The sequence below is a fragment of the Trachypithecus francoisi genome, unplaced genomic scaffold, assembly GCF_009764315.1.
Source record: "Trachypithecus francoisi isolate TF-2019V2 unplaced genomic scaffold, Tfra_2.0 Lachesis_group14, whole genome shotgun sequence".
NCBI classification, from domain to species: Eukaryota; Metazoa; Chordata; class Mammalia; order Primates; family Cercopithecidae; genus Trachypithecus; species Trachypithecus francoisi.
Window position 1 is genome coordinate 24468009 of NW_022681459.1, and position 288358 is coordinate 24756366.

Here is a 288358-nt window from a genome sequence, read left to right on the forward strand (position 1 = left end):
AGTAGTGAAAGTGGGCATCCTTGTTGTAACTGACTTTTTTTTTTGAGACTGAGTCTTGCTCTGTCGCCCAGGCTGGAGTGCAGTGGCCCGATCTCGGCTCACTGCAAGCTCTACCTCCCAGGTTCATGCCATTCTCCTGCCTCAGCCTCCCGAGTAGCTGGGACTGCAGGCGCCCGCCACCACGCCTGGCTAATTTTTTGTATTTTTAGTAGAAACGAGGTTTCACTGTGTTTGCCAGGATGGTTTCGATCTCCTGACCTTGTGATCCGCCCGCCTCGGTCTCCCAAAGTGCTGGGATTGCAGGCGTGAGCCACCGCGCCCAGCTGGCTAAAAGTTCTTTAAAAACCTAAGGGGTCTTGGGAAGGCTCATCCGTAGGGTAGACAGCTCTAACTGACAACTGCGCCAACATGGATGTGAATATAAAAATTTTGCAACATAAAAGCAACATGTAAGTATGCTCTAACCTAAAAAAAAGAAAAAAAATTCTTACTACATCTTAAAGAGTCATGTTAAAGCTTTTTCAAACAGAAAAATACATAGCTAAGAAACCAGTAATTATTCGAACAGTTAACTACAAGTTAATTAACTTAGTGGGAAAAAAATGGGTTCAACTGTTGCTCATGTTTACTTCAAAGAAATGCCATTCAAAAGAACTTTGTGCATTCATCTTATAACTGAAAGTTCTGATGCCTGGGGGCTGTAACGCACATGCTACAGGAAGTCATCAGCTCCAAGCATTGGTGGGATGTGACAGACACTGTACAGGCTATCTGACTCAACGTCCAATCCCAGTCTCTTCCCCTTATTTACTCTGATTATTGTAGAGTGAAACTGAATATTTCACTTTCCCAGCCTCGATTGCATTTACGGATGGGCATGACACACAGTTCTGGCCAGTGAATGGAAGTAGCAGGCTTCTGGGGGCCTGATTTCTGGAAAAAGTCAAAGAATCTTAAACTCTCATCTTCTCCCTTCCAATCCTCTCTGCAGTTAACGTTAGATATTTTACTGCCACATATGTAAGTAACTCCACAGTATGTTGTTATTATTATCATTTTTGTTAGTCCATGCATTCTAGCAGAAATGATATTGCTCCCCTGTCACAAGGGGTCGGGGGGATTCGATTAAAATACCTTAAAAAGCTGCTTGGGGTTGGGCGCGGTGGCTCAAGCCTGTAATCCCAGCACTTTGGGAGGCTGAGACGGGGGGATCACGAGGTCAGGAGATCGAGACCATCCTGGCTAACATGGTGAAACCCCGTCTCTACTAAAAATTACAAAAAACTAGCCCGGCAAGGTGGTGGGCACCTGTAGTCCCAGCTACTCTGGAGGCTGAGGCAGGAGAATGGCATAAACCCGGGAGGCGGAGCTTGCAGTGAGCTGAGATCCGGCCACTGCACTCCAGCCTGGGCGACAGAGCGAGACTCCGTCTCAAAAAAAAAAAAAAAAAAAAAAAAAAGGCTGCTTGGGAGGATGTTAATACAAAAGTGACAATCACTGCTCCAGAGAGTTAATTATCTCTTAAAGAAAAGTTAAATATACAAGAAAACTACATTTAATTCATACCCACATATTTACCATTTCCCAGTGCTTATTTACTTACTTCACATTTTATTTTATTGTTCTGAGACAGAGTGTCACTCTGTTGCCCCAACTAGAGTGCAGTGGCATGATCATGGCTCACTGCAGCCTCGAACTCTCAGGCTCAGGCTATCCTCCCACCTCAGCCTCTCGAGTATCTGGGACTACTGGTATATGCCAGCAGGCACTGCCAGCTAATTTTTTGTTTGTAGTTTTTGTAGAGACAAGTTCTCACTGTGTTGTCTAGTCTGGTCTTGAACTCCTGGGCTCAAGCCATCCTCCTGTCTTGGTCTCACAAAGAGATGGGATTACAGGCATGAGCCACTAACCCTGGCTTTATTTTATTTTTTTACATAGAGATGGGGTCTCACTATGTTGTCCAAGCTGGTTTTAAACTCCTGGCCTCAAGCAATCCTCCTGCCTCACCCACCCAAAAGTGCTGAGATTACAGGCGTGAGCCATCACACCCAGCTTTATTTTATTTATTATTATTATTATTATTATTATTATTTTGAGACAGAGTCTTGCTCTGTTGCCAGACTGGAGAGCAGTGGCACAATCTCGGCTCACTGCAAGCTCCGCCTCCCGGGTTCAGGAGATTCCCCTGCCTCAGCCTCCCGAGTAGCTGGGATTGCAGGCGCCCGCCACTAATTTTTGTATTTTTAAGTAGAGACAGGTTTCACCATGTTGGCCAAGCTGGTCTTGAACTCCTGACCTCAAGTGATCTACCTGCTTCAGTCTCCCAAAGTGCTGGGATTACAGGAGTGAGCTGCCACTGCGTCCAGCCTTTTTTTTGAGATGGGGTCTCACTCTGTTGCTCAGGCTGGAGTACAGTGGCACTATCTCAGCTCATTGCAGCCTTGATCTCCCAGCTTAAGTGATCCTCCCACCTCAGTCTGCTGAGGACTACAGAGATGCACCACAGGCCTGGGTAATTTTTAAATATTTTTTGTAAATTCCAGGTCTCGCTATGTTGCCCAGGCTGGTCTCCAATGCCTGGGCTCAAGTGATCCTCCCACCTCGGCCTCCCAAAGTGCTGGGATTACAGGCATGAGTCACCTCGCGTGGCTTATATTTTGTTTATCCACTTATTTGTTTCTACCTTTTGGCTCTTGTGAACAATGCTACAATGGACATAGGTATGTAAATATCCCTTCAAGACCTTGCTTGCAAATCTCTGGGGTATATATCCGGAAGTTGAGTTACTGGGTCTCATAGTAATTCTGTTTAATTTTTCCAGGGACTGCCATACTGTTTTCAATAGTGGCTTCACCATTTTACTTTCCTATCAACTGTGCATAAGCATTCTAATTACTTCACATTCTGCCAACCCTTGTTATTTTTGTGGAGTTTTTGGTTTTATTGTTATTTTTTATAGTAGACATCTTAAGGGGTGTGAAATTTTTCCTTTAACAGAGTTGAGGCTGAGTGTGGTGGCTCACGCCTGTAACTCCAGCACTTTGGGAGGCTGAGGTGTGTGGATGGCTTAAGACCAGGAGTTCAAGAGCAGCCTGGACAACATGGTGAAACCACGTCTCTACCAAAAATATAAAGGTTAACCGGGCGTGGTGGCACATGCCTGTAGTCCCAGCTACTCAGGTGACAGGTGGGAGGGTCACCTGAGCTTGGGAGGTCGAGTCTGCAGTGAGACATGATTGTGCCACTGCACTACAGTCTGGGTGACAGAGTGAGACTCTGTCATAAATAAATAGTGAGTTGAACCCATTTACATTTAATATAGTTACTGATTTCTGATATTTTATGTTTGGTGTTACATTGTTCTCTTTATTATTTCTTTTGCTTTCTTATTTCCTAGTTTTTTTTTTGATAGACTGAATTTTCTTTTTTTTTTTAACACTCCCTTCTGATTGTTTGAAAAGTTATACTTATTATTTCTTATTTTTTTCTTTTTATTTTTTTAGAGATGGGATCTTGCTATGTTGCCCAGGTTGGCCTTGAACTCCTGGCCTCAAGGGATCCTACTCCCTCAGCCTCCAGAATAGCTGAGACTACAGGTGCACACCACGGAGCCAGGCTTTTTTCCTATTTAACTATTGTCAGGTGAAAGCTCACGTTCCTTGAACACCTGCTATGTTCCAGTCCCTACATAGATCTTTTTATATTGATGATCTCATTTAATCCTTATAACAACACTATGGGGTTGCTCCTATTTTAAAAAATAAACTTTATATTTAGAATAATTAATTTTAAATTAGAATTAATTTAGAAATATTTAGAATAAATATTTTTATTTTAGAGTAATGTTTTTAGGACTTAGATTCTAAGAAAAATGAAAGTGCTGTCGGCAGTACAGAGAGTTTCTGTTTACTCCACACCCAGTTTCCTTTAGTATTCATAGCTTCCATGGATATGGTGCATTTGCCAAAATTAATGAACCAATAGTGACACGTTTTATTAGCTAAAATCCATAGTTTATGCACATTTCCCAGGTTTTTGTTAAAATTTTACCATCTGTGTCAACATACCACACGACATCAGCCTCTTGTCTCCTTAGGTTCTTGTTGGCTATGACAATAGTTTCTTTGTTTTGATGACCTTGGCAGTTTACAGGAGATGGCCTTTAATTTAATAAGACTTTTTAAACATCTTTCTCCATAAGCATTTAGAATGAATCAGTATCCATAATTTTTCCCTCTGGAATAAGATAAGATCTTAAACATCTCATGCTTTGTAGGAATAATCTAAAATTTCAGTTCCAATTGAGCAATAAAATTCTTTGTACATTTCTCTTTCTCTTTAAAATAGTTTATTAAATGTCTTAATCTTAAGATCTCAGTATAAATTGTATCAGTTTATTTGTATTTCTTACCACTTTTGCATGTTTTGAATTTAATTATCTTTCTTGAATTACTTTTTTCCATCCCCCTCTCCCGCTGGAGAAAATATTTTCAGAAAGGATGGATGGGTGATAAACTTTCTGAGCCCTCCATGGTCACCCTTTTCTCATCTGCAACATGGAGATCAAAATACCTATGCCACAGAATTGTTGAAGATTTACACGTTCATACTTTTAAGCTTTTAGCAGAGTTCACTATATAAGCAATCAATAAATGTTAGCTCTTGTTACTATTACAATGAGCACATATTATTTTGTAATTATAAAGAAACTATGCAGACACACGCAAGGAAGGAGGAATAGTGGTAAAGAAGGTGATAATACGGAAAGTGATCTGACAGAATGGAAGAACAGGTGACATAACCACTATTTTCAGCTTGGTAAATGTGGAAAAGGCCTGAGCATTTTTGCCAACCAGCTTAACCTGGGCTATGCTGTCATCCATGGTCCAGACAGCCACGTGGGTGTTAGAAGCCACACGGCCCATCTGTCTCCTTTGAGGTCACTGGAGTTTATCAGCTGTTGTGTACCCTTAGCATGAGTCAGGAGGGTTCTGGAAAAATGTCTTTTAGTTGCAAGGACTGGCAATTCAGTTCAAAGATTAATAAACACAAAATAACACTTGAGAAGCATATGTCATGTCAAATGCAGAACGTGTGCTCCAGAGGGAGGAACAGAACAGGAGTGCTCTCTAAACACACCAGAATTTCTTCAATTGATTCTTTGTTACTCACGAGCAAGGGAGAGAGAACAAATGGTTATGCCTGACACCAGATTTCAGGACTGGAATTTTGTAGTGTGACTCATGTAGCTATATTTAATATTTGCAGAGTCATCCAGTAACCCCTGTCAGAGCCCAGGGAAGCCTTCGCCCTGGGGCAACTCCCTTCTCCACCATCCATGCACTGCTTAGGGACCCTTGTAGGACGGGCTTGGTATGACATATCATTCCTCGCACTCTTGAATGGCAGTCGTGTCTCTGTAAACACCAGTGCGGGCCAGACACAGCTGGGCCTTTCATGTCAATTTAGGAATGTGTTGCCCTCATAAAGATAAGGCATTTAGTGTGCTTGACCTTGTTAAAGGTCTGTGACCAGCTCAGAATTTTTAATACCCAGGGAGTAGGGGAGAGGTGCAGTAAGGGATGGACTCTCGTTGTTTCCTGTGCTCAGGGTAGAATCCTGGAATCTGAGTTGCCAAAAAAAAAAAAAAAAAGGAAAAGAAAAATCGGCCGAGCGCGGTGGCTCAAGCCTGTAATCCCAGCACTTTGGGAGGCCGAGACGGGCGGATCACGAGGTCAGGAGATCGAGACCATCCTGCCTAACACGGTGAAACCCCGTCTCTACTAAAAAAATACAAAAAAACTAGCTGGGCGAGGTGGTGGGCGCCTGTAGTCCCAGCTACTAGGGAGGCTGAGGCAGGAGAATGGCGTAAACTCAGGAGGCGGAGCTTGCAGTGAGCTGAGATCGGCCACAGCACTCCAGTCCGGGCGACAGAGCGAGACTCTGCCTCAAAAAAAAAAAAAAAAAAAGAAAAATCGGATCATTAAGGTAGGATATTATGTTTAAATCTTATAATGTACTTGTAAACGTTGATGGCCTAATACGTAAGTAACAAAAGACATGGCTTCATCGGTTTCTACTTTAAAAGCTTTCACAGGAAAGAGATAAAGAATAATGTGGCTAACAAATGACATGCTGATAAAGTATTAAAAAGAACAGAACATTTCTGATGGCTTCACACTCTGGAAGGATGGGAAATAAGCAAATGCAAAATGAAACAGCTGGGTAGACTCAAAGGAAATAAAAAAGGGGTTTCCCCCACCCCTGTACATTCCCTCAAGTAGGAGCTAAAAAGGAAAATAAAATTGCACCAAACCATGAGAGGGGAACATTTAAGTATCCTAATATTGTAAATAGACATTCAGGCTGAGTTTTCCTTCCAAAAGCTAGGACAGGAAATAAATCCTTAAGCATAAACTAAGAGACTAATAAGGAAATAATATTTTCAGGGGTTTAAACAAATAGTTTTTATTTAATGCAAAAACAACATAATCAAGACACTTTATCACATGTCATATATGACAGCAAATATGCTTACCAGGCTTTCTCCAAGAGCAAATGAGATAAAAGTACTTTGAAACCATAAAATGTTATGCAAATGTGCAGTGATATTAGTGTTATTTGGGAAAATAAAAGCACTGGGTTTCTCCCTTTTCCTGTTTCCCATTCTTTTTAATTTACCTTAAAATACAAGTTTATTTCTGCTCGCTGTACCTGAGGAGTTGCCTGGTAGAAAATGCAACACACACGAAATCTGGCTTTTTCTTCGTGTCTTATTGTTCATTTGTGACAATATTTGTTTTTCCTGGTTGTTGTTTAAAAATTGTTATGGAAAATTTCAAACAGACATCAAGTTAGAGAGAATTTGATTATGAACTTCATGTCCTCATCCCTCAGAGTCTACATGTATTATTAACATTTTGGCCAATCTTATTCCATGTATAATCCCACCTACTTCCCAACTCAGATTATTTTGAAGTCAATGCCAGACATCCTGTCATTTCCGTTAGAATTCCTAAAAGATAAAAACTATTCAAAAAAGAACACGGGACAGAGGCAGGCAGATCACCTGAGGACAGGAGTTGGAGACCAGTCTGGTCCAACATGGTGAAACCCCGTCTCTAGTAAAAATACAAAAATTAGCCGGGCGTGGTGGCGGGCACCTATAATCCCAGCTACTTGGGAGGCTGAGGCAGGAGAATCGCTTGAACCTGGGAGGTGGAGGTTGCAGTGAGCTGAGATCGCTCCATTGTACTCCAGCCTGGGCAACAAGAGTGAAACTCTGTCCCAGGAAAAAAAAAAAAAAAAAAGAACACAGGCTGGACGTGGCGGCTCACACCCGTAATCTCAGGCCTTTGGGAGGCCCTGGAGGAAGGATCGCCTGAGTCCAGGAGTTTGAGACCAGCCTGGGCAACACAGAAATACCCAGTCTCTACAAAAGATACAAAAATTAGCCTGGCGTTGTAGCTGCACCTGTAGTCCCAGCTACTGGAGAGACTGAGGCTGGAGGATGGCTTGAGCCTAGGAGATTGGGGCTGCAGTGAGCCATGATCGCAACACTGCTCTCCAGCCTGAGTGACAAAGGGAGACCTTGTCAAAAAAAAAAAAAAAAAAGAAAAGAAAAAAAGAAAGGATCTTACTATAACAATAATTCTTGAATATCACCAAAATCCAGTCAGTGCTCCATTTCCCTGATTGTCCTATAATTTTTTAAACAAGTTGTTTGAATCAGGATCCAAAAAGTTCCCATTCATTGTGATTGAGGTGTCTCAAGATTTTTTAAGCCTGGAAGTACTGGCACAATCTCCTTCTCTCTCTCTCCCTCCTCCTCCTACTCTTTCTCTCCCACCCCCACCACCCCCAAACCAGCAGATCTGACCAGGCAGCAGTGATCATCTGATTGACGCACATTGCATCCTCTGCCTGAAAAGATGCTGTACTTCATTGAGTTCCTTCCTTTTCTGTTCTCTCCAAACGGTCATGGCTCTGAGGATTTGGCAAAGGTTTTAGAATCTAGGAATGGATGAGAAAACTGTTTTAAAGGGCCCCTCCACACTACTGAGGTCATTTACTTTTTCTTACCCTTTACTAAAACCTGTCTCGATCACTGATATAATAGATGAGAAAGATACTCTAGTGGAAAATGTCATGTAAATGTAAAGGACTGCTGATGGTTATGTTTTCATTCAAGAATGTTTTACGGGGGGAGATTTTGCAAGGAGAAGTACAAGTAAAACTGAATCATGAGCAATTTATGTTATTACCTTCGGGGCAACCATAAATTAAGCCGGATAATTGTTCCCGGGCTCTGAAAACTCTGGGACAAGAAGCCATGGCTATAAGCCAAGAAAAAAAAAAGTTGTGTTTTTAAAAATACCCATTTAAAAGAGGAAAAGCAATTAGGGAGCAGATCCTATAAGTAAAGGAAGATGGGGAAATGGCATTCAGTAGGTATCCAATTAGTTATTTGATATGACAGTGGCACAAATGATGCAAAAATATTCTCTTTCTTCCCTCAAAGTTACAGAAACTGGCTCACAGTTTTTTGAGCAGTAAAGAACTTTAGGTCCGGGTGCAGTGGCTCACCCCTGTAATCCCAACACTTTGGGAGGCTCAGATGGGAGGATCACTTGAGCCCAGGAGCTCAACCTAGGCAACACAGTGAGGCCCCATCTCTACAAAACATTTTGAAATTAGCTGGTGTGGTGGTGCACGCCTGTAGTCCTAGTGTATTAGTCTGTTCTCACACTGCTGTAAAGGACTGTCCGAGACTAGGTAATTTATAAAGGAAACAGGTTTAATTGACTCATGGTTCCATATGGCTGGGGAGGCCTCAGGAAACTTACAATCATGGTGGAAGCGGAAGCAAACGTGCTTCTCCACATGATGACAGGAAGGAGAAGCGCAGAGCGAAAGGGGAAAAAACCCTTATGAAACCATCAGATCTTGTAAGAACTCACTCACTACCATGAGAACAGCAGCATGGGGATAACCGCCCCCATGATTCAATTACCTCTCACCAGGTCCCTCCTGTGGCACGTGGGGATTATGGGAACTACAATTCAAGATGAGATATAGGTGGGGACACAGCCAAACCATATCACCCAGCTACTCAGGAGGTTGAGGTAGGGGGATAGCATCAGCTGGGGAGGTTGAGGCTGCGGTGGGCCATGATCGCACGACTGTACTCCAGCCTAAGCAACAGAGTGAGACCCTGTCTCAAATAAATAAATAAACAAATAAGATACAAAAGTCAGGCCAGGCACGGTGGCTCACGCCTGTAATCCCAGAACTTTGGGAGATCGAGGCAGGCAGATCACAAGGTCAGGAGATCAAGACCATCCTGGCTAACATGGTGAAACCCCATCTCTACTAAAAATACAAAAAAGTAGCTGGGCATGGTAGCAGGTGCCTGTAGTCCCAGCTACTCAGGAGGCTGAGGCAGGAAATGGCGTGAACCCGGGAGGCAGAGCTTGTAGTGAGCCAAGATCGCGCCACTGCACTCCAGCCCGGGGACAGAGCGAGACTCCGTCTCAAAAAAAAAAAAAAAAAAAGAGAGAGAAAAGAAAAAACAAATTCAAAAAAAGAATTTCAGAGAGAACTCAATCTACCATTCTCCCATCCCCATCTTTTTCTTTCTTTCTCTCCCCTCCTTCCCTCCCTCCTTCCCTCCTTCCTTCCTTCCTTTCTTTCTTTCTTTCTTTCTCTTTCTTTCTTCTTTCTTCTTTCTTTCCTTTCCTTCCTTTCCTTTCCTTTCCTTTCCTTCCTTTCCTTTCCTTTCTTTCCTTTCCTTTCCTTTCCTTCCTTTCCTTTCCTTTCCTTTCCTTTCCTTTCCTTTCCTTTCCTTTCCTTTCCTTTCCTTTCCTTTCCTTTCCTTCCTTCCTTCCTTCTTCTTCCTTCCTTCCTTCCTTCCTTCTTTTCTTTCTTTCTCTTTCTTTCTTCTTTCTCTCTCTCCCTTTCCTTTCCTTTCCTTTCCTTTCCTTTCCTTCCTTTCCTTTCCTTTCCTTTCCTTTCCTTTCCTTTCTTTCTTTCTTTTCTTTCCTTTCTTTTCTTTCTTTCTTTCTTCCTTCTTTCTTTCTTCTTTCTTCTTTCTTTTCTTCCTTCCTTCCTTCCTTCCTTCTTCCTTCCTTCCTTCTTTCTTTCTTTCTCTTTTTTGACATTGTCTCTCACTCTGTTGCCTAGGCTGGAGTGCAGTGACCCGATCTCAGCTCATTGCAACCTCTCCCTCCCGGGTTCAAGTGATTCTTCTGCCGCAGCCTCCAAAGTAGCTGGGATTACAGGCGCACGCCACCATGCCCAGATACTTTTTGTATTTTTAGTAGAGATGGGGTTTCCCCATTATGGCTGCGCTGGTCTCGAACTCCTGGCCTCAGGTGATCCACTCTCCTCAGCCTCCCAAAGTGCTGGGATTACAGGTGTGAGCCACCACGCCTATCCCCCCATCTTTTTCACAGATGAGAAAATGGAGACCTAGAGGGGCTATGAGGTATGCCCAAAGTTGAAGAGCCATTTAACTCTGTTGTGGGGTTGTAAGGTATAGGTCTCCTGATACCGAATCCAAGGCTCTTTCTCTCGCTTTCCTCTTTTTTTCTATCAGGCTTTGAGAGAATTTACAAAGTGTTTGCCATAATTTTATGGAAATAATGCTAGCAATAAAGGTAATTTGCTATCAGCAATAGTCTTGAATCTGGAGTTTCAATTTAATTTATTAAACATGTGTTGGGTACCTACCACGAGGTTATAAGAATACTTTGAAGTTTCTTTTGCTTTTAACATTAGACTTTTTCTCAGGTTTTTTGTTTGTTTGTTTGAGACAGAGTCTCGCTCTGTCACAGAGGCTGAACTGCAGTGATGCGATCTCCGCTCCCCGCAACCTCCGCCTCCCAGATTCAAGTGATTCTCCTGCCTCAGCCTCCTAAGTAGCTGGGATTACAGGCGCCCGCCACCACGCCCAGGTAATTTTTGTATTTTTAGTAGAGACGGGGTTTCACCATGTTGGCCAAGCTTGTCTTGAACTCTTGACCTCAAGTGATCCACCCGCCTCAGCCTCCCGAAGTGCTGGCATGAGCCACTGCGCCTGGCCACTCAGGTTATTTTAATGCCACACAGTTTACTGTCACATATATTGGTATAGGAGGTAGAGATTCCTTTCATCAAACTTACTACTAGTGTTGCCACCATTTGCTTTTCTCCTCACCATCCTCCAACCCATCTCTTCGTCTCCCATTCACAGCCAAGGATTGACTTGTTTTGTACAGAAGGTGGCCATGCCTGCTGGTAGGAAGGTCGAGAGGGACATTCACCAGTGGTGCATGTGGCCGTCTGCCTTTAAACTTAAACTTTCGTTTCTGCTTGCTTCAAAATTATAGTTTGAAAGGTAGCTTTCATTAGCAGCTAGATCTGGCTGCCTCTTTTCACAGGTAAGACCACAGGAACCCAGAAAGGCAGAGGACTTGCTCAAAGTAACTCAAGGTATCAATGGCAGATCCAGGCACAGAGCCCCAGTCTCTGCAGTGCTCTATCATTGGATCTTATACACAAGAGAATCAGATCTACTCAGCTGCTTAGGGATTTGTGCAGAAACAACTTCCATTTGTGGTTGCGATAACGGACGCAAGAATTTTCAGTAACAGGATTTCTTGGGGAGAAGTGGGAAAAAAATCCCCACTGGGAACAAATTTAAAATGAAAAGCTGTGAAAATGTATGCGTCTCTGAGAAAAGATGTTTAAGCTGCTTCCTGGAGTGACTTGGGTTAGAGGATGAGTTTGTAAGTGCGTGGTGACCCAGTTAATGTAGGAAGTGTCAAACTCCAGCCACAAGCGACCTGAGAGAGGAGTCCTCTTTTTAATGCATGTAAACAAATGCTATCTTCATTTTTCCATTTAATTTTTTTTTTTTTTGAGACAGGGTCTCGCTCTCTTGCCCAGTCTGGAAGGCAGTAGCATGATTGTGGCTCACTGCAGCCTCTACCTGCTGGGCTCAAGCAGTCCTCTCACCTCAGCTTTTGAGTAGCTGAGACTAAAGGTGCACAACACTATGCCCAGCTAATTTTTGTATTGTTTTGTAGAGACAGAGTCTCACTATATTGCCCAAGTTGGTCTTGAACTCCTGGGCTCCAGCATTCTGCTCACCTTGGCCTCCCAAAGTGCCAGATTACAGGCAGGAGCCATCACACCTGGCCTACTTTTATTTAGTAAAGTAACATATGGCTGGGTACAGTGGCTCATGCCTATCATCCCCACACTTTGGGAAGCCAAGACAGGAGGATTGCTTGAGCCCAGGAGCTCAAGCTCAGCCCTGGCAACATAGCGATACCCCATCTCCATAAAAAATAAAAATTAAAAAATTAGCCAAGTATGGTGGCATGCACCTGTAGTCCCAGCTACTTGGGAGGCTGAGGCAGGAGGATTGCTTGAGCCCAGAAGGCAGAGAATGCAGTGAGTAGAGATTGCGCCACTGCACTCTAGCCTGGGTGACAGAGTGAGACCTCAAAAAAAAATAATAATAAAAGAAAAGAAAGTAACATATGCACATAGGAACAGTTCCAATAGGAACCAGAATCTAATCATGAGGAAACATCTTAGCATGTGAGCCATTCTGCGACAACTAGACTGCTGTCTTCAAAACACTCAGTGTCACGAAAAGCAAAAAGGCCTGATGGGACAGGGACTATTCTATATTTTAAAAGTCCAAAAAGACAAAACAACCAAATGCAAAGTGTGAAACTTAATTAGATCCTGGATGAAAAAAAGATATATAAAAGATATTTTGGGGACTACTGAGGAAAGTCGATTGTGGATTGTATATCAAATGATCATGGAAGATTATTGTGAATTTCTTTAGATGTGAAGATGTTATTCTGGGCATGGAGGAAAATGTCCTTGTTCTCAAGAGACAGCAGCTGGAATATTTCCGAATGAAGCATTATGATGTTTTCAACTCCCTTCAAATGGCCCAGAAAAAAAGGAGGAGAGGTAAATAAAGCTTATGTGGAATCCAGGGTAAAGTATATTGGTATTTCTTGTACTATTTAACTGTTACATAGATGTAAACATTTTCAAGCTAATAGGAAAAAAAGTCTAATGCAAAAAGGGTCTTTACAAAAAATATGGTCTCCTCCACCCCTATCCATTTGTGTTCCCTGGGATAGCTGCTTTTATTTTTTATTTTTATTTTATTTTATTTTTGAGACAGAGTCTCACTCTGTTGCCCAGGCTGGAGTGCAGTGGTACAATCTCAGCTCACTGCAATCTCTGCCTCCCGGGTTCAAGCAATTCTCCTGTCTCAGCCTCCTGAGTAGCTGGGATTACAAGCACACACTACCACACTTTGCTAATTTTTGTATTTTTTAAGAGATGGGGTTTTGCCATGTTGGCCAGGCTGGTCTTGAACTCCTGACCTCAGGCAATCCACCTGCCTCGCCTCCCAAAGTGCTGGGATTGTAGGCATGAGCCACTGTGCCTGGCCTACATTTAATGTATCTAGTTGCTTGTTCTAGTATTTAACTCTAAATTTAAAAATAAAATAAATACAGATACTGCTCTTTCTTGAGCTTATAACTTTAGATAGTTCTAATAGTTTTCTCTGATAGTAGATGATGTTTTTAGCTCTTTCTACACCCCATGTCTTTTCACCCCATGGTCCCAGAATTCTTCTACCAAATTTTGTGTTGAGATCCATATTCAATATTTTCATTATTATTACTAAATGCTACAGGACCATATACTGATTAACAAAAGAGCATATAATGATTACAGTTCCTTTATTGTAATAGCTGCTATTTTTTTACTGAACTTAATCATTGCCTTGTTTCTTCAGTTGCTTTGCTTTTATAATCCATTGTTAAGTATTTCCTCACCTGAAGAAAACAGCTTGGTTAAACTTCATCCAAGGTTATTTTTTCCCCTAAAATCTCTACTAGCTCCTTTTTTTTTTTTTCTTGAGAACACCTGGTGTGGAGCTCTCTAACCACCTGTGGTCTGGACTACATGCTCACCAGGTTTGCTCCATAATTCCTAACTGGGACTTTCCTCCACTCCCGCCCTGGGAATTCCCATTGCACGGTTCCTATCTTGGATGCCCTCTGGCTCTTGGGTTCCATGCTTCCTTGCTTCCCTATCTTCTGGCTATCAGTGTTGTGTTGAGACGTTGAATTCCATTTCAATTCCTGACTCTTTGCCTCTCACCTACTTTTTCTCTCGAAAAATTCTTGGGATATTTTCTTCTATCTGATGTCCTGAAATCACCATGAAGTTCCTTGATGTTGGTCTTTTTCATTCAGTGAGCCGATCATTGCTTGGAATTTTTCATTTACAGGGACATGTTCTTCAACTCTGGGAAAATTTATGAAACTATTCAATAGTTTTCTTCTTTCCATCTTCTCTGGTCTATCTTTCTGGGACTCTTGTCAGCCAGATATTGAGTTTCTATATTGAACTTCTGTGTGTGTTACTTTTTTTCTCAATATGATCATCTTCCTTTTGCTCTACATTCAGATTGATATATTAAATGTAATCTTTCAGTCCTTTTACTATTTTTAAATTTCTGCTATCATGTGTGTTTATTTGTATTTATAGTCACCATATTTTCAGTTTTCAAGAGTTCCTTCTTTTTCTCTAATCTATTCCATTTTAAGCATTCTATGAATATAATATTTCTCTGGTTTTTCTCATTTTTTTTGTTTTTTATTGAAGTTTAATCTCTATATAATAAAGTACACAAAATTTAGGGGTAAGACTTAATGAATTTATATATAAACATATACTAGATCTATTACATATTATTATATTTTATATATTTGTTAAATATCATATATCATATATTTATATAGTTTACATATTTATAATGAATTTTAAATTTTATATCACTATATAAACATTATTTTATTGTACATAATAAATTATATATTACAATAAACTAAATCATGTGATGTGACATATTTGTATATATGATTTATATTCTTATACATGATTTATGTTTACATTATTTATAAGTTATATGTATTTATAATATAACATACATAATTTAAATACACCTGCATAACAACCAGTCAGATCAAAATAGAAAACATTTCCAGCATATCATTAGACTGCCTTGTACTCCCTTCTTGATCAATTCCCTTCACAAAATAACCACCATTGCCACTTCTATTGTATTATTCAATTTTTCCTATTAGCTTTATCTAATATCTAATATAAGATATTCTTATGTATTTTTTTCAGTAAGAGAGATCACAGTGTGACTTAGTAACTTATTTAGTCTACTTTGAATTGGTCCTTTTACCACTTACAAACAATGCAAGAACCTAACAACAGCTTAACTCTTTCACTCCTTCCTTAGCTTTGTGATACTGTTGTCACGTATTATACTCCTGCATATGTTATAGAACATGTAGGACAGCGTTATTATTGCTAATTTACATGGAAATAGTCCTTTATATTTTCCCACATTACTCTTTTTGGGGTTGTCTGGTGCTTCTTTTAGTGACATACTTCTTTCAGTGGTCATTTTACTTCGATTTCCGGAAGTTCCTATGGTATTTCATTGAGTACACATCAGATGGCAACAAATTCTCCCAGTTTTTGTTTGTCTGAAAATGATTTAATTTCGCCTTCATTTTTGAAGGATATTTTCACTAGGTATCAAATTCTATGTTGTCAGTTTCTTTTTCTTTTAGCACTCTAAAGATGCTCTTCCATGATTTTATGGCTTCCATAGTTTTGTTGAAAAATCAGCTGTCAGTCTAATTGTAGCTTCTTTCAGATGTCGTTTTTTCTCTAACAGCTTTTAAGATCTTCTCTTTGTCTTTGGTTTTCAGTAGTCTGGATATAGCATTAGTGAATTTTTTTTCTTTTTTTTTTTTGCCTGGATTTTTTGAAGCCTCTTGAATCTGTAGTTTAACATCCTTCATTCTCAGACATCGTCTCTTCAAACACTGCTTCTGCCCCATTTTCTTTCTCCTTTCCATACAGGACTCCAATTTTACATTTGTGAGACCTTTTGCTGTAACTCATAAGTCTCTTATAGCAAGTTTTCTTGCTTTTTTCTCACTGTCAGTTTGAATAATTTTCTATTGACCTTTCCTCACATTTGCCATTTCTGTCTTTAGCTGTGTCTAGTCTTCTGTTAAATTCTTCCCATAAATTCCAAATTTTCGTCATTGTATTTTTCAGTCTATGTTTCTTTTATAGATTTAGATTTATAAGTTGAAGTTTTTATTTAAATTTTCCATTTTTTCATCCATTTTGTCCACCTTTTCCTCCACTTACTTTTACATAGTATTTAGTTATTTTAAAGTCCTAGTCTGCTTATTCCAATATCTGGATTGTCTGTTGGTCTGCTTCTATTGTCTATTTATATTTTTATTTATTATTGGCTATATGGTCTTGTATCATTGAAAAGTTAATTGTCTTTTATTATATATTAGGCATTGTACATAAAAGAACTGTAGAGTCTCCAGATGATATTATTTTCCACCAGAGAAGGCTTCATTTTTTCCCATGTGAAGTATATAGGGTGAAGCACTAATCACTTCAATCTAGTTAGAAATTAAAGTGGATCAGAGCTAGGCTGCAGGTTTTTTTTTTTTAACGGAGTCTCGCTCTGTCACCCAGGCTGGAGTGCAGTGGCGCAATCTCGACTCACTGAAAGCTCCGCCTCCCAGGTTCACGCCATTCTCCTGCCTCAGTCTCCCAAATAGCTGGGACTACACTACAGGTGCCTGCCACCATGCCCGGCTAATTTTTTGTATTTTTAGTAGAGCCTCGACCTCCCAAAGTGCTGGGATTACAGGCGTGATCCACCGTGCCTGGCCCTAGGCTGCAGTTTTTTTTTTTTTTGTTTTTTTTTTTTTTGAGACGGAGTCTCGCTCTGTCACCCAAGCTGGAGTGCACTGGCCAGATCTCAGCTCACTGCAAGCTCCGCCTCCCGGGTTCACGCCATTCTCCCGCCTCAGCCTCCCGAGTAGCTGGGACTACAGGCGCCCGCCACCTCGCCCGGCTAGTTTTTTGTATTTTTTTTAGTAGAGACGGGGTTTCACCGTGTTAGACAGGATGGTCTCGATCTCCTGACCTTGTGATCCACCCGCCTCGGCCTCCCAAGTGCTGGGATTACAGGCGTGAGCCACCGCGCCCGGCAAGTTTTAAGAAGATTCAATTCACCTCTGATTCATCTCTGTATCTCAGGTAATCTTCAGCCTGACTTATAGGATTTCATTGGTCTCTCTCAAATGAAAGCATTAAATTAAATTTTTGTTTTGTATGTTGGGGACTTGGAGTTGGCACTCAGTGAATGTCCTTTCTTCCACACCAAATTATATAGTTTGAAGAGAAATTATGGAGGCCAAAATATTATACTAATTAGTGATAGAAGCCCCGCTGGATAACAAGGCTTTAAGCTTGCTGAACAAGTTAGCTTGTCTGTATTAAATCTCAAATTAGGCAAACTTTCTTACCTAGAACCAGATAATGCTGGATGGGATCAAGTCTCCTTATACCGGAGTACTGTGTAGGCATGAGGGCTCAGCAGAGAATGTTTTGTTCTACAAGCAACTTCCTCCCAAGAAGAAGTAGAGCAGAGTTGAGTTGAGGATGCTCACTTATCTTCTTAAATTTATCAATCAAATTAATGGTTGCACCTACCTCATACTATGGGGAAAATTTTCACTGTAGAAAATAGGATTGGGAAAAGATATTCCTCCTCTACTAACATGCACTGGACTGTGTTCTTGATAGGGCCACAAGGCTGAGGCAGAATCACCATCCTCATTTGAGTACATAGTCCCCTTAAGGCATCCCATTCCCTAGTTAGGAATTAAAGAATGCCTAACAATGAGTCATCCAAAGGTTTTCTTATTGCCAGTTCTCCTCACATTCTCTTACACCATGGGCTGATAAACTGTGACCCATAAGCCACATCTGGCCTGCTCCCTCTTTCTGGAAATAGTTTTATTTGGAATGCAGCCACATCTGCTTGTTTACATATTGTTTATGACCGCTTTCACACTTCAATGGCAGAGTTGAGTACTTCGGACAGGGATTGTATGGCCCTCAAAGCCTAAAATATTTACTGTCTAGTACTTTACAGATAAAGTTTATCAACCCTTATATTAGACCACAGTTGGTTCTGTACCAACCTTTTTCTCTCTCTTTCTGAGGTTTATTTAAAGAAAGAAGGGATAACTGGATAAAAGGCCAGCTACACTCCTCTCTATCTCTAACACACCTAACGTGTGAGGATCTCTGAATATTTCTCATAGTTGTTTCATTCTGCCTTTTAAACCATAAAGGTTCCAGTCAGAAAAACCAAGACATGGTGTGGATCTGGGAGTTAGAAGGAAACAAGGCTTCCACGATTGATAGCAGCTCTGGTTTCCTACAAAGGACAAAGTCAAGCAAGGTTACCTGTCAGTTCTCCATGGCAGGTAGTGGCCAACAGGTCTCAGACAATACGATGACCTTGAGTTCATTATTTCTAAGGCTTGGCAGTCTCACTTTGGACAAGTGGGATAAGCGCTTATACACACTTTAAGAATACCTCTAGCCGGGCGCGGTGGCTCATGCCTGTAATCCCAGCACTTTAGGAGGCTGAGGCAGGTGGATCACAAGGTCAGGAGATCGAGACCATCCTGGCTAACATGGTGAAACCCCATCTCTACTAAAAATACAAAAAATTAGCTGGGTGTGGTGGCAGACACCTGTAGTCCCCGCTACTTGGGAGGCTGAGGCAGGAGAATGGTGTGAACCCAGGAGGTGGAGCTTGCAGTGAGCTGAGATCGCACCACTGCACTCTAGCCTGGGCGACAGAGCGAGACTCCGTCTCAAAAAAATAAAAATTTAAAAAAAGTCTCTAGCAGGCATGGTGGCTTATGCCTGTAATCCCAGCACTTTGGGAAACTGAGGTGGAAGAATAGCTTGAGTCCCAGGAGTTCAAGTCCAGCCTCGGCAACACAGCAAGACCTTGTCTCTACAAAAAATAAAAACTTAGCTGGGTGTAGTGGCCTGCACCTGAGTTCCCAGCTACTCAGGAGGCTCAGGTGGGAAGATCGACTGGGCCCAGGAAGTAGAGGCTACAGTGAGCTGTGATCATACTACTGCAGTCCAGCCTAGGCAACAGAAGAAGACCCTATCTCAATCAATCAATTAATCAAAGAATACCTCTGAAGCTAGATATGGTGGTGTGCAACTGTAATTCCAGCGACTCAGGAGGCTGAGATGGGAGAATCTCTTGAGCCCAGGAGTTCAAGACCAGCCTGGGCAACATAGTGAGACACATAATGTTTTGTGTTTGTTTTCTCAAACAAAACAGCAACAAAATAAGAATAATAAAAAATGAAAAGAATACCTCTGCAATGTGACCAGGGATACCTTCTAGACTGTTGAGGTCACTGGCTTTGATTCATTCAGCTTATTTATTCCTGAACCCATAACCAGGCAACCCTTAGCAGCAGGAGCTATGCTGGTTCCATCATGCTACTTCTCCCTCTGTGAAGACCCATTCCTGGTGTTTGTGGATTTGGCTGTGTATTGACCTTCTCAAAAGTCTGCTTACTCAAGATCTGTATGCCACTATGAAAATGAGAATGCTAAGAAAATGAGTTAATGTTGTTATATGTTGCATCCACATTTTATTTGAAAATTATCTGTTCTTATGGATGTCAGAGATGTCAGCATGAATGAAGTGGTCCCACAGACTTTAGGATAGGAAGAGAGGTGAATTCTCACTTGACCCTGGCTCCAGCAGTTCCCTTGAGTGGGAGTGGTGATAATGATGATGTTGCCTGAGGTAGACTAAATTAGCATTCAACATATTCATTGCCTCTCCCATGGGGCTCAGCCCGGTGAGGCTACTCCCTACAGGAGGAATTTTTTGCCCCTTTGATATCAGACTTGCTACAGTGGTAGGAATGTGTGTCACATACAAGCAGAAGTTGAAAGAGCTATCACAAGCTCTTTTCCCTCCACCTAGAGACTGGCCTGTCTCCAGTGGAGACATTTGCTTCTAGTGAGGTCTTGCAATAAAGAACATGCAGGGCAGAGCCTTAGCTGGCCCATATTATGAGACAGAGAACAGCCTTCGTTGTGGGAAGCCACTGAGATTTGGGGGTGTTATTTTACTACTGCATAAACCAGTGAAAGTCAACTAATATAATGGTAATTTAAATTTCTGCTGATTTGTCTGTGGTGTTCAGAGTACTAGAGATATTACATTCCCCTGGCCAAAAATAAGCAATGTGGTGAAGAAGGTGAGTTAGAGATTGTAACTTGCATGCCTAGTGTTACCTAATCAATCAGTAGTTAGAATAAGATCTACAGACAATCTGTCCCCAAAACTTACTAACATTTCGTAAGGTGAACGTTAAAGACCATGTTAGTAATATTCTTAACTCCCTCGTGAGGTCATTAAAGTAAAAACCATTGATTATGTTCCAAAATATGTCCAAATTTTGCTTTTCATAATTTACATAGGTGAGCTATTTGACCAGTTGCTAGTACTTGGGGGTAAAAAGAGAAATTTTAAACAAGTACAATACATCTAAATGTATAAAATTTAGCTAAATGTTGCAAATGCAAAGGAAATCCTAAAATACTTATTAAATAAATATAAATGCAAGTTATCATCTGTTGTAGGAAAAAATACACAGTAATAAAGTAAATGTGACTTGCAGTAATGATAAAATAGCAAACTACTGAAAGATACAACAGAGATATAGTGTAGGAAAAAGTCAGACACAAAAAAGTAAAAGAGTGCAGATGGTATGATTTCATTCCTATAAAGCTCAAAAACAGGCAAAATCCACCATGAAAGAACATGGAACACTGTGGTCACCTGTGGGTTGGAGTCTGGTTGAGCGAGGCCAACAGGAGCCTTTCCAGATGATGAAAATGTTCTTATGCAGATCTGGGTGATGGTAAACAGGTTGGTGTAGATGTGAAAATTCATCAAGCTGCTCACTTCAGGTATATGCACTCACTTTATGTCAGTCATTCCCCAGTTTAAAAAAGAAATTAGGCTGGGCATGGTGGCTCATTCCTGTAATTCCAGCACTTTGGGAAGCCAAGGGGAGAGAATCGCTTGAGGCCAGGAGTTCAAGACCAGCATGGGCAACATAGCAAGACCTCATCTCTGCTAAAAATCAAAAGAATTAGCAGGGTGTGATGGTGCGCACCTGTGGTCCTGGCTACTTGGGAGGCTGAGGTGGGAGGATCTCTTGAGCCTAAGAGGTCAAGGCTGCAGTAAGTTGTCATCACATCACTGCACTCCAGCCTGGGCAACAGAGTGAGAGTGAGACCCTGTCTCAAAAAAAAAAAAAAAGAAAGAAATTCAGGAAACCTGTGCTATGGACTGAATATGTGTTCCTAATCCCTCACCAAATCCATGTTGAAATTTCAGCCTCCAATGTGATGGTATTACGAGTGAGACCTTTGGGGGGTGATTAGGTCAGAAGGGTGGAGTCCTCATGAGCAAGATTAGTGCCCTTATAAAAAGCCCTGAGAGAGGTTGCTTTTTCTCTCTCCTCTCTACCACGTGAGGATAGAATGAGACGATGGCCATCTACACACCAGAAAGAGGGTCCGCAACAGGCATGGGAGCTTCTGGCTCCTTGATTGTGGACTTCTTAAAGTTCCTTCAGAACTATAAGAAATAAATTTCTGTTGTTTAAGCCATCCAGTTGATAGTAGTTTTGTTATAGCAGTCAGAACTGACTATGACAACCTGCTTTCAGATTCACTCATGAAAACTCATTGTAAGCACAGGGCATTTTGCAAATGTTGATTGAAAAATTCATTGCTCAATCACTAAAACACTTGAAACAAGTATTTAAGTTCAATGGGTTCAGCAACAAATTGACATCCCAGTGTGGAGCCAGTCAATGGCACTAACTTGTTAAGACATGAGAGAGTCCCAATTGACAAATAGAAAATAATCATCATACATTTTAAAAGTTAAATGCTCTTGGCCGGGCGCGGTGGCTCAAGCCTGTAATCCCAGCACTTTGGGAGGCCGAGACGGGCGGATCACGAGGTCAGGAGATCGAGACCATCCTGGCTAACCTGGTGAAACCCCGTCTCTACTAAAAAATACAAAAAATTAGCCGGGCGAGGTGGCGGGCGCATGTAGTCCCAGCTACTCGGGAGGCGGAGGCAGGAGAATGGCGGGAACCCGGGAGGCGGAGCTTGCAGTGAGCTGAGATCCGGCCACTGCACTCCAGCCTGGGCGACAGAGCGAGACTCCGTCTCCAAAAAAAAAAAATTTTACCCGTAAAAAGGACATTTTAAGTGAAGTGATTGATACATACAGACTGTATGCCAATAAACACTAGTGCTAATGTATATCACAGAAGTACCAGACCAGAGACAACTGGCAACGTTCTCATAGAAAACTTAGGATTTGAACTTGACCTTGAAAGATGGGTAGAATTTCAAGTGGATGGGGGTTTTTCCAGGCAGGAAAGATAGTAATGTGAACAAGAAATAGGAGTGAAAAGTGATGAGGTAGATTTTGGCTATGGTCACAGTCAGTGGTTCGACCTGCACTGAAGTTGTATAAAGGAAGATGAGGGACATGCTTAAAAACATGGGTGCAGAGTGTCAATGTCAGGTGAATAATTGGGAGCTCTCTCATGTTTGCAGGCTTCAGTGGACAGACAGGACCTTGGGATGCAGAGAGGCCAAGCAGGAAGCGTTGCGGCGTCAGGAAGAGAAGGCCCTGACAGTGATAGTGACACCCCGAGGAGGCAGGGATGAGCCTGAGCGGCTTCCTGGAGACACCAGTGGCAGAGCCCAGTGGCTGATGGGAATGAGGAAACCGAGTAAAAAGTGAGACAGGTGGCTTGGTGTCGTCTGTCCTCTTGTGTGCCAGTCTGACTAGCTGGTGGTGGCCACTTGGAGAGGTGTATGGAGCAGGACTGGGAGACCACATCCAAGATCTCCAGGGAAGACAACAGCTAGCAGTCAGCTATGATCTCCACCTTGGGCACAGCCCTACCTACCAGCAGCTCGCTTTAGGACAGGTGTCTCCAACCCTGAGGCCACAGATGGGTATCAGATGGTGGCCTGTTAGGAACCCAGCTGCTTAGCAGGAGGTGAGAAGCAGGCAGGAGAGAGAAGCTTCATCTGTATTTACAGCCACTCCCCATCGCTTGCATTACCTTCTGAGCTCTGCCTCCTGTCCGATCAGCAAAGGCATTAGAGTTTCACAGACACGCAAACCTTACTGTGAACTGCACACGTGAGGGATCTAGGTTGTGTGTTCCTTGTGAAAATCTAATGCCTGATAATCTGTCTGTCTCCCACACCCCCAGACAGGACCATCTAGTTGCAGGAAAACAAGCGTAGGGCTCCCATTGATTCTACCTCATGGAGAGCTGTACAATTATTTCATTATATATTACAATGTAATAATAATAGAAATAAAGGGCACAATAAATGGAATGTGCTTCAATCATCCTGAAACAATCCCCCACCAACCAACATCTGTGGAAAAATTGTCTTCCACAAAACCGGTCCCCCATGCCAAAAAGGTTGGGGACTGCTAGTTTAGGAAATACCACTTAGCCTCTGGCTCATGTCTTCTTCAGTGAATCCAGCAATTCAATTCAGTTCAAGTAGTGCATGTCTGAAATATTTAAGAGTTGACTTAACAAAAAATAATCTGTTATTCAGGCTTCCATCTTGCCACTCACACTCTCTGTCTAAGGCCCATATCTCAGGATTCTTGGGCATGTCTTCTCCCCAACCTCCTTGGACCTTTAAATATGGGGATTCCTTAGGATTTATCCTGGGCTCTCTCTCTTCACATCTCTCTTATCCATGGCTCCACAAGTCATTTCACAGAAAGAAAGGCAGAAATCTATGCCTAATCTTTCTGATGAGCTCATTCAGGCACCCACCAGTGTCTACTCAACATGTCTGTTTGGATCAAACTCAGAAGATTCAAAACTGAACTCCAAACAATTCCCTCACTCATTCTACTGCTTTTAGTATTTATTGGCTTAGGAAATGGCTCTCATCTACCTGGAAGTCACCCTTGACAATTTCTCCTTTACCCTCCTTCTCCTAATCCCTCTCCTCCTCACACACTGCAATGCTATCAATCACTAAGTCCTGTGGAAACATAACCCCAGCACTTTGGGAAGTTGAGGCGGGAGGATCACTTGAGCCTAGGAGTTCAAGACCAGCCTGGACAACATAGTGAGACCCTGGGTCTACAAAAACTACAAAAGTTAGCCAGGCATAGTGGCGCAGGCCTGTAGCCCCAGTTACTTGGGCAGCTGTGGCAGGAGGATCCCTTCAGCAGAGACAGAGGCTGCAGTGAGCCAAGAGCATGCCACTGCACTCCAGCCTGGTGACAGAGTGAGACCATCTCAAAAATAAGAAAACAAAAGAAAACACAGAATCTGTCATTATATATTATATTATTATTTATTTATTTCTCGAATTCATCCAATTCTTTCCCTACTGCTAACACTCCAAGTCAAGTTGTCATTTTTTTTACTTCAACTACTATTATTATTTCCACCTTTTAAAAAGTACTTTTTTGGGGTTGCTATGTTTTGGATGTTTGTGCCCCTCACTAATTTGTATGCTGAACCCTAATCACCAACACAGTGGTGCCTAATCACCAATGTGATGAGGCTTTTAGGAGGCGATCAGTCCCGGAGGGTGGAGGCCTCATGAATGGGATGAGTGCTCTTGTGAAAAGCTGGGAGAGAGCGGCCTGGCACGGTGGCTCATGCCTGTAATCCCAGCACTTTCGGAGGCCGAGGCAGGCGGATCACGAGGTCAGGAGATTGAGACCTTCCTGGCTAACACAGTGAAACCCCGTCTCTACTAAAAATACAAAAAATTAGCCAGGCGTGGTGGCGGGTGCCTATAGTCCCAGCTACTTGGGAGGCTGAGGCAGGAGAATGGTGTGAACCCAGGAGATGGAGCTTGCAGTGAGCCGAGATCGCGCCACTGCACTCCAGCCTGGGTGACAGAGTGAGACTCTGTCTCAAAAATAAAAAAAAAAGGCCAGGCGCGGTGGCTCAAGCCTGTAATCCCAGCACTTTGGGAGGCCGAGACGGGCGGATCACGAGGTCAGGAGATCGAGACCATCCTGGCTAACACGGTGAAACCCCGTCTCTACTAAAAAATACAAAAAACTAGCGGGGCGAGGTGGCGGGCGCCTGTAGTCCCAGCTACTCGGGAGGCGGAGGCAGGAGAATGGCGGGAACCCGGGAGGCGGAGCTTGCAGTGAGCTGAGATCCGGCCACTGCACTCCAGCCCGGGCGACAGTGCGAGACTCCGTCTCAAAAAAAAAAATAAATAAAAAATAAAAAATAATAATAATAAAAAAAGAAATGAAGAGCTGGGAGAGAGCTTGCTTTCTCCCTCTCTGCTCTCCACCATGTGAACATACAGGCTGAAGGCAACTTCCTTGCCCTTCCTCCATGTGATGACACAGCAAGAGATGCCATCTATAAACCAGGAAGTGGCCCTCACCAGATACTGAATCTGCCAGCACTTTGATGTTGAACTTCACAGCCTCCAGAACTGGGAGAAATGAATTTCTTCTGTTTATAAGCCAGGCAATCTATGGTGTTTCATTATATTAGCACAAATGGAGCAAGACAGGAGCCATATTGACATACAAACCCATGACACAAAATTTGGAATATTCTACAGATAAAGAGTAGTTAAATCTTTCTCTCATTCTTGTACCTCAACTAATCAGCTCCCTTCCCCAGGAACAGCCACTCTTGCTGAATTCTTACACAGCTTTCATAAAAGCATTTACACATATGTTCCTTTTTATTTTATCATGCAAATGTAGCATGCTCCATGGATTTTTCTTCCATTGCTTTTCAATTCATATAGCTTGGAGTTCCCATATTGGTATATCAGGTATACTAGCCTGCCTTATTACAGTTAATGTGTGACATTGTATTTTATGAGTGTACCAAAATTTAATCAGACTTATGTTGTTTCTAATCTTCTGCAATTATAAACAGTGCTGCAATGAATATAGCTATACATAAGACTTTACACACATGTGTGACTATGTTTCTGGTGTTTTAGACCTTACAGACATTTTACAGTTTTATGTGGAACATTTTGTCAGCCTTTCTTGCATGGTTTCAAGGGTTTTGTGACATACTTAGAAAAACTTTCTCTACTCAAAACTTATCTAAAAGTTCTTCCATGCTGGGTGTGGTGGCTCATGCCCATAATCCCAGCACTTTGGGAGGCTGGGGCAGCAAGATTGCTTGAGACTAGGAGTTCGAGGCTGCAGAGAGCTATGACTGTGCCACTGCACTCTGGCCTGTGTGACCGAGTGAGATCCTGTTTAAAAAAAAAAAGTTCTATAATTTCTCTAATACTTGTAAGATTTAATTTTTCACTTTTTTTTTTTTTGAGACAGAGTCTTGCTGTGTTGCCCAGGCTGGAGTGCGGTGGCGCAATCTTGGCTCACTGCAACCTCCATCTCCCGGGTTCAAGCAATTCTCCTGCCTCAGCCTCCTAAGTAGCTAGGATTGCAGGCGCCACCACCACGCCCAGCTAATTTTTGTATTTTTAGTAGAGACAGGGTTTTCCCACATTGGCCAGGCTGGTTTCGAACTCCTGACCTCAGGTGATTCACCTGCCTCGGTCTCCCAAAGTGCTGGGATTACAGATGTGAGCCACCGAGCCCAGGTGACTTTTTTTATTTGTCAGCAAATTATTTGATAATGATATTGGTATAACAGAACAGCCACCTGGATAAAAATAATGTTGGATTTTGTTAATTTTGGTGTAAAATCCAACATTATTTTTATCCAGGTGGCTGTTCTATTATACCAATATCATTATCACATAACGCATCTTCTTCCCACTATTTGAAATGTCCTCTTGTTAGATACAAATAGTTCCTATGTTTACAATGCTGGACTCAGTCTATTTCATTACATCTGTCTTTTCATGAACAAATATCACAATTATTGTAGCTTTCTAATATGGTTCTTTTTTTTGAAACAAGGTCTTGTTCTATCACCCAGGCTGGAGTGCAGTGGTACAATCATGACTCTCTGCAGCCTGGATCTCCCAGGCTCAGCAATTCTCGTGCTTCAGCCTCCCAAGTAGTGGGGACTACAGGTGCATGCTACCACGCCTGGCTAATTCTTGTATTTTTTGTAGAGACGAGGTCTCACTATATTGCTCAGATTGGTCTTGAACTTCTGGGTTCAAGCGATTTGTCCACCTTGACTTCCCAAAGTGCTGGAGCTACAATCGTGAGTCACTGTGCCTAGTCCTGGCCATTCATAATCTATATTTTCCATGAAAATTACCCATTTTGGCCAGGTGCTGTGGCTCACGCCTGTAATCCCAGCACTTTGGGAACACGAGGTCAGGAGATCGAGACCATCCTGGCTAACATGGTGAAACCCTGTCTCTACTAAAAATACAAAAAAAATTTAGCTGGGCGTGGTGGCGGGCGCCTGTAGTCCCAACTACTCGGGAGGCTGAGGCAGGAGGACCACTTGAACCCAGGAGGTGGAGGTTGCAGTGAGCCAAGATCACACCACTGCACTCCAGCCTGGCAACAGAGCGAGTCTCTGTCTCAAAAAAACCCAAAAACAAATAACCCCAAAAAACAACAAAAAAAATAATGCCCACTTTTACCACCAGTGTCCCAATTTGGACAGCAAATTATATGGTCATTCTACTTACAGGTAACTTGATATTTTTAGAGGATACATAAGGATGCTTTATATTCGAAGATCAGGAACTTTTGTATGTGAGTTCTTTTCTGAAAAGGGTACTGCTTTAAAATTTGTCGATTGAAGTGTTCTTTTAATTCTATGGCAGTTTTCTTTAGTTATATCTTTAAATAAATTTTCCTATACTCTCCTCCTCTTATTTCTAGTGAGATGAAGGCTATGTGTGTTGAATCTTCTTTGTCTTCCATATTTAAAATATATTCTCTCTAATCTCTTAGAATATTTATTCTCATTTATTTATTTTTGCTTTTCTCCTCCAGATCCTCCGTATGTCTTATTATGTTTTTCACAGTGTTTATTCTCCTTTGTGTTACTTCCTATTTGAACTTTATTTCTAGGATTATTTTCTCAGTTTCTCTCCTGGGCTTTCATTTCTTTGGTTGTCTGGGCATCTTTCCCGAGCACTTGATCTCTCTGTGTGCTTTTTTATTGTGAAGAAAATAGTTTTGTTTGGCTTTTGTAATTCAGTTTAATCTGTTCAGAATCAATTTTCATCTACTGTATCACAATTTCCATCTCTTCCATGACAATATTTTTCTATTCAATGTCCATTATTTGTCATTTTTCTTTTTATCATTTATTTCTGCCAATATAATTGTATAGATTATTTTAATTCATTTTTAAAATTATGAGTTTTGCTTAAATAAACTAAATTTATTAGGGATAAGCTCGTTTCAGGAGGTTCAGTTGGAGAAGTGAGGATTATGTTCCTGAGTTATTAGACAATATGTGATGCGCCCTCGTGAGCTTTTTCAGCTTGTATTTCTCCCAGTTATCAAAGCTCAGCCCTGCATTGTTGTTCATAATGCAGAGTTGCTCTGTCCACCACTCCTCCCCTATAAGATGTCTCCTAAAAATACGACTTTTCTGTGTGAGGCTTTATTTGGTAACATATTCCTTGTTCATCAAGAATCTATGCTTACGCTGGGCATGGTGGCTCACACCTGTGTAATCCCAGCACTTTTGGAGGTCAAGATGGGCAGATTGCTTGAGCCCAGAAGTTCGAGACCAGCCTTGGCAACATGGTGAAACTCTACAAAAAATGCAAAAATGGCTGGGTGTGGTGACTCACACTTGAAGTCCCAGCATTTTGGGAGGCAGAGGCAGGCAGATAACCTGAGGTCAGGAGTTCGAGATCAGCCTGACCAACCAACACGGAGAAATGCCATCTCTACTAAAAATTTGAAATAGCTGGGTGTGGTGGCACATGCCTGTAATCCCAGCTACTCGGGAGGCTGAGGCAGGAGGATCGCTTGAACTCAGGAGGCGGAGGTTGTGGTGAGCTGAGATGGCGCCATTGCACTCCACCCTGGGCAACAAGAGTGAAGCTTGGCAGAAAAAAAAAAAAATAGCCAGGCATGGTGGCACATGACTTGAGTCCCAGCTACTTGGGAGGCTGAGGCAGGAGAATCACTTGAACCTGGGAGGCAGAGGTTGCAGTGAGCCGAGATCATGCCACTGCACTCTAGCCTGGGCAACAGAGCAAGACAGTGTCTCAAAAAAAAAAAAAAAAAAAAAAGGAGAGAGAGAGAAAAAAGAAAGAAATATTTTAAATTGAAATAATAATTTTAAAATAGTTTAAATACAACCTATCAAAATGTGTAGGACAGAGCCAGAATAGTGCTTAGTTGGAATTTACTGTCTTAATGAATAAACTAGAAGAAAAGTTCAAAGCTATATATATTTCCATCTGAAAATGCTAGAAAAATGAGACCAAATTTAACCCAAAGAGAGACAATCTTTATACAAACTCTTTCCTCCTCCCGACTCTCTATCGGGCATTCCAGATCCATCACAAACTGGGAGGGTAAGTGACAGAAAAACTTCAGGCCGTTGATCTGGGATTCCCCTAGATGGGGTTCAGGGACCCCTTCCTTCTTACTCCAGAATTTATCACGTTATAGTTTCTTTGAACTATTTGGTCTTCCCTACTGGTCTTGTACGTTTTCAGGACTGGGGTCCAATCTCAACCATCTTTGTATCCCCAGCACCAATCAGAGTAACTGACACAGTGCAGACACTCAACAGTGCATGTGGTATAAATGAACAGCTATGGACTTCACTGCAGGTAACCTGTGACTCAATTGTAGAAAGATGTTACAGGTTGTGGGGTTTGAGGGAATGGTGACTGTATCCATGAAGGCACCATCTAAGACAGCCGGTTTTGGGAAAAGGTGATCTCTGGTGTGACAAGTTGAGACCTCTGGCTTTTTGTTCCATTTGTTTTGTTTCTCACTATTTTGACATCCTTCTTGGAAAAACCTTTAACATGCACGAGTGGCACATAATACTTGCTTTTCTCTCTCCAAGGCAAATAATGTCAGTCCCTGGTGATCCAGGGATCAGAAACTAGGCTATGCTCTAATAAGGACATCACCCATATGATGGAAGGATTAACTCCTGGCCATTCTATTTTAATATACCCTGGGATTTTACTGGCTTAAGAATACTGCAAAATGGTGAAGCTAGTGTTCCTTCTATACTTATGTCCCTTTTAAAGAGATGTGTCTTTTTCTTGCTGTTGGAGCTGGTAACTATTAAGGACCCCTGATTAATAGCCCAGACGAGCCAGATGTGGTGGGGCATGCCTGTAATCCCAGCACTTTGGGAGGTAGAAGCAGGTGGATCATCTGAAGCCCGGAGCTCAAGACCAGCCTTGCCAATGTGGTGAAACCCTGTCTCCGCAAAAATTTAACTGGATGTGATGGTGAGCACCTGTGGTCCCAGCTACTTGGCAGGGTGAGATGGGAGGATAGATTGAGCCCAGGAGGTTGAGGCTGCAGTGAGCCATGATCGTGCCACTGCATTCCAGCCTGGGGTACAAAGCTAAATCCTGCCTGAAATAGTAATAATAATAATTTTAAAAAGCCCAGACAAAGTGAGACATACAGCAAATGTCCTTTGTAATACAGAGTAGAAATCAAGCCATAGGAAGCAGCTGAGAGAAGGTTTAATGAGATGGAAGCGTGCAAGAGTGCTTTTCAAGTACATAGGGAAGTAAAGAAGAAAACAAATATTTGTTGAGTGCCCACTGGGCTCCTGGTACTCTGAGGCTATTTGCTACACATGTTAATTTCCGAAATGAGAAGGAGGAAGAAGCCTATTTTATGATATTCTAAAAATTAAGGTCTCAGGTCATTAGGTAAAAATTACAGGGACACGGGGTCTATTTTTTCTCCTGATTACCAGCAGTTGATTACAGAAAATTTGAAAAACAAGCACAAAGAAGACAAATTATCACCTGTGATTGTACCCTCCAGAGATAAATGTTACAAAAATTTATTTTATTGTATGTATTTTTTATTATAAAGTTGAAGTCATGCGAAATATATTAACTTATAGCTTTCTTTTTGCCATCTAACCGCTGTAATCGTTTTTCTCATGTTGTGAAATATTCTTCATTTTGTGTTCTATTTCCACAAGTCGATGTGCTACATTTTAAAATTGAGGCTCCACCGCTGGACACTTAGGTTGTTTCCAAGGTTTCACTTAGTGATGTTATTGACAGGAGTGATGTTATTGACAGGAGTGATGTTATTGACAGGAGTCATAGGAAGCTGGAGGCTGGTCTGGGGAAATATACTGGATGAGCAAGTGAGAGAAGAAAACGTGTTTAGCCTGGGAAAGTCACAGCTTTCTTCAAACATTTGAAGGCTGTCATTTGAAAGAACAGTGAGACTTGGTCCGTGTGGTCTCAAATGGGAAGATTTAGAAACTGGGTGGAAAGCGTGGGAAGAAGATCCATTCACAGAATGCAAAGGCAAATTTCCTATAGTGGAAGTAACCGAAGAAGGTCTCTGCAGCTTTAGGAGGCAGTGAGTTACCGGTTAGTGAAGACACTCAAATATAGGCAAAGAAAAATAATAACTTACAGGAATGTAATGGGTTAAATGTGTTTACAGCAGAACGACCTGAGCGTTTTGAGAACATGGAAGAAGTTATTTATTTATTTATTTATTTGAGATGGAGTCTTGCTCTGTCGCCCAGATTGGAGTGCAGTGGTGTGATCTTGACTCACTGCAACCTCTGCCTCCCAGGTTCAAGTGATTCTCCTGCCTCAGCCTCCTGAGTCGCTGGAATTACAGGTGCCCACCACCACACCTGGCTAATTTTTGTATTTTTAGTAGAGACAGGTTTCACCATGTTGGCTAGGCTGGTCTCAAATTCCTGGCCTTAAGTGATCCACCCGCCTCAGCCTCCCAAAGTGCTGAGATTACCGGCATGAGCCACTGTGCCTGGCCTTTTATTTATTTTTGAAAGGGGATAGGGTCTTGGGAAAGGCTTCAAAAGTTAAAATTTGAATCGAATCAAATCCTCTTATTATTTACATCAGGGCCCAATATTTACACAATGACTTATAGTTCACAAAGGATTAAAGACTTCCCTTAAAGGATGAGGAAACAAATTCAGAAAGGGTAAGTACACTACCCCAGTTCCTATGGTAAGGAAGTGGTTGAGAATTCCCCACGTTCTGTGTCCCAACAACCACTCTTTTTTCCAATTGCTATTATTGTTGTTATTATCAAGCTCACCAATCCCTTCTAAAACATCCAGACGTGCAAGACATTGTCTGTGCCCTGCTTCATTACAATAAAATGAAAATGTCTCAAATGACTAATATGAACAAAATGTCATTGTCGTCAGGTAAGTTTTCCTGCATGGAAATTCCATACCCTTTCTTTCCCACAGCAGCCACTGGATGATTAGGATTTATGATATGTAAGGATTGGGCTGCCCCCAACTCTAGCATCTATGTGTGAGTCGATGATGTCTCTGCTTGCCTTCTGCCCAGGGCGGGCTTCCTTCCCTGGAGGTCTGAGAGCCCTGAATGAATGCGCTTCCCACATTAGCCCTATGTCTCCCAGATGCCATCCATTCTGTCAACTCAGGACCCCGGCAAGCTGGGCTTCCACCCTCCACTCTACCTGTGCAGCTGCAAAGTTCATAGTCCACGAATGTGTTCCTGTTTCCAGTGTCTCCCCGAACCCTGGCCTCCACCCCAGTTCTTCTGGGCTAGACAAGCTAGAAGAAAATGTGGAGGTCCCCTTTTGGCTACAGGAGGGGGCTGTCACCACTCTCAGGAAACCAGCTCCCTTCTGCCCCTGCCGGGATGCCCCTTCCCATCCAACCTTTCTAGCAAAGGCAAATCAGGTTTCTGTGACATGACCCACTCATCCAAAAGGCACCCTCATCCAGCACTCTGCTAATGCCACCGCAGCCATCTGTGGGACTGACAGCCCTCCCACCGAACAGCCCTCCCTATCTTCAGGAAGCCGGTGTCCATGCTGGGAGCGAGAGGAAGGCCGGACGCAGATGGCCACCTCTTTCAACTCCAGAGTGAAGTGTACTCCTCTTGCTTTTAACCATTTCCTGGATTTAATTGCTTGCCTACTCCATCCTGCCCTTGCTGTTTTGCAATTCCCTGGTGACTCTGTTCTTGCAAAAACATTCATTTGGTGATCCGTAGATATCAGGCACTGGGCAAAGCACTGAGAATAAAAATTGCCTGGGGGCTAGGTTTGTATTCCTGGAGGGTTTCCATTTCTCCTAGTGCATGGAAGAAGAAACCTACTGTGAAAATACAGAGATAAGTGCCTTGACAAGCAAATGAGGCTTTCCTGGAGACAGCAGAGGAGATAAGAATGGGTTGTGTTCTGGGAGCGTAAAGTGGTGGACCCTGAGCAGAGAAGGCCTGAGAGGTCAGATCATGAAGGGATTCGGCACCAAACTAACATGTAAGAATGTTATCCCCAAAACAAAAACTTAGAGTCTTTTAAGCTTTTCAGTGGGCAGTGACGTGATACCCAACTGTAGAGTCCCATGAAGCCTTGAGGAACACGGTGAAGGACAAAGGAGTCAGGAGGCTGGTGGGAGGCTTGGACTGTTAATTTTACTCTTTTCTGTTCTGTTGGGATGTTTCAACCATATACTTGATTTTCTTATCTTGAAAATAAACAAGCCAGGCACAGTGGCTCACACCTGTAATCCCAACACTTTGGGAAGCCGAGGCGGGTGGATCACCTGAGGTCAGGAGCTCAAGACCAGTCTGGCCAACATGGTGAAACCTCATCTCTATTAATAATACAAAACTTAGCTGGAGGTAGTGGTGCATGCCTGTAATCCCAGCTACTTGGGAGGCTGAGGCAGAAGAATTGCTGGAACCTGGGAGGCGGAGGTTGTAGTGAGCCGAGATCATGCCACTGTTCCAGCCTGGGAGACAGAGCGAGACTCTGTCTCAATCAATCAATCAACAAGGAAACAAATGGTCATGGCCAGGTGTGGTGCCTCATGCCTGTAATTTCAACACGTTGGGAGGCTGAGGTGGGAGGATAGCTTGAGCCTAGGAGTTTGAGACAAGCCTGGGCAACATGGGGAGACCCCCATCTCTACCAAAAATTTAAAAAATTAGCTGGGGGTGGGCCGGGCGCGGTGGCTCAAGCCTGTAATCCCAGCACTTTGGGAGGCCGAGACGGGCGGATCACGAGGTCAGGAGATTGAGACCATCCTGGCGAACACTGTGAAACCCCGTCTCTACTAAAAAATACAAAAAACTAGCCGGGCGAGGTGGCGGGCGTCTGTAGTCCCAGCTACTCGGGAGGCTGAGGCAGGAGAATGGCGTAAACCCGGGAGGCGGAGCTTGCAGTGAGCTGAGATCCGGCCACTGCACTCCAGCCCCGGCGACAGAGCAAGACTCCGTCTCAAAAAAAAAAAAAAAAAAAAAAAAAAAAAAAAAAAAAATTAGCTGGGGGTCATGCATGCCTGTGGTCCCAGCTACTTGAGAGGCTGAGGTGGGAGGATTGCTTAACCCAGGAGTTAGAGGCTGCAGTGAGTTATGATCATACCACTGCACTCCAGCCTGGGTGACAGAGCAAAACCTTGTCTCAATAAAAAAGAAAGAAAAAGAAAATAAACAGTCATTATACGAAAAATAGGATTAGTGGATCCTTTGGTTTTATTCTTTTTTTTTTTTCAAGTTCACGAAAGCACTTTTTGAGGCAAAGAGAAGTCTTGCCAAAAGGATTACCAGCTCCAAGAAGTTAAAACTCAACTGTTAATGACACTATTTAGAATGTGTAGATTTTGCTTCTCTTTGGTCAGAAAAGGGTATTCAGGTTGAGAAGGGCAAAGCAAACTGGAAGAGACTTCTACTCTACTGATGCTGCTCTTCAGATCCAACCTAAGCTAGACAAAGCTTCACTGGTCCATCTACAGGTTGCTGTCCTACTGCTGAGGGACCCGGGCCATGTTACATTTGCAAGAAAAATGAGGCAAGAAAAACAGGTGTAGGTCGCTTGGGGATGAGCAGGCACCCACAGCTTCAACACTTTTCGTGGAAGGGGTGATCCTTGTGGGAGGCACAGATTAAGGTGCACACCCTTCCAGTTCCTGTTGTAGCCATTCAAGGTGGTCGTATCCTGGATGCTCATTCAAAGTCAAAGGCCTCAAAGTTCTCAGCAATGTGTTCCAGTGTCACAGACTTGGGATCACCACCAAGTTCCTCTGCATGGGGAACCAGATCAGAACCTGGGCTGCAGTTTTATTGTGCTTGGCTGCGATCGCCTCAATCCTGGGATCCTCAGCAGGGAAGGGTCCTCAGGCTTGGCCCAGGGCCTGCTAGGAGAGCCAAGGGGGCTATGGGCAGTCGCCATGCTGCCTCTGGACTGGCAGTACTGGGTTAACTTCTCCTGAGTTAGGTACGGGTGACCCGCTGGCTTACACTTGAAGCCAGGTTGGTTTAAGATCCTTTTGACCTGGAGATGGTTGAAGTTGGAGATGCCAATAGCTTTCATCAGCTCTTCATCCACCAGCTCTTCCATGGCCGCCCCTGTGTCCACAATGTTGGTGTCACTGGGACCATGTTGCCTGACTCATCCAATAGGAAAAATCCCTTCCGGGGCTTAAAGCTGGTGGGACAGTGAATGAGGCGGAGGTCCAGGCAGTCCAGCTTCCGGGCGCTGAGTGTCTTCTGGCAGGCTTCTCTCCCCAGGCCCTTCCCATGGGTCGTGCACCACAGCTTGCGAATGACGCAGAGCTCCTCAAGTTTACCACCTGCTCCCTGAGCTGCTCCTGCATGCCCACCCCGACCAACACATTCTTGTTCTGGTACACAGGGGTGCAGTCAATGCAGTGATACCCAATGTGGACTGTCACCCTTACAGCCTCGGTCACCTGGCCTGGAGGGGCTTCCAGGTGTCTAGCCCCAGGATGGGCATCTTGGCGCTGTTGTTGGGCACAGGTTGGCTGATCATGGCCACCGTGCTTCCCAGACCCCCTCCTGAGACCATCTATCTTCTTCTTTATGCTTTTTATGTTATCTATTTACAAAGGAAATATAAAAATGGATTTTTGCTTTTAAAAGTTTGGAAGCAAATCAGGAGATGGGAGTGAACAGATAACGTTTGCTGTCCTTCATAAATGGATGTTTTGCTATCTGTCCGTAACCTTATGCTGCAAAGACTGTATTTGGGACATAGAAGTTAATAGACTCAGCCACGCAGAGGTCCTGTCTAGACCTCTGCTCAATGAGAATGCCCAAATCTGTAGTTTCTCAAACTGGGTGTTACCTGAGTGAGCTGGCAACTGTGCAAGGACACTTTGGTTTGAGAAACATTGCTGTAATAGCGTTAGCTAGCTACATGGTAATCACTAACATTAATGTATCTCTTCAGGGGAACTTTCTTTTTTTAGCTTAGCTGACTACAACAATCTTTCCTTTGGTACTAGGGAAATTCCATCCACCTTACGTTGAGGAAAAAAAAAAAACAAACATTTCCCACTTCTATACAAATCACTGAACAGTGTCCCCTAAAGTTTTGTGGTAGGTGGAATAGAATGCAGGAAAATAGAGAAAAAAAAATAGCAGAAGCTCATCATTCATTTATAAATACAAAACAGGTGAAATACGCAGTGGCTCACACCTCTAATCCCAGCACTTCAGGGGGCTAAGATGGGGGGATCACTTAAGGCCAGGAGTTTGAGATCACCCTGGGCAACATGTCCAGATCCTGTCTCTACAAAAAAATTTTTTTTAATAAAAAAAATCAGCTGGACATGGTGAGGCATACCTGTAGTCCTAGGTACTTGGGAGCCTGAGGTGGAAGGATTGCTTGAGCCCAGGACGTCGAGGCTTCAGTAAGCCATGATTGTGCTATAGCACTCCAGCTTGGGCAACAGAGTTAAGATCTTGTCTCAAAAAAATCAAAAACCAAAAACCAACCAAACAACAACAAAAAACCACCTCCAATCCTAACCAAACCAAATCAAACAGTATTTATAATATGCCAGATATGGTGCTTGTGATACAAAGATGAAAATACAGGATCCTTGCCCTAAAAGCACTTCTAGTTTAGAAACAGACACGGAAATACAATATAACAAAATAGTACTAATGCTATAACAATTATAAACATATTTTGCATTGAATTGAAACAAAAATAGGAAAAATGCTGAAAATGGTAGAAGTGTGCAGATCAATAAATACTACAGAAATATTAAAAGATGTTCACTACGTACTTAGATTAAAAAGCCAAGAAAATAAGCCAAAACTCTCAAGAACTGTTGAGCTAATGGGCCAATGCAGAAAGTGATCTTTGTAGAACTCTGTGCCTCCTGCCTAATTTTAAATTGCATGTACTTAATTGTTTTTCCGTTTCATTAGGGCATTTTCCTCAACCTGTTAATTTTGAGGAAGCTATTATATACACGTGAATCAATATGTAAAAGTGGATTTCTTTTCAAGTCTTGCCAAAATGTTGCAAAATACGATTTTTTTTTTTTTTTTTTTTTTTGAGACGGAGTCTCACTCTGTCGCCCAGGCTGGAGTGCAGTAGCACCATCCATGTTGGTTCACTGCAACTTCCGCCTCCTGGGTTCAAGCAATTCTCTTGTCTCAGCCTCCAGAGTAGCTGGGACTACAGGTACCTGCCACGACACCTGGCTAATTTTTGTATTTTTAGTAGAGACAGGGTTTCACCATGTTGGCCAGGCTGGTCTCGAACTCCTGACCTCAAGCTATCAGGCCACCTTGGCCTCAGAAAGTGCTGGAATTACAGGCGTGAACCACACCCGGCCGCAAAATAAGATTTCAAGATTTTCTGAAACTGTAGAATACACACTTTAATAACTACATATTTACTATTTAAGCTTTATCTTAATGTCACAAGGAAAGAAAATGTTAATGGCAATTCATAAAATAATATTGGTAAACATGCTTACATGATAAGGAAGGCAATGAATATTGTCTTCTCTCTCTCTCTTTTTTTAATGGCACCATGAGAACCACATCTTGACATAAACAACTTTGTAACCTTAAGATTCTGGGAGAGAGTCCTTGGTTGGAGGTGCCTGGTTAAGAGGAGGAAGGAGGCCAGGCACCGTGGCTCATGCCTGTAATACCCGCACTTTGGGAGGCTGAGGCGGGTGGATCACCTGAGGTCAGGAGTTTGAGACCAGTCTTGCCAACATGGTGAAACCCCGTCTTTATAAAAATACAAAACTAGGCAGGCGTAGTGGCGCATGCTTGTAACCTCAGCTACTTGGGAGGATGAGGCAGGAGAATCACTTGAACCCAGGAGGTGGAGGTTGCAATGAGCCTAGATCGCACCATTGCAGTCCAGCCTGGGCAAAAAGAGCAAAACTCTGTCTCAAAAACAAAACAAAACAAACAAACAAAAAAAAAAACAAAAAGAAGGGGAAGGACAGTGAGAGCAAGAAAGGAGTCAGGCTAGCCCTACTTGGGAGATGGCTAGGAGAATGAAAATGACCACAGATACACTGACTGGGGTGACATACATGTCTCAATCTAACAGCAGCCCATGGCCTTCCATTTTTCTTTTTTTTTCCTTCCTGTTTCTTTTTGCAGTACAATCTCAAAAAAGAAATCAATTGAAAAAAAAAAAAGGCTGAGCGCGATGGCACATGCCTGTAATCCAGCACTTTGGGAGACTGAGGCAGGCAGATCATGAGGTCAAGAGATCGAGACCATCCTGGCCAACATGGTGAAACCCCATCTCTACTAAAAATACAAAAATTAGCTGGGCATGGTGCTGTGCGCCTGTAGTCCCAGCTACTCGGGAGGCTGAGGCAGGAGAATCACTTGAACCTGGGAGGCTGAGGTTGCAGAGAGCCGAGATCGCGCCACTGCACTCCAGCCTGGGCCACAGAATGAGGGGAAAAAAATTAAAATTAAAATTAAAAAAATTCACAAACCCAAAACCAAAACCTCCAAACACTTCTCTCTGCCTTCCCAAACAGGCGTCAGATAGATATACATAGGCAGAGCACAAATACACAACAAACATATTTTTAAAAAGTCACAAAATGTCCAAATAAATGCAAATAAAAATAAGAGGGTGTGGTAGGGTGTAGAAGAAAGCCATTGTCCCATATTACTTTTAGGAGTGCAAATTGTTGGAATTACTTCTGAGGAATATTTTGGTAACACGAATCAAAAGCTTTTTCAGGACGCATACTTTTATCTGAAGGAAAAATTGGACAGGTGTGTAAAATGGATGTAGGCCATGTTTATGCAACTTTATCTGTAGCAACAACAACAACAAAAAGGAGAAACTTCCTTAAAAAACAGAGGAGCAGTTAAACAAATTATGGCCTATTCAACTGATGGAATACTAGTAGCTGTTAAAATGATTATCTAAATTTCAGTTGATTAACACTAAAATGTGCTCATAGCATAATCGCAAGTAAAAATGGCACAGAACATATCTGCAGTGTTGTATGTAGGTGAGTGTGCTCATGTCTCCCTAAGAAAGTCTGGAAGGACATATGCTAATATGACAATACCAATACTTTTTTTTTTTTTCCTGGGTGATATCTATGAGTAATCATTCCCTCTTCATTGTTTTCCATATTGTAAAATAGTCTGTAATGACCGTACATGACTGCTATATTTTGCTTTTGGACCTTAGGTGCAAATAATTAAGAATTAACTCCTTGGCCAAGCGTGGTGGCTCATACCTGTTATGCCAGCACTTTGGGAGGCTGAGGTGGGAGGATGGCTTGAGTCTAGGAATTTGAAACCAGCCTGGGCGACATAGCAAAACCTCATCTCTACAAAAAAATACGAAAAGTTACCCAGGCGTGGTGGCATGCGCTTGTAGTCCTGGCTACTCGGGAGGCTGAGGTGGGGAGGATTGCTTGAGCCTGGGAGGTGGAGGCTGCAGTGAACTGTAATCATGCCACTGCACTCCAGCCTGGGCAATGGAGTGAGACCTTATCTCAAAAAAAATAAAAAATAAAAAAAACAAAGAACAGACAATAAAGTTTGTACAAGGGCAGCAAGTGAAGACCTTTACCCAGAAGTCTGTAAGAACAGTAGGGGGTGTCAGATGCCAGGCCATGCCACTGTCCAGGAACCAAATGCAAATTGTTCACCTTCTCACTTGGCTTGAGGGGCAGTGATAGGAATATTGGTTAGTTTGTTTGTTTGTCCTTGGAATATTTATTTGGGTTATAACTCTCAGCGAGATTCCAACTACTGGACTTACAGGCTTAGAATAGTGTATCACCAAGAGTGGTCACTAACGAATGTGAAACCAACCAAAAGAAACCACCATCTTGGCATGCATCTGTGTGTTAGTTTCCTTTAGTGCCACTACAAAGTACCAACAACTAGGTGGCTTAAACAACAGAAATGTATTGTCTTGTAGTTCTGGAGGTCAGAAATCCAAAATCAAGGTGTTGGCCTCGAGGGTTGGTTTCCTCTCATGGCCGTAAGACAGAATCTGTTCCATGCTTGTCAGCTTCTGGTAGCCTCAGGTGCGCCGTGGTTTGTAGATGGCCACCTTCTCCTGGTGTCTTCAGGTTGTCTTCCCTGTGTATGTGTTTGTCTCTGTCCAAATGTCTCCTTTCTATAAGGACAGCAGTCATTTTGGATTAGGGTTCACTCCAGAGACCCAACTCGCTATCCTCTGTGAAGACTCTACCTCCCCGTAATCTTGAATCATCTTGGTGTGTTGGAAAGAACATGGGCTTTGCAATTATACCTGTGTTTGAATCCTGGCTTCACCACTTACTGGTGAGTGGTGACTGCCTTGAGAAAAGTCATGTAATTATTCAGGACTTGTTTACTCAACCCTATCGTGGGGATGCAATGTTGCTGTGAAAATTAGAGATACTCTAGAACATGCTGGATAAATGGAGGCTGTTACCACCTATGAGCTGAGGGCCTTTGCTTTTCAAGGTGAACAGTCTATGAATAAATATACCTGTAAGTGAATCTAATGGGGAGATTCTTAGATGACAGGGATTTCATATCTGTGAACCAGGTCAGCTGGCATCTGTACCAGAGTCCTTCCGGCCTACATGTGGTCACTTGTTTGGAGCCAGCTGTAATTTACAGGTTACGTTTTTAGGCGAAGCCTGTGTAAAACCATTTTACAGCATTCCAACCTGGATATGACATTCACTGACCAATGTTGTCCAAGGCTGTCACACTGGGGAAAAAGGGGGTGCAGACTTCTAGATACAAAGACCAGCGATGCCTTCTATTCCCACACGTTTATAATCTCAAGATTCTGCCCCACTCTGATGATCTTCTGGGTTGATTTGAACTGAAGACAAGGACATGTATCTTGAGACACTGTCACAGTCTGTTCCGGTTACCTAAGAAGATTAACTATGCAAGTTTCTTCCATTACCAGGAATAAAACTTTGAGTCAAATTTAATTTAGTACTAACGGTTGCAAATGCTGAGGTGCTCTGATAGAAGCCAAAGCTTGGTGAACGGCGTGGGATGGGGCCAGGAAGGAGAGATCCAGGACCAGAGAGGAAGGGGTTGTATAGGTGGAAGTTTGAGCTTGGGAGGAACCAGGTAGCGACCTCTCCTCTGAATAAGGGGCGCTCTGGGCCACATCCTCTTTCTTCAAAACAATTAAGTTTACCGTGGATTTTAATCACATTAGCAGGGCAATTTTGAAACAATAATCCGAAAGAACTTTTGCCGGTTACGGCAACTTTTTTTTGTATCATGGAGATCAGTCTGAAAGCAAGCTATTTGCCCGATTACTTTTTGACCAATTTATTTTCGGTTTAGTTGGATTTCTTTCAAAGTCTGTGCTAATCTGGTTACCTTAGTATATCAATGTCCTAGTAACTGTAGCAAGGGCATTTTTGCTGGAGATCATTTAAAGCAGGTGTCTTTGAGTCATGTAGCATATACAGCGGTATTTACTGCTGGTTTTTTACACCTAATATCGTTTATAAGATTTTATCTGTTGCTACTATATTTGTGAAGTTTATGAAAAAAATTGGTTATGAACACTATCACAAGGAGGCAAAATCAAGCTTAGAAATCAATTAGTGACTCTGCTGTAAAATAGCACACACACACACTCTTTTGAGCTATACATTTATTAAATGCCATTAGAGCTGGTACAAAATACAATTTTTAGCTGGTGGCTCTATGCCGGTTACAACGCAGCCAGCATGGCATACTTGGGTTTTCAAGCCTCGGGAGCTCACCCAGCAATACTTATAGCAGGCAGAAAGGATAGACAGAATAAAAATCAGCGAAAGCCAGGATATTAATAAAGAGTTTTGATGGTTAAGGACAAGTAGGCAAATTAAGACTCTGGAAACCGAAGAGCTGCACAGAAAAGAAAACCAGGGAGCTGGACGACAAGGACACAGTAACAGCACAAGGGGATTTATCTAAGGGGCATTCCGATGGAGCAGGCAGGCTGCGCTCAGAAAGGTGGGGAGGGGTTGGAAACAGATGGGCAGGGACGGGCGAGCGTGCACAGCCTGAAAAAGTTTTCATGATGGCTCCAGCCTAATTTCCCAACGCTGGTCTCCGGCGCCACAAAACCCGAGCGGCCCGACCGGAGCCGGGTGCCAGCCTCAGGGCCGCCGGGACCCGGCGCAGCGTCCGGAATTCCTGCGATGTCTGGGGCGCGGCGGCGGCTCCTCCCCGCCCCCACCGCGGCCTCCGCCGGCATTTTCCGGCGAGGAGGCCCGCGAGCCCTTCGAAGAACCGGCTCCACGCGCGGACGGCCGCGGCCGGCGCGCTTCCTGGGGAGAAAGGCGAGCGCGGCGTCCGGACCGCGGTGAGAGCCCTCCAGGCCCGGGCGTGCGAGGTGGGCTTCCCGGGTCCCTGCCCGAACGCCGCGGCGCCCCGATCCTCCCCCGCCCCCGCCCGGGGCAGCCCTCCCCTCCCCCCGGCGCGGGCGGGGCTGCGGGCGCCAACGCGGAAGCGCGGGGCGCTAGGGCTGCGGGGGCGGCGGCGCGGGAGGCCGCGCGCGCTCCCCGGGCTGCAGTCGGCGCGGGCGCGGGGCGGGGCGAGGCGGCCGGGAGGCGGCGGGCGCTCGCGCACAGGCCTGGCCGCCGCCTCGCCCCCCCTTCCCCAGTCCCTGCCCTCCCTCCGCCTAGCCGTCCCCCTCCTCTCCCCTCCCCCGGGCGAATCACGCGCCCTCCTCTGACACTCGTAGCGGGCCCGAGCTCCGAATTTATCCTTCACGTGACCTGAGGGGGTTGGGTGGTTGGCTGGGGACGGAGGGGGAGACGGAAAGGAGGGAACGGAATCTGCCGTTACCTGAGCAACAGGCCCCGCCCGCCGGATCGGGGCCGGGGGGCGGGAGAAGGACGTCAGCACGTCAGCCGGGGTTTTGCGTTTTGATTGACAGTTGCCATAGCGACCGGGTCGGTCCGTCGCCATTTTGTTGGTTGGTTTTTTTTTAAACCCTTTCGCTTCCCGCCCGAATAATAATAAAAAGCCCCATTGGAGTGAGGCGGGGGTGGCGGCGGCAACCGCGGCGGGGGTATCCGGGGAGACTGCTGCCGTCGCTGCTGCTGATCGCGGCCCAGGTCGGGCTCAGAGAGCGGACACCCCGAGCGGGGGGTGCGGGCGCCGCCGCCGCCGCTTCTGCTGCTGCTGTTCCTGCTGCTGCTGTTGGTGCCGCTGCCGCCGCCGGCGAGCGGGCGGGACCGGTGTGAGTGCGAGTGTGTGCGAGGGAGCGTGTGCGAGGGCGAGTGTGCGCGCGAGTGTGCGGGTGTGTGCGAGTGTCTGTCTGTCTGTGCGGGGACTCGGGGGCGGGCGGTTCGGGCTCTCCTGGCGGAGGAGCCGCCGCCGCCGCCCGGGCCCCGGCGCTTCTCGCTGCGCAGGTTCGGAGCGCGCGCCATTTTGTGAGATTTACAAAATCCTCCTCGGGAAGAAGCCGTCGGCAGCAGCCGCCGCTCGGCGCCCGACCTCCCCGCCGCCGCCCTCTGTGCCGGGCCGGGCCGCGCGGCCCCGCCGCCGGGAATCGGGGCCCGGGGACTGCGGTATTTGCCGGGGAGGGGGCTGTCGCCTCCCCGGCCCCGGGCGCCGCTGGAACCGCGAGCCGAGGAGAGACTGAGCAGGCTGCGGCGCGGCCAGGAGCCCGAGCGCCGGGGGCGGAGAGAGGCGGCCGGGGCGGCGCTGGCTGCGGAGGCCGCGGCGGGAGCGGGAGCGCGGCGCGGGAGTCCGAGGCTGAGACTCACCGGAGGAAGCGGCGCGAGCGCCCCGCCATCGTCCCGGTGAGTGTCCGGCCCGGCCGCGGCCCCGCCCGGCCCGGCGCTCGGCTCCCCCGGCGGCCCGCAGCCGGGCCCGAGCCGAGGCCGCCGGGCGGAGGGAGGGACCTGCCATTTTAGGAGGAGGCGCCGCGGGCCCTGGGCCGGCCGCCGGGGGAGGGAGCCTCAGGCCCGGTCCCAAAGGAGCGGCGGGCGCGAGCGGAGGGAAAGTTGCGGAGGGTGGGAGCGGGGGCCGCGGCCTCCCGGGAGCCGGGGCCTGGGGGCCCGTAGACAGCGCCAGACCTTCACTGGCCGCCCGAGCGAAGGGGTGGAGGTTGTCTTCCTCCTCCTCTTCCTCCTCATCCTCTTCCCCCAGCTCCTCCCTCGTCCCTCCTCTCGGTCCCCACCAGTGTGGGAACCGCCGGGGTGCTTCGCAAGGACAATGCACGGGTTAAGAAAATGGGGCCGGCTGGGCGAGGACGGCGGGGCCGGGCCGGGCGCCGGCGAAGGTCGGGAGCCGCTGCCTCGGCGGCCCTGGGGGTCCGCGCCTGAGCGAGGGGCACTCACTGGTCTCCGAAGTTGGACGGGGAGCGCGAGTGTCCCCGGCGGTTCGGGGTGGAGGGATGACCTGCCCGGCAGCCGGGGGAGTTGGTGGCTGAGGAGAGGTGAATTAGAATGGATACCTGTGTATCACCACAAAACTTCACGAGTCTATTTATAGGCACAAACCCACTCTCGCTTCGGAGCCACCGAAGCTGCTGAGCAGTTCAGCTCTTGGCGAAAGGTTCCTCCCTAATCTGAAATAGTTAAAAATGGTAAAATTAGTGAGTCAGTGACTTCGGTTCCTTGCCTGTGCCTTTAGCCCAACCCTAGGTGACACGAATCCCGTAATCTAGGCGCAGCGCAGAAATGCTAGCACCATTTGGTTCTTGAATTCCTCCCAAATTGTCACAAAATACGCCTTAGAATATGGTTTTCACAGGTGCCAGGCGCTGTTCTCAGGGTTTTCCGTGGATCGACCAGCTTGCCCAGCCAGTAGGAACTGTTCCCATTTTACAGATGAGGAGACTGAGCCTGGAGAAGGGGCACTGACTGGTCTGAGGTAATACAGCTGGGACTCCAGGAGCCAGGAAGCTGTAGCCAGTCTGGACTTGTGAATCACTAGGGTGTAACTCATTATTATAAATACTGGCAAATTTTGGAGTGATTCGTGTGTAATGACTCAGGGTTCTAACCTAGAGATTGTGTCCCCGTATGGTTTTTAGCATGGAATTAACCTTTGTGGCTTGCCGAGGCCGAAAGGTAAGGTAATGGTAATGAGCCCTCTTAATGAAACTTTTCAGTCCATTTTTCCCCCCCAAGAAAACTATGTAGTCAGTTTTTGAATGAAAGGAATTAAAAATAGTCCTTGGTGTGTTTTGTACTTCAAACTTAATTTTGATTATAGTCGTCTTCTGAGTATTGATGAGTCATAAGAAAGTTTTGTGTGAAGTTATTTTTATTTATTTTATTCTTTGCTTAAGAGCCTCTGTGACCCCTTTATACTTTGTGTCCAAAGTTAATGAATATGTTTAGCATTTTGATTTTGAGGTGTTTTAATAATTCAGTGGAATTACCTTTAGTTTTTGTTTTCTTAGATTTGTCGTATCTTGATCAGTTACTTTAGAATATGGTTTTCAAGTAGACTTTTAAAAATGTGAGACTAGAACTAAAGTTTCACGTGCTGAGATTTTAAACTGCAGAAGATCATTTCAAAGAAACTGGTTATGAAAAAAACTTACTTGATCGTAGTTAAGATTTTTTGCGTGTACTTCAAGTACCCTAGTACTTTTGGAGGATTCTCCCTGGTGTAGCAGTGGTGTTGATGGTAGCTGTCCACATTTATTCGAGACTTCAAACCATGCTAGAAAGTTAAGGACTCCTGTCAATGTCTACACCTAGTTCTCTTGTAAGACTAGTTGTAAACATTTCATTTTTATCTCAAGACCTCAGAGATTATTAAAGGAGGAAGGATCACCCCTTGTGTTTGCACCATGAAGGCACACTCCTTTTTACCTTGTGGATGTTGAAGAAAGGTTTGAAGGAATAGACTTGAATGAATGGTAATTATTGGTAGGGATGAGAAATGGACCAGATGACCTAGTGAGATCTTTTGTTATTGTTAGGAATTTGAGATCTAAGTGTAAGATCATCTCTTAAACCTTTTAACGATATTTTGGTGGAACATATTAGAAACTTAACGCATTATTATGTGCAAGAGATTTAAAAATAAGTCCAGTTTTTTAGAGGCACTAACATTTAAGATAATGTAAAACATTCCATATTAGTGCAGTGTCTTGTTAGGGAATGTGGACAGTAAAAACGGCCATTTGTTAAAAGTTTTTTTCCCCTCTAAAATATTGTCTGATGTTTGCTCCTTGGTGTTATTTATGGAGAGTTACTATTATGGAGAGTTACTGTTTATGACTTAAAGATATGGAGGTGGAGAGGCCTAGGCAACTGCAACAATGTATTTAAGTAATTTACTTTAGGTTTGTAGAGTGCTGTGAATGTTTATCTGCAAAAGGAAAATTCAAGATACCTTGTTATAAACATGGTATACAGTGACCTTTGGCATGCATTTTGTTTTGTAACTACACAAAGTGTTAATTTGGATTGAATCTTGGTTTTCACTTGAAAACCATTTTTTTTTAAAGAAATAGCTTAGAAATTTAGACTGCCCTGGGGTGTTTTCGTGTGTCTGTTTGTGGTTGACAGGTATCTAGTTAAGAGAAGAAAATGTGGATAGAAGTAACTGTACCATAGGCGAGAAGGGAGTTGCCTTATACATGCCACTAAACACAAGACGAGAATAAGAGTGGGCTTCCCTTGTGACTTTCTTGGTATTTGTGATTAGGTGTGTGCCAGTTTGTCTTTGCTTTGGCATTAGCTTTCCTCGTATTTCAGAGGGCTTTCACGTTTCCTATACACATACAGCAAACAGTTTCACCGCTCTCCATGAAACACTTACCTAAAACCAGCAAAACCCAAAAACTTCCAGAAAGTCTTTATCAAGAACTTAGTTCCTCATCTGCAAAGTTGTATTAATCTTATTTTGTAGTAATCATAAGCAGTTATTTAACTGAACTAAGAATCTTTACTTTCTGTTGAGTGTTTTGGTGATTTTACTTCCATATATGTTCGTCTGTTTTCTATTTTAAGTAAAGATATTACGTGAAACTATGAGTTATGTTTCCTGAAACTTGATACTAACAGTTTGCCCTGTGAAAGTGAATTGCGTGACCAGTATAATAGCACCTTATGTATATATAGTGGTTTCGCCTTTTAAAAGACTTTTTACCAGATGTTATCTTGACTGTTGGGCAGTTTTCTGATGGCTAGAGAAGTGGTAATTTATAACCCAAAGCTTGCTCAACTTTGGATTAAAAAGTTTGGAGAGTTAAAATTTGTGTTTAATTACTTCGAAAAATCAGCAAATTATATTAAATTACCTAAAATTTCTCCTCAGTTGCTCCCAAATGAAGAGAGCTTTTTGAAGTCTTGCTTTATGTCAGTGCTACAGTGTTAAGCTAGAGTTGTAAAGTTTACCATAGAGTGAAAGTGAAATGTAGACCTCATGTGACTAAAATAATAATTGAAGGTTCATATTGGGTAATTGAAGACAGATCTTATTTCTTAATGTTCTGGCTACAAGCAGCCTTAGTTTGATTTTTTTTTTTTTTTTGTATATGAAAACAAAATGATTTGGAAATATTGCATTGTATAAGCCAGCTAGGTGTTTAAAAAGTTAAGCTTTCGCTTTGAAATCCTAATACCAGAGTACTAAAACGAGTGAGAATTGTTTATTGGCGATAATACCCTATATTGAACACCTGAAGTGGCGTGGTTTCTCCTGGGCATATGTTTTGCTAATGCAGAACCATTTTGGTGTCTTGGCAATTGTTTCTTCTAACAGGGCTATGCATCTTTCCTTCTCTTCTGGAAAGAGATATTTAAAAGTTTGTATTACTGTTAAAACTTAAGTTTTGACAAGTTACATACTTTTTTTTGGTTAGGGGCAGATGCTCATATCTGATATGCAGTGAGTAATAGCTTAAAATGTGTCTTTGTTCTTGTCTGAATATTCTTGTTTTATCTCCCCATGTTAGAAAAGTGTTTCAATTGATTTTTTGGGGGGGCCCAGTGAACTGGCTTCTCATGGAATGAAACTGGCTTTCAGCATCAACTCTATTTTAAATAACGTCCCTGTTCATTAAATAACTCCCTAATTTTTCTGAGTGTATAAAATTTCCAATGACAAGATTTGATTTTTTAATTTTTAAAAAAGCGTTCACAAAAAGCTTTTCTGTATTATCTATATTATTTGATAATATAGAGCTATTTTGGCATCTTGGCAGTTGTTTCTTCTACCAGAGCTATGCATCTTCTCTTCTGGGTTTTTCACAAAAGCTTTTGCATGTGCATAAAATTATGGACGTGTATGGTTAAGGCTTGCATGTTGGCATCCATGTATTTGGGTAAAAAGATGCTTGAGGCCAGGCATGGTGGCTCACGCCTGTAATCTCAGCACTTTGGGAGGCCGGGGTGGGCGGATCACTTGAGGCCAGGAGTTCGAGACCAGCCTGGGCAACATGGTGAAACCCTGTCTCAAAAAAAAAGCCAGGCGTGTTAGTGCCGCCTGTAGTCCAGGAGGCTGTATTCAGGAGGCTGAAGTGGGAGGATCACTTGAACCTGGGAGGTGGGGGTTGCCGTAAGCTGAGATAGTGCCACTGCACTCCAGCCTGGGAGACAGAGCGGGCACTGTCTCAAAAAAAAAAAAAAGCTTGACTTGTGACATCTGTCTGCTCGCTATCCAGTTATAGACAGCAGTTGAGGCAGCTTGATACTGTGGAAAGATCCACTGCCCATGAAACCGTGAACAGAGGCTCCAGAGTCTGGCTGATCTGATTCTCAATAGGTTCTGTTGACTGTGTGACTTTAGGCACAGTGATTTCACCAAACATCAGTTTCCTCATCTGTGAAATGAGGTTGATAGTAATTAGCATAGGAATATTGTAAAAATTGAGAATTGAGATAATGCATGTACATTTCTTCATGGATTTTTCTCTCCTCCTTTTCGTCTCATCTTCATTCATACTCATTCTGTGATCCTGGCATAAATTTCTTCTGAGAGGCCTTCCCTAAACCCCAGTCCAGGTAAGCTTCCTTAGCCATGCATTCTTTTTGTGGCCAAGCAGGACCATTTGTTTTTCTTTCGCAACCCTTAGTGCAAGTATAATTATTTATATATATTCTTATATATATTATAATTGTTCATTTAATTTCAGCTTCTCCCTCTCCATTACATTTTAAAGTTCATTTGGACGGGAATAAGTCTTTCCTGATCATGGCTGTAACTCCAGTGCCTGGCACGTAGGGAGTTTAGATTCGTGGAGTGACAACGCGGAGCCTGTATGCCGAATGCTTCCTGACGACCACTCCTTACCCCTGTCATCTTGGGCAAAACAGCTTCTCTTCGCTTCAGTATCCTGTATGCCAGATACAGACAGCACTGGCTGCCCTGCCCAGGATTTTGAGAATGTGAAATGAGATACTGTAATGAAGTGCTAAAGTGTAAAATGCTACATAAATATAAAATGGCATAGTAGTAATAATCTCAGTAGTGGGGTTATTCAGTGGGAAGCTCTATTGTGACTTAAAGTAAGAATATAGAATTTTAGCTTTGCTGAGTTGGTTGGTAGCTAATATTTAATAGTTAAGATAAATTTAAGCTTTCTTAAATGTACTAGTTAGAATGTAGATGGGCCTGTTTCTGACTAAATACAGTGGCTTAAACGAGAAGTTTATTTTTCCTTCATAAAACAACAGTATAAATTATCTGAGGCTGATATGGTGACACCATGATACGAGGGAGCTTGGTTCCTTCTGTCTTGTTGCTTTCCTGTGCTTAAGGAGATACCATTTTCTTCATAGTACAAGGCAGCTTCCCACTACATCCACAGTCCAGGAATAGGATTTTGGGAAGGCACATTACATCTCTTTAAAGACAAACCTGGTAGTTGCATACATGACTTTTGTTCATACCCTGTTGGTCATAACTTAAGTCATGTGGCCGTGTTTAGACACAAAGGAGTGTGGGATATTGGTCTTTGATAGGTGGCTATTTGGCTGAAAATTTGTGTCTCCTGAAGAAGGGGAGAATGGGGGATGATTAAACATTGCCTGTCACACTTTCAGATGTTTTGGGAGAAACTTCCAGAAATAGACTTTGAAAATACAATGGATTACACTAGTTAATACGTTTCTGTATTAATCATTAATTAATCATTAATCTTTTAAACTATGTTATATGAATTCAAATAGACCATTACGCAAAATATACATAAGTGGTCAGTTTAGAAAAATGTAGCTATACTTTTAGTAGTGAAGGGATTTTGGGTCTAATAACAATTATTTTACTGACACTTTATTTTCTGATAGAAACATGGTTCTTGATTGTTGTGCTTGTATCATGTAAACAATATTTGAAATCCGAGCTTTTGTATTTAGTGTTAATAGTCTACTAGACCAACTGTATGTCTTCCTGCTCATACCCTCAGCAAACAGTGCTACAGTAACACTTGCGTGTTGTCAGGATGTCATAAAGTTTTGAGTCACCGAACACTGCAAGAAGGGTGATAGCAGAGATACTTAAACATACACTTACTATTATCTTCCTCTTTAATTCCTGTGGGTTTGAAAAAGAGAAATATAAACTATACAGTATTATTAGCTCTAGTACAGACTTGGGAAAACTAATGGTTCCCAAACAGTCTTCTGGAGAACTTGTCAAAGTTAAGAGATTTCCAAGCTCAGATGCCTCTCTTTCTGTAGGTTTGGAGTGATGCTCTGGAATCTGCTTTCTGTTTTTTTTTTGTTTTTGTTTTTGTTTTTGTTTTTTTGAGACAGAGTCTCGCTCTGTCACCCAAACTGGAGTACAGTGGTGCCATCTCCGCTCCCTGCTAGCTCCGCCTCTCGGATTCATGCCATTCTCCTGCCTCAGCCTCCCGAGGAGCTGGGACTACAGAGTACCTGCCACCATGCCCAGCTATTTTTTTTGTATTTTTAGTAGAGGCGGGGTTTCACCATGTTAGCCAGGATGGTCTCAATTTCCTGACCTCGTGATCCGCCCACCTCGGCCTCCCAAAGTGCTGGGATTACAGGCGTGAGCCTCTGGGCCCCGCCGAAATCTGCTTTCTTACAGACTCCAGGTGATCCTGATGCAGTAGGAATATTTTGAGAAACACCACTACAGTTCATTTCTCACATATTAGAGAAGGAGATGGGTGCAGAGAAGCTCAGTGCCTCAGAATAAGCAGGCCTGGGACTAGCGTTGTTTTTCCTGACTCTTGGTTCTTTGTTCTTTCTACAGAAGAGGGAATAAAGGACAAGGTGTACAGAGTGCAGTGGGATTTTATAGGGATAGTTATCATCTTAAGTATGTGGCTTTTAATGTGGGAGCTCATGTCTAGTGAATGGTTGGCCTAGTTGTCCTTTTTGCCCTAAAGAAAAATAATGTGAATATTTAAATATTCAAGTGAATATTTTAAGGTGAAGTGGATATTTGAAGGTGAGAAGCTGAAGGTTTTAAATAAGGTTTTGTTAGTATCAGCACTATTGTGGGCAGTGTATATACAGCATTAGAATAGACGTTTAGGAAGCTACTTACTTCACATGATTAGAAGGAACAAAGGTAGTTCTTGTCTTCAAATTACTACTTTCCTTTTAGGTTGCTTGTAATTTTCCCTGTTGGAATTCATTTCATTAGATTAAGGTAAAATCTGGATTCCCTAATTTAAAATTTTAAAATTAGAATATTCCTAGAGGAATTTTTTTTTTTTTTTTTTGAGATGGAGTTTCACTCTTGTCACCCAGGCTGGAGTGCAATGGCGCGATTTTGGCTCACCGCAACCTCCGCCTTCCAGGTTCCAGCAATTCTCCTGCCTCAGCCTCCTGAGCAGCTGGAATTACAGGTGTCTGCCACCATACCTGACTAATTTTTTGTATTTTTAGTAGAGATGGGGTTTCACTATATTGGTCAGGCTGGTCTCCAACTCCTGATGTTGACCTCCTGAAGTGTTGAGATTGTAGGTGTGAGCCACCATGGCCAGCCCCTGGAGGAATATTCTTTACCTGGTATGAGGTTAACACTTTATTTTTATCAGTTATTATTATTAGATCTAGCCTGAAAACCCATAGTCCTAATTTGGAACAGGCATGCCTGTTTTTGCACCCAAAAGTTGCCTTTTGGCCTGCCAAGCCTCCCTATTCCTGTACGCCTATAAACCTGAAACTGCAGGCCCCACAAGCAGATGAAGAGATGAACTGAAGAACAACAGAACGGTGTGGTGGAGAGAAGGAGTCTGAGTGCTGGGGGGAGTTCCACTGGGGATGGTCAAAGAGGAGATAAGCCGCTGAGTGCAGGTGTCAGTCCAGAAATCAGAATGATGCCTGCCTGCACTAAGAATGTTTTAGAAAGGAGGGAAGAACACAGTACGTGTGCCCTTTACTGAGAGAAATGAAGGGTATGTTTAGGCCAGGCGCAGTGGCTCATGCCTGTAATCCCAACACTTTGGGAGTCCGAGGTGGGTGAATCACGAGGTCAGGAGTTCGAGACCAACCTGGCTAACATGGTGAAACCCTATCTCTACTACAGATACAAAAATTAGCCAGGTGCAGTGGTGGGCGCCTGTAGTCCCAGCTGCTTGGGAGGCGGAGGCAGGAGAATTGTTTGAACCCTGGAGGCGGAGGTTGCAGTGAGCTGAGATTGTGCCACTGCATTCCAGCCTGGGCGACAGAGCGAGACTCCGTCTCAAATAAAATAAAATAAAATTAAGGATATATTTAAGAAATGTCTCCTTGTGGTATGGTCATGGGAAGGTTCATGTGAGGATTCTCTGGTGGCCAGAGGTTGGTAGCGTTAGCCGGCTTCGATGGCTTCCTATCACTGAGAGCGTTGGTAATGGCACCATGGGTAATTCTGCCTAGGACCCACTGCGCTTGATTAACTGTTGGACTAGAGGAAGTGTCCCTGTTTTCTTACTGTCTTATTTGTTAGGGCCCCTATTTGAGCAGTCTTTTTTTTTTTTTTTGAGACAGAGTCTCGCTCTGTCACCCAGGTTGGAGTGCAGTGGCCAGATCTCAGCTCACTGCAAGCTCCGCCTCCCAGGTTCCCGCCATTCTCCTGCCTCAGCCTCCCGAGTAGCTGGGACTACAGGCGCCCGCCACCTCGCCCAGCTAGTTTTTTGTATTTTTTAGTAGAGACGGGGTTTCACTGTGTTAGCCAGGATGGTCTCGATCTCCTGACCTCGTGATCCGCCCGTCTCGGCCTCCCAAAGTGCTGGGATTACAGGCTTGAGCCACCGCGCCCGGCCAGAGCAGTCTTTTTTTTTTTGAGATGGAGTCTCGCTCTGCTGCCCGGGCTGGAGTGCAGTGGCCGGATCTCAGCTCACTTCAGCTCACTGCAAGCTCCGCCTCCCGGGTTCACGCCATTCTCCTGCCTCAGCCTCCCGAGTAGCTGGGACTACAGGCGCCCGCCACCACGCCCGGCTAGTTTTTTGTATTTTTTAGTAGAGACGGGGTTTCACCGTGTTAGCCAGGATAGTCTCGATCTCCTGACCTCGTGATCCACCCGTCTCGGCCTCCCAAAGTGCTGGGATTACAGGCTTGAGCCACCGCGCCTGGCCGAGCAGTCTTATCAAATATATAAGGTACAGTTCTGATCATCTGGGATATTCTAGTTTTTAAAGAGATCTACAAGTATATAGTTTAAAAAAACAAGCTCTGTGGAATAATAGCAGATCATTTCCCCCTTCTCATGTTCTATAATAATAACTGTTCAGTTTTTCCTACCAGAAATGTATGCATGTGTATACACACAATTATATATATGTTATGCTTTTAATACGTTTTGTGTTACAAAATTATGATCCCATTATTTTTAAGTGTGTTGACATTAGGTGTGTGTATGTGTATGTGTATGTGTACTTTTAAAACCCAAACCAAATGGGATCATACATACTAAATACACAGTTTTGCAACTTAAGCTTGCTATTTATTTATTTATTTAGTTAGTTAGTTAGTTTTTAAGATAGAGTCTCGCTCTGTCGCTCAGGCTGGAGTGCAGTGGCATGATCTTGGCTCATTGCAGGCTCCGCCTCTGGATTCACGCCATTCTCCTGCCTCAGCCTCCCAAGTAGCTGGGACTACAGGCGCCTGCCATCACGCCTGGCTAATTTTTCATATTTTTAGTAGAGATGGGGTTTCACCATGTTAGGATGGTCTCAATCTCCTGACCTCATGATCCGCCCACCTCGGCCTCCCAAATTGCTGGGATTACAGGTGTGAGCCTCTGCGTCCAGCCAGCATTTTTTTTTTTTTTTTACTAGACCTGTCTTAGAAATCTCTCCTTGTTAGCTCACAGAGCTCCTGTTTTTTAAATTTGGGACGGGGTCTCACTGTCACTGAGGCTGAAGTACAGTGGCATGATCATAGTTCACTGTAGCCTTGACCTCCTGGGTTCAAGCAATCCTCTCACCTTAACCTCCTGAGTAGCTGAGATTATAGGTGTGCACCACCACGCCTAGCTAATTTTTAGATTTTTTGTGGAGACATAGTCTTGCTATGTTGCCTGGGCTGGTCTTCAACTCCTGGCCTCAGTGATTCTCCTGTCTTGTCCTCTCACAGTGCAGGTGTGAGCCACTGTGCCCAACCCCTTTTGTTTTTTTTTTTTTTTTGAGACGGAATCTCGCTCTGTCGCCCAGGCTGGAGTGCAGTGGCCGGATCTCCGCTCACTGCAAGCTCCGCCTCCCGGGTTGACGCCATTCTCCTGCCTCAGCCTCCCGAGTAGCTGGGACTACAGGCGCCCGCCACCTCGCCCGGCTAGTTTTTTGTATTTTTTTTAGTAGAGACGGGGTTTCACCGTATTAGCCAGAATGGTCTCGATCTCCTGACCTCGTGATCCGCCCGTCTCGGCCTCCCAAAGTGCTGGGATTACAGGCTTGAGCCACCGCGCCCGGCCACCCCTTTTGTTTTTAATGGTCGGAAAGTATTCTGTTTTATGGATGTCCCTCTGTTTAGTCAGACTGCATTAAAGGACATTTAAGTTCATATTTTTGCTCTTTTAAGCAATGCTGGTATGTACTTCCTTGCATATATAGTTATGTTCTGTGAGTATTGGCCATAGGATGTCTATTTATAAGGAAAGTGGCTGGTTCACCAGGTATATGCATATTTGAATATGTATTGCCATATCATCTTCCAGAAAGTAACAGTAGTTTATGTTTTCACCAGCAGTGTCTTAGAGTGTATAGTTTCTAAAATCTCACCAACACTGTTGTTATCTTAGATTTTTGTGAATGCAATAGGTGAATAATGATGTCTAGTCGTTTGGATTTGCATTTCTTTAATTATGACTGAGTTTGAACACCTTAAATTGTACTATAATATTTTTATTTAAAATAACAAAATAATTCATTTTTCATCAGATATATGCTATAGTTAAAAGTATTTTCTGGGGCCAGGCGCGGTGGCTCACACCTGTAATCCCAGCACTTTGGGAGGCCGGGGGGACAGATCACCTGAGGTCGGGAGTTCGAGACCACCGTGACCGACATGGAGAAACCTCGTCTCTACTAAAAATACAGAATCAGCCGGGTGTAGTGGCACATGCCTGTAATCCCAGCTACTCGGGAGGCTGAGGCAGGAGAATCACCTGAATCCGGGAGGTGGAAGTGGCGTTAAGCCGGAGATCACGCCATTGCACTCCAGCCTGGGCAATAAGAGCGAAACTCTATCTAAAAAAAAAAAAAGTTTTTTCTGGGTTCCCTTTATTTCTTTACTCTGTTGATTGAATAACCGATGTTGTGATAAATTGTAAATGCCTACAGAAAAGGGGGCTTTTCTTCTTCTTCAATTGAGTAAATATTTGCACGTCCTCTGTATGAGATATGAGTCGTGGTAGAAACTTTTGGTTACAAAAGTGAATAAGATTTGGTTACATCTGCTTTTAATGTTGAGATAGGTGTGTGAATACAGGAAAACCTGAACACAGATAAGACCATGGCTTTTAACAGTTAGAGGGGTTGACGTGGAGAACTAGAAGAGCACAGGAAGTAAGACAATTATGGGGATTCGAGTGTGCATTGTAGAGGAGATGGGACTGAGTCTTGATCAATGAAGACATAGAAGAGTGGATAGGCTTTCTATGGTGGAACCTGGGGACTTGACAGTCTACTGTCAAGTCATGTGGGCAACCAGTGGTGGTGGGAAGTGATGGTGACTTTGAAGAATGATAGAGTCATATGCCTAGAGCATCAGATGAGGGAGAGAGGGAGGGAGAGTGAGTTTGGTATGCTCAGGAAGTGAAGGGGACACTTGTGGACATGAGAGTAGTGTTGAGTCTTAAATATTATAAAGAATTTGAATTTGGGGCGATTGAAGGTTTTTCAGCAGGGATTAGGACGGAACTGTGTGTTATGGGGAGGTGACACTGTAAGAAGGAGGGTTTGAAAGGCAGGACCATTCTAGATGTGATTTATAGGCATGAGGGAATACGAAGAGGTGAAAAGTAGAAGACAGATGGGAAAACCTTAAAAATATTCTTAATTATACTTTAATTTCCAGCAGACCAAAGTGAGTAATTCTGGATTCAAACAGCAGTATGGCCAAGTTTTTGGAGATAGGAAAAAGAGTATTAAGCTTTGTTGGCAGTATAGTAAAAGGTTCTAGGAGTGCAGTGATTGGTTTAGGGGGACATGGAGAATATGTCCTACTGAGGACCTGAAGGAGCTGTTGAGGAACTGAAGATAGAATTATTACTGTAGTTCAGACCTTACATTAGGAACAAGTGGAAATAATTTGCAGCACCATTAAATATGATCTAAAAAATGGGGCAGTGGGAGAAGGCAGTGTTTGAAGCTGTGAATCTGTAAAGGAAAAGGTTGTATCGTAATTCATGGTTTGGAAAAGTAGAAGTAGCGGAGCATGTGAGCAATTTCGTTTTTTCTGAGCGACTTAGTATTTGACTGAAAAAATCTCATTATTCTGTTCATTTTTACATGTGTCCTAATTGGAAGATGGTTATTTAAAAAGCATTTATCTTGTAGAGTGATAGAACTATTTCTTGAGCACCTGCTGGTGCCAAATATAGAACCTGGGACCTGGGAATCAGTGCTGAAACAAAGGCCACTCCTGTCATTGATGTTACATTCTGGCTGGGAAAATCTTTAAGAGTTCTTGAGTAGGCCTAAGGACTTAGTCTAGAATAGACATCAAATTTTCCTTAAAGCGAACATAGTCTATAAAATGGAATAATTTTTGGTGTTTCTTTTTGAAGGTCAAAAACCTTCTGTTTCATTTTAGAGTCCTTTGGACAGTTAATTTTGACTTAAAAGTTTGTTTGGATAGAAATAGGACTCTAGTCTTTAAGACAAATACTGTCTGTTGAAAATTTATTCTGATTTGGTTATTTTCCCTTGAAAAGAACAACTGTTATCACAGTGGCGTTTTTTAGTTTATCTTTAACATCAAATGTTCATTGTTAAGAGACATTGCTTCTGTGGTATAAAAGATTGTTTTGTAAAAGTTTGTCGAAACAACAATGGTAAGAAAACTAATAGGATCTCATTGAGTATTTTATAGTTTAATTTTTTTTTTGTATTTCCTTATTGTTCTGTAGTACAATTTAAAACATCAGTGAAGGTAGGTAAATTTTCCTAGGAATTGGCCTGAAGGCCCACAGTTACTCAGCAATATTAGAGACAGCTATGCAAAGGGAGAAGCCAGGCGTTTTAAGATTCTTGGGAGACAGTTTATAGGAAGGCTGTTTGCTGAATAAGACAAAGATACAGACATGCAAAGTAAAGGATGTGGGCCTATAGGGAAGGTCAAAGAATAAGGAAAATTCACTTGAGTGAGCAGAAATGGAAGAAGGATTTAAGCAAATAGATGAACAAGAATTCTCTCAAAAAAAAAAAAAAAAAAAAACCAAAACCTACAAAATTCTTTAATGGTTTATTATGACTTTTGGGGTAAAGACCACACTAGTCATAGAACCTGTAAGCCCTGCCACCTGAACGATCTGGCTCCGGCTTACTTAGAGCCTCTTCTCACCAGTCTCTGGAATATGTGACTGTACTGGCTTCTGGGTTTGGCACGTGCTGCTTCCTCGGCTCGGGATCATCCCTTCTATCAGCTCTTCTATCCCTTCTGTCAGCTCTTCGTTTTTAAAATCTCACGTCTCCTTGTACTCTTCCTTCATAACGCTGATTACAGCTGATAATTTTTTAGTGCTTGTTTGATTAATGCCCTCCAGATATCAGGGCCAGTAGTGTTTTGCTCTCTCTTGCAATCTCAGGGGTTGGCAGGGTGCTTGGCACATAGTAAACACTATATAAACATTGGTTGAATGAATCAGTGAACTACATGTTTTGGTCTTTACTAGTTGGTCTCAAGGACCAAACACCTACAATAGGAAGATGTTTGTGCACTTGGAGTAAGAGATGAGCAGGAAAGATGGGAGCTTTGAGGACAAAGGAAAAGGTGAAGTTTTTTAAAGATAGAATTAGAAAACTCTGTGTAGTCGGGAGAAAGAAAATTATTCGTGGAATAACTCAACAAATGCGTATGAAATGCCTACTGTGTATTGAGAACTAGACACTGGAAATGTGGAGTGGAAAGATTTTGCCTTCTATATTAAAGGAGTGTACAATTGTAGTAGTTTACTGAAATGGGGACAGTCCTTAGTGGTCGTTTGGAGCAGGTGTAAGTTGTGGAGCGGGATCAGCCTGGATCAGGATATTCTTCACTGTTCTAGCCGACACAGTGAAGTTCATTCGGCAGTTATATCTGGAATTGGAATGTAGCTCTGGCATTTGTAGTAGCTTTCAGGTGCATGTCGAATATAAGTGCTATAGCCAGGTGTGGTGGTGCGTAGTCCAGCTACTGAGGAGCCTGAGGCAGGAGGATCGCTTGATTCTGGGAGGTTGAGGCTGCAGTGAGCTGTGTTTGTGCCACTGTACTCCAGCCTGAGTGAGTACACCCAGAGTGAGACCCTGACTCAAAAACAAAAACAACAACAAAAATCCCTGTAGCCTTGATTTTTTTGTTTAAAGACAGAATAGTTAAGAAAGTCCATTTGGATTCTTTTTGGCTTTAACTTCTACTTCAAGTTTGGACAACAGAACAAGATTGAGGAAAAGTTTGTAGTATGTACAGATTTTCAAAAGAATGAGTTGTGTGGTTAGAAAATTGAAGCTATTGATCTTGTCAGGTGAATGAGCTTTCTTAAAGCTTATAAGGGATATGTTTGAATATAGTTTTGTAAACTATACTCAAGTTTTGTAGTCACTTTTTCAGTGACTAATTTCTGTAGTCAATATTTGGAAAATCTAATCATCACATAATTCTTGCAGGTCTTCTGTGCCTGGCTCTATGCTAGGCTCTCGGGACGTAATAGTGAATCAGATGGATATTCGGGGTTCCTGCCCTCATGAAGCTTTCTTTCTTTTTTTTTTTTTTTAATAATTACTTTTTTTTTTTTTTAATAGCGATGCGGATCTCACTTTGTTGGCCAGGCTGGTCCAAACTCCTGGGCTCAAGTGTTCCTCCTGCCTCAGCCTCATGAAGTGTAAGCTACTGCTCCTAGCAGTTGAAGCTTTCAGTTAGTCAGAACTCCCTGGAGTTGAGTGTAAAGGAAAACCTGGCTTGTGGATTGGGTGAGCAGTTTTATTGACTTACTTACTTATTTATTTATAACTTCTTGAACTTAGTTTTGGGGGCACCATTTTAGACTAAACTACTTGTTGCTTTATTTCTGGTAACATAGGGAGTGTGGGATCACATTTATTTTACCAGGGTAAAATAAAAACTTGGATTCAACCTTTTGGCAGATTATTTTTTTAAAAAGGTATTCTTGTAAATCTGAGTTTCTCCTCCTATAAAGTAAGCTACTATTTAGTGATGGTAACAATAGCTACTATTAATCAGTTACCTGCCGCAGACCAGCCACTGGCCTACTGAATGAATAACTGTTTATTATTAGTTACTTTAATATACCTGGAAAGTGATTGCTATTATCCCTGTTATATAAGTTGCAAGGAAGTAAACCATAGTAGATATTATATGCCACCTCCAGATAATAAAAAGTCTGAACAGTTAAGTGCCCTATGGTTGAACATTTAGAGAAAAAGAAGAATTTCTGTAACCCATTAACTGAAGAACTAGATAAAAGTTCTGGCATGCTGGGATTGATACCTTGTGCTTATTGGTTCATTAGTTTTTTTTGGATTATAAACAAAATAATCTAACACCTTTCTGTGTTTGGGAAATTCTTTATCTTAGGAGTCTTTGTGGGAGGGAGAGAGATCTCCACCATTAAGAAAGCTAATTGTTCACTTTCCTTACCACTTTTACAGTTAGGATGCAATCCTGTGGCCTCCATGACTGGCTGTGCTTGACTACCTCAGAGGCCAGTGATTTGCAGAAGCGGGCAGTATGTAGACTCTGTATTCTCTATTCGAGGACGGATGGGGATGTGATAGCAGCTTTATCTTTTCCATAGGCAGCAGTGACTGAGATTGCTGTTGCAACACTTAATGCCTGGTGTTGGTGTTAGTGTAAGTTGCAGTGCCTGAGTCTCGTTTGGTCTTCACTGGACCATATCTGTGGGTTTAAATTTTGGATGTTCTTGACTATGTAGCTTTCCAGCCTGGTCCCCATGGGGTTTTCTGTGAGTTGCCTAATACACTTTAATAACTTCCTTTCAGCTTAAACATAAAGCCAGAGCCAGTTTCTTTGTTTGCAACTAAGAACCTTTACTTGGAAGGTGCTAATTAAGACAATAGACAATTCCAAGGAACTCTCCTGGGTCAGATTTACCTGCATGTAGATTAGAATTTACTAATGAGAAGAGTTCACAGTATATATTAAGTGAAATACTTAGAAACCTGTTTATTGATTTCATTAGTTGGTTGAATTTGAGTGCCTCTTCTTGGCCGGGGTATGTTTTAGGTGTTAAGGATACAGGACTAACAAGATTGAAAAGGTCCCTGCACTCACAGAGCTTAGGTTCCATTGTAAGATGTAGAATAAACAAGCAAATAACATAATTACAAAAAGTGATAAATGCCATGAAAAAAATAAAGATGGAGTGATGTGATAGGTACTGGGGGCGGGGGGTGTGTGTAGGAGTTGTATCTTAGTGTAAAACATTTAGTTTAAACTTCAGTGTCAGGAATCATGGCTTCTGCTTTTGACTATTCTGAATTTGCCTTCCTCCTGTAAACATCTAGAAAACTGGACAAAACACAGGGAACAACTGTTTTCAGAGGGCAGCTAATAGGCAGCACAGAACTGTGATCCCTGACAGATGGGAACCAAGTGAGATGGGCCCTGTGATGGCTGGTTTTCTGCTTGAAGGCACTTTTCACACCTCAATGCAGGAAGGGGATCCCAGATAAAGCCATGTGGCCCCACTGAGTTGAGAAGACAAGGATTGGAGTTAGAGGTAACCAAGAGTGGTTGTCATTTGAGGAGCAGAGTTCCAGAGAAGAGGGAGCTATGCTGAGAGAGAATTCCAGAAAGGAGGGGGCTACGCTGAGAGAGAGAGTTCCAGAGAAGAGGGGGCTATGCGGAGAGAGAGTTCCAGAAAGGAGGGGGCTCTGCTGAGAGAGAGAGTTCCAGAAAGGAGGGGGCTACGCTGAGAGAGTTCCAGAGAGGAGGGGGCTATGCTGAGAGAGAGAGTTCCAGAGAGGAGGGGGCTATGCTGAGAGAGAGTTCCAGAAAGGAGGGGGCTACGCTGAGAGAGAGTTTTTACACATCTACTTAGTGGTCCCCTGAAGTGTTTGTTTGTACATGTATAAGGTGAAGTTTCACAAAAGAACAATTTCTGGGGGAGCTGTAAGCAGAAGAAATCTCAGAATTTACAGAGGGCTGAGAATTTTTTGAGTACCTTATAACCAGAGTGGAAATGCAGGATTCATTGAGACCCCAGAAGAGTTATGTCTTAATAGTGGGGCTAACCTAGTCCTGAAGTAAAGACTCCTAACTTGCCTGAAAAAGCTTAAAAGCAAGCCTTGAAAGAAGCAAACTAATCTGAAACTAATGTAATTGCCTGTTACGCTCTGTCGCCCAGGCTGGAGTACAGTGGTGCGGTCTTGGCTCTCTGCAAGCTCTGCCTCCCGAGTTCACGCCATTCTCCTGCCTCAGCCTCCCGAGTAGTTGGGACTACAGGCGCCCGCCACCACGCCCGGCTAATTTTTTGTATTTTTAGTAGAGACGGAGTTTCACCATGTTAGTCAGGATGGTCTCCATCTCCTGACCTTGTGATCCACCCGCCTTGGCCTCCCAAAGTGCTGGGATTACAGGCATTAGCCACCACGCCCGGCCTACGGTGCCCAACATTCTTTAAAGGAATATAACGGATCTCAATATTAATCATGTAAAATGTCCAGCATGCAATCAGAGATTACTAAATGTGTAAAGAATCAGGTTAACATGACTCATAGTTAGGAGATCAAGCAGTTGAAACCTAGAACTCACATAGATGTTAGGACTGACAGACAAGGATATTAAAACAGTTATTGTAACTGTATTTCATATGTTCTGAAAGTTTGGCAGAAACGTGGAAGGTATACAAAAGACGCAGATCAAACTTTTAGCAGCAAAAATTATGTGATATGAAAAATATACTCGAGTGCGTTAGTGGTACTTTAGACATTTAGAAGAGAAGATTAGTGAACTCGAAGACATAGAAGAGAAAATTTAGTCAATAGAAATATTAATGACAAGTAATGGAATTAGCAGACAAGGTTGTTAAAATGGCTGTCATAAAATGCAGGATCAGATTGTGGTTAATGTTGACATCTTGGATGTGAGATTTGCTTAAGAATAATTGTGACAAGCAGAAGTTGGCTTCATGCATACATCTACATGAAGTTAGAGTAGTTGAAAATCAGTATTTGAGCAGAGCAGGGCAGAAGAACTTTATTGTACAGCAGTATATCTCTTGCTAAATGACAGTATCACTACAGAGTTAGTAGCTTAAAACATATACTTACATTTATTATCTCAGTTTCTTTGGGTCAGATGTCTGAGCACAGTTCAGCTGAGTCCACCGCTTTAGGGTCTTAGAAGGCTGTAAAGATGTTGGCTGAGCCTGTGGTCTCATTTGAGACTTAACCACAGAAAGATCTCTTCTAAGCTCATATGGTTGTTAGCAGGATTCTGTTCTTTGTACACTGTCAGACTGAGGACCTCAGTTTCTTGCTGTCAGTCAGCAAACATCTGCCATCAGTTTACTGCCATGTGGTCCTTTCTGACACGCCCACTTATTTTGCAAAGCCAGTGAAGGAGACTCACCTTGCAAGAGGTGTACATCTTACGTGTCATAACCGTGGACGTGACATCCCATTACCTTTGTTGTATTCTCTTGCTTAAAAACAAGTCACAGGTACTGCCCACACTCAGGGAATGGTCTGCACAGGATGTGAACACTAGGAGGTGGGATCATGGGAGCCACCTTAGAGTCTGTCCATCAAAGTTCTCTGAACTTTGCTTTCTCATCACTTCATGACTTGTTTCACCAGAATTTTAGAGCTATTAGGCTTTATTGCTTTAAGAAAGCACTTTTAGTGTTACCATACCATGTTCTTCTAGTTAATGGAGAAATTAGTCTGAAAGATTTTCCGTCTGTTTCTGCTCTTCTTCTCTAATATTTGCTCTGCAGACCACTCCTCCTTGAGATGGTATGAAGGAAATAAGCCTGGGGAAAATTACCTTCTTGGAGATTGACAGCTTACATTAGCATATTGTAGGAAACTTTTGCACCCGTTAACATAGTTAGGGCAATCTTTATTAAGCTTTCTCTGAGCACTTTATAAAAATACGTATACCACTAGTCAGTAAGGTATTGTTTTCATTTAACCTATGATGAAACAGGCTTAGAGGTGAACTAATTTTCCCATTTTAAATGGGAAATGGTTGATAGGGTAGGATTCAAATCAGGCCTTAGTTTCCACTCTTAGTTTTTATTCTGTATTGCTCTGTGTTATTATGGTGAGTTGTATAGTTATTTCACTATATATTAATGTTGCAATGTTATACTAATAGAAATAAAGTGCACAATAAATGTAGTGCGCTTGAATCATCCCAAAACCATCTCTCCACTCCCAACCCCCACCCTGCCCTTTGAACAATTGTCTTCCACGAAACCGGTCCCTGGTGCCAAAAAGGTTGGAGATCTCTGCCGTAGAGCAATACTTGTCAAACTTTCTCACGTCGGGGCCTTCGTTGACGAAATTGAAGACACTGTTTTGGGTATCCTGAGGGTTTTAGGGGATCTTGGCACATCTAAAACATCTGTGGTGCTATGTGCCACACACACCAGTTGGCAAGCTCTGCCCTATAGGTAATCATTTTTTCCTCAATTCTTTTAGCTGCTTCTTCAATTTACCTCTCTATTCTAAACAGTGTGCTTATTGTATCAGGATGCTTTTGGATGCAGCTATTGAACCTGACCCATACTGGCTTAAAATAAGAGGACTTAACTCACAATTAGAAGTCCAGGGGGCAGGCTCAGGGGCTAATTGATTTGGTAGCACAGTGATGTCTTCAGGGCCCCAGGTTTTCTCATTTCCCCCTTTAGTCACTGGCAGGCTCTATCCTCAGATTATCAGATGGCAGTGTCAGGAGTTGGATTCAGATGCAACAATGTCCATGGAAGAAGGGAAAATAATTTTTCTTGTAGCTGGATAAGAATGTGGAACCTTGGCCTAGGAACATGCCCTGGATTCAAGAAACACTAGAAAGGGAAATGGGATTACACTTAAACCAGTTAGGCTCACTCCTGGCACTGGACACGCTTTCCTTGAGCTCATGCCTAAATGGAGGTGGATGTGCAAGTGAGTTCTGAGCAAAATTAGCTTCTGTTACAAAGAAGGGGAATTTGGAGGCTGGGTAGGCAACCCTGGCCCTATTTTTATATTTAACTTAAGATTTAAGACATTATTTGTTGATTTTATTTAAGGTCGATGACTATTTAACTTTAAGCTACCTATCACACTTTTTTCTTCCAGCTACTGTTTATAGTTATATAATGTTTTTTGGTAAAATCAATATTCTATGCTTAATTATAACTAGGTTTTGTTCACCATAAACCAGATTGTGTGCTGTGACTACATTTTCTACCTTGTATAATCTTATTTTTCTAAGAGTTAACAATTGTATTTTCATTCACTGTTTTCTAGTACTTGTAAGTTTTCTTTCTTTTTAGTTTCTTTTTAGTTCTACTCAATGTAGTTTTTGGTACAATCAAAAATATCCTACAGTTGTTTTTTTTCCCCCTTAAGAACCATCTCGTAGAGCCTCAGTCACATTGCTCCTCTATGAAATTCTTGCTCTCTGGACCTTAATAGGATCCCTTTTGCATATTTTCCAGCATGGTTGGATCTCCTGTTTCCTGACTCTCTGGCCATTGTCGTTTCTGTTTTTATCCTTCATTTTGCTGGAGGACATCTTTCAGTAGTTCCTGAGAAAAGGGTACATGGGAGGCTAATTTTTTGAGATATTGTCAGAAAATATCTTTAATCTGCTTTCATTTTAAAAAGTTTTGACTGGGTATAGAATTGCAGTTTGAAAGCAATTTTTACTGAGAATTCTGTATGTGTGGCTTCATGGTATTCTAGCTTCATATAGCAGATACAGTTTGTATTTTGGATTTCATTAAAAAGAAAACACAACACTATGGAAAAGGTAGAAAATAAAATGAGCTCCTTGTACCCATCATTCAAATTCATCATTTATTAACTCATGACCTCCTTATCAATGTCTGTGTTTTTATCTCTCCCTCTTCCCTCCGTGACCTCCTCATAAATATCTATGTTTTTATCTGTCCCTCTTCCCTTTGATTTAAAAAATTTTTTTTTAATTTTTGGAGACAGGGTCTGTCACTCTTGCCCAGGAGTGCAGTGGTCATGGCATACAGCAGTTTCAACCTCACTGGGCTCAGGTGATCCTGCCACCTCAGCCTCGCAAATAGCCTCCCTATAGGCACACACCACCTTGCCTGACTAATTTTTCTGTATTTTGTAGACACGGGAGTCTTGCCATGTTGCCCAAGCTGGTCTCAAAACTCTGGGCTCAATTAGTCCACCCACCTTGGCTTCTCAGAGTGTTGAGATTACAGGCATGAGCCACCAGCCTGACCCTGCCTCTTTTGCATTTTTAAAAGCAAGCCTAGACGTATAATTTCACTTTTGAGAGTTTTAGTGTGTAATCTGTAAAGGATAAGGACGCTGTAGCTAAACCAATACCTTTGTACAGTGATTCTTCCAATATCTAGTAAGAATTCAGATTGCCTTGTTTGCATCATCAGTATTTTTTAACAGTTTATTTAAATCAGGATCTAAGCAAGGACCAGAAATTGCCTTGTTTGACAAATCTTTTGAGTTTTTTTTCCTCCTTTTTTTTTTTTTGAGACGGAGTCTTGCTCTGTCACCCAGGCTGGAGTGCAGTGATGCGGTCTTGGCTCACTGCAAGCTCCACCTCCCGAGTTCACGCCATTCTCCTGCCTCAGCCTCCCAAGTAGCTGGGACTACAGGCGCCTGCCACCACGCCTGGCTAATTTTTTTGTGTTTTTAGTAGAGACAGGGTTTCACCGTGTTAGCCAGGATGGTCTCGATCTCCTGACCTTGTGATCCACCCGCCTTGGCCTCCCAAAGTGCAGGGATTACAGACGTGAGTCACCGCGCCTGGCCAAAAAAGTTTGTATTTTACTATTTTTTTGAGATGGAATCTCATTCACTCTGTTGCCCAGGCTGGAGTACAGTGGCCAAAAAAGAACTTGTAAATTAAAAACAACATTTTTTAAAAAAGAGATTGAGTCTTACTGTGTTGTCCAGGCTGGTCTTGAACTCCTAGGCTCAAGTGGTCCTTCTACCTCAGCTTCCCAAAGCGTTGAGATTACAGGCATGAGCCACCACTACCTGACCTTACTTTTCTTTCTCTCTCTCTCTCTCTTTTTTTTTTAAAGTATATATGTATATATATTCTTTAAACAAATATATACTGCAGTCTTGACCTCCTGGGGCTCAGGTGATTTTCCCACCTCGGCCTCCTGAGTAGCCGGGACTATAGGCGTACACCACCATGCCTGACTAATTGTTTAGTATTTTTGGTAGAGGCAGGGTCTCACTGTGTTGCCCAGGCTGGTCTTGAACTTCTGGGCTCAAGCAGTCTGCCCGCCTCGGCCTCTCAGAGTGTTGGAATACAGGTGTGAGCTGCCGTGCTGGCTTAAAAGAATATTTTTGATTCGAGGTTGGTTGAACTTAGATATATGGAGGACTGTTTTTTGTTTTCGTTTTTGTTTTTCATCATAGAGTTGTCTCAGTTTCCTCTGGATTCCTGTTTTTCTGCTTGTTTTGATTTCTTTCCTTGATGTCGGCAGCTTTCTTCAAATATTTGGCCATCCTTGGGCACGTGGCTTGTATTTAGGAGTAAGGCATGCAGCTGATGGGAGCTCTTTGCGAGGGTGAGGCTTGTTCACTGGAGGCTTAGTAGGCGGAGTGGTAGACCCATGAATATGAGTATTCCTAGGGTTTTACGCAGTGCTCTTGGCTCTCAGGTTGGGGTTGTGAGTCCCATGCTGGTGTTCTGCAGGCAGAACTGTGGACGGAGGAGGGCTGGCACGCACGGTTCTGTCTAAACACTCTTGCTCACTTCTGTGGTATTTACTTTTATTTATTTTTACTTTTTATTTTATTTTTTATTATTTTTTTTAGAGACAGGATTTTGCTCACTTGCCCAGGATGGAATGCAATGGCACAATCACAGCTCACTGCAGCCTTGAACTCCTGGGGGCTCAAGTGATCCTCCTGCCTCAGCCTCTCTAAGTGCTGGTCTTGAAGGTGTGGGCCACTGTGCTCAGCCTTCATTTTTGTTTTCAGTCCTGTGCCTTGAACCTGTTTTCTGCTGTGCTTGATACCTGTCAGTACCAAGTCTTCATATTCACTGGTCCCCAGAGAATATGCCTGTGATGTCTTTGGAGCTAGCATAGTTGCCATCCTGGATGGGGTGTGGGCCGCAATTTTGGGGTCTTACTACCCTTTATTTATATATTTTATTGAAAATGAGAAAACTTGCAGATATAGTACAAATAACTTTTCTACACCATTTAAATGTTGTTGGCATGAAGTCCATTATTTAAATACTATAGTGCATTTTTCCTACAAACAAGGGCATTCTCTTACATAACAGCAATACAGCCATCAAAGTAGCAGTTTAACATGGAGACATTACTGCTATCTCATCCATATGACTCCATTCTGTTTTTGGCAGTTGCCACTATAGTGTAGTGTTCTTTATGGGGAAAGAACGCTGCCTAGGATCACTTACACATTTTGTTGCTACTGTTTTTCTTTTTTTTTTTTGAGACAGTCTCACTCTGTCATTCAGGCTGGAGTGCAGTGGTATGATCTTGGCTCACTGCAGCCTCCACTTCCCGTGTTCAAGTGATTCTCCTGCCTCAGCCTCCCAAGGAGCTGGGATTAAAGGCACCCGCCACCACATCCGGCTAATTTTTTGTATTTTTAGTAGAGACGGGGTTTCACCATGTTCCCCAGGCTGGTTTCGAACTCCTGAGCTCAGGCAGTCCACCTGCCTCAGCCTCCCAAAGTGCTGGGATTATAGGCGTGAGCCACCGCGCCCAGCCTGTTGTTACTGTTTTTCAACCGTCCTGATTCAGAACAGTTTCTTACCTGTTCGTTCTTTTGTGATGTTGACATTTTTGAGGAATATGGGCCAGTGATTTTAGAGTGTTACCCTCAGTGTGCGCCTGGTGTTTCCTCATATTAGATACAGGTTAGATGTCTCAGGCAGGAATGATGCTGTTTTGAATTTTGATGAAGTCTAATTATTAAAGGTTTCTTTTATGGAATGTGCTTTTGTTATCAAATTTCAGAACTCTTCGTAGTGCCCTGGTTCTTTTGAATGGAGAATGGCATTTGGAAACCTAGGTCTAAATATTAGGTGTGCTTGGTACTGTTAGTGTGTGGACGCTCCTCGGTTCTCAACCGACAGAGCCAGAGAATATGTTGGCGTGTCCTGAGCCTCCCGTTCCTCAGCTTTCTAGGTTTAGGGGATACATTAGCTGGTTTCCTTGGCATCTCCAACTGTGGACGTTTTTCTGTGGCTTCCTTTAGTCTCCTAAGCCTGCCACTACCGTGCCGTCTTCTGTCCATTGTCTAAAAACTTCTTTGTCCATCACTGTCTTGTGTCTTGTTTTATTATTTTTTAACTACTGATTTTAGGTTTTATCTTCAGTGCAGTTTTGTGAGAGAACAGAGGTAAATGTATGGATTATTCAATATGTTGAGTGTTTACTTGCTGAAGCTTTAATACTCTTTCAAACCAATTTTTGCCTTTTATTATTTTTTGCAGTCATCCTTAACCCCTTGTTTACCTGCTCTGTTCCTGATTGGGCTATTCTACAGCCTATAATCTTCCATAACTCTCCTTTGTATGGAATGAAGACAAATTTATTGAGGTTTTTAGATTCTTTTGATAATCTAGCCCTAGTTTATCTTTCCATTTCCTTTTCTGCAGTTCTGCCATCTTCCCTCTACTGCAGAGCTTACATTTTCCCACTCATGTTAGGCTCCTCTTCAGCTTTCCTAGCAGCCTGCCTTTGGAGCACACTGTGCTTCTCTGATAATGTTTTCTATATGGCACAGAGCCTGTGCCAGGGCATGTAGTAGGTGTTCAGTGCATTAAACAAACATGCAGATCCTCTAAACTAATAAAGCCACCCAAACTTGTTTGTTGCCTGTTATCATTTTCCAAATACTGTCATTTAATCCTCAAAGCAACTCTGTAAGCCATTATCGGATATATCTTTCATAAATGATGTTGAGTAAATTGCCCAAGGTGAGTAAATTGCCCAAGGTTACATAGTTATAGTTGTTAACACTGAATTTAACAAATGTTTGTGTGCCTGTATGTGACAGGCCGTTTTAGGTTGTAGAGACAGTTGGGGAATAAAGCTGACAAACATATCCCTAATGGAAGCAGTGTTAAAATGCTCAATCCCAGTGAGGTTGGTTTTGGGGCAAGTATTCTGTAACCTGACATACTCATCTCAGATGTCATCTCCTGTAGTCTTTTTTTTTTTTTTTGAGACGGAGTCTTGCTCTGTCGCCCAGGCTGGAGTGCAGTGGCCGGATCTCAGCTCACTGCAAGCTCCGCCTCCTGGGTTCACGCCATTCTCCTGCCTCAGCCTCCCGAGTAGCTGGGACTACAGGCGTCCGCCACCTCGCCCGGCTAGTTTTTTGTATTTTTTTAGTAGAGACGGGGTTTCACCATGTTAGCCAGGATGGTCTCGATCTCCTGACCTCGTGATCCGCCCGTCTCGGCCTCCCAAAGTGCTGGGATTACAGGCTTGAGCCACCGCGCCCGGCCCATCTCCTGTAGTCTTTCCTGACTTTCCTAGAAGGAGGCAGGGGAGAAGTGGAAAGAATAACTCCATCTTTTGTTGTCATTAGTTCCTTCCTTTCTTACTGCTTTATCATATATAGCATTTATAAAATTATTATTTGTATTCGGAGCATGTCTTGGTCTGTTTGTACTGCTCTAACAAAATACTTTGGACTGAATAATTTATAAAACATAGAATTTTATTTTTCACAGCTCTGGAGGCTGAGAAGTCCCAGCATCAAGGCCGCAGCAGATTCGGTGTTTGCCAAGGGCCTGCTTTCTGCTTTGTAAATGGTGCCTCTTGCCGTGTCCTCACATGGCGGAAGGGCAGGGCAGCTTCCTTCAACCTCGTACAAGGACACGAATCCCACACTTCCCCAAAGGCCCCACCTCTTAGTACTGTGAGGGCCCAGTGGAAGAATTTTGTGGGGAACACCAATATTCAGACTGGTCATAGTCTGTGTTGCTGTAACAAAACACCGCAGGTTAGGTAATTTACAAAAAACAAAATAATTTCTCACAGTGCTGGAGGATGGGAAGTCCAGGATCAAAGTGTTGGCAGGGTTGGTGTCTGGGAAGGATCCAGTCTCTCTCCTTCCAAGATGGCATTTTGAAAGCTGCACCCTCTTGAGGGGAGAAATGCTGTGTCCTCACAAGGCAGAACGTCAAAGGGCAAAAGAGACCAAACTTTCTCTGTCAAGCCCTTTTATAATGGCATTAACCAGTTTGTGAGGGCAAAGCCCATATGACCTAAACATCTTCCAAAATCCTCATCTCCCAGCACTGTTAATATTGGGAATGAAGTTTTCAACAATGAATTTTGGGGGACACATTCAAACCATAGCAGGGCCTTTGATAGATTGAGCTGCTTTGGTGGGGAACTGTATCTTTCTGGTATCCAGGATGCCTGCCACATAATGTGTAATCTCAGTGAGTGCATTGATAAGGAAGTATCCACAGTGTGCTTTACCGGCAGCAGGTAGCAGTACTCTCTATTACTCAAGACTGCCTCTTTGTAAGGGTACAAGCAGTTTCAGAAACTCCAGTCTCTATTTAGTTGGGAGGGTGTGCTCTCAAAGAGATTACCTACAGGCAAATTTTTACCGAAATTTCATAAACTGTCTTTTTTCTGGGTGTGTATAGGTCTCTGGTCTGGAAGATGGAGTCTTGACTCCTCCACCACCAATGGTAACCATCTGGTAGGAGTTTTGAATTATTTGTGAAAGAAGTATGCTGATATGAGATGTCAGAATTTACAAGCCTCTTTTCAAATCAGGAGATAAATTATTTCAGAAGAGGTAGAATGTTTATTTTGAAACATTTTGCAAACAGGTTTGTTGTCATTCTTTCCTCGTATTTGTTAGCATATAACATGTTGAGGTTATCTGTTGCTGCTTAACAAACCATGGCAAAATTCAGTGGCTTAAAACAATATTCATTTGTTTTGCTCACTGTGTTCCAATTTGGGCAGGGCCTGTCTCCATCCCACATGGCATCTGCTGGGACTGGGCAGTCCAAGGTGACGGATTCCCTCCCATGCCTGGTGCCCTGGGCGTCTTCCTCCACGTGGCCTTTCCACCTGGCACACTCGGACTTTCTCACAGCTGTGACTGGTTTCCAGAGGTGCCCGAAGTTGAGGCTGCCAGGCCTTCTTAAGACTTACACCTTGAACTGGCAGTGTCATTTCTGCTAGATTCTGTAGGCCAGAAGCAAGCCAAGCCACAGGCCAGCCCCGATTCAAGGAATTGGGAGGCGGGGTGGGGATTGTATAAGGTGTGAACACTGGCAAGAGTGGTTTATTGGGCCACCAAGGAACACTACCACATGAACCAAGTCTCTTTCTGAAGGGGAAAAAGGAAGAAAGATGACTTTTTTATTGTTTGTTTTTTATTGTCTAATCTTACTGACCTATTTTGTAATGCAGTGGTGTATTTCTAACTTTTGCTATAACTCCATTCAAATAGCAGTATAAAATTAATTTAATTTTTCAAATTCAGTTGAACTGTATTCATCATGATATGTATCATAAATACAGATTTGGGAGTGAAAGTAGAACAATGAATACTTTATGGCAGGGGTCTCTAGCCACTGAGCTGTGGACCGGTACTGCTCCGTGGCCTGTTAGGAATTGGGCTGTACTCTACGAGGTGAGCTTTGGGCAAGGGATCGTTACTGCCTGAGCTCTGCCTGCTGTCAGATCAGTGGCGGCATTCGATTCTCATAGGAGCGCGAACGAACCCTCTTGTGAACTGCACGTGCGAAGGATCTATATTGCATGCTCTTTATGAGAATCTAACTGATGATCCGAGGTGGAACAGTTGCATTCTAAAACCATTCCCCACCTCCTCCCGTCCGTGGAAAAATTGTCTTCCACAATGCTAGTCCCTGGTGCCAAAAAGGTTATGGGATACTCAGCTCCCCGCTGCACCTAACGTAGCCAAAGACTAGATAAAAACCCTGAATATATGCTTCGTGAAATCAGTGACATAAACCTCCTCCTGGGTTACATTTACAGTCCACGAACGATCTCAAGTATTCACGTATCTCAAGATTTCAAGTATCTCAGTTCGCCTGTGGGTGTCCTTTGTACAGGTAGAAGAAAAGAGGGATCTCAGATTCCCGGTAGTTGCATCCCAGCCCCCAAACAGATCTCTCCCTTCTTCATGCCCTGGATGTGATAGTGTTTCATCCATTGAAATAGTTCTCTTCTTGATTCTGACTTGAGGGGTGGACATCCTGTGATTAGGTTTGGTTGTGACAGTGGAAGTTTGTCAGAAACATTTTGGCTCATGGGCCGAATACATTGGGGTCCGTCCGAAAGCTCACTAGGAAATGTAGATTCTCAGGTTTAACCCTAGGCTAACTATATCTAAGTATCTTAGAAGAGGTTTGGATGTTACAGGGTTTGAAGATCGCATTTTTAGGCCCTATATTGTTTATTCTCTGTGAGGATGATGTCGCCCTCCAAGGGTGTCAAGATTATTGTTGGGGAGTATATATTCAAGGCAGCTTGAATCTGTGCTCCTGTTCCTCACCTCACTTTTCTTCGGAGGGGGATGGAAAATCTTAGATGTTAATCATGGTTTGTGGGCCTCCAAAAGTTAACCTTACGTGACAAAACCTTATTCCTTAATGTCTAATTTCCCTTGTTAAGGAGAAATTTAATTTATTGAATTAAATTTAAATTAAATTTCTCTCCTGGGAATGGGATACTCAAAAAAAGATTGAGAAATATAATCCTATAAGAATTACTCTGGCATAGTAACTGCCCTGCAGTATCTAGACGACCCTTTGAGAGCCCTTCACGGTCCAGAATTTTATCATCAAATATGGTGAACACATTAGAAAGTCCTCAACTGATGTAGTTGTGAGAAGGAATTAGTTCCAGTTATCTTGTAGAGAGTAGTGAATTGGGGTAAACAATTGAGCCACTGTAACAGTTCCAGCAATTTGATGGCTCTGAGAACATAGAATCGTCTTGGGGTGAGTGCCCGGGTTGGTGGCACTGACTACCTCACATGGTCATTTGGAGTCACACATTTTTTTCCGTCTTGTTCCTCCGCTGTACCCTAGGGTATAGTCCTTGTGTGTTGTCTCTGCACTAGCTCAGAAGGTGCAGAGTAGAAGGTGCAGAGACAGAGTAGAAATGCTCACTCAGTGTCCTAAGGCCCTGAAGTGGCGCTTGTTTTCACATTCTTTCCCTGCGAACTTAGCCACATGGCCATACCCAGCCATAGGGGAGCCTGGCAGGTGTAACCTAGTCGAGCCATCATGTGCGGGGCTACTGTTACCATGGAAGATGATGACTGGAGTCTCTGACACAACTAGTATATATGAAGCTATTTCTTAGTATATTTCTGGGGACTCTTTTTCCTTATTTTTGTTTAGCAAAGAGTTATGTAATTAATACAAAAAGTAAATTATTTTGACAAGTTATGCTAAGGGTAGTATATTGAAAGACAAGTTTTGAAATGAATTAGAAACCTAAAACTAACCACCCCTGATTACACCTTTGTCCCCTCTAATTAAAAGTCTGGTGAAGAGTAGTTAGAACTTTGCTACATGCTGGTTTCTTAGGAGCACTTAAGTACACATTTAGTCCCAAGTGACATCTCTTTTCCGTAGCAGGAACCTGTAGTTCTCTTCAGTAAACTAGTCCAGTAAAAGGAAGCTGCTGCTTGAATATCTGCAGGCCTCTTGGGCTCCAAATTCTTACTCTAAATACCCAAAGTTGGCCATGTTTCAGAATTGCCTGGGGTCCTTGTTCAAAATATAGATGCAGGCCTTATCCTCTGGAGATTCTGATGGTTGTGTTTCTGAATCTGAATTTTTTTTTTTTTTTGTGGGACAGAGTCTCGCTCTGTTGCCCAGGTTGGAGTGCAGTGACCGGATCTCAGCTCACTGCAAACTCCGCCTTCCGAGTTTACGCCATTCTCCTGCCTCAGCCTCCCAAGTACCTGGGACTACAGGTGCCCGCTACCTCGCCTGGCTAGTTTTTTGTATTTTTTAGTAGAGACGGGGTTTCACCATGTAGGCCAGGATGGTCTCGATCTCCTGACATTGTGATCCGCCCGTCTTGGCCTCCCAAAGTGCTGGGATTACAGGCGTGAGCCACCGCGCCTGGCCCTAAATCTGAATTTTTAACAAGCCCCTCAGGGCGACTGTGATGCAGCTGTCAGTGGTATGGGATCCAGTACTTTAGCTCTCTGTGCCTCAATCACCTTATATGTGAAAGTGCGTAATTAATACCTGCCTGGCTCCTGTACCTCACAGGATTCGGAGAGCATGAGATGAGTTGTATTTTAAATTATTTCATAAATTTAAAATTAACGTAAAAGACTGGGCACAGTGGCTCACGCCTGTAATCCCAGCAAACTTTGGGAGGCTGAGGCAGGAAGATTGCTTGAAGTTTGAGAGCAGCCTGGAGACATAGCAAGACCTCATCTCTTCAAAAACAAAAAAAATATATATATATGTATATATATTTATTTACATGATTTTATATATATATAATTATATATATATTTTTAGCCTGCAGTGTACACACACACACACACACACACACACACACACACACACAATAATTAGCCTGGCACAGTGGCAGGCACCTGTAATCCCAGCTACTCTGGAGGTGGGAGAATTGCTTGAGTCCAGTCTTGAGTCCAAGGCTGCAGTGTGGTAGGATTTGCACCTTTGTCTTCCAGCCTGGGTGACAGAGTGAGATCCTGTCTCTTAAAAAAAACATAAAAGTACCGTAAAAATTTTTAGGTCGTATTACAAGTTGTTTGGCAAGATTTTGTGTACAACAGCCCTGAAAAGTAAGTGCTATTATCTCCATTTAGATATAAACTGGGAAATAATAGGTAAATCCCTGGGCTTCTTGATTTTGCATAATTGAACAGAGACTCAGAAAAAGTTATCTGCTCAGTGTAACTGCCAATAGCAGAACAAACAATAATTTATAGATACTTTTGTTTTTACATAGCTTATAAAATACCAAATGACAACTTGATGCCTTTGGTGTCCTGTGTGGAAGACTCTGCTTTGTACTTTGGCGATGTCAAGCTGAATGAGACACATTGTCTGCCTATGTGGAAGTTACAGTCTAGTAGAGGAGAGAAAACTTAAAAACGAATCATTATAATGTCCTTAAGAATCATTTTCTTTTTATGAATGAACCCTACAACCGTTAACAGGACAGGTTGTGAATATATAGTAGTTCAGAGGAACGGAGAGGACATGTGAGGCGATCCTTTTGTGAAGAGCACGGCTTGAGACAGGAGGAGAAACTTATTTTTTATTTTTTACCACAGAGGGAACAGTGTCAGTTGCTCAGAGGACTCTTCTTTCTTCCCTGGTGCATTTGCTAGGATCTTGTAGCTAGTAAAATGATAGAGAAACATGCCTAGATGAAGGATGTGTCCCGTTCCCTGAAATCAAGAGAAGCAGAGCTAAGATTGGTGATGCAGACCATGGGTTGGACACTCCCTACAAAGTCACTTCAATCAGTGCCAACGCTCTTGTGAGTAGAGAGAGGCAGAGCCCTTTAGTGGAAAGAGCATGAGATTTTTAAAACTTAGAAATGGTTGGCAGTGGGTGGGGCCAAATCTGGATTGTGAGTGGATATTCAAATAAGTAGATTTTCCTTTTTTATAAGACCCATAAGTCTTTTCCTCCTTTTTCAGCACATTTGGTTTGCCTTGATTTTGACAATAGTGTGATTGCTGCTACCCCATTAGGAAATTGAGGATAGAGATCTGTGGGTTCATTGTCAAGCTATAGGATGCAGACAGGAAAAGAGTGCGGGAACCCTGCAGAGTTTGTGGTAGGGGATCTTTACAGGAAATGTAAAGGTTGATTTATTTGGCAAAGATTGTACCAGATGTTAGGGATAAATTAGTGAAAAAAAGACATACAGTTTGGACTTTCGTGTCATTGACAGTCTTTGTGTGGCATTTTAACATTTACTGTTCTTAATAGAATATGTGACAACTGTTCAGGATTGTGTAGCTCAGTGTTGGGTTTCACTGAGCATGAGAGGTGTGGAGATTTTACATTACATGTCTTCCAGTGGTTCTGTCTTTCTAAAGCTTGAAGGTACTCATGAGAAAGCAGTGAGACTGTCCATGATTCCAAATGAGATGTTGATGTAGATTAAGCACAGTGTTTCATCCAAGTATGCAAATTAAGAATACAAACACAGGTTGGAGCATTTTTCATAGGTGACATTTGTAGAATGTATTTTAAGAACATTTGGAAAACTTTTTTTTAATCTCCTTGTATTAGTTACCTGTGGCACCTATAACAAATCACAAATTTAGTGACTTAGAACAGTAAAAATTTATTCTCTTACAGTTCTGGAGGCTAGAAGTCCAAAGTCAGAATCATTGAGCCTGAATCAAGGTGTTGGCAGGGCCAGGGCTGTGCTTCCTTAGGAGGCTCAGAGCCACTTGCTGGTGGCTGCCAGTACTTCTTGACTTGTGGATGCTAGCATTACTTGATTTGTGGCCACATCACCTCAATCTCTCCTGTGATGGTTGTGTTGTCTTCTTTCTGTGTCAGATTGCCCCCCTCTCTCTCTCTTACAACACTTGTGATGGCATTTAGGGCACACCTTGATAATGAAGGATAATTCCCTCGTCTCAAGATTCTCAACTTAATCACACCTGCAAAGACCTTTTTTTCCCCAAATATAACATTTATAGGTTTCAGGGTGTAGGATGTAGATATCTTTTGGTGGACCATTTTCCAGCTTATCATACTTCTGTAAATTATATGGAAAAGTAGGAAGGTTGCTTTTGAAGTAGCAAGTTTTAGATATATCGTAAGTATACTTCCAGCTGTAATAAGAATTAGTGATCGTTTTATAACTTTTAGTGTTAACTTGATGATCCAAATTTGAGATCCAAATTGGGAGACAGCTCCCAAAATTTTACCACCTAATCTGTTTTTTATAACAATGGTTTTGAGCTACTTTTCTCTAAATAATGGAAGTTATTGTTCTTTTAGGGTCAGTGTAAGCTGACAGTGGTAATTTTTATCAAGTATTAAAAATGAGTCTGAGTTTAGGGAAATGATATGAATGATTGGAATTTATTTTAGCAATCTAGGAATTTTATTGACTGAGAAGGTGCAGATTGCAGAAAAGTAGCCAAAAATATACTATGATTGTACTCTTTCTAAAGTTGCTTGGTTGAATCAAAGTTGAAAATAGAGGCCAGGCACTGTGGCTCATGCCTGTAGTACTAGCACTTTGGGAGGCTGAGGTGGGTGGATCACTTGAGGTCAGAAGTTCACGACTAACCTGGCCAACATGATGAGACCCTGTCTCTACTAAAAATAAAAAATTATCCAGGTGTGGTGGTGCATTCCTGTAGTCCTAGCTACTTGGGAGGCTGAGGCGGGAGAATTGCTTGAACCTGAGAGGTGGAGGTTTCAGTGAGCTGAGATTGTGCCACTGCACTCCAGCTTGGGCGACAGAACAAGATTCTGTCAAAAAAAAGGGGGAAGAAAATAGGTTATAATTGGACTGTATTTTTCTTATTGTGCTATATTAGGTAATTTTGGACTGGTCTAACATAGCTCACTGTGAATAAAATATAAGCATATGTGGTGTTTAAAAAAATATGTTCACACTTAGGTGCCAGTGGAAGGTTTTCATAGTCATGAGCCAATCGTGAACATAAACGTGTGTAAATTAATTTTAATACTTGATTTTTTTCTTGAACCTGCCTGTTTTGTGTTACCTTTTACAAAATACTTTTTATTTCTCTACACCTTAAGATACATATTTTGAAGCTTTTCAGATAGTCTTGTTATTTCTAGTTCTTTTTTTGTTTGTTTTTTGAGACAGAGTTTGGCTCTTGTTGCCCAGGCTGGAGTGCAATGGCACCATCTCCGCTCACTGCAACCTCCACCTCCTGGGTTCAAGCAATTCTCCTTTCTCACCCTCTCGTGTAGCTGGGATTACAGGTGTGCCCCACCACACCTGGCTAATTTTGTGTTATTAGTAGACACAGGGTTTCACCATGTTGGCCAGGCTCAGACTCCTGACCTCAGGTGATCCACCCGCCTCAACCTCCCAAAGTGCTGGGATTACAGATGTGAGTCACCGCGCCCGGCCAATTGTAGTTCTTTTGGTGTGAAATTTGGTTTCTCTTTTGTAATGAAAGGTTCTTTGTATCTTTTGTAATTACTGTGTATAAGCTCTTCTTCGTGTGAACTTTGGAAGGTGTTCTGCATTTTGAGGGATATACACATTTACATATTTTCAAATATTTAGAGTCAATATTGTTCCAACTCTTACTTCACACTGACAGTTTCCACTTCCCACTTCCCATTCCCCAGTTGCTAAATATAATAGCCATAAAGAGCATCAGATTGATTTATCCGCTATCCCTTTGTGCAATTGCTGCTGTGTTTTTCTCCTACTTATACAATTTTATTATTTTTGCTTTAAGCTTTATTTTAAACAACTGAAATTTATTTTTGTTTAAAACTCAGTTTTTAAATGTAAGTATCCAAAGGAAAAAATATTTATGAAAACTTTGTTTCCGTTTGGTATCAGTTTTCTGCCCTAACGCTCTTCAGCTTTTCTTGTGCAGGTCTGCTGGCAAGGACTTCTCTCTTTTTGTCCTTCTTAAAATTTTTAATCTCTAAATGTCTGTATTCGGTCTTGAGTTTGAAGGTTTTTTTCACTGAATATAGAATTCTAAATTGATACTTTTTGTCTTTCAGCACTTTAATGGTGTTCCATTGTCTTCTGGCTTCCATTATTTGTGATGAGATGTAAGTGGTGATTACTATCTTTATTCCCTCGACACACCAGTCTTTTCTTCTGGCTGCTTTCAAGAATTTCTCCTTCTCTGGTTTAAGCTGTTTTACTCTGCTATGCCTGGGTATGGTTATCATTTGAAAGATTTTAAGCTGTGGTTTCTTCAGATATTTGTCCCTTTTTTTTTTCCTGTAACTTTATTTACATGCATTTTACAACTTGATATTGTTCCACAGGGTCTATTCAGTTTTCTTTAGTCTTTTTTCTCTCTCTTCTTTAGATTAGACAATTTTCTTCCCCTTTCCCTTTCCCTTTCCTTTTCTTTTTTGAGACAGAGTCTCACTGTGTTGCCCAGGCTGGAGTGCAGTGGTGCCATCTCGGCTCACTGCAACCTCCACCTCCCAGGTTCAAGCGGATTCTCATGCCTCAGCCTCCCAAGTAGCTGGGATTACAAGTATGCAGCACCATGCCTGGCTAATTTTTTTTTTTTTTTTTTTTGAGGCGGAGTCTCGCTCTGTCGCCCGGACTGGAGTGCAGTGGCCAGATCTCAGCTCACTGCAAGCTCCGCCTCCCGGGTTTACGCCATTCTCCTGCCTCAGCCTCCCGAGTAGCTGGGACTACAGGCGCCCGCCACCTCGCCCGGCTTGTTTTTGTATTTTTAGTAGAGACGGGGTTTCACTGTGTTAGCCAGGATGGTCTCGATCTCCTGACCTCGTGATCCGCCCGCCTCGGCCTCCCAAAGTGCTGGGATTACAGGCTTGAGCCACCGCGCCCAGCCTGCACCATGCCTGGCTAATTTTTGTATTTTTAGTAGAGATGGGTTTTCACCATGTTGGCCAGGCTAGTCTCGGACTCCCAACCCTCAGGTGATCCGTCCCCCTCAGCCTCCCGAAATGCTGGGATTACAAGTGTGAGCCACTGTGCCTGGCCTAGGTTAGATAAGTTTCTATTGATCTGTCTTCCCAGTTTGCTGATTTTTTTTTTTTTCTACCATCTTCAATATGCTATTAATTTCATCTAGTGAATTTTGCCCTTTGGTTATTAAGTTATTCATTTTTAGAGTTTTCTTTTTGTTCTTTTTTTTTTATGGTTTCTGTTTTTCTGCTGAGATCCCCTATCTGTTCACACATTAAAGACCATGTGTTCCTTTAAGGTTTTGAAAATAATTCTAATTCTTTGAATGTATAAAAATAGCTGCTTTAAAATATTTGTTGCTAAATTTAACATCTGTTCTAACATGGGGTTGGTGTTTTACTGACTCCTTTTTCCCCCTTAAATTTGATCACATTTTTCTGTTTCTTTGCTTGCCTTCTAATTATTTTTGTATTAAACAACAACAGCAGAGACAAGGTCTTGTTCTGTCACCCAGGCTAAAGTGCAGTGGCGTAGTCATAGATCACTGCTACCTCACACTGCTGAGCTCAGGTGGTCCTCCCGCCTCAGCCTCCTGAATAACTGGGACTACAGGTTTGCACCACTATGCTCAGCTAATTAAAAAAACAAAAAAAATTATAAATATAACTAAATATATATATATGTATGTTTTTGTATAAATGGGGTCTCACTATGTTCACCAGGCTGTTGTTGAACTCCTTGCCTCAAGCCATCCTGCCTTAGCCTCCCAAACCATGCCTGGCATGCTTGCCTCCTGACTTTTGATGAATACTGTTTTTTTTTCCCTCCTAAGAAGGTTGATTTTTGTTCTAAAGTCTGGTTGGTCACCTTGAACTTGTGTGGGCTTGGTTTTATGCTTTATTAAGGCAAAATTTATTTACCTTAGGTAACTTCAGGGTGGTTCCTTACCCTCTCTAATATGGTGGGCCGTGACTTTCAAACTGGGTTTTCTTGTCTGTCTTGTCTGGATTTTGTTTTAGACATTATTGGTACTGACCTGGAGTAGGCTGTATGCTAGAGTGTGGTTCTTAGTCTTGAAGGAGGAAGGAAATGTTGAGGTGTGTATTAGGGTTCTCCAGAGACACAGAACCAATCTCTCTCTCTCTCTCTCACACACACACACACACACACACACAGTATATATATGTATCTATCCATAAGTAAACAAATATAAATTGATGGAAGGAATTGGCTCACGTGACAATGGAGGCTGAGCAGTCATAAGATGCACATACGCAGAATAACACTTGGCCAAATGTGTGGGCACCCTGTGGCCTAGGCAGGTTGACACAAAAAGTTAACTATCACAAGGTGTTAATGAGATTTCTTCTCTGTGGTTGGGCAGGGACCCCAGATAGCCCAGACCTGCTCATTGTCTGTCATTTTGGTTCTGGTCTCAGCCTTTAAGTAATCATTCTGTGGCTCAGGTTGTTTCACCTGGCCCATGTGCATTCTGGTCCTCATGGCTCTCCTACATCCAGACTTCTGGAGATCCCCTTCTGTGCACCTTCCTTCTCTCTGGCACACAGCTTCAGACGCCTGAACTCTAAGCTTTACCTTCACATCTCAGCATGCCCGTCATGCTTTACTGAGCCTCCAGTTCCTTTCACCATGTTGGGAAATTGTTCCCAGACAACCAGGAGACTCATGACCCTTCAGGGGTCACAGTGTTGGGCTACCATTTGTTGATTGTCAGAAAACAGTTGGCTCAAATATTTTCTTCAGTTTTGTGATTGTTTAAAGTGGATATATCAGTACTAGTTACTTTCTTGTACAGAAGCAAGATATGTGAGGATTACTGTTTAATACCCGTTAGGCGTACAGGTTCTTTGCAGGTGCTTGGAGAAATATCAGGATTAATACAGTTAGTTTCCTATTGAGCATGGCTGGGGTGGGATTGTGAAGTGGAATGTATGGATTTAGAATGGTTCTATATAAGCAAGTATCCAGCTTCATGATTGCAGAATACGGTTTTGCTCTTATGGCATGAACATTCTCAGAAAGTACAGAATCTAAGGATAAAAAAAAAGCGGAGTGGTGGAGACAGTTTTCTTTTTAAATTTTAGCTGTTCCTCTGATTATATTTCATGGAGTAGGTAGATATTTAAATGGTTTTTTAGTAATGTCGGCCTTTGGGTGAAGATGAGGCCCACTGAGAGGACTCTAGAGCAATTGAATCCCGCTTCCCATCTAGGGTTGAAATCATGGCCCAGGCAAACACTGTGGGTCCCAAGCTCTGCAGGAATGACTGGGGACTGCCATTCATAAAGCAGCTGTCCCACTATTGGATGTCTTTGTTCATTTATCTATTTTCTGCATAGTCTCCTGCATCCTTTTCCTAATTCTTGGCTTTAGTTCTGTTTTCTTGAACTACAGGGAGCGAGTCAAGTCATCCCACCTCTGTGAGACTTGCTTGATTATTTGAAGGCATCTATCCGTGACTCCTTCAGTCTTTCATTGTCTTGGCTGCGCAGCCTTAGTACCTCCAGATCCCCACCCACCTGTTGCTTTCTTGGGAGTTTTGAACTTTCCCACTAACGTTTTTTATGTGGATCTAGGATTGAAAAGAATCGTGAGCTTAGGAAGCCTTACGGATACAAAGACTACAGATTCAGGTCTCACTTGTCAAATATCAGAAAGGTTATTTCTGACAGTCCTCCTTCCCCAAATCTAAATGTTTCCCTCTTTTAGCAATCTTTCTCTCCCTCGTAACTTTAGCATAGTGTATGGTGTATGCGTAGTCATACATTAGTGTGATTTTTGTCTGTTTCGTATCTGTACTGTGAAATCCACAAGGTGGAGGCACAGTGGCAGCAAGCCTCACCCTACATCTCCAGTGCTGGACGTCATCCAGTGTCATGGCATCATGTGATTTTTAGAGTACTATTCGTGTGTGTTCAGTTACGTAAACTTGTTTCTCATTTGTATCAATAGGCATAAATAAGTTCTCATTGTTGATGTTATTGAAGTGTATCCATATGTATGTATGGTCATTCCTTTTTTTTCTAAAGGATAATATATGTATGTATTTCTTAAAAATTCCAGGGGATGTACCACTGTTAGCCATTTCTTGTCTCTTGTATGGCTACATCCAGTTGTAATTGTTCAGTAAAACACATGAGGTATTTGAAATGCTTCAAATGTCAAGAAACAGTAACTTATCTCTGGCATACCATACTTTTTAAAGCAGAAGTGTTTTCTGTAATGGTTACTACAGAGTGTTTACTGGTTAACTTTTAGTTAACCAGAAGCAGACATTCCATAGCTATTCCAGTTAACTGAGGTTTATATCCATAAGGACATTACCAGACATAGAAAAATTTCTTCTTCAGCTAGAGACCCCAGCCACCAACACACCCTTACTACCTTCTTGAAAATATAAAGTGATGGGACAGGGTGCGGTGGCTCAAGCCTGTAATCCCAGTGCTTTGGGAGGCTGAGGCAGGTGGATCACTTGAGACCAGGAGTTCGAGACCAGCGTCGTGAACATGGTGAAACCCTGTCTCTAGTAAAAATACAAAAACTAGCCAGGTGTGGTGGCACATGTCTATAATCCCAGCTACTTGGGTGGCTGAGGCATGAGAATTGCTTGAACCCAGGAGGCAGATGTTATAGTGAGCTGAGATCATGCCACAGCACTCCAGCCTGGGCTCCAGAGTGAGACTCTGTCTCCAAAAAAGAAAAAAATACATATTTTGTGTATATATATATATCTTTAATAGTGACTTTTACTAGTGAAAATTTTAATGTCCTAATTACTGTTATTTAGAAAAAAATCTTTTTGAGTTGATGTTTAAAAGAATTTTGATTTTTTTTTTTTTAAATGATGTTTTACAACTCCTGCCTACTGCTACCCCCCTAGCTCTCCAGGCCCATTGGCCTGGCTAGTAAAGGTTTGCTGTTTTTTCTTCTGGACATTTTCCTTTGTATCTTCATTTATATATAAGTGCTCATATTCTTGTTATACACAGGTATATTTACACACATAGGTTGGGTATCCCTAATTCGAAGTGCTTGGGAGTAGAACTATTTCGGATTTTGAAATATTTGCATATATGTAGTGAGGTATGTTGGGGATGGGACCTCAGACTAAACATGAAATTCATTTATGTTTTATATACTGTAGGTGGCCTGAAGGTAATTTTATACAATATTTTCAGTAATTTTGTGCACACAATGAAGTTTTGGCTGAGCTGTGGCTATAACCCATCATATGAGGTCAGGTGTGGAATTTTTCACTGGTGGCATCATGTCTGTGCTCAATAGATTTAAAATTTTGGAGCATTTTGGAGTTTTGGATTACAGATGCTCCACCTGTACTTCTGTAACAGAGTAGTTTGAATGCTTAATTAAAATGGCAGATCAGTTTGGTTTTATGATTAAACCTTTTCAAAGTTTTTGTTACTTTCAGGTACTGAAAGTACATAAGTAAGGCATATAACCTCTCTAGACCTCACTTTCCACATTTGGTCAAGGATTGATTTGAATTAAATGAAACTGAAAACCTCTTAGCTCTCAGTATAATAGATTCTGGGTTAAATTGTATAATTCATCTCTTAGATATCATGAAGAATGTGTTGTTTTTAATATGAAAAAGTATGAAGATAAAAATCACATACGACTTTGGGTAGCAAGAAGAGAGTTTGGGGGAAGTTGCTAAAGTGTACAGTTTTTCCCCCTAAGAGTGGTGAGAGAAGGACAGCTAATCAGACTGGTGGTGGAGTCCATCTCTATTGCCCAGGTTGGCACTAGGAAGTTTGAGCTGTATCGATCCCTCAAAACTAGCTGATGACATCTGAAAGGCAGTTTTACCCCAGCTCCCTGAAGTTTCACATTACAGCTGTACATTTGTGTTAACGCAGTGAATGCTTCAAAAAAAAAAATGTTACAGAAATCAAAGCTTACATAGGCAAATCTTTGTTAGTGACTTAGTTAAAAAACAGCATTTCATGAATAATAGTTTCCCAAGCTATTTTAACCCTTTTCCCTTTCCCAGAAGAGAAACAAGAAAATCCCACACATTTTGCTCAGTCATGGTGTATTTGTAAGCTCTCTTGTCACAAAGTGTCACAGATTCTTTAAGTTTCTTTTAGTTAGCTTCTTTTGTCCAGTAGCTCACTTATTTTGTAGTTTGAAGATGACTGTACTTCTGACACTTTTCTCACATACTCCTGCTTTAATTTTTCGAAAAACTTTCAATTGCAAGAAACTTCAAACATACACAGAAGTGGAGAGAATACTGTAATGAGCTCTCATGTCCCTAGTCTCTTGGCTTCAGCAGTTCTCAGTGTTTTGCCCATCAGATTTTCTAACACTTTTAGTGTAAGTAATGCCACATTTAAAAATACTCCTTTTAGAAAAGAGGCTTAGTATTTAAAAGGAAATAAACCAGAGTAATTCCCAAGATTTATCTGATTAAACTATAGAGTTGATAATTATATAAAATTTTTTTTAGCACATAGAACAATCATTGTCTATAGCAGAAGTACTAGCTTTTGTGCCCTTTGCATTGGATTGAGTTATAGAGCTAAACCACAGCAAACTCATTTGTTCCACTATTAGGTTGCAAGTATCACTTAACTCTGCTTACTTATCTCATCTTCAATATTTACAAATTTTAACTCACATTTGTTTCAGTAAAGCCACCCAAAGTAGATGTTTTAGGAGGTGAATTGGTTTGATGGTTATGATTTTCTTTTACTCCTGTATTGATAGTCAGCTGTAGTTGAGACTATTAGCCTTCTGGAGGGTGAGGTGAACAGGGCTTTTTCCACTTCCGGGGCTAGAGGCTGACATGCATGCAGTTCAAGGCAGAATGGGGTTAGGGTGGTAATGGTGGCATAAATACTACTGTGCCAGGGTAATGTCTATAAGTGTGTGGTGGGAAACTTTCTGGGGGAGACAGCACTGGCATTGAGTTTGGACGTGGCATTTACGGGCAGAGGTGGATAAAGAAGACCCATGGAGTAGCCTTAGCAAAAGAGTGGTATTTGGATAGTGGGACTTTGTTCATTGTGGCTGGAGTGTAGATGTGTACTAGGAGATAGAATGAAAAGGTGGAGGTAATAGTAATTTAAAATATAACAGTAAAAAGGAGCAGCTGTGTACTGATCACTTACTGTGTGCAGTGTTTTAAATGGTTTACAGGTGCCACATCTTTGATAATACAATTCTGTGGGTGCAGTAAGTCATGGAGCCAGGAGTTCAGCTGGGGCAGGCTGGCTCTGGAGCATCACTGGTGCCTTAGGGCCTCGAATGCCAGATTAAGCAGCGCCAAGCACTTTTTTGGGTCTTATTTTTGGGTGGTGATGGCTAGCAGGATATTAACTGATTTAAAAAAGAAATATATTTGTCCATTGTCATGAACTTTTTACCTTTGTTGGAGTTTAAAAAATTGGAAGTACTTAGTGGTTACTTATTGTGGCCCCTAGTTAGAGTTCATGATGAAGGGACTTTTTAATGTTAAGATGGAAGCTGAATTTCTTGGACCACTTTTTTCCTCATAAAAGATGTATATATTTATAAAAATTGCAATACACTGAGAAGTATAAAAAATTAGTGATTATAATTTTATTAGCCAAAGACATTCATTATGAATAATCTTAAATGCTTTCTTCGAGTGTTTTCTGTGTATTTATTTTACTTTTCTAAAACTGTGCTTTGGGAAAGGCTTTGAGTTCGTTCTAATATAATGGTATAACTTCCCCCTCATGTAGTGAAGCTTTCAGAAGAATTCAAGTGATCAAGAAAAAACAGAACATCGTATCTGTGTTACCTTTGTGTTGAACATTTTTTATTTATAACATTCAGTTTTCAGCGATAAACTTTTGTATATATATTTTGTATTTTCTGTTATGAGGTGGATTTCTTAAAGTAGAGATTGAACATGAAGCAGAATGGCTTACAAAAGGAATATGAATCTGTGCTACAGACATAAAGACTATTTTGAAGGCTATAGGGACAACCACATTTGCCAGGACTCATGCTTAGACTGTGTACAGCTGTGGAGATCATAAATTGAGAAAGCATGAGATTTGAGCAAGAAAAATGTACTGAGGTTTGTTAGTAAGATTTGAGAAGAGAGATGGAAAGTCTTGCTGTTCGGTTGGAGAAGCAGCTGAGGAATAAGTCTTTGTGCATATGAAGAGTGTTTTGTAGGCTGTGTGTAGGTATTTTCTGGTTCTTCAGAATGTAGCAAAAACAGTGTGAACTTAAGTTGGTATAAAGGAATTTAGGAGATAATTTATGACTAGGGATTGGAAGCTATTGAAATGGTTTATCATGACAATTCTTTGAAATGGGTAAATTTTCACTGTATTTAGGATTTTATTCTGCTTAAGGAGAGGAGGGGTTAAAATGGTGTTTTACAGGTATTTCTAGAACTTTATTCCCAAGATTTATTTATTTAGAGACAGTTTCACTTTGTCACCTAGGCTGAAGTTCAGTGGCACGATCATAGGTGGTCACTACAGCCTCAGATTCCTGGGCTTAAGCAGTCTTCCCACCTCAGCCTCCCCAGTAGCTGGAATTACAGGTAAGTGCCACCATGCTCGGCTTATTTTGGTGTTAATTCCAGTTTTCTCACCTATTGCATATCTCCTGGACTTACACAGAAAATAGAAGACAGTTGGCTGGGCACTGTGGCTCAAGCCTGTAATCTCAGCACTCTGGGAGGCCGCGGTGGGCAGATCACTTAAGGACAAGAGTTCGGGATCAACCTGGCTATCACAGTGAAACTCTGTCTCTACTAAAAATAGAAAAAATTATCTGGGTGTGGTGGCACCCACCTGTAATCCCAGCTACTAGGGATGCCGAGACATGAGAATTGCTTGAGCCTGGGAGGCAGAGGTTTTAGCAAGCTGAGATTGTGCCACTGCACTCTAGCCTGGGCGACAGAATGAGATTCTGTCTTTAAAAAACAAAACAAAACAAAACAAAACAAAAAGACTGGGCGTGGTGGCTCACACCTGTAATCCCAGCATTTTGGGAGGCCAAGGTGGGTGGATCACAAGGTCAGGAGTTTGAGACCAGCTGGCCAACATGGTGAAACCCTGTCTCTACTAAAAACCCAAAAAATTAGCCGGGCGCGGTGGTGTGTACCTACAATCCCAGCTATTCAGGAGGTTGAGGCAGGAGAATCGCTTGAACCTGGGAGGCGGAGGTTGCAGTGAGCTGAGATCACACCATTGCACTCCAGCCTGAGTGACATAGTGAGACTCTGTTTCCCCTCCTGCTCCCCCCCAAAAAAATAAAAATATGACAGTTATACTACATGAAGGTTTGTAGTTTTGACTGAAAGGACAAACCAAAGCAAGAAAACAAAGAAAAACCCCACCTATCATACAGGTAGAATAATAGTATGCTCATGTAGAATTGATTTGGCAAGTCTGTGAATGAGGTCCCAGAAATTGTATATTCACTTTAGTGAGGCCAATGGGATTTGAAGTATAGGTGTAGAAATGTTGACATTAACAAATGTCATATGTATTAGGATTGTGACAATGTGACTACTGACATGGTAGTGTGCCAGTCATTTTTATAGAATGTCTATTGGTTGAGAAAATTCCAGGGTAACAGTTTTAAAGTTTAAGATTCTAGGTTTAAGATTTTCATTTCATCACAAAATACACATTCATTTTAGAAAATTTAGAGAATACAGATAAGAATGAGAATTCCTTGCAGTTTTTCTCTTCTGAGATAACTACTATTTACATTTTGTGTCTAATCCACCAGTTTTTTCCTGCAGATAACTACTTTTCTCTTTTTGAAAAACAATTACAATCATGTTATCTGCGTATTGCTTTACAGTCCACTTTTTCTACATGAAGCAATATTTTCATTGTTGTATTCCGCTGTGCCAGTCTGTTTATTGAACATGTACTGCGATACAGAAATGCGAGATCTAGTGGTACTTTTCACCAAGTAGTAGATAATACCACTGGAGTGAGTACATAACATAACTAACAATATAGCAGGAGATAAATGGAAGTTAAGAGGAGAGATTGGAGTGACTTTAAACTGGATGAAGGCAAATTGAGGTGATCGTGAAGATGAATAGGCAAGAAGGGGCAAATTTTAGGTTGAAGAAATAAACACTAATGCAGAAGGGGCTTAAATGCGTTTTATGGAATGTCACAGAGCTGTGAGTTCAGAGGAATAAGGTCATATGTTTCTGAATGATAGAGGGGTTAAATCCGGGTTGAAAGTTCTGTGTCTCAGAAAAGTGTGTGTAGTAGTTTTATGCAAAATAAATTAGGGCGGGGATAGGGCTTTTTAAGCACAGTAGTTCCCAAACTTGGCTGGGTCCAGGATTCATCTGTAATATCTTGTTAAAACAAAGCACATATTCTTAGGTCCTTGCCCAGGCTTCCTGAATCAGGATTTTTGGAAGTAGAGTCTGATGTAGTTTAGGGAACCTGCCCTAGAGTTTCTGACATAACCGTCAGGCCTAGGAGATACTTAATTCTAGGAGGCATTTGTAATACTTAAGGTGAATTAAGGACTTGGTTCAAGTAACTAAAGTGAGTATGGAGAGGAATGGAAAGGCATGAGGCACTTTGAAAATGGGTAGGATTTAGTAGGATCATTTAGAGTAGATAAAGTCAGCAGCTTCTAATGAAATTACTGAATGGTGGTGCAGGAATAGAGATGGAAGTTGAAGCAGGTAACAGGTGGTGCAGGAAGGTGATGAGGACTTGTAGGCACAGAGAATGGAGGCAGGGATGTGGCACTGTAGGCAGCCACCCAGCAGCTTGTTAGACTGGATATTGAGTGAGAAGTTTGAGCAGAGAAGAGAGTTTGAAGTATTAGTTTGGAGTAAACCTTTGAAAATACTTGTTTTGCAGGATACGATGTATAAAGAAATGAGTGGGCTGGGCGCGGTGGCTCAAGTCTGTAATCCCAGCACTTTGGGAGGCCGAGACGGGCGGATCACAAGGTCAGGAGATTGAGACCATCCTGGCTAACACGGTGAAACCCCGTCTCTACTAAAAACATACAAAAAATTAGCCGGGCGTGGTGGTGGGCGCCTGTGGTCCCAGCTACTGGGGAGGCTGAGGCAGGGGAATGGCGTGAACCCGGGAGGCGGAGCTTGCAGTGAGCTGGGATCTGGTCACTGCACTCCAGCCTGGGCGACAGAGCGAGACTCCGTCTCAAAAAAAAAAAGAAAAGAAATGAGTGAAGGGGCCAGGGAATAGAACCAGAGATCACATCTGAGGTTAAGGCTAATGGTGAAAGAGACATGGATTATTTGGAGGATAGCTAGTGTTGTGAAATACAAGAACATACATATAAAAAATTTTTAAGGGGGTAGCATTTCTCTGTAAACTCCACAAAAGTGTGGGAGGGAAAGTAAGTAAAACAACTCATTTTACTACTTTTAGTAATAGACTCATTGTAAGAAAATGTAAGCTATTCATGACAGTGTGTGTTTTTGATTATTTCTGGGCCTTGTTATTTTTCTGTGTTTCTGGGATGCAAGGATAATTTAAAAGCAGTGGTTTGTAAAAGGATATATAATTACATACGTATAAAAGTACATATAACCAACTAAGTATATGTATGCGTGCACTCATGCAAATCAATTATATATTAACATTTTATATGTAAATTATATATGTGTGTATATATTGTATTATAGAACATCCTGTATGGAAAAGTTGGTGCTGTCGGAAAGGAGAGAGAGCAAGGCAGTTTTCTAGTGCATTTCTTATAAGCTAGTTATGAGAAGGGCTTGCAGGCTGCTGATTCATTCAGCATATTTTTTCTAAATGTCTTCTGTCTGATAGATACTGCTTTGTTAGGGAATACATAAATGAGATTACCCTAGATGTTCGGGTCAGTGAGGGAAACGTTACAATAGATAGCACTAAGCGCTGTATCTCAGCTTTGATTCCCAGAGCACCTACAGGGTCATTGGGCCACCTCTTTTAAGTTTCTCTTAAGATCTAGAATTGATTGGAATAATAATAATAGAAAGTTTGAGTACATGTTGTGTAGGTGACATAAAAGAACATCCTTAAGCAATCGTATCAGTTAAAGGACTTGTCTTCATGGCTCTTGGTGTTTTCTTCATACCACTTTGCTCTTAGTTCCTGTTAGCAGAGGGGAAGAAGCAGACTCCAAGATTAAAATTCATGCTAGTGAAAATTAGAAACAAGCCACATACACCCAATAGGTGTTTGCTTAAAATGGGTTTACATCTTTGCAATGGAGTACTGTGCACCTGGTAAAATGATGATGCAAATATAAGTTGTTGATAAATAAAGATACATATATATATGTGTGTGTGTGTATATATATATATATTTTTTAAAGAGCACAGATTCCAACACCAAATTTTGGGTGGTGGAATTTTATTAGGTTGGTGCAAAGGTAATATGGTTTTTGCCCTTGGGAGATTGGGCTGATGGAGACACTCATTAACCAAGACTGATAATACAGAAAGGAGAAGTAGATTTTTTCCCTGTTTTCCCTGCTCTTTCCTCCCTTTTTGAGTAGGGGAAATGGAGATTCAGTTTGATGTGGCCAAAAGCAGTGGCTTAGTAGTCAGTTTGCTTGGATTTGAGTATGTCTCTACCATTAGTCGTGTGTGACTTGAGATCGTTTCACTTTGCCTCTCTGTGCCTTAGTTTTCTCACCTGGACAATGGGAATGATAGTGATACTTACTTTTTGTAATTATGGAGTTTAGTGGTTTAAAGTAGAATATTTATACCAGTGCCCATTAAAGATAAGTCATCTCATGTAGTGAGACATAACTGGGACTTTCGAGCTCAGTTCCCTGAGGTCTTCTGGGCCTGGAACAAGCCCGCCTTATAAAAATTGGCTTAACTCTACATGCTACATACTAAAGTAGTTCTTAATGTAGACTTTTAACCAACTGTCTTAGAAATGAGCCTTTGGAACTTAGGCCTGCATGTGATAGGAGTACTTTCTAGTGTCTACTTTAGTAGTGGGAGTTAGGTTCCCGAAAAGCCCTGTGGTCTGAGAATTCATTTTTGAGGAACTCAGAACACAAGAGAATAGATAAACAGTTGATAGACTTGAAGGTCATACAAACCTATGCAGATCATTGTAAATGTTTTCACATTCTAAAGGAAGACAGAGGACAGCAAGCCAAACATAGTATCAGTGGTAGTTTACATATTTGGAATTAGTAACAGGGTACCTGCACTGTTGACACTTCCTGGTGATAACTGACCCCCAGAAACTTTTGTTTCTCCCCTTCAGTTTTAAAAATGATGTGTCAGTGCATGATGTATTGTTGCAGGTAATGTGCATATGATGCATTTCCTTCCTGTTTTATTCTATTTGTTGGTATGTCCAAATACTCAGTGCTTGATTTTGTCTTTCAGGCCCAGATGTGGTCCCAGAGATACCGAGTTGGTAGTTGAGATAGCCAAAATTTGGGGCAAAACTCATTTAATCTGCTCAGCTTTTAGTTCTTAAACCTTCTCCCTAGTTCTTTTCACATAATTGCATGAGAAAGCACATGCTTCTAGCCTCTTCAACACAAATTTCAGCTATTCCACTTCCAAAATGCCATTAGAGTAGTATAATCCAGCACCCGTGTTTATAATTCCACGTGTTCTTTGACCTTGACCAAGGTTTTAGTGCAAAATCGAATCATCTGCTATTGGTTTTTACCTTCTTTTCAGTTTGTCTCCATATATACAAGATCTCACTCTGTTGCCCAGGCTGGAGTGCGGTGGCATGATCAGGGCTCCCTGCAGCCTTGACTTCCTGCAGCCTCGACTTCCTGCCGCCTTGACTTCCTGGAATCACGTTAGCTTCCCTATTAGCTGGGACTGCAGGCTGCACCACCACACCCAACCAGGTTTTTTATTTTTTGGGGTAGAGATGGGTTTTGCCATGTTGCCAGGCTGGTCCTGAACTCCTGGGCTCAAGTGATGTACCTGCCTCTGCCTCCCAAAGTTCTGGGATTAACAGGCATAAGCTGCTCTGCCTGGCCTAAAATTTTTTTAATAAAGGGAAAATATAGCAATCTGTTATATGCTGGAATCAAAATTTTTCTACTAGATGAACTTTTGGGGAAATTTAGTATTCTGTTCTAAATTAAATGCCTTTTTCAAGTAATTATTGCTAATGAGCTCTCTTGTTTTTTCATGTTTAGGGTGGTCGATGCAGAGTAGTGCATATAAGGGGCTAAAATCAGACTTAGACACATGTGGGTTCTTGCATCTCTGTATTTTCTCATAACTATTTCAGTGATCCTTAATGAGTGGCATCTTGGCACAGTGAACTTTAATGTGGGACCAGAGTTCACAAACTGTGACCTTAGGCCAGTTAATCTTTCTGACCCTTGCTTTCCCTGTTGGTGAAATGGAAGTAACACTACCTACTTGTAGGGCTGTTAGGAGGTCAAATGTGTCAATGTCTATAAAATGCCTCAGCTGAGTGGTTGGCACATAGATAGTAAGTGTTCCACAAATGTTCATTTCGCTATAGTTTTACTGATCATTTTGGTGCGATATTATATTGTTTATAAAGTCTTCTGTATTTTGGCCTTTTTTTTTTTTAAACGACTGTGTTTTCTAGGGTTTTGAAGGGAGTGATAAATGTTCTAGATTTTTAGGATTTCACTTGAAATCCTCCTATATACTTGCTTTTTCTCTGTAATGCCACTTGATCATCTTATTGGAAATAAGAGATTTTTTTTTGCTTGTGTGTTAGGCATCAAAACCATGATACTTTTATTTTCCCTTTGACTTCTTTGGCTATTATAATTCTAGAAAATTATTTCTAAAATTACTATATGGGAAAAGTACTTTCTTCTGTCACTTCTTTAATTTGTTAGTGTAAATGAGCAAAAGTTTATAAGGGAATGTTAGTTAACAGTATAAATTTTAGATAATGACATAAGTTTAATTTATGGAATCTAATTTTAGATCTAGTTTTTCTTGATTTCTATTTTGTAGCTTTTTTGTGGTTGCTTATTTTTTTATTTTTTATTTTTTATTTTTTGAGGCGGAGTCTCGCTCTGTCGCCCGGACTGGAGTGCAGTGGCCGGATCTCAGCTCACTGCAAGCTCCGCCTCCCGGGTTTACGCCATTCTCCTGCCTCAGCCTCCCGAGTAGCTGGGACTACAGGCGCCCGCCACCTCGCCCGGCTAGTTTTTGTATTTTTAGTTGAGACGGGGTTTCACTGTGTTAGCCAGGATGGTCTCGATCTCCTGACCTCGTGATCCGCCCGTCTCGGCCTCCCAAAGTGCTGGGATTACAGGCTTGAGCCACCGCGCCCGGCCTGTGGTTGCTTATTTTTAATGGACATCTTCTGAGCTATCTTTTTAGATCCCAGTGTGCACTGTATTTTATCTTCTCATATGGGCTAAATTTTTTAAATCGTGAAATATGTGAGAATTTGTGTAACATATGTAAAATGAAGTAATAAAAAACAACTTGGTATTTTCTCCCAGCTTAAGAAGTGAGATAGTACTTAACTAGTACTTTTGAAGCTCCTTGTATCATACTGATATATTTTTTTTCATTTGCTACTTGTAATACTTCCTACTACTTTAGTTATTTTGAAATTAGATACAATTTTTAGTTTGGTGTCATTACAAAACATTGTCACATTGGAGAACATATTGCACCTGCCGTTTAGTTTTTTAGCTCCTGGGTTAATCTGAACTTGCCTGTCACGCTGATGCATTCATTTCAGTCCCAGTCTTACATTCTGGATCTCTGTTGATTAGTGTTTTTTTGTTTTTTGTTTTTGAGACAGATTTCCCTCTTGTTGCCCAGGCTGGAGTGCAATGGCGCGATCTCCGTTCACTGCAACCTCTGCCTCCTGAGTTCAAGTGATTCTGCTGCCTCAGCCCCTCCCGAGTAGCTGGGATTACAGGGCGCCCAGCTAATTTTTTTTTTGTATTTTTAGTAGAGATGGGATTTCTACATGTTGATCAGGCTGGTCTCGAACTCCCGACTTTAGTTGATACGCCCACCTCAGCCTCCCAAAGTGCTGGGATTACAGGCGTTAGCCACTGCACTCGACCTTGTATTTTTTATTTTATTTTTTACAAATCTTAGTGTATCAGTACTTTTAATTAGGTGGCTTCATCCCCCCCCCCACCATCTGTGGGATACAAACACCAAGAGACTAAGCTCAGTACCTACCTGACTATACCACATGTTTAACAGCCTGTGGAAATCGTCCTGTCCCTGAAGATATGCTGTAGATTAATTTTATGCAGTGATTTTAAGGCAACTAAAAAAGTGGTTTGTAAGTTTAACTTCTAAAATCCATGTAAGCTCATTTTCTGGATTGTTCGTAGACCATCACATTGCCTTTGGCAAACTGAGCTGGAGCGTACTGTAAAAGATTTGAGAATCATGAGAGGTTCCTGTGGTAAAGAGAGATGTTTGTCACTAGCATTTGATTGTTACTCCATAGTTTGTGAGTGGCTCCGTTTGTGAGGGAAATGATGAAAAATATACTCAGTATTTTCCTCAAAAAAAAAAAAAAAAGAAAATATGGCTGTCTAGATTTTTAAGCTTCTTTAGGAAGAAAATCGTATCTGTAGCTTATCTGCAAAGCAATTTGGTATGTGGAATTATAAAAACTCTGACCTCAAATTAACATTTTTGTTTTTGAAAAGTGACTAGCCTGAAGGAAGGATATGTGGAATAATCACTAGAGTCCTTATTTAAAGTAATCCAAGGTCAAGATTTCTGGAGTTTATTGTTATGTAGCATGTGATGGTTTGGTTGCTATATAAGTCAGCAGCAAATTATGTAACTCAGAGAGATACTTTACGTGGCCTTTCAAATGAGTAAAGATTAATGGATAATGTTTCAAAAAGGTGTCAGAAATTTTGATGTGTATTTCTTACCTTTAGATTTTTAAAATAGTAATGAAACAATCTAATCTCTAACAATTTTTAATAAAGAATACTGATACCTTAATTGATTCTACTTTCTTATAAAGAACTTTTGTGCCAGTGATACCTACTTCTATCGAAATTGGCAAGGTGTAAGTAGCGTTGTAACATTTTCTAGGTGAAGAATATGATGTTGAGCCTAAAGGATTTGGTTATATAGTTCATAACTAGAGACTGAATTTATATTTTCTTTCCCCATAGTTCATGTCTTAATTTTAAAGACTGACCATTTTAGGGGAAAAATTATTAGAAAATGATGTCCTTTGAGTAAAGATAATCTTGATTCAATTATTGTTTTTACAAATAAAACTGTTCTGATGCAGCAGTCTAGTGTTCATTCGTCCATCTAGTCATACACCCCCACAGTATGCTATCAGCTGGTTGTAGGTCTAGTGTTTAATGTAATACCGTAACAGGCATTTGAATTGGAATGGTAGTTCTTCAGGAATAGAATCTGGAATACAGGTAAAGATTTCAGATACAATTCCTAATTTAAAAATAACTCACATTGTCTCTGAGGTTCTTTTCCAGTGAAGTGTTTAGTATTGCTGCTATTTGGAGTACAAAGTTGGAGCTTTTAAAGAACCTGGGAGTTCAAAAGTATAAGAAGAAATAAATGAAAAGCAGAAATATTTTGAGGCAATAAGTATAGACTCAAATCTATATTACGACCACTTGGAATTCTACCAATAAGAGATTTTATTTGGGTAGACTATAATGGTTGTTGGAAATTGCAAATCTTAGTGTGAATTATTTTAGTCCAGTTGGTTTCTTTCTTTTGCTTACCTGAAATGAACTATACTGAGGCAATAGGAGCTTTGTATAGTAATTTAGGAGTGTAAAACAACTTAGGGAAAAGGATTATTAAGCAGGATGATTTGGATGATGTCATGTGAAATTTAGGAATTGGAGGCATTGGAAATTGAGAGAGTGCTAACAAAGGAAAACCGCTTATTTTAGAATTTGTCTGGAGGATGTAGAGTTGAAGAAAGTTTTGGTATTTCTTCTGCAGTGGCCCCACTTCTCTTGACCAGGAACATCTCTTGGAGTCAGTAGTTTTCATGAGGCTGGCATAGGAGCTTGGCCAATGTATGCAACATTGTTCTATTTAGAATATTCCCTGAATTAATTCCATAGTATCAAAACATAAATGTTTCACTCAACTCCTTTGTAAGTTAGATTTTAACCTGTACTTGTCTTTACCTCTTCCACTGATATCAGTTGACAACACTGAGATTACTTTCATTTTCCTGTAAGTCGTTATGAATTTTTCTGGTCAACCATGAGTTATCAGCGGAAGCAATAAGTAGGAAGTACTGTAAAAGAATTACAATGAAATAAGAGAAACCGCTTGGAGAGCAAGAGGGCTTGTGGACTTAGGGGAGGAGTTATGAGAAGTGTCTCAGAATTTAATTTACAAATAACGTTGATAGATTGACATGTTGTCTTTCCCATGAAGTAACTTTCATTACCTCGGCCTTAATAGTAAACTCCTATGAAAGTGAATTCACATTTATCTTGATTTGTGAGCTGATGAAAATTACAAATGTAGGGTTTTTTCCCCAGATAAATAGTGGAATGTTCAGGTTTGATACCTGGAAAATAGCTGAAATTTTCCATGGTAGTAGGCATATTTTGAAACTGTTTTTCTTTTCTCTGACAATTGAATATATTTTATATATAGTTGATTTTGATTATTGAAGACTAAGGAAAATTGATTTTAAGTAAGTTTAAATGTTAGAAAATGAATTTTGCAAATTTGAAGTAATTTTATATGTTTTGGGATTGTAGTTATGTTAGATATTCCTCAATTAGGGGTAATTGTCTTGCATCATTATCTCTTATCATAATCTGTTTTTCTTCACACAGTGTTATAGTTTTGCCGCTGGACTCTTCCCTCCCTTCCCCCACCCCATCAGGATGATATGAGACTTGAAAGAAGACGATGCATACAGGTGACTCAAGTTTTGAAATACAGTAAAACTGTGGCTAAGAGAATGTGGATGGTGTATTTTGAATGGGGGAGCGTTCTGATAAATAAATAGCGGGGGGAATTGTAGATCAGTAAATGCAAAGGTAGTTGGGCTATTTGTTAAACTTACTTTTGAACTCAGATTGATAATCAGTGATTTACAGTGGTGTTATTACTAATACAGCATAGTAATTGCTAGCACTTAGGCTTTTCAAGAGCTAATATTTTGGTGGGAATTGGAATAATTCTGTTAATAATGTAAATAACACAGTTACCTTTATGGTTGAATGCATGTCTCCCCCAGAACTTTATTAGAATATGGCAAATCTTTTATGGGAGTAGATGTTAGTAGGATATCATTAAAAAGACTGACAATTAAATTAAGGATATTATACTCATATGTATGGTTTCTTAAAAAGATATGCTCTGGGATTTTGTTTATTTTTTCCTTGTTCCTGATATCCCTGCCTCCCATTTCCTTCCCTCCCTCCCCCTCTTATCCTTTTGTCAGTTGTATTTTTATACAGAAGAAGCAGTGTGAAGGCATTTTTGAAAGAATATTTTTTGATTGCTCTGTAGTTAATTGAGGAGATCTTATACATGGGAAGCTGGAGGCTATTCCATGTGTGGCTATGTTCAAATTCCTGAAAATGTAGTGCAGCTAATGTATAAAGTGTTACTAACTTTTGAACTTAAATATTCTTAAATCAGGCATTATTGTAAGGCATTTTGTTGAACTAAGTGTCTTACATTTGAAACTCTGTCAGAGATAGTCTTATTTGATTATATTTATAAACTAATGTTTGAAAATGTGATTGCTAACTGGAAAAGAAATAATTATATAAATTTTGAATTGATATCTAACATATGTAATTATATCATTGGTGTAGTTTTTGTGATTGGTTTTTATTTTTGGTGATCTGGGTTTTGTCTAGGGGAAAAATAATCATTTTATGATTTTAAGATTTTTAAAAAAATGTTCTGATGTATCATTTTATATGAAGAAATGTGCTTGAATATATTTATAAATTAAATTAGAGATTATATAATACTTTCATGTGGAAGTCACCATTTTAAGACTGATGTTAATTCTTGTTTACGTCAAAGGTGATTGAGCAGTCACCTCCGTTACGCATCTATCTTGCATGCACACAGGCTTGCTCATGTATGTTTGCCTGTACACATTAGAGGTATGCCAGGTACACATTCTGGCTGAGTTGCTCGCTGATTGTTAAAAGCAACGTGATGCTGAAGCTGAATATCACCATCATAGAACAACAAATAGGCATATTTACAGAAACATTTTTAGAATTTTATGCACATTTTTTTGTTGTCAGATTTTATAAGTTTGACCTTTTGGTGCAGGAACTATTTCTCAGCATTGTCAGCTCCTGGATTGCTCCTTGGGCGCTATACTGCACATTGGCTATACCAAGTAGATGCTCACTTTCGACTGAGGTCAGTAGAGGAACAAAGTATTTTTGGGGTATCTCAGATTTATCTATGAATATTACTGATTTTGGAGATTTTCTCTCATGAAATTTTGGAGTTGCAAAGTTTCTGTTTATCCTCACAAGACATGGAGGGTTTCCAAATGGCTCTTTTTCTTGAAAGGCTTATGGCCTCAATGGATTGAAATAACTAATGAGTAAATACAGTTTATAGTTATCTAATTAATTTTATGAATGCTAGAACACAAGGAAATTCTACAGATTAGATTTATGATAAAATCCAGTCTTTTATTCAGCCTTGTATTCTTTAAAAATTATCAGCATTTATTGGCTTACAAAGGAAAAAACCCAGGAAAGAAGATCTAGCTGTTGAATAAATATATTAGCTGTTGGTGTATTCCCTTTCTAACAATTTGAAAGTTAATAATTGTTTTTGAACATAAAATTAACAGCTTTCAGAATCATCATTAATGTAGCAGTTTGGTCTTGTATTACTATGCACACATTTATTCGACTGATAGAATTTCAGCACGTTAAAACTCATGAGTAGATGTTCACCGAAAGTTATTTCTAGAGAATGCTTACTCACATTTGAAAGCAAGTGGTCTGCTTTCTCCATGCCCTGTTTTTACCCTCTGGTATTGTTCATGGTACTTGGCTTTGTATGTTGGTTAGATGTGGTAACTTATTCTCACCTTTTCCTTGATAAGGCACAGGTTCAGGGATGCTGGAAAGGACATTGAAGTAGGCATTGGCTGATGGGCCTTTCAGAAGTGAACACTTAAGAGTAGGTTTTCAGAGTAACTCTGTGAGATGATGAGTATGTTAATTGACTTGATTGTGGTGATCATTTCATTTTGTATATATGTATCAAAACATCATGTATACCTTAAATATGTACAATTTTTATTTTCCAGTTATAACTCAGTAAAACTGGTGGGAGAGAGAACAAATAGTTTTTTTTGTTTGTTTGTTTTTTGTTTTTTGAGACAGAGTCTCGCTCTGTCGCCCAGGCTGGAGTGCAGTGGCCGGATCTCAGCTCACTGCAAGCTCCGCCTCCCGGGTTCACGCCATTCTCCTGAGTAGCTGGGACTACAGGCGCCCGCCACCTCGCCCAGCTAGTTTTTTTGTATTTTTTAGTAGAGACGGGGTTTCACCGTGTTAGCCAGGATGGTCTCGATCTCCTGACCTCGTGATCCGCCCGTCTCGGCCTCCCAAAGTGCTGGGATTACAGGCTTGAGCCACCGCGCCTGGCCGAGAACAAATAGTTTTACTGAACACTAGGCCAAAGTCAGACTTTGATGTATTTTGTCCATGTATCTATAGGTGTTCGTGTACTTACTTAATTTGAGGATCTTTTTGCATGTTCTAAAATACAGTTAGAACATGAATGAGGTAAATTTGGATTTTCTTTTGATTTTTGGAAGGACAAATGATTTGTTAACAAACATTTATTTCGTCAGCATTTGCTTTGTACCAGGTACTATTATAGGTGCTCTGCCTACAAAGATCCCTGAGCTTATGGATAACAAATAAATGAGGCAGTGGAGGTTTCTGATAAAGTGTTAAGACTCACCTATTGACTTCAAGGCATGCAGAGAGAAAATAGAGAGCACTGTCTGGGTAATGACATTGACAGTAATGGCTTTACCTGTATGCAGAGGTTACCAAAATCTCTGCATCCCATTCTTCTCTTCTGAGCTCCACACTCAGGTAACTGCTTCCTGTCTGCTTCTCCTGCATATTCCCTTCTCCTCCCCCATTCAGTTCTCTTAGTAATGAGTGACACCGTTCTACCCTAACACAACATCATTTGGGGATCCTAGGAACCATTCTTTGCCCTTTTGAATCACAAGTAACCAAATTCAGTTTATTTAAGGTATAGAATCACATCTGAGATGAGATTTGAAAAAAGTACTGCCTCAGAGATTACCATGTATATGAATATAAAGACTTTGATATAAAGAAACCTGTGTAAACCAGCATTTCTTCAGTTTATTTGATCAAGGGACCTCCCTTTCCTTTTATTTTTGATTTATACCTATTAACATCTTGGGGAACATGATTTGGGAAAATGTGTTGGAAATAGAAGTTGCTACCATTCTTTGTTTTGTTGAAATGAACTTCTTTAACAACTAAAAAATTTTTAAACAATAGTGATATACTAGTTACTTTAAAATGTGGAATAGTTCCAAAGCATACAGAACTATCACTTTCTGAGGATGAATAAACATGGAAATGTATTTTTAAATGTGCTGATTTGTTCATATTGTCTTTGTCATAATTCTTATGCATACACTGTATATATATATATACTCATATATATATGAATTTAAGTACTTAAAACCATTTGTGGCAGAGTTTTAATTTTAGATTCTCTTAACTCATTTTAAAATGTGAATTTTGTAGGACAAAATTTTCATATTTCCAGTGATCACAGAAATGTGGTATGTTCATTACAGAACAGTTAGATTCCAGTGATCACAGAAATGGGGTGTATTCATTATACAAGAGTTAGAAATTAGATCTGTAAATTACAAAACCCCAACTTTTAAAATCCCATCATATGCAGGATACACTGGGAGAATGAAAGGGCATGTAGATTGTAATACTTAGGTAGCTGTTGCCAGTTTGCCTCCCCCTGGAATTGTTCTTCTCGTGGTCGTGTGTGTCTGATCTTTTTCTTTGTGTCTCCTTCTCTAGCTCATGTCTCAGCTTAAGCAGTTTGATTTTTTTCTTACTGGTTCAATAAATTAATTTGTTTAGTAAGTTAAAAAGATAGTGGATTTGCTTTTGTGCTCATGTTTTTACTTCTTGTTTGTTAGATAATACAAAATCACTGAAATAATTCTGAAATGTATAAATATATATGGATAAGTATAAGGAAACACCCCAAGTTTTAGTGTCCTCTACAGTGTGACACATTCCCTTCCAGTTTTTTTTTTATGCCATTTTTAAATTAATTGAGATCATTTTGAATATTCAGAATGATGTGGTTGGGTAAGATCCATTTTATACTCGGATTGACTAACATATCATAAATGTTTCTCTACGTCATCAAAAGCTTACGGTAGTGATCTGCTGTTACTTTGAACTTGGAGCAAATCCAGGGTACTCAGAATGCTTTTGAAGATCAGTTACTTTAGATATTTATTTTACAGTATGCTTATTTCGTAGTTAAGTTAGGTATCTCTTATTTTTAGGCATTAAATTGTTTTTTAAAGCATTAATATCTGTGCATAATATTTGGCTGTAAAATTACTTTCTTATAATTGTTTCCTAGGAGTCATAGTGTTTGAAAAACTTTCAGGCTCTTGATACAACTTTTCAGAAAGCTGTTTGGTAGTAATGTACCACTCTGTACATTACAAGAATGTCTCTTAATTTATTTTTCTCAGCATTGAGTATTATAGTTAAAATAAATCTTCAACAGGCAAAAAGAAGAATCTCTTTATTTTGGAACAAATAAAGTAGTATTGTATACTTGGTGGAGGAGATATAAGTGCTGTAGAAATGCATAAAGTAAAAAGAGACAGCCACTCCCCTTTTCCTAATAGTTCAGATTCTTTCTTTCTGGCAAGTGGTTTTTGTTTAATACTTTTATGGCATTTGCACATGTTGTTTACCGGTTTTATGTCCAGCTAGTCCGATAGTTCCTGAAGGTCAGGGGGTTAAGGCTTATCCTCTTTGTGTGCCCTGTGACTGTCTGGCAGGATTTCTGGGACACAGGAAGTGCTCAGCAAATGCAAAAAGAATAATTTTTGCCATCCCAATGGCATTTTTAATGCCTAAAAATAAGTATATTAATGCTTGCTTTAATACATTTCTTCAATTGGTTTTAAGAGTTCCTTATTATTTTCCATTTCTTTTTATGTTTCATAGTTTTATTTATGTTTTTAAGTGGAAGCAATTAATAATGATTACATTATGTATGTGTCATATGAAAGAACATTTGATATTTATAGAAAAAATGATGGGAAACCTGAGGTAAGCCACATTGTAAAATTGAATTTTTTACCTTAGTGTCTATTTAAGACCCAGGTAAAAGCAAATACATTTATATTCACGATTTTGGATTTTAGGTATGCTTACTAAATGTACCTTCAAAGAATGTCTAAGTTCTGGGAAGATGACAACAGAACATAGTTTTAAAATTTTCCCATTTTCCTTTAGATAGAGACAGAGTAACTAGGTCAGCAAAACCAAAACGTCATGTTCAGCATCTGGGAGACTAGGTGAACAGTATCCCCCTGACTCACATACAAGTAAGTAGGTGAGAGTGAATGTCTAATAACAAGACCTGTGTGGTATCAGCATTTGTGCAGAAGGAGGCATGAGAGTGTCTGATGGTCCTGAGAATAGGAGAACCCCAAGGTAACCAACAGAGGAGACTCACTGCAGTGAGAGACTTGCGGAAAGTATGTTTGAGAACAGCAGCTGGAACTGGAGATAGTTTTGAGTTCCCTGAAGGACACAGTAAGTTCTGAAGGGGGGTTAGAGTCATCTGGTCCCTGTGAACTCTCAAAACTAACCAGTAAGCTTCCTTCCCAGTCAAAGCCCTACACCAAGGAGACACTGCTGGGAATAGAATCCACATTAAACAAGATGGAGACAATGAGGGCAAAGGAAAAAATGTCAGATGAAAGTGGGAGAAGATAAAAGCACAGGAGATCTTATTTATGAGTCTATATTTTGGTATCCTTCATGAAGACGGAAGAGAACTCTTATTGAAGTCAGAAAAGCTACTCCAGTTTCCCCAAAGTTTTTTATTTTACATAAAAATGAGCAACGGACAGGGATCATAGTCGAATTCCCCACAGAGTTTTTATAAGAGAAAAGCATAAGGAGCAGAATATGATTACTGCAGACAGTGAAAGCATGCCAGAAAGAAATGTCCACAAAATAAATGAAACTATAACCTGTTTTAAAAGAAACCCAGAGAAATTTAGAAAATGATACAAATATGAAAGCACAATGTAAATCTGAATAAGAAAAATTAGAAAAGTGGTGATAACTCAGGAAAGAGAAGTAAAAGATAATTTAAAAAATGAAGCCTAAACCGAAAAACACAATATGAAATTTCTCAGAAAACTGTTTGACATGAATAACCGGCCAGGCGCGGTGGCTCACGCCTGTAATCCCAGCACTTTGGAGGCCGAGGTGGGCGGATCACAAGGTCAGGAGATGAGACCACCCTGGCTAACACGGTGAAACCCCTTCTCTACTTAAAAAGTAGCCAGGAGTGGTGGTGGCGGTTGCCTGTAGTCCCAGCCACTTGGGAGACTAAGGCAGGAGAATGGCATGAACCCGGGAGGTGGAGCTTGCAATGAGCTGAGATAGTGCCACTGCACTCCAGCCTTGGCAATAGAGTGAGACTCCATCTCAAAAAAAAAAAAAAAAACAAAAACACAAAGATGAATAACCAAGGAGAAATGAAGAAAAATGAAGCACTCCAGAGAAAGCAACAGTTATTAAAGACAGGCAAAGAAGTTTCAACATGCAAGTAACAGGAGGCTCTGAAGAAGAACTAAAGCAATGAAACTTAACAGATACTAACAATATAACTCATGAAAATGTGTTGAAATTTGCTTTGCAGATTTTTTTTTTAAGAGATGGGGTCTTGTTGTGTTGCCTAAGCTGGAATGCAATGTGGCATAAGCATGGCTCACTGCAGCCTTGAACTCCTGGACTAAAGCTATCCCCCCATCTCAGCCTCCCAAGTAGCTAGGACTATAGGCACGTGCCACCACGCCTGGCTAACTTATTTATCTTTATTTTTGTAGAGATATGGTCTTGCTATGTTCCCTAGGCTGGTCTTGAACTGCTGAAGACCAGCCTTAAGTGATTCTTCTACCTTAACCTCCCCAAATGCTGGGATTACAGGTGTGAGTCACCATCTCGGCCTTCACTCACTTTTTAGTCTGCGTTTAAATTTTAAACATTCTCCAGCATCAATATTCTTCTATAGTACTGTTTTAAATGACAAATTGGTATTCTATGAATGAGTTAATGTTTAATGGTTCCCCATTTTTGCTAATTAGTTCATGAACAATGTTTAAGTGAATACTATTATGGGATTTTTTTGTTTGGTTTTTATTTATTGCCTTAGGTTCAATTCCTAGAAGTTGGAATTGTTAAGGTGAAGCATATGTACATTTTAAAGCCTTTTGATACGTTATTTTTAAATATCTTTTTAAAATATAGTTTATGCTTCTACCAGCTACACATCAGAATTTTTCTACACCCTAGGATCCTAGGTATTTTAAAATGTTTGCCAATTCGATAGACAAAACATAACTCAATATTTAAATTTACATTTGCTTGAATATTAGACCAAGTATGTTTTTTGGGGGGTTTGTTACTGATGTTTTTTGTGAGTTTCCTTTTACCATTCTTTTGGGTTTTATTTTTTTTTCTTAATTTACCAAAGTTTCTCATTGAACCCTTACTAGATGCCAATAGCTATTCTAAATTATTTACAGGTGTTAACTTATTTACTCCTAGTGATAACTCTGATACAGGTACTGTGATTGACCCAGACAGAGGTTCGGTAGCCTGCCCCAGGTCACACAGCTAGTAACAGATGGAGCTGGGGAGCAAATCCAGGCCTGTGAGTCCCTACTCTTAATGATCATGCTTTTGATTCTAGGGATACTTATTGTTACTTATTGCTGGGACATTTTCCAGTTTGCATTTGCCTTTTGTTCTTGATGTCATTTTATACAAGAGCTTTAATTTTTGGTATTGGAGAACTAAGTTTTATTTATGAGTGTAATGCCTCAAACGTAACAGATTCTCAAATCTATGTGTTGAACAAATGAGAATGAACCCATCAGCAGTCTGTTGATGGTGATGACCTTTTGTGTAGTGTAATATACATCTCCTTTTAAAGGGATTCCCAGGGCTTCATAAATGATGTACACTTTGATTTTTATTAGGCACAGTAAGCTTATCTGTATTGGCTCTTCTGGAAAGTTTTTTAGACGTAATCACTGCTTTTAAAAGGAACCTGTGTTCTTAAGCAAATAGGAGTTGTGAAGAATGTATTTATTGACAGTGATTTGAATTGTAGATTCAAAGTGAAGTGAAATAATTTCACTCTAGTAATAATTTGATGGGATTTTTTTTTGTAGTTTTAGAAAATTATAGATTTGGCCATTGTTTTAAAAGTTTTGAATGAATTTTGGCTTAGTGTAAGAAGTGAGATTCTTTGACAGGAAAACTAAAACCACCAAACTTGATATGAAAAATTATCATTGCTTAAGATTTGGATAGCGTAGATCAACTCTTCAAAAGGTGAAATTTAAGATTTTACTTTTCTCGAACTCCTGACCTCAGGTTATCCTCCTGCCTTGGGCTCCCAAACTGCTGGGATTGCAGGTATGAGCCACCACGCCCGGCCAAGATTTTACTTTTCTTTAAGCACTCTTTCTCCCTTTTTCTCTGGTGGTTAATACCGGGCTACTTAACGGTGCCTTCTTAGTTTGGCCTCTGTATTCCTTACTTCAGTCTTTTAAAAAAAAGTGTAGTGATCCATATTGCTAATGGATATACATTAGAGAGAAACACAAATAAGTTCATTTTAATTTTTACAAACCATCCACAAAATGTACTGCATGGAGTCAGGTACTCAAAAAGATACTCAAGATGTAAAGATTTATCTTGTTAACACAAATCCAGGTCTGCTTTGTATAAAGTTACCAAAGCTTAAAAAACATTGTTGAGTGCTTGCTGTTTTTGTAACCTACTGGTTACACCCTGTTCTTTCCTCTTCTACTGCTGGTAGTAGTATTCTTCAGGCCATTTGTATTAGTCCGTTCTTGCACTGCTATAAAGGAATACCTAAGACTGGGTCATTTATGAAGAAAAGAGGTTTAATTGGTATGCGGTTCCACAGGCTATACGTGAAGCATGGCTAAGGAGGCCTCAGGAAACTTTGAGTCATGGTAGAGAGTGAAGGGGAAGCAGGCGTGTCTTCTAGCAGAGGAAAAGAGAGAAGGGGGAGGTGCTACACACTTTTAAACAGCCAGATCCCACGAGAACGAACTCACTGAACTCATCATCCTGAGAACAGCAACGGGGGAAGTCTGCCCCTATGATCCAGTCACCCCTCAAGAGGCGTCTCCTCCAACATTGAGGATTACAATTTGACATGGGGTTTGGGTGGGGACACATATCTAAAATATAATCACCGTGCTTAGCTGATATTGTTAAATTCAGACTTGTTCTTTTAAGCGTTAATCAGTCTAGTTTACATGCTTATGTTAATAAAATTTAATCCATTCTGGAAGTAAAAGAGTGAAGTGTTAGTTTTCCTTTTCCTTGTTCCCACTTATAGGGGTAACCCCTTTTAATCTTTTCCATTTTAAGATTCTTCTCTTGGTTGCCTCCATGACTGTTAATACATTAGTATGTTTGTAGCTGTGTTTTACTATGAAACCAGATAGCTTTCAGTGCTACCTCTTTGCCAGCCAGTTTCTCCCGATTTTCTTTTAAAGTTTTTCTGTTGAGTAGTATTATTAAAATTTTATAAAACTAATTTAAACCTCGTTCTTGGCCATCAGTTTTAGACAATTTCTCTTGATTTCTCAGGATTTGAAATGAGAGCTTTGGAGCCCTTTATATTTCTTTTTACCTCACACCCGTTACCCACCAGACAGTTATTTCCAGCTTGTGTATAGGTATATTCACTTACACATCTTGCTGTCACTTAATTGAATTCTTTATTTTTGTGTTAGAATCTTCTGAATATTGAAAACAGAAAACTATACTGAAGAGCATAGTGTATTAAGACTGATGGAGAGGGAGATGTGATACTATGTCACTAAGGTTGTTCCAGTCATAGGAGAAATGTTACCACTGGATTGAGGTCTGGTACATTTTAAAAGATGATTTAATTCTATGATATGTGTTCAACTTGCACTAGGAAAGTTTTTACTTTCACCTTTGTTCCGTGCGCGGCACAAATACCTGTGAACCCTTACTGCCCAACTCAAAAGCCAGAGTCCTCTGTCATCATTTTGCTCCTCTTCTAAGTGAGAGGACTGAGTGCAGACTTGGTGTTTGTGGGTGAGGCATGTGGACTGACAGGCTTCAGTTTATTTTAGCGAGTGTAAGTCCTGGCGAGAAGATTCTCTTTCTTTCCTTGCCAGGTTGAGGAGACCTCATTAAACAGTATGAACTTGGGGTTTTGGCGTGTCTAGTCCTGATGCAGGTGGCTTGGTGTCCTCACAGGCATTTCTTTGGCCTTGCCCTTGGGGTGACTGTTCACTTGTGTTTGAGTGGCTGGGACTCAGTAGGTTCCCTGGAGTAGGTATTTCTTTAGAGCCCCTGGGGGAGGCTGATCATGCAGCAGATAGTTGTTTAGTGTCAAGCCAATCTCTCCTCTTCTTTCTACTCTAGTGTTTCTTTACCACCCAGAATGGCATCTGCCACTTCTGCTCTGGTTCCTGGCCCCAGCTTTCAGCTCTAGATCTTTTTGACATTCTTTAAATTATTGGCATGCTCCCAGGTGCCTTTTTCTTGCAGAAAACTGACAAAATCTTTGGTTCACTGGTACGTCTCCATCCCATGCTTTATTTTATTTTGTGATCTTTTACTGCTTGTTTCAGTGTTTGATATGGAGGATAAGAACAGTATGTTACTGTATCCCGTGCTCTAGATTTTCTTGTTAGAAGCACCTTCCTTCCCAGCTTGGGGAAACTGAGCTGCTGGGGTGGCTGTTGGCTCCTTTGCTTGCTGTTCGTTTTAAAGGATTGTTTTCAGTCACACTTGAATTGTAGCTATCCTTGGTTCTCTTTTTACTAATGAATTCTGGTAGTATGTTTTAAGAACTGGATGGCCTTCCTGGCCTTTATAAACATTTCCTGTAATGCCTAGCTTTAGTGAGCTACGAAGTTGCCCATTGGAGATGAGGCTTTATTGAAAGTCAGCACCTGTACTTCACTCCCTGCCTTTGTGACTGCGGGTTTCAATTGGGTGTTTGGAAGCACTGTTTCTTCTGTCCTTGACCTTGTTCCACATGTTTTACCCATTACCTCCTGTGAGCAGGCACAGGGCCTTTCCTTGTCACCTGGGCTTCAGCTGCTTTCAGGATGACTGCTTATCCCTTGCAGGTGCTTCCCACCAAGGCTCTTGAAAGGGAAGTTTTCGTAATGTTCATTTTTTAAAAAGTTAGATCAAATATACCCCCTAAACTTAAGTCTGCTTGTTTTCATATGACATAGAAATTGATACAAAAATACTTTATGTAGTTTGTATAGATGAAGTTGATTAAGAAAGATGACACTTACTCTACTATTTTGTCTTGATAAGTACAGTACAAAAAACAGTTTTTAAGCCCTAAAGTTAACTTGCAAGAATCTTTTTGTTTTGACAATATGCTATCTATTATAACTTCTAGTTGAATAAAATCTTAACAAGTCAACTTTTATATTTTCATGATACCTGAATGAGGGAGCAAAAGTATATTTAGTATATGACAATATACTGTTAGTTGATTCAGAAGAGTAAACAATAGTCCCAATATTTAAAATTTATGTCTGTAATCCAGATTTAAATAACAGTTTACCTTCTAGCTTTATAAACAGTCTTAATGAGAAGTAGGGGACAAAAAAGAAGCAGGATTGCCCTTAAGTTGGAGAATAGAAATAGCTACTTGGCTTAACGTTTTTATAAAAGATGTCCAGCACAACTGTGGTGGCGGCCTCACTTTAGAGAATGAGGTATTACAAACTTGACCAAGGTAGTCATGCCAGACTTTTGAATATTTTTCTAAATTAGATGGCTTCAAATTAAAAAAAGATTTTGTCCACTTGATGTTTTTGCAAAACTATAAAGCTGTGTTCTATTTCTGCCTAAAATATAAAATTGTTAATATGGTATGATTTGTCATTTCAGATTATCTTGGCTAATACATTACTGGGCATAATAATGGCTATTAAACATTGAGAGGATAGAGGCTGTTTCTGTGTCTCAAGCATCATTAACTGCAGATAAAAAAAAGTTAACAGTTACTCTAAATATATGTCTTATAGGGGAGAAAATGTAATCAGCATATTGTACTTTTTTAGCCTAGCCTGGTGGCACATGCTTGTAATCCCAGCTAGTCGGGAGGCTGAGGCAGGAGAATTGCTTGAACCTGGGAGGCTGTGGTTGCTGTGAGCCGAGATCGCGCCCTTGCACTCCAGCCTGGGCAACAAGAGCACAACTCCATCTCCACAAAAAAAAAAAAAAAAAAAAAAAAAAAAATTAATGTTTAATTGTATACTTAGAAAACTTGCTTTCTTTACTAGGAATTCTGAATATATATATTTATGTAACGAAGATTTTAGTTTAGTAAGTTAACTATTTTAAAACATGTTTAATGTTTAATTTCTGATTCTAAAAGTAGTACTTTTTGATACTTTCCTAAACTCCATAATTTAAGTAACTTTAAAAAGAATTGATGCTAAGCTAAACATTTAAATTGAGGATTATCCCAGAGCATCTGTCACTAGGCAGATGATGTTTCCTTGTGTCTCTAGTCCCCAAAGGAAAGTCGGAGTGCCAAGTTTTTAATATTTGTCCCCTCAAGAAGGGGGAAAGTTTTGTGATATGAAAAATGTTTAAGAGGTGGTCTGGGAAACAGTCCCTCTTGACATGGAAAATGCCCAGTTTGTTGCTGTAGAGTGCAAGACAGGCTGAGTTAGGATTGCTTTATCAATATGGAGGGAATAAGAACCTGGGGGAACAAACCAAAATATTAAAGATTCATGGGTAAGAGTATGAATGAAATTGGCTTTAAAATCTTTCCCTTTTACTTCTCTCTTACCCTTTATCCTTCGGAATTAAAGGAGGCTAATACAGGTTCCAAGTAGTTCAAAAACGTACCAAAAGTTGTCGAAAGTTTAAAGGGCTGAGATTGAGTCTTTCAGGGAATGGATTAAATACTTTGGGTTAAAGAGTGATTTTCAAACGTCTTAAGCCTTGGCTCTCGTAGTGTGTAGATGGTAGTATGGTGTGAATGATCTTGAGCTAATCTCATGAAAGCTTACATTTCAGTAAATTTTCATATGGACAAGAAACCAAGAGACATTGCTGTGTGACTAAAATACTAATTATTCATGGATACTGCGAGAGCTTTGCCTTTTATCTTGGGATCTTTATCTTACGCATTATGTTTCTAAAAATGTAGTTTCTTTGTTTATAGGATGGGGGGCGTTAATATTAGATGATTTTTAAGTTTCCTTCTAGCTTTAGAGTTATTGATCCTTTTCCTGACTTTTAGAACCTGACTTTTCCAGTCTTGGTTTCATTGAACTTTAACAGGTTCCAGAATTCCTGTGTAGAGAGAACATGGGAAAAAATTAAGGGACTGGTGTGGGTGATGGGTGCTTAGAGATGATGGAAAAGTGGCTTCAGGAGAAGAGAAATTGTAGTGTTAGGGATAGGACCAGCATGCTCTTCTTTTGAAATCTGATGCTTGAAATCTACTCTGTCTTAATGAAATGTACTTTACAAATGCTAGAAGTCTTTCTGGAGACGTTTATAGACACTCTATGGAAAAATATTTAAAAATTACAAACTTTTTCATGATGTGGAATGAATTCTGTACTCAATTTAGGAGGAGATAATTGCTAGGCTAGGTGGGACAAGTTGATCTATTTTAAAATAAAATTGTATCTTTTATAAGGCACAAATGGGAACTGTGTCTCCTTGACATGTTTCAAAGCATTTCTCTGAATATGTGAGATTAAAGAAACTCTCAACCACCCAGAATTGTCAGAACACTGATGTTCTTTAAACCTGTCTTTGTAGCTGTTAGTATGTACTGACACAGTTGAAGTTTTTAATGTTTTATTCATTATTAGACATTTTGCATGGGAATATAATGTATTTTATTTATGGTTACATCTTAACTGAACTTGGTTCCCAGATATGAGTATTATTTACTTGGTCTCAGTCTTCATATTTTAAGCTCTATAGGTTAATACTTAATTGAGTTTTATTTTAAAATTATTTTTGAAGCTATATATTAAAGTTTGTCATAATAAACGAAGTGTTTTCCTCCACCTGGGAATACTTGAGACTTTAGTGAGCCATGCTTTCTCTTATGCCCACCTCTTTAGTCTTTCTTATAGAAATAAGAATTTATTCTTATAGAATAAAAATGCTTTGTGGGATTTCTCTAAAATGTAATGTTTGAGAATGTATTTTAATGTATAGAAAGACATTTACATAATGCTTTTGAGTAGGTGGGGAAAAAAGTTGAAATGTTGGTGGCAGCATCTGTTAGAAAAACTCCTATGTCTATATAGTAAAAAGTAAAAATTAAAACAAATGCACTACTTTAACTGTGTTCTGCATGTTATTCCATGGGATCGCCTTTGGAGTGAAGTGGAATATGTTTCTAGTCCTTTATAGTTGCTGTTAATTTTGTTCTAAACCTGAAAGTGTTAACAGCAAGTTGAAAATGTGACAAAGCTCAATTTCATTTCTTGTTTATTGCTTGTTTTCCTATTGGACAATTGGAAGTAGCTTTGCCCTGGCAACTAAAATAGGCTATTTGCATAACCTAGTTTGATTGGCTAGCATCCTTACTAACAGTTCCAATCATATGGTGTCGGTTTAGTGGTAGGCTATGCTAATTAGCCGCTGTTGCTGGGGTTCAGGGATGGTTTCTGTGTGCTGTTCTGCTGCATTGTGTTGCCTGGTGAGAGACATTGATAAATGAGCGTTTAATGATCTGCAGCAGTTCCCACTCACTGCGGGCAGGCGGATTTTAGAACAGAAGTGGAAATAAGGCTTTAATTGCTCTGTTAAATACCTGTAACCAAAATATGTGTATTGCATTTTAGAAATTAAGTTGTATGAAATCTCTATCTAATTGAATACTTCATAACACAAAAGGAAAATACTTTAGCTTTGTCTCTTAAAATATAACTCAGGTAGCAGCACAATGCACAGGTTTCCTAAAACTGTAAAATTGGTCATTTTTTTTTCAGATCAAAAATAGTGCTACTGTAGTAAGTAGCATGCTTGATTTTTCTTATGACTTTGACCTTTCATAAAGATACATATTTGTGTTTAATAAAATGGTGCAAGCTTTTGGGCAGAATTTATCTTGTACTGCCTGTGTAGTCTAGCAAATAAGAGCATAAACTTGAATTCCCTGTTCTTGTTCTTCTGTTGAATTTGAAGATCAGGTTGTTATTCACTACCTCCTGCTATTATTACTTTTCTAATTGAAGTCAGATGTTTTAACTGTTGCTTATACTGTTATCGTTGGTTTATGTGAAGTCTTTATTGGTACTGTCAGGTGGTAGGTTCTGTAGGAAAAAAAAATCAGTTCTTTGTTCAAGGAACATGAGGTGAAGAATAAACACATATGATGTTAGATTAACAATGCAAGATGACCATATGGAAAAGTGCTGTAAGGATTTATCTGGAAGCGTATAGGGGAAAAAAATTCTCTAGGCCTTTTTATGATAGGGACATGGGAAATGGATAGAGAGTCTGGGAAAGGGTTAAAGAGGAAGCCCATAGAATTTGTGTTAAGGTTTTAAATATCACTTAGGATTCAAACAGCTGGAGAGTAATAAGAAGGAAGAACAGTTTAGGGTGAGTAATAGATGAGTAAAAGTAATGTTTCTGGTATTCAGTTGTTAAATGTAAGTGGTCACAGTGATCAAGGACTCTGGGGCCTTAGGTTTGTCAGTGCCCCAGCTTCCAGGCAAGATTGTGTCATTCCCTTGAAATAAGACCTGGTGTCTTACTGTTGCAGCTAGCATCATTTTTGGCTTTTTGTCACTTGGTTTTGTTGGAAGCAGGGCTCTCCACTTTTTGTGTCTAGTGGTTAAAGCATAGGACTCTTTTGCCTTCTTTTATCCCTCCCATTGGCCCTAAAGCATTGAAATATAGATGCCAAAAATAATCCATGTGAATTTAGATGTTTGTATTAAATTTTCTATAAAGTTTATCCCTTTAATTGTTTTGGCCTTTATTTAAGAGCATAGTAAAATTAGACAAGCTGCCTGGATAATCTTACAGACTAGTAAAGAATGAAAACCAACATTAAACCATAACATTGGATTCTTAATCACACGTTCCCAGGCATATATACTGAACATGTATTCTAAAATAAATTTACAGAAGGGCTTTATTCAACCAGAGTCAAAGGGGACCTAGATTCAGAATTTATAATTTAACAGAGTTGGAAATAATTTTACATAACTATATCACATGGTGGAGTGTCCATGCTGTAAGAGAGGTGTAAATTCAGAAGAGGGAGCAATTTTTGGATTGGGACTAGGGAAAGATTCTTGGTGAAAGTGGTGTTTATATGGTCTTGAGGAATGGGCAGTATTTTAACAGCTAATGTTTGAAGGCTACAGGGTGTGGAAGATGCTATACTAGTTGAAGATGGGGGCCTGTTTTGAAAATTGCATTTACTAAGGTAGATGGTAGAGGAGACTATGTTGTTGAGGGCTCTAACTGGTGGATAATATAGACTTTGAAGTTTTTCTTGTAAAAAGTGGGGGATTTTTGAATTTCTTAACAGCAGTGGTTCATAATGTATTTTTTTTTTAAACACATGCCCTCCATGAGTGTTTGCAAGTTTGAAAATAGACATTTCTTTGATTTTTAAAATGTGAAAATGTGGTATTGAGTAATTTCAAGGGGTTTTTGAGTTGCCATCCTCTGAAATGAGGTATGTTGTAGGAGAAGCAGATTTTTTTGTGGGGTGGAGGGAAGGGATTGATTGTACTTAGAGTCAGGTTTTGAATGGGTTAAACGTTTTTAAAACAGCTTTATTGTGTTAAAATTGGCATACAATAAACTTCACATAATTGAAAGTAAACAATCTGATGGATTTTGACAGGTATTATTTGTGAAACTTTTACCACAAGTCAGATAATGAAGATTTATTACTTTTTCCAGAATTTTATATAAACAGGATTATATATGTTCTTTTTGCCTGGTTTTAGTTCTTTTGAGAGTCATCTGTGTTAACTATCAATAGTTCATTCTTTTTATTGCTGAGCAGTATTTCATTGTGTGTATATACCTTGGTTTATTCATTTACCTGTTGAAGGACATTTGGGTTGTTTCTAGTTTTTGTTTATTACAAATAAAGATGCTCTGAATATTGTCGTACAACTTTTTGTATGGACATATGTTTTTATTTCTCTTTATTTCCTGACATTGGAGTGACTCAACCATGTGGTGGGTATATGCCTAACTTTTAAAGAAACTGCTAAATGGTTTTACAAGGTAGTTACACCATTTTATATTTTCACCAGCAGTTCAGGAGAGTTTCAGTTTCTTCATATTTTGCCATATTTGGTGGTCAGTCTTTAATTTTAGCCATTCTAGTACTTGGGTAGTGATATCTCATTATGTTTCCCTGTGATTAATGTTGTTGCGCATCTTTGTATGTACGTTTTTGCCCCCTGTATGTCGTATTTGGTGAAGTATTTGTTCAAATCTTTTGTCATTCTTTTTTCGGTTATTGAGCTTTTAGAGTTTCTTATATGTTTGATACAAATCTTTCATCAAATATATGATTTGCTAAGCTTTTCTCCTAGTCCATGGTTTGTCTTTTTATTCTCTTAAAAGTGTCTTGAAGATCTGATGTTTTAAATTTTTATGAAGCCTAATTTATCCATTTGTTCTTTTATGAAACCTGCTTTTGGAAAGTTTTTGCATAATTGTCACATGTTCAAAAACATTTTTGCCTATGTTTTTTTTTTTCTTTCCCCCACTAGATATTACAGTTTTAGGTTTTATATTTAAGTCTATGGTCCATTTGGAGTTAATATTTGTTAATAGTATGCTGCAAAGTACAGATCAAAGGTCACCTTTTTTTTGTAAATGGATATTCATTTATTGTAGAACCATTTGTCAGAAGGACTGTCCTTTCTCCACTGAATTGCCTTTGCACCTTTGTCAAAAATCAGTCTTCCATATATGTGTGCGTCTGTTTGTGGACATTCCATTCTGTGCCATTAATCTATTTGTCCTGATACCAATACCATATTGTGTTGACCTACTCTGGCCTTAATAATAAGTAATGCAATCAGATAGTTTTAATTCTACAACTTTCCTCTTATTCAGAGTTTTTATAAGTACTCTAGGTCTTTTGCATTTTCATATGAATTTTCAAATCAGTTCGCTAATTTCTTCAAAAAAGTCTGCTAGGATGTTGATTGGGGTTGTGTTGAATGTATAGATAATTTCAGAAGAATTGATACTTTAACAATACTGATTCTTTAGACCCGTGCACATATATCTATTTAGCCCTTTCTCTAATTTTTCTAATTTCCAGTATGCAGTTTTTTCATATATTTTGTCAGGTTTATGCGTGTTTCATATTTTTGTCACCATTTTAAATGGCTTTTATATTTCAGTTTCTGATGTATAGTTGTAGTACTAGCACATAGAAATACAACTGATTTAAATATATCCTTGTATTCTACAACCTTGCTAAAATCACTTATTAATGCAGCTTTTTGGTAGGTTCCATCACATTTTCTATCTAGATAATCATATTGCCTATGATGAGAGAGAATTTTGCTGCTTTCTAGTTTGGTTACCTTGTCTGTATTTGTTTTTCTTGCCGTACTACATTGGGTCCAGCCTCTATGGAATATAGAATATATATGGAACGTAGACTACAATGTTGAATAGAAGTAGTGAAAGAGGACATTCTGTTTTGTTCTTTATGTTAGAGGAACAAACAGTATGTTAGCTGTAGTTTTTTTTTTTTTGTCAGTGTCCTTTATCACAGGGGTCCCCAACCCCAGGTACTGTTTGTGGCCTCTTAGGAATGGGGCTGCACAGCAGGAGGTGCAGAGCACTACCACCTGAGCTCCGCTTCCTATCACATCACCTGAGGCATTAGACTCGTATAGACGTGCACATGCAAGGGATGCAAGTTGCGTGCTTCTTATGAGACTCTAATGCCTGATAATCTGAGGTAGAACAGTTTTTCATTCTGAAACCATATCTCCCCCATGGAAAAACTGTCCTCCATGAAACCAGTCCCTGGTGCCAAAAAGTTTGAGGGACTGCTGCTTTATCAGATTGAGAAAGATGCCTTCTATTTCTAGTTTAATGAAAGTTTGTTTTAGGTCACATATGGATGTTGGATTTGTCAGATTTTTTTTTTGCATCTCCCGAGATTACCACATGGTTTTTATCTTTTAGTTAATTTGATGAATTGTACTGATTGATTTCTTAATGTTAAACTGACAATAGCGTTTGCTGAAATAAAGGTCACTTTGTTATGATGGTCTTTATTTTGATTGTTTGATTCAAATAGTTACAATTTTGTTTAGAATTTTTATATCTTATCTTCATGAAGGATATTGGGGTTTTATCGATTTCTGTTTTTCTGGTTTGTGGATTTCTACTCTGGATCCTTATTTTTGTTATTTCGTTAACTTTGATTTCATTTGCTCTTTTTTTTTTTTTTTTTTTTTTTTTGAGACGGAGTTTCACTCTGTTGCCCAGGCGGGAGTGCAGTGGTGTGATCTTGGTTCACTGCAACCTCCGCCCCTGGGTTCAAGCGATTTTCCTGCCTCAGCCTCCTGAGTAGCTGGGACTACAGTTGTGTGCCACTAAGTCTGGCTAATTATTTGTATTTTTGGTAGAGACAAGGTTTCACCATGTTGATCAGGCTGGTCTCAAACTCCTGACCTCTAGTGATCCACCTGCCTCAGCCTTCCAAAGTGTTGGGATTACAGGCATGAGCCACTGCACCCAGCTTCATTTGCTCTTTTTCTAGTGTATTAAGGTAAAAAGCAGAAGCCATTGATTTAAGAACTCTTTTCCTTTCTAATAGAGATGATTAATGCTATAATATTCTCCCTGAGTATTGCTTTAGCTGTATCAAAAATTTTGATATATTTTGTTTTCATTCTTTTCTGAATGCTTTATAATTTGCTGTTTGATTTCTTCTTTGAGTTGTGGTTATTTAGGACTATTTTGTTTTTGAGTGGCGACTTTACTTATATAGTACTGTTATTTTATTCTGATTTACATTGTCACCAGAGAACATATTTTGAATAACTTGATTTCCTTTAATTTATTGGGGTTTGTTTTGTACCCCATAATGTTGCCTATCTTGGTAAAGGTGCTTTGTCCCTAGAAAAGAGTGTATATTCTGCTCTTCTTTGGTAGAATATTCTCTAAATGTTAATTAGGTCAAGTTGGTGGATAGTGTTGATCAGATCTTATATATCCTTACTGATTTTCTGTCCACTTGTTCTATCAAATATCGAGAGAAGGATATTGAAATCTCTTAATAAAATTGTGTCTGTCGTTGTAGTTTTATCATTTTTTTTGATCCATGTGTCTTAAAGCTGTTAGTAGGTTCATAGATGTTCAGGATTAGTATGTTCTTTTGATAATTTGACACTTCTATCATTAGAACATGACCTTCATCTCTTGTGATATTCTTCAGACTGCAGCATACTTTCTTTGCTAATACAGCCATTCTGTCTTAATTTTGATAGCATGATATATCTTTTTCCAAATGTTTACTTTTAATCTATTAATATCTTTATATTATAAATTTATTTCTTACAGCATGTAGTTGTATCCTGCTTTTCTTGTTTCTTGTTGTTGTTCCCAGTCTGAAATCTCTGCTTCTCATTTGAGGTATTTAGATCATTTGCGTTTAATGTGATTATTGGTATGTTTTGGTTTAAATCTGTCATCCTGCTATTTATTTCTTATTTGTTTTGTCTGTTCTTCCCCTTTTCCTCTTTCTCTCCTACCCTCTTTTATTCTGCCTTTGGATTAATTGAAATTTTTAAATGATTTGATTTTCTTGCTTTTATTGGTTTATTCATTTTAACTTTGTTTTTTAAATTTAGTGGTTTTTCTTTATCTTATCACAGTCTACTTTCAAAGGATATTAGGTCACTTCACGTATAGTATATTGACCATACCACAGTATTCTTTTATTTCTCTACTACTGTCCTTTTTACTGCTTTTAAAATATTTTGTTTGTGCATATGTTGTTAACCTTACACTACATTACTATTGTTGTTTAAACACTCAAATGAGGTTTAAATAAGAATTTCTGTGCTCTTATCCATGTAGTTACCTTTTCTGGTCTTCATTCCTTTGTATAGGTCCATATTTCCATCTAGTTTCATTTTCCTTCATCTTGTATACTTCTATTCACATTTTTTATAGCACATATTTACTAATGATGTATTCTTTCACCTTTTATGTATCTCAAAATGCCTTTGTTTTGCTGTTTTTTTTTTTTTTGGACATATTTTTGGTGGGTATGGAACTCTAAATGACACTTTTTTCTTTTAGTAATTTAAAGATGTTGCTGCACCATCTACTCTCGTGTTGTTTCTTACAGAAAATCTTCTTTATCTTTATTCATTTGTATATAATATGTCTCTCTTTCTGGCTGTTTTTAAGATTTTCTGTTTATCATTGGTTTTTAGCAGTTTGATAATTATGTACCTTGGTTTAGTTTTCTTTGTTTCTTGTGCTTGGAGTTTGTTGAACTTTTAGATCTATGGGTTTGTAGTTTTTATCAGATTTGGAAGATTTTTGACTGGTAGTTTTCCAAATTTTTTTGTGTTCTCCTGTCAGGAACTTTAGTTACATGTATATTATTAGAGTGCTTGAGATTGTCCCAGAAATCAGTGAATGTCTGTTAACTTTTTAAAATCTCTTTTTTCTGTTTTGACATCCAATTTCCATTGTTGAGTAGTCGTTTGGAATTCTGAGGTAGTTTTTATTGCTGTGTCTTCAAGGTCACTAGTCCTTTCTTCTGTGGTATCTAACCTTTTTATTACTTTTACCCGCCCTTTTTTTTTTATCATTCACATTGTAGTTTTTATTTCCATTTCTATTTCATCATCTCCTTCTCCTCCTCCTCCTTTTTTGAAATAGAGACAGGGTCTTCCTATGTCTCTGTTTGCCTTGACGGGCTGGATTTGAACTCCTGACCTCAAATGATATTCCTGTCCCAGCCTCCCAAAGTGCTGGGATTATAGGTGTGAGCCACCTTGCCTGAACTGTACTTTTCGTTTCTAGAATTTCAATTTGGGTGTCTTAAAAAATATTTTCCATGACATCCCTTAAATATTTGATTACATGGAGTATAACTGTAGTACCTATTTCTGTTTTTTGTTTTGAGTCAGGGTCTCCCTCTGTCACCCAGCCTGGAGTGCAGTGGTGCTTTTATAGCTCACTGCGGCCTCATACTCCAGGGCTCAAGGGATCTTCTCCTGCCTCAGCCTTCTAAGTAGCTGGAATCTACAGGCATGCACTACCAAGCCCAGCTAATTTTTAAGTTTGTAGTAGAAACAAAGTCTCTCTGTGTTGCCCAGGCTGGTCTCAAGGGAGCCTCTGGCCTTGGCCTCTCAAAAGTGCTGAGATTACAGGTGTGAGCCACTGTCCGCAACCGTAGACCAGGGTGGGAGATGTCTTTTTTTTTTTTCCCCTTTTCTTTTAGAGACAGGGTCTTGCTGTGGGTCCCAGGCCCACATTGAAGTGCATTGGTGCAATCATTACTCACTGCAGCCTTGAACTCCTCAAGAGATCTTCCTGCTTCAGCCTCCCAAAAGCGCTGGGATTACAGACTGAGCCACCGCTCCTGGCCAGTACCTGTTTCAGTATCCATTTCTGTTAATTCTAACAGCTGTGTCAATTCTGGATTGGTTTCCATTGATTTGATTTCCCCACCCTTATGGGTTGTGTCTTTCTGCTTTTGTGTATACCTGGACATTTTTTATGGTGTGCCGGACATTGTGAATTGTCACTTTGCTGGGTGCTGAGTATTTTTGTATTTCTTGTGTAAGTTTTCTTGGCTTTTGTTCTGGAGCAGTTGGGTTACTTAGAAATAGTTTGATCTTTGAGTCTTACTTCTGAGATTTTTTTAGATGGGACCATTGCAGTGTTTAATGATAATTATTCTTCACTGCTGGGAGCAGTATCCTGTGTAGTTTATGTAATGCTCAGTGAGTATCGATGCTTCCCATTCTGGTTGGTGTGGGAAGCTTCTGGTGGTTTGCTGGCAATCTTGGGCATTCCTTGGCTTCTGCTGCATTACGCTCATCTCTGCCTTCTTTCTCACATGGCGTTCTTCCTGTGTGCGTGTCTATCTCTGTCTAAATTTCTCCGTTTTATAACACCAGTCATATTGCATTAGTGCCTACCCTGTTGACCTCATCTTAACTCATTACATCGGCAACAAAACTTTTTCCAAAGATGGTCACATTCTGAGGTACTGGGGTTAGGATTTGAGCATAGAATTTTGAGGGGACACAAGTTGACCTGTAACATTGTCCCTGGAATGTTTCCTGAATACACTTCTGTGCTCTTAGGCTGTTACCCACCTTCTTCTCTCAGCTTGGTATGCCCCCGTTCCTTTCCTCTGCTTCTCTTTTTAAAAGCCACCTGCTGATGAGAACCTCTGTTTAGAAGGTTTATCAAATTGTACCTTTTATTATAAATATTTACATGGCACATTCCTGCACATAAAACATTTTTGAAGACCTGGAGAGGATTTGTCCCCCTTCTTTCACTGTCCCCCAGTACCACCTGTAGTACTTTATAACTAGTGATTACCTGAATGGAATACGTTAATGAGTATGTCTGAACAGACAAGTTGCAGAATGGACATTTTAAGAAAGATCAGTAACTGTAGGAAGGATTGGAGGCTTAGGCATCTGGAGTCAGGGAATTCATTTTGGAGATGATTATGGTATAAATCAGGCACACATTAATGTATTAATTGAGCCTACTAAGTACGGAAGCCTTCACTGGGTATCAGGATTTGAAAATCAGCAATTTCAGAATTTGCCTCTGTCCTCATGGACCTTACTGTGTGTTGAGAGTCATGAGGTAAGAACAGAAAAGATGGACAAGAAGGGTTTTCCTGAGGAACCCTGGACAGACCTTGAGAATGATTAGTCATGCAGGTGTGGATGAAGCGTTCAAAAACATGATGCCAAGCCTGGACGAGTGGGAGAGGACTGTCAGTAGAAATGAGAAGTCAGGCAGAGGCCTTTGGTGGGTAGGGGATGACAAATTAGTTTGCTTCTAGAAAAGATGAGTAGAACATCTAAGTAGAAAATCCAGATTGCAGAAAACTCACAGATGAGTGGTGAATTGGTAGATGTTCTTGCTTGGGTATAAAGGGCGAGAGAGCCCCAGTAGTTAGTTGGTGAAGGGACTGACGAGAGCAGAGATTTTTCTGGGTAGGTACTACACCAAACCTGTTTGTAGGAAGAGGGGAAGTGACTGGGGCACTGGGAGGTGACATGCAATTATTTCCATTTTACAAATGAGAAAACTGAGACACCTAAAGGTTTAGAAAGGTACCCCAAGGACGCAGTAAGTGGTGGAGCCGGAATTGAAATCTGGTTAGGATGGTTGCAGAATCTGTGCTCCTAGGTACTGGATGGTGCTTCTGATAATTTTCTTTGAATCTATTAACTTTTTAATATGTTTCTTTGGTTTCATAGGGAATTAATACTATAAAGTTAGAACACCAGTCCTACTTGTCACTTATAGAAAGAAGGCAAGAGTAAACATGAATATAGGGAAATCAGAATAGTTAAACAAATTTCTACAACATACAGAATGCACACTGGAAAATAATGGAACTATTTATGATCAGTTAGTAACTAAGGGGTGTTTTCTGTTAGATGCCAGGAGGTTTAAGATGATGAGGAATGTTGCGGACATTAAGCAACAAGTATTTGAGCACTTACTGTGCCAAGCATTTCATGTTGGTGCAGGGGATGTAGTAGTGAATAAGACAGAGTCCCTGCTTTTGTGGAGCAAAATGGAGATACACACACAATAAACATCTGAACAAGTAGAGTTGGGGAAAATGCAGTTTTTGCTAGGAAGATCAGGGATAGTCTTTCCAAGGGAGTGCTGTTTTTCAATTTCATTTGATTTGTTTCAAATGAACAAATGTATATGCAGGGTAGTCTGGTTTACAGAAGTACCCATCAGTCATGCAGATCTCTTGTATCATGAACAATGTGATATTTTTTCCCCATTATTGGGAATTTTAGCACCTTGTCCTTACCAATATTAGCAGTCTCTTTTTTTTTTTTTTTTGAGACGGAGTCTCGCTCTGTCTCCCAGGCTGGAGTGCAGTGGCTGGATCTCAGCTCACTGCAAGCTCCGCCTCCCGGGTTTACGCCATTCTCCTGCTTCAGCCTCCCGAGTAGCTGGGACTACAGGCGCCCGCCACCTCGCCCGGCTAGTTTTGTGTGTGTGTGTGTGTGGTGTGTGTGTGTGTGTTTTTAGTAGAGATGGCGTTTCACCGTGTTAGCCAGGATGGTCTTGATCTCCTGACCTCGTGATCTGCCCGTCTCGCCCTCCCAAAGTGCTGAGGTTACAGGCTTGAGCAACACTGCGCCCAGCCATTAGCAGTCTTAACATTCTTACTGGCAGGGCACAGTGGCTTATACCTGTAATCCCAGCACTTTGGGAGGTTGAGGTGGGAGTATTGCTTGAGGAGTTTGAGACCACCCTGGGCAACATAGTGAGACCCTCATCTCTATTTTAAAATAAAGGAAGAACATTCTTACTGTAATTGATGTGGGAGGAAGGGCATCCCTGCTTTTAAACAGTAAATCAATCTTGCTACCAGAGTATCTCAGGCATTAAGAAAGGAACATAGTGATGTGCAGGAAAATTTAAATTCCTGTTAGTGACCAATACCTACTATCCTTGTTTCTCTGTGGAAGAACATGCTACAGCTGCAAGTTTGAAAACGTTTTCCTGAGCGTTGGGCAGGAATGAGCTCTCTCATTTTGCATGTAATGGATTACACTGCTTTCTTATTTTTGCCATCTCACAAGAAGTATTAGCTCTGAAAACATATTTACTTTTTTCCTAGAATGCATTGAACTAAATGCATTACTATTAAGATAAATACTGCAGTGGAGGCAACTCTTTAAAAAGCTAACAAGTTGCATTTTTAAGAAATTCAAAGTGAAAATGGCCTACTAAGGTCTGTGGGGAAAACTTTTAGAAAATTATTTAAATTGATTTTCCCTATTTAATAAAGTAGTTAATGGGAAAATTCACACCGCTTTCCAGCTATTAAAATATTCCTATCCTGACATTTGAGAATCTACAACGTATAGGCAGATTTGAAATTCTTTTTTTTTTTTTTAAATTTGAGTGGCACTTTAGAGTTTATATGTGTGCTCACACGTGTTAACCTCGCGTGAACCTCACAGAAGTGTTGGAATGGCTTATCATCCCCATTTTACAGTAATGGCAAATGAGCCTTGGAAAAGGTCAGGGTCACACAGTGAATCAGTAGATCTGAGGCTAAAATGGACTTTTCTGTTTATCATATTGTTTACTGAATGCCTGTAATATGCCTTAGGTACACAAGAGGTCTTGTTCTGTGCCCCTCCTTGGGGTGGTGGAAGCACACAGAACAGGCCAGAGGAGGAGTTCCGCTCCCTTTGTGCTCCCTCTGTGATTTGGGAGCATGCAGTTCTTAATAAGAATCCCCACTCTTCTGATTGTTACTAGTCTTGCCACCATTCCTCATTGCTAGCATTTGTCCCCTGTGTGAGAGGGATGGGTTGGGAGGGGAAGAGAGGACACTTAACATCTGATTACAGAGGCAGAGTGTGTAATAAATGCTCCACTGTCCTAACAGGGCAACTTGCTGCTTTTATATCCCTTTCCTCCCTGCCAATCTGTGATTGCATCTCAGGAGGTGAGTTGAGTCAGACATTGTTTTCTGAGGACCTATTTCCTGCTCATTCACTAAAGATTTGTGAACGAAGCAGCACTTCCACCCTCAGGATCTTACGTTATAGTTCGGGGGGAAGTGACAATGACACACCCCATGTAGCATATAAATAAATATATTTTATGATACTAATATATAAGTGTATATACACACACATTTTTATGTATGAACATACATTAAAAAAAGATAATTTCAGAATGCCTCACACAAATCTTGCTGCCACTCAAGCCTTTAAGACCTGAAGTCTGCTTGCCTCTTTTTGTAAATAAAGTTTTATTGGAATATAGCCATACTCATTGGTTTATGTATTATATCTGTGGCTGCTTTTATGCTACATGGGAAGTAATTGCAGCAGAAGCTTCATCTTCCGCAAAGCCTAAAACATACACATCTGGCCCCTTAAGAGAAAGCTTGCTGACCCCTGCTCAGGATGTCGCAAGGATTGTACTCACGACATTGTACTCAGCGGCCATGGTGCAGCTCCAGACTTAGAAAATAAGGCTTAAGTTGGCTAGCTGATGGACATGGCAGGTGGGTGGAACTTAGCAATGGAGTGGGTAGTTTCTATCCTCTAGATGTGGGATCACTGTGCTAAGTCAGGAAGTGTGGCTAAACTTTGCTTAGAGGTGGGGAACTTGTGCTTTTAGAAAAGCACTTGTTGGTGTTTTCTAGTAAATGTGAATTGTGATTAAAAAAATTGTATATTAAAATACGGAATTAACAAGTGTATATAAATTAGAAAGTGAGAGTTGCTGCTGTCCCCTCAATTCCCACTCTTCAAGGTGTTAAGAGCTGTTAAGAGATGGAGTTTTTCCCCCTCTGAGTATTATCTTCTACTTAGTAATTTAAAAATCTGCTATATTTCAGACCATCTTTTTTTACATTGTGACCCTGAGGTTCACTTGGTTCCCAAATTGTATTTGGGGTTGTTCATTTGAATGTTTGTTACATAGAAGATTAACGTGTAAAATATTTCAGAAGAGATTTTAATAGACACTTCCCTGTCAGTTGATGAGTTGACATTGTTTTTCTAAATAGTTTTAGAATTAGGCTTTTTATGACAGATATTAAAGCACTTTATACTATATTACTGATATTTTAAATGTTTACAAATTTTCTTAAAAATTCTTGTTCTGGTGGAAGGGGTCTCAGAATCACCTGAGAAACTTCAGAAAAATGCTCATGTTTGGTCCCCGTTTCAGGCCTAGCAAGTCCAAAACTCTAGAGGTCAGGAGATCATCTACATTTTTAAAAGCTCTGCAAGTGAGCTATGGAGTCGATAACACTTTTTATAACATGACTTTGTTTTTATAGTAAAAATTTGTGGGAAATAGGAAGATTTAACCTGAAATATTATAGGTGTGAATTATATTTCTAGTACAGGTCATGATTTATGCTGAAAAAACTTGTATATTTTATTTAAACTCAAATATTGAGCAAAGGAGGGAAATACATATAAAACAAAGCATTTAATTTTTTTTTTTTTTTTGAGGCAGAGTCCTACTCTGTTGCTAGGCCACCAGGCTGGAGTGCAGTGGCACAATTACGGAGCACTGCAATCTCCACCTCCTGGGCCTAAGTGATCCTCCCATCTCAGCCTCCTAAGTAGCTGGGACTGTACGCACATGCCACCATGCCTGGCTGATTTTTAAATTTTTTGTGGAGATGAGGTTTTGCTATGTTGCCCAGGCTGGTCTTGAACTCCTGAGCCCAAGCAGTCTGCCTGCCTTAGCCTCCCAAAATGTTAGGATTACAGGCGTGAGCCACCATGTGTGGACCTAGGAATTATTTAATTTGATTTGAAGAGTTATATCATTTTCCCCCTGCTTTACTTTTGTACCTCTTGTCCAAGAAAAAAGTCTACCCTCTCAAAAACCAAAAACACATTTCTTAACTTCTGGGAGGTAGTTTTGTTTGTATTAGTTCAAGTCCATACTGGAATACATTTGACCAGTGTTTTCAAGCTGAGAAATGACATTTAAGTATTTATTATCATTTATAGGTAGATACTAATTTCTGTATTTACTAAGGTAAGCTAACTGGTTTAATGAACACACCTAATATTTCAGTGGTTTAAATCAGTAGAATTTCTTGCCATATAATAGTCCCAGTACAGTGGGATAACAGCTCTGCTCTACAGTTATTCAGGCTCTGAACTGTGGACATTTTTCCTATTTTAAATTTAATAGCATCCAAAGGTCATCCTGGGTTTTGGCATTCGTTGAATGGGGGAAGAACATGGAGGTTTTCACACGTAATTTTTATGGGTCAGGCATGGTAGTGGCACACAATACTTCTGTTGACATTTTATTAGCTTGGTCTTAGTCACGTGGCCATGCAAACTGCAAGGGAGGCTGGAAATGTAGTCTAATTGACTCGGGAAAAAAATGCCTTTGGTTATCAATTAGCAGTCTCTTTCATGTGGTCGAGGTAAACAATATCAGCAAGACATTGACTTCTCTCTGGGCTACTTAAGTATTTCTTTTTTGCTTTTCCTTTTCTAATTTTCCCATGTTTTTGCAATCACTCTCCACTTTACCCCATAAATACCCTCTTTTTGAGGTGATGTCCCTCATTCTTCATTTACTTGTGATAGTCAAGTCTCTTGGATGCAGACAACAGAAAGCCATTCCTGGTGGAGTTGGGCAGAAAGCAAATGTAATGGAAGGCTGTATGTTAACCCATAGAATTGATCGAAAGCTGGAAACTATGCTAGAAAAATAAGTAGGGGCCAAAGCAGGTGGCAGCAGAGGACACAGTCAGGGTCGCAGCAGAAGACCAGTCTGCTGCGCATCCCACACCTGGCACTTGTGCAATGTATTGCTGTGTAAGCCTCAACTTTCCTGCCTCCACTGTGAATATTCTCTTACTGTCCCTGCATCTTACAGCAGTGACCCCTCAAGACTCCAGAGTCTGAACAGGAGCATGTGATTCTCTAAACTTTGGTCACTAACAAAGCCCTGGTTACCAGGGGGGTAAGGTAGGAGATTTGTTAGTTTGGCTTTTGTACTTGGTGGCATGGCTTTTTTGCCTTGCATGATTCTCATGAACTGGGAAGAGTGTTCAGATACCAAATGGCCAAAAAATGACAAATACCTATGTGGGAACCTTTTTCATTAGGAGAAATAAGTTGTGGTATAAGACGGGAGACTGTGTTCCAATCTTGATTTTTATCACCAACCTTTTGGGACAGGTTGTTAAACCTCTGGGTTGCAAGTGCCTCCTCTGTAGTAAAGTGAGGTGGGGGAACTAGATGTCTGACGATGTCTGTTCGTTTACTCACGCATTGAATAAATATTTATTGAGTGCCATTTATGTGCCGACACAAAATAATTGAGTATCACACCCTTGCCTTCCTGTATTTGGGTGAGTCAGCAGAGAAGTCATTCTGATACTGTTAGGGTGAAGTGCTCAGATATTCCAGCCTTGGGCAGGGGGTGTAGGAGCTTGTGAGAGTTCCCAGTCCAGCCTGGGCGGAGAGTGTTGGAGTAGGGGATTCAGGGACCACACTCTGCTTCTTTCACTCATTCGTTTAGTGTTTCCTTTAAGCCTTTGCATTATTGTTGTTATGAGAATACAAAAATAAATGAGACCAGTCCTTCCCTCCACAGCACTAATTGTGAGAGCATGCTGATGGCTTTAGCAGGCAATATGCTTGCTATGTTGAGATAAGAGCAGAATAGTCATGCACCAAATAACATTTCAGTCAATGTTGGACTGCATGTATGACAGTAGTCCCCTAAGACTGTAATGAAGCTAAAAAACTCCTGTCACCTAGTGATGTCTTGGGATCCTTACCCAAGGAGGCCTAGGCGTATGTGTATGTGTATCTTAATTTTTGAGAAAAATGTTTAAAAAGTTAAAAAAAAGAAAGCTTACAGAATAAGAATGTAAAGAAAGAAAACATTTTTGTACAGTTGTGCAATGTGTTTTAAGCTGTTACTACAAAAGAATCCAAAAGTTAAAAAAATTAAAAAGTATATAAAGTAGGCTAAAGTTAATTACTGAAGAAAACAAGCTTTAAAATAAATTTTGTGTAGCTTAAGTGTACAATGTCTATAAAGTCTACCGTAGTAGACAGTATAATGTCCTAGGCCTTTGCATTCATTCACTCCTTCTCTCCCCCATTCCATCCCTCCATCCCTCCTCCACCCATTGCAACTTCTAGTCCTGCAAGCTCCATTCCTGTAAGCACCCAAACAAGTTATCTTTCATATCATTTTTTTTTTTTTTTTTTTTTTTGAGACGGAGTCTCGCTCTGTCGCTCAGGCTGGAGTGCAGTGGCGCAATCTCGGCTCACCGCAAGCTCCACCTCCTGGGTTCACGCCATTCTCCTGCCTCAGCCTCTTGAGTAGCTGGGACTGCAGGTGCCTGCCACCACGCCCAGCTAATTTTTTGTATTTTTAGTAGAGACGGGGTTTCACCGTGTTAGCCAGGATGGTCTCGATCTCCTGACCTCGTGATTCGCCTGCCTCGGCCTCCCAAAGTGCTGGGATTACAGGCGTGAGCCACCACGCCCGGCTCATGTCATATTTTTATTGTACCTTTTCCATGCTTATATCATAAATAATGAGGGTTACAGTCGCCCTCATTATTCAGCACAACTGAACAGGTTTGCAGCCTAGGAGCAGTAGGCTCTACCATCCAGCGTGGGCGTGCAGTAGGCTCTACTATCTAGGTTTATGTCAGTGTACTCAGTGATGTTCTCACAGCCGTGGAATCGCATAACAATGAATTTCTTTAAACATATCCTCATGGCTAAGTGACATGGTAAGTCATTCTTCTAAGGGAAGAATGGAGTAGGGGACCAGTTCCCTGTAAGATTCTGAGGTTTCTTAGAATGACATTTGATCCTGGGTCTTGAAGTTTGAGTTGAAGATTTCTAGGAGCAGAAAAGGGGAGGGTGGGGATAGCATGCTAGTTGGAGAGAAGAGAATGCTGAAGAGAAGAGAGAAGAGCTGCTGAAGAGCACCGTGAAAGAATGGTTAGAAGGTCGGTGCAGTTACGGGAAAGGATGCCATGGAGGGGACAGGATGGAGAGAAGTGGTGGGAAATAAGACTAGAGGTATAAACACTTAACCTGGGTGCTCTGGGTATTTAAAGTATTGTAAAGTATTGATAATTTTGAGCCTTTTTTTTTTTTTTAATTAGGGACATGAACTTTGACAGCAGTATGGGGAATACACTGAGGGAGGGCATGGAGCCTGGATGAGGAGCAGTTACTGTAGGGGATTCCCCCGGCCCCTTTTTAGATTAAGATCTTGACAGAGTATGGAAATAAGCAGCTGGATTCTTGAGACATTCCAGAGGCCAAAGTCACAGAATGTAGTTAGATTGATTGGGGGTTGAGGTAAAGGGGGTGGGGAGGTGGAAGTAAGAGAGCGAATTAAGATTGAGGTTTCTAGCTTGAGTGGATGGATGGGTGGAGATGCCATTTATAGAACTGGGTCAAACTTGGCGCTACTGCCTGCTCCCCAGCCTGTGCAGACACGGTTAAATATAGCATGCGGTGCTTTCCAGCTGAGGCTTGAGTTAGCTTTGGAATCTTTTCTATAACAGTGAGTGCTCCAGACAGCCATTGCCAATCTATTTGAGTTTGTACTGGAGAGGAAACCTGTTTGCCTTCCCTGTCATAGGAGATGGGGAGGGGAAGGGGAGCAGGGAAAGGAATCCCACCTACACTAGTCCTTTTCCCTGCGCTGTTTTCTTTAGAACACATCATTTTCTGATCTCACATTCCCTTGTTTTTTTTTTTTTTTTTGCCTGAGGATTCTGCTGTGCCCAGTAAAATACAAACTCCAGGAGGCCTGAGATTTGGCCCATAATTTTTGCATTTATGCCTATAATGTTAAGAGCGTTGTCTAGAACAGCACTACCAATAGAAATATAAGCCACTTGTATAATTTAAAATTTTCTAGGAGCCACATTTTAAAAAAAGTAAAAAGAGGCCTGACGTTGTGGCTTATGCCTATAATCCCAGCATTTTGGGAGGGCAAGGCAGGTGGACTGCTTGAGGCCAGGAGTTCCAAGGCTGCAGTGAGCTGTGCTTGCACCATTGCTCTTCAGCCTGGGTGATGGAGGGAGAGACCCTGTCTCTTTAAAAAGAAAAAAGTACAAAGCAACAGTAAAATTAAATTTAAAATATATTTTATTTTACCTAGTGTTTCCAAAACATTTCAATTTATAATAAAAAAATTACTGAAATATTTTACATTTTTTTGTTGCTAAGTCCTTAATCTTCTTTTTTCCATTTATAGTACATCTTAATTCTGTGTACCTACATTTCAGGTATTCAGTAGCCACATAGGACTGTTGGTGACTGCATCAGACAGTGAAAGTCTAGAGTATAGTAGTAGGGGCTCAGTAGATGTGTGTTGAATGAATGAAGGAGAGGAAGATGAGTTGGTTGTTAAAGGTTGTGTGTAGAATCGAGGAAGGGTTTTGTTCTCACGGTGAGGCAGGAGCATATTTTTATGTTTAAGACAGAACTAGGGGAGAGAGAGGAGGAGGTAATAGAAGTCAGCACTGACTGATGGTGGAAAGCCGGAGCAGGTGATTGGTCCAGGGGTCTGCAGCCAGGTAGATGGGAGGAGAGATGCCTTGCTAGTTACTTCTCTGAAGGATAATCCCGGAAGGGTAATCTTCAGTTACATTTTAAGATACTCAGTTCCAGTTTGTTTGGCATAAACTTCTAATTGAAATGTATTGTAACTCTTCCTTCTCCACATTTTAGGTGCTGGTTAATTGAGGGTCATTTTAAAAGTCTTGAGGTGTTTCCCTAGAGACTTAACAAAAGAAAGGAAAAGAAAAGCCTCTTTTTTTACGTAAAAATTAGGAAAAGTCTTATCGGTGTATCTTAACATCTTTACTTTGGTGTATCACTCAGCTAGAAAAATAAGTACTTTCTATACTAAAAATTAACTTACTGAATCTGATTTTTAACATTATCATTATATTTGGAATTGTATAAATTACATATTTTGCAGTCAATATAAAATAAGGTTATTTCCCCACAGTCGTCCCTCAGTGTTTACATACTTGACTCCTTAATCTCCTACATAGTCTTCCATATTGAGATATAGTCTCCTTTTTTTTTGAGACAAGGTCTCACTCTGTTGCCCAGGCTGTAGTGCAGTAGTGTGATCACAGCTCACTGCAGCCTCAACCTCCTGGGCTCAAACAATTCTCCCACCTCAGCCTCCCAAATAGCTGGGACTATAGGCATGCGCTACCTTGCCCGGCTGATTTTTAATGTTTTTGTAGAGATGGGATCTCCCTGTGTTGCTCAGGTTGGCCTTTTAACTCCTGGGCTCAAGCCATCCTTCCGCCTCGGCCTCCCAAAGTGCGGGATTGTACGTGTGAGCCACCGCACCTGATCTCGGTTACTTTGAGTAACAAAATCCTATTTGAGGTTGACACATAGACATGGAGCACCCTCTGTGTCAATAGTAGTTTTGGATGCTTATGGAGGTCACTTGATGGAATGAGTCTAAAAAGTGAAGCAGTGAAATGTAACAGATTTTTTAGGTTATGACCTCACATTTTCAGGTAATGATGTTCTAAATCTTTGGCAAGATCATTTTAAAAAGTATTGTTGTAAGTGAAAATAATTAACATACCTATTGGGTTAGTGGAAAACACCACCTTTCTAATGTTAAAAAATTTTATCTCACTGTTACTTGAGATAAAATATCCAGTTATAGTATTTTACAGGAATTCAATAAGTGTCGTATCTAAAACAACTTAGAATTTAAGATTATGTGCTGCGGAAAACCAGATGACTTAAACAGGATTTAATGACGATAAAGACGCTGATGTTAAAGATGGAGACCTCATACAGACAGAGATTTTGATAAGTGAGATTGGTCTTATATCTTTGCTTTTGGGACAGCTTTGTATTCCTGAGTGTGGTATGCTCAGCCAGATGTGATAATGTCAAAGCCGGAAGTGACTGTAGAGATGGTTATTCGGGGTGGTCACCTTTTTTTTTTTCCCTGCCCCAGCATACTTGAGCAGGTTAGGTTACATTCTGGCAAAAAACAGGCTCCCAGGACAATTCTTGGGAGATGGGGAAGGGAGAGAGTGGTGTATATATTTTGAAGAGACCTTAACTACACAGTGATTCTACCCGTGTGTGTGAGGGGGCAGGACTGTTTGAACAGATGGCATGTCTTTTTCCAGTGTCATGGAGTTAACCTTAGAGCTGGGACCAGAACCCTGGACTCGCTTCTTGTGCCAGTTTTAATTTTCTCAGCCACACCCTTTTCTTTCCTTTTATTGTTTTTGTACCCTTTTTTTCTATTTTCAATAGAATTTTAAATGTCATACGCTTAATAAATGAAAACTGCTGATAGAAATCAAGAAGCAGTCTTTAAATTTTAAGTGATGGTACATTTACGGAGACATTATCAACTAATTTAGTTCCTTTTTCTGACTTTTTAAGTCACCTCTTTTTTCCAAATCACCATGGCTTGGAACCGCTGAGTCATTCTTGAATTCAGCTGTCTCTTATCTGTCGTCCATATTGAAACAGGTTTTAAAGTCCTGTCAGTCTGCTCTCAAAGTGTCTCTTCATGCATCTCCTTCCTTTCCTTTTATGACATTTCCCTCAAAGGCTCTCACCGTCCCATGCTTGGACTGGTGCAGTAAGCTGCTGATAGATCTCTATTTGTGGTTCCTCCTGCTTCCAGTCCACTTTACACGTTCGTTCTATCATTTAGCGTTTGCCATTTGCCAGGTACCATTTTAGACATTAACTCTTTACCATTCTTAATACCTTGAGGTTTAAGTACTGTTATAAACCCATTCTGCAGATAGAAAGGGAGCCATGGATTTAACTGATTTACCCAAAGTGACACAGAAGTTGGTAGCTAGCTAGTAAATAGCAAAATTGAATCCAGACTCCTTATGGTGTTAATTGCTATAGCTAAACATGAAACTGGAGTTGTGCCACTCCTTGCACACTTTTATCTGGCACTCTCTTAGGCTGTTTTACAAAATCCCATGTTTTAGCTTGCCATTCTTTTGGCCCAGCCTGCCTTTCTAGCCTTAACTTACCTCTCTGTATTCTACTTTCTAGCCAAATATGAGGTGACGTTTAAGCTGCTACTTGAAAGAGAAGTGGGAGTTAGGCAGAGCAGTAAGGGAATCATGTTTGGGGAAGAGTGAAGAGTGTACTTGAGAGAGTGTGGAAGTCCCTTGGAAGAGCTGGAGCCTACAGGTGCCACATGAGAACAACATAGGAGGCTGCAGGTGGACGTGGGTGCCCCATTGTAGAACGCTTTCTGGTTGTCTTCCACAGGACATTTTTGGGAGCTATGCACGAGATTCATGGATACCATGCTGCAAAATTTAAGTTCATTTTTCCTGGACTCCTTATTTAATTCCCCTCTCTCTTGGTCCAGTCACTCCTTTGCCAGTGTTCATGGATGGTGTGCAGGCTGTTTGGAAAGAACGTCCTCAAGCAGGGTGCTGTTTCCTAACCCTGTGTCTCTTTCCTGTCTGAGATTAGTTTCATTCACTCGCAGGTGTTCAACAATCTTGTCTTTTATGGGGAGTTTGTAATGTGTTTTGAGCACTTCCCCCCCCCCCCCCATCTTAGAGGCATGGTTCAGAGTGGAAAAGGGCAAGGGCCCACCTGCTTCTGGCCTTCCCACCTCAGCCACTGTGCTTAGGGCTGCGGTGGAGTGCTTGACCTCTTTCTGTGTACAATGCAATACATGCTGGAATAATGCCACTTAATGCATAGGGCTTTTGTGGGGGTAAGGGCATACAGGTTGGCATAGAGTAAGAGTTCAGTGAATGTTGTCACTACTTTTTATTAGTTTTTAATTGTGAAAAACTCACAGTTTCTCTAATAAAGGGTCATAGAAACCTGCTTTATCCATAGTGTCGTTATTGAGAATGCTTTCTGGTTTGGAAAAATTTGCTTGAGAAGTAAAAAGAAAATTAGTTAATTAATTAATTTATTTATTTATTAGAGACAGAATCTCGCTCTGCTGCTCAGGCTGGAATGCAGTAGCACAGTCCTGGCTCACTGCAAACTAACTCCCAGGTTCAGGTGACTCTCTTGTCTCAGACTCCAGAGTAGCTGGGACTACAGATGCATGCCACCACACCTGGCTAATATTTGTATCACCCCCCAAGATGGAGTCTCTGTCGCCCAGGCTGGAGTGCAGTGGCGCGATCTCGGCTCACTGCAACCTCCGCCTCCTGGGTTCAGCCTATTCTCGTGCCTCAGCCTCCCTAGCTGAGACCACAGGCATGCACCACCACTGTCGGCTAATTTTATGTGCGTGTGTTTTTAGTAGAGGTGGGAGTTTTGCCATATTGGCCAGACTAGTCTGGAACTCCTCGCCTCAAGTGATCCGCCCGCCTCGGCCTTCCAAAGTGCTGGGATTACAGGCATGAGCCACTGTGCCTGGTCTTTTGTGTTTAACTTTTTAAGTGTCTCTGGTCAGATGAATATTTTGCCTTTTGGGTATTTTTAAATGGAAAATTTCTGTAAATATTCAGTGTTTTAATTAGAATCACAAAGCCAAATGATTGCCTCATTGGATAATTGTAAGTATTATGCTGCAGTTCAATATAGGTACTAAGTACTTAACTAGACTTAAAAATATCTCGTATGTTGAACAGCTGTTGAGCTAGAACTAAAAAAGAGTGAGTGCTCTGTGTGTATGCTTCTCCCCTTTTCTCCCTGGGGTGGGAGAAGGAAAAAGTTCATTGTTTTTCCCCCCTTGACTGCTGTTGCTGTGCCTGCTTTAGAAGAATACAGAAGTAAAGATCAGGGAAGGCAGTTTTCTTTCCAAAGAAACCTTATGTGCCTGAAACTTAGTACCATCTTCAGACACTTCTTAAAATAGCCTGAGTATGGCATAGCTGAAGGTCGGAGGCGGTGGTAGGTAACCTTCTGCCTGTGTTGTATTCCTGGCCACCTCTGTGTGTTCTGACCCTGCTCCTCTAGAGAGGAAAGCAGCTAAGTAGGCACCTCTCAACTTTGGAATGGCTTCGTAGTATTCCAGCATTTACATGTGTTGTTCTGCTGCTCCTCTTTTTGCACTTGGGGGTTTCTTGGAAGACAGCTGTAATATGCCTGTAGGCCCGCCAGACAATGTTATGCTCAAGAGGGTGGTAGGGGAGGGCATCTTTGGGTAATTTACTGTGTGTGTGTGTGCGCGCATGCGCGTGCATATGTGTGCTTACACGTGTATTTTTAAAAATTTACATAACTAGTATTTCACTATCTTTTTGATTTTGAAAAAAATGAACTAAGTTGAACTCTAACCACCATTTATTGAAATATTTCTTTGAATGTCTAAACAGAGGCTCCAGATGGTCTTTGAGGCACAGCAGTTTCCTGTCCTCTGGCAACTTTGTGTGTAATGTTTCAAACCCAAGGCCTTGTACAAGGGAGAGGAGTACTTTGGGTTTACATGGTTGAGGGTGATGATGAATCCTCTCATTTCATGTATAAGAAGACCAGCTTATTTGTTGCAGTGCGCCACTGATGCTGGGGCCGAGGCAAGCAAAACGGGACGCTTAAGTCCTAGCCTAATGCTTGTCTTATGTAGAGCAAACTGAACTTTCAAAAGTATTTCTCTTTTTACCTGTTTTGTAAATGAATATGCTAAATTTGCACGGTGCAGAGGAATGTGAGATATAGAGAGCAGGCTGAGGACCATCGGGCTTCATAAAGGGCATTTTCAGCAGCTGGAGACTTGTGGTTACCATGTCCAGGCTCTTCCCCTGCTGTCCTTAACTGTCCCACAGATGCCTCCGACCTGGGAGGAAGGGAGAAAAGATCTCATCTCACTGAGAGTGGGAAGTAGCAGTCACTGAATGTGCTTGCTGTGTGACATTACTACCCGTCAGGCTGGCAGTTCACTGTTTTGTGTGTGGAGGACTGTTTCTTTTTTTTCTTTCTTTTTTTTAAAATTTTTTTATTATTATTATACTTTAAGTTCTAGGGTACATGTGCATAACGTGCAGGTTTGTTACATATGTATACTTGTGCCACGTTGGTGTGCTGCACCCATCAACTCGTCAGCACCCATCAACTCGTCATTTACATCAGGTATAACTCCCAATGCAATCCCTCCCCACTCCCCGTGATAGGCCCCGGTGTGTGATGTTCCCCTTCCCGAGTCCAAGTGATCTCATTGTTCAGTTCCCACCTATGAGTGAGAACATGCGGTGTTTGGTTTTCTGTTCTTGTGATAGTTTGCTGAGAATGATGGTTTCCAGCTGCATCCATGTCTCTACAAAGGACACAAACTCATCCTTTTTTATGGCTGCATAGTATTCCATGGTGTATATGTGCCACATTTTCTTAATCCAGTCTGTCACAGATGGACATTTGGGTTGATTCCAAGTCTTGCTATTGTGAATAGTGCCGCAATAAACATACGTGTGCATGTGTCTTTATAGCAGCATGATTTATAATCCTTTGGGTATATACCCAGTAATGGGATGGCTGGGTCATATGGTACATCTAGCTCTAGATCCTTGAGGAATCTCCATACTGTTTTCCATAATGGTTGAACTAGTTTACAATCCCACCAACAGTGTAAAAGTGTTCCTATTTCTCCACATCCTCTCCAGCACCTGTTGTTTCCTGACTTCTTAATGATTGCCATTCTAACTGGTGTGAGATGGTATCTCGTTGTGGTTTTGATTTGCATTTCTCTGATGGCGAGTGATGATGAGCATTTTTTCATGTGTCTGTTGGCTGTATGAATGTCTTCTTTTGAGAAATGTCTGTTCATATCCTTTGCCCACTTTTTGAAGGGGTTGTTTGTTTTTTTCTTGTAAATTTGTTTGAGTTCTTTGTAGGTTCTGGATATCAGCCCTTTGTCAGATGAGTAGATTGCAAGAATTTTCTCCCATTCTGTAGGTTGCCTGTTCACTCTAATGGTAGTTTCTTTTGCTGTGCAGAAGCTCTTTAGTTTAATCAGATCCCATTTGTCAAATTTGGCTTTTGCTGCCGTTGCTTTTGGTGTTTTAGACATGAAGTCCTTGCCCATGCCTATGTCCTGAATGGTACTACCTAGGTTTTCTTCTAGGGTTTTTATGGTATTAGGTCTAACATTTAAGTCTCTAATCCATCTTGAATTAATTTTCGTATAAGGAGTAAGGAAAGGATCCAGTTTCAGCTTTCTACTTATGGCTAGCCAATTTTCCCAGCACCGTTTATTAAATAGGGAATCCTTTCCCCATTTCTTGTTTCTCTCAGGTTTGTCAAAGATCAGATGGCTGTAGATGTGTGGTATTATTTCTGAGGACTCTGTTCTGTTCCATTGGTCTATATCTCTGTTTTGGTACCAGTACCATGCTGTTTTGGTTACTGTAGCCTTGTAGTATAGTTTGAAGTCAGGTAGTGTGATGCCTCCAGCTTTGTTCTTTTGACTTAGGATTGTCTTGGCAATGCGGGCTCTTTTTTGGTTCCGTATGAACTTTAAAGCAGTTTTTTTCCAATTCTGTGAAGAAACTCATTGGTAGCTTGATGGGGATGGCATTGAATCTATAAATAACCTTGGGCAGTATGGCCATTTTCACGATACTGATTCTTCCTATCCATGAGCATGGTATGTTCTTCCATTTGTTTGTGTCCGTGGAGGACTGTTTCTAATGCTCTCTATTTGCTAAGCCATAAATAAGGATACACCATCTGACAACTACTATAATAGTATGAAGGACAGCTTTGAAATCAAGACCGTCTGATAGCCTTAAGCTGTGGTCACTGTCATTTTTCTCCTCTTGAAGGACACTGGACTCTCAGGATCTGGCTTACCATCTTTGATGGACAATCATTTTATTAGCTTGCTTGAAAGAATTAGTTCCTCTGTTATAATCACTATAGTGTCATTTGGAACGACTTGAGCCATTTTTGTAAAACTTGTGAAATCTTTATGTATTTATGAAAGTTAAACTTACTGAAGGCTGAATGCAGTGAAAGTATGAATCCTTTAATTAAATAAGTGGTTAGCATTTATATAAGCAGTCTAATCAGAACCCCAAATATTTGCTCATTTTCTTTAGGACTAACCTGGATGCCTGATGCAGTAATCATCACTGTCCTGTGTAGATCTTGTAGAGTTTTGAAAGTACTTTCTAGCTCACAGTGGCGGTAGATTTTGTTTGTTTAATTATTTAGGGGGCATGTTCTCAGTTTAGCCTGATTAGTTGCCTGCCGAATAAATAATGCTATTCTAATACCCTACTAGGAAGAAATTTATGTAATTGAAATTCTGATTTCTATGTAACATTCTGTTTTCGTATTGAGACATGATACTGCCTGACAGGGCTGCTTCAGCAGCTGTCATCTGGTTTGTTGTTTCTTGTGTTGTTGTCTGGATTCTGCTGGCCTAAAAGGCATTCTTCTCGGTGCCTCTGCAGGGCTGTCCAGTGAGTCATCTGAAATTAAACTTCAATCAGAAATAAGTTTGCTTTTTGTTTCCGCAGAGGACTGAAGTGAGTGGGCTTGAGAATACCTGTATACAGATTGAAACTGTATATATCCATAGATATTTGGGAGCATTAGGTCAAGTGCCAGTTAAATCAGGAAGGATCCTGCAGCCATAGTCATCAAGATAAACTTTTTAAACTGCATTTGCTCAAACTTAAAACACTTTCGTGAGTATTGTGTAAGCGACCATTATTTCAGTTGCTGTATTAGATATGTTGCTTTCTTTAGCATGGATTTTTTTTTCAGTAAAGTATTAGTTTTTAATGTTTCAAAAGATTTTTTTTGCAGTCATTTAAAATCAATTGTCAGTTAATCATACCTAAAATTCGGCAGATTGCATGTTTTATTTATTGCAACATGTTAAGAATCTTTCGTTTCTTGTTGACATTTAAAAATCTCCTAATGGCAGATTGATTTGTCTGTGCTCTAAGTATCAGGAAGTAGATACTCAGAGAGCTTCTGCTGTTTTAAGCCATGGGGAGGCAGTAGTGAACAAAAGGGATGGGGAAGTCTTATGGCCTTCACATCTCAGAAATGTTACTGTGCTAGGAGGGAGACTTTGGCTTCTAATCCATTGTCAGCCATTAGCCTCCAGGCAAAGTTAGAGAACCAGTGGTCTTCATTCTTTTCATTAAGTGGTTGAACTTGTCTAAAAAGGCTTAATTTCACCTCCAAACTTTGTCTTGAGATATTGTGTGTCTTTGTTTACCTGTCTTTTGTTTCCAAACTTCCCTACACTCATTCCTAGGTTTAATTAAGGGCTCAAAGACTTCTCAATACCTTGTTTTGTACTAAGTAGGGAAGAATTTTATTTAGATAGGTTTCATTACTGATTATTAATTTAAAATTTATGGAGACTATAAGAAAAACTGTTTCTCTGGAATTTTCATGACTGCCAATAACTTAGTACTAGGTGGTATTATCTGCTTTATTTATTTTTGCTATTTAAAATATTTTATAACTTTAGGATATTAGGGAAAATATAAATTTACCCATATTATGTGTTATCCTGTGTACAATATGATAATTCATGGAATCCAGCAGCTATATGTTGGATTACTATTTTAATCTTTTCTGTCTTCCAGATGGTATTACCAAAAATAAATCGTTGGCTTCCTATTTCAGCTGTAAGAATTAGGCTTACCGTTTGAGGTGGAGAGGGTTAAGGGGCCTTTTGCTGTAGGGTTAGGTAAGATTTTCTGTGATCTGGTTATTGAGGGTAGTACAATTCCTAAAAAATGATATGTGCTTGTTAAATACAGAATGAATGAAAAGCACACATCTGCATATTAGTCTCAAAGTTTCAAGATGATTATTTTTGATTTTCAAATATAGTTAGTATTTCATTTTATTTAAGTTATACATTTAAGTTATTTAAGTTACAACAAAATGGCAAAATCACAACTACTTCTACACCAACCGAATACTTACTTTTATTTCTCCTGTCCTTTGTGCTGTGATTATTTTATTTATATGTAATAAACTCCACAATGTTATTTTTGCTTTGAACAGTCAGTTGGCTTTCAAAAATATTAAGAAAAAATGTTTTTTATATTTATCTACATACATATTTACATTTCTGGTGCTCTTTATTCCTTTGTGTGAATCTCAGTTTCTATCTGGAATCATTTTCCTTCTGTGAACTTGTGTGAACATTTTTTGAGGGTGGATCTACTCTTGACAAATTCTTTCACTTTCATTGGTCTGAAAAAGTATTTTGCCTTCAGTTTTGAAGGATGTTCTCACCGGATATAGATTTGTGGGTTAAAGGTCTTTTTTTTTTTTTTCATCATTTAAAGATGTTTTATTTTCTTCTGGCAGTGCACGTGGTTTCTGGTGAGAAAACGGTGGCTCCCCTGTATGGAAACAGGTGTTTTTATCTCTGGCTGCTTTTACAATGTTTTTCTTCATCATTGTTTTCAGCAGTTTGGTTGAGTTGCCTCAGTGTGATTTTTGTGTGGCTTTTTCCAATTTTTTTTTTTTTTTAACTTGTTTTCAGGTTAGTTAATTTATATTGCATTGTTTTTCCATTCACTTACCTTTTCTTCTGCAGTGTATGAACTGGTATTAGGTCCATTCAGTGAATTTTTCATTTCAGTTATTTTGTGTCTCATTTTTAGAATTTCCATTTAGTTCCTTTTTATAAATTCTATTTCTCTATTAAGATTCACTATTCCCTTATTTTGTCCATGTTTTCCTGTATATTTTAAAACATTGATAATAGTGGTTTTGGTCTGCTAACTTCACTCTTTCTGTCGTTTCTGAGTCTTAAATGGATTTTTCCTCCTGGATACAGACCCCATTTTCTTGCTTCTTACTGTGCTAGTGAATTGGACTGGCTGTGGGCATGAGGAATGCTGGCCTGTGAATGTTTGGATTTTGTTCTCTTTAAAGAGCATTGAATGTCATCCTGGCAGGCTGTTAATTCACCTGCAGACCATCTTGATCCTTTGAGGTTTGTTTCAGTCTCTGTTAGAACAGGGGCCAGCCTTTACTATAAGACCAGATTAGCCCTAGCCCTAACTGGATTTTCTGGGGTCTCTCTTGAACGTCTGTGGTGTGTATTGGGGTTTCTCCACTGTAATTGGTTTGAACACTCAATGTCTTACAGTCTTGTGTGAATACTAGAAGTTATTCAGTTCACAGTTCCCTGGTAGTTGTTCTGTGCCTGGCTTCATGGTCCTCCTCCCAGTGCTTGTGCAGCTTAGCATTTGTCCAAAGAGTCGAGAACCCTATGTATAGATTGATGGAGCGCCTTCTTTTTGTTACCTGCTGCACAAATTCCAGCCGATTCAGTGGCCTTGAACTCTTCCTTCTGTCTCTGCAGCACAGCGAGATTGCCGTGTTCTGTTTGGGCTCCCCCTTCCTATACTGTATCCTGAAAAGTGCCTCTAGATAGGAAACCAAGGTAATTGTAGGGCTCACCAAGATTGATTTCTTTTTTCAGTCATGACAGTTTCTGCACTGCCTGTAGTCCAGTGTTTGAAAACAGTTATTTCATATGTTTTGACTAGTTCTTTAGTTGTTTATGATGCAAGGGAGTCTGGTTTAGATGTTGATGAGCAAGGGAGTCTGGTACCAGGTACTCTACAAAGGTCAGAAGTGGAAATCTGATAATACAGATTTCTAAAGGTAACATGTTTTTATCCATAACCCATTGTTATTAACAATTTTAATATATAGATTCAGTTAATCTTCCATGCTGAAAAACCTGAGCTTTTATATATGTCTTATATGAGCAGTTTCATTGCGTTTCTAGACAATTGAGTATGCTGTTTTGGCTAGTAAGTTGAAAAGCTTGTGTGCGTGTGTGTATGTTTATGCATCCTGTAGTAACATGGGTGTGTGTCTATTTATGCATCCTGTAGTAACATATATTGGCCACTAGAGGGTAATAAGAAATCAGTTCATTTGTTCTTGTTGGATCACTGTTACTAAATAGTCCTTATCATTAGACTTTTTGCATAGTTACAGTCATTGCTTACTTTCACTTTAATATATATTTATTACTATTTAACACCTTCTGTGGAGCCAGGCACTGCACTGTGTACTTGGGTTATAAAAATGAGTAAGAGCAATTGACTGAGCAGTAGCTCTAGCCTGTGCTATAAGACTCTTCTCCGCTTTTGATTCAGGAACCCCTCATTTAAAAAATACCACCTTCATCCTTCCTCCCGTGCAGCCCTCTCTCTCCCTCTCTCAATGATTTCTTTACAGTCTAAATATTCCTGATGGATTCAGTCCATTCCTTTATTGCACAAATATTTATTGAATGCAGGCCATGTGCCAGGCACTGTTCTTGGTGCTGATGATAAAATGGTGAACAAAACTTACTCATGGACTTTCGCTCACTTACTCTCTTAATGTGCCTTTATTTCCAGCCATCATTAGAGGTGCAATTCCTTTAACATTTTGTCTTCATTTTGCATGTGTCTTGTTGCTAGGGACCTCGTGGGTTTTTGCCCACATAAGCTTGGTTGCCCTCCTCATTTCTTAGTGGATTCTGTCTCAGAACCTCAGCCTCATAAGTTTCCACATTTAGATGCTATAGTTTTAATTAAATTATTTTCATTTACTTTTTGTTCTTTAATACTGTTCTTTGCTTTAACTATTTCTCTTTAAAATCTACTATCAATTAATACTGTCACGGGGATGGTCCCCTGTTAACACATTACTAACAAAGAAATTCAGGTTAGGTAAGAATAACATTCAGACCTACAAGTAGGGCTGTGTGTGGGTCATATATCAGAGATAATGGCTTTTGATACTTGTTACTTTTTTTTTTAAACTTAGGATCTTTTCTCATGCTTTTTGTATTTGCTGTTTCCTCTTTGTTTACCACTATCTTTTTGAATCTTATGTCCCTGTCTTTGAGATGTGTTGTTTATGAAATATTTCTCCGTAGAAACAGTGCCAATCCATACTGGTAATATGGTCTCTAGTTATTATAGATCCTTGCCAGAACATAGTAACTTGACTGAAGTAAGAAAGCTGCTTCATTTTTCTTTTAGTAAAATACTGAATTTTTACCAAATTTAGCAAAGTTACAGAAACATGCTTATGGTTAAAATGATCCATACAGTTCAGAAGCACGTAAAGACAGAACTCCACATGCATAATTTTCTCCAACGTGCTTTTCATACCGTTTGACAGCAGTTGAAAATATTTTGGAGTTGCACTCCAAATGATGATTTTAAAGATAGCTTTGAATTATTTGTTAAGTTCATCATTAAATTATAACTATCTGATGTTAAAACATGTATTGTGATACATTCTTAAGCTATTATACTGAGTTGAATAAAGATTATATAATATGGTAGGTAGTAGGTTGAACCATATGAAATTGCTGTTTTGTAAGCCAAAGGTGGTCAAAAATCTATCAGCAGTTTCATATGGTTCCGCATAATACTTTATGTGATCATCCCTGTTACAGGATGAACTGAGTCATTTTTTTCATTAACATTTGCATTAAAATGGAAGATAGAAACTTTAGAGTAAAAACATGGTAATTTGCTTAATTATAAAATCAGGTTAACTAGAAATACCCATATTATTTTGTCGCCTTGGAATCTTATCATAGGAAAGGAATGAATGAATGGATAACTTAAATACTTTTTGGTGTTGCAGGAGGAAATTAAACTTAGGTTTATTCTGAATTTCATACACAGCAATCGAGTTAAGAAAGGAGACAGTGAGCATGTGGCAAGCACACCTCGTTTATATGCCACGTTTACCTGCAGTCCCCCGGTACTGGTGGCTTAATCTTTCTTTGCTTTCACTAAATAACTGATAATGTCACTAACTAGTTATGTTAGGTGTTACAATACATAGCCACAAAGGTACCAGAAGTGGAAAACAAAGTTTTTTCTTGCTAATTCACATTCAGATCACCCACAGCAAATTGCAAAAAGAACATCAGATTCTTTGTCACCTAGCATATCACCCTTGTGCATGGAAATGTGTATTATTCTCTCTAAAAAAAGTTTCAACTCTGTAACTAGAAAAGTAAATCTGTTGGGGGAAAAAAGCCCTCTAGTGTATTGTTTAGGTAGACTATCACTTATTTTTGCATTATCCACTACTTGAATTAGTTGGAGAACAGCTTTCTTTTATTAAGGTGACCAATGCTTTTCAAAATAGTGTTGACATCATCTGATGACTTGTTAGAAATGTTGACCCTTGGCCGGGTGCGATGGCTCATGCCTGTAATCCTGGTACTTTGGGAGGCCAAGGTGAGTGGATCACCTGAGGTCAGGAGTTCAAGACCAGCCTGGCCAACATGGTGAAACTCCCTTCTCTACTAAAAATACAAAAATTAGCCAGGGGTGGTATCGGGTGCCTGTAATCCCAGCTACTTGGGAGGCTGAGGCAGGAGAATTGCTTGACCCCGGGAAGCAAAGGTTGCAGTGAGCCAAGATTGTGCCACTGCACTCCAGCCTGGGTAACAGAGCGCAACTCTGTCTCAGAAAAGAAAAAGGAAATGACTCTCAAGCTCTGCTGAATCAGAACTCTCATTTTTAACAAGATTCAAAAACAATTTGCAAGCATATTAAAGTCTGAAAAGTGCTGTTACAGATTGTGAATGGCATTGTCACCTCCACAAGACAGTGCTGATGTAGCCCCTCAGGAAGTGCTTGTTGAATTTACTCAATCTAGATTCAAACAATGAAAAGTTTTTCAGGAGGGTAGTGATAACAGTAATAATCAAGGAACTACCTGTTTCTTTGTAATTCTTTCATAGCTACCTGGATGTCACAGAATTACCCATCTTTCCTTCCAGAGACGTCTTTCAGTCTGATTCTGTCCATGCTGGGTAGTCATTTGGATTTCTTGTGAATACAGTAGATATACACACAAATATGTGTATGGATGAGAGAGCAACAGAATTAAAATACAAATCAACATAGTAGATGAGTTTAGGGAGTTATTAGATTTTGATTAGTCAAGGATACGTAATCTTTTGTAATATTGCAATATATAAGGTAACTAACAAATAAAAATACGGGGAGATGGCATAAAAAATTCCAGCAAAAGGTAAGAAAGGAAAAGGAACATTAAACAGTTGAAACAACAGTGTTCATTTATAAATACAGCTCAACCACATACTCTTTACAAGAGATAAACCTAAAATATAAGGAAACAGAAGAAGGTAATGGTAAAAAGGTGGACAAAAGACATACCATACAAAAATGGATGCAGAGAAGGCTTGGTGTAGTCAGACTGGTAAGAGATAAGCAAAAAGCTTTACTGGAAATAAAGAGGGCAGTTTATGATGATAAAAGGTATTATTCATCAGGAAAGCATAACAACTCTGAATTTGTATTGTCCAGTATAACACTTTAAGTAGGAGATTTTTAATACATTGTTGTTGGTAACTGATAGAACAAGATGAGACCAAAATTTTTAAAAAATACTTCTATAAGACAGCATACTTAATGCAGCTAAACCTTTAATGAGTCCGGCCACGAAGAGAAAGAAGACCTCATTAACCAATGTTGAGGTGAAGAGGATATCACAAAAGCTTATGAGAAGATATTATAAAAACTTGATGTCAGTGCATTTGAAATTTAGATGAAGTTAGACATACTGTTAGAAATCTACAACTTAACAGAACAGACACAGCAGGAAATAGAAAATCTGAATGGTCCTATTAAACATGATCCTTAATGGGAAGAGCCACCCACTAGTTTTGAAGTCTTTGGAATTTACAAAAGAAAAAAACCAAACCAAAACAGAAACTACCCACCAGCAAAACTCTTGGTCCAGAAGGTTTTACCAGTGAATCTGCCACACACGCACATAAAATTGTGACCAAATTGCACTCCAGAAATGGAAAAGTTTTTTTGTTTGTTTTCACAGGGTCTTGCCCTGGGCTGGGGTGCAAGTGGTAACCATCATGACTCACCGCACCCTCCTCCTCCTGGGCCCAAGTGGTGCTCCCATCTCAGCCACCTGAGTGACTGGGACCATAAGCATGTGCCACCACACCCTACTAATGTGTTAACTTTTTTGTAGAGATGGGGTCTCACTATGTTGTCTAGGCTGATCTCGAACTCCTGGGCTCAGGTGATTTTCCCACCTTGGCCTCCCAGAGTGCTAGGAATACTGGTGGGAACCACCATGCCTGGCCCGAGGAAAGTCGTTTAGCATTTCAAAAATCATACCAGTGTCATTCACCACATTAACAGAGTAAATCAGAAAAGTCATCTCATTTCAATAGATACAGAAAAAGCATTTAATAAAAGTCAGCATCCATTCATGAGGAAAAGGTCTTAGAAAACTAGCAATAGAAAGAAACTTTGTTAATCGGGGAATAGTATTTGTTAAAAACCTGCAGCAACCATAATACTGGAGAAATGTTGAAAGCTTTCTTTCCAAGGAAGCTGAATTTCCAAGATTGAGAATATATGAGAGTAGTGTCTGTTACCTCCTTTCTAAATCATCACTGTACGAAAGATCCCGGCAAGTAGGATAAGGCAAGGGAAAGAATAAGGAAATAAAATTGTTCAGATGCACAGTAGCCACATGTGGCTGTTTGCTACATTACTGATGCAAGTAAATCCATCGTTGCATAAAATTCTGTTGGGCACCACCATTCTGTAGAGATCAGTGCAGTTTCAACATCCCAACATGGGTTTCTTTTGGTGGATTTGATGGGCCTGAATCAGAAACTTACATGGAATAGCAAAACTAACTTACTTTTCTTTCTTTCTTTCTTTCTTTTTTTTTTTTTTTAAAGAGGTGAGGTCTCTGTCACCCAGGCTGGAGCACATACAGTGGCACAATCATAGTTCACTGCAGCCGTGAAATGTTGGGCTCAGGTGATCCTCCCACCCCAGCCTCCTGAGTAACTGGAACTACAGGTGTGCGTCACGATGTCTGGCCTTTTTTTTTTCTTTTTCTTCTTCTTGTAGAGATGGGGTGGTGTTGTGTTGCCCAGGCTGGTCTCAGACTCCTGGGCTCAAGTGATTTCCCACCTCAGCCTCCCAAAACCCTGGGATTACAGGCATCAGCCCCTGCGCCTGGCCTGCCAAAACGTTCTTGAAGAAGAACAGTTTCCTGTTGGATGTTTAAATTTTCAAAGCTATTCTAATTTAGTTAGTGTCCAGTTCTTGAACAGAGATCTAAGTAGGTAAGTCTGTATCCAGTAGAACAGAATAGGGAGTCCAAAACTAGATCCATGCATAAAGGGGAATGTGATTTATGATAAAGATGGGGTTACAGAGCAGTGGAGAATGTTTGTCTTTTAAATAATTGGTTAAGGATCAACTGGATGTTAATGGGGGGGGGGAATGAAACTAGATTCCTATTTTACACAGAAGTCAAATGCAAATGGATTGTGCATTTAGATGTGAGAGAGAGCCCAGTGTTGCGAAGGTAGTAGATTTTTTTTCATGACTTTGATATAAGGAAAAATTTCTTAGACTCCAAAAGTACAGTACTACTTGTAAAGCAAAAGTTGATAAAATTAAGAACTTTTATTCATCAAAGTATACCATTAAGAGAGTAACAAGGCAAGCTGCCTGTAACCAGTAGGGGCTCACTCATATTCAGAGTATGTTTTTTTTTTTTGAGATGGAGTCTCGCTCTGTCGCCCAGGCTGGAGTGCAGTGGCCGGATCTCAGCTCACTGCAAGCTCTGCCTCCCGGGTTCACACCATTCTCCTGCCTCAGCCTCCCGAGCAGCTGGGACTACAGGCGCCCGCCACCTCGCCCGGCTAGTTTTTTTTTTTGTATTTTTTAGTAGAGACGGGGTTTCACCGTGTTAGCCAGGATGGTCTCGATCTCCTGACCTCGTGATCCGCCCGTCTCGGCCTCCCAAAGTGCTGGGATTACAGGCTTGAGCCACCGCGCCCGGCCAGAGAGTATGTATTTTTTAAAATCCTAGAAATTTGTAAGAAATGGGCTTACAATTCAGTAGAAAAAAAAAGAAAAGCAACCTGAATGTACATTTCACGAAGTGATGTATAAGTGGCCAATATACATCAAAAAATGCTCATAGTCACTAATTTTGCATAGGAAAATGCAAATTAAAACCACACTGTAGTACCACAGCACAAATACACTTAGCATAATGGCTGAAATTAGACTGATGATTGCATGCTGTAGTAAAGGAGTGAGTGGAGCAGGGGAATTTTTCATAAACTGCTAGTGGAAAAATTGATTGGAACAAAAAAAGACTGGAAAAACAACAGGACAGCATCTCTGTGTATACCAAACGATGCATAACAAGAATCTTACAAGTGGCAGTGTTCATAGTAGCCCCAAACTGGAAATAATCCAGGTGTCAGTCAGTAGTGGAATGGATAAATTATCATTTGTTCATATATTGGGGTATTGTAAAGCAATGGTAATGGACAAACTACGGTTTATGGGATAAGATGAAGTAAACAGTTCTACTGTATTACATTAGTTTCTACTTGCCCTGCTATAAATAAATACCCAAGACTGGGTAATTTATAAAGAAAAGAGGTTTAGTTGGCTCATGGTTCTTTCTTCGGGCTGTACGGGAAACATGAAAGCCTCTGGGGAGGCCTCAGGAAAACATACGATCGTGGCAGAAGGTGTTGGAGAAGCAGGCATGTCTTACATGGCCTGCAAAGTCAGGCAGAAAGGGGGAGGTGCCACACAGTTTTAAACAGCCATGTTTTGTGAGAACTCTATCACGAGAATAGCACTAAGAGAGATGGTGCTAAACCATTAGAAACCACCCTCATAATCCCATAACCTCCTACCAGGGCCCTCCTCCAATATTGGGGATTACAATTCGACATGAGATTCAGGCAGGGACACAGATCCAAACGGTATCACCTGCTCGTATGAAAACATCACGCCTGTAATCCCGGCACTTTGGGAGGCCGAGGTGGGTGGATCACGAGGTCAGGAGACTGAGACCATCCTGGCTAACATGGTAAAACTCCATCTCTACTAAAAATACAAAAAAATCAGCCCTGCGTGGTGGCTGGTGCCTGTAGTCCCAGCTACTCGGGAGGCTGAGGCAGGAGAATGGCGTGAACCCGGGAGGCGGAGCTTGCAGTGAACCGAGATTGTGCCACTGCACTCCAGCCTGGGTGACAGAGACTCTGTCTCAAAAATAAATAAATAAATAAATAAAACCAAATCTGGTTTTGGAGGTCAGGATAGTAGTAACTTTTAAGGAAGAGGAAGGAGGTGTTGGTTAGAAAGGGTCATAGAGTGATATGGTGGGTTTCTGGGATGCTGGCCATTTTTCCCCCATTTTGTGACTCAGATTGATTTTATGATAGTAATTTAAGCTTTGTGCTAATGATTTTTATGCTTTCTACAATATTGCACTAAAGTTTAAACATAGTATATAACAGTGACATGGATAATAAAAGCAGAAGTTAACATTTTTATAAAAAGTGTTTGCTGTGTGTTACAGGTTTCATTCTGTGTGCCTGTTGGTGATACCTCATTGAAACTTTGTAACAAGGAATAGGGTCAGTATAATAATACCTCTGCTTCATAGATAGGGAAACGAAGACTTTGAATAGTTAAGAAATTTCCCAGTCACAGCCTTAGTCTTTTACTGTTTATAAGAACTTCTTATATATTAAGGACCTCAATTCTTTTTATTTATATTCCTTCCCACCTTTTTCTTTTTAATGTTCAGATTTAAAAGCCCTCATTCCCCCCATTACTTGAATTTAGATTTTCAATTTTTTGCTTTTACAAATACCAGGATAAACATGATTGACATCTTTGTGCACATCATTGATTACTGCCTTAGTATAAGTTTCTAGAAGTTCTTTTTAAAAGCGAACAAGGTTTTTCTACAGAATTGAATTGAATGAATGTGTTTTTGACTATGAATGATAAAATGTTTAGAAAAGTTATCCATCTTTCACCAGTTACACTAGCCTTTTACTTATTTAAGAAATATTATTAATCATATAGATTGGGAAAGTTAAGGACCTCACTGTAATGGAGAGAGAAGAGAATCTAAAGTCTGAAGGCAATGCTAGGGGCAGTAGACATTCCAGCTTCAGCAGGGGTGGAGGACTTGAAATTTGTATTTTGGAAAGGTCACTTTAGCCATGTTATTGAGGAGATCTAGAATTGCAAATAGAATAAAGACAGAGCTGTTAGGAATCTTTTTGGTAATCTTAAGTGAGGTATGTTGTGTGCAGATGAAAAGGTTGTGTTTGAGTGTTCTGTTAGGAGAGGGAATGAGCAAGATTGGGCAGCTGTTGGGGAAGAACTCTTAACATGACTCCCAAAGTGTTGATTCTGGTTGACTGGGTAGGAAATGGTGTCGTTCCCTGTGGTGGAAAGTAGAGGTGGAACTTAACGTTTGGGGAGCTTTGTTCTCTTCGTTTTGCAGAGTCTGTGCCACATTCAGTTAGAGATGGTATTCTCCACAAGATAGGCACTGGCCCCATGAGCCTTTACTGCACATTGTGCATTACTCTACAGTACTTGCAGATAACATTGGGCCATTTATTAATTGGCAGAGCTGTTCTGAGTACATCGTATGTATTAAAGCACTAAACCTTCATAACAACCTTTTCAGGTAGGTATTATTATCATTATAAGGTATTAGGTATGCATGGTCGCCGGTAGCACTGGGATCTCCAACCCCAGCAGCCTGGCTGAGAGTCTGTGTCCTTCACTGTTGGACCACCATTATTGTGTGTCTTGAAAATGGTGGAAGTCCAAAGTATTTTGCTACTGAACTACATGGTCGGTTGTGTTGTGGCTGTTAACTGGTTCATTCAGGAGGACAGGCACAAGTATTTTGAATCTAGTCATTCTTGTTGACCAAGGTTTTAGGCTTTAGTCTGTGATTACAAATTGGTTGAATTTAAGAAAAATCCTTTTTTAAATCATTTTCTTAAAAATTACCTTTTATTAGATACCAGTACTTTTTTTTTTTTTTTTTTTTTTGAGACGGAGTCTCGCTCTGTCGCCCAGGCTGGAGTGCAGTGGCCGGATCTCAGCTCACTGCAAGCTCCGCCTCCCGGGTTTACGCCATTCTCTCGCCTCAGCCTCCTGAGTAGCTGGGACTACAGGCGCCCGCCATCTCGCCCGGCTAATTTTTTGTATATTTTAGTAGAGACGGGGTTTCACCGTGTTAGCCAGGATGGTCTCGATCTCCTGACCTCGTGATCCGCCCATCTCGGCCTCCCAAAGTGCTGGGATTACAGGCTTGAGCCACTGCGCCCGGCCGATACCAGTACTTTTATGGACCAAAGTGTTAATTTTTCATTTCTGCCATGGATATCATGATCATGGTTCATCCTACCCATGGGATAATTATTGGCTCTTCTTTCTTTGTGGTGAGAGCTTGCCAGGTCTAGATTCTCTTAGGACTGTGTGAAAGGTGCAGAGGAATCCAACAACCTTGGATTGAGAAGTTTAGTTCTGTGTTTTATGTTTGTTTTCCTGTTTCTATACCCAACCTTTGATTACCTGTGTCAGTGGAGAGCACTATAAGGTTTCACCCGGTTTGGGGATGCTGGCGATGTTTTCTGTAAACCTGGCAGCAGGTGCAAAATAGCATCTCAGAAATGTTCCTTTGAGTTGGTTTGTGAGGAGCTGGTCCATTGGAGAAGTCCCTCTATAATTAAAAGATTACTTATTTAACTTGTATTATGGTTCTTAATTGATGAAAATCTCATAGGTGAAAATGAGTCTTAAAGGTTGTTGCTGTTGCTTTACAAAAAGATTTTCTGAAGATTTTCTCGATACAGGTTTATATTCATTTTAATCACTATGGATCTTTTATATCATTTACTACATAACTGTTGTGAGTGACATATACCTGTTTATAGTGAGAAAAGTTTTTTAATATTGAATATCCTAAAGTTCTTATTTAAAGAGCTATTAGATGTGTCAAATGATACAAACATTAGGATATGAATATTTCCTTTAAACCTCACTTATCTTCTTGTAGGAGGAGAGACTTCAGCATGCAAACCTTCATCTGTTCGGCTTGCACCGTCATTTTCATTCCATGCTGCTGGCCTTCAGATGGCTGGACAGATGCCCCATTCACACCCGTACAGTGACCGTCGCCAGCCAAGCATAAGTGACCAGCAGGTTTCTGCCTTAGCGTATTCTGACCAGATTCAGCAACCTCTAACCAACCAGGTAAGTTCATGGAGTATCAGAAATGACGGTTGGAATGGCAGTTTATTCCTTCAAAATGTTGGAATACTAAATAGGTGCAAAATGCTTTAATGGTTTTCAGTTTTACAAGTTTTACATGCAACATGGGATTATGGATTGAGAAAACATGATATTAAGAAGTTTGCATTAAAATGTTTTGTGTGTGTGTGTTTTTTTTTTTTTTTTTTGCATTTTTACTTGTATTTCACTTAAACAGTCATAAACATGCCCACAGTCTCTCATTCTGTAATGGAGAGGGGAAAAGTTATTTCTGAAGAATATTAGAGGAACTTAAAGAAAAGGCTTATTTTTATGGAAAGGTGGCTAAGTTAAAGACGTTACAGGGCAAGTCAGATTCCATTACAGCACACATACAGAACCAAATTTGTGTTATTTTAAACTACCTTTCTACACATTTGTGAAAATAAATACAAAACTCCTTAAAATTCAAAAGAGATGTATGCAAATTAGCTGTGCTATTTATTCAATATTCAGACAAGCTATTCACCATTTTTCTATGAAGTGAATGGTGTAAATAGAATAAATGCTGAACTCTTTTGGTACACACACACACACACACACACATATACACATGCATATATATGTATGTGTATGTATTTTTAATATCTTTCTAAATTAACTGCACTGTCTACATTGATTTTGGTTTGGGGAGTCTTATTAGCTGTAGTTGTGAGATAAAGTTTCTTCCCCTGCTGATATTTGATGTGTGATGAGCACTGAAAATGGCTGCTTTTCCATGGACTTAGAAATTTGGTTTGCCATTCTTTTGTTTAGTTCTTTTAATAAATCGTGTGAGGATAAAAGAGTTGGGAGATTTAAAAGTATTTCTTTTCCTGGATTATTTGAAGGAATTGTATTTTCTCTAATTCAGTTATATATATGGTTTTAATGAACAATTGGTTACAACGACGCATCATCTTTATTAAGGGGTGTCTTGTTTGTATTGAAATGTATTTGTAATAAAATTTTGCGAGTAGTTAGGCTGGCATAGTGTTTATACGATATATAACATGTTAATAACATTCACAGTTAAATAGTTATAATAAGATGAATTTTGGCAGGACTTAAGATTTTCTTTTATACAGTGAATTGATTGAGTTTAGTTGTGTGTTTGAGAATTGGGACAGTTGTTCAGAATGTCCAAGTTTAGGAAGTGTTTAATTGTGTGCCAGAAGAAAACTCCCTGGAAATCTAATAATAATAACACGATGATGCATTTGCACTTTGAGGAAACCACGTTGATTCAGGTTAATTTTCCTGCTTGTTCAAAAGCAGCCTGTCAGGCAGAGTGCTGTTTTTAATGTGTTTCACAGCTGAAAGGACTGCGCTGCTATTTGTGACTTTTCCTTGTGTGTGAGCAGGCTTCCTTCTTCTTAGATACAGTGCTATTTCAGGTCTAACCTCTGGTGTCTGCAGAGGGCTAGGAAAACTTCCAGTCCTTTAAAGTCATTTTTATCATTATATTATTTTAGTAAATAATTTAATTAGCAAAGCACCTATTTTTATATCCAACTAACATCTTATGTGTATTTGGATCATATAAAATAAGAGATATTTTACTTACTATTTCTGTTTTAAGCTGTGAAATACTTTTTAAAGATTTATGTGAAAAGACTATCTTTAAAGTAATAATACTCAGCCAACTATTTCTACCAAAATCCAAAATCCAAAAATTTCTGGGCCTAATAAGGGAGTCATAGTAGAGGATGCCTTTCCTGTAACTGAAGTAAGTATAGGCTGTGTATTAAGCCTATTCATAGGACCTGACTTCAAGGTCTTGGTCGGCTCATGGTTGACTTGGTCGGTTGTAGGATTTGAATCAGGTCATTTGTACCCTTCATATCTGTTCCTGGGGTGTAAAATTGGCACCTCTGACTAGAACCCCTCCACACATACAAAGTACCTTTTAGCTATAAACATACTGTAATTTCATTATGTAATTTCCATTGTTTCTTGTTAATCATCCTACCAGATGTCTTTTAAAAGAGAAATAGAGGCCGGGCGCGGTGGCTCAAGCCTGTAATCCCAGCACTTTGGGAGGCCGAGACGGGCGGATCACGAGGTCAAGAGATCGAGACCATCCTGGCGAACACGGTGAAACCCCGTCTGTACTAAAAAATACAAAAAACTAGCCGGGCGAGGTGGCGGGCGCCTGTAGTCCCAGCTACTCGGGAGGCTGAGGCGGGAGAATGGCGTGAACCCGGGAGGCGGAGCTTGCAGTGAGCTGAGATCCGGCCACTGCACTCCAGCGTGGGCAACAGAGCGAGACTTCGTCTCAAAAAAAAAAAGAGAAATAGAGCAAAAGTAGGTGTAGAAGAGGATGACTGATGTTTGGAATGCTGAGTTTCTGGGCTATTCTAGTTTTCACAATACTTTTCATAGTCCCTAATTTCTCCTAGTACCCTGGATATGTGTTATGGATGCTACTCAGCTTTATTAATGCTCTCAAAATAATAAGAAAGGCAGAATACAGTGTTTCTGATTCTTCATTATATATGAAAACAGGAGGTAAATATAAATAAAATGAAATAAGTATTATAATGGAAAACAGTTTTTGAAAGGAGTCCTAGAGCTTATACTAAAGAATCTTTTCAGGAAAAAAGTTAATTATTGTTTTAGCTCTTAAAACTGATCTAAGCAGGAGTTTTGTAATCTGGGTGAAGTAAAAGGAGCCAGAGATGTGAGTGTTGAGGGCGCGGTGTTTCTAGCTTCCAGAGCCAGATAGCTGAGGCAGCAGGAGGAGGTCACATCAACTTCCCTTTTATTAGGTTACTCCCCTTGCTAAAGGGGTCATTCCTGCCGCTTGGTGAGTTCCTGGGTCCTCTGAACACCATGGGCTTACTTTTTGGTTTAGAAGGTAGAAGGGAGCTTGCTCTATTACTGTACATTGTCTTGACTTTGACTAGCCGAAGCAGGAAGTAGAGAAAGTGTCAGATGCTTAGTTCTGGCCTTGAGTCTTAGTATAGATGTATAAGTAGGTATTTGGAAAAGCTACTTTCTAGTTCTGGGTATGTACTGATGGCATCACAATGTTCCAAAACAAAAATTTGGGTTAACATGAAATCACAATTAAAGCATAGGAGTATCACTTGCTTTGTAGACATTTATTTGTTCTTTCCATGTGTTTTGAGCATCTCAATACAGGGTGTTGTTTGAAGCATGACATACAAACAACTTGGCCTTGTGGGCAGAGTTTGAGCAGTTGTAGAAAAGGTTACCATTATTTTGTGAAATGCTAAGCATACAGCACACACTCATATGGAGTGCAGAAATTTGATCATGTAACTCATGTTTATATCCTGTTTTGTATATGTACTATATGTTTAAAAATTTTTTTTAATTGTGTGTGATTTTGATGTTTTTAAGTGAGCATCATTACTCCTGGATGTAGTCACTGATCCGTTTTTCAGATGTTTGAAATACCAGTGGAATTGTAAATTGGCAAGTTAAAAACTTAAAGACATTCACAGTTTTTTTATGTAACTAATTTTAATAAATGTATGTGTTTATTTTAGGCATACCTCAATTACTTTGCCCAACAAATAGCCTAAAAATGATTGCTAAGAGGGTAGACTAGAGCCGTAACATTGATAGGGAGCTCCTGGCAAGAGTGTCCTTGTTAAGAACCTGGAGTTAGGCCTGGATATCTTCAGCCATAATATTACAGGAACTGCACTATGATAATATTTCAGACCGCACGGATGGTGATTTTCCTGTTCTTTAACTGGCTCTGGGACCTTGGTCAAGTTCTTTAACATTGGAGACTGGTTTCTCTTGTGTGAAATGGTCACAGGAATGGTATTTAACTCCCTTGAGATTGTTGAGGAGATTACATGGGAGACTTGTAAAAATATGCATGCTAAAAACATGTCGTTCAGTAAACACCTGCTACTGTTACTGTTACTTTATTGTTAAGTTATTCGGTTAACTCTACCAATGGCTTATACTTCCTATCAAGTTTTATTATGGCGGTAATGAAGCATTGCACTGATTCAGATTTTGTGAAACCTCACATTTAGGCTGTACTCCACCAGCCCAATAAAGGGGATTACGGAATAAACTACCTGCATGAAAACAATGCTGGGAACTTAAAAAAGGAAACACATTTAAGGGAAACTTTTCGTCACCCTAAATGCTTACAGCATTCATTCACAAAAAAACTAACATGTTTATTACCCATATTAATTTATGCATTAAGTCCTTAAGGAATAGTATAAAAATATTCTGTGAACTTAGCATTACCTACTGTTTAGAAAAGTAAGACTATATATTTGAAAAATTAAATAAGTTATATCATCTTAATTCTGATGATTTTTGTCAGACAAATAGTTGTAATCACCAAGGGTTTTTTTCCCCCCTTCAGCCTTATTTGGAATTTTAAGAAGCAGAGGTCCTTGAGAAGAGGTTCTGTTATTTCAGTAAATGGGTGAATCTGCCCTCTGGGTAACAACTGTTTAGAGTTTGAGTATACATGCAGAAGAAACCAGTGTTAATGTTGGTTCATGATAAAGCGCACATAGGTAAATGCCATAACAGTTTTATCTTTTCAGACCACATGGATGGTGATGCTTCCTGTTCTGCCCACTGGTACAACCCTCCCCTCTTCTCTTTTTCGATGTGGGTTAGGTTAACAATTATACCATGACTCCACACATTTTTGTGAGGTCTTAGTATGATGTGTTTACTGTCACTCTGCCCCTCAGATTGACCTGAGTGTCCTTGGAGAGATGTTGTGTCAGGGTCTTCTGGCTCATTTCCCAGCACAAATGTCCAGAAGAGTTGGGCAGGAACACAAGGATGGGCCAGGGGGAATGGCTGTGACCACCTTGATGGAAATAATTGGTTTTGAGGATCTGTTGATTTCAAGAACCCCCATTGGGAACCCTTTGACTGAGGCATGACACTTGCTGGAGCAGTGGCACTCGGACAGTAATCCAGTATCATTGATGCTAGCCGCAGCACTCCTGGGTGTGTGTGTAGAGGGGGTGCATGCCCCCGCTCTGTCCTCTTGTAATTGCTGTGGAAACAGTCTAGCAGGATGCTCATGATGCAACCCCTCATTGCCTGTCAGAAGTGTTGAGAGCCATGAGTTGGGATCAGGGAACGGGGGGACTGTGATGGCAAGCCTTGGTTAGGGGCAGATGTTTGTCAGAGGGCAGCTGGGTCTGGTGGCATTAGGAGCTGAATTTCTTCTTGTTAGGAGCAGCTGGAGGGAATGGGGCTCTGCTGCCAGCCTCCTTTTTTGGTGCCAGCTGGGTCCTGAAATCCTATGTTAAGGAAGCTGAAAGTTGCCTCTGAGGGCTGAGTTTATCTTTGTCAGCTAGTTGTGAACCTGGTCAAGTTTTAGGAATAATTCAGAAAAAAATTTTCTTTGGGCTAATTGTGTGGTAGAGAAGCCCTCATGGGCAGCATCCTGTGTGTCTCCTAGATTGGGGTATGTCTGCAATACCACCGCTTTAAATTTGGCGGAATAGGATCAAAGCCTCAGGCAGCTGGGCATATTATCTTCTAATTTCATTTATTTGTTCTAGTGGTTGTCTTTATTGGAATCCACATAAAAGGGAACTTTGAGAGAGAATGTATAATCATCTAATGTAGATGTCTTTTAAAAAGTAGTAGATACATGCAGGTTACAGAAGAGGTAATTTATATCAGTGCAGTATAGTTAAAGTGCTAGTCTTTTCTGTCTATTTAAGGTGATGCCTGATATTGTCATGTTACAGAGGCGGATGCCCCAAACCTTCCGTGACCCAGCAACTGCTCCCCTGAGAAAACTTTCTGTTGACTTGATCAAAACATACAAGCATATTAATGAGGTAAGACTTGATTTGTTATAATAACATCTATCTTGCAATACGTCAGTGAGAAAAAAAGCAATTTTGTGACCTGTTTACCCTAAACTTTTTTCATTCCTAGTAATTGTCATATTGATGATTATTATGAAGACTAATGATTTAGAAATAATATAATTACAACTATGTAAAATATATATTAACAAGGACTGCGAAGTATAAAGATAATTGTGGATAACTTGATTTTTTAAGGTTGTATTTAATATATTATTTTTTTATTTTTTATTTATCTTATTTCATTTGAGTTACTTCTATAATAACTTATTCAAAACAAGGGGAATAAGGACTCTAAAAGTATATATGTGTTAGAATTTTTGCTTGAATTTTTATATATTTGTTTCTACTTTTGCCCTGGGTGTCAGAAAGCTCTGAAATATGTTTAATACCTAGGTACAGGCATTTGGCCTAGTGTATTTGATCTATCTATATTTCTGTGATTTTACTGTCTTTTACATTTTTGTGTGTGTTCTTTTATCTATATCTTTTTATGATAAGATGTCCAGAAGCGGCCGGGCGCGGTGGCTCAAGCCTGTAATCCCAGCACTTTGGGAGGCCGAGACGGGTGGATCACGAGGTCAGGAGATCGAGACCATCCTGGCTAACACGGTGAAACCCCGTCTCTACTAAAAAAATATAAAAAATTAGCCGGGCGATGTGGCGGGCGCCTGTAGTCCCAGCTACTCGGGAGGCTGAGGCAGGAGAATGGCGGGAACCCGGGAGGCGGAGCTTGCAGTGAGCTGAGATCCGGCCACTGCACTCCAGCCTGGGCGACAGAGCGAGACTCCGTCTCAAAAAAAAAAAAAAAAAAAAAAAAAAAAGATGTCCAGAAGCCTTTTTGTTGTAAGTAAATAAGATAAAAAACAGACACAGCACTTTGAATTGCTTGCCTTACAACTTGGTGTTTTGCCACCAAAATTTTTTCTGGTGTCTGGGACCATTGGCTTGATAGCCATTTCCTTGTGGCTTCAACTCTATCTCCAAAGTTATTAAAGGAGCATTTCTGGAGAAGAACCCATGCTTGCTTTCTTCTTCCAGTGGGAGCCCTGCACCCTTTCGTGTTGAAGGCTTGTCCTTTGCCAGCTTTAGAGCTGCTTAGCTGAAAAGTGAAAAGATGTTCTTAGGTACATGCAAATTTTATAGCAACTTAATGTTATTTAATGCCAGTATTACTACATTACAGTGGCAGTGCGGCAACATAAAATTAGAATGAACTCTGTGAGAAACATTTCTGAGTTAGATTTTGTACACATTTGTGTATTATAAACATGTTCCAGACTCGCTTGTGATTATCTGACTATATCTGATAAATTGTTGATAACAGTATATTAATTTCAATTTATTTTCTGATAAATTGTTAGCACAGCTACAGTTAAACTGTTGGAGCTTGTTTTAATATGTCTTACCACCTTATAAAGTAGACTTTTTTGGATGTTACTCCATGCAGTGTAATTTATAATTTCACCAAAGTGAGTTTACCAGTTACTTGGACTATTTCCTAGTTCATCTGTTATTTTTTTTACTAGTCTTAGAAAACAGTGTTAAAGAAAATAACTCAGCCTGTGATTAACCATAGGCTTATGGTCTTTGGGAGTGGGGGCACAAGGGCCATAACTGTTTTTCATTAATCGTTATATTTTTATAGGTTTAAAAACTGGGCATGTCTCAGAGGGCCTATTTATTTTAGTAAAACATCAGTTTGTTTACATTTAAACTTATTTTAAAAACACGTGGCCATAAAATCAAATACAAATAAATACATGCAAGTTACACAAGAGGGAATTTATATCCCAAATGTGAAGTTGGGATTGACTGAAAGGGGGCATGAGAGAACTTGAACTTGAGGTAGATGAAAGTGTTACTTGGCTGTTTGGCATTTGGTAACTTTTGTCAAAATTCCTCATGTTGAACTCTTAAGATCCGTGCCACCTCACTGTATATAAATTATACTTTAACAAATAAATATAAACTAGGTCCTTTTACTTTTCTTGAATGGCATACTTTGGACAAGTCACGTAACATTTTTTATTTACAAACTCTATAAACAGTGTAACTATAATGAATTTCACTGTAGACATTTTTTCCTTGGTTTTATCAGTGTTATTTTCTAACTCAAATGTCAACTGTAGAAAATAGATGTGTCTCAATATACACTGATAATTCCCTTCCCCTCACAGTGATTGAAGTTTCACAGTTAACACTATGTATTCTCGTTTCAGGTTTACTATGCAAAAAAGAAGCGAAGACACCAGCAGGGCCAGGGAGACGATTCTAGTCATAAGAAGGAACGGAAGGTTTACAATGATGGTTATGATGATGATAACTATGATTATATTGTAAAAAACGGAGAAAAGTGGATGGATCGTTACGAAATCGACTCCTTGATAGGCAAAGGTTCCTTTGGACAGGTAATTTAATGGAAATTTCTGAATTTCATTAATTAGAAAGAACTTCTTAGTGAATCTTGTTGTTATAGCCCTTCCTCAAGAGTATACTTTTAATATTGGCAAATAGAGCTCAGCAGTGGATGTGCAAGTATTTGGATGACCATAATTCTTTAAAGGTAGTGATACTGCATCAGTAATAAAAACTCCTTAGGCTTCTAAAAACTTCTATGGCTACCAAGTACTCATTTTACTAATGACTGGTGAATTTAAATCACTAATAGATAGTATTGCCTTTTTGTTATGGGTCTTGTATAGTCTGTAGATGATTGTTAATTACCTGTGCTAGAGATATTTACCTTCTTCTCTGATAGACCACTTCAAAGAGAAAAGAATTACCATGTTCAGGTGGCACAGTGGGAGTCCACTCACTTTTCAGGAGGCTTTGGAAAGCTGGGGGTTGTTCTCTGGCTTTTTCTTCCACCTCATGTTGTAACTATACCAGACCTCTAAGCAGGCAGGCAATTTTAGTCTCTTGTATCAGTCTCACCGATACCAAGAGTTTTTGGTCTTTCTCCTTGTACTTTATTTATTTATTTAGAGACAGACTCTCTTATCACCCAGGCTGGAGTGCAGTGGTGCACTCTGGACTCAGTGCAACTTCCGTTTCCCAGGTTCAAGTGATTCTCCTGCTTCAGCCTCCCAAGTAGCTGGGATTACAGGTGTGTGCCACCGCACCTGGCTAATTTTTGTGTTTTTAGTAGAGGCAGGGTTTCACCATGTTGACCAGGCTGGTCTCAAACTCCTGACCTCAGGTAATCCACTTACCTTGGACTCCCAAAGTGCTGGGATATCAGGCGTGAGCCACATGCCTGGCCTTCTTGTACTTTTAAAAAGATTTTTTCGGGTCAGATGTGGTGACTCACACCTATAATCCCAGTACTTTGGGAGGCTGAAGCAGAAGGATCACCTGAGCCTAGGAGTTCCAGACCAGCCTGGACAACATAGCGAGACCTTGTCTCTGTTTATTTAAAAAAAAAAAAAAAAGAAAAAAGTTGGGGGATCTCTGGCTGTGATCCCCCAGCTGCTCCCAGTTGTAAGTCCTTCTATCACATTGAGTCACAGAACTCTGTTTTGTTTGAGGTGTGATTTGCCGATAATCCCAGTCTTCTGCCTTGCAACCCTTGTGGAATGAGATGGTTATTAACCTGCAGTCCAAATACATCTTCTCATTTTTCAGTGATGAGGATAGAATGGGAATCAAAATGACTTTTCCTCAATTGCCTTTTGTTGTTTTTTTTGTTTGTTTGTTTTCTTAAACTATGGAACCTGCATGTGCTTACTTCTCTGTTCCTGCCCTGAGAGAAAGCAAAATATATGCTCATTTTTAACCTGTGAGGAAAAAGCCATCATGCTTAAAACAGAAAATGTACTGTATGTCATTAGCAGCCACAGGTCTAAATCCAGAAAAATAAATGTGTAAGGAAATACGAACATTTTTATTAGACCTGTGTCACTCCAATGTGGCCCTATCAGTCCCTGATGTCACGTGTATATGTCTTCTTCCCATGATTTGAAAGAATTTTGGTAACTACACATAATCCAGGGACCTTTTCCTTGAATTATAACCTCTTTTTCTTCTGAGGGGTTTTTCAGTGGTTTGGGAGTTCTTCTTTTTTTTATGGAGACAGGGTCTCGCTATATCACCCTGGCAGAAGCGCAGTAGTGATCATGGTTCACTGCCTCGACCTCCTGGGCTCAAGTGATCCTCCTACTTCAGCCTCTAGAGTAGCTGGGACTACAGGCACGTGCCACCATGCCTGGTTAATTTGTTGTTTTTTGTGGAGGCGGGGTTTCACTGTGTTGCCCAGGCTGGTCTTGAACTCGTGGGCTCAAGCAGTCCTCCCATCTCAGCTTCCCACAGTGCTGGGATTATAGGCCTGAGCCACCACACAGGGCCTGGGGGGTCCCTCTTGATTAAGGTATTCCTGTTTGTCAGTACGAAGCAGCTTCTCTGTCAGTCTCTTAAGGAAAGGCATTTGTGAGGCCCAGTCCTTAACTAAGGGTGTGAACACCCTCTGCTGGTTCCCAACCAGGCTACACAGCAGGAGGTAAGCAGTGGGCCAGCAAGCGTTACCGCCTGAGCTCCGCCCTCTCGGATCAGCAGCATTAGATTCTCAGTGGAGCTCAAACCCTATTGTGAACTGTGCATGCGAGCGATCTAGATTGCATACTCCTTATGAAAATCTAATGCCTGATGATGTGAGGTGGAACAGTTTGATCACCAGACCATCCACCTCACCCCTACCCTGGCCGTGAAAAAATTGTTTTCCACAAAACTGGTCCCTGATGCCCAAAAGGTTGTGGACTGCTGCTCTAGACCTAGACACTGCTACCTCTGCCATGAAAACTTCACTAACGTTTGGGCAGTTGCACTTAAGAGGTCACTTTTTAAAATTTTTTTATTTTTTGAAATGGAGTTTTGCTTTTGTCGCCCAGGCTGGAGTGCAGTGGTGCGATCTTGGCTCACTGCAACCTCCACCTTCTGGGTTCAAGTGATTCTCCTGCCTCAGCCTCTTGTGTAGCTGGGATTGCAGGTGCCCCCTACCACGCCTGGCTAATATTTGTATTTTTAGTAGCGATAGGATTTCACCAATGTTGGCCAGGCTGGTCTCGAACTCCTGACCTCAGGTGATCCATCCGCCTTGGCCTCCCAAAGTGTTGGGATTACAGGCATGAGCCATTGCACTGGGCCTAATAGGTTACTTTCTAACTTTCCTGACATCTACCATGCAAATTGTGGCCATACAGGCTGCTGTCTAAGCTGATTTGCCCCTGATGATTCAGTCTTTGTGCTCATAGTTACCTTTTTCTTCTCCCCTTCACCTTAGTTTTTCTCACACTCAGATTCCACAGAAGAAGTGAGCACAGAACCCTGTGATGACAGAGGCCCATTTGACATTGAACTCCTTTTTCCCAGGGCAGACTGATACTGCCCAAACTCTTGGGCTGAGGAGTTGTGTAGTGTCCACGTTGAAGTTCAGGTCCTGTCCCTCACCAGAATAATATCTTCTGTATAGACTTGGTCAGACTTTCGCCACATTCTGTGTCAGGTTATTGTCAAATAAGGGATTTCTCCATTTCCGTAGCCAGTGCTTATCAAGCCTGATTGTGTATTTAAATTTCTTGGGGAGCTTAACCTGAAAAATTACTGATGTCTGGGCTCCAGACCAGTTAAATTCTTTAGGCATTGATGTAAAAGAAAAAAAATAAGAACACCTTATTGAATTTGTAGTTCATGTTCAAAAACTGTCAGTTAACCTGTTAACTGTTTGGCAGGTCAGTAGATGCTCAGGCCCCCATGAGTGTCCTTTGTTTTGCAGCTCATCAGGATCTGGGCACTGAACTGCAACTCTTAGTGCAGTCAGTACATCCAGTGAAACAGAAGCATATCAGAACCACTTAGTCACATGTTTACAAGGGTAGCCTCTGTTATAAAAGACCACAGATAGTGTCTTCTAGAATTAAGTGAAACCAGAGATTAGTGCATTTTTTATTCCAAGTTTGATTTCGGTTGAGCCACTCAGAATCTGTCACAGTAGATTTAGCCTTGACTGATGAAGATCTGAGAACATACATTCCATCCTCTTCCTGACCTTATGATTTTATCCTGCACCTTGGAATCATTTGGAGTTCCTTCCCCATCCCCAGACTTACTTGAATGTGCTAGAAAATGTATCTAAAAGAATTACTTTTTCAGACAATGTATAATATAAATGTAACTTCTATTTTATTAGTTGTAATGGTTGTCACTGGTAATAAGAGGTAATGTTTTCTTTTACTTATATATTGATTTTGTAATGTTTATGTAAATAATCTTTTATAGTAGTATGTACCTCATTTTAGATGAGTCACATTTCGGGTGAGAGGTGTGCATGGTGATGTGTGCTCATGAACTCTGTGGTTTCCTTAGCAGTGATTCTCATTTTAAAACTCTCATAATCCCCCAGTTACAGCATTTGTTGCATTGTGGAACTTTACTGGTAATTTGTGTTTGATTTTTTTTTTTTTTAGTCAAAACTGATTTTTCTTTTATATACTTAGGTTTTTATGTATGAAAATCTAATTGGAAGTTAGAAAGTTATTTGAAGCCTTGTGCAGATAAACTTTAAAATATTTCATAAATATTCTTAGGGTTCAGGTTTCTCTCATTAAAAGAATAGTTCGGTGAGTTGTTTTATAGTGTTACTTAGTAAGAAAGATAAAACCTAAGCAGTTGTCAAGATTCATAATTTATTTCTGAAGGAGGAAAATAGTTAATCTAATGTTATTAAGAAAATTATCTGTTTTGTGGATATTTAGAAATACTGTACAAATGCAAAAAGAAATTCAGTTTAAAAAGATTGATTTAAAGTTACTATGTAATAAATGGATATATATTGAATAGAAATAGGATCTCTTCTACTTAGGGAGGTCAGAAAAATGATAATTATAAAAATATATAGTTGAGAATTAGGTAAATGTTATAATTAAGGTGAATTATAAATATTGTGAAATTGTTGCAATTAATGAAATAGAGAATCATCTTCTCTTTTAGGTTGTAAAGGCATATGATCGTGTGGAGCAAGAATGGGTTGCCATTAAAATAATAAAGAACAAGAAGGCTTTTCTGAATCAAGCGCAGATAGAAGTGCGACTTCTTGAGCTCATGAACAAACATGACACTGAAATGAAATACTACATAGGTAAACAAACAGGCAAACAGTGCAGTGTGCCCCAGGCCAGACCAAAACATTGAGTTAATGGTTCTTTTTTATCAAAATATTTTGATTTTATTTTAAAGTGGTTGATTAAAAATTTGTTTTTTTCTGTTGGACAGCAAGATTTATATAAGTGACTTGATCTGGTAGTAATAGTCTAAATCTTGGGGAATGTGCCTTCCAGGTAGCGTACCATGTGGAAGAAAATGAGAGTAGTGTGTGTTTTTTTATTTGCAGCTTACTGGTACCATTTGTTTGCTAATGATGCATATTTATCCATAGGGTCATCTTTCTAGTAACTTTAACCATTTCTAATCTAGCTCAGAAACTAGTTGTGAGCTAGTATGTTGTTAGTGGTTGCGGAACCATTTTTGGGACATCTGCAGCAAGATCTCAGGCTCCTCTCCAGTCTCTTCATCAGCTTGGCAGCATAAGAAGCTAATAGGTTTACGACTACAGAAAAGAGATAATAGCCGCTGCTTATTGAATTTCCACCACATTCCTTATGCTTTTCTTCCATCATCTGTAATAATTTATAGCAGTCTTTTAAGGAAGATGGTACACTTAGTTTGTATAAGAAGCCGCATACCCAGGGTCATAGGGCTCTGCAGCTAGGATCGGAAACTACAGTACTTCCGTCTCACTCCAAAGTCTGTTTCATTCTTACATAGTCTTCCTTCTGAAAACAGAAACAGGAGACAGAAGAATTATGAAAATACTGAAGTCTAGGGCCAGTTGATACATGGACAAGACATCTTCGAATACACTTTCTTTCATAGTATTTTTAATCAAATCTAATATGTCAGTGATTGTAAGACACCATCATTTCATGTACCATCAAGGAAAAACCTGTTAAGTATTCATATAAGATGCAGTCAATCAAAAATACAGACCTTAAGATCAGCGCAGATCCATAGTCACTTGTGTTCAGAAATGCTGACTTGATACACGTAAGGCTGAGTTTTATTTAACAGATTCTTTTAAGAAAACATGGTTCTTTGGTCCCCCCTTAAAAAGGTAGAAACAAATAATGGATGTTTAAAAAGGGAAAGCTTCAGATTGTTTAGATTAGATTTTGTTTGTGAAATACCTCTCACTCCTCATTGTTAAAATATAAAATGAGTTTGTATAAATTTTTCTTAGTTCCTTTATGGATACTGATATAATTCATAATAATACCATTCTTAAAATCTTTCTTGTCACACTCAATGAAACTTTGCTGTTCACTGTCAGTTACAACTTACATGAGGTGACCCATTTCCATTCAAAGGTTTTAGAAGCACATCAAGGACATTCTAAGGATGATTGACCTACACAGTGATTCCTAAACGTGCCTCCTGCCTTCTCCTCACACTTATTTACTTATGGAGCAGAAAAAATATTGATAGCATTACTGTAACATTTTAATTCTGCTTTATTTAAAAAAGACATAGCTGGCATATAGTTAAGTACTCAAAAAATGTTAGCTACTCAGTTACGTGTAATGCTAGTATTTTGTTTTGAATAAAGTGACATTAGTGATCATTTTATTAATTGTATTAGTTATTACAGATACTCTTTGGATGAGTTTTCAAATTCTTATTTTAGAAGATGGTGAATGCATAATGTCTCAAGAAACTGAGATTCTGTTTGGAAAACAAAAGAACTTTAGATTAGACAAGTTCATGTCAATTGAATTGATACCTTAAACTTAAGGTATCTGAAAGTCATATTTTGTGATGTAAATTAATTTAAAAAGATAGATGAGTGTAATTTATTCTGATGAATTTTATCATCTTGTCTTTGAACTTTAAAAAACATCTACTACTTTACCATGTAGCCAAATTTCTTATCTGGATTATTTGGTACCTGCCATGGTCTAGTTAAAACTCAGTTTAAGTCTACAACCAAGTCCTGCCAAGCCCTCCATTCTCCCCAAAATGCAGTTAAAAAGACTGAACAGATATGCTTCTTTGAGCTTTCTTTGACAATGTCAGCACATTGTAGATACTAAGTAAATGAATAAAGAATTGTGAGGTCAGGTGAAACTGAGTAGGTTGATCTTTCATTGGACGAACATTCTAATCACAGAGCTTCTTAAAGGAATTTTTATAATCCCATTAGAATTCTGATGCAGTTACTTTTTGCATTCATTTTGTGGCTCCTGCTTAACCAGGAGATTAAAAGCCACACGTGGACCATGATTGTGAGCATGTATCACGGAACTATGTTTTTAGTTTTAAACCTATAAACTGAAGTGACTAAGAACAGATTTTTTACATTCTTAGGTAACGTTTAAGGATTCCTTTGTTATTTTTAGTATCGAGTTGTGCTGTAGACTCCTCTGTAGCCATGTAGTTATTTTTATTGTGTTACTTATTCTAACTTTAGATCACCTATATCATGAAAGATCTAAAAGCAGTATTGATGTCCACTGCTTTGAGGCAGTCAGCCCAGGACTACTCCCAGGAAAACACAATGTATCCCCAGTTCTTAGTGATCAGACATTGATTACTATCAGTTTATTCCAGATAGATCTGTAGAGAAACCTCTCATTTTGTAATAGTATAAAAGAAAATGAAAGTAACCTTGACAGATGGGTAGTTTATGTCATTGCAGTTGTGTCACAGGTGTTCAGTTTGGTGTATGTAAGACTGTTAACAGGGAGGGACAGCACTTTATCGAATAACCTCATCTGACGTGAAGTCAGTGTTAATACTTAAAGCACAATCTTTGAAGCTATTCAGCCTTTTTAGAAGGTCAACAGTGATAGCGACCTATGTGTTCTATGCTGTTTCCCCACTTACAAGCCTCCTCATCATCTCTTGTTGGAGCTGAGCTTTATTTTGAAGTTTTCCAAACCTTCAGTCTCACACACGAGTTGTCATTTACTAATTTGATAAACACAGTTAAGTCCTCCAGTACTTTTACCAAAGCATGATTTTCAAACATTTGTTGTATTTGCTGAAAGGGTAAAAAAAAAAAAAAAGCCATCAATGAAAATTGTGACAGAAAATTACCAGTGAAATCTGAAGTTCTGCAGGGCAGATAAATTTCAGAGTCTACACAGAGGGCTGCCAAGTACAGCATTGTCACAAACCAGAGATCCCAGTAGGTGGAGCTTAGACATAGGAAGTTGTGAGGTAGGGCTCTCAGGGAGTAAAAAGTGCTTTCATTTATAAATGAAGATAAAAATTGCTGAAATATTCTTACTACTGTTTGTCCATTTGCTGCTTGTGTTTCAGATCTGACTTTTAAAGAAACAAGGCATTTTGGTAGTACTGCTTACCTTGTATCACTTATTGACAGACACCTGTTTAATTCAGCAGAAGAGCAACTTAGATATTCTTAACTGATTAAAAACTGCTGTTACTACAAAATGCTGATCTCCAAACTTTAACTGAACCCTGCATTTGATGTTGTAATAATGTTATAGATCATTTGAGAGTGCATGTGTTTGTTACTGTCATTTTATTGGTATATGTAATTTAAAATGAAACTTTTCTCTTTCAGTGCATTTGAAACGCCACTTTATGTTTCGAAACCATCTCTGTTTAGTTTTTGAAATGCTCTCCTACAACCTCTATGACTTGCTGAGAAACACCAATTTCCGAGGGGTCTCTTTGAACCTAACACGAAAGTTTGCACAACAGATGTGCACTGCACTGCTTTTCCTTGCGACTCCAGAACTTAGTATCATTCACTGTGATCTAAAACCTGAAAATATCCTTCTTTGTAACCCCAAACGCAGTGCAATCAAGATCGTTGACTTTGGCAGTTCTTGTCAGTTGGGGCAGAGGGTAAGTATTATTCCAGAACTTGTGAATTAAATAGGAATTAAATAGAAGTAGGACAATATAGGTGTTAGGTTGGCACAAAAGTGGTTGCGGTTTTTACCATTGCAGTTGCCATTTTTGCAATGGCAAAATCACAATTTCTTTTGCGCCAACCTAATATTTGAAATGTTACTAAGGTGTATACCATTTAGAGGCAATTACTGGATGGTTATTTAGCTTTAAAATGTAGCACTTAATTAACGTGGATATCTGTTTTGGGGAAATACCTTTTAAAATGCAAATAGCAATACTTTGAGTCAAAAGACATTGATTTTTTGAAATAGGTGTATTTAAAATTGTATGTATGCTAAAAGATTAAGGGAGAGAATAGGAGATGGAATGATTAAATATTAGAGGATTTGTAACTGTATTTCTCAAGTAAAGGTTTTAGTATAAATTTTGGGACTTTTCAGTACTAGAACATTGAATCTTTGCTGTAAAATTCTTCTCTGAAGATGGATCAAGATAAATCATTTTTCTAAAAAACTGATGGTTCAGAAAAATGCAGGTAATTTTGCCTTAGTCATGGTACTAAAGTATAGAAAACTCAGTTGATAGGCGTACTTGTTTTGATAGATAAGTTTATCTTCTTTTCCCCACTCTTACTTAAAATTTACATAAGTTCTGACACATACCCAAGCTGGTTTTTTTGAGACTGCTAAAAACAGATGTGTTCGTAGTGCTGAAAAGTTTAGCTGATTTAGGAAAGCAGTTTTTTCCGGTCATTCTTCCGGCATTATGAAAACTACTCTAACGGCATTGTTTTAGGTGTAAAATAGAAGTTATAGGGGTCTCCTCTTGAAAGGAATTAGTGTCACCATTTGATAATATTTTACTCATTTTTAACACTATTCTTTTTGCTTTAAAGTATTGAAACTGTATTTCTTCTGTTTTAAAGAAACCCAACTAACATACAGATGTTAATTTTTCATACTGACTTTCTGTTTCTTATTTTTCCAAATTAGTGAAATTTTCTGTCCTGTCCTACTTTTGTCCAGGCTTTAAGTCTAACAGATTAATCATAAGGATTTATAGCCAGTTAATAGGACTGTCTTTTTGTTATTTTCTGCAGCTTCTCTTATGGTAGTGATGCTATCGAATGTTGAAGTAATTTTTAAAAATTGGAGTAGGGACCAAAGTTTGCAGTTTTAGATGCCTTCAAAAAATCGAGAGATGCTCGTAATTTATATGGGATAGAGTGTATTGTGAATGAAAAATACATTCCCATCTTGAGAGTAGTTTGAATAGATTATAGAGTTGGGAAGTTTTTCCCCTATTTAAGCCAAATTATATATTTTGTCCTAATATTAAACATTATTATTTCTGTCTAGCCAAAATAAGCCAATTATCCCTATAATAAGTTTTTAATTATTCAAGTTCATTGGCATCACACGGGAAGTTATTTCTAAAATAGACCTGCCATGTCCCTGCCCCTAGATCTATTGGATTAGAATCAGAAGGTGGTAGGGCAAATGTGTTTTGGGGAAAGCAACTGCTTTAAACAAATTAGATAGGGAGGTGACAAGGTTCCTGACATAAGCTGTGAAATAAAAGTCTCAGGAGTGGTGAGTGTTTGGGCCTAGGGAATTAACAGTGGTATTGGCTTATAAAAACCTTGGAAATGCAGTACTTCTTCCCAGTTCTTTTAAATTAGACTTTCTTCTCATAGTTCCTTAAGGTTGGTTGACCTGTCTATGGAGGCCTGAGATTGTTCTTGAAGACTTGGCTGGAGGTTTCAGTGGGAACCACAGAAAATTTCATGAGCTTTCTGGCTGCATGGTTTGGGTGTTAAGTTAGGAAATTTAGTTAGGAGGATTTTCTTTCTTTCCCCCTTTCAATAAGCGAAACAAATTGGTCTCTGAAGAGATCCTCACATTACTTCATTGAAAATAGTCCATGTCAGGATTGTGTCTCTGTAAGAAGTCTTGGATGGAGGTAGAGAGAGAAGAGAGAAGAAGCTATTGATCAGAGACAGCTCTCAATTGAATCTTTATGTGGTAGTGTTTCTGGGATTTATCTGTGAGACAGCAAGAGTACAAGTGTCTGAATTTTAAATTACATTATATTGAAGTTACTTGACTTTTAACGCTGAGAAATACATTGTTTAGGTAAATTTAAATACAATTTAGTTGTTAAAATAGTGGTAAACTAAGTGCCAGCCATAGTAGGAGGAAATAATTATTAGGGAAATAAATTACTTTCAATAGTGTTTGTTTTTTTTTCTAGTGAGGCATAATTGTTTTAAGAAATATCATGATGACTAGGTAGGATTAGAGTAAATGAAAGGGCTTGAATCTTTACGTATGACGCATTTCACAATCAGATTAACCAGTCCCTAGAAATGTTTAGTTCTTTAAGCCATATTCATAGTCTAATGTTGAAATTAGTCAATGGAACCCTAATTCAGGAGTTAGCCAATTCTTTTCTGTTAATATCACGTCAATGTTTTTAATCCAATGCTGACTACAGTTTTAAGCAATTGAAGTAATACTATTTTGAAATGTATTTCAGATATACCAGTATATTCAGAGTCGCTTTTATCGGTCTCCAGAGGTGCTACTGGGAATGCCTTATGACCTTGCCATTGATATGTGGTCCCTCGGGTGTATTTTGGTTGAAATGCACACTGGAGAACCTCTGTTCAGTGGTGCCAATGAGGTAAATGATGTATTGCTTTACAAATTCTGTTTTCATAATTTCTTTTTGTCTTTCATCTATGACAGTGTAATTTAAAAGTTGTGTTTAGGCAAAGATGTCTATTTAATCATTCAAATGTGAGGTCAGTTTCAATGTACCTATTTTTTCATATTTGTCAGTTGTCATATAATGTAAAGTTTAGAATTATGAGATAGGAGTAGGATATTTTAATCTACTCATGAAGGAGAACAGTTAGAAAGTGTTAGATTAGAAAGTGTTAAGTATTTTGGCATACATTTTACAGGTTTTAAATACAGTAACAGAAAGCTTAAAGATGATAAGGAATGACGGCCATCCTGCAGAGATACAAACATCACTCTAAATTTTGAGATTATGATTTGGAGTTGAAGAGGTCATGGTCAGTAGGACTGATGGATACTCAGTCTGAATAATGTAGAGTAAACTAGATTATAGAATTATCAGGCTACAGAGACTGTGTGCAATTCTATATTCCACAGGTTTTCAGTCTGTGTTCTGGAAGATTTTTGAAGGTCAGACAGTGAGTGGGAGGGCAGGGACAGGCCATACCTCCCTGCAGTCAGAGAAATCGGGCTTTCATTGTTTTAAAAACTATTCACCTGTGGGGTTTTGTTTGTTTTTTAAAAGAAAAATGGACCATTGCAGATCTTGATCAGTCTATTTATAAGTGAGAAGAGAAAGGCCAAAGGCATTAATGACTTGTACCGGATTATGCAGCTGTTGATAGGTGGTGTCAGAAACTTGTCTCTTCCATCCTTCCTTTTAATTTTTTTTTTTTTTTTTTGGGAGATGGAGTCTTGCTCTGTTGCCCAGGCTGGAGTATAGTGGCGCAATCTTGTCTCCCGAGTAACTGGAATTAACAGGCAGCGCCACCATGCCTGGCTAATTTTTTGTATTTTTACTAGAGATGATGTTTCACCATGAGAGCAGCAGGAGCTGCTCTCAAACTCCTGACCTGAAGTGGTCTGCCTGCTTCAGCCTCCCAAAGTGCTTATTACAGGCATGAGCCACTGTGCCCGGCCCCTTTTAATTCATTTCATCTTGAACTGGTGAGCTACTCTTTTATAGTAACTGCCATAGTTTGTTTTTGTTTTAGTATAAATCTTACTTTGTAAATTAGTATCTTTCTTGGGCTTAAACAATATTTGAAAAACTTTGCTGTTACTCACTGTAAAGGCCGAGGTCCTTTGAGTAGCTCACAGATTCCTGCTCCCTCTGATGCCAGTTCTCTCACCACTACCTGGTCTCTCCTTCTCCCCTCACTCTGTGGTCCACACACAGCTTTCTCTGTGGTCCCTTGAAAATGCCAGCCACGGGCCCATACTCAGCCCTTTGCATTTCTTCCTTCCTGTGCCTAAAATTCTCTTTCCGAGCTAGTCCCTTGCTGATGTTAGTGTTTGCTCTGATGTCACGTTCTTGGTGAAACCATATACCCCACTTATGGTTGCAGTACCCCTTCTCATCCCATAGTTCTTAGCCAGCATCTGACATCATGTATTTAATTATTTATTGATACGGCTGGGTGCAGTGGCTTATGCCTGTAATCACAGCACTTTGGGAGGCTGAGGTGGGCAGATCACTTGAGGTCAGGAATTTGAGACCGGCCCGGCCAACATGGTGAAACCCCGTCTCTACTAAAAATACAAAAATTAGCCTAGCCTGGTGTCGCATCCCTGAAATCCCAGTTACTTGGGAGGCTGAGGCAGGAGAATTGCTTGAACCTGGGAGGTGGAGATTGCTGTGAGCTGAGATTGCGCCACCACGCTTCAGCTTGGGTGATAGAGCGAGACTCCATCTAAAGAGAAAAATAGCCAGTCATGGTGGTGCATGCCTGTAGTCCCAGCCACTCAGGAGGCTGAGGTGGGAGGATCACTTGAGCCTGAGAGGAGGTCAAGGCTGCAGTGAGCTGTGATTGCACCACTGCACTCCAGCCTGGGTGACAGAACGAGACCTTGTCTCAAAAATAAGTAAATAAAAAAAATTTTAAATAAAATTCCCCAAGAACGGAAACTTTAAAACTTCCTCTTATCTTTCCTTACTGTTAACATTGTATCCATGGCTACCTGACATAATATGTTTGTTAATTGACTATTTTCCCTTCTGTGGGGTGTCAAAGAAGGTAGGGCTTTTCTTGTGTTTGTTCATTGCTGTGTGCTGGATGTCTAGAGGAGTGCCTGACACATAGGAGGTGTGCAGTTTATTAATGAGTGAATGACTTAATGAGCAGGAGTAGATGTACAGTAGAAATGATAGGTTTTATTGTTTTTATTTTTAATACAGGTAGATCAGATGAATAAAATAGTGGAAGTTCTGGGTATTCCACCTGCTCATATTCTTGACCAAGCACCAAAAGCAAGAAAGTTCTTTGAGAAGTTGCCAGATGGCACTTGGAACTTAAAGAAGACCAAAGATGGAAAACGGGTAAAATAAGGATATATCTGTTTTGAGCCTTTGTTAAATTTATCATACCTGTCTTTTTATAGCTCATTTTGCATTTACTTGAAATCAGTGTTTCAGTCAATGATTTTATTGATACCTTACATAGATATTTTGTTCAGAAGTTGAGTATAGTTTGACCTAACTATCAGGTATGGACCAGTGTTTGATTAATGGTCAGAGTTATCTTTAAAACTTCATATTAAAAACTGTATGCCTGCATTTTGAGGCAGCTGATCACATCACCATACTTTGTTTCGACAGAAGAATTAGTAAGTTTGACCTTTGTTTCTCACAGCTCGGGCATGTAGTGAGTTAATACTGCAGCTGTGAACAGAAGTCACAATTGGTGTAAATGATTTTTCTTTAAGTTCAGTTGGTAAATTATGTCAGAAGATGATTTTTGGCTTAAGTAGTATGTGATTTTTTTTCTAAGGATATTAACTAACTAGGTGGTCCTTTGATAGACTTCAGATTCCTAGCTCAATGACTTGGATAGCAAAAATTTCACATCTTCAAAATCTTTGAAAGTGAGGTTTTTAAAACATTAGGTTTGTTTTAGTAATTTTCTTTTATCTGAGGACTTTTTTAAAGATACCTAAATTATGTCAATTTAATAGAGTAAATGATGCCAATTTTGCATCTTGATTTTTTACTTTTGTTTTATAGATCTGTAAATAATCATGTTTTGTAATTTAGTTTGGTCATAGTATTGAATGAATGTAATTATAAGTATGTGATTGAATATGACCCCCCCACACACACACGTACCAAAGAAGTCACCTTGTGATCGAAGTTTTGCATTTATAACATTTAAGAGTTTATTTTTGTTTCAGTTATTATTTTGCATTGTATTTTAGCGACACTGCCACCAGGTGTCATTTTCAGCAAACTGAAGGTGATGGTGGTTGACTGCCTTAATTCACTTCCACATAGCTGCGGAGTCATAACTTTTAATATCAGAATATTTTCTTTAGAATATTTAGAAGCACATATGTAATTGTATCTTTCAGAACTGATGTGTAAGTTATTGTGTTCTGCTATATTCACTAAAGCTGTAGGCAGTGCAGTTTCCAGCTGCTAAATTATGCCTGTTCCCCATGAGGAAAGGATGGAAAATGCTATTGAGACCTCCTGGGCCCTTGTTTTTTCTTTATCCACATAGCTCATTAATCATGGCCCATTTTCCATATAACCAAAACTTAGCCTGGGAATCCTTACTAGCTTCACCAGCATTTAAAGGAGTTCCTACCAGTTTGAATTAGCATGGAGAGGAAATTAAATCTTTTTTATGTTGTCTCTCTCTGTGATACAGACTGCTGCTTTCTCCATTTCAGATTTATTTATATTTTGCTTCTGCTATTTTTTTCTCAATAAAACATCCCATTCCATCTCTTAAATCTCTGCCTTACAAAAACCACAGTGACCTATCATTTCTTTCAAATTGATCTATAGGTACTATTTTTAGTTATTTGGGGTGGGGGCATTTCAGAAATGAGTAGATTGTCTTTTCCCTTTTAAAATTGGAAGTAGATAACATACATTTAATACATGTAAATTAAGTAGATTTTTATGAGATTTCTTTTAGTCACACTTAGCAATTAACGTAAGCAACTTAATTTTTAAAAACATGAAATAATTATTTTGCTTTTAAGAGATAAATTTTGCAACAGAAAAATCAAATTCATTATCAAATTATTACATTACAAATGGTACACTAAGAATTTTCACCAGAGATACAAATAGATGTGCATATACTTTCATTGGCTGTCTTCCTTGTGGTTTGTTTACTGATTTTATTTTTACTTTTAATTTCTCATTTTACATTTCAAAAGCCCCGTATTAGGGTTTTCCAATAATAAATACTATATAGTTTTTTCTTGATGGAGGTGGAGAGTGAAGAAGACAATAAATGATGCTGTTTTTTGAAGTACAGTTTATATATTGTAAGATACACAGATTTTAAGTATTGAGTTTGTTTTCACCTTTATGTACAGCAATGCCCCCCATCTACACCAATATGAAAGACTTCTATCACCCCAAATCTTCTTGTGACCCTTTTCTGTTATCCCACTGCTTTCTGATTTCTGTCATCAAAGACTAGCTTTGCTTTTTCATTGGCAAACTTAGTATAAATGGAGCCTTATAGTATTTATTGTTTAGTTTTGGGTTTTCTTCACTCAATAAATGTATTGCTTTTGGAAATTCATCAATATTGTATGTCTTAGGAAGTTTTTTTTATTGCTTCAAGATATTTCATTGAATGAACATGCCATAATTTATATTCATCTGTCAGTGGTCATTTGGTTTGTTCCCAGTTTGGGACTGTTATGAATAAGGCTACTGAGAATATTTTTCATACGTATGCTTTCGTTTCTCTGACAGCACAATCTAAGAGTAGAATTGCCAGGTCATAGGGTATGTGTTTAACTTCACAAGAAAACACCAGTTCTCCAAAGTTGTTTTATTTTATATTCCCATGATATATGAGGGTTCCAGTTGCATGACATCCTCACCATTTTATATAGTTTGTCTATTGGATTTTAGCCATTCTGTAGTGGATATGTAATGGTTTGCATTTGCATTTCTTCATGGCTAATGATACCACCTTTTCGTATGCTTATTAGCCTTTCATATATCTTCTTTGTCACAGGTCTTTCGCATCTTTTGCTTGTGTTACTGAGTTGTTTAATGACTGAGTAGTCCTTCGTCATTAAGTTTTTTGTCACATATATGTTAGTGTATTTCCCTAGACTGTGGCTTGCCTGTTTCTTTCTTAATATGGTGTCTTTTGATGAATAGGAAGTTTTAATATTGATGAAGTTGTATTTGTCAACTTTTTTTTTTTTGGTTCTTTTTTTTTATCCTGAGAAATCTTCGCCATCTCCAAGTTTGTGAAGATACTCTTCTATGTTTTCTTCTAAAAGTTTTTGTTTTTTTTTAATCTGCCTCTTACAGTTAAGATTCTGTGGTCCATCTTGAATTAATTTTTGAGTGTGGAACAGGGTGAAGGGGTTGAAATGCGTTTTCTTCCATATGCTTACCTCATAGTTACAGTAGCATTTGCTGAAAGCAATTGTTTTATCCTATTGATACGTTTTCAATTCTAGGTCCTTTCTATTCACACATGAATTTTAGAATCAGCTTGTAAATTTCTACCAAAAAATCATGCTAGCATTTTGATTTGGGTTGCAATTGGGGTTTCCATCAGGAAAATGGACATCTTAACAATATTAAGTCTTCCACTCTATAAAGATGGGTTATCTCTCCATTTATTTAGGGCTTAAAATCTCTCAGCAGTGTTTTGTAGGTTTTAATGCAGAAGTCTTACATATTTTGTTCACTTTATTCCTAAGTTTCTAATTTTTTAGATGCTATTTTAAATGACATTTAAAATGTATAATTTCATAATTTTTCATTTTTGGTATGTAGAAATGCAGCTGATTTTTGTATCCTAAGACCTTGCTAAATTCACCTATTCTAGTACAGATAACCCTTGAACAATACAGGTGTGAACCACACAGGTCCACTTGTATGCAGATTTTTTTCCAGCAAATACAGTCAGTCCTCTGTATCTGAGGGTTCCACATCTGCAGTCAAATGTGGATCAAAAATACAGTATTCCTTGGATGTGAAACCTGTGTATGAGGGCGAACTTTTCACATATGTGGGTTCCACACAGCCTCCTTGTGGAGCTTGAGTATGTGTGAATTTTAGTATATTGGCGGGGGGTCCTGGAACCAACCCCCTGCATATACTGAGGAATGAATGTATTTTTGTTGTTGAAATTTGATAGGGCTTTCTACTTTAAACAATCTTATGCTCCATGAATGAAGACAGTTTTATTTTTTCAATTGTATGTCTTTTTTGCTTTTTTAATATCATGAGTGGGTTTTGAATATTGTCATGTTTTTTCTGCATCTATAGGGATCGTCATATGATTTTTCTCCTGTTTTGTGGTAAAATACATTAAGTTTTTTAATGTTAAGCCCCACCCTATGATAAACTACACTTGGCCTTGATATACTGTTCTCATATATATTGCTCAGTTCAGTTTGCTAATCTTTTGGTAAGGAATTTTGTTTCTATGTCATTAGTGGATATTTGTCTAAAATTTTGTTAATAATACCATCATTAGGGTTTGATTTAAGGGTTATGCTGGAATTGTAAAACTATTAGGAAATATTTTTTCTTGATTTTTCTGAGAAAATGTGCATATTATTGGTTGACATTATTTCTTTTGTAATGTTTAGTAGAGGTCATTGATGAAACCATCAGAACCTGGGACATTTTTTGTTACAAGGTTATTTCATTATAATTTATGTTTTTTGTTAAAAATATGGTTATCCAAATTTTTTAAGTTGGTTTTGGTAAGTTGTATCTTTCAAGAAGCTTTTCTTTCTCACCTAAATTGTTGAATTTGTTGGCATAAAATTATCAGTAATATTTTACTTTTTTTTAATATCTAGAGAATCTATAGTGATTTTTTTTTTTTTTTAATTGCTAAGTCTCTCTTTTATTCCTGATATTGACCATTTGTACTTTCTGTTTTTTCCCCAAGTAGTCTTGCTCAGGGTTGATCAAGTTTATTAATCCTTTCCGACAACCAGCTTTTGACTTTGTTGATTTCTTTTTTTTTTCTTTTTCTATTCTTTTTTTTTTTTTTTTTTGAGACGGAGTCTCACTTTCTTACCCAGTCTGGAGTGCAGTGGCGCACAATCTCAGATCACTGCAAGTTCTGCCTCCCGGGTTCACGCCATTCTTCTGCCTCAGCCTCCCGAGTAGCTGGGACTACAGTTATCCGCCACCACACCTGGCTAATTTTTTGTATTTTTAGTAGAGATGGGATTTCACTGTGTTAGTCAGGATGGTCTTGATCTCCTGACCTTGTGATCTGCCTGCCTCGGCCTCCCACAGTGCTGGGATTACAGGTGTGAGCCACTGCACCCGGCCTCTTTTTCTATTCTTGATCTAGTTTCTGTTTTTTTTTTGCTCTTCATTATGTCCATGTACTTGGGTTGAATTTACTCCTTTTCTTGCTTCTTAAAGGTGGAAACTAGATCATTGATTTTTAAGCCTTTTTGCTACTATAGAATTTAATGGTATTAATTTCCCTCTAAGCACTGCTTTAGCTGCATTCTGCAGCTTTTTGTATGTTTTTGTTGTTGGTTTTTCTTTTTTGTTTTCTTTTTCCTTTTTTTTGGAGATGGTGTCTCGCTCTGTTGCCAGGCTGGAGTGCAGTGGTGCAATCTTGGCTCACTTCAACCTCCGCCTCCCAGGTTCAAGCAACTCTCCTGTCTCAGCCTCCCAAGTAGCTGGGACTACACATACCCAGCTAATTTTTGTATTTTTAGTAGAGGCAGAGTTTCACCATATGACCAGGATGGTCTCGATCTCTTAACCTCATGATCTACCTGCCTTGTCCTCCCAAAGTGCTGGGATTACAGGCATGAGCACCTGCCTGGCTGCTTTTTTTTATGTTTTAACAGTCATTCTGAAATGTTTCTAACTTGTGATTTCTTCTTTAACCTGTCATTATTTAGAATTTTGTTACATAATTTCAAAATATTTAAGGATTTTCTAGATATCTTACTGATTTCTAGTTTGGTAGCAGTTTGGTCACAGAATGTGATTTCAGTCCTTTAAAACTGAGACTTGTTTTATGGCCTAGCATCTAATGTGTCTTTGTGAATGTTTTATGTGTGCTTGATAAGAATTGTATTTTGTGTTTGTTTGGTGTAGTGGTCTCCAACTATCAATGTAGATGAAATTGTTTTATATTTTTCTTCATATCTTTTATATCTTTGTGTATGTGTATATTCTGTCAGTAATTGAGAGAGGAGTCTTCATTGATAAGTTTGGATTTGTCTTAGACTCCTTTGTAACATTGCTTTATGGTTTTTGAAGCTTTGTTAATAGGTATATGCATGTTTGATATTGTTATGACTTATTGATAAATTGACCCTTTTATCATCCTGAAATGCCCCTCTTTGTCTCTAGGAATGTTTGTCTTTAAGTTTGCTTTGTCTGATATTACTGTAGTCTTACCAGTATTCTTATTCTTGGCATTTTCATGGTGTGTGTGTGTGTGTGTGTGTGTGTGTAGATAAAAAAGATATGAAGAAAAGTATGCAACATGTGTACACACACACACTTTTACCCTTTTACTGTAAACCTGTGCATACCTTTATATTTACAGAATTATTTTTGTGTTGTGTGCAATGTATGGTCAGGTCGTTTTTTAATCTAGTCTGATAGTGGTTAACCCATTATTCAGAGTTTTGGTTTAAGACGGTCATCTTATTTGCGTTCTGTTTTTCTTTCCTGTTCGTTGTTTCCTGTTCCTTCTTTCTTGCCTTTTGTGGGGAGGTTTGTTGAATACTTTTGGCATTTTATTTTATCTCCCATATTGATTTTTTACTTATTCCTCTATGTGTCATGTGTAGTGTTCCTTTTATAATATGCACCATTGACATTAGTTTACCTTCAAATAATAATATATTGCTTGGTAAACAGTGTGATAACCATGTGATTCTGTCTACCTCTTGTGCACTTGTATTACTTTTGCATGTTACGCCTCACAACACATTATTGGCTATTTAAATAAAAAATAGATTTAAACACACAAAAGAAATTTAAAAGCACATAAAATAAGGATAATAGATCTTTTGTATTTATCCTTATATTTGCTCTTTTCTGGTGTTCTTCATTACTTTTTGCAATTCCTAGCTTCCATCTGGTATTATTTCTTTAGCCTCAAGATCTTCCTTTAACTTTTATTTTATAATGAATAAGTTATCCTGATTAATTCTGTCAACAGGTGTTGATCTGAAAATATTTGTTTACCTTTATTTTTTGGAAGATATTTTCAGTGAATATAGAATTATAGATTAACTTCTTTCTTTCAGCAAAAGAAAAAGATGTTATGATATTGCTTCCAGGTATATTGACTTTTTTTCTGGATTACACTGTTTCTGTAGAGAAGTCAGTGATTATTCTTAGCATTATTCCCCTGCATATAATATTTCCCCCTCTTTCCTCTGGCTGATTTTAATGTTTTCTCTTTGTTTGATTTCTACAGTTTGACTATTTACCTACATATGATTTTCTTTGTATTTATTCTCCTGGGAGTTCACTGAGGTTCTTGGACCTGTGGGTTGATCTCTATCATCAGTTTTTGAAAATCCTCAGACATAGTCTTTCCAAATATTTGTTCTGCTTGCATCTTTCTTCCAGTTCTCCAGTGATGTGTATGTTATAGTGCTGGATATTATCCCAATGGTCTCTGATTTATTCATTCTGTTTTCTGTTTGTGTTTTTAATTTGGATAATTTCTTTTTCTATCTTCTGGTTTACTCATTTTGTTTTTCCTTGTGCTGAGTCCAGTCCGCTGTTGAATCCATTAAATGGATTCATGTGATGTTATTGTTATTCTTGAGACAAGTTCTCACTCTGTTTCCCAGGCTAAAGTGCAATGGTGTGATCATGGCTCATTGCAGCCTTGAGTTCCTTGGCTCAAGGAGTTCCTCTGCCTCAGTCTCCCAGGTAGCTCAGACTACAGGAGTGGTACAGGCGCCATACTCAGCTATTAAAGTTTTTGGAGGGACGGGGTCTGGCTATGTTGCCTAGGCTAGTCTTGAACTCCTGGACTCAAGCAGTCCTCCCACCTCAACCTGGGTATAGAGACATGAGCCCAGCCTCTATTTTTTAGTTCTGGCATTTCTATTTTGTTTTAAATATAGTTTTTCTCTTCTGAAATTCTACATCTGTTCATATGTTGTCCACCTTTTGAACTAAATTGTTTATCATAATTTATTAGAAGTAATTTATCGTAATTATTTTAAAGTTCCAGTCTGCTACTCTCAACATCTGCACCATTTATTTATGTGTATCATCTATTGGGTTTTTTTCCTTTCATGTGATTGTGGACATCATTTTTTTTTTTTTTTTTTTTTTTTTTTTTGAGGCAGAGTCTCGCTCTGTCGCCCAGACTGGAGTGCAGTGGCCAGATCTCAGCTCACTGCAAGCTCCGCCTCCCGGGTTTACGCCATTCTCCTGCCTCAGCCTCCCGAGTAGCTGGGACTACAGGCGCCGGCCACCTCGCCCGGCTAGTTTTTGTATTTTTAGTAGAGACGGGGTTTCACCGTGTTAGCCGGGATGGTCTCGATCTCCTGACCTCGTGATCCGCCCGTCTCGGCCTCCCAAAGTGCTGGGATTACAGGCTTGAGCCACCGCGCCCGGCCCATTTTTTTAAAATGTCTATAATTTTTAAATGTGTGACAAACTTTCATTGCTTAAGAACAGTTAAAGATGAATCATATTTTCCCTCAGAAAGAGGCCTCTTACTCTGTCAGGCCCCTCATGTGGGGCTGATTTGATCTCTTTTGTAGCTTAGCTGACTCTAGGCTTTGCTTATTTGACTTAGATTCTATTCCCCACTGTCTTCAGATGTTTTAAGCTGGGATCACAACATTCGCTTCAGCAGTGTTTGTGTCTTTAGAACCAGGGAAAATCTAGTGGTCTCTATACATTACTGCCCAGCCAGCAGCCCCACTCCTAACTCTCGGTGCCTGGGAGATCACCTTCCTCCTGCTGTACTGCCCCAATCTTCTGTCTGTCCACACCTGACCGTCAGAAGTTGGTTCAGACTTGGGCTGGAGTCTTCTCGCTCACCTGTGGCGTGCTTCTCTTTCTCCCACTGCAGATCTCTTCCAGGAGAGACTTTTTGTTTTGTAGAATTCAGGGGATTTTTGTTCCAACTTTGGATCCTCAGGCAGCTCTCTGATGGGTCTTTGAAAGTCAGTGATTTTATGACTTATTAGAGAAGGAACAATCATTTCACACATTTCTGCATTGTAACTAGAAGTCAAAGTCTGGTTATGCTATTCTTAATAAATTCAATATTTGTAGAGGTTTTAAGGGTTATACTGTTATCTATCCAAAAAATGGGTTTTCAGGAAATCTGAACGCACGTTAATTTATTATTACATAGATTTTCTAAAGGGAAGCATACATAATTTTCTTTTTCTACTCTGAGCAGGTAGGGTTAGGCCAGTGCCTTTTTATGTAGAACATCCTTGGTGTGATTGCCATAGCTTTCTTGGGCTGCTGTTGGTGAAGGAAGTGTAGCAGGTGCTGAGGGTGCACAGTTAGGCAGGAAAGAGGCTACCAGCCAGGGTAGCAGGGGCACGTGTGCTCTCTGTAAAAGACGAGAGAAAATGCTTTCAGCTTTGTGGGCCTCTGTTGCATATTTTTTGGTTTTGGTTGCTTGTTTTTACAACCTTTGAAAACAGAAAAAACGCTTGTAGCTGGAGCTATAGAAAACCAGGCTCTGGATCAGGCCACAGTTTACTGACCCCTAGGCCATTTATAGCCATTTTTGGTCTCAGAATTATGTTGAACTGTAACTACCATGCATTTGGGATACTAATGTGTGAAAAGGCAGAGGATTTAACTATGAAATGTCCTTTTTAATAAAGGCCTCAACATATATTTAAACATTTGAAGTTAAATTATGTGAGTGTTTACGTATTCCACCAAATTTAGAGAAAGCCTTTCATCTTCTCTCTTACAGGAGTACAAACCACCAGGAACCCGTAAACTTCATAACATTCTTGGAGTGGAAACAGGAGGACCTGGTGGGCGACGTGCTGGGGAGTCAGGTCATACGGTCGCTGACTACTTGAAGTTCAAAGACCTCATTTTAAGGATGCTTGATTATGACCCCAAAACTCGAATTCAACCTTATTATGCTCTGCAGCACAGTTTCTTCAAGAAAACAGCTGATGAAGGTACAAATACAAGTAATAGTGTGTCTACAAGCCCCGCCATGGAGCAGTCTCAGTCTTCGGGCACCACCTCCAGTACATCATCAAGCTCAGGTCTGTGTTGCTGCGGTTAGATTAGGCTTGGGAATGTTTTGTGTTTTCTTTATGAAGTGGGATTACTTTAAAGTGTTGATTTAATTTGTTAATTTAATGGGGAACATTTACTTTAATCTGTTGTTTGTAGTTAGCAGTAAATTCATCTCCCCAAAGCTCCAATATTTAGTTACGCATGTAATAAATTCTGTTTAACAGTTGGAAATCTATTTACTAACCAGCAGTTTAAACTACTTCTTAAATGGAATTTTTGTCCACATTGCTTGAGTTTTCCCACAAGAGGAAACCAGACTTCATTGTATTTTAGTTCATTGGTGGACGAGAGAGAACCTGGTTTTAGTCAGAGAATGTGAAGACTTTGTGATATACTTTCAAGTTAATATTAGATATTTTGTGGTGTGTGTGTGAATACTTTTGTTTTTTTGTTTGTTTGTTTTTTTGTTTTTTTTGTTTTTTTTTTTGAGTCGGAGTCTCGCTCTGTCACCTAAACTGGAGTGCAGTGGCCAGATGTCAGCTCACTGCAAGCTCCGCCTTTCGGGTTCATACCATTCTCCTGCCTCAGCCTCTCGTATAGCTGGGACTATAGGTGCCCGCCACCTCGCCCGGCTAGTTTCTTGTATTTTTTAGTAGAGACGGGGTTTCACCGTGTTAGCCAGGATAGTCTTGATCTTCTGACCTTGTGATCCGCCCGTCTCGGCCTCCCAAAGTACTGGAATTACAGGCTTGAGCCACTGCGCCTGGCCGAATACTTTCAGTTTTAATGGTATAGTTTCAGAGTATAAATTTGAACAAATTGAATTTTAAACTCACAGTTGTATTGTTTTGTGTTGTGATATTTCAGGTGGCTCATCGGGGACAAGCAACAGTGGGAGAGCCCGGTCGGATCCAACGCACCAGCATCGGCACAGTGGCGGGCACTTCACAGCTGCTGTGCAGGCCATGGACTGCGAGACACACAGTCCCCAGGTGAGCTCGCACATGGTTCATTTGCTTGTGTCACCTGCCATGCTCAGGCAGAGCAGCACTGGATGCCAGGTGCCTTTAGAATGACCGTATCATTTACCCTAGAGGTTCATGACGTTCTGCTGTCTAAGAAAATGTCAGTATTTATCATAGAGAAGCACATTCTTGCAGTTGTCCTCCTCCTTGTCTAGAAGTGGCTAACACTTACTGGAGGCATAGCAGTTGTTTTGAACGGTTTTTTTCCTGTGTTTATCTCATTTACCAAAGCAGCATTTTGAGCCTCATGCTTTTTTGATTCCCATTTTACAGTGGAAACTGAGACTTCATAGGCTGAGTAAATTTCCCTGGGTCATGATCTTACTGACTCGACTCTGCTTCCTCTCATGATTTTTTAGCACTTGTAGTCCTGGATTATGAATCAGTTTCTGGTTTGATTTTACCCTTTTTGTTGTTGTTGTTTTATTTGTTTTCTGTTTTTAAACCTGTTGAAGAAGAGGATCTCATTAAGTACTTTTTCAAAATTGAAGTGAAGCAGATGGTGATGGTGAAAATATTTAAATCTGATAAAGTTGTAAGTTGGTTTATACAGAGTTTTGCATGGTGGTGTTTGAAGGTGAGAGGCCAGTGTAGTATTTGATGGATGAGTAAACTGCTGTTGATGAAGAGCGCTCTCCATTCTTGTGACTAGGGCAGCTGAATGGTGCTGGAGAAAATCCCACATGCAGCTGTTTGTCAGCACTGTTAATACTCACCAACCACTGCTGGGCAGTCTTACGTGTTTCCCGAGTTGTCCCATCCTCTGCTGTTCTCTTTAATAATAGTTTCAAACTTTTCTACTCTTAGAAACGTTTGCCCTCCCCTTCTCTGTTCTCACCCACTCTTTGCATTGTAAGGAAAAGAGTCTTCAGACAGGAACTCTTTCCGCTTTGTAGCATTGAATACATAATCCTGCCTATGTGTGCACTGTCCACTTCTCCTCTACCCCTTTTATGTTAGAAGCAATGTGTTTCTTTTTGCCTAAGGCCAAGCCTACTCATTGCCCTGATCCCCTCTCTCCTGCTGTCATGGGGACTTTGCCCTTTGGTCTCCCTTGGCTCTAGTGTCTTCATTCTCTCTTCTTGTGGCTTTTTCTGTTGATCAGCATTTCCTCATCCTCGGGCCTCTCCCATCTTAAGCAGCACCTTTGCGTGTCCCCCTTTCTTTCCCTGTACTTCTGCTGCCTGTAGTCTTTGTGTCTTTACTCTGAAGACCTCCTTGCCTGTTCCGCTTAGGTCCTGCCCTCCAGCTCTCCTGCCAGTGTCAGCGGTGACCTTCACTGATGGGTCCAGTGGACACCCTAATGCTATCTTTCTGCATTCTACAACTTCATTTGGAAGTGTTGAGTTTTACCCACTCTTTGAAACACTCACTGCTGGTTTCCTTGGCAGGATGATTCTCTGTCCCCCCATTTCTCTGCCCCTTCCTTCACTGTCTTTTTGTTTTTTCTTTTCTTCTACCCACCCCTGAAACCTGAGTGTTCCTTGAGGCGTGACCTGTGTCCCTGCCCTACTCCCCTTAATATTTCCTTGATGATTTCAGCCACACGTGCCGGGGCCTGCAGTCACCATCTTCATGCCAGTTGCTCTTAAGTCTTGACTTCTGACTTAGACTTCACTTCTGAACCCCTAGGGCCTTTCTAACTTTACTATAAATGTCACCTTGAAAGTCTCAACAATATGTGCACACACAGCACATAAACTGGTGTCATCATTTTCACTTCCTTCCCAACTCTTCTACTTTTGCCATTCTTTGTAAAAATGGCCCTAAATTTACCCATTTGCTCAAGTCATAAATCTGGGGGCACTTCTCTCTATGTCTTTCCCCACACTGAATCAGACAGTAAGTTATCTGGATTCACCACATCTTAATACGTTTTTATTCTCCACCTTTCACTTTGCCTGGTTGTTATGACCTGCCTTACTAGAAAGAGTTTGGGAGTGTCTAAAACGGTTGTGGAGTGTCTAATTCCATTCACCTGTCAGCACATTCTCTTCCCTGCAGCCAAGTGAGCTTTCTCTAAAGCGATCTGTTCTTGCTATTTTCCCTACTTTTTTTTTTTTTTTTTTTTTTTTCCTGAGGTGGAGTCTCACTCTCTCTCCAGGCTGGAGTGCAACAGCATGATCTCTGCTTATTGCAACCTCCGCCTCCCTGGTTCAAGCAAGTCTCCTACCGAGTAGCTGGGATTACAGACACATGTCACCATGCCAGCTAATTTTTCTATTTTTAGTAGAGACGGGGTTTTGCCATGTTGGCCAGACTGGTCATGAACTCCTGACCTCAGGTGATCTGCCCATCTCGGCCTACCAAAGTGCAGAGATTACAGGCGTGAGCCTCCGCACCCGGCCTATTTTCCCTACTTTAAACCAGTTTTGACTTGCCCTTCTACCTGAAATGAAATGTAGACTTCTTACCAAGGCGTTGGTGCTTTGCGGGTTCTGGTCCTCACTGAGGCCATTCTTTCTCCTCTTCACTCACCCTAGTCACACTGATTTATTTTTCACTTTGTGTAATATGCCACATTCTCTCTCTCTTTTCTCACATTTCCTGTGCTCTCAGCCTGGAATACTCTTTTCCTCCTCCTTTTGCTTTGGTAACTACTATTTATGCATCAGGTCTTAAGTATCACTACTCCCATGGGCTCTCGCTAAATGTTTAGACTCTCCGCCTGTCTCGTCTTCTTCCCTTTCTTTCTTCCAGATCTATTCCATACTGCAAACACATACAAGAGTAGCATAAGACACCGCGTTCCTCCCACCTGGGTTTCACAGAGGTCAAGATTTTGCTTCAAATCCTTTTTTATTACTTAATTTTTGAGTGGTTGATATAGTCACATGGTTTTAAAAATAAGTAAATATAAAAGGGAATTCAGTGAAAGGTTTTCCTTCCTTCCATGCCTTCTAGCCCCTCAATTTCTAAACCAGTGTTACTAGTTTATTAGTTTTTTGTATACTTTTGGAGATATTTTATACATATTCAAGCAAATACAAATACATAGTCTTCATCCACCCTTTGTACACAACTACCATACCAGGCAAACTGTTTCAAAACATCTTGGTTTTTCTAGTCTTGACATACATTTTGGAGCACTCTCTGTATCAATATATGGAGAGCTTTTTCATTCTTTTATTTATTTGCACAGTATCCTGTTAGATATTCCATAAGTCTTTTCACCATTCCCCTATTGTTTGTTTATTCATGTATTTATTTATTTTTAGAGCTAGGGTCTTGCTCTGTCACCCAGGCTGGAGTGCAGTGGCACGATCACGGCTCACTGCAGCCTTGAGCACCTGGGCTCAAGTGATCCTCCCACCCCAGCCTCCTGAGTAAATAGGCCTACAGTTGTATCCCAGCACACCCTGCAGTGAGGTCTCACTATGTTTCCCAGGCTGGTCTTGAACTCCTGGGCTGAACTGATCCTCCCACCTCAGCCTTCCAAAGTGCTGGGATTACAGGCGTGTGCCGCTGTGGCCACCAGTCCCCTATTTATTAATGGGTGTTTAATTCATTTCCAACCTTTTTTACTATTTACAAATGGTAGTTTAATAAATAATCCTGTACAGTAGTGTCCCTTCTTATCCACGGTTTCAGTTATGCAGTCAATCATGATCCAAAAATATTAAGTGGAAAATTTCAGAAATCATAAGTTTTAAATTCTGTTACGAGTAGCACGATGAAATCTCATGCTGTCCCACCCTAGGCGTGACTCATCCCTTTGTCCAGCGTGTCCACACAGTAGATAAGTTACTTTGTAGCCATCTAGATTATCAGATCAAAAAACATAGTATATAGAGGGTTTGGTCCTCTGCAGTTTCAGGCATCCAGTGGGGATCGTGGACTGTATCTCTTGCGGATAAGGAGGCACCACTGTATGTGTCTCACTCACACATACACATTTTATCTGTGATACAAATTCCTGCAAGCAGAATGACTGTTTCAAAGGGTAACGTGATTTCTAATTTTGATAACTATTGCCAGATTGCCCCCCATGTGATTTTCTAATCCGGTAACTTGATTAACTTCATATATAAACAATTAGTATTTTCTTTTCTGAGAACTCACTGCCAACTTTTCTACTGATTGTTTTCAGTAGTATCTCTTAAAAGTTTGGTTCTCAGACCACCTTCGTTGAATAAACACTTAATTGGTGCCAGCCACTGGTGATAGAGACTGAGCTTTTTGCCGTCCTAGAGCTTACCGTGACACAAGTAAATAAAATGAACATGAATAAAAGTGGCAAGTAGCATTAGCTCTTAAAAAGAAAATAAGGATAATTTGGTAGAGAATGACTGTTTGTTGGATAGGATGTATTAGAGTAGACCAAACTCTGATATGACAGATAGACCCCCAAAATATGGTAGCTTAAGGAGTACCAAGTTTCCTTCATTTTTGTCTTAACAGTCCAAAATAGGTGTTCAGGTTAGTGGCTAGGCTGTCTTCCAGGTCCTGGTTTCCTACCATCTTATGGTTCCACCATGCCCTAGGGCCTAACTGTCTACTGTGTCCAGCAGGCAGAAGGACTTGGGAGGTACTATTTTGTGTGCCAGGCTAGCAGTGACATACAAAGTTTCATTCACATTCCGTTGACAGCTTAGACATATGGCCATCAGTGAGTGCAAGGGAGGCTGGGAAGTGTTGTATAGCCATGTGCTCAGGAACGAGAAGAATGCTGTGCACAACCTGTAGCTTCTACCACAGTGGTTGAGGCAGTATCAGTCAGAGTGGTCAGGGAAGGCTCTGGAACTGAAGTGATGAAAAAGAGACATCCAAGCAATAAGAAAATCCAAGAAATAAGAACATTTCTAGGCAGAGGGGAGCAGCGTGTTATTAGTACACTGAGGCATTTGAGAGATAGTGACCCAGGGGAGGAATGGAAGGCAAGCCTTCTTTGGTTGGAACCCAGGTAGCCAGGGATAGGATGGGTGGGAAAAGAAGTTGGAGAAGTGGGCATTGGCCAGGTGATGCAGACCATTGTATCCGTTTGGGATTGTTTTGTTTTTCTAAGTGCAGTGAGAAGGCATTAAAGGATTTTAAATAAGGAAGTGATTGGATTTGTGTTACGAAAAGATTGTTCCTGCTACCCTTTGGAGAAGGGCAAGGATGGAAGCAAGGAGTTCATTTAGGGGGCTGTTGTGTTAGCCTAGGCAAGAGGAGATGGTGGGGATGAAGAGAAGAGGCCAAATTTGGCATCTGTTTCATAGGTGGACACGTAAGTTCTTGCTCATGGGTTGGACAGAGGCATTGTTAAGCAGCTAGGTAGATAGTAGTCCTTTATTGAAAGAAGAAAGATGGAGCGAGGAAGGACATGAGGGATAAGTAAAGACTTGCTTTTGGACCTGCCTAGAATACTATGTGGCCCTTTTCCGGGAGTATTTGCAGACCCCTAGCATAAACAGTGCTCCCAAGGGAAGACAGTGGCTAGTGAAATAGATGAACCTATTTAAGGATATAACTTTCTACAAATTGCAGCTTTCATGATGAAATTTTTTTGCCCTTGAATGTATTTGGGATATTGTATTATAAAACTGTCTTAACACATTAAAAGTTTCAAAAACACTTAACCCGTGATTAATGTAATGCTAGTTGGTGTCATCGCTTTTGATGGAAGATTAAAGCTTGGAAGCAGTCCCCTGAAAAATCCTTTTAAAAATCTGTTCTTTCAGGTGCGTCAGCAATTTCCTGCCCCTCTTGGTTGGTCAGGCACTGAAGCTCCTACACAGGTCACTGTTGAAACTCATCCTGTTCAAGAAACAACCTTTCATGTAGCCCCTCAACAGAATGCATTGCATCATCACCATGGTAACAGTTCCCATCACCATCACCACCACCACCACCATCACCACCACCATGGACAACAAGCCTTGGGTAACCGGACCAGGCCAAGGGTCTACAATTCTCCAACGAATAGCTCCTCTACCCAAGATTCTATGGAGGTTGGCCACAGTCACCACTCCATGACATCCCTGTCTTCCTCAACGACTTCTTCCTCGACATCTTCCTCCTCTACTGGTAATCAAGGCAATCAGGCCTACCAGAATCGCCCAGTGGCTGCTAATACCTTGGACTTTGGACAGAATGGAGCTATGGACGTTAATTTGACCGTCTACTCCAATCCCCGCCAAGAGACTGGCATAGCTGGACATCCAACATACCAATTTTCTGCTAATACAGGTCCTGCACATTACATGACTGAAGGACATCTGACAATGAGGCAAGGGGCTGATAGAGAAGAGTCCCCCATGACAGGAGTTTGTGTGCAACAGAGTCCTGTAGCTAGCTCGTGACTACATTGAAACTTGAGTTTGTTTCTTGTGTGTTTTTATAGAAGTGGTGTTTTTTTTCCAAAAACAAAGTGCAAAGCTGCTTGAATCAGAAGGAGATTAACACACTGAACCGCTACAAGAGGGCAAAGCTGACTTTTTTTTTTTTTTAACTTGAAAAGATTGCAAAGGGACATTGAAGTGTTTAAAAGAGCCATGTCCAAACCCATCTTCATGGATAGCTCAGAGGTATCCTCTTTTTGCTCCCCCATTTTAACTTGCCACATCCCAGTCATAGTGGGTTTTTTTTTTGTCTTTCTTTTCAGCAAAAATATTCAGATGTCGGTCTTGGTCATTTGCCAACTAATTTTAAAATAAAAGGCACTGCACATAATTTGCATAAAGGGCCCATGAGGGTGTTTTTTTTTCTTTTTGTCCCCCCCACTATTTTTTTGTTCTGTTTTGTTTTGGGTGGGAGGGTGGGAAATTTGGGTTTTTAAGTCCTCTAAACACACTTGGGCACGGAAATGCAGTACTGTAAGGAAGAGGGACCTCCAGCTTCCGCAAACACCATCTTCAGCTGTATGAAAGGGACGGTTGTGTTGAAGTTTGTCAGGCACAGTAAGCATGCTGAGTGGCGGGGATCAGAACTCTCCTATCTGAACCTACTGAGGATCAAAGCAGCAATTACATGGGATCCTGTGGCTCTCCTGTTGTAGAGGCCACAGGAAGATAGGATGGAACGTGACTGGTCTCCTAACCAAGGTGCACTGAGAAGCAATCAACGGGTCAGTCGTGGCCAGTCCTGGGGAGGTCTGAGTGGTGGTCTTTGGGATAACCTTTGGCCTTATGGATTTGGACTCGAAATTAGAAGAGCCTACCATTTCAGATGCAATCACTTTTGGACATGCTTTTGCAGACAGTCCTTAATGCTGAAAACACAGAGAATGGGTAATTCAAGAGGCCTTTCTTTTAAAATAGACTTTTGTGACCCACTAATTGTAAGGTATTGCAAGGTCACTTTGCGTGTGTCATAAAGTTGACTTCCTTATTGGTTGAAGGTCACAGAAGTAGTGGTTTGCTTTGATGGAAATAGCTACAGCTGTGTCCCTTCCTGCTTTTTACTTTTACTTTTGCTTTTTCTCGGCACGTGGTATCTCCACCATTTCTTCTGCACAAAGATGTCTTCTGTTCATCCTGAACATTTTTAAAAAATGCAGAATTTTATGTGACTGCTTTTTTGCCTCACAATTATGCTGTGAATTTTACAAAAATTTATTTTCTTTTTTGATAATTTATTGTACCAAAGCTGTTTTTATAGCACATAGATGTCTGTAACCAATAATGTAGCAGTTCTGCACTTTGACACAAGGTGTAACTAGACCATTTTTAAATGTCAGTTGAAAATTATGGCTGTACTATTGCTTAAACAAAACTGGAACTGTTGTTGAATCCATAGCCAATACATTTACAGCAATCTGTGTACTGAACATAATAGATTGACATCTAATTCAAGATTACAACATCTGTTACATTCTAAGTGTGTTCAGGCTTCTGAAGGTAAAGGGACACTGGATCCAGAAGCTATGGAACCAGCAGTTGATTCTTGTATTCCTGATTAACCTACTTGTAAACTTGAAAGCAAGACCTTGATTGCACCAACAGGTCCAGAGTATGAGCGCAAGTAAAGCAGAACTCTCATGCGTGACCTGAGCAGACAGGCTGGTATTATTAACAGGTGCCTCGTGTTGAGATTACGCTGCCTTAATGTAACACAGTCTGGCAGTTGCTAAATTTGTGTTCCCATTTTAAATTGACCAATTTTGGGGTGTGACACTTTTGAGCGGTTGAATTGGGAGAATGAAGTAATTTACCTGTCCAGGATCAAAAGAAGCCTAGAAAAGAAGCAGTAATCTACCTCTGCCGCTAACCTGTTTTAAGACGACTCAGCAGAACACCGCCTTTCATTCTATTGGGCAATTCCATGTGGCTGAGTAGGTCAACTTTTTTTCTGAACAAAAGCAGGTTTTTATATGTAAACAGTGACAAAAGAAAGGCTAAACACTATGTAAATGTGAATGGAAACTTGGAAATACTCGTTTTTATAAACTACAGAAATTTTTTGTTTATCAGGAAATCCATATTTATTTTGTAATTAACTGTCAAGCCTGTGGATGATTTTTTTGAACTTGGTAGTTCTTAAAGGTTTACAGTGAATAAAAGGATATCATCTTGAGTATAGCAATATCAAAAGGAATCAGTAGTTACTGCTGTTTAGGAATAATGAGGTTAAGATATCATATGGGTCAGGTCATTTTTTTTCTGTGCTGGTTGCCACATCTTAGCAAGCACCAAAAAACTAAAGCAGTTTTTAAACCAATATTTACATAAAGAAAATCATAAAATCCAATGCTTCTGCATACTGTGTTATGTTACAGTCCAGTTTTGTGTGCTTTACTACACAGTTTGGTTACAGGACTTCTGTGCATTGTAAACATAAACAGCATGGAAAAGGTTAAATACCTGTGTTCAGATTGTAAGATCTAGTCCGGACTTGCTGTGTATATTGTAACGTTAAATGAAAAAAGAACTCCCCTTTGTATTATAGTCATGCGGTCTTATGTATGATAAACAGTTGAATAATTTGTCCTCAGACTCTTTACTATGCTTTTTTAAAATTAATTTAAGAAAAATGTAAACATAGTAAAAATCTTCCTATGCAATTAACCTGGTCCAGGTCTGGTAGGTATACTATCAAAGTTGAGTTAAATGTGTAAAAAGGAAACTATTTGAGATACATCGACATAGGCATCAGCAATCTCTGAAAGTAAAAATTGGAGGTTTAACAGATCATTTTGATTTTTCACATTGATTTTTTTATTTGAATGCTTACATAATAATTTTGTGGTTCAAAATGCTAGTGTTTTAGTTGGTAGCATTTAGAATAGATGGGGAGGGTCTAGTGGTTTTCTCTGATACGCTTTGACGTGCTTGGATGAAGGAGGGAATACGAATACTCATTCTTCCTTCCCCAAATCTTCATATGGGGACATATCAGAATTCTAGAATTCTTGCCACTGTGATTCAGTTGGTAACCTAAAGTCTTCTCTTCTTACAAATTAACCTGTTTGAGTATATATTAAGGTGGCTTTCAAAAGGTAAGATACTTATTTAAAAGTTAAATGTGAGTCTGTAAAATTAAGGTTGGTTGCGTAAAGTTGAAGTTAACCACATGTAAGAAAGGAAAACTTCCATTAGTTTTATTTCTTAGGGTGTGAGAATTTTACCTCGGTAAAGGGCACATTTTATGATATTGGACTGAAAAAAAGACACGACTTATTTTTATTTAAAACTACATGTAGAAAATCATGAAAGATTCAGTAATTATGTAGGCCCACAAGTGACCATTGAGCTTGTCCCTGTACTGCTTCCCAGCTTTTGTGGTGGTGAACTTAACTGTTCTGTTCTTCCAACAGGGAGATACATAATCAAAATACACGTGAAGACAAGATAGCAGGCACTCAGTTCTAGGCCAGTTTCTCAGTTTCCTTTGGGCCTGCCTTTATTTTGATAGCCCGCAGAATACAAGTTCAGACGTGGTCCGGCGCATTCCGGGTGATATCCCCATAGACAGAATACAAGTTCAAGACTCATTTTTATGTTCATTTTTATAGTGGTAGACTGTATGTAATCAACCGGATGGTTCATTTCAAATACGTGACGTGGTCTTAGTGCCATATATGAAGAAAGTTTGAAAATGTAATGGGGACAAAAGCTGTGTGTGACTTTGGTATACCCAGACTTTATTCAGATTTCTTAAAAATCTGCTAGGGATGTCTGTTGACCAGACGTTGGAAAACCTTTGGTGTCAGGGAGAGTAGAGCAGAAGTTCTGATTTTCTAACCCTGGCTCCTTATCTAGGCCTGTTTCCTTGGATGAAAACATACATCATCAAGTAATTTGTAGTACAAAGAACAAGAGAAGAAACCCTAAGAAGACAGCTTATTTGTTATCCTCCCTTTTTATGACTAACCTTAATCCCAATGAATCCACTGAGAACCAGCCTGTGGATGCCTACTGGGCTTTCACACTGGGCCAGGAATTTTTGACATATATCTGTGTTGAAAGCACTGGATGCTTGTTTGGTGGAAGACGTGTTCACTGAGGTAAGTGGCTCATCGCTTGCTGTGTTTGGCTCTCTCTCCGGTATTATACATAGCCAAGGTCCCAGATTTTGACTGCTCTCAGTGGGTGTTCTTGCATCAGAACTTCTAAAATAATAACACTACCTTAACACTGAGACTGTCAGGCATTTGTCAGTATTTACTTCTAATTTCCTACTTTAAATCTTAAGAGACAAAGTATTTCTCCAACTGGACACTGATCTGAAAGACAGTAACTAGAATGCTACAGGTCTCTCTTCCAGTATGCAGCTGCTTTACCTGGAAACTTTCCCCCATAATTTCCCATCTTTAGGGTATGTCCCTGTTATTACAAAAAAAAAACAAAACAAAACAGGTGTGGAATTAATATGGGTAAATTTCCATTTCAGTTGAATTTCCTGCCATCAGCAAAACCTGTGAATGCTTCTTCAAAGCATTGAGGAGGCAGAGACAAGCCTTAAACCAGCTTCCTTTTGCTTTTACCAGGTAGCCTGTTTCAGTCCCAGCTGGGTCCTGAAGGAGCACAGTACTAGAGCCTGAGTCATGTTGATGAATAAAGTGCATTAAGTTTGGGTCAGGCAAAATGGTGGCAAAAGTTCATGATGCAGGACAGAGGAAACAAGTGGACAAGACAAGTGGAGCCCAACTCTGTTCCAAAGGGAGGCCGGGTGATGCTGTCATGGACGTGGTCGGCCGAGTTGTCATAGCTAGAGAAAGGCCGTGTAGGTAATAGTGCTTAACATGTCATCTGTTCGAAAGACCAGCTATTTGATAATCTTTCTGATTAAATTTCTAAAATTGCTACCTTAGGGATTTTTTTCTTTATTCCTGTGAAGTTTTGCTTCCATTATATACTCATTCATGAGTCAGTGTACTTGCCTCTGAATTCCGTATCTGAAACTGCAGTCCAGGCAGAGATTCAGAGCCAAGGGCGAAATGAAGTGGCCGACGCTAGGTAAGTGTGGTAGTTCTGCACTAGCGCGGCCAGGAAGCAGCCACGCAGGTGTGCCGGACGGGGGATTATTATGGAACACCCAGGCAAGAAGACGGGCCTGAGCCTGAGTGTGGTCAGCAGAAAGTGTTTTGCTTAAAAGAGACCCTGGGATGACGACTTGGGAATCATCCTCCACTCACTGTTGTACAGAAAGACTGCAGAGAAGGGCACTGCTGGGGTGGGGTTTGTTCACTCCCTCTGAAATGAAAATACCTCTAGTGGCATGAAACGGTTAAGTTTTTTTAATGTTATTTCTTTTTTAGAGACGGTGTCTGGCTTTGTCACGCAAGCTGGAGTTTAGTGGTGTGATCGCGGTTCACTGCAGCCTTAAACAACTGGGCTCAAGTGATCCTCCCATCTCAGCCTCCCAAGTAGCTGGGACTACCCGTGCACAACCACCATGCCTGGCTGTTTTTAATATGGGGTTTTGCTGAGTTGCTCAGGCAGTACTCAAACTCCTGGCCTCAAGTGATCCTCCAGCCTGGGCTTCTCAAACATAAATAGGCTGGGCATGGTGGCTCACGTCTGTAAAGATTTAAAGCGGAATGCAGTGAAATGGCACGAGAAAGAGCATTTTAACGGACATCACAGACAAGCCTTGTTCTGCTGAAGAGATGATGCCGCGAGGTGGGGAGGAGCTCACTTCAGGCACCACTCCCATTGCCCGCAAATCCAGGAAAGAAATGATTAATGAACTCTAGTGATCTCAAACTGCTAAATCAGTTTAAAATCATCAATTTAAAATGACTTTCCAACCTTGCTGCACTTTAAACTCATCTGTAGAACTTTATAAAACCACAGATGCCCATCACACTGGCAGAATTTTAGATTCAGAGTTGGGGTGGGGCCTGGAGCTGTTTCGGAAACTTTGTGGGCGATTCTGAACCTGCATCCAGGCAGGACTCGGGCAAGAAGAGGCATGTGGCTAATCTGACGGAAGTCTGAATCCAAGAATTTTTTTTTTTTTTGAGACAGTCTTGCTCTGTCTCCCAGGTTGGTGTGCAGGGGGGTGATCTCGGTTCACTGCAACCTCCATTTCCCAGATTCAAGGGATTCTTGTGCCTCAGCCTCCCAAGTAGCTGGGGTTACAGGTGCACACCACCACACCAGGCTAATTTTTAGATTTTTGGTAGAGATGGGGTTTTGCCATGTTGGCCAGGCTGGTCTTGAACTCTCGACCTCAAGCTATCCACCCGCCTCGGCCTCCCAAAGTGCTGGGATTACAGGCATGAGCTACCACACCCAGCCCCAAGAACATCTTGAAATGGAGTTTGATTACCAAAGTTTACATAGAGTAATGGAGAATTAAAATTCACAATTTATGGTGCATTACAAAATGTTATAAACAAGCCTCCGAGAAAGGCAGAAATTGCCAGATGTAAGTATATAAAACTTACACAATTTGTTCCTTTTTGTCTTCTTGTGGAGATGGGTCAGTGTGACATCCTATTCATTAATAGCTCTCGGATGTCCCACAAGAATGGTACACGTTATTTACCAACAGTGGGAATGGAATTGGTTCCTTTATATCTCACTCTCATTTGGTCTTGTAAGCCCATGAAGGGTTTCCTAGGGGACCAGCCACCAGCTCTGTATAGTAGTTACAGTTTCCCTCTCTAGAATCCCAAAGAGGTTCAGATCCCACCGCTCCTCTCTTTGGCTTCGTAACCCTGGGCACGCTGCTTTACTTGCCCAAGGATCACTCTTCTCTTTGTACAATGAAGATAACCATAGTGTCTACTTAGGAGATACTGTGCACGCCTCAGTGAGGTAATGTCCACAGAAAGCACAATGGCCAGTATATAAGAAGTATCCAATAAATACAATACATGGCTATACAGAGTGGAGTCCACAGCCTGAATGGAACTTCCTATTTCTTGGTAAATACAACAAACAGTGCAAGAAAATGGGGTGGGCAGTGTTCTCCGTGGAGGACTAAACAGCATTGCTTTCCAGCTGACTCTTATATTTGGAGTCTGGGACTAGGTGTTAACATTACTAGTTGGTTTTGCGTCCTGCACAGTCCCTGTATCTATTTCAGAATTTAGAGGTTTGTTGTGGGGAGTTTTTGGGTAGTTTGCTTTGCTTGATGAAATATATGATATTTAAATGTTGTATAAGGATGGGTTTTCAGTAGAATTTTTCTATACAACCTCAAGGAGACTGCCTGGAGGAGTAACTATGGTAAGGGTCTATTTTTGAACAAGCATTGCCATTAGACCCTTGTGATCACTTGTCCAGGGGCCGGTCCCCACCCTTTCCTCCCACTCCAAGGAAAGTCTGTTACATTTTTAGCCTTCAGAGGTTTGATGCAGATCAGGGAGAGAAGAGGGTGACAAAAATCAGCTCTATAAATTTTTATAATTTTATAATGTTTATAAATGAAACAGGGATATTACCAGGGAAGCTTTTGGAATGTAATAGGTTGTAACCCACATTTTGAAAGCAGTAAGGAACTAATTGCTGGCTTTTTCTTCTCCTTTTTTATTCTGTTAACTTTGTTGGTAATATTAGGTGACTACATCGAGCCTGGGTTCTCTCAGTGTTAGCCTGTTATTCCTAAAGTATCCTCTTCTCCTTATGTCAAATATAAGGACAAAAATGTCTCAGGATAAAAGGCTGTTTGTTTGCATTAGACTACACATGATTACAATGTAATCATGTATATTATTACAACGGGCCGTGGATTTGGATGGATGATGAAGCGGAAACAAGGGATCTAATCATGGGACGTAACTGTTCACCTCAGGTAGATAAAAATACTTCTGCGACAAGTAAATTAGACAAGCTTTTGTGCTTCCCAGCACCTCCGGGTCTTGTGCCTGGTCAGTCTGGGCAGCTCTGCGCTCAGAGGCCTTCGGCACAATGGGTCCTCCCAGCACGGGCTTCAGTGCTCGCCACTGGATGAGATCTACAGGGCTCAGTGTGCTTGGAGTCCTGGATTCCTCCATGGCCCTGGATTGTGACTGCTGCTGTATTCCAACTGAGTGGTTTTTGCTCTTCACAGAGTGCTTACACAGGATTCTTACCTTCTGACTGGAGTGTCACCCTCACGCGGGAATGTGGGTGCTGGAGAGACGGGCTACCTCCTTCTGTAGGTGGGTGTTTCTGAAGGCATGTCCCACTGATCATGTAATGCAGCTACTTAACATCTTCTGTAGTCTTGAGGAATTCAGATTAGGAGCTTGTCCAGGGAGGGCTTCCACGTGTGTATTCACTAATTGTGGTCTTCCTCCCCAGCTCGGTTTTGTCTGCGAATTAGGGTTCTGACCATCTTCACTAGAAGTGGGGGCAGCTAGCAATGACTAGATGCAAGAAGCAAAAGAATAAACTTCATTTTACTGGCAAAATTAAAACAGTGAACTTGAAATATCTCCCCTACTTCCTGCAGAGACACTGAATCAAAGAAAGCAATCAGTACTAACCCTGGAAACAATTGAGAAATGAACAAAAGTCCTACCCTGAAGAAGAATGTCTTATCAGCAAAGGGTCTTGGGGCAGCTGGTGTGAGGACTGTATAAGAGAAATCAACAAATATTAATTGAACACCAGTCATGTGCAAAGCACTTAGCTAGGTCTTAAGGATGAGGACAAAAAGCATGTCACATTTTGTTCTTACAAGTGGGAAAGATAAGTAATTACAAGTAAGCCAAGTGTTTAAAAGAATGTGAACAGAGACCTTATTCTAACCCAGAGAGGCTGTAAAGTGCTGTTTTCCCAAGGAACTAAAGTTCTAGCTGATACCTAATGGAGGAATGGGTGTTAACCAGGTGGGAATGCTCTAGAATCTAGGAGAAGACAACAGGCCATTCGAAGGTGAGGAGCCTTGCCAGCATCAGTTTATAAGTTAATAGAGTCAACAGCTATTTAGGAAGAAGAGCTGACAGACCTCGGGGACTGAATGGATTCTGGGAGCAGGGGTGAAAAGGAGAGGAGTCAGGTTTCCTCCCAGAGTTCTAGGACTTTGAGTGCTAAGGGCTTGTAGGAGAACTATGTGGAGATGTCTGGTAGGCATCTAGAATGGATGGAGGAGGGGGAAGTCAGGCCTGGGAATGGCCAGTTTTTGGTCATTCTCATATAGGCAACTGATGGTGAATGGGATGATCTAAAGGGAGATGGGAGGAGAGCCTAGGACACTTAAATAAGACAAACTTGTATGTTCTAAAAATGAGCATCATTGCAGCTTTCTCAACCCTAGGATAGTTTTCAGATGTGCCAAGGGATAGAAGATTGTCCAGCCCCTTGCTGCCCAGTGTGGTCAGTGGACCAGCGACATTAGCATCACCTGGGTGCTTGCTAGCAATGCAGAATCTCAGGCCCCAGCCCAGACCACTAGATGAGAATCTGCATTTAAACAAGGTACCCAGGTCATTCATGCATGTTAAAAGTCTGAGAGACACTGCCCCAACACCCTGCTTTAGAGTGAGAAAACAATGGGTTTAAGCAACTTGCAGAAAATGACACAACTGACCAGCGGCAAGCTGTCTTCTAGTCAGGCCTCTTTCCAGTTCTCCATGCTGACCTTGACTTTCGAGATCACATACCAAGACCTTCAGCTGGATGGTCTCTGTAGCTGCTGTGACCACTACAAGGAGAGTTAGGGATGAGACTAATTTAATAACAATTTAGGCTTAGGGTTAGGGAAAATGTAGTGAAGGATGACTATATTGTCCTAATGAACCACAATGGTGCCTACAAAATTTTTATTTTTGCAAACCTTCCATGAATTTGGAGATGTTGATCAGGTTTCTCTCCGACAATCTTCTTGTTTAATTGTAAAACTAGAATCACTTCCAGGAAGCTCTGAAGAATCAAGTCTGAGTGATGCAAGCTGCTTCCTCCTTCCTTCTTAAAAGACTGCTCTTTGCCCATTTCCCTCTTCCCAAGATCATTTTCTCCTGTTCTTGTTTCCAGGATCCACAGTTCCTGCTCTGTTTCCACTTTCCCAAGTAGTGGTTCAAGCTGTCTGCAGCAGCAGCTCCGGGGTGCTGGGACACTGCTGGGTGACACACCACAGTGTGTGCTTCCCCATGCTGCTTCTACAGTCCCCTCTTGCTTCTCCCACATATTAGTCTTCATAGATCATTCTTCATCAGTTCTTAATTTTATTTTTTAGAGATAGGGTCTTGCTGTGTTGCCCAGGCTGCAGTGCAGTGGCACAATCTCTGCTCACTGCATCCTCCACCTCTGGGACTCAGGCAACCCGCCCGCCTCAGCCTACCAAGTAGCTGGGACCACAGGTGCGTGCCACTGTGCCTGGCTAAATTTTATTTTTTGTAGAGTTGAGGTCTCACATTTTTGCCCATGCTGGTCTTAAACCCCTGGGCTCAAGTGATCCTTCTGCCTCAGCCTCCCATGACAGACAGGAGCCACTGCATGCAGCTGATGAATTTTAATTTAGGCCCCTTTCTTTGTGAGAGGGGGCCCCAGGATTATGCCCCTGGATTAAAAGAAGCTGGGAGGCTCTCCAGGACCTTGAACAAAGTTGGAAATAGGGTTGTAAATGGAAGAAAAAATAAGAGAGATTCATTACATTCTAATGACTATCAGGGAAGCTTTAGTTTTTGTCTCCCTGAAGCAGCAACCTGCTTTCCTGCTGCTGTTACCACATCCTTCCAGGGCTATGGGCTGTTCAGGAACAGGAGATCTCTGGAAGAGCAGCGACGACTTTGTTTCCTGCCCTTTGCAGATTAGGCATTAGCAAGGTACCTACTGTTTTTGTATGGCTCAACAAACTAACGATTTTCACATTTTACATGGCTGAAAAACATCAAATGATGTTCAGGACACAGGGAAATTATATGACGTTTAAATTTCAGTGTCCATAAATGAAGATTTATTGGAACATAACCACATTCATTTGCAAGTTGTCCATGACCACTTTGGTGCTATTGTGGCACTGCACTCCAGCCTGAATGACAGAGTGAGACTGCATCTCAAAACAAAAAGTTGAGAAAATGAATTCAGTACAACCTGAAGTGGAATCTGCTAAGATGTGTTATGACTGTTCATACTAGAAATATATGTGTGTGTTAGTCCATTTTCATACTGCTATAAAGAAATGCCTGAGCTGGGTAATTTATAAAGAAAAAGAGGTTTAATGGACTCACAGTCCCACATGGCTGGGGAGGCCTCACAATTGTGGTGGAAGGTGAAGGAGAAGCAAAGGCATGTCTTACATGGCGGCAAGCAAGAGAATGTGTGCAGGGGAATAGCCCTTTATAAAACCATCAGATCTCATGAGACTTACTCACTGTTATAAGAACAGCATGATAAAATCCTGCTTCCATGATTCAGTTACCTCCAACTGGGTCCCACCTATGACACGTGGGGATTATGGGGGCTACAATTCAAGATGAGATTTGGGTGGGAACACAGCTAAATCATATCAGTATGGAATAGAAAAGCTCAGTTGGACAACTTATAAAGCTTGTAATAATATAAGGTGTTAAAGCCTATAGATTATTCATTGTATTATTTAAGTCAACAGATAACTTTGTGGGAAATATTTGAATTTATCATGCATTATTGAACCAGTATTGTCAATAGCAAACTTCCTTTAGCTCTTGTGGACTTCACTATCAAGAGCTCCCGTGAATTTTTGTCAGAACTATTAGCTGAATATCCCAACATGGCCTATAATACAGCAGTTCAATGGTTTAGTAGTGGTGAAGTTTCATTTAAGTTTTGAGCTCAGGACGAGGATTGAAATTTTTCTGAATGAGAACTACCCTGAACCACCATTACTAAACACTGAATAGTTTTGGAAATTCACTTTTGCTGCATACTTGATAGTGTTTCTTAAGGAGTTCAGCCTAAAACCACAAGACAAAAACTGTGTTTATGTGAAACTCCTACTGTGATTTCAAGAAGAACTATTGTTTGAATCACAACTAATGTTACTGCTTTAAGCTCTTCCCATGTTGTTAAAAGTTAAAAAAAAGAAGAGCTCCATTCCCACACGCATTTGCCACAGATACATTATCTGAGCCCAAACTACAGTTTGAGCTGTGTGTTAGGGACCTCAATGCAAACCCAAAAGAAATGTTTATATTTCAGAATCCATTGATCTGCAATTGAGAAGTGATTAATCTATTGAAAGGCAACTATCTAAAGAAAATTTTAATAGCCAAATAGAATCTTATAAAAACATATAAATGTGTTTTATGTAATAAATATGCTAAGCTAAACATCTTATGCTCATGAGCTGGGTGTAGTGGCTCACACTTGTAATCCCAGCGCTTTGGGTGGCTGAAATGGGAGGGTCAGTTCAGCCCAGGAGTTCAAGATCAGCCTGGGCAACATGGTGAAACCCTGTCTCTACAAAAAAAAAAAAAAAAAAAAAGATACAAAAGTTAGCCTCACGTGGTGGCACATGCCTATGGTCCCAGCTACTTGGGAGACCGAGGTGGGAGGATCATCCGAGCCTGGGAGGCAGAGGTTGCAGTGAGCCGAGATCACACCACTGCTCTCCACCCTGGATGACAGAGCAAGACCCTGTCTCAAAAAAAAAAAAAATTATGCTCATAGACCTAGTGGTGTTGGGAAGGTACCTACCTGTGTGAAGACATGTTCAAAGATGAACTATGTCACATCTCATTCCAAATCAGCATTAACAGATGAACATACGCAAATATGCAATTAGTTTTAACGATTCACAACACTAGCTCTGAATATCAATTAGGGAAATGTTATTCCCCCCAAAAGATTTCCAGTGGGTAGGCCGGCATTACCCAAAAATTGTACTCTATCGTTATCCTTGAATTTTATCGTTAAGATTTTTTGGGAAAATATTTTTGCAAATATTTATTCTCTTCTTACTATAACACCTATTCAGTATTTTAGATGTGTGCCTTTTGACCTAGAAAACCTAAAGTATTTGTTATTTTTAAAGAAAACATCTCTAAGAGACGGAGTAAATAAGTGGGTTTGGGCTTACAGATTGGTATCCCCAAAATTGGGGCAGGAATCTGGGACCTTCTGCTCCCTCTCCCCAGCACAGCCTCTGCTTCTTAAACTCTTGGGGCCTGTAGGAGGAAGGCATTTGGTGAGAACCACCAAGAGGACAGCTACATGCCCAGCAGCAGGAGATGGCAGCCCAGAGATGAGTTTGCAGGCCTACAGCTCGTCTGCTGAGCACGTCTGCCCTCATGCTCTCATGCTGATCTCCACTTACCAGTTTGCCTGCTTAGAGGCAGTCCTGTTGTGTGGATCATCTCTCTTAATTCACACAGTAGCCTTGTGAGGCAGATGGACCCTGTTCCTGTCCTCATTTCCCTGATGGAGAAAATTGAGGCCCCAAGAGAACGGTCACTTGTAGCATCCATTGGCTGCAGTGTTGAGACCAGCTTTTGACACCAGGCAGAAAGAATCCAGAGACTGCTCTGAACTGCTCTGCAAAGCACACTGGTGAGGAATGCTCAGAATTACTGCCCCGCATTGAGAGGCATTTCTTTATTCCTAGTACCGAAAGAATGCTTAGCAAATAGGCTTTGGAGTCCGAGTCAGGCAGAGCCTCCCTGCCACTTTTTTTTTTTTTTTTTTTTTTTTAAATAGGAGACAGGTTCTCGCCCTGTCGCCCTGACTGGAGTACAGTGGCATGTTCGTAGCTCACTATATCCCTGAACTCCTGGGCTCAAGCAGTCCTGCCTCAGCCTCCCGAGTAGCTTCAACTACAGGTGCATGCCACCATCAAGCCTGGCTAATTTTTTAAAATTGTTTTTGTAGAGACAGAGTCTTGCTGTGTTGGCCAGGCTGATCTTGAACTCCTGAGCTGAAACACTCGTCCCAACTTGGCCTCCCAAAGTGCTGTGATTACAGGCGTGAGCCATCATGCCTGGCCCAGACCCCATTTTGAATCACAGATCTGTCGTATCCTAGCTGAGTGTCATTAGGCAAATTGCTTAGCCTCTCTGAGCCTCTATTTTCCTCAGCTCTCAAATGGGGATAATATTTGCCTCACAACATTGTTAGGGTTGGATACAGGTTTGGAAGGCCCAGGTGTGATGGTTGGCACACAAAGGCTAATACTGGGATTCCGAGGAGTCCCATGTGTTGGGCCCATCCTGGCCCTCAGCTTGTATATTTTAGCACTCATTCAGCCCCATCCTGCCTCTCCCTGTAACAGTGGCCGGAGGAGGGCCCCCAAACAGTCAAATTCACCAGTGGTCTTGCTGGTGTAGGGTGTTTCTGGGATCAGAGGGAAGAGGAGGATTAATGATTCCAGAACTATAAAAAGTCCTCAATTTCCACGTTTCTGGTCTTACTCTTGGAATCCAGGGTCGCCATTAGCATTAGGGAATATGGAGGAACCCCCTTTTCGGGCGTGTAGAAACCCACAGATGCATTTCTCAGGGGCTGAGCCATGTGTGCATTCTTCCCCAGTCTCCTTCCCACTCCCACTGGTGATGGCCTGGCCTTGTCTTTGGCTGGACTCATTGTTATAATGCATGCCACTGATGAAGTGCTCACTATGTTGAGTCTCTGTGCTGAAGAGTCCACTTCTTACTTGCTCTGGGACTTTGGGTAAGGTACTTAAACTGTCTGGGTCTCTGTTTCCTCATCTGTAAAATGGGGATGAGAATGTCACCTTCCCTATAGGTTACCATGGGATCAAATGAGTTAATACACTTGACACTCTCAGAACAGTGCCTGCTGCGTAGTAGGGCTTCGTATTTGTGGTTCTAATAGCCTGGGACGTAAGGATTGTTACCTGAGATTCTGTAATACACCCAAGGCCACAGAGCTGTTGATTTTAGAGTGAGAGTTCAAACCCAGGTTTGCAGACTAAAGCCAGGTTACTCAACCATTACCCCAAACTGCCTCCAAGCCATGCCCACCCCCTCCCCAGCTGTCTCCCCATGCCCCTGTGCCCCAGCTCCATCCATTACCTGATGAGCAATGCAGACATTTCCCTCTTGTATTGAAAATCCTATCCCTGTCATTGCCATATAACCTAAGAGTGTGGAAAAGTCATTCCCTAACTAAAGTCATTCCCTCAGCCCCCTGCTCTCCAGCCTCGTGGGCCTCTCAAATGTGCCACCTCTGGCACTTGCTTCTGGCTTGGGCTTCTGTGATGCTTTCCTGGTCCTCACCAGCATCTCATCCCTTCATGGCCCATGGTCCCATCTGTGTTGCACGGCACTTAGTTTGTGCCCCTAGTCACCACACCCCATAGCTGGTGTCAGAGTCAACAATGTCTGTCCCCTTTTCCTCCCGAAGGCAGGAGCTGTTTCTCCTTCCTCTCCTACCTCTGGCGCATGGTGCGTATTGGATGGATGGATGGATGGATGGATGGATCCTAAGTACTTGCTTCTTAGGAAAGAAGACAATTGGCTGGACCAGTTAGGTCTCTTTCCTAAAGCTTTTTGAAGTTGCTTTTTAAAGTTGCTAATAGAGCTGGAAGGGACTCCTTCAAGCAGGAAGTTGCTGAGGGAGTCAGGGACTAAGAAACACCATTTCACTCTTGTACCTGAAAGAGCTTTCTCGGCTTGGAGTGGGAAGTCACGGGCCGCTGTCCCCAACTCTGCTGGTTTTAGAGAAACATAGGAGGTGCAGCTCCCCCATTCACTGACACTACTTTAGGGCAGATTCTTTTAGTTTTCTTTGGGCAGAGAGGAAGCTCAGGGCTGTGGACTGTCATGGGTGGCCATGTGTGCGGCTCTAGCACCCCGGATTGGTCAGGATTGAGGGAGCTGACTGTGGTGGAGCACCCATGGCAAAGGGCAAGGGCCCAGGGTTGGCTCAGGTGGGTGGGCTTGGGCTGTCCTGAAGGGAGCCAGAGTGGGCATTTGGCCACCAGGAGAGAGGGTGAAGGCAAATCAAAAAATAAGAGTTGCATCAGGGAATTTTGGCTTTTAAACCTAAAGCCAATTTTTTAAAAAAAGGTTCACGTTTCTTTGGCTCTTTGAATATTTAACAAATAGTTATATGTGATGTAAGCCTAAATTGTGAAAAATCTATGATTATGAAGAGTTAGGGCTTGAGTAGCACACCCCATCTGGCTCCCAGACGTCATCCAAAAGGTCACCAGGATGGGCCGGATGCAGTGGCTCATGCCTGTAGTCCCATAAATTCAGGAGGCCAAGATGGGAGGATTGTTGGAGGTCAGGAGTTCAAGACCAGCCTGGGCAACAGAGTAAGACCCAATGTAAAATTATAAGCTGGACCTGTCAGCACACGCCTGCAGTCCCAGCTACTCGGGAGGCTGAGGTGGGAGGATCGCTTGAGCCCAGGAGTTCGAGGCCGCAGTGAGCCATGATGGCACCACTGCACTCCAGCCTGGGTGACAAAGCGAGACTCTGTCTCTAAATAAATAAATAAACAAACAAACCCAGGATGGCTAAGTAGTAGCAAGCAGAGCCTTACTGGCAGTACCAGTTTGTGGCGTGTACCGAAGGTGACATCCAGGGAGAGGGGAAGGACAGGTTGGGTTTTATGCCTCACGGGGCCTGTATCACACAATGGAGTCACAGATTCAGCAGGTCTTGGGGAAAAGCTGTAAATATTTCCAAGGGGGATTGAACGCATGGGCAGTAGGCAAATATGTAACGTGCATCCCATGTCCACTTGGGGGTGAGGTTCTAGCATTAAAATGAGGTGGATTTAGCTTTTGACATCAAAAAGTGAGCCACAGGGCACAAAGTTTGTGCACAGCCTGTCGGCGCTGAAGCCGGCCCGGGGTCTGCAGAGGAGAGCCGGTAGGGCCATTCCTCTGTCCCAGCAGAGCTGTAATGGTCTGGGTTGTAAATCAGAGCTAGGAGGGGTCTGACAACTTGCCTGTTAGTGCAGAGTTTAGCCCCAGTGTGATTTGTCCTGCAGCCCAGGAATCCAGGGGCTTGTGGGCTCACTGAGCTTAGACCCTGGAGCCCAGGGAGCTCTTAGTTGACAGAAGCTCTTAGTTGAGTCCTTTTGGTCTCAGATCACACTGGTAACACTCCTGCCAAGCGGACAGAGGCCCAGCCTACTGCCAGGAGCTGCCTGTCAAACCGCAGCTTAGGGGGTTTAAAAGGAAATTAAACCCCTCTTCAAGACCACATAGATTAACCTCTGGTTGGGAGGTGACAGCAAATCTTATCAAAGGAAATTGTCTAGACGTTTCGAGGAGCTCTAGGACGGGGACCTGCTCAGTCTTTCTAGAAAGGCCCACGGCTGCAAGGGCCAGGCTAAGGGGCTACCTCTGCCCCAGAAGAGGAAAGCTACGTCCTTCCCCTGTGCCCACTGGGACTGACTTGGAGGCCCGAGGAAGGATTTGTTCCTGCGGGAACCAAGTTCCCTCAGGCCACACCAGCCTGGGAATCAAAACAGGACTGCAGTGACAAAACAGAGCATCTCTGGTTCTGTGCCTACCCTGTTCTCGCTGTGCCCCCAGTGCTCTCGAAGCTGCGTCCTTCCCTGCCTGCCTCCCTCCAGCCCAGCAGCGGCGCTGGGACCCCTCTCCAGTCACCCTGGCCTGCCCTCCTTCCCTCCATGCCTGGGCCTCACGGCTGCAGAGGCCAGAAAGTGGAGTGGCCCCTGTGTCACCACAAGTCCCACAGGGCCGGGGAGAGGAGGGAGGGGTGCAGGAGGCCTGGGAGCACCCACCCTTCAGAGCTCAGGACAACCCCACTCCTGGGCAGTCCCCAGCCCTGGCAGCGACGATCCTGGGCCCTGCCCAGCACCGCATGGCACTGCCAAGGCAGAGCTGGACACATGTCCACGGGGTCGAGTTTGATTTGGGGGCCATTTTTGTCACTTTCTAGAATGACGTTTTCTCAAAATTCAGACTGTCATTCAAATAATAGTTTCTGACTGTGATGAGAAGAAAAAGACAACATGCTTCCCAAACTAAGAGGATTCAAAGACTTTGAGTTCCTGTAATAATACACCAATTTCCCTTAGATTTAGTTCTGTTTCTTATATCTCCTTAGATCTAGAACAGTTTGCTGTCTGTATTTTGGTGAAAGAAAAGTGTTCCCCAGCACTTGGGAAGGCCAAGGCGGTGGATCACCTGAGGTCAGGAGTTCGAGACCATCCTGGCCAACATAGTGAAACCCCATGTAGTAGGGTCTTTAGTGGAGACATCTCTAATAAAAGTGCAAAATTTAGCCAGGTGTGGTGGCGGGCGCCTGTAATCCCAGCTGCACAGGAGGCTGAGGCAGGAGAATCGCTTGAACCCGGGAGGTGGAGGTTGTAGTGAGCCAAGGTCAAGACACTGCTGGGTAACAAGAGCAAAACTCCATCTCAAAAAAAAAAAAGAAAAGAAAAGAAAGGAAAAGTGTTCCCCGCTCTAATGTTTTGAATGGTTTCATATTTTCCATGTAAATCTGATTCATTTGGAATTTATCCTATTATTATATGTTGTGAGGCGTGGATTCAATTTTATATTTTCCCAAATGGCTGGCTGGTTGTTCCAACACCACTTATTAAAAGGTTCATCTTTCCTGTATCTTAGCTAAAGGTTCACACTGATTACTTATCATATGATAACTGTCATGATTACTTGGGTCTTCTTCTGGACGTTCTAATGTGCTGTGTTGGTTTGTAAACCTCTGCACACACCACTCCTACCCGGCTTCAGTTACAGAAGCTTCCGAGCCGTTTCAGGGCTTAGCAGGCACATGCACTGCATTTCACCATGTTTCTCTTCAGGGTTTTCCTGCTTACCCTTGCTTTTATTCCCCCCATATGAATTTTAGAATAAATATACTTAATTTCAGAAAAAAAAGTCCGTAAATTATGAATTCACTTGGGAGAAATGGCTTCTTTTAATGTTGTTGATTGATCTTATCCAAGAAGAGGATGTGTCTTTTTATGTATTAAATCTACTTTTGTGTCTTTCAGAAGCGTTTTGAAGTTTTCCTTATAAAAGTTTTACACAATTCTTGTTGAGTTTGTGCTGAGAGACTTTTTCGTTTCTACTGGAAGTGGGATTTTCTCTTCCATTATATCTTTTAGCTATTATAGGAATATGTGAAGGCTGGTGATTTTTATGTTAATTTTATATCTTGCTATCTTACTAAATTCTCTCTTTGTTTTTAGGTGTTTGTCTATTGAATCTTTTGTATTTTCCTAGTATGCAATGATATTATCTGCCAATAGGGATATTTTCTGTTTTCTTTCCAATGCTTGTCTTTTTGTTGCTCTCTCTTGTCTAATTATATTGGCTAATAATTCCAGTGCAGTATTCAGTGGTAGAGGCATAGTGAGGATCCTTAATTTATTCCTGATGTTAGTGGAAATGTGTTATTTTATTTATTTATTTATTTATTTAGACACAGGGTTTCACTCTGTCACCCAAGCTATGGTACAGTGGCACAATCTTGGCTCCCTGCAACCTCTGCCTCCCAGGTTCAAGCGATTCTCCCACCTCAGCCTCCTGAGTAGCTGGGACTACAGGTGCGTGCCACCACGCCTGGCTAGTTTTTTTGTATTTTTAGTAGAGATGAGGTTTTTCCATGTTGGCCAGGCTAGTCTCAAACTCCTGGTCTCAAGTGATCCACCTGCCTTGGCCTCCGAAAGTGCTGGGATTAAAGGCATGAACCACTATGCCCAGCCTGATTTTATTTTAAAATAGAGACAGGGTCTCACTCTGTCACCCAGGCTGAAGTACAGTGGCATGATAATGGCTCACTGCAGCTTTGAACTCCTGAGCTCAAGCAATCCTCCTGTCTTAACCTCCTAAGTAGCTGGGACTACAGGTGTGTACCTGTGCACCATGCCTGGCTCATTTAAAACAATTTTTTTTTTTTTTTAAAGAGACAGAGTCTCTCTATGTTGCCTAGGCTGGTCTGGAACTTCTGAGCTCAAATGATTCTCCTGCCTCAGTCTCACAAAGTGCTGAGATTACAGATGTGAACCACCAGCTGTGTGATATTGTGGTATAACAAAAAATGTTTTTGGTCTTCACCCCCAGTTCCTGGCCTAGAGCTCCTAAAACCCTCAGAGTTTCTGAGTGACTTGTCTTCTGTAACTCATTACAAGGTCCTTTCAGCCATACCCAAGTGTGTGCTGATAAGGATAGGGGCTGGTTGCCAGAGGAACCGACTGTGACAAGAGGGTTTGGGAGGGGAGAGGACTAGAGACTGAGTTAATCATCAGTGGCCAATGATTTAGTCAGTGCATCTTTCCACACCAACAACCAGTTCTTCAATTCTTCAGACACCAACTGGATGTCCTATGATTCAATTCAATTCTGAAAGTAACTACCTGCAGTTGGCATCAGACATTGCAGGTGAAGGGCTCGGTCCTGCAAGCCTGCCTCAGCTGCCCCCACTTCAGACATCAATCATAGATCATGGAGATTGCGGTGAGCTGAGATCACGCCATTGCACTCCAGCCTGGACAACAGAGTGAGACTCCGTCTCAAAAAAAAAAAAAAAAAAAAAAATCTAAGTGAATAGAAGATCCAGTTAAAAACAAAAAGACTTTCAGACTGGGTAAAAAATGGAGCAAAAGAGCAAAACTCCATCTCAAAATAACAATAATAATAATAATAATATCATTCAAGAATAAAGACAAGAATATTTTGTAATGTAATGGAACCTTCACAGAAACCTTAATTGATGAGATTTAGAGAACTTGCAGGTTGGTGAATGCATCCCCATGCCGGGAGAGTAGCATACCCCAAAACTCTGCAAGAACAGAAGCTCCTGAGCTGGGGACCCTCCCAAACCTCACCCTATGTACCTCTTTATCTGGCTATTTATTTTCATCCTTTTTTTTTTTTTTAGACGGAGTCTCGCTCTGTCACCCTGGCTGGAATGCAGTGGTGTGATCTCGGCTCACTGCAACCTCTGCCTCCTGGGTTCAAGCAGTTCCCTGCCTCAGTCTCCTGAGTAGCTGGGATTATAGTTGCCCACCACTACGCCTGGCTAATTTTTGTATATTTAATAGAGATGGCGTTTCACCAGTTCAAGATGGCTGGTCTTGAACTCCTGACCTCATGATCAACCCGCCTTGGCCTCCCAAAGTGCTGGGATTACAGGTGTGAGCCACCACACCTGGCCTTTTTCATTCTTGATAATATATTTTGTAATAAATCAGTAAATGTAAATAAATTGTTTTTCTGAGTTCTGTGAGCCATTATAGTAAATTATTACACCTGAGGAAGGTATCACAGGAACCCTCCCCCGCCCCCCCCAGTGTTTAGCCAAGTTGGTCAGAAGTGTTGGAGGGCCTAGGACCTATGATTGGTGTCTGAAGTGGGGGCAGCTGAGGCAGACCTGCAGGACTGAACCCTTAACCTGCAATGTCTGATGCCAACTCCAGGTAGTTAGTTTCAGAATTGAATTTAATCATATGACACCCAGTTGGTGTCTGAAGAATTGAAGAACTGGTTGTTGGTGTAGAAAGATGCACATATCTGGTGTCAGAAGTGTGAGTAGGGAAACAGTTTTTCTTTAAAATCCCTCCAGCATTTCCCTGCCAAGTAAATGTCCCGTCTCATACCTAGTATCTCTTTCACCTTAAACTTTACTTAGATTGTAATTAGTGCAATTATACTAGTCACCTCTTGGTTGGTGCTTGCATGAGCTTTTACCATCCTTTTGCTTTTAGCCTTTCTGTATCCTTATGCTTTAGAGATGTCTTTTGTCAATACAATATATATGGGCTTTGCATTTTTTACCCAGTCTGAAAGTCTTTTTGTTTTTAATTGGACCTTCTATTCACTTAGATTTTTTTTTTTTTTTTTTTTTTTGAGACAGAGTCTTACTCTGTTGCCCAGGCTGGAGTGCAATGGCATGATCTCAGCTCACTGCAACCTCCAGCTCCCAGGGTCAAGCGATTCTCCTGTCTCAGCCTCCCAAGTAGCTGGGACTACAGGCATGCACCACCACACCCACCTAATTTTGTATTTTTAGTAGAGACAGGGTTTCTCCATGTTGGTCAGGCTGGTCTCAAACTCCCAACCTCAGGTGATCTGCCTGTCTCAGCCTCCCAAAGTGCTGGGATTACAGGTGTGATCCACCATGCCCAGTCTAGTTTTCCTTGATTGTAGTTGGCTGGTAGTGAATTATTCTGTTTTTGATATTTGAAAATATTATTTGTCTTTATTCTTGAATATTATTATTATTATTATTATTATTATTGTTTTGAGATGGGGTTTTGCTCTTGCTGCCCAAGCTGGAATGCAGTGGTGCGATCTTGGCTCACTGCAACCTCCACCTTCTAGGTTCAAGTGATTCTCCTGCCTCAGCCTCCCAAGTAGCTGGGATTACAGGCGTGCCCACCATGCCCAGCTAATTTTTTTGTATTTTTGGCCATGCTGGCCAGGCTGGTCCCGAACTCCTGACCTCAGGTGATCTACCCGCCTTGGCCTCCTAAAGTGCTGGGATTACAGACGTGGGCCACCAGGCCCAGCAAATGATACTATTTTTAAACTTTTAATTTTTAAATAACTTCAGAATGACAAAAAGTGACAAAAATAGTACTGAGAGTTCCTATATACTCTTCATGCAGTTTCCTGTCATATAAATACGTGATGGAACCATAGTGCAATTATGAGAATCAGTGTTCATTATGAAGATCAACACTGATGCTGTATTGGTAACTCATTCAACCTATTTGAATTTCATACATTGTCCTGCTAATATTTTCCCAGACCAGGACACAACCCAGGATCATGCCTTGTGTTTTGCCATCCTGCCTCTTTAGTCTTCTTTAATCTGGGACAACTCCTCAGTCTTTGTCATTCATGACTTTGACACTTTTGAAGAGTTCTGGCTAGTTATTTTGTATAATTCCCCTCAGTTTTCTTTTTTCTGATGCTTTTTTGTGATGAAATTCAGGTTCTACATTTTTGGTAAGAATACCATGAAGGGCTGTTGTGCCATTCTCAGTGCATCATGTCAGAAGGCATAGGCTTCATTGCTGGTGATGTTCACTTTGCTCACTTAACTGGTTAACTGGTTAGAATGGCATGTTTTAGTTTTCTTCACTATAAGGGGACTAGTTTCCCTTTATTTTTTTTTTTTTTTTTTTTTTTTTTTGAGACGGAGTCTCGCTCTGTCACCCAGGCTGGAGTGCAGTGGCGCGATCTCGGCTCACTGCAAGCTCCGCCTCCCGGGTTTACGCCATTCTCCTGCCTCAGCCTCCCGAGTAGCTGGGACTACAGGCGCCCGCCATCTCGCCCGGCTAATTTTTTGTATTTTTTTTAGTAGAGACGGGGTTTCACCGTGTTAGCCAGGATGGTCTCGATCTCCTGACCTCGTGATCCACCCGTCTCGGCCTCCCAAAGTGCTGGGATTACAGGCTTGAGCCACCGCGCCCGGCCTAGTTTCCCTTTATAAGCAATAAGCATTTTGTGGGAGAAACTTTGAGACCATGTGTGTTTGTCATCTATTGCTGTGTAACAAATTACCCCCAAATGTGGCAACTTTAAAATTATAAGTCTGGGTGCAGTGGCACACACCTGTAATCCCAGCACTTTGGGAAGCTGAAGCAGATGTATTACTTGTGGTCAGGAGTTCAGACCAACCTGGCTAACATGGCAAAAACCCATCTCTAATAAAAATATAAACATTAGCCGGATGTGGTGGTGCATGCTTGTAATCCTAGCTACTTGGGAGGCTGAGGCAGGAGAATTGCTTGAACCCGGGAGCAGAGGTTGCAGTGAGCTGAGATTGTACCACTGCACTCCAGCCTGGATAACAGAGTGAGACTCCATCTCCAAAAACAACAACAACAATAATATTAATAGCATTAATTTACAGTTTCCTGGGTTCAGGAATTAGGGTGCAGATTAACTGGATAATTTTCACTTGGGGCCACTCAAGTTGGGGTTGCAGTCAAAATGTCCATCAGGGCTGCAGTCATCTGAAGGTTTGACTGGGGCTGGAGGAGCTCCTTCCAGGATAACTCCCTCACAGGCTGGTGGAAGGAGTCTCAGTTCCTCACCCTGTGGACCTCTCCATAGGGCTGCTACAGTAACATCATGACAGAGTACCACCTCCTGCCAGGTCAAGTAATCCGAGAGCTTGAAGTGGAAGCCAGCACATCTCTTATGATTTATCCCAGACAGTAAGTCATTTCTGCAATATCCTGTTGGTGCCCTGGTCAGCCCTATTCAGTGTGAGAGGGGACTAGACAGTAGCACAAGTACCAGGACTCAGGGATCACTGGTGACCATCTTCCTGGCTCTTGGTTCATCTGGGCTCTAGGTACCACCTTTTGAGTCATCCCTTTTTTTCCATGAAAGTAACCGATGCTCACTGAATTGTTTTCCCAGCCTGTGTATCAGTCAGGGTCCAACCAGAAGATAGAAACCTTACAGTCATTTGTACAGGGAAAGTTTAATACAAATAATTATTGGCCAGGTGTGGGGGCTCAGAGGAGGCAGCACTTGAGAAGGGTTTGGCGTGATGCCTGCATTTGTTTAAGGACCAGGGCAGGGGGATTAGGAATTCAGGGGAGCTGCTCAAGGAATCGCATCAGTAAAGGTAGGAAGGTGTGAATGGCAGTGGTGCTTTGATGGAGGCAGAATAGTGGCCAAAGATGTCCATGTCCTACTCTCTAGAGCCTGTGAATGTTAGGTTACATAGCCAAGGGGAATTATGGTTGCTGATTAGCTGGCCTTGAGATGGAGGGGATGAGCCTAGGTTATCTGGATGGAGCCAGTGTCATCACAAGGGGCCATATGAGTGGAGGAGGAAGGCAGGAGAGGGAGACCCAGAGAGGCTGCAGCACGAGAAGGACTCAGTTCCATGCTGCTGGCTTTGAAGGTGGAGGAGGGGCCTCTAGAAGCTGGAAAAGGTAAGTACAGGGATTCTCCCCTTGAGACTCCAGAAGGAAATGCAGCCCTGCCCACAGCTTGATTGGAGCTGAGTGAGTCCCATTTTGGACTTCTGACCTCCAGATAATAAATTTGTGTTAATATCTACTAGGTACCAATAAAAACAAAAAATAACAAAGAGACTTAACAATGATGGCAAAAAATATTTTGTGTTGTCACTGACGTTGTGGTAATTTGTTACAGCAGCCAAAAGAAACAAATACTAGCACAAAGTAGATCATACTGGTGGAAGAGTAAATCCAGGAGAAGATGGGGAGAGATGAGGACAGAGAGGGGATCAGGGCCCAGATCATGAGGTCCTTGAATGTCACCCTGGGAGCTTCATTCCATTGGCAATGTCAGGGATTTCTGTTGAAGGATCATGACTTTGGCCGGAGAGTTTGGAGGCAGAATAGAGTGCACTCTTTGTTAGACATTGGTGTCATTTCCATCTTGATGACATTGCTCCTTAGAATACTGTCATAGGAGAAGTGTTAATGAGTGTTGCCGCCATGGGATGTGAAAGACCACACAGTCTTTACTTGACTTGCCCTTCTTATGCTTTTAATTTCAGGTTTTCTACAGTTTCACCTTACCTCCCCTTTTTATAGTCTGGCTTGACTTGGTGCCCTGAAGTAGAAGAACCACAAGTAGCATCTGGGTGCCGTAAGAAAGAGCCACGGAGGAGAGAAGGACTTGGGTGGAGGGTGGCAGTGGGGGCAGGAGAGGCTTGCACAGAGGGCAGACCACTTCCTGCATCCGGGGCCCCTTGGCACAGCATCTGTGACAGTCGTGGCACATCTTGATCCAGACTCGAGCTAGAAAGGCTATGCCTGGTTCCTCTCAATACTCTGGGGACTATTCACGTGACTGTCACCTCCACTGTCACCTCAGGGTTGAAGTAACCCAGGGAGTCTCTTCCTCATCACAAAAAGAGCCAAAACCATTCTTATTATTCATTATTATTATTATCATAGTCATTACCTGGAAGTCTCTCATCTAAAGTTCATCATCTGACCCAATTTAATTAATGTCAGGGCTCAGACAGGTCAACCCATGATGATTTTCGTGTTTATTCAAGTAGAATTTTTGTTTGTTTGTTTCTGAGGCAGGATCTTGCTCTGTCACCCAGACTGGAGTTCAGTGGCACAATCTCAGCTCACTGCAGCCTCCACCTCCGAGGCTCAAATGATCCTCCCACCTCAACTTCCTGAGTAGCTGGGACTACAGGAGCATGCCACCACACCTAGCTAATTTTTTCCTATGTTTTGTAGAGATGGGGTCTCGCTATGTTGCCTAGGCTTGCTCAGGGAGATTTTTGTTGTAGACAATAAGCAACATGAGTATTTGTTATTCAGTGACACATTAAGCTCAGTTAAAGGCCCTCTCTATCTCCTTCAGTTCTGCTCTGATCTGAGTTATTTCTTGTCTTCTGCTAGCTTTTGAATTTGTTTGCTCTTGCTTCTCTAGTTCTTTTAATTGTGATGTTAGGGTGTTAATTTTAAATCTTTCCCACTTTCTCCTGTGGACATTGTATGCTATAAATTTCCCTTTAAACACTGCTTTAGCTGTGTCCTAGAGATTCTGGTACGTTGTGTCTTTGTTCTTATTGGTTTCAAATAACTTATTTATTTCTGCCTTAGTTTCATTATTGTTAGAAGTAAGGCTCGGAGTCATAAGGAAAAATGAGCATTAAGACAAAGGATTTCTCAGCAAAGCAAATTTACTTCTGTGCAGAAGGGTATCTCCCATATGGCTGGTTGCCACAAGAGCACTTAGAACAAAGGAGAGTAGAAGTTTTTATTCCTGACGCGACTCCTGCGCCTGTGTCCTTCCCCCATTGCCTGGGGTCAGGCTGCACAGTTTAAATTAGACCTGACTGGCTAAACATTTAAACTTTCTTAGATAAGGTGGATGCATAATGGGAGAGAGGAGAGAGGAGGAAGGAGTCATCTGCGGGGAACTAGAGACCAGTCTTTTCCTAAATAAGGAAAGGAATGTGAGCTGTTGTTGATAACACCACTGGTGCTGTGGCATGCCTGAGCATGTAGTAAAGTCAGAAAGAAGAAAAGGAGAAGAAAGGTGGGGGGCGGTACTTGGAATTAAAGAATAAAAGGTTGAGCAGGCTGTCTGAAGAGAAACTTTGCCATATCTCACAGTTATTGACCCAGTAGTCATTCAGGAGCAGGTTGTTCAGTTTCCATGTAGTTGTGTGGTTTTGAATGAGTTTCTTAATCCTGAGTTCTAAACCTGCGTGTTCTGCACATGTATCCCAGAACTTAAAGTACAAAACAAAAAATAAAAGGAAAAAAAAATAAAGAAAAGAAAAGAAAAGAAACAAGTCCTGTCTATTCTAGGGGTTACTGTTTCGCACAAGTGCTGTTCTCAAAATCACAGCAGGCCTTGAACTGTGGCGTGGTACTAGTAAGAGGCTACTGCTTTTAAGTTCAGCAGATTCTCACTCGGCTCCATGCAGAGCAGGGCCCCCAGCCTCCTGCTCACTCTAGGGAACCCTGGGCAGCCGCCTGTGCTGACATGGGTGGGCAGTGGGGCTGAGGTTGATCCTGAGGCAGGTGGCAGGGGACTTGGAGCAAACACGCACAGGTCTTCAGGTCCTGCTGTACAAAATGTCGTTGGTGTTGTCTTTATTTTATTTTAACTTTTTTAGAGATGGAGTCTTGCTCTGTTGCCCAAGCTGGAGGGCAGTGATGCAATCATGGCTCCCTGCAGCTTCAGCCTCCTGGGCTCAAGCACCTCCCACCTCAGCCTCCCAAGTAGCTGTGACCACAGGCATGCACCACCACACCCAGCTTTTTTTTTTTTTTTTTTGGTAGAGATGGGGTCTCACTATGTTGCCCAGGCTGGTCTCAAACTCCTGGGTTCAAGTGATCCCCCTGCCTCAGTCTCCCAAAGTACTGGGATTACAGGTGTGAGCTACTGCACCTGGCCTGGCATTGTCTTTAGTGTTTTTTGAATGTAGAAATGTTGATAAAGGTCTTGCCCTCAGGCTTTGTAACCCAGAGTTTCCTACAAAGCCTGGCTGTCACTCCCTGCCTTCCATCCTGCATTCAAGGTTTTGGGAGAACCTAGAACATTCTAGAACCGATCAACTCTTTGCCTTTGGTTCAACATAGATTAGGCTCACTTTTGAGGGAATGTTCTTAAAATGCTGCTCCCTGGTTTGGTCCCTGGCAACAAAACTGAAATCTGTTTTATTTTGATTTTTGAGGTGGAGTCTCACTCTTTCACCTAGGCTAGAGTGCAGTGGCACGATCTTGGCTCACTGTAACCTCTGCCTCCCAGGTTTAAGCAATTTCTCTGCCTCAGCTGCCTGAGTAGCTGGGATTACAAGTGTGCGCCACCATGCTCGGCTAATTTTTGTATTTTTTTGTTTTTTTTTAGTAGAGATGGGGTTTCACCATGTTGGCCAGGATGGTCTCGAACTCCTGACCTCAAGTGATACACCCGCCTTGGACTCCCAAAGTGCTGGGATTACAGGCGTGAGCCACTGTGCCCAGCCCTGAAAGCTGTTAGAAGGAGATGCCTGTGAGGAGTTGAGCTCATCAGAACTGGATTTTTTATTTGCTTCCTTACTCAAAAGTAGTAGCTGTTTATGCTTTGGGGGTAATAATTCTGCTTAGTACAGTAAACAATTATTTAATGCCTACTGTCATGTTACCCTGAGTCTAAGATAATTATCAATGGTAAGATGGACCATGAATTTATTATAACAGCATTACAGGAAAAATGAAAAGAAACACCGTGGCATAAATAGACCCATTGATTGTAAGACTGGTTCTAATATTAGAATCACTGTATTGTGAAAAAGGTGTGCTTTTGAGAGTCGAGGGAAGAAGATATGTGTGGTGAGGGAAAAGGGCAAGAGTAGCAATAAAAATACGAATTCTCAGTATTAAAACCCATTTACGCCTAGTGTTCCATTATTGGAATGCTAAGCATGTGGGAGTTATTTATATCCTACTGCTCAAGGTCATCGCCAAGGTCTGATTGCCTCAGGCATAAATGGGTTAAGAACTCTTGCTTTGTTTGATGGCATTTGATATGTAGACTCCTTCATGCTCTTACCACCTTTTCCTATGAGTCCCCAAAGTCTATTGTGTCATTCTTATGCCTTTGCATCCTCATAGCTTAGCTCCCACTTTTGAGTGAGGCCATACAATGTTTGGTTTTCCATTTCTGAGTTACTTCACTTAGAATAATAGTCTCCAATCTCATCCATGTTGCTGCAAATATCATTAATCCATTCCTTGTTATGGCTGAGTAGTATTCCATCATATATATATGCTGCAGTTTCTTTATCCACTCATTGATTGATGGGCATTTGAGTTGGTTCCACTTATCTAGTTATTTTTGTAGAATAAATTCCTATAGGTAGAATTACTAAAAAGTGTACGCATGTTTACACTATAATGCATATTTCAAAGAGCCCTCCTGACAGGGTTGTACCTTTCTCTAGATAGTATATCAGAATGTCCATTTCTATTTCAGCATGTACATTTCCCTCCCTCTTGTCATTTTTGCTTGAATGTACATACACTGGCTTGTGATAGGAGCCTCTATTTACATGTTTGTCATTTTTCCTATTAGGTTGTTCCTCTTTTTCATTATCTTAAAATTATAAAATATCTAGTACATATAAAAAGGTATGAACACTTTACACGTAAACTTACTTACTCATCAAACACTTTAAGAGTAACACTGCATTACTCATGCAGCCGAAGCCACTTCTTACTGATTTTTCAGGCGCCTTTTACATATTAATCACCCTTTGGCTGTTTTGTGTATTGCAAATATGTTTCCTAGTTTGCCCTTTGTCTTTTCATTTGTCTATGATGTCTTTGACGTATGAACATTATATGTTTTTATGTTATTATAAAGAATATGGTTTCCTTTATAGTTTTTGATTTTTCTGTCAGACTAAGAAGAACCTCTTTGCTCTAGGGTAATATAAACACTCTCCAATATTTTTCTCGACTTTTAAAACCTTGTTTGCATTTAAATGTTCTACCTATTTGGAATAGACATACACCTGTGTGTATGTGTGTTGAGATAAAAATGTAATTTTATATTACCAAGAAAATTGAGCATTGAGGTTAGAATAAACTTACCAAGTTGGTAATTTGAAAATATATCACCTTAATGAATGCATTTCTGGTACAGGTTGAACGTTCCTAATCCAAAAACCTGAAATATGTAATGCTCCCAAATCCAAAACTTTTTGAGTTCCAATATGATGCCACAAGAGGAAAAATTCACACCTGACCTCATGTAACAGGTCAAAGTGCAGTCAAAACTTCTTCATGCACATAATTATTTAAAATATTGTATAAGATTATCCTCAGGCTATGTGTAATAGGTGTATATGAAACATAGGTGAATTTTCTGTTTAGGCTTGTGTGGGTCTCATCCGCAGGATATCTCATTGTGCATTCGCAAATATTCCAAAATCAGAAAAAATCAGAAATCTGAGACACTTCTGGTTCCAAGCATTTTGGATGAGGGATACTCAATTTGTATTACTGGAGAGGTTGAACCTCTTCATTCTGTTTTTCTTGAGTTCTGTCTTTGAAATGTTTTATTATACAAAAGTAGAGTAATTTAATGAATTTATCTGTATTCATGACTTAGCTTCAACAATTGTCAACTTAATAATTCATCTCTCTCTCTACCACTCTCCACTCTGTATTATGTTGAAGCAAATCTCAACATGTTATTTTATCTGTAAGTATTTCAATGTGTCTCTAAAATATAAGCAAGGGCTTTAAAGAAATATAATACCATTATCATGCCTTAAGATATAATTGTTTTATTTTTTATTTTTATTTTAAGCTCTGAGGTACATGTGCAGTATGTGCAGGTTTGTTACATAGGTAACTGTGTGCCATGGTGGTTTGCTGCACCTGTCAACCCATCACCTAGGTATTAAGCCCAGCATGCATTAGCCATTTGTCCTGATGCTCTCCCTCCTTTCACCCACCACCCCCAACAGGCCCCCGTGTGTGATGTTCCCCTCCCAGTGTCCATGTGTTCTCATTGTTCAGTTCCCACTTATAAGTGAGAACATGTGGTGTTTGGTTTCCTGATCCTGCGATAGTTTGCTGAGGATAATGGCTTCCAGCTACATTCATGTCCCTGCAAAGGACATGATCTTGTCCCTTTTTATGGCTGCATAGTATTCTATGGTGTAAATGTACCACGTTTTCTTTATCTAGTCTATCACCGATGGACATTTGGGTTGATTCCATGTCTTTGCTATCGTGAATAGTGCTGCAATGAACACATGCATGCATGTATCTTTATAATCAAATGATTTATATTCCTCTGGGTATATACCCAGTAATGGGAATCCTGGGTCAGATGGTACTTCTGGTTCTAGATCTTTGAGGAATCACCACACCATCTTCCACAATGGTTGAACTAATTTACATTCCCACCAACAGTGTAAAAGCATTCCTATTTCTCTTCAACTTTGCCAGCATCTCTTGTTTCCTGACTTATTAATAATCACCATTCTGACTGGCGTGAGATGGTATCTCACTGTGAGTTTGATAGATATAATTGTTTAATATGATCACATATTAGATCAGTGTTCAAATTTCTCATTGTCTTATAAATGTCCAAATAAGTTTCATATGTTGGAATTGGTTAATATAGCTCTAAATCTCTTTAATTTCATAGATGCCTTTCTATCTCTTCTTTTTCCTGCAATTTATTTTGAATACATTATTTTTAATTTATTCCTTATTCTGTAGAATCTCCTAGAGTCTGGATTTTGCTGATTGCATCTTCGCGGTGGTGTTTAACATGTTTCTTTTTCTTCTGGTTTTTTAGAAGATTGGTAGTTGGATCCAAAGGATTGTTCATATTCAAATGTTACTTTTTGGGGCCAGTTCTATAGGTGATACTGATCTCACCCCCTTTCCCCCAATATTTTATTATAAAAAATTTCAAACATACAAAAAAATGGAAAGACCTGTATAGTGAACACTAATATACTTACCATCTTGATCATAGAATTAGCATTTTTCTATATTTCCTTTAACACATTATATTCATCTCTCATCTCTTTATCCATCCCTCAACCTTCTTATTCTTTTATGTTTCAAGTAAGTTTAAGATATCAGTAGAGTTCACCTATAAACACTTCAGTGTGCATATCATTAATTAGAGTTCACTTTTTTTATGGTTTTTGTTTTTTAGGTAAAATATATAGAGAGTGAAATGCACAAATATTAAGTGTACATTTAATGTGTATTGACCTTTGTAACCAACACCTGTCAAGATACAGAAATTGTCATTACCCTAGAAAGATTCCTCACCCTCCTACTGAGTCCCTACCTACAACACTCAGAGGCAACCACTATTCTGATATTTTCACCACAGATTAATTTTGCTTCTTCTGAAACTTCATATACTGGAAAACAAGTAGCATGATAACAGGTTTAAAACCAACCATTTTACTAACTACACTAAATGTAACTGAAATAAAAACTCCATTTAAAAGGTAGAGATTATCAGACTAGATAGAAGAGCCAGATTAAACGTATGCTGTTTACAAGAGACATGCTTTTGGCATAAAGACAGAGTAATGAATTAAATGAAGGAAAAGAATATAATATCATGCAAATACTAACTATAGGAAAGCCAATCCAGCTTTCCTATAGTTATATCAGATTACCGAATATAAAGGAATATTAACAGAAACAATGAAGGAGGATTTTATAATGATAAAGAGCAATATGACAAGGAGCTATAACAATCTTAAATGTATATGTACCTAATAATAGCTTCAGAAAACATGAAGCAAAACCCAACAGAACTATAGGGAGAAATTTCCACACCCACAGTTATAGTTGGAGATTTTAGAAATCCTCTTTCCATAATTGATACAGCTAGTACTCAGAAAATTAGTAAAGACAACAAAGGTTTGAATAATCCCATGACCACTTTAACCTGTTTATCATTTATAAAACACTACACCTGGCCGGGCGCGGTGGCTGACGCCTGTAATCCCAACACTTTGGGAGGCCGAGACGGGCAGATCACGAGGTCAGGCGATCGTGACCATCCTGGCTAACACGGTGAAACCCTGTCTCTACTAAAAATACAAAAAATTAGCCGGGCGTGGTGGCGGGCGCCTGTAGTCCCAGCTACTCGGGAGGCTGAGGCAGGAGAATGGCATGAACCCAGGAGGTGGAGCTTGCAGTGAGCCGAGATTGTGCCACTGCACTCCAGCCTGGGTGACAGAGTGAGACTCCGTCTCAAAAAAACCAAAAAAACCAAAAAACCAAAAAAACAAACAAACAAACAAACCACGACACCTAAAGGATATCAAATGCTTTGAAAAGGATTTTAAAATTTGTGAAATACAGCTATAACAGTGCATAGAGGGAAACAGCTTTGAATACATATGTGAAATAAGAAGAAAAGTTTAACATCAAAGGTCCATAAAACTAAAAATGAAGAGCAGATTGAAGCCAAAATAAGTAGAAGGAAGATAATAGTAATATGAGCAGAAATTAATAAAATACAAAAAAATGGGCTCAAACTCTTGGCCTCAAGCCACCCTCCCACCTCAGTCTCCCAGAGTACTGGGATTACAGGTGTGAGCCACAGCATCCAGCCTATACAATGGCCACAGAAGAAATAGAAAGTCTGAATTGCCCTGTATCTGTTGAGAAATTGAATTTGTAATTAAAAACTTTCCCACAAGAAAACACAAGGCTCAGATTGCTCACTGGTCAATTCTACCAAACACTTAAGACATAAATAGTAACCATATTATGCAGATTCGTTTGGAAAATGAACAAGAAGGAAGTACTTCCCAATTAATTTTATGAGGCCAGCATATCCCTATTTTAGATGGTTTAATGCTTTAAATTTCATAACATTTTGAAATACTTAAAAATTTAAGAAAATATGTGCAAAAATATAAGACAATATCTACCTATACATTGAAAACTAAAACATTTTCATGAGAAAAATTATGGAAAACCTAAACTAATGGAAAGATATAACATGTTTATGGGTTGAAAGATTCACAATTGTTGGCCGGGCGTGGTGGCTCAAGCCTGTAATCCCAGCACTTTGGGAGGCTGAGACGGGCGGATCACGAGGTCAGGAGATCGAGACCATCCTGGCGAACATGGTGAAACCCCGTCTCTACTAAAAAAAAAATACAAAAAACTAGCCGGGCGAGTTGGCAGGCGCCTGTAGTCCCAGCTACTCGGGAGGCTGAGGCAGGAGAATGGCGTAAACCCGGGAGTCGGAGCTTGCAGTGAGCTGAGATCCGGCCACTGCACTCCAGCCCGGGCGACAGAGCAAGACTCCGTCTCCAAAAAAAAAAAAAAGAAAGATTCACAAGATTCACAATTGTTAAGGTATCTTTTCTCCCCACATTGATCTAGGGATTCAACACAATCCCAGTGAAAATTCCAGGAGGCTTTTCTGTTGGATTTGACAAGGTGATTCTAAAATTTTTATAGAAATGCAAATTTTTATAAATGTGATGGAATATCCAAAACAATTTTGAAAAAGAACAAAGTTGGAGAAATTATACTACCTGATTTCAAGATTTACTACAAATATACAGCAATTGAGACTGCATGTAGAGGGACACAACTAGGTCATTGGCATGGAAGAGTAACTCCAGAAATAAATCTGTTTTTAGGTGGTCAATTGTTTTTCAACAAATGTGCCAAGGTAATTCAATGGGGGAAAGGATAGTCTTTTCAACAAATGGTGCTGAAACAACTGGAAATCCATAGGAAAAAATAAACTTCAACCATTATTTCACATCATGTATGAAAGCTAACTTGAAATGGATCCTTGGCCTAAATATAAGTGCTAAAACTATAAAATTTATAGAAAAGAACACAGAAGGCTGGGCACAGTGTTGACCCAAACAAAATGAAAACAGGCTTACAAAAAGATTTATCCTAGCCAGGTGTAGTGGCGCACGCCTGGGCCTACAGTCCCAGCTACTTGGGAGGTTGAAGCAGGAGAATCACTTGAACCCAGGAGTTCGAGGCTGCGGTGAGCTATGATTGCATCACTACATAGCCTCAGCGGCAGAGCAAGACCCTCTGTCTAAATCAAAGAAGAAAACATGGAAGAAAATACTTTTAGAAGAACCTTTACAACGTAGTAAGAAAAAGACAATCCAATTAAAAAGGAGGCAAGATACTTGAACATACATTTCACAGCAAAAACAATATTAATGGCCAGTAAATTCTTAAGAAAGTGTTCAATATTATTTTGCATCAGAGATATGTACAATAAATTAAAACCATAGTACTGTATTTTTTATGGTTTTAATGTGCATTTTAGCAGCATAAATCCTATTATAGTCCGGGAGAACAGCTAAAATTAAACCCTGACAACAACAGGCTTTAAGGATGTAGAATCACACAATGCCATTGCATTGTCATGGCACCACATCAAGGTGCAGCTGCCATGGGAAAACGCTTGGCAGTTTCCTATCATGTTCAACATTCACCTGCCCTACAACCATCAACTCTACTTCTAGATGTTTATGCAGACATACAAAGTGATAAATATGGCTGGGTGTGGTGACTCATGCCTGTAATCCCAGCACTTTGGGAGGTTGAGGCGGGCAGATCACCTGAGGTCAGGAGTTCAAGACCAGCCTGTCCAACATGGTGAAACCCTGTCTCTACTAAAAATACAAAAAAATTAGCTGGGCGTTGTAGTGCAGACCTGTAATCTCAGCTACTCAGGATGCTGAGGTGGGAGAATTGAACACGGGGGGTGGAGGTTGCAGTGAGCTGAGATTGCACCACTGTACTCCAGCCTGGGCAACAGAGTGAGATCGTGTCTCTAAATAAATAAAGGAATAAAGTAATAAATATGTACGAAAGTAGTCTTTTCATATTACTTATATTTATTAATAGATTTAGCACAACAAATGCAAAATTAACTAAGCTAAACCTGTTTTTACTATACATGTGATATACTATGTGCGTGCGTGTGACACAGGGTTTTGCTCTATTGCTCAGGCTGGAGTGCAGTGGCTTGATCATGGCTCACTGCATTCTCGACCTCCTGGGCACAAGTGATCCTCCCACCTCAGCCTTCCGAGTAGCTGGGACTATAGGCATGCACCACCACACCTGGCTAATTTTTGTAATTTTAGTAGAGATGGGGTCTAGTTGTGTTGCCCAGGCTGGTGCTCGAACTCCTGGGCTCAAGGGATCCTCCTGCCTCGGCCTCCCAAAGTGCTGGGATTGCAGGCGTGAGCCACCGTGCCCGGCCCCCAGCATACACTTTTCTTTAAGGTAGGGGAGGAGTACGGGGAACCTTAGCGGCCTTGTGGGTGCCACCTTTTAGTTGTGGATGCTCCTTCTCCAGGATGGCCACGTAGGTCCCCGAGGTGAATGGGGTCCTGTCCGGTCCTGCAGGAGGTACCCCAGGACACCAGGACGCTGCCTCTCTTGTGGGGGTTTGCAGTTTTCATGGTCCTGTGTGGCGTGTCCTGCCTGGTTTGCATTTCAGAGAGAAAGAAGGAGAATGAAATAGGTTTAGTTCACAGCCAATTTCAGGCCCACCATGTCTTCAGACATTATGAGGCTGAGGTTCTGGGTTCCAGCTGCACTTTGGATTACAAAGAAAGGGCGTTGTTGGGGTGGACAGGAAGGGAGTGGGTCTCCTCCAGTGGAGTTACAGCAAAGAACGGGAGGCTTTGGGGGCAGGCACGTGCTTTGGTTCCAGGATGCACTATTGTTATTACCTACTGTCTTAAATATCACCTTCTAGTTCACACGATCTCATTAACCTTCAGAACGGTCCAGGGAGGTAGGTCGGACTATTCCCGTTTTATAGATGAGGACCCCAGATTGGTCAAGTGGCTTGTCCTCTATCACACAGCCACGAAGTGGGAGGGCTGAGGCTCAAAACAGGTGTCCATGAGCTTCACGGGTGGTAAGGCCGTGTCTACACTGCCGGGGCGTGCATCCCGGGGCTGCCCCTGCCACGCTCCCCGAGTGCACTGGGGATGCAGACCTGACAAGGCCATTGATCTTGCGGGAGCTTCCTGAACTACTCCAGCGTGAAAATCTTCCAGAAGGATTCTCCACAGGGCAATGAGGCAAAAAATTTACAGCTTAGCCTGACTAATGGGCCAGGCAGTTAAGAGTTCTTTGCCAAGCTATGAGCATAATTTAAAGTCACCACGGCAGGAGGAAAGGCCTCATAACTCACATCCTTAAAGGGCTCTCAGAATAAGAGACACGCCGGATCACTGAAAACGTCCCCACTCCTCGCGCCGAAAGAGATCGGCACGTTTCTGGGTATTCTGGTCAAAGAACAGGGAGTCTGGATAAATATACATGGCAGAAAAAAGCGAAGAAAAGGCACACAGGCCATATATTTCTGACTGATACTCCGTTTGTTGTTTTCAGAGGGACTTGATATTTATTTAACCACATTCTCACTCGACATGCCCCCTCCCTACACCTTGTAAATGCCATCCTCTTTAGCTGAGTCATTTTTCATCACATAGAATTGAAATGTTGCCAGGAAGGCGATTTACGAGATTGTAGAAATGGTGCTAGAGAAAGCAGTGTGAAAAGAGGCCTAGAACGTAAAAGTAGAAGATGTAGTTTGATTCTTGGCCCTTTTGCCATGGGCTGTGTGATTTTAGGAACTTCCTCTGATCTCTCTGGACCCGTTTCCTCCTCTGTAAAAGAAAGAGTTTGGACAAACTGTCCTCTCTGGTTTGAAAGTTCTGTGAATTCCTTGCAGTCGTGACAACCACAATCTTATCATTACTAAGCATCTGGAAATAATACTCCCCTCTGAAACTCCCAGAGCATTTTATCTACATGTTAAAAAATGGTATTTATCACTTCGTATCTCAAGTTCTAGTTATTTACGAGCATTTCTTTTTCTCTTATTCCTCCCCAGCTGGACTACGAGTGCTTTTGGCAGGCTGTCTTTTTCATCCTTGAATCCCCCAAGCCCCAGCACAGTATCTGGCCTGTGGGTGTCACCTAATAAAACTCTGAGTGTAAAGGAAAAGCAAATGAATGAGTGGAAATGGTCTCTGCTCACTCTGTCCTTACGTGCGATGGCTTGATTTAGAGTTTTTCTTACAAAACATGCCTTCTTTCTGTTTGATATAATTTATGTGTTTCAACATGAGGAGTTAGAAATAGATTTCATTTTTGCAAGAGACTATTATTTTAGGAGAATCGTATCAAAATCTTCCCCTGTGGTGTCTCTTTTCTCCACCAGACTTTAAATCAAAGCAACATGTTCTTCAAGGATTCTGCAAGATACAGCTCCACAAATTCCATCTCGGTGGCTTTCTTCTCCCTGCTCCAGGTTGGTGGTTATTGTTCAAAAACAGTCCTCCCTCTTACCATGGACAGAATATGCCCACTGATGTTGGGCCTGAATACGTGGACTGACTTAGGCCCATGCAATGGTAGCAAATGGCACGCAAGCGGAGGCCTTAGATGTGCTTTGTGGTTTTCCTTGCCTCTGGTGTGTCTGCATTTTATCCTGAAAAGAACTTAGAGAAGAGACAAGAACCCAAAATGCAGCCTAGATCAGCCCAGCACAGTCGACCTGCAACACAGAGATAAAACTGTCAGGGGATACTGGGTGTTGGGACTGTCTGTCACACAGCATTGTTGCAGCAAGAATTGACCAATACCATTACCAGCAGCAGCTGGTACCAGGGTCTGCAGCAACCTCAATACTGGCTTCCTCAGAAGAAAGAGTTCCACTGAGGGGCATAAGATAGGGGGAGAGACCGAGGCAAGTTTTGGAGCAGGAGTGAAAGTTTATTAAAAAGTTTAGAGTAGGAATGAAAGGAAGGAAAGTATACTCGGAAGAGGGCCAAGCGGGGGACTTGGGAGATCAACTGCCCTGTTTAATCATTGACTTGGGGTTTTATACACTGCATGCGTCTGGGGTCTTGCATCTCTTCTCCCCGATTCTTCTCTTGGGGTGGGCTGTCCGCCTGCACAGTGGCCTGCCAGCAGTTGGGAGGGGCCGCACGTGCACTGTGTTTACTGGAGTTGCACGCATGCTCACTTGCGGCATTCTTCCCTTACTAGTTGGGTGTTCCTAGAAGGTCATCTACCAGTTAAACTCTGCCATTTTGCCTCTTAGCACACATGCTTGAGCCCACTTACCCAACTCCAGATCACCAGTTCCAGGTTTTTTCTATCTACTGAAGACTGCCTTTCCTGGCCCTGGCTGTGACCAATTGTTATTTTAGAGAGGCAGTTAACAACCGCCTGACCATCACCTAAGGGTCACCTGACATTTCTGGTGGGGAGGGGGCGCCCTCCTGCCCTGCTCACGTCTGACTAGCTAACAACTGCAACGATACTTCTGATTTCATTTCATCTTTGCATGTGTTTACTTTCCCCACCAATTCTTTATCCCGTTTTCTTTGTGCCTTTTGGGATAGAGACAGATGCACTGTTTGGCTTGGACATCTATTTTTTGTTTTGTTTTGTTGTATTTTATTATACTTTAAGTTCTGGGATACATGTGCAAAACGTGCAGGTTTGTTACATAGGTATACACATGCCATGGTGGTTTGCTGCACCCATCAACCCGTCATCTACATTAGGTATTTCTCCTAATGGTCTCCTTCCCCAGCCCCTCACCCTACAACAGCCCCTGGTGTGTGATGTTCCCCTCCTTGTGTCCATGTATTCTCATTGTTCAACTCCCACTCATGAGTGAGAACTTGTGGTGTTTGGTTTTCTGTTCCTGTGTTAGTTTGCTGAGAATGATGGTTTCCAGCTTCATCCATGTCCCTGCAAAGGACATGAACTCATCCTTTTTTATGGCTGCATAGTATTCTATGGTTTATATGTGCCACATTTTCTTTATCCAGTCTATCATTAATGGGCATTTGGGTTGGTTCCAAGTCTTTGCTATTGTGAACAGCGCCTCCCTTCGTTGCCCAGGCTGAGTGCAATGGCACCATCTCAGCCCCCTGCAACCTCCGCCTCCCAGGTTCAAGCGATTCTCCTGCCCCAGCCTCCTGAGTAGCTGGGATTAGAGACATGTGCCACCACTCCCAGCTAAGTTTTGTATTTTTGGTAGAGATGGGGTTTCACCACGTTGGCCAGGCTGGCCTTAAACCCCTGACCTCAAGTGATCTACCTGCCTTGGCCTCCCAAAATGCTGGGATTATAGGTGCGAGCCACCCTGCCTGGCCAGATGTATTTTTTTTATGGTGACAGGTTCATCAAGCAGCTTCTGCAGACACAAGCCTGCAGCTGGAGAACTGAATTTGGCATCTCTCATTCTCTATGGTCATGTCTGGACTCAGTTCATTGTTCTTTATACTTTAAAATAATTTGAAGCGTAACCTCTGGAAACGTTACATGATTTACCAACGTTTCTTTAAAAATCGACCCTTACATCATACATCCCATTTTATGGAATCAGAGGTTCCAGATGGCTCTTCCTTGCTGAGACAATGGCTAAAATAAACACTTTCATATAGGATTAAGAAATTTGAAAATTAAAGTAGATCTAAAGTAACGGCATTTACTTTTTAAAAATGAGATGAGAGTCACATAACATAAAATTAACCCTTTAAGGACATTAGTAGTCTTCATCTGTTCTAGTAGGTAGTAAGCTACTTCTTTCATTTTAAATTTTATGACAAACCATAATTCTGGTAGGCCAGAGTCAGAGGAGGGAGGGAAAGGGAAGAAGAAGCCCAGAGCAGCTGGAGAAAAAGCAGAGAAAGTGGGAGGACTGAGAGGGGAGAAAGCTGGGAAGGAAAAGCGCCCAAATGATGAGTCTGTGACTGCCTTCTGCTCACTGCCCTGTGTGTGGGGGGTGGAGCAGCTAAAGCGGACCCTGTGCTCTGTGTGTTTTGGGGGTGCACTGATGTTCCCCCAAACCCATTAGTTAAAGCAGGAATCGGATATTCCCAGCTGCATATCATCTTGGAACTAGCAGAGGAAAAATGGAACTAATAACGCGACTTTTAAGGCAGGAGGTTAAGACGTTGAAAGTCCTTGGCTTGGACACAAGTCTAAAACTTATCTCTTTGCTCAGGCTTGAGGCAGGGTGGCTCCTCATCGCCCCCTTCCCACAGCACGCACACCCTCTGGAGATGGGATGGACCACCTTTGTCCGTCCCCGCAGGCCAGTCCCCTGTTGTCTGCCGCTTGGATTGGACCCTGCGTAAGTACACAAGCTGTGGTCCCTGGCTGTGGTCCAGGGATGCGTGGGGTGTCCCTGAGACTCTCCCCAGAGTCATGCAAGGTCAAAACCATTTTTCATAATAATCCTAACGCGGTATTAGCTGTTTTCACTCTCTTGCATGTAATGTGGAGTTTTCCAGTGGCCCCGTGACGTGCGAGGGGGAAACAGAGTGAAGGCAGATGCAGACCTGGGATCCAGCTGGCTCCTGTTCAGCCAGACACTGACGAGTTTGCAAACATTTAAAACAATGCCATTCTTGCACATTTTTTTCTTTCAGAAAATACATTTATATTTCATAAAAGTGTTATTCATATGAACCTGTAATGGCTTTTATATTTTAAAAATATCTCTGTTGTAAAATGGTAAAGAGTGATCACTATTCCCCACATTCACAAAAGCTCCCTGGAGTCTTTCCAGGAGTCTTAAGACCAAGAAACCTGAGGACTGTTTCGGAGCAGCTGGCAGTGTTTCTGAAGTTTCCTGCTACATATCCTCGGGAAGCCTTGTGCAAACACAAAGATTGCAGGAGGGCCTCTGGGCGGTGTTCAGGCTCTGCTGGGGGCGAGGGTCTGACGGGCTTGCGCTGCCAGGTTGGCTCTCGGTGGGGAGCTCTGTGAATGCCATGGCTTCCCAGTGCTGGGACCACCTGCCCGGGACCACCCCCGACCCTCACAAGGCCTGATGCCTTCTGGCCGCCAGCCCCAGCAGCACCCTGAGGCCCACCAAGGGGGCATTTGCACTGGGAAGCGGAACATACAAATGGACAATGGTGAGATCAGCTGCATAAAAATAAAATCCGACCACAACTTCTGCAGTGACCTGCTGGGTAGCCCGACCACAAGCTCTGCAACTGTTGGCCCCAAACGGCCAGGACTTGGTCAACGCTGGCCAGCTTCCTAAGTTTTGCCCCTGCTTCCAACTCAGGAGCAACCAGTACAAGGCAATGACCCTGTAACCCATCTCAGAGTTGGGTCCTGCTGCTGCCAGCTTCCCTGCAGGACAGCCACCTGTGGCCTCCCCTTGTGGTCACTCCACCTGTCCACACCTGGCTTGGCTTTGAGTCTCTGCCACAGGCAGCTGTAATGGGTAGCACTGTGTCCCCCAGAAATTCATATGTTGAAGTCCTAACTATCCCCCAGTGACACAGAATGTGACCTTATTTGGAAATAGCGTGGTTGCAGATGTAATTGGTTAAGATGAGGTCCAATATAACTAGTGTCCTTATAAAAATGGGAAACTTGGACCCAGGGACACACACAGGGAAAACACCATGAGAGGATGAAGGCAGAGTGGGGGTGATGCGTCTACAAGTCAAGCGGGACAAAGACTGCTAGCATGCAGCAGAGCAGGGGACAGGCCAGGGGAGATGCTTCCAGCGCCATCAGTGGCAGGTGGCAGACCTTAATCTTGAACTTCCAGCCTCCGGCACGTTTATGCAGGCCACCTAGTCTGCAGTACTTCGTCACGACAGCCCCGGTCAGCGGCAGTGGCTGACACCCTGGCTGCAGCAGGCTTGTCCTCATCTGGGTGGGCTTCGTCTGACTCTGCAGCACCCACGCCCCCTGCTGAGGGAAGAACAGGCCTCGAGGTGCAGTTTGCAGGACCCCAGGCTTTGAGTCAGCTTTGGAGAGGGCAAAGCTGACGGAAGCCTTTTTGTGGGCTGCAGGTGTTTAGTCTTAGAGACATAGTCTGAAGGATCTCCTGACACGGTCCAGGGAGGCCTCCGTGCTGTCTGCCCTCACCTCTGTGTCACCAAGAGCCCCTCCAGGCAGCCTGGGCCTGGGCTGCAAACCACTGAGCAGGTCTCAGCCTCAACCCCAGACGCTCACAAGTGGGAGGGAGCCCTGGAAGCCCGTGTTACTGTTTTGATTCCTGTGATGTAAAGAGCCTGGGGTTGGCTCAGAGGTCTTTATTTGGCCTTCCGTGTGCGTGGGGAACCAAGCGCCTCACTCCTCCCATGGCAGGCCGAGGCCGACTGGAAAGGAGTTATTTTGAGATCAGCACAGCCTGTACAGATAACAGTAATAGTATTTCATTGCTAAAGCCGTGTGAGAAATGTTGGGTTGGGGGAAAAGAATGGAGATGAGTTTAAAAATAGCAGGCTGTAATTAGCCAAGCATGGATTTGTTCTAGAAGGCATCAATTACTACGGCAACCACACGGCCCAGATATTCCAGGGCAGTCTCATTCCATGGGACCGGATTCTTTTCAGTAAATGTGATCGGTTCCACGTAGAAAGGTGATTTGCTGTCATGGAGGTGTCCGATGGTACACATAAATTAATTCACAAATCCAAGCCAATGCTTTGTCCTTTCAGGACTCTCTTTATTTTGTTACTAAAATGCAGTCATTTCGCCTGTGGTCTTTTCCTATAGGTTAAGAACTATTCATGTAGATAAGAATTCAGGAAGGTGTGCGCTGAAAGTGGGGCTGCTGAAAGAGTGTAAGGGGGAGAGTCAGACGAATTTTTTGGTTGCAGTGCTTTCCATTTTTCATTTTGGAGACAGGATCTGCACTCCCAGGCTGGAGTACAGTGGCATGATCATAGCTCACTGAAGCCTCCAACTCCTGGGCTCAAGGGAACCTCCCTTTTCAGCCTCCCCAGAAACTGGGACTATGGGTATATGCCATCACTCACAGCGAATTTTTTTGATTTTTTGTGGAGATGGGGGTCTCACCATGTTGCCCAGGCTGCTCTTGAACTTCTGAGCTCAAGAGATCTTCCCACCTTGGCCTCCCAAAGTGTTGGGATTACAGGCATGAGCCACCACTGTGTCTGGCCACTTAAAATTTTATTTTTTTTATTTTTTTTATTTTAGAGACAGGGTCTTGCTCTGTCTCCTAGGCTGAAGTGCAGTAGCAGATCATAGCTCAGTGCAGCCCTGAACTCCTGGCCTTAAGTGATCCTTCCACCTCTGCCAAATAGCTGGGACCACAGGTATGCACCACCATGCCCAGCTAACTTTTTTTTTGAGACGGAGTCTCCCTCTGTCACCCAGGCTGGAGTGCAGTGGTGCGATCTCGGCTCACTACAAGCTCCGCCTCCCAGGTTCGGGCCATTCTCTTGCCTCAGCCTCCTGAGCAGCTGGGATTACAGGCGCCTGTCACCACGCCCAGCTATTTTTTTGTATTTTTGGTAGAGACAGGGTTTCACCGTGTTAGCCAGGATGGTCTTGATCTCCTGACCTTGTGATCCGCCCGCCTCAGCTTCCCAAAGTGCTGGGATTACAGGTGTGAGCCACCACACCTGGCCCCAGCTAACTTTTTATTTTATGTTTTGTAGAGATGGGCTCTTGCTATTTTGTCCAGGCTTGCTTTACATTTCTAACTAGACATACACCCAAGGGGCTGGTTCACAAGTGTTTGCCACATTTGGTATAGTACATCTCACGGTATGCCAGAGACGCTCTGCAGGTGACACTCACATGAGCTGTTCTGTGCATGGATTATTATGGCTTGTGTATGCTGCATGCCCATGAAGTGCCACACGAAGTATGTACTGACAGGGATGTGTATGAATGCCTCAGAGGCCAGAGGCAGAGCTTGGAGCCAGAGAGATGGCAGCACCTCAGGACCAGAGCCGGTGGAGTCATCCTAGCCGCATGGGATAGGATAGGAAACCGTATGTTCTGTTTTTTGCTTCAGTTCTCAGAGAAGGCAACAGTTGTGTTGAGCCATAGTTGGAGGGGGAATTAGGCCAGCAGAAGTCTAGGAGTCAAGGACTCTGCAGGTGGAGGTGAACTGGGAGACACTCACTCACTGCTGCTGGACGGGCATCTTAGCAGTAGAAACCTACATTTTGGAGACTTGGATATCCATTGCTATTTATATTTTCAATCATGATTCCCCTTTGTTTTCTCCATCTTTTGCTTTATTACTTTTTTTTTGTTTTTTGCAAATATCAGCTAATTTTAGTTATACTCACGGGATAAGAGAATTGGAATTTTGATGGGCATAGTAGAAATCAGAGTTAAAAACAACAACAGCAACAACAAGCAGAACTCCAAGGGCAAGGTGAAGCTTGGAGGTTAAATGCTGGGAGCCCTGAAGATGACTGAAGCCCCTGTTCCCACTCCCAGCATCTCCTAGCCCTCTTCCCTGCTTAACCTCTGGAGGGTCTTGCACTTTGGTTTTACGAGGAAGCTGTTCTGTGTTCTTCACAGCTCACTACTTGCTGCCAAGGAGGTGGCATCTCCAAAAACCTGCCTTCAACCCTGGTTTGTGGCTGTAAAACCGTCAAACAGTTTCTCAAAGTGTGCTTTGTGGCCCGTCAGCACCTGAAGCCCCCAGGGGCCTGTCAATGGCAGAACTCCAGCTTCCTCTTCAGACTGACTGCGTTAGTCTAAATATCTGAGTGGCCGGACCTCCAGATCTTCATTTTCAGCACACACCTACTGAAGTTTTCAGCACACCAAAGTTTAAGAGCCACTGCTGCAAAATCTCAGTAAGTTGAGCTGAACTCTAAACTCCCTCTCGTCTCCACAGTCCCTAGATGGGGAGTATCCTTTTCCCAGCTCTAAGGCCACATGCCTGAATTCCTTCAGCTTGAGTGACGTGAGCATGTGGGTGCCTTTAGAAGGCTAACATGCTGCCAAAAGATAACCACAGGTGGACGTGGCCCTGGATGGGACTCAAAGACGTGGGCTGTTTCCAAAGATAGCAATGCCAAACCCGTGCTGATGACTCTGTGTGTCTGTACGTGTGCGAGGCTGAACAGCCTTATATAGCGAGGTGAGGCCCCAGGAAGGATCTGCGCAGTACAGCGCGTTCCACACGCTCTTGAACACGCGTGTTCTCAGAACTCTGATACGTGTGTCTCGGCAGCAGATCTGTAAGGAGGTCATCACGTGTCCGCATCTATCTTTGCAGACTGCCCCATCCAGCTTTAGGGAACAGCTGATAAATGCCTGTAGCAAGCAGAGCGAGGCAGCTGAACCAGAACTTTTACAAATGGGAGCAAACATCTGCCATGGTTGCTTGTGGTAGAGGCGCTGTCATTAGTGTTATTACAGATGGTGAAGGATAAGCTGCAGAGCCTCAGCTGGTTCTGTGGAGATGGACCAACAATGGCACCACAGGTAAGAAGAGGAAAGGCACAACCAACGGCCACTCCCTCTTGTTCAAATGTTGTTCTTGGGGTTGTTGATTCTCCCATTGTATTAGTCCATTCTCACGCTGCTATAAGGACATACCTGAGACTGGGTAATTTATAAAGGAAAGAACACAGTTCCACAGGGCTGAGGAGGCCTCAGGAAACTTGCAATCATGGTGGAAGGAGAAGCACATGCATCCTTCTTCACATAGCGGCAGCAAGGAGAAGTGCAGAGCAAAAGGGGGAAAAGCTCCTTATAAAACCATCAGATCTTGTGAGAACTTACTATCACGAGAACAGGATGGGGGAAACCACTACCATGATTCAATTATTTCTACCGGGTACCTTCCACAACACATGGGGATTATGGGAACTACAATTCAAGATGAGATATGGGGACAGGTGCGGTGGCTCACTCATGTAATTCCAGCACTTTGGGAGGCAGAGACAGATGGATTACCTGAGGTCAGGAGTTTGAGACCAGCTTGGCCAACATGGCAAAACCCTATCTCTACTAAAATACAAAATTAGCCAGGCATGGTGGCGGGGGCCTGTAGTCCCAGCTACTTGGGAGGCTGAAGCAGGAGATCACTTGAACCCAGGAGGTGGAGGTTGCAGTGAGCTGCGATTACACCACTGCACTCCATCCTGGGAGACAGAGCAAGACTCCCTCAAAAAAAAAGAAAGAGAGAGAGAGAGAGAGGGAGAGAGAGAGAGAGAGACAAAGAAAGAAAGGAAGAAAGAAAGAAAGAAAGAAAGAAAGAGAAAGAAAGAAGAAAGAAAAGAAAGAAAGAAAGAAGAAAAGAAAAGAAAAGAAAAAAAGAAAGAGATTTGGGTGGGAACACAGCCAAACCATATCACCCATCAAAGCAGGGCACTCTCTTCCCTCACCTGCTTTACTTTTCCTCAAAGCACTCACCATCCCCTCTGGCATAAATGCCTGGATTTATCCCCAGTCCCCCTCCTGGAACATGAACCCTCGGGGAGGCTCCCAGGCTGTCCTGCTCACACATGGGAGGAGCTCAAAGAGTGTTTGTTGATTGAATCAATGATAGACAAGCTATCTCAGAGGAAGATTTGATGTGACTGGGAGCTCCTTCTCGCCCCTCTCCTTGAGACCTGCTCACAGAGCATGGAGTCTAAATTCTGGCTCTGAATGAGTCTGAGCAATGCCTGAGTGCCCAGCAACCTCAGCTAGGTACAGCAGATTTCAGTTTGTGGCTCCCACCCTGTGCCAGGCAGATCCCATCCTTGGGAAGTCCCCAGCTGGTCTCCACAGTGTCCAGACACTACGGTTCTCACAAGGCTTTACCCTCCCTCACTTCCACTCATCCAAGGACCTCCAGGTCTTCAGGGACAGCTCAGGCCCCAGCTCTCCAAGAAACAATTTCTTCTGATGACACCAGCCCATCCTGATGTTTCCTGATTCCCAGTTCCTACGGACTCGAGGCCTCTTGCAGTCCAGGGCGCTGCTACTGAAGCTCTGGGTCTCACCAAGTGGCAGGTATGACTGTTCATGGGATCGACAGACCCCAGAGTCCAGGGGCCAGGGCTCTCAGATTAGATAGATTCTGGTAAGATAGGAAGATACTGCCACATACTGGCCAGGGGTGGTGGCTCACGCCTGTAATCCCACCAATTTGGGAGGCCGAGGCAGGTGGATCACGAGGTCAAGAGATCGAGACTATCCTGGCCAACATGGTTAAACCCTGTCTCTCTAAAAATACAAAAAATTAGCTGGGTGTGGTGATGCGTGCCCTGTAGTCCCAGCTACTTGGAAGGCTGAACCTGGGAGTCAGAGGTTGCAGTGAGCCGAGATCGTGCCACTGCACTCCAGGCTGTTGCTGGAGTGAGACTCTAGCTCAAAAAAACAAAACACCAAAGATTCTACCAGATACTACCTACCGTGTACCCCACGCATATACCTAGTACACAGTAGAGTACACGGTAGGTTGTTCACAGATCCCGGATTGTTTAATTATTCAGGCTCCATCTCCATAGGTACCACAATCAGTTTTTTTCACACATTCCTCTCTTGAGGGTCACAGTGAAAGATCTCCCGATGCATTTTTAAACATTTTATCAAAGTAAGAGATGCATATAGTTGAAGAACGGTATAGAACTGAAGGGCACGGTATGGTGGGAAGTGATGCCTCCATCCATTCCTTACCTCCCAGAAGATGATGCCTTCCTCTTCAATCTTTTAAGGACCCTGTGAGTACACTGGGCCCATCCAGATAATCCAGGACCATCTCCCCATCTCAAAGTCCTTAATCACACCTCCAAAGTCCATTTTATCACAGAAGGTAAAAGTCATGGGTTCCAGGGATTAGGTTTGAGGACCATTATTTGGTCGACCACCTCCGTGTGAGTGAATACTATTATTTCCTGATAAACCCATCCTTCACGCATCACCTGCTGATTGCCTATTACAAGAAGGATTTCACTCTTACTCTTTACCCCACCTCCTCCCCCCGTCTTCTCACAATGTTATTAAGACCCTGCAACCATCCTTCCCAGCAGAGCCGGCTCATGTACCATCATTTCATGTCCTTTCTTGGAGGGGATTTTCTCCCACAGTGGCGATGCTTCAATTTTCTGGCTGCCTTTATCTCTGTCCTGCAGCTGGCTCTTATCATGTTCCTGTCCTTCTCCTGGAACCCTCCCTCTGCAGTCCTCCAACTTTGTCCTCTGGGCACCTCACAGCATAGTGGCTGGGAGTTTCAACCACTGAGAGAGAGAGACAGAGGGACAGAGAGAGAGAACACAAACACGAGAATACTGAGTGGAGTCCTCTCACCTTTTTGACCCAGACTTGGCAGTCACACAGTGTCACTCCGGCTGTACTCTTCCAATTCTATTCACAGAGGCCCTGGTACTTTTAAAGGGATGGGGAAACAGATACTATCTCTTAAAGTGGGGATAATGGTAACATCCCGGAAGAACGTGTGAGACCAGAAATGTTACAGCAGGCAACTGAGGAAATTATCTCTTAAAGTGGGGATAATGGTAACATCCCGGAAGAACATGTGAGACCAGAAATGTTACAGCAGGCAACTGAGGAAATTATCTCTTAAAGTGGGGATAATGGTAACATCCCGGAAGAACATGTGAGACCAGAAATGTTACAGCAGGCAACTGAGGAAATTATCAATCCACCCTACAGCATAATGTTCTTTACCCCCATCCTCCCAAGATGGAGTCTCTTGCTCTGTTGCCCAGGCTGGAGTGCTGTGGCACAATCTTGGCTCACTGCAACCTCCACCTCCCAGGTTCAAGCGATTCTCCTGCCTCAGCCTCACCAGTAGCTGGGATTACAGGGATGCACCACCATGCCCAGCTAATTTTTGTATTCTTTTGTTAGTAGAGATGGGATTTCACTATGTAGGCTAGGCTGGTCTCAAACTCCTGACCTGAAGTGATCTGCCTGCCTTGGCCTCCCAAAGTGCCGGGTTACAGGTGTGACCCATCGTGCGCGGCCTGGCATTACAGTCTTTTTCTCAAACAAAAATCTGTTTTCTCAGAGAGAGACTGGTGCTAGCAGAATAAAACATTATTTTCAACTCCATCCCACTTGTTTTTCACTGTCTTCCCACGTACTGTATACAACTTTCTCATGAGGCTTTAAGACAACTTTTCTCTCTTGTTGTCTCCACCCCTCCATTATTTTCATTTTATATGACCTTATCTTTTTTCTTTTCTTACTATTAGAAAAATAGCTTTTAAAATGAAGAATAGTATTTTTCTTCAAAAGATACATCCAGAAACAGCTGCCTTTCCCGAAAGTCCTTTAATGTTTTGTTTTAACCACCTGAAAAAATATAAGGTGTTTGGGACAAATTTTTGTGTAACCAAAAGGCTGATGTTAGGAGGATGGCCAAACTGTAACCATTCCCTGTCACCCCCTTGGCTTGTGGCTCTTGTTTTAAAAATCATTCTTTTGAAAACAAATACTTTTAGGCAATCTAATTACAATATGATATGTAATATTTGGACCAGTTGACTAAAATCAACATTAAATCCAAACCTCACATTATTCAGTCCAAAAGGAGATCTAATGCATTATATTACATGTAGATTTCAAAGTCCTTACACTATTAAAACCGTGAGAAGACAGCAAGGGTTGCCTGCAGGCCACACAGCCCTTCTGTGATGATGCCTTACAAGTACCACTGAAGATGTCAAAAGAAGCTGTGAACCTTCCTGGTGCAGGGGCTGCTTGGACATTGCGAGGCTTCAGTGGCTTGTCTCAGCCCATGTTCACAGAGCTCACCGCTGTCTGGTGCTTGGGGAGCCTCAGCCTCATCAGTGGCCTGTGGGTTCCTCTGCCGTGGAGGTTGTACAAACGTGCTTTCCACTCTAGGCCACCAGGTACAGTAGTGCGTGCCACGCACTGAGCAACTCCAGGGGCACCATTCTCATAGGGGTCATCCTAGGTCAGTTTCCTGACCAATAGTAGTATTTATCTCCAGCAATGGGGGCCTTTTCTAGTTCATGCCAAGGTACATGCTGCCTGGAGGGAAAAAAAACACACTGTTTCTGCAGTCAGTTAATTGGGGTATAATCCTGCAACTTGCGTTTGGCGACCCTGTGTGTATTAAGTTTGCGAGGGCTGCTGTAACATACAACAGCCTAATTTTCTCACAGTTCTGGAAGCTAGAAGTCTGAGATCAAGGTGTTGGCAGAGTTGGTTTTTCCCAAGGACTATGTCCTCGGTTTGTGGATGGCTATCTTTTCCCTGGCTCCTCACATGGTGTTCTCTGTGTGTGTCTGTGTCCTAATCTCTTCTTTTTTTTTTGAGATGGAGTCTCGCTCTGTCACCCCTAATCTCTTCTTATGACACTAGTCATATTGGATTAGGACCCATCTTTATGAACTAATTTAACCTCATTTATTTCACTCTTATTCGTTAAGAGTCAGAGTCTTGCTCTGTTGCCCAGACTGGAGTGCAGCAGCATGAGCACAGCTCACAGCAGCCTTGAACTACGGGGCTCAAGTGATCCTCCTGCCTCAGCCTCCCAAGTAGCTGGGACTACAGGTGTGCACCACCACGGCCAGCTTCATTTTTCCTTTTAAAGACCCTTTATGCAAATATAGTCAGTCACATTATCAGGTACCGGGGATTAGGACTTAAACATATGAAGTTTTGGAGAACATATTTCAGCCAATAACACTGTGTCTCAGGGCCCTAATCTTTAACCTAGGGAATATAATGATATTCTTAGAGAAAATCATATCAAAGTGCTTTGTAGACTGCAAAGTGCTGCACAAATATTGTGTGGTTACTTCCTGTGTCTTGACAACTTGTGCCTGGATCACTGATGTTATCGTTTAGATCTTGTAGAAATACCAGGCAGAGTCAGCCTCCTGAAGGTGGGAACAGTGGGTAACAGGTGTAGAAGCTGGGGCATGAGGTTGTGGCATGCTCTACTTGCACGAAGGCCCTCTCTCCCCTGCTGCCCCGCTGTTGGTGCTGATGTTCAGGCTCATGGACAGTGAGCCCTACAATGTATCATACCCCTGGGGCTGAGGGCAAGAAGGAAAGGGAACAATGGCCCACCCCAAAATGTAAAAGGCCCTCCAGGAGTTCTGGTGTATAGGCCCTCCACATAGCTGGAAATGATGGCCATGATTCCTCAGATGCCTGCCGGCTCTTTCTTCCATGTCTTTAGTGGGGGATCGACAAGGTCACTTACTGTAGGGAGTGATTTACTCCGCCTTCCCTGGATCACATCAGGTGATTCTGATCAGGTATCTATGTACTGTTACTCCCTGAGCAAGCATTTGGCAGTACTGGTAGTGGTGGCGACCCAAGATGGATTTAATGTCCTTTGGATTTAATGTCCTTTGGCACATATGCTCCATTTTCATGATAACATTTCTCAAAACTTAATGGAGGGGCTTTTGCTTTCTGAATCTGCCCTTTTTTCTAGAAGGGTGAGAAAGGAAGGTTAGATCTCATTTTCAGACGATTAATGACCAGCGCCCTCCTGCAGTGTCCATGCTCCCACCCTGGGGCTTCCCTTTGAAATCAGCAAGAGTCTGCATAGATTAAGAGATACGAGTCAGGAGCAGGTCCAAATAGAAGCGGCTTTCCCATATTAATAATAATGTTTAACAATAATGTCACTTTGGGTGCTTCCTCTATTCCTTGGAGCCACAGATAGTAGATTTATTGACTTGTTTTCCTTTGACTTATGGCTCTTTCTCGATATTTTCTGTGTGTGGTTTTGCTTTGCTTCCTGGAAAAGGAAACAGAAGTGGTTCTGGTGAATCCTGGGAGAGTAGAGCCTAGTTTTGAAATTTTACTCTGTTGATGACAGGGCTACTCAGAAGGAAGCGTGGCCAGAAGAGCATGTTGGAGTTCCTTGCTCATATCCCTGTGAATGTGGTCTCATGTGGCTGTAGGCATTCAGTGGGTTCATGCAGTCTTTGGAACAGAACCCCACAAGGGGCAGAAAATCAACCTTTTAAGGCCTGGGGAGTACTGAACTGGACAAGCCAGATTTTAGAGCTTCCTCAGTGACATGCGCCGAGTGGATCCAGTGGCCCCTCTTAGAGTCTCTCCAGGAGGGGGGCCCTTCTTTCCTTTTTTCCATCTCCACTTCCCTCTCCCTAGGGCCCAGTGCTTTAACTGACCTCCTCGCCCATTGGAAATTTAGAGGTTACGTGCATTTCATCTATCAGTGAATACAAAGAAGATGATTCTGAATCTCAGAGAACAGCTAAAGTGGAATTTCAGGCATTTCCAGGGAGAGTTTAAATGGTAGGAAGGGCTGGGTTTGCCATTAGTGGCCATTAGTTTGCCTATACTAAGACAGCTTTCTTTTTTGCTCTTGGGTCTGAGACAAACGTCATTCATTTGACATGAAAAGAGTTGGGACCATTTTGGTATCTCCTTAGCTGGCTCAGTTAAGTGCATATAAGGGAGCCCGTTTTTCACGCCTGGCCAGCTCTGTGCTTAAGCGGCCCCCACGTAGCCAGAGTAGCCTCATTACAGGTGAAGTCCCCCGTAGGCCTCCTCCTTCCTCTGAGCCCAGGGCAGTGCCAAGGCCGGGGACTCTGGCACCGGTGACAGGCTGTCTTGTCCTGAAGACACGAGGTTAGGTTTGGCAGCTGGCTCCTCCGGGACAGGGCCCAGTGCACTGAACGTAGCTGAGCCCTTCCCCTCACACCCCAAGTGTGGCACCAGGCTGGTCACTCAGAAGCAGCGAGTGAGGTGTCCTGGTGGGAAAAGCCTGGCTTTGTGCAGCCTCGGGGAAGGTTTTCAGCGCCTTCTGAGCCTGTTTCCTCATCTCTAAGGCAGGGACCAGGAAGCCCGCCCCGCAGAGTAGTTGCAGGAAGGAGACATGTATCTGGGAGCAGCTGGCGCGTTCCTGGCATGCGCAGCTCCCATCCGATTTCCCCAGATTTCCTGCTGGAACGTTTTCTCGGGCCTCAAGTTTTCCTGAGAGGACTACGTGGAGAGTGGAGACAAAGATGCTTAAAAGCCGGGAAATCGCAGGCTCGGAAGCCCCCACGCACGCCTCTGAACGCAGCCCCCTCTCGGGGTCGCGGCGGGACTAAGCCGGCCGCGAGCAGCCGGCTTAGGCGGCTCCCGCAAGAGGACCCAGCCGCTAGGGTTCCAGGGGTCCGCAGACGCTTCCGAAGGGCCCAAGGCTAGAGAGCCCGGCGGGCTCGACAGCCACGTGACCGTCCGCGTCCTCAGCGCCCTCATGACCGTGCGTCCGCCGCGTCGATTGACTGGGAGCTCCCTGGCCACGCCCTAGGCGCCGGGCCCCGGGCTCGGGGGCGGGCGGGGGGGCGGAGGGGGGCGGTGCTGCTGCGGTCGCCAAGGCGTCCTCCGAGCGCGCAGGCGTGGTCCCAGGGTGGCTTTTCCGGTATTTGCTACCATCTCTCGGGATGGGTGGTCACCTTTGCTTGCTGAGCTTCGCGCCCTGCGTCCTCTGGTCTCCAGCAACTTGCAGTGCAGCCGTCCCGCATGAGGCCCTCCAGCGAATGCCCTAAAACTCCGGAGTTGCCTCGGAAGAAAGCAGGCTTGCCCTGAGAGTCCACGTCCTTACTGCCCGTGCCGTCGTGGTGCCTTGAGGGCACCCTTCTGGGAAGATCCTTGCAGAGGCCATGTCCCCTCTCCACGACATCTAAGCCCAGTCCCAACTTGCTTTTCACGCCTGTACCCCCGGGGAACGTCTGCTGGACCTCAGGACAGCCCCTCAGCCCCTGCATTCCCGAGGTGAATCTGCAGCGAAGCCTCTGTGGTGACTAACAGTTGCTAGCATTGGTTATCTTCTTCCTGGCAGAAGGTGGCAGGCTGATGCTGGCCTCGTTCCTGTGTGTCTGACAAATCACAAATGTGAATTCAGATCGTCACAGCTGAGTCACGCTCAGGATTTCCATGAGCCCTCCTGGGGTGGCCAGCTGAGCTTCCTTCCCCACAGCCCCCTCCAGCTCTGCAGCACCAGGCACCAGTGTGACTCATGGGGACCTGTGGAAGCCGGGGCTGCTCAGTGGGGCTGAGTCTAGGAGGGGGAGAGGGAGCCCAGCAACAATTACAGCGCAAACGCCGCAGCTGCCACCACCGAGTGCCTCCAGTTGGGTACGGGTTTGTGAAATTCATTACCCTATGAGATGAGTTTTATCTCTGTTTCACTCAAGAGGATTCTGAAGCTCAGGAGGTTGTGGATGACTCCGGGAAGCACAGCTGGTAGGTGGCAGAGTTGAAATTTGAATCCACGTCATTCTCACCCAGGAGTTCAGGCTTTTTCCCAGCCCAGCCTTTCCACTCGACTTCAGTTAGCACAGTCAGATGCTGGGTGCCAAAGCTATTTACTTTGCTTGTGGGAGTCCAGGAGCTGGCTCCTAATGGCTCCGTTTGAAATGGTCTTTTAGGCAAAGGAGACCAGATAAATGTGGAGGAGATGGAAAGTGTTTTTGCACGAAGACGCTACACAACAGGCTTATTCCAGTGCACTTCCAAACCCAGGCGTGGTGTTCTTCCTTCTTGCGCCTTACTTTTACATCCCCAGTCACTGCTTGGCATCACCTGGTTGTCCCTTGTTCACTTGAAGCTCAGCATTTCCCAGGCTGAATACTTGATTTTCTCTGCCACATCTGTCTGCCTTGAGTGAGTTAGTGTCAGCGGCCATGTGACCATGCGTGTCTGCAGCGTCCTCCCCCCATCCTGATATTCTTGCAGGCAGTCAGGCTTTGAAAACCAGATTGTCTCTTGTTAACTTAAAAATCACACAGTCTATAAATTTGGACGAGGAGACCTTCCTTCCTTCCTTCCCTTTTCTTTTCTTTTTTTCTTTTCTTTTCTTTTTGACAAAGTCTTGCTCTGTCAACCAGGCTGGAGTGCAGTGGCACGATCTCGGCCCACTGCAACCTCTGCCTCCCGGGTTTGAGCGATTCTCGTGCCTCAGCCTCCCAAGTAGCTAGGATTACAGGCACCTGCCACCATGCCTGGCTAATTTTTGTATTTTAGTAGAGACAGGGTTTCACTTTTTTTTTTTCAAATAGAGGCAGTGTTACCGGTGGAGGGTGTCCAGGTTCTTGGCATCTTGTACAAAGAATTGGGCAAAACCCACAAACACAGCGAGGAAAGAACGAAGCAACAAAAGCAGAGATTTATTGAAAACGAAAGTACACTCCACAAGATGGGATCAGACCTGAGCATAGGGACTCAAGAGCCTCGTTACAGAATTTTCTGCAGTTTAAATACCCTCTAGAGGTTTCCCATTGGCCACTTGCTCTACACCGCATGCAGATGAAGTAGTGGCCTGCAATCTGTCTGATTGCAGAGGCTGAAGTGAAGTTGCAAAGGTTACACCCTATGCAAATGTCTGATTGGTTGTGGAAAGCAACCAATCAGAGGCTAAAGTGAAGTTACAAACTTACACTTCTGTGCAAACAAAGACTTAGCCTGCAGTCTGACTGGATGTAGAAAATGGGAAGGCATGGAGGGTTTGCCTCTGGTCCTTTTGTTACTTAGCTGTGAAAAGTTGGGGTTTTCCTTTTGATTTAGTTCTGGAAGTCAACATGAATTGGCCTTAGGTTTCCTGCTTCTCAACCCCATTCTCCTGCCTCAACAGGGTCTTACTATGTTGGCTAGGTTGGTCTTGAACTCTTGGCCTCAAGCAGTCCTCCTGTCTTGGCCTCCCAAAGTGCTAGGATTATAGGCATGAGCCCCCACGCCTGCCAAGGAGACTTTATTTCTTATAAGGGGTTACGGCCTGCAGGGTGGCCATCCTGTAGGCTGGGAAGAGCCTCCATCAAAGACCAGAGACAGGCTCTCTGGGGGAAAAAGGGGTAAGTCAGGAATTTAAGTTGAACATGTTGACCAAATGTACATATTCAACAGGTTATCAGAGGAGATGTGAGTATTCATGAAGGGGGTCCTGACATGCATATTGAACAAACATGCATGTAACATACAACCCATGTTCACTTGGAGTGGAAAATGACATTTGAATGTATTACAATTAGACCTTATAGGTCAAAAGTTCTTTTTAGGACACAGAAGCACTCAAGTGTGCAGCCTCTGTAAACTGGCTAGGACTAGGTCATGATTGGATTGGTGGTGTCTCATCTAGAGAAAGTTACTGACATCAGTATCTTGTACAATCAAAGCTGTAGTTATGGCTGGGCCCTCTGTCTTATCTGCATGAGCTGCAAATTGTTTTAATGTTGCTTATCCTGAGACCAGTGCTTATTTAGATGATAGAGAAAAAGAAAAACCCTGTGGCTGCTAGAACAGCATTTATTCTTTAAGCATAGGGGTGAGTGACTCAACCCTTGCTTGGTATAAGGAACATGGCTGTGATTTGATCAAGGATAGGCTGAGGTGGGATGTTTACATCCTGCGTGACTCAGCGAGTTTAGAGCGCAGGTGTATGACTCCACTTGTTATCACATCCATGGAGCCATCACATGGGAAGGCCATCCCTTGGCATTAAGCCACTATTGTCTCTGAAAGGTATAATTGCCCTGCCGACACTACAGGCGCTGGCACCCAGAGAAAGTCACAGCTGTCCATCTTTGCAGATGGACAGAGGGGAGCCAGGACACAGCTTGGCTCACTGGTGCCCAGAGAGAGACAGAGTTAAGCCGCCAACCTTGAAGGCAAGGGAGAGCTGGCTGCGCAGCTGTGTGTGTGGGAGCCACCAGACTAAGCAGACGAGACAGGGCGGACAGCGTGAGAAAGCTGTTGATGAAAGCTGCTGCTGAATAAAACCATATTCACCTGCCTACGGCCCCATGACTGTTCTTTCTGCTCATCTACCCGCTCCCTTTGAACCTCAGCATGGGCTGGAACCTGACCCCGAGCGTGACATTTGGCGTAGTCGTGAACCTGACACCTGGCGTGGCCATAGGTCTTATTTATAGTTTGATATCTTATTGTCACAGAATCTGTTGTCAGTTTTATGACCTCTATTTTAGCATTAATGCTCATCAGCTGTGTCTAAACCACAACATGGAAGGCGTTAACGAGGCATGTCTGACCGCCCATCTTGTCATGGCTGGGAACTCAATTTTTAAGGGTTTTCAGGGGTCCCTTTGGCTGAGAGAGGGCTCGTTTAATTTGTGGGGGGCACTTAGGATTTTATTTTTAGTTTACACTCTGAAGCTCCTGTTCACATCCAATTGTATAAAAGCAGGCTTTTCATGTATTTCGTCCAGTAATTTTTTTAAATTTTATATTTTTGCAGTGGAAGGGCTCCTCTGGTTCTCCATCAAGGCCAGAAGCATAATTTGATGACAGCATTTTTTTTTTTTGAGACAGAGTCTTGCTCTGTCACCCAGGCTGGAGGGCAGTGGCATGATCTCGGCTCATGGCAACCTCCACCTCCCAGGTTCAAGTGATTCTCCTGCCTCAGCCTCTCGAGTAGCTGGGATTACAGGTGCACGCTGCCACTCCCAGCTAATTTTTTGTATTTTAGTAGAGATGGAGTTTCACCATGTCCCCCAGGCTGGTCTTGAACTCCTGAGCTCAAGCAGTCCACCCACTTCGGCTTCCCAAAGTGCTAGGATTACAGGTGTGAGCCACCGTGCTCAACCGATGACAGCATATTTTCGATCATTTTCTTTTCTGCTGTTCAGACACTGCTAATGGCTTGTAGTTTCCTGTGATAGTAATGAGATGGGCTAGTTTGTGTTTTGTTCTCTTTTTTCTATCTCCTCCTCATGCCCATTCTGAGCAGATAGCTGTACTCTTCACATGTCCTTGCTTTAAGAAACTGATTGAAGACCACCCTTCTTCCAGCCTTGTGTGAGTCTAAACTTGTTGAAGAGACTTTGCCACAAGTTTAGTGATGGGGGAGGGGGAGAAGGAGTGCTTTTGAGGCCTGGGAAGGAGAAGAAGATATTTTAGAACCGACTCTCACACCTCCTGCCTCCCAGCAGGGCCTTGAGGGTGTGGTGAGACAGCAGGACCACACAGCCTTGGGATCAAAGCTGTGCCCAATGGGATACAGGTCTCCATAAAGGTTTGCCGAACAAGCAAGTTAGTGCTTACAATTTCCCATGACTGTCACTCAGCTTACCTGTGCCTAAATTACTTGCCCATCGCCTAAGAGAGAAACCCCATAAATGTCCTTTGATCCATTTATGCCCCAAGACTGTTGTCATTGTCATTGTCGTTATTGTCATGTTCTCAAATATTTTTGCCTGAAGAGTTTTCCTGTCTGAGGACTTTTCACACGTAGAGGAATTGCTTCTCATTCTTCCTGTTGACGTTACTCTCAAATCTTTTCTGACAGAGTTGCAAACACACTGACAGCTCCCGAATGATCTGATACAGGATCCTTAATAGGCGTGGAAGTGTTCGCCAGACAGAGAGGTCCTGCCCTTGCCGATCTGAGCTGGTTCTGTGTTAGAGACTCCGTGGGCGTCCGTTTGACAGGATCTGCCAGGAGTGGCAGAATGACTTTCCTGATCTGGAAGAGCAAATCTCAGATATTGCACATTTGCAGGTATTTTAAAACAGTTTCTGTAAGATGCCAACATTACTTTTCCAGTATTTTGAAGTTCTCTAATGTTTACTGAGAAGAGCTCAGTTGTGTTTATACTGAATTTCAGGTGGATTTCTTGACTGCGCCTCTCACTTCATCACCAGCTTTGCTCCGAGCCCCTAACTGTACTCCCCCTGAGGGTCCCACGGATTCAGGTGACTGGTACCCTGCAGGTTTCATTTGTGAGGACCCATTCTTCTTCCTGGGACTTTGGCTTGTGTCTTTCTTCTGCCAAAACAAAATTGCCATTTCCTCTAAGATTCTGTTCAAAACTCTCTCTTCTCAGGAACGTTTCCTGAAAACCCGACTCCCTATGCTGATTTTTCCTTATGAGCCTTCCCTGTGCCCTTGGTAAAATGAAGTTTGACAAACACAATGCTATGACAATGAACATTTGCATTCATATAACTTTTCTCTTCTCTTGAATTATTTGCTTAATCTCCCGGGAGTGAATTTTCTGGATGAAAGCATTTAGACTTTTTTTTTTTTTTTTTTCTTTTTGAGATAAGGTATTGTTCTGTCACCCAGGCCGGAGTGCAGTGGCACGATCACAACTCACTACAGCCTTGACCTCCGGCCTCAAGCAGTCCTCCCGCCTCAGCCTCCCAAGTAGCTGGGACTACAGGCACACACCACCACACCCAGCTTATTATTGTATTTTTTGTAGAGACAGGGTTTCCCCATATTGCCCAGGCTGGTCTTGAACTTCTGGGCTCAAATCATCTGCCTGATGCAGCCTCCCAAAGTGCTGGGATTACAGGCATGAGCCACTCTGCCTGGTTGCATTTAGACATTTTTATGGCTGATTGAATTCACTCATTCAAAAAGTATTTGTTGAGCATCTATAGGATGCCAAGACTTTGCTGGTAGCTAGGGTGTGACAGTGACTCACAGTGACCTCTTATCCTTCCTAGAACCTACCCCTAGGAGTGGGAGGAGACCACAACCAAAGAATCAAATGGAGACACAGAATATCAGATGAACAGCAGCTACACAGGTAAACAAAGCAGTGCAGCAGGATTGGAGGTGCTTGTGGTGAGAGGAGGCAGGGAGTTGCTTTTTACATGGGGAGATCAGGGAAGGCCCCAGTGGGTAGGTGATATTTGAAGAGAGAGAGACCTGGGAGAGGAAACAGAGTGAGCCCTGTTGATATATAAGGGTAGAATGACTCTGGCAGATGGCTGGTGCAAAGGTCTTGTGGCAGAAAACACCTTTTTGGACTTCCATTGTGAATATCTTGGGACACTCAATGGTGTCCCACAGATCTCTGAAACTTTGTTTGTTTGTTTATTTATTTAGAGACAAGGTCTTGCTCTGTTGCCCAGGCTGGAGTGCAGTGGTGCAATCACGGTTCACTGCAGCCTCAAACTCTTGGGATCAAGTGATCTTCCAACCTCAGCCTCCTGAGTAACTGGGACCACAGTCACACACCACCATGCTCAGCTAATTTCTTATTTTTTGTAGAGATGAGGTCTTGCTTTGTTGTCTAGGCTAGTCTCAAACTCTTGGGGTCAAGCAATCCTCCCTCCTCGGTCTTCTAAAATGCTGGGATTAAAGGAATGAGCCACTGGCCAATACATCATTTTAAAAAATCCTTTTTTTCCCATTCTGTTATGGACTGAATGTTTGTGACCCAACCCCCAAATTCATGTGTTGAAACCCCAATCCCTAATGTGGTGGCATTTGGAGGCAGGGTCATTGGGAGGTAATTGGGTTTGAATGAAGTCTCGAGGTGGAGCCCAAGAAGGGACTGGTGCTCTTATAAGGAGATGAAGGGACCAGAGCGCTGTCTGCCGTGTGAGGATATGGCAAGGAAGCAGCTATCTGCAAACTTGGGACCGAAGCTAAGAAAGGACCATGCTGCCACCCTGACCTCAGACTTTGAGCCTCCAGAACAGTGAGAAATACAGAGTTATTGTTGAAGCCACCCTGTCTGTGGCATTCTGTTATAGCAGCTGGAACTGACTAAGGCAGCTTCCCTTCTTCAACCTGGATAATCTCAGTGGACCTACCTTCAAATCTGCTGTTGAGCCACTGGTGATTTTTTCATTATGGTTACTGTACTTTTCAGCTCCAGAATTTATAGATATATATTTTGATAATTTCTTAATTTCTGTCTCTTTATTCATGTTCTGTATTTGGTGAGACATGGGTCTCGTACTTTATTTCTTTAGATTGGGCTTTCTTTAATTCTTTGAACGTACAGTTGTCCTTTGGTGTCTGTGGGGGATTGGTTCCAGGACCCCTGGGGATACCAAAATCTGTAGATGCTCTAAGTCCGATAGTTGACCCTCTGTATCTGTGGATTCAACCGATCCTGGATTGAAAATTGCAATGCGGGCATGTGGATAGGAGGGCTGACCATACAGTATTTGTAATCACTGACTTGACGTCTTTATATAGTCAGTTCAACATGTGGGCCTCCTCAGGGACAGTTTCTATCTGTCTTTTCCGCCCCATGTATGGGCCGTATTTCATGAATCTTTTTATGTCTCCTTGTTTTTGCGGTTGAAGACTGGACATATGAAATAACATAATGTGGTTACTCTGGAAATCACATCTCCCCAGGCTTTGTTGTTTCTGCTGTTTATTAAATAACTTCCCTGGATAAAGGGTGTAAAGTCTATGTTCTTTGTCACAGATGACTACCGGGAGTTTCTGGGAACTTCCAGACAGGTTAGACAATGATGATCTCTGAGAGTAGGACTTTCAGGGAGTTTCACTCCCTGGCTTCCCTGTCCAGCCAGCGGCTGCCAGCTTTCTGCATTTACAGCTACTGTGGAGCTGGGAAGAAGGAGATGGCAACAGGGCAAGGTAAAATGCTGCGCAGCTCACAGTTCTCTCTGAGATTCAGTCATTTTTCTTGAATAAATCTCCGGGAATTGTTGCAAGCCTGTAGTTAATTTCCAGAGTTCTGAAAAGTTTATTTCGACAATTTTCCATCATTTTCAGCCAGAACCAATTTCACCATTCACTTGAAACTTGCATTTATTTTGCTTCCATCCAGATTTGCAAAACTCCTTGCTCACTGTTCACTAGACCCCGTCTTAATTCACCTCACCTGCACGCTTTCAGACGCCTCTTGGTCTTTGCCCTTCTGTGGTAACTACTGCATTTCTAGAACACTGGACTTAATTCCCAAGGCCTTCTTCACATCCAGGCATTCTACTAAGAAAGAGGTCCCCATGGCCCTGAGTCCCCCTTGCTTCACCTTTGTCATATCGTGCATTTCTGGCCCTGCCTCCTTTTTAGCTCAGCCCTGCAAAGAACCTTAGAGAACATTTGAAACAGTGGTGTTCAAACTTGAGCAAGCTTCAGATTTCTCTGGAGGACGTGTTACAGATGGCTGGGTCCCATCCCCAGGCACTCGAAGTGCCTGATTTAGCTGCCTGTGATGAGGCCTGGGAATCTGCATTTTTTTTTTTTTTTTTTCTGAGACGGAGTCTCGCTCTGCCGCCCAGGCTGGAGTGCAGTGGCCGGATCTCAGCTCACTGCAAGCTCCGCCTCCCGGGTTTACGCCATTCTCCTGCCTCAGCCTCCTGAGTAGCTGGGACTACAGGCGCCCGCCTCGTCGCCCGGCTAGTTTTTTGTATTTTTTAGTAGAGACGGGGTTTCACCGTATTAGCTAGGATGGTCTCCTGACCTCATGATCTGCCCGTCTCGGCCTCCCAAAGTGCTGGGATTACAGGCTTGAGCCACGGTGCCCGGCCGGAATCTGCATTTCTAACAAGTTCCCGGATGCTGCTGGCTCAAGGACCCCACTTGGAGAACCAGAGCACTAACGGTCCTCGGTGGCCCGGCAGGAACCCTGTAGATGCCTAAGGCAGATCAGTGCTCAGTGGCTAGTGGCTAGGGGTGCAGACTAGAGCTGGCCTGCCTGGGCTCAAATTCTGACCTGGGGCTAGTGACTGAAACTCTCCACTCAGTGTCCCCATCTGCAGTAGGGATAGTGACGAGGTTCTGGGGGTGAAGAGTAAGAGAGTGTCTGGAAAGCACTGAGAGCAGGCTCATTATTTGGGCCGCATCGCATCGATGCGGCCTGTTGTCGTTCTTGTTCATTGTTTGGGCCGCATCAGTGCGGCCTGTTGTCGTTCTTGCTCATTAGGCTGCATCGGTGCGGCCTGTTGTTCTTGTTTTGCTCACAGGGAAAGAGAAATTTAGGGGGTGAAAATTAGGCCCAAGCTGGCCAGAAGCCCATCGGAGCCTCGAATCCTTGTGTTCTCACTCTGGTGGCGTTACCTTTCCACTCTCCAGGCACTTCCTTTTAGTCTTTTGGTCACGTAGCTGCTTTCATCAGCCCCTGAGGAAATGTGGGATCCATCTGGAAGAACACAGAAGATGTCTGCAGACGCCAGGCTTCACCCAGCGCATTCACCGGGAAGAAAGAACACAGGGTGGGAGTTCGCCACCAGCTCTTGCATTGCCTGCATTTCTCAGGGCCTTTGTTTCCTTGTGTGGGGCTAACAGTAATGCCTATCTCTGAGGTCTGTGGAAGGGTTACATTTGACGAAATATGATCAAGTCCCTAGCAAAGCCTAAGGCACAGAGTCCGCCATTTGTAGAGCCTCGTTGTCACCATGGCTGATACAGCATCCTCTGGTCTTCTAGGATTAGGCTAGATTTCCTTGTCTCTGCAAGAAGTCTTCTGGTGCATGGGCCTAGCTGTCAAAACAGATGGTTTTGCTGTTTTCTTTATTCATGCAAATTATTAAAAATAAATGATTCCAGGAGTGACCACATGGCAGTGTGGCAGCTCTACCGTTCTGCCAGGGTCTGGGTGTCCCCAGCTGTCCCTGCCTCATGACATCTCCTCCCCTCCGCCCCCCCACCATTACCCTTTGATACCCGTCACATTTTCTCACATTTACCATAGCACAACTCACATTTTCTCTGTTATTTTACACTATTCCTGTTAGTTTTAATCCTGTGGTCCTATATTTAAATTTTTTTCGGATTATTGGACACCATATTGCCCAAAGCCCTGCCCTCTGGCTTTCATGAGTAACAGTGAAACCAGAGAGAAAAACTTGAGAAAATTGAAAAAATTCTTCCCTTCAAACCACACTTTTAGGAAAAAAGACAAAGCATACAAACAAAAAAAGCTAATAAAAATTAAGAGACATTGTTAGTCTATTTGAAGACCTTTGAGGGCCTGTCTACACACCACCTCCACCTGACTGTCACCAGGAACTGTGACTGATGCCATTGAAACAGGTCCAGGACTTTGCATGCAGGTGTATTTAGGTTCATGAGGTCCAAAACGTATGACTCCTCTGGGGGTCCACTTTAATTTAATAATATGAAATTATGAATATGGAGTTAGTTATAAAAGTGATTATTTATTTAGAAGAGAAACCAATCACCATCAATTATAAATTTAATAACACACACGTAAAAGGATCCAGAAAAGTAACCTAGTATTTTATTCATATTAACTAACTATGTATTTTTTTGAGGGGGGGGGCACCTATTCTTTGCTCTCCTCTTCATTTGACAAAATTTTTAAAATTTTCTAAAAAAGAGAATGGATTGGTAATCTGGTCTTTCCTCTGGCATCTGGGATCAACATTTATTTATTATTGACAGGTGAGACATTATTTATTTATTTATTTTAGCCTCATAGCTCATTATTAGTAATGATGTCATGCAAAGTTTTAGAATTGTTGTTAAAATTGGGAAGACCTCTGTCAAGTTTCTTTCACACATGGGCTTTAAGCGTTCAAGGCATTTCAGGTTGTCTTGACTATGCTTAAGTAGTCTTTGAACCGACATTTCCTCATTATCCAGATGGTCATGAATGCCCATATTATGAGTTTTCCATAATCAGTGTCAGTATTCAGTGCCACAAAAGCAAGAAATTGGAATCTTATTTCAATGTGTTCCTATGATTCACTTTTTTTTTTTTTTTCAGACAGGGTCTTGTGCTGTTGCCCAGGCTGGAGTAGAGTGGTGTGAACGTGGCTCACTGTGGCTTCAGCTAGCCAGGGTCAAACAGTCCTTCCACCTCAGCCTCCCATGTAGCTGGGACTACAGGTGAGTACCACCATACCCAGCTGCTTTTTTGATTTTTTGTAGAGACAGGGGTCTCACTATGTTGGCCAGGCTGGTCTCAAACTCCTGGGCTCAGCAATCCTCTTGCCTTAGCCTCCTAAAGTGCTGGAATTACAGGAGTGAGCCACTGTGCCTAGCCCACTTCTTATTATTAATTGGATATCAAATCATTCAAGAAACTATTTATTATTTCTATTAGAAATTTATCTTCCTGTTAATGATTTACTGATTTTGGTGTAAACTTTTTTGTTATTAAAGTTCCTTTTTCAACATAGAAATAATTTCTGTTGTTTAATTATTCATCATTATAGCTTTTAAAATACTCTATTATTTTCTTTTAGCCTTTTTGACAAATTTTAAACTTTCAAAAAAGGTACTTTTTATGCATGTCTACATAAAGAGTTTGTAATTTCTCCCTTGTTTTATTGAAACATTCCAAAACATCTTTTCAAATCACAGTTAAATTAACATATTCAAGCTTCATCAACATTTCTAGTACTTTTTTTGGCATTCCTGTTGTGTTTGGGTTTCTCTCTCACTCTGTCATGCAGGCTGGAGTGCAGTGGTGCAATCATAATTTACTGTAGCTTTGAACTCCTGGGCTCAAGTGATTGCCTTTCCTCAGCCTCCTGAGTAGGTGAGACCACAGGCATGTGCCACTCTACCTGGCTATTTATTTATTTATTTACTTATTTTGTAGAGAGAGGCTCTTGCTATGTTGCCCAGGCTGGTCTTGAACGCTTGGCTTCAAGTGGTCTTCCTACCTTGGCCCCCCAAAATGTTGAGAGTACAGACATGCATCATCACACCTGGCCCTCTCTTGAATCTGTAAAAACATATACTAGAATCCTCATAATACTATTATAACCATGTTTCAAAGGTTGGAGAGGTTTATAAGGACATCTCTATAATTAGACCCATCAAAGAAAAATCCAGTTGATATGTGTGCTTAAAATACTCCATCAATTAACCTGAACTGCCCCCCGTTCACCTCCCCACATATAACTATTGCAGAATATCAGGGTAGTTAAAACTTTTGGTCTTGTGTAGGCAGATTTTTTTCCCATGAGTTAAAGAAATGAGATGCTCAATGCCCATATATTGTGATATTTGTGTCGCCAAGCTGGGTGAATTGGAAGAGTGTGTAGGAGGAGTATTCCTAGAGGTCATTTCTACACTAGACTAGCTAGTGATAAGTTTATGTGGAAGTAATTTTTTTTTTTTTTTTTTTGAGGCGGAGTCTCGCTCTGTTGCCCAGGCTGGAGTGCAGTGGCCGGATCTCGGCTCACTGCAAGCTCCGCCTCCCGGGTTCACGCCATTCTCCTGCCTCAGCCTCCCGAGTAGCTGGGACTACAGGCGCCCGCCACCTCGCCCGGCTAGTTTTTTTTTGTATTTTTTTAGTAGAGACGGGGTTTCACCTTGTTCGCCAGGATGGTCTCGATCTCCTGACCTCGTGATCCGCCCGTCTCGGCCTCCCAAAGTGCTGGGATTACAGGCTTGAGCCACCGCGCCCGGCCTATGTGGAAGTAATTTTGAAGCACATATATTTATCCTGTTAAACCCAAACTAAACCCCATCCCTGAGCCCAATCATAAAAATCACTGCAGCCACTCCAGTCCCACCAGTCATGAGGGGAAGTGTGATAGAGGGAAATTGAAGTGGATGGAGACAGTGGTCTAATTCTGGATTCTGTGTATTGCTGTCATTCATCAGTTTTGGAAAAAAAAATTTCAGCTAGCATCACTGCAAATGTTTATTCTGACCTATTTTGTCTCTCTTCTTCTCTGGAACTTCAATTACATGTGTATTAGACCATTTGGTATTACCTTACATTTCTGTCACCCTCTGCTTTTTAAAAAATACTTTTTTTTTCTATGCTTCAATTTAGAGAATTTCTACTGAGAATTTCAAGTTTACCAAAGCTTTATTTTGTTCATTCTGCTATTAAGCCCACCTGCTGAATTCTCTACCTTGGTATTGTATTTTTTAGTTCTACAATTTCCATTTGGTTCTTGTTTGGGGTTTTCATTTCTTTGCTAAAGTTCTTTATATTTTCACCCATTTTGCCCATATTTCCCTCTAAAAATGTCAGCATATATATTAATTAGTTTAAAATCTTTATTTGCTAATGCCAACTGTGGGTCATCTGTGGGCCTATTTCTACTGACTGCTTTTTCTTTTGATTATTGGTCATACTTCCCAGTTTATATGCATGGCTTGTAGTTTTTTTTTTTTTTTTTTTTTTTATGGACTCTTGCTGTCACCAGGCTGGAGTGCAGTGGCACAATCTTGGCTCACTGCAACCTCTGCCTGCCAGGTTCAAATGAGTCTCCTGCCTCAGCCTCCCGAGTAGTTGGGACTACAGGCGTGGTCCACAATGCCCAGTTAATTTTTGTATTTTTAGTAGAGATAGGGTTTCACCATACTGGCCAGGATGGTCTTGATCTCTTGACCTTGTAAATCCGCCTCCCTTGTCCTCCCAAAGTGCTAGGATTACAGGCGTGTGTGCACCACCAGGCCCAGCCAGCTTGTAATTTTTTTTTTTTATTGAATGCTGCAGTTTATTTATAGCATAGCAGTGGAGACTGAAAGAAGTACTTATTTTTTCTAGGAAGTGCTTGCCCTTTTGTGTGTCAGGTATCTTGGATTAGGATCTGAGCTCTTTAATCTAATAATTAGTTGAGCTGAATTAGAGTTGAGGTTGCCACTCTAGTTGATTTAGTTCACCTCTGATTTCAAATAGCTTGAGTGTGAGATCACCCTCTCTCCAGCAAGGCTATGAAATCTAAGCACCATGACACCACAACATTTCTCTCTGCTTTTCTGTGTCATCTCCTGACTTCTTGGATACCATTTATTCAATAAATTTCTATGGGAGAGAGTTGGAAGACAGACAGAGATGTCCAGTGCTGTATTTGGGATTCCTCCAGGTTCAAGTCTAACACCAGCTGTGAAATTTCCGGTTAGTTTCTCCTTATTCCCCCAAATTTCATTTGCCTGTAGCAAACTTGATTTTCTGTCCATTTATGACCCCATGCTTGACAACTTACCACATGACTCGAAGGGACCAGGTTTGCTTAACTGACATGGGCTCATCCTTCTCTGGAATTTAGTTTATTTGGCTTTCTAATCTATAGGTTTTAAATGGTTTTAAAGAAAAAGACAATTTAATAGCTTACCAGTGCTTTATCCTTGCTCTGCTGGAGTGGTCGTCTTTTGTGATCTTTTACATCCTAACCAGAAGTTGAAACTCTTAACATCTTTTTAATTTTGTAAAATCTCCTTTTTTTTTTTCATTTTTCCATTTTCCATTCTTTTAAGGCATTATTTGTTTTGTTTATTGGCTCTGATGTCCCTTCTAATTTAGTTTTTATTTCTGAAAAATTTCCTTTGTACTTCTAATTCTGTTTCGTGTTCTATCATCTTCATCTGTCTTTCAAATCTTAAATTTCTAAATGTTTCTGGTTGTGATTTAAATGATACTTTAATGACTTCTATCATTTTCCTAATTCTTTTTACCTCATTTCAAAGATTAGGTTACATTTGCATCTTCATTGTATGTATACCTGTCTGTTGTATTTTCATTGTAGGGCCAATATTATTGTTGTTATTAATATGTTATTATTCTGCTTTCTCTTATAACTACTACATTAGACTTGGCTATCATCCATTTTATTGCTTTTATAAAGTGAAGCAAGTTTTTCTTTGTTCATAGGATGAGGTATAGGTCAAGATAAGTTTTCAAACTTCATGAGTCTACATTCCCTTTTCTGTTGTTTTTGTAAAATGATTTCAAAAATACTGCCTTGTGTTTTCTGAGATCTGACATTCTGTTCCCATTCCCCATTTTCTTCTGAGTCATTTCTCCTATCTGAACATTTTGTTTGCTAGCTTTGAAGACTTACAGGCTGCTTCACTGTGGTCAGAATAGTATTGTGGTCTCCTTTACCCACCCAGGAACTGAACCTGGTAGAGCCATCTCTCAGCCTGCCACTCTTGGATTGGAGCTCTATGCTTTCAGTGAACACAGGTCAGCAGTGTTGTGTTTTCCTGTCCTCTGGACTGTTGGAATCCCAGTTGACTTCCCCGACTTGCCAGTTGTTTCCCCTTACCCAGATCCTCATACCACGTGGGTCCTGCAGCTGTTGGTGGTTTGTGCCACACACTCTTACTGTGAGATTCTTTGGGATCCCTGGTCATTGATTTTGTTGTAGAAGTACAAAGTGTTTGATTTTGATATGCTAGTTATTCAGTCTGTTTTTATAGGGAAATTTGAGGAGATTAAACTATTATACCCTATAATCTCCCCAGAATCCTTGTGATAATTATGTTCAAAAGACTATAAAAGAAAAAAGGAGTTGACTAATTATCCACCTCTGGTGCCAGTCAACTGAGATATTTCTGGAAAGGATGGTTCTCTCCCAGTTTGGTGGCTAGACAAGGTCATACACACCATCTATTGCTGTTTGCAAATACCCCCAAAACCCTGATTTGGTTCCTTGACACCTTGAATTTTCTCTGTCAGGGGCTGAATTGTGTCCCCCAAAAGTCATCTGTTGAAGTTCTAACCCCCAGTACCTCAGAATGTGACTGGATTGGGAGATAGGGCTTTTAAGGAGGTGACTGAGGTTAAATGAAGTCACAGGGATGGGTTCTAATTTAAACTGACTGGCATCTTTGTAAAGAGAGGAGATTAGGACACAGCCAGGCACAAAAGGAAGGCCCTGTGTAGACGCAGGAGAAGACGCCATCTACAAGCGAAGGAGAGGGGCTTCAGAATGAAACCCCCACTACAGGCACCTTGATCTCGGACTTCCAGCCTCCAGAACTGTGAGAAAATAAATGTCTGGGCTGGGTGCAGTGGCTCATGCCTGTAATCCCAGCACTCTGGGAGGCCGAGGCAGGCAGATCACGAGGTCAAGAGATCAAGACCATCCTGGCTAACATGGTGAAAACCCGTTTCTACTAAAAATATAAAAATTAGCTAGGTGCAGTGGCGCACGCTTGTAGTCCCAGCTACTAGGGAGGCTGAGGCAGGGGAATTGCTTGAACCCGGGATGTGGGGCTTGAAGTGAACTGAGATCGCGCCACTGCACTCCAGCCTGGGTGACAGAGCGAGATTCTGTCTCAAAAACAAAAACAAAAACAAAAAACACTAAACACGTTTTGTGGAAAGAATAAGAAAGAATAAGGTAGAGTGATTTTTATTTTTATTTTTTCTGTTATTTTGGCACAGGCACGACCAAGACCAGGAAATGATTGGTCTTTTATCTGTTTTCTTATCTGTTTCTATTATGGCTGTGCCTGAAAGTGTTTAAATTATACAAAATATTTTCTCGCTCTCTCTCTGCCCCTCTCTCAGAGTTTTACTCCAAAAGTTTTCTGGAGAGGGAGCGTGGTGGAAACCAGACTTTGTTGGCAGAAAGAGATGGTTCAAACCTTTTGTGTGCTGCTCGCTCACTGGACGTTGGGTGAGGCATCTGACATGTTTGAGCCACTGCTTCCTCATCTGTAACTGGGAAATGATGCCACTCCCAAAGGATAGACATAAGCGTTACATGAGATAAAGCTGTAATTTGCTTCCTGGCCCATAACAGACCCCAAATAAATGCTATTTTCCATTTCTTCTCTTCCTTCTCCCAACCCATAGTTAGCCAGAAAAAAACCAATTATGAACAAAGAAAAGTCCAGTTCATTGAATCCCTGTTTACATTTATGTAAATTAGAAGCACGCTACTCACTGCACTCCCAAATCGGTGTCCTCAGCAGGGGTTCAAAGAGATGCTGCTCCCAGACTCAGGAAGTGCACCACTTAGGCTGGTCCATGGACAGTCTTCTGAGCATGGGCCCCTCTCAGACACAGAGGCTGTTTCAAGAATTCTATAGACGGCCGGGCGCGGTGGCTCAAGCCTGTAATCCCAGCACTTTGGGAGGCCGAGACAGGTGGATCACGAGGTCAGGAGATCGAGACCATCCTGGCTAACACGGTGAAACCCCATCTCTACTAAAAATACAAAAAAACTAGCTGGGCGAGGTGGCGGGCGCCTGTAGTCCCAGCTACTCGGGAGGCTGAGGCAGGAGAATGGTGTAAACCCGGGAGGCGGAGCTTGCAGTGAGCTGAGATCTGGCCACTGCACTCTAGCCCGGGCAACAGAGCAAGACTCCGTCTCAAAAAAAAAAAAAAAAGGATTCTATAGACACTGCATTTATTGGGCAACTGGCAAGCTGATGTCCCACCTAGTGGTCAGTGGGAGGTAGCCCATTTCAAGAAGAGATGAGAAGACTGCATAATATCTTCTGCTGGGCAGAGCCTGAAGAACTGTCAGCTCACCCCATTCTCTCCATTTACAGAGGCCTGGGCACGTACAGCACAAGCGTGAGGCATGACAGCCGCAGCATGCAATGTCCCCTGGCAATGAGGGTGGGGCTGGTGAGCATCACTCTCCTGGAGAGAGAAAGAAAGTCATGAGATTAAGAGGCATACCTTTGAATGGTTTCCCTAAAATATACAATATTTCAAATACACAGAAAAGTTTATAACACACAACACATTCCCCACCCAACTCCCTTGAGTGCTAACATTTTGTCACACTTGCTTTCTATTTTGTTAAGAAACAAAACAACACACGTCCCATCAAAGCTCCTGGAATACCCTTCCACGACCCTTTCTCTTCCCTGTCTTTCACCCAGAGGTAACCATCAGCTCCAATTTTGTGTCTACCTTAAAATTACAAAATTCAATTTTGTGGCGTTCAAAAATTACACTAACATCCCACGTGTGAATCCATCTTTTTGCATGTTTTCAAAATTTATTTTATTGATGACATGCTGTATGTATTTTTTCTATTACGAATAATGCAATGAACTTTCTTGTGCCATTTTCCCTATGGAACTTCTGCAAAAGTTTCTCTATTACTTTCTTACATGTGGAACTGCTGGATCAAAGAGCAAATGTTTTCTTTCCAGAGGTGTTGTACCAAATTACCCTTCAAATCTCCAGGGATAAGAAGTCCTCGTGCTCTGTATCTGCACTTATATTGAGATTGTTAGTCTTCTAAATATTTTCCATTTGATGGTTATGTAATGACATTTCATACTGCTTTGATTTGTAGTTTCTTATTTAGTAGCTATATTGAACATCTTTTTATGTTTCTTGGCTTTGTATTTTTTTTCTCTTATGAATGGTCTGTTGATATCTTTTGCTTTTTATTTTTATTTTTGAGACAGGGTCTTGCTCTGTCATTCAGGCTGGAGTGCAATGGTGGGATCACAGCTCACTGTAACCTCCGCCTCCCGGGTTCAAGCAATCCTGCCTCCTCCCATGGGATTGGCATGCACCCCAGTCCCGAGCAGCTGGGACTACAGGTGCATGCCACCATGGCTGGCTAATTTTTTTTTTTTTTTTTGTCGAGACAGGGTTTTGCTATGTTGCCCAGGCTGGTCCTGAACTCCTGAGCTCAAGCGATCCTTCCACTGTGGACCTCCCAAAGTGCTGGGATTACAGGCATGAGCCACCACGCCTGGCCCCTTTTACGTTTTAGTTGGATTTTTTTTTTTTTTCTTGTTGATTCTCAGGGTTTCAGTATGTATTCCTGATAGGAATCCCCATTTTCAGTTATATGCTTTGCAAATATCTTTTCCCATCTGTACCTTACCCTTTTTTTTTTTTAAAGTAAAAAGTTTAAAGTGGAGTTATATACGTTCATAAAAATGCACAAATCATAAATATAGAGCTCCATGAATTGTTACACCCGTGTAACCACCCAGATCAAGAATTGGAATACAACTTGCCCTGCTTCCTGACCATTCTAGCATCTGCCACACTCCCAAGATAAACACCGTGCAGATTTCTGAGTAACTTTGTGTTGTTCTGAACTTTATACAATGAAGTTGCACACCATGTACTCTTTGGTTTCTGTTTTTGTTCACTTGATTGTAAAGTTGCAAGATTCATTTATAACATTGCATGCAGCAGTCATTGTTTATTTCCCATTTCTATTTAGTATTTCAATGTATGCATCTACTACTTTCATATGAATCCATTTGATTGTTAAAAATGTTTGGGTAGGATGGACTCGGTGGCTTATGCCTGTAATCCCAGCACTTTGGGAGACAAAGGCGGGCAGATCACTTGAGGTCAGATGTTCGAGACCAGCCTGGCCAATATGGTGAAAGCCCATCTCTACTGAAAATACAAAAATTAGCCGGGCGTGGTGGCACATGCCTGTAATCCCAGCACTTTGGGAGGCTGAGGCAGGAGAATCTCTTGAACCCGGGAATTGGAGGTTGCGGTGAGCCGAAATCGCGCCATCACATTCCAGTGTGGGCGTCGCAGCAAGACCCCATTTCAACAACAAACAACAGCAATAACAACAACAACAACAACAATAACAGCAACAGGTGTCTGGGTAATTTCCATGTTTGAACAATTATGAATAAAGCTGCTGTGAACATTCTGGCACATGCCTTTTGGTGTGCACAGAGCAAAAGTGCAAGGTCATAGGGCACACGCATCCAGCTTTTGTAAAGTCTGCTTGTAATGATGCTGCGAGTGCTGAAGACCCTCCCATTTTCTACCTGTCAGGAGGTTAACTGCTGCTGGGAGCTGGCCAAACGCTATCCTCTTAGCCCAGTGACAGTCCTGATTTAATGACCAGGAGATGTGGGGAGAAAACAGCCCAGCCTCACAGATTAATGCTGGACATCTCTAAGGACCATCCCAGCTTCAGAACCTCCTGAGGGACCACTGGGACCACCTGAAGTCTCCATTTCAAAGTTGAATAGAAGCAGTGAGGACAAATACAATTTTGCCTTGTTACCAATGTAAGGGGGAAAGCAACCTTGTATTTCTGGAATCAACTCCATTGGTCATGATGTATTTTTTATATTTTTCCTTGCTATTATTGGTAGTATTTTTAAAAAGATGATTGGACCTAACTGTATGAGGGGTATCGGTCTATCATTTTCTTCTCTCATCTCCTCTTGTCATAAAATGAGTAGGGAAGAGTTTCCTCCTACTGTGTTTCTGAAAGAGATTGGTGTTTTTATTTCAATTTGATAGACTTTACTGGTAGAACCATCTGGGGTGAGTAATTTCTTTGTGAGAAAATTTTAAAATTACAAAATTCAATTTCTCACATATATATATGTAGATTCGATTTCTCCTAGGTTTAGTAATTTGTGTCTCACAAGGAATTTGTTCATTTCATCTAAATTGCCACATTTATTGGCATAAAGTTGTTTATAATATTACTTTATTAATTTTTTACTATTTGTAGGTACTATAGTAATGAGCCCTCTTTATTCTTGATATTGATAATCTGTGTGTTGTCTCTTCAGTTTTTTTTTCATAATCAGTCTATTTGGAAGTTTATCAATCAACCAGTTTTTGATTTCATGGATTTTTTCCTATTATTTGTCCACTTTCAGTTTCACTGATTTCAGCTCTTTACTGTTTCCTTCATTCTTTTGATTTTAATGTTATATTACTCCTCTTTTTTCTTCTAACTTCTTGAGGTTGATACCTAGATAACTGATGTTAGACTTTTTCTATTTTTAAATAAAGCATACATTTCTGACTACATGGCAGCATCCCACATATTTTGATATATTGTATTTTCATTCATTCACATTGAAATATTTCTTTTTATGAGAAAGGATGGGTGAAATGTACAACTATAATTGCAGCTTTGTCTATTCCTTCAATTTTCTTATTTTTGCTTTATGTATTTTTAAGCTTTGTAATTGGTCGTCATCACATTTAATATTATTATGGCTTCTTAATCATTTACTCTTTTGTCATTATACAATTTACCTCTTTCAGGTAATATTCCTGGTTTTGACATCTACTATGTGTGATATTAAAATAATCATGTCAGCTGTTTTATGATTAGTCTTTGCCTAGCATACTTTTCCCTATCTTTTTATTTTTAATCTACTTGTAACTCTGTATTTAATTTAAACTGCATCTCATGTATACAGCACTTATGTTTGAGTTTTGCTTATTTTATCCAAACTGATAATCTCTGCCTTTAATTGGAGTGTTTAGACCACTTATATTTAATACAGTTATTGGTATGAATGGGTTTAAATCTACCATCTTGCCTTCTGTATAACTTCTTTGATAAAGTGTCTGTTTAGAACTTTTGGCCATTTTTATTTTGGATTGTTCATTTTCTTGTTGCTGAATTTAAGTCCTGTATTGGATATATGTTTTGTAAGTACTTTCTCCCACTCTGTGGCTTGTCTTTTTATTTTTCTAACAACATCTTTTACAGAGCAAAAGTTTATAATTTCGGTAAAGTCCAACTTACAAACTTTTTGAATGGATCATGCATTTAGTGTTGTATATGTAAAAACTCATCAATAAACCCAAGGTTATCTAAATTTTCTTCTAGAATTTTTATAGCTCTGCATTTTAGACTTAGGTCTCTGACTGATTTCGAGTTAATTTTTGTGAAAAGCATAATATCTGTGTCTAGGTTCGTATTTTTGCATATCGATGTCCAGTTGTTTCAATACCACTTGTTGAAAAGACTATCGTTTATCTGTTGAATTGCTCTTGTGTCTGTATCAAAGATCACTTGACTATATTTGTGTGTGACTCTTTCTGGGCTTTCTTCTATTCCATTCATCTATGCATTTATTTTGCTAATACGCTGCTGTCTTGATTACTGTAGTTTTATAATAATTCTTGAAATAAGGTAGTGTGAGTCCTCCAACTTTGTTCTTCTTCAGCATTGTGCTGGTTATTCTAGACCTTTTGCCTGTCTCCATGAGCTTTAGAATCAGTTTTTCGATATTTAGAAAGTGAATTAATGAGATTTTGACTAGAATTGCATTGACTCCGTAGATCACGTTGGGAAGAATTGGCATCTTAACGATGTTGAGTCTTCTAATTTGTTAATATATTTCTTTATTTAGATCTTCTTTGATGTATTTCATCAGTGTTTTGTAGATACAGATCTTGTGCATATTTTGTTGGGTTTATTACGAAGTATTTGATTTTGTTGGTACTATTGCCAATGCTATTTAAAATTTTAAATTCCACTTATCGATTTCTGATGTATAGAAAAGCAGGTGATTATGTAATTCACTTTGTATCCTTTGAACTTTCTATATTTTAAAATTTATTGAAACTTTATGACACTGGCTATGGCCTATGCTGACTGTTCTGTGTACACTTAAAATGGATGTTTGTACTGTCATTTTTACATAGAGATTCAATAAAGTAAATTAAGTCAAGTTGATGGACCATGTTGTTCAATCTGGAAGCCCCAGAAGTTGGTTTTTGTGTTTTGTTTTGTTTTAGATTCTTTGTGATTTCTACAATTATGTCTATGAATAGAGACAGTTTTATTTCTTCCTTTTCAATTTGTATACATTTAAATTTCTTTTTCTTGTCTTACTGTACTAACTAGGATTTTCAGTATGATGTGGAGAGGGGTGGTGAGAGAGGACATCGTGCCTTATTCTTGATCTTTGGGGGAAAGCATCCAGTTTCTTACCATTAAGTGAGATGATGGCTGTAGGGTTTTGCAGGTGTTCTTCATTAAGTTGAAGATATTCCCCTATATTCCCAGTGTGCCGAGAGTTTTTTCCCTTATGACTTTAGCTTTTTGTGTCTTATATAAGAATACCATCCTGTCTTCTGAACATAGAGCCTCATATATCTTCTGTTAATGTTTTCATGATTTTCTCTCATATTTTGAGATTTCTTTTTGTAAGTGGAATGAGGTGAAAATCAAAATTTTTTAACGTTTCTCCAATTGTTGTCTCATCATTTGCTGAAGAAAGCATCGTTTTCCAACTCTTTTAAGGTGCTTCTTTTATAATACTTAAAAATCCCATACATGCTGTTTCTGGGCTTCATTCAATTTAATTGCTTCATTATCTATTCCTGCACCAATGCCACACTATTTTAATTACTTAGCTTTATATTATGTTCTGGTATCCCCCTCGTGCTCCTCAATTTCCAGTTTCTCTTGGCCAGTCTTTAACATACACGTTTCCTCTGTTGTCTTTTCTGCCTGGATGTTTCTCCCCCAGATATCTACTTGATTTGCTCTTTCAGGTTTTATCTAAATGTCCTGCTCTCTTTGAGGGCTTCAACAACCAAGTGATCTAAAATTTTCACTACTTACCTTACATTGCTATCCCAGCCTGCTTTATTTTTCTCCTTGAAACTCAGTACTATCTGAATATACCATATGTTTTACCTGTTTAGTCTGTTTGCTATCTCCCTGAGCAGAATGTAACTCTAGAAGGAAAAATATTTTTGCCTATTTTGTTCACCACTTAAGTTTTTGCACCCAGAAACAATGGCTGCCACAAGTTATGTATTGAATCGGATTGAATTGAATTGCTAAGACAAAGGCTTCAATCTCTGTTTCTGCATGAAAATGTCAGTGGCCACCTTAGCTCAGAGGAGTGGCATTTGACAAAATCCACTTTCTCATTGGCTTTGGGAAGAGGACAGCTATGTGTTTAGGGACGATTTATAGCAGATACACCTCCTTATAAACCAAATCTGAATTAGGCCTCCTCTTTCCTCTGTGCAGAGCTTCCCAAGGTGCTGATCGCTTCCTAAATTTCCACGGTGGATGTCCTCCGCTGGCCTCCTTAGGTCTGTAACCTCATCACCAGGACATGTGGCTCCGAGCTGGCAATCAAAGCAGGGTTTTGAATGAAGGGTGCTCTGTGACTCATAGGTAATGACCTTAGGAACCAAGAAATCCATAAAAAGAGGATGTGGTCTCTAGGAAAACAAATGGAAATTTTGATATGATGGATAACTGTAAAAAAAAAAACACAATTAATTTTGTCCAGGTTACCTAATTAAGGTAGGCTGGTTTTCCCACACTTGTCCTTATAACCATCTTCACTGGCCCTCAGGTTCAGTGGATGAGCTTCCTCTCTTCAGAGTTTGCTGCTATTGCCACAATCTTATTTCCTAGGGGCATTCATACACACTTCCTCCACAGAGGTAAGAAGCACAGGTGGGGGTTGCAAAGTTGAATTTGGGATGTGGAATTTTGTAGACATTACAAAAAACCAGATCTGTCCACCCAACGTCAAGGGCGTTCTGTGATTTCAGAGCAGGAAGTCCTTGATCTCCTGGAAGTAAAATCTTTTTTTTTTTTTCCCCCAGTTTATAGACAGTCTTATAAATTCTTCTCTGAAATACAGTAACACAAAGCCTCCTAACAAATAAAGGCAGCAAGTTTTTTGGTATTATTGACAAAACTCTTCATCTAGATAAATATATAACTGCATTATGCATTTCCACATCTGCTTGACCAGTTGGAGGAAGGAAAGCTGAGCGGCATGTTTCCTGCTACCTGCAGATTCCCTGCATCTGGGTTTGGCTGGTTGTCCTAAGTCTGCAAAAAATGCTCATTTAAATCAAACTCCTTTAGCTGTTAGAAGATGTGATTCATGCAGGAGTTAAAGCCTCTATGAATGAGAGGGAGAGAGAAAAAGAGAGAGGAAGGGAAGGAGAGAGAAAAGAGAAGAAGAAAGGGGAGGCAGGAAGAAAGGAGAAAAGAGAGAAGAGAGAAGGAGGAGGAGAGGGGGAGCAAGGGAGAGAGTGACAGGGTGTCCTGTCCTTGGAGAGTCCTGGTCCCACGCCTGGAGGGCTCTGATCCTACCCCTGGAGGGCCCTGATCCTGCCCCTGAAGGGCCCTGGTCCTAATCCTGGAGAGCCCTGGTTTTGCCCCTGGGTGAGTCCTGCTCCTGCCCTGGTGAGCCCTGCTCTTGTCCCTGGTGAGTCCTGGTTCTGCCCTTGTGAGTCCTGGTGCTGTTCCTAGGTGAGTCCTGCTCCTACCCTTGGTGAGCCCTGGTCCCACCCAGGTCCAGCCTGGTTCTGCCCTGGGTGTTTCTGACCCTGCCCCAGGTGATTCTTAGCACTGATCCTTGACTGCCCCTGGGGAACGCCTAGAAACTTCTGTTGTCCTGGGACCTCTTAAGCAGGAAGAGCCGGCCCAGCCATCCTGGGATCCCGCCTTGGCTCTAGTGCCTGAGGTCACAAGGTCTGGGCTCTTTTACTCTCCCTGTCCGTGGAGCTCATCCACTACCCTCCTTCCTCCCCAAGAATGAGCAACTCCAGAAGGACCCATATCGCATCTTCTCTTTCCAGGGACCTCATAAAATCTGTGGCTGAGAAGGGGCAATTTTCTCCCATAGAGAGCCCCTCCTAAGCCTGTGGTCTGGCTTCATGTGGGCTGATGGGGCCCTCAGAGGTTGCAGCCAGAAGGGAGGGGAAAACCTCAACGCTGTGCATTATTTCTTTTTCTAAAACGTGCAGGGAAAAGTGTAACTAAACACAAAGGCATGCGGGAGGAACCAGTACCACTCTGGGGCTGCGGGCTTGTTTCCACAAAGGCTGAGTACTGCTGGCCCTTCTAGGCATCTCATCACCTCCCTTGGAAAGATGCAAAGCTTAATGTCTCTTATTTGCCTAATAGTGAAGACTGCCAAGTGCTCTAGAAGTGCTTTACATGTGGATTACGTCCCAAGTCACGCACGACATCCCTTTTGGTGGATGCTGCCAAATTCCCAAATCCCTTATCCCCTCCCCATCCCTCACCCCTTCCTTCCCTCCTCTCTTGGATTCATGGAGGAAACTGGGCTGGGATATTCTTGTCTCTTGGTGGCCATTCAGAATTTGTCTGTGGGTTTCCAGTCTCCTCTTCTGTCACTGACTCCCTCTGATTTGCTGACAGTAGCCTGGACAGTGTGCTGGGAGATTCCCTGCCTGGGAGCCCAACAACCTATGGCTGACCCTAGCATGGCCTTTAACCAACTAGTGACCTTGAGCAAGTCACTGTATCTGTCGGAGCTTTCCTTTCCTGACCACAAAATGAGGTAATGATAGCTCCTACCTCCTCTGATTCTGATGAGACTGAAAAGAAATAATGCATGTTCATTAATTCACTAATTCATTTATTCACTGTGAGACACGAAGGACAGTGCCTGTTGCATCAAAGACTACAAATGTGGCCAGGTGCAGTGGCTCATGCCTGTAATCTCAGCACTTTGGGAGGCCGAGTTGGGAGGATTGCTTGAGCCCAGGAGTTCAAGACCAGCCTGGAAAACATAGCAAGACCCTGTCTCTATTTAAAAAAGAAAACATCATATATCTATATATATACATATATATAAAATATTATATTAAAAAACCCATATATATATATATTTGCAGGAGAGAGGAGTTATATTATTCACATATAACAGCCAGGAGTTATATACTCAAATCAGTCTCCCCCAGCATTCAGGGACCAGAGTTTTTAAGGACAACTTGGTGGATGAGGGGATGCCAGTGAGCTGGGAGTGCTGACTGGTCAGGTCAGAATTGAAATCATAGGGATTCGAAGCTGTCTTCTTGCACTGGGTCAGTTCCTAGGTAAGAGGCCACAAGAACAGATGAGCCAGTTAATTGATCTGGATGGTGCCTGCTGATTCATCAAGTGCAGGGTCCGCAAAACATCTCAAGCACTGGTCTTAGATTTTACAATAGTGTTTTTATCCCCAGGAGCAATTTGGGGTGGACCAGAATCTTGTAGCCTCCAGCTACATGACTCCTAAACCACAATTTCTAATCTTGTGGCTAATTTGTTAGTCCTACCAAGGCAGTCTAGTCCCCAGGCAAGAAAGGGGTTCGTTTGGGGATAGGGCTGTTATCACCTTTGTTTTAAACTATAAACTATAAACTAAGTTCCTCCCAAAGTTAGTTCAGCCTCTACTCAGGAATGAACAAGGACAACTTGAGGGTTAGAATCAAGATGGAGTGGGTTAGGTCAGATCTCTTTCACTGTCTCAGCTATAATTTTGCAATGGCGGTTTCAGTCTCTTTCTTTGGGTTTTATAACGTCTTAATCTTAAGTGTTAAGCATGTCCGTATAAGAAACCACTTGAGCAGACTTAGTGTGAGCAACAAGGCTGTTTAATCACTTGGGTGCAAGTGGGCTGAGTCTGAGAAAGGAGTCAGTAAAGGGTGGTGGGAGTGGAACTGGTTTTATAGGTTTGGGGTAGGTAGTGGAAAGTTACAGTTAGGGGCAGTTTTTTTGGGCAGGGGGAAGAATGTCACAAGGTGCATAGTCACAAGGTGGGGGGAGGTCACAAGGCATGCTATCACAAGGTAGACTGATGAGTTAGGGTAGGGCAGAAACAGATCACAACGGTGGAATGCTGCGAGGTCGGTTAATCAGTTAAGGCAGGAACTAGCTGTTTCTTCTTCTTTAGTGGTTCTCCTGTTGCTCCAGGCTTTGTGACTCCAGGAGGCCTGTACATGTGGGTCACAGGGGTCACAATGGCTTGACCATGGTGTAGCCCATTCAGAGGACCTTCCATTAAGGTGTTGGCTAATGAAGATGGAAAAAAGCTGAAGACCGTTCTAACTTCTTCCTGCTCATCAGGGGCATCGCCCGGTGGGTGTTGACCCCAAGGTGAGAAAAAGAAAACTACAAACGTGAACTGTTATTTGCGTGCCGTCAGCAGGCAGGGCTGTCTTCAGGAGGGGCCTGGACACAGATGGGATTGCTCCTGTTCGGGTTGGAGAGTTATAGCTGTGAGTCTCTGAGATCAAGGAAAGCATAGCAGGCTCGGGGCTCTACCATGTGGCCGACCCCATCTCTGCTGCCTTCCTCAGAGCCTGCGGCTTTGTTTCTGGATTTCCCTTTGCTGATTTGACGCTTTGGGCCTAGGGCTTTGTATTGGGTTCCCTGGGCTGCTGTAATGAATTATTACAGACTTAGAATAATACAATGTTATTCTCTCATAGTTCTGGAGGACAGAAGTCCAAAGTCAAGTGGTCAGCAGGAAGAACCTGTTCCTGGCCTCTGCCAGCTTCTGGTGGCTCCAGGCTTCCCCAGTTTGTGGCTATATCACTCTAGCCTCTGTGTCTTCACATGACTTCCCCTGTCTCTCTCTGAGTCTTCTCTTCTTATAGGAACACTGTCGATGAAAAGAGTTGAACTCTGTAAAATATTTGAAGAGATTTATTCTGAGCCAAATATGAGTGACCATGGAGTCCCTCAGGACATCCTGAGAACATGTGTCCAAGGTGGTCAGGGCACAGATTGGTTTTGTACATTTTAGAGAGGCATGATATCAATCAAATACATTTAAGAAATACATTGGTTTGTTCTAGAAAGCCTGAACAACTCAAAGTAAGGGGGCTTCCAGGCTACAGGTGAATTTAAACATTTTCTGGCTGACAACTGGTTGAGTTTGTCTAAAGACCTGGGATCAACAGCTTAAGATAAAAGATTGGAGTCCAAAGTTCTTCTGAAGTCTTACAGTGGCTGCCCTTGGAGACAATAGATGACAAATGTTTCCTATTCAGATCTTAGTGAATCTCTTTAGGATTAAGAGGGTCTGAAAGAAAAAGATCTAGCTATGTTAATAGAGAGTCTTTACAGATGCAAATTTTCCCTCACCAGCGTTGCAGGGCCATTTCAAAATATGGCAAAGGAAAATGTTTTGGGGGTAAAATATCTTGATTTTCTTCCTTGTCTCGTAATGTTAAGCCAGAGTCATGCTGGAAAGTAAGTCACAACACACAGGGTTAAACGAAACCCATCTGATGAGATTTATGATTTGTAGGGCGGGACTCCCCAGACCCCTTAGATAGGAATTTGGGCAAGATAAAAATCAGAGTTTAGTCCTCAACACCAACCATTGGATTTAGGGCCCTCTCTATGATCTCCTCTCAACCCTCAACTAATTACATTTGCAAAGACCCTATTTGTAAATTAGGTCATATCCTGAGGTAGACGTGAAATTTGGGGGACACTCTTCATCCCCTTACAGGCATTCACGCCAGGCTCAGCATGTGTTAGCAATGTAGTCACCCATAGTGGTTGGAAGCTCCTTCTTTTAGGCCCCAAGACAGACCCCGAGAGCCCTGCTCCTGCCCCACATGACACCTGATGACCCCTAACGTTGGGGACAAACCTGCTGACACTGACCAGGCCAGAGGACATTTGTTTGCTCCCCTCGTCCAGCACCCAGGGCAGCCCTGGAGTTCTTTCTTGCTTTACCAGATTCTTTTTTTAGCCCCATTTTGTTTTCCAAATCTTTTTGTCCTATCATCTCAAGTAGCCTACAATCAAACCAAAGCCATGGTCTGAATGTTGTGGTTATTGAGAGGGTAAAGTTTTTTATTTTTATTTTTAGAGATGGCATCTCTCACTGTTACCCAGGCTGGAGTGCAGTGGTGCGATCCTAGCTCACTGCAGCCTTGACCTCCTTGGACTCAATTGATCCTCCCGCTTCAGCCTCTTGAGTAGCTGAGTTTACAGGCATGAACCACTGTGGAGTCCAAATAAGTAAGCAACGACCAGGAGAGCCATTGTTCTGAGAGACCAGTAATCACAGACAACTCACTAGTACAACGTCCTGTTCCCAAATACTTCGCTCCACACGTAGTGCCAGCAGCACAACCTCATTCTGCACATAGCCCCCTCCAGTGTGAGCCTGTAAAACTTCCTCCAGTCCCTGCCTCTTGGCACACAGCCCTTTCTCTGCTGTGCTGTCCATGGCACCCTTACAACATATCTTTGTGCCTTACCTAATAAATTGGCCTTTCTTTACCTACAACTGTCTTGGTAAAATCTTCTACCACCTGTGACGCTGGCCCCAGCCAGTCGCACCCGTGACAGCCACCATACCCGGCTTTTTAAAAAAATTTTTGTAGTGATGGGGTCTTGCCATGTTGCCCAGGCTGGTCTTGAACGCCTGGCTTCAAATGGTCCTGCTGCCTCAGCTGGGATTCTAATGTGCTGGGATTACAAGTGCAAGCCACCGTGCCTAGCCTGCAAAGGTTTTTCTAAGTGTTAAAGCAATAATTTGTTTAAAAATATTTTTAGTTTGAAAAGATCAGAGAGATAAAGTACAATACGTAAATGCGTGAAATTGGTAGTGGGCTGCAAAAATGCTCATACTGAGTTCTTTCTGTCCCCTCTCGACTTGATTATCAATTTCTGCACCCCCTTGGGCTCTGTCAGGATTGCATCCTGCCTGCTTTGTACACACGGAACAGACTTGTGGGTTCTTGGCAGCCCTAAGGGACCAGGCTCTGGTGAGCGATCACAGCCAGCGCTGCCTTCCTTTCAGGCCCCGGTGCTGCTCTGTTTATGTGCCTTACGGCTTCTGGGGCACTGCAATGCCTGGAGGAAGAATTTCCCACCTAGAGGCTTACTGCTCTGTGCACAGACACGCGAGTTGCAGGAGAATGAGTGTCTAATTTGGCGTGGCCCATGGAGGCTGAAAGCTCAGCCAGCTGCTGGCAATGGAGGTGATGGGGAGGATGGGGCTGTGGGTTTCCACCTAATTTGTTTCTCCTGGATCTTTGGCCTTGGCAGCCTCCCTTCAGCATTTCGAGGTGTGGATAAACCCCTGGAGACCGTTTGTTCGGATTCCATTTGACACCAATTTTCTCGGTCACCCTGTGTCCGAGGGCCGGCTAAGTAGCTGTCCGCCTGCATTTCCCATTGCAGGCTTCTCACTTCCAGGGCTTGTTACGGTGCATTAGCCAGATCTCGTTTCATGGCAGTGAGATCGTTGCTGTGGCTCAGGGGTTTTCGTAGGGCAGCTGTTTGTGGCTTCAGCACGGGTGCAAACTAAGGGATGACGTGAATAGCGATCCTGACAGTTGTGTTTTCATCAGGAAGCTGCTCTAATCCTCTAATTGGAATGCCATGAGTATGATGTGGTTCTGTCTTCCTTGTTGCTACTTTTTGGCGGGGAAGTGATGTGCGAATATGGAGAAGGAAGCAGAGGAGGGCCAGGTGGGCATTGCCCTGGGCAGGTGCTGCAGAGGGAGGGGACAGTGTGGAAACTGGGCCGAGAGAGTTAACCCCTCTCACCAGGCCCCTTCCAGCCCAGCGTCCACAGAAGTGGAAGGGAAATGGCAGTGAGGCCTACTGTGGCAGGTGGTTTTCCAAAGCTAACTACAAAGCTGTTGCCACGCCTGTGGTCTTCTGTGAACTTGCCACGCTGTGACGGTGGAGCTCTGCGTGGTGGAGTCTGACTGTGTGGAGCATCAGAATATGGTGAAAAATCACTCCGTTCCTCGTGTGGACAGGCAAACCAAAAATAAAATTCTAACCCCGCCCTCCGCTCTCCCCATCTGAATGGACCCCTCCCCTTGGCAAGGGCGGTGGAAGGCTAACCTGAGGGACTGGTTCAGGCCATGATGTGGGGCGGGGCTGGACATCCCTCACTCTCCCCTCCTCCCTTTCAGAATTACTGATAGAACAGACTCTTTCAGTCCAATGAGAAACATTTACAATTTCTTCTCTCTGAAGCCTGCTACCTGTTGGCTTCATCTGCATGGTAAAACTTTGGTTTCCACAACCCCTTAATGATAACCCAGACACTCCTTTCTGTTGAAGCCAGGTCTTTAGATAGTAACTTAACTCCTTCAACTGATTGCCAATCAGAACAAATTTAAATCTACCTATCACCTGGAGGCCCCCTCCCCACTTCCAGTTGTCCCGCCTTTCTGGACCAAACCAATGTCTATCCCACATGAACTTGATGTCCTGTGTCTCCCTAAAGTGTATAAAACTAGGCTGTGCCCTGACCACCTTGGGCACATGTTCTCAGGGTGTCCTGGGGCTGTTTTATGGGCCATTAATCACTCCTATTTGGCTCAGACTAAATCCCTTCAAATATTTTACAGAGTTCAGCTGTTTTCATTGATGGCCATTAACGTTAACTCAGCTGCTTCGGCTTCTAGCCCCTTGGAAGCTGCCGTCCTGTAAGGAGGGGCACCTGGAGGCTTCCCGACTGGGAAGAGCCCATATCTTGTGGAGACAGAGCAAGACAAGGAGGCTGAGGCACCCGCTGATGGCACTTGGGTCAGAGACGCATCCTCTGTGCCTATCCTCCCTATCCCTGACCTGCAAAATCATGAGAAAATAAAGGATGATTTGAAGCTTTGAAGTGTGGGAGGCTGCCTATGGAGCAACACATCACCAGAGCATTCAGCCAAGACAAGCCTGGGGTGGGGACGAGGCTGTAAAATGAGCTGCCCAATAGCCTGGTGGATGAGGATTTCAGCGGCTCTCCCAGACAAGGACAGAGAGGGGCGTCTGGCAGGGCCCAGTGAGGGCTCCAGCTCCCTGTGCAGCCTGGTGGAGGCCCCCATCTCACTGCGTCTGGGTGTGAGAGGGGACTGAGCAAGAGTAACTCGCCGTCCGCTCGCTGGGCAGCTCAACGTTCATCTCTCCACTTAGCAAATGTGTCCTGATCACGTGTCCACACACACCCGCTGAGACAGGAGGAACAAACAGGTAACCTGGGCCCTCAGCGACGGATGGTGTAGTGGCACTTCCCAAGAAATCCCTGCACATCCCTGGGAGGGGCAGGTGGGTTTCCATGGGTCACTCAGAGTGGGGATTGCAACTCAGATGGTGGCTGTTCTACCAAGAGCCTTCCCCAGCTGGTACCTCTCTGGAGGCTCCTCTGGGGAGTCTTAGCAAGGCAAGCACTATAGCCATCAAGGTGTCGTAGCTGGGTCATGACGTAAGGACCTCCTGAATCCAAGTGGATAAATATGGGCAAGAGTTCCTTAGGGGCTTTGGGGTACCACTTGTTGAGAACCTTCTCCCTCGAGGAACAGGAAGTCATGTTTAGGGACTAAGCCCTGATCTTTTTCCCTCTGTCTTTGTGATCCTTGGCAATAGCCCTGAGCCCTCCTGTAAAAGGTAAAGCAGAGGTTCCTCTTCAAAGACTTTCCTCCCCATTTGATTAGGAACAAATAGTAACTTCTCTTAAAAGCAAAATGTATTCAAAGACTTGTGCTAACATTCTTAAATATCTGCTAGCCGTGATAAAGAAATCAATATACTTTATGTTCTTCGCTCCCACAATGTAGCCTAAATATTTGCCCTGACATGCTTATACTGGTCCAAGCAGCCATTAGGTCATAGCCTGTTCCTCTTCCTTATTTGAAGGTGTTTTTACCTTTCTCAGCATTCCCCAAGTTATTTCCTCCTTCCTCTGTTCTCCTCTGCCTTTGCCTCTTAAAAAGTTCTAAGTTGCTAGTCAATTGGGACAAATACAGAATGTGAAGTCCCGTTCCAGTCAGTGGAGACCGGACCCAGCAGTAGGGTGGATGCGTCAGGTTATAAATGACCCTGTCTCCTTTGTTCGGTGTACTCTCATGGCAAAACTGCTGGCGAGTGTACCCTTTCTGCAGAAAGTATAAAAATGGCCTTGCTAAAAAAATGAAATTTATGTTCAAGTGCTATTTCTTTCTTTCTTTCTTTTTTTTTTTTTTTTGAGACAGAGTCTCGCTCTGTCGCCCAGACTGGAGTGCAGTGGTGCGATCCTGGCCCACTGCAACCTCCGCCTCCCGGGTTCAAGCGATTCTCCTGTCTCAGCCTCCCAAGTACCTGGGATTACAGGTGCACGTCACCACACCCAGCTAATTTTTTTGTATTTTTAGCAAAGACGAGGTTTCACCGTGTTAGCCAGGATGGTCTCGATCTCCTGACCTCATGGTCCGCCCACCTCGGCCTCCCAAAGTGCCGGGATTGCAGGCATGAGCCACTGTGCCCAAGTGCTATTTCTTTACGGCACCGGGAAACAAGCATTTCAAACACCTCCTGACTCACTGAAGCTGATTTTTGTTTCTGGGCAAGAAGGAATGACTGAAGATCCCCCACAACGTAGTGCCTCCTTTCCCAAGCAGCCCCCAGGACTTTTCCTCGGGAGGAGGTTCATCTTATCTTGGGGCTGTGTGGGTTTGGTCCTGGGCTAAGGAGGCCATTGCAAATTTATAAAATAAAACCTCAGATTTCTTTAATAGTAGAGAATTAAAAGGAAGTGGATAAACTTAATGTAAAGACAATTCCCAAGTATTTTCATCAACAGTTGTATGACTCCACCCTCATGCTGCAAATAAAGACATATCCGAGACTGGGTAATTTATTAAAAAAAAAAAAAAAAGAGGTTTAATGGACTCAGTTCCACATGGCTGGGGAGGCCTCACAATCATGGCAGAAGGTGAAGGAGGAGCCAAGTTCTATCTTACAAAAAAGCAGGCAAGAGAGCATGTGGAGGGGAACTTCCCTTTATTATAAAACCATCAGATCTCATGAGACGTATTCACTATCATGAGAACAGCTGGGGAAAAACTACCCTCATGATTCAATTACCTCCCACCGGGTGCCTCCCACAACATGTGGGGATTACGGGAGCACGATTCAAGATGAGATTTGGGTGAGGACACAGCCAAACCGTATCAGTAGTTTAATCAAAGCTACTTATGGGGAACTCATTTGAAAATTCCTTCTGTTTCTTTCTTATTCTGGACGTGTGTGTTACGATGTTATCACCAACTTTCCAGCAGCGGTGGGATAAGCCGCGAAGCTCATCATTTCTATAACTGATGGAGATTTGATTCTGTCTGATTTCATGCTGAATGGGTACATTTTTCAAACTCTTTGTGGTCGGCCCATTCCCCGTATTCATTCTTGGCTCCTGTGTTAGGACAGCTGTGGTCAGTGTGAAGGGGACAATGTGCCCAGCAGGGATGATAAAGCTGTGGGCATCTTAGTGAGCTTCCCGGGGTAGCTCCTCACCCCTTGGTCACTCCAAGGGCCACGTGGCTTGCGTCTGAACCTCCCTTCACGTCCAGCTTCCTGGGCTGGTCAAACACTGATTCCAAATGAACGCTCACACCTTGGTCTGCTTGAGGGCTGTAGAGCCGTGTGTGGAAGTTTGGCAGCTCCTTGGCAAGCCTGCTGCTTCCCCAGCACATAGAAACACCATTTTGAATACCTGGGCATTCTCTCTGACGTCCCTTTTCATCTCCCCACTCTCACGCAATCCAGCTGGCTCTCTCTGCCTTCCACGGATATCAAGAATGTCCACCATCTCTTGAGTCCAAGTCCTTCTCAGTCACCTCTTTCTTGAACTAATTTATTCCTGTTTGTTTTTTTCTAGTCCTCCCTTCTGTTCATGTCTCTCCTCTGCACACTTCCGTTTTCTGGTTCAGAATAAAAGCCCAAGTTCTTGCAGTGGCTTGGAGGGCCCCATCTGTTGGATCTTCTCCCTGTCACTGTCCCAGTCACACTTGCCTTATGGCTGTTGGTCATAAATACAGTTGACACTTGAACAACATGGGTTTGAACTGCATGGATCCACTTATACACATATTTTTTCAATACAAATATATTAAAAAATTTTGGAGATTTGCAACAATTTGAAAAAACTTGCAGATGAACAGCATAGTATAGAAATATTGAAAAATTAAGGCCGGGTGCGGTGGCTCACGCCTGTAATTCCAGGACTTTGGGAGGCCAGACGGGCGGATCACGAGGTCAGGAAATCAAGACCATCCTGGTTAACATGGTGAAACCCTGTCTCTACTAAAAATACAAAAAACTAGCCGGGCGTGCTGGGTGGCACCTGTAGTCCCAGCTACTTGGGAGGCTGAGGCAGGAGAATCGCTGGAACCCGGGAGGCGGAGTTTGTAGTGAGCTGAGATAGCACCACTGCCCTCCAGTCTGGGCGACAGAACGAGACTCTGTCTCAAAAAAAAAAAAAAGAAAAATTAAGAAAAAGTTAGGTATGTCATGAATGCATAAAACGTATGCAGATACTAGTCTATTTTATCCTTCATTGCCATAAAATATACACAAATCTATTATGAAAGGTTAAATTGTATCAAAGCTTGTGCACACACTTATAGACCATATAGGGAGCCATTCAGTTGAGAGAAACGTAAGCAAATGTAAAGGTGCACTATTTAATGGTAACTGCATACACATGGTACCACTGCACTAATTTCTTTTTTTTTTTTTTATTTTCCTCCTTAGGTCATTGACATTTTTATTTTTTAATTTTTTATATGTATTAGATGTACATATTTTGAGGGCACATGAGATATTTATATAATTTGTAAAGATTAAATCAGTGTAATTGGGATATCTGCCACCTTAAATACTTTATGATAGAAAAATTTGAATTTTTCTCTTCTAGCTATTTTTGAAATATATAATAGATTATTATAAACTATAGCTGCCCTACTGATCCATCAAACACTAGGTCTCATTTATTACAACAAACTATATATTTATACTCATTAATCAACCTCTCTTCATTTCCCTCCCCTGTACCCTTCCCTGCCTCTAATAGCCACCAATTTACTCTCCATGAGATTCTCTTTTTTCTTTCTTTTTCTTAAATTTTTTTTTATTATTACACTTTAAGTTCTAGGGTACATGTGCACAACGTACAGATTTGTTACGTATGTATACATGTGCCATGTTGGTGTGCTGTACCCATTTCAAAGCCACCTCCTCTTGCTATTGTGGCAAGCCCAACTGTTGTGAGTATCTGCTTAAAATGCCATGTGATGCTCACCCTGTCTGAGCAGTTCCTTTCTCCAGAAAATTGTGCATCACAGGAAAAAGTGATCTCTCGAGTTTCCTGTGTATTTTATGTCGTGTCTGGTGCAATATTGTAAACCTTGAATGACATCGGGGGCCCATGCGAAGTTCCCCTAGTGGTGCTGGAAGTGCTCCCAAGAAGCAGACAAAAGTCGTGACGTGCCAAGGAAAAGTTGACTTACTTGCTACCGAACTTGGATTGAGGCCTGCCACTGTGGTTGCTGCCATTTCAGACAGATGATCCAGCTTGTAAACAGATGACGTAAATTTATGGTATTGATAATAGGAGATAGCACTGTCAATGTATTTTCTCTTCCTTATGATTTTCTTAACAATGTTTTCTTTTTGTCTAGTTTACTTTGTTGTAAGAATACAGTCTGTGATGCACATATGAAATGTGTGTTAATCACCCGTTTATGTTATGAGCTTCCAGTCAGTTATACTACTAATAGCTTCCAGGCTATTAGTAGTCAAGTTTTTAGGGAGTCAAAAGTTATATGTGAATTTTTGACTGTGTAGGGGTTGGCAGTCCTGCGTTCTTCAAGTGTCAACTGTACACTGCACTGGGTGGCTTAAACAACAGAAGTGTATTCTCTCATGGTTCTGGAGACCAGAAGTTTGAAATCAGTACTACTGGGCTGAAATCAAAGGGTTCACTGAGCCCCTTTCCCTCTGGAGGTCTCGGGGTGGGGGAAATTCCCTTCCTTGTTTCTTCCAGTTCTGGTGGCCTGTGATCTTCCTGGGCTTGCAGCCGCATCATTCTGATTTCTGCCTCCTCCTCCTCTGTGTATATTCTGGATCTGCCCCTCTCTTACAAGCTACATGTGACGGCACTCAGGGCCCAGCTGGATAACACAGGATAAGCTCCTTCTCTCAAGAATCTCTACTTATCACTTCTTTTGCCATATAAGGTAACAGTCACAGGTTCTGAAGATTAGGAAGTGAATCTACGTTCAGGGATCCCTTGTTCTGCCTGCCACCACCACCCTACTTCAAGATGGCACCCTTTCCCCTCCAGCCTCCTTCCTCCGCTTTATTTCCTCTCATAACATTGGGAATAAGGAAACAGAAAGCTCTAGGGTTTCTTAGCAGTCAGTGCCTGGAGTTGGTGAATTTTATGCACTAAAATGCCCAAGAATTGTAATGCACCAAGAACTGATGGCCTCTGTATTGGTCAGGGTAAAGAAGTCACTTAATGGATTTCAGGTCTGAAGGGCTTAGTCGGGAGTTAGGGGCTTGCCTATCTGCTGGGAGAGCTGGAGGAGAGAAGGTCAGGACTGGTTTCTCCTGAGACACTGAAATGTCTGGGTTTCAGAAAACTGGAGTGACTCCCAGGATCTCTGGGCGGTTTGCACCAACTTTCTCCAGCTGCAGCAGTAAAGTAGGCGATGTTGAAGAGTTTACCAGGTGGCCATGGAGTCTCATGTGTCTGTTTGCAACTGCTTTGGGACAAGAGGGGCTTCTCCTTCCCTCCTCTTTCCAGGCTTCACACAAGTTCCTCTCATGGACAGACACACCCGGAACCAGACAGGGAAGGAGAGTTGGCAAAGGTAATTCCTGGCTTCCTTGAGATGCAATGGGGAGTGTAGAAGGTAGTGGCACTGGTGATGCAGGCTGACCTTCCACCTCCAGCCCCACAAACAGTGGGGATCATTCTCATGTCCTTACAACACAAGTGTCACTGTGTGCTCTTTAGTTTTTATTTATCGATATTTCTGCTTATCTTTAAAATGCATTAATCCGTTGGCTAGAATAGATTGAATGCTTACTCTGGGAAAGGCATGGCTCCCACTGAAATGCATGTCTGGCTCATATATTTGCTCTGGGCAATTCTTCCCTAGATCTCCTTTCTTGTACTCTCTTCTCTTCCCTCACTTTCTTCTCTTTTCTCCCATTCTTTCATTTTATTTCCCTTTTTCTGTTCTCCTGATTCAATGGTGAACTTTTGTGAAGCCCTGTGTAAGTCTTCATTCACTGAATTCATAAACATGCCTTCCCTTTTTTCTGTACTATTCAAGGATTTTGGATGCAAATAAGAAAGCTTGAGCTCTGGTTGGGAAGTAAACTCCACATTTCAAACTGCATGTAGTCATTATCATGTCCTCTGTTGGAAGTGCTATTCCCTTGGGTACCAAGATCTCTAAACAAGCAGACCCTACAGGTTGTAGGATAAGATGCAAACATGTTGCAAATGGGTCTTAGAGGTAGTCCTGAGATGCACCATCCCCACTTCCTTTCCTTCTTCCCATTCCCATGTCTTCCTGAAATGGGAGAAATAGTCTTGTATCATACGGGTCACTGGCTCAGCATGCACACTGCATCCTGTGAGATGGCCCTCAATCTTGCAGGATGTAGCCTCCAGTTGATGGTGTAACTGAGTCTTCAGTAGGCCTCTTCATGAGCCCAGCAGACTGTGAATAACGGGTACACAGTAAGGCTTGTGAATCCCATAGGCACCTGGTCATTGCCTTAGTTCTCCTGCTGGAGTGATACCAATAATGTGATAAAGTGAATCCTTGTTCAAAAGCAGTGTCACGTCTGATGCTGCAACAGTAAGAAAGGTGACCAGTAGGGCCATGTGTGATGGTGTTGGTATAAGTGAGGGTGTTGGAAAAAGCAAGCCTAAATCAGAGGAAGAGTCTCTTCCGGTGAGAATGTATTGCTGGGGTGATGGAGTCCCAATGAAATAACTGGTTGCCAGGTAGCTGCCATATTGGTCTAGAATTGAGTGTTCACATGTGGTTACTGCATTGGACAATTAAGTACTCAGCATTGTAGCGGCTCAGTCAGCCTTGGAGAAGCGGCTTTCTGTATTGTTGAGCTCATGAATAGGATCCATCCTGAAACCATGGTCCCTTTGTCACTGGGTTCCCAAGCAAGCACAGTGATGGCTGGAGAGGTTGGTGATTGACAGTCATAGGTAGGAGGGCCTTCTTCCAAATGATCAGGCCCCTTCTCCGCAAGAAAGACTTATTGGTGAGCATTTGCATGGACCACAGGTACTGGCACACCCAGTGCTCATTCCTAAGGGTCTTCTTTCTGAATTTATTGATACGAATCATCCAACTGTGCTTCTTCCAAAACCCTGCTGCCCAGTCAAACCAATAGCCACTGCCTATGTTCTGGTCTAGCTATTTCTTCCTCTAGGCAATGTGGACAATGAGAGAACCCTTGAAGTTATGTCTACTAAAAATATTTACCTTCTCCACCATCTTTCAGAATCATCTCTGGTTTGCTTTGGGAAATGTTTAACAACAGGCTCTCTGGAAAAATAGAAGCTGTAATTTATAGTATTTGCCAATTTCTGTGGTATAAGTATCCCCACAGTTACCAATCTCAAGCTACTGGCTTGATGTCACTGACTGCAGAGTTGGGAAGAGAGGTGCTCTGTAGTCTTCCATTAGATAGCATTTCCACCAGGCCAATACAATAGATGTCAGTGACCTGAAGAACAGAGATAATAGTAAAATACATAATGCGATAAAGAAGAGATGAGTTTTGAGTATTTTGTAAACCTTTGTTTTAAAATATAATTTATTTAATTGTAAGTTTATATATAATTTTGTTTTTAGTAGTGGTTGCGTTTAACAACCAGCCTGCAAAATTCCTGGAAAAAATTCAGTTGGCTCTTGTGAACTGGTCCCAGCTGGCTGTAGCTCAACACTGGCTGTAATGCTGCAGTGTTCGTCCCACTGTTGACTGGGGCTGGCGTACATGGTTGGCAGTGCTACCAGTAAATTGGGCTCTTTTTTTTTCTCCCCAGGTAATTGGTCATAGAGAACTTCCCATGAGGCCTTAAGAGTGGATTAAGGAATGGGTAGCAGTGAAATGAGACTAAGCATGCCAGGAGTTTGCAACCCCCACCTCCACTTATGCAACTTTCTATGGTCTTCAGACCTGCTCAATCCCTGGCCTGTATATGCCATCTCCACCAGCTGATGCAATGCTGCTGAGGTGCCCCACTTGATGGCCAGCTGGGAGAGAGACCCAGCAGGATCTTGTGTTAGTGGAGTGACCCTGCTAAGAGGTCACTCACCCCCAATTAGCTGTTTCCTCCATCATTAGCCAGTGTTGTGCCCCTGCCAGCCTTGGCAGGGATTGATTAATGTTCTCATGTCTCCTCTGGCTCTAACCTACTGACCCTGTCACTATGTAGCTAATGATGGGGTAAATGCTGGTGTTCATTTCTTCCTTTCAATACCAAGGACCCAGACATTAGATCATCTCACAATGTTCACTATGTAACCAGCAGTATAACTTTCCATTCAGTGTTATAATTGTGTGACACTAATTGTCATTTGCGATGCAATTTGGGACTAAGTATTTAAATCTCTGAGGCTCTTCCCTCAGCTAGAAAATAGGACTGATACTACTGATCTTGTAGGACTATAAGGATTAAATAAGATAATGTATAAAGAATGCCCTGCACCTATACATAAATGTGCTAATGAGTGTTTGTAGTTGGAGTGGTTGTGCCGTGATACAGTCCACAAAGGGAAGGAGTCATCC

At 41.6% G+C, this 288358-nt stretch overlaps 1 protein-coding gene, 1 long non-coding RNA gene and 1 pseudogene across 12 annotated transcripts; 2 read left to right on the plus strand and 1 right to left on the minus strand.

The window, feature by feature from the left end:
• Positions 1 to 34904: 34904 nt before the first annotated feature.
• On the minus strand, positions 34905 to 36233 carry LOC117096695 (annotated as a pseudogene).
• Positions 36234 to 42172: 5939 nt separating this feature from the next.
• DYRK1A (dual specificity tyrosine phosphorylation regulated kinase 1A) lies at positions 42173 to 195876 on the plus strand. 10 transcript variants are annotated; one of them, XM_033232462.1, is made up of 13 exons: positions 44118 to 44249; positions 98665 to 98750; positions 100133 to 100225; positions 153858 to 154054; positions 159790 to 159909; positions 162162 to 162350; positions 166924 to 167071; positions 170579 to 170865; positions 173413 to 173559; positions 175858 to 175998; positions 185588 to 185894; positions 186736 to 186860; positions 192557 to 195876. In XM_033232462.1, the coding sequence occupies exons 4-13, from the start codon at positions 153935 to 153937 to the stop codon at positions 193175 to 193177; spliced, it is 2205 nt and encodes a 734-aa protein (XP_033088353.1). In that variant the 5' UTR covers positions 44118 to 44249; positions 98665 to 98750; positions 100133 to 100225; positions 153858 to 153934; the 3' UTR covers positions 193178 to 195876. The 10 variants fall into 10 exon arrangements, with proteins under 10 accessions (XP_033088348.1, XP_033088356.1, XP_033088357.1 ...); XM_033232463.1 differs by lacking the exon at positions 44118 to 44249 and adding an exon at positions 95164 to 96137; XM_033232457.1 differs by lacking the exons at positions 44118 to 44249; positions 100133 to 100225 and adding an exon at positions 42173 to 42802 and having other exon boundaries at positions 192557 to 195806.
• A 51313-nt stretch (positions 195877 to 247189) lies between these two features.
• On the plus strand, positions 247190 to 264331 carry LOC117095769. Of its 2 annotated transcripts, XR_004442165.1 has the most exons (5): positions 247190 to 248086; positions 252141 to 252353; positions 252460 to 252547; positions 253307 to 253389; positions 264213 to 264331. It is a non-coding gene; the product is annotated as an uncharacterized LOC117095769 (long non-coding RNA). The 2 variants fall into 2 exon arrangements; XR_004442166.1 differs by lacking the exon at positions 252460 to 252547.
• The last annotated feature ends 24027 nt before the right edge of the window (positions 264332 to 288358 follow it).

Coding starts and splice junctions, on each gene's coding strand:
- DYRK1A (XM_033232457.1), top strand. Junction 154,055..159,789: donor AGCAACCTCTAACCAACCAG/GTAAGTTCATGG, acceptor TGTCTATTTAAG/GTGATGCCTGATATTGTCAT. Junction 173,560..175,857: donor TGTTCAGTGGTGCCAATGAG/GTAAATGATGTA, acceptor TTTTTAATACAG/GTAGATCAGATGAATAAAAT.